The sequence below is a fragment of the Drosophila miranda genome (genome assembly GCF_003369915.1).
Source record: "Drosophila miranda strain MSH22 chromosome Y unlocalized genomic scaffold, D.miranda_PacBio2.1 Contig_Y2_pilon, whole genome shotgun sequence".
Lineage (NCBI taxonomy): Eukaryota > Metazoa > Arthropoda > Insecta > Diptera > Drosophilidae > Drosophila > Drosophila miranda.
In genome coordinates, this window is record NW_022881614.1 from 5,004,232 (window position 1) to 5,292,589 (window position 288,358).

General features: G+C 44.9%; 5 protein-coding genes, 8 long non-coding RNA genes and 4 pseudogenes across 21 annotated transcripts; 6 read left to right on the forward strand and 11 right to left on the reverse strand.

The window, feature by feature from the left end:
* Positions 1-49,974: 49,974 nt before the first annotated feature.
* On the reverse strand, positions 49,975-50,888 carry LOC108159347. The gene is made up of 2 exons (XM_017292554.2): positions 50,180-50,888; positions 49,975-50,119 (listed from the first exon to the last, which is right to left on the reverse strand). The coding sequence occupies exons 1-2, from the start codon at positions 50,799-50,801 to the stop codon at positions 50,100-50,102; spliced, it is 642 nt and encodes a 213-aa protein (XP_017148043.2). The 5' UTR covers positions 50,802-50,888; the 3' UTR covers positions 49,975-50,099.
* Positions 50,889-61,982: 11,094 nt separating this feature from the next.
* LOC117192330 lies at positions 61,983-184,222 on the forward strand (annotated as a pseudogene).
* A 6,479-nt stretch (positions 184,223-190,701) lies between these two features.
* Positions 190,702-195,494, forward strand: LOC117193189 (myeloid leukemia factor-like). 7 transcript variants are annotated; one of them, XM_033397937.1, is made up of 5 exons: positions 190,702-190,854; positions 191,545-191,756; positions 191,828-192,365; positions 193,002-193,220; positions 194,639-195,494. In XM_033397937.1, exons 1-5 carry the CDS (start codon positions 190,793-190,795, stop codon positions 194,766-194,768), a joined length of 1,161 nt encoding a protein of 386 aa, XP_033253828.1. In that variant the 5' UTR covers positions 190,702-190,792; the 3' UTR covers positions 194,769-195,494. The 7 variants fall into 7 exon arrangements, with proteins under 7 accessions (XP_033253828.1, XP_033253830.1, XP_033253833.1 ...); XM_033397939.1 differs by lacking the exon at positions 194,639-195,494 and adding an exon at positions 193,620-193,682; XM_033397940.1 differs by lacking the exon at positions 190,702-190,854 and adding an exon at positions 191,345-191,502 and having other exon boundaries at positions 191,672-191,756.
* Positions 195,495-195,508: 14 nt separating this feature from the next.
* LOC117193190 lies at positions 195,509-196,527 on the reverse strand. 2 transcript variants are annotated; one of them, XR_004474526.1, is made up of 2 exons: positions 196,486-196,527; positions 195,509-195,700 (listed from the first exon to the last, which is right to left on the reverse strand). It is a non-coding gene; the product is annotated as an uncharacterized LOC117193190 (long non-coding RNA). The 2 variants fall into 2 exon arrangements; XR_004474527.1 differs by lacking the exon at positions 196,486-196,527 and adding an exon at positions 195,930-195,969.
* Positions 196,528-199,787: 3,260 nt separating this feature from the next.
* Positions 199,788-206,373, reverse strand: LOC117193501. Its single transcript, XR_004474612.1, has 3 exons — positions 206,257-206,373; positions 205,864-206,190; positions 199,788-199,935 (listed from the first exon to the last, which is right to left on the reverse strand). It is a non-coding gene; the product is annotated as an uncharacterized LOC117193501 (long non-coding RNA).
* A 20-nt stretch (positions 206,374-206,393) lies between these two features.
* LOC117193502 lies at positions 206,394-207,100 on the reverse strand. Its single transcript, XR_004474613.1, has 3 exons — positions 207,007-207,100; positions 206,514-206,952; positions 206,394-206,433 (listed from the first exon to the last, which is right to left on the reverse strand). It is a non-coding gene; the product is annotated as an uncharacterized LOC117193502 (long non-coding RNA).
* A 4,743-nt stretch (positions 207,101-211,843) lies between these two features.
* Positions 211,844-213,678, forward strand: LOC117193611 (death-associated inhibitor of apoptosis 2-like). The gene is made up of 2 exons (XM_033398353.1): positions 211,844-212,319; positions 212,382-213,678. Exons 1-2 carry the CDS (start codon positions 212,005-212,007, stop codon positions 213,378-213,380), a joined length of 1,314 nt encoding a protein of 437 aa, XP_033254244.1. The 5' UTR covers positions 211,844-212,004; the 3' UTR covers positions 213,381-213,678.
* Positions 213,679-217,915: 4,237 nt separating this feature from the next.
* LOC117193613 lies at positions 217,916-218,555 on the reverse strand (annotated as a pseudogene).
* A 98-nt stretch (positions 218,556-218,653) lies between these two features.
* Positions 218,654-220,501, forward strand: LOC117193614 (annotated as a pseudogene).
* A 369-nt stretch (positions 220,502-220,870) lies between these two features.
* Positions 220,871-222,198, reverse strand: LOC117193619. 2 transcript variants are annotated; one of them, XR_004474644.1, is made up of 2 exons: positions 222,157-222,198; positions 220,871-221,127 (listed from the first exon to the last, which is right to left on the reverse strand). It is a non-coding gene; the product is annotated as an uncharacterized LOC117193619 (long non-coding RNA). The 2 variants fall into 2 exon arrangements; XR_004474645.1 differs by lacking the exon at positions 222,157-222,198 and adding an exon at positions 221,601-221,640.
* Positions 222,199-224,770: 2,572 nt separating this feature from the next.
* LOC117193612 lies at positions 224,771-225,717 on the reverse strand (annotated as a pseudogene).
* Positions 225,718-225,811: 94 nt separating this feature from the next.
* On the forward strand, positions 225,812-227,913 carry LOC117193609 (death-associated inhibitor of apoptosis 2-like). Its single transcript, XM_033398351.1, has 3 exons — positions 225,812-226,311; positions 226,374-227,385; positions 227,454-227,913. Exons 1-3 carry the CDS (start codon positions 225,931-225,933, stop codon positions 227,540-227,542), a joined length of 1,482 nt encoding a protein of 493 aa, XP_033254242.1. The 5' UTR covers positions 225,812-225,930; the 3' UTR covers positions 227,543-227,913.
* A 369-nt stretch (positions 227,914-228,282) lies between these two features.
* LOC117193618 lies at positions 228,283-228,863 on the reverse strand. Its single transcript, XR_004474643.1, has 2 exons — positions 228,769-228,863; positions 228,283-228,539 (listed from the first exon to the last, which is right to left on the reverse strand). It is a non-coding gene; the product is annotated as an uncharacterized LOC117193618 (long non-coding RNA).
* Positions 228,864-231,703: 2,840 nt separating this feature from the next.
* On the forward strand, positions 231,704-233,537 carry LOC117193610 (death-associated inhibitor of apoptosis 2-like). Its single transcript, XM_033398352.1, has 2 exons — positions 231,704-232,180; positions 232,243-233,537. The coding sequence occupies exons 1-2, from the start codon at positions 231,866-231,868 to the stop codon at positions 233,239-233,241; spliced, it is 1,314 nt and encodes a 437-aa protein (XP_033254243.1). The 5' UTR covers positions 231,704-231,865; the 3' UTR covers positions 233,242-233,537.
* Positions 233,538-238,422: 4,885 nt separating this feature from the next.
* On the reverse strand, positions 238,423-245,008 carry LOC117193615. Its single transcript, XR_004474640.1, has 3 exons — positions 244,892-245,008; positions 244,499-244,825; positions 238,423-238,570 (listed from the first exon to the last, which is right to left on the reverse strand). It is a non-coding gene; the product is annotated as an uncharacterized LOC117193615 (long non-coding RNA).
* A 20-nt stretch (positions 245,009-245,028) lies between these two features.
* On the reverse strand, positions 245,029-245,736 carry LOC117193616. Its single transcript, XR_004474641.1, has 3 exons — positions 245,642-245,736; positions 245,149-245,587; positions 245,029-245,068 (listed from the first exon to the last, which is right to left on the reverse strand). It is a non-coding gene; the product is annotated as an uncharacterized LOC117193616 (long non-coding RNA).
* Positions 245,737-248,559: 2,823 nt separating this feature from the next.
* Positions 248,560-248,902, reverse strand: LOC117193617. The gene is made up of 2 exons (XR_004474642.1): positions 248,863-248,902; positions 248,560-248,803 (listed from the first exon to the last, which is right to left on the reverse strand). It is a non-coding gene; the product is annotated as an uncharacterized LOC117193617 (long non-coding RNA).
* Between the last annotated feature and the right edge of the window lie 39,456 nt (positions 248,903-288,358).

Here is a 288,358-nt window from a genome sequence, read left to right on the forward strand (position 1 = left end):
GAAAGAGGTAAACTCTAACAAGTTCGTGGTGGTTGATCGCCGCCTTATAAATCCATGCTGAGTTGGAGATATAAGTGACTTGCAGAGATGTTGCAAGTGCGGAGTTAAAACCTTCTCAAACATTTTAGGAATAGCGGATAACTTTGCTATACCTCTATAATTTTTTGCATCAGACTTGCTACCTTTTTTATGGAGAGGAATTATAAACGATTCCTTCCAGATCGGGGGAAGCAAGAAGAATCAATGGATAGGGTGAATAGTTTAAGCAAAGGTCCACACAGAGCCTCGGCGCAGTACCTGAGTACACAACCTGGAACGCCGTCTGGACCCGGTGAAAACACCGGGTCGAAGATCATGAAGTAGGGAACATTCATTTAACAAGGGACTGAAAATGCCGTTCGACCTCGGTAAACCGTATGGGTACGGATGACCAGAGTAGCTTTCCTCAGAATAGGTGGTTTGGAAGAATTGGGCAAAAAGATCGGCAATTGCCTGATCATTATTTGCCGACGTATTACAAAATGATAGCGAGGATGGGTGTGCGGACGTTCTACGCTTACTGTTTACGAAGCTGTAAAACTGTTTAGGGTCCTGAGAAAAACGTATCCTGCATCGAGATAGGTAGTTCTTATAGCATTGAGCATTAAGAACTGAAAAGTTTGACCGAGCTAATACATAGCGAGAGTGAGAAGTAGGAGAACCCACTTCTTGAAATTTTTTATAAAGTCTTGATTTTAAGTTTTTTAGACTGGATAACTCTTTGGTAAACCAAGGGGGTTTTCCAGATCTAGTCGGACAAGAAAGCGGGACACAAGAATCGAAAAATGTGCCAAGAGCATTGTAAAAAATGTTTGTGCCTTTTATGATATCAGTGCACAAGTACAAAGCGGACCAATCAAAATCCCTAATGAGGTTATTAAGCTTCGCAAACTCGGCTTTACGAAAGCAGCGGACACGTTCGGGCAGCCTACTCGACCGATCCAATACAGTTGGTCCTATATCTAGCGACACCTCGAAAGTAGGGTGGTAGGCGTCTTCAGGTATAGTGAGCGGAAGGGCTCGGGTTAACAACACTATGGTCGGATCCAATACAAAGCACAGATCAAGCAATCGACCCAAGGAATTTTTCACATGGTTGACTTGAGACAGGGATAGGTTAAGCAAGCCGTCAACAAAGTCATGTCGTGACATGGGCACTAGGATACTAGACTCGTTTACCGAAGACCAAACAGTTCCTGGCAAGTTGAAGTCACCAAGAACTATCATACGATCTTTATCAGATAGCGAGGAAGAAACAGCGGTTAAAGCGGACAAGTGCTGCTCATAAATTAAAATATCCGAAGAAGGTGGGATATACGAGCAAGTAATGAATATAGCGAAAGCGGGAAGAATCAGTGTTACACACAGGAATTCCAGTTCCTGTTGAACTTGGACTGTGAAGTGTTCACAGTCAAGGATCTCAGAACCTATAAGAGCCAGAGCAACCAAATTTGGTATCCACACTCCTGTGATATCTGACCTTGACCGTTTCGTGTCCAAATTTCGCCACACCCCCTTCCGCCCCCGCAAAGGACGAAAATCTGGGGCATCCACAAATCTCAGAGACTATTAAGGCTAGAGTAACCAAATTTGGTATCCGCACTTCTGTTAGATCTTACTATAAAACGTATTTCTCAGAATTTCGCCCCACCCCCTTCCGCCCCCACAAAGAACGAAAATCTGTTGCATCCACAATATTGCACATTCGAGAAAACTAAAAACGCAGAATCATAGCTAATGACTATATCTATCAGATTGCTGAATCTGGATCAGATGGGATTATTTTTGTAGCCAAAAGCAAGAAATCAATTTGCAGTGGCCACGCAGCGCCCGACGTCACGCTCAGACTGATTTTCTGTCTCTCTCGCACGCACTCTTTGTCGTGTGGTTTAATATTAGCGGCGTCTGCCGCAGGAGAGCCATACTGACTTAGTATCGGGTATAACTGTAGAGTTGCGGTGTACGCAGCAACTCACAACGTTCCCCCTCGTTACTTTTCGGTACAAGAACTTCCCTTGCAACGGCAGCGAAATTCTGTCCAACAGGTTATGGGCCCAGGTTCGGATTTTGTAAATTAAAAGTAAAGTGATTGTTTTAGTTACGAACTATTAACATCGGTGTGACTCAGAGACTAAACGATAATCAGCAATGAGCGGGATGTATCAAATAGACAAATTAGAGGAGGGAAATTATGACTCCTGGTGTATTCAAATGCGGTCTGTGTTGGTGCACGCTGAATTGTGGAGTGTGGCATCTGGTGACCTGCTACCAACGAATGTTCCCGAAGGTGTGAATTGGCAGGCCAAGAATGAAAAGGCGCTGGCCATGATCACATTGAGTGTGAAAACTTTACAGTTGGGATACATTAAAAATTGCAGTAAGTCGTCCGAAGCATGGAACAAATGAAGGAGTGTTCATCAACCAAGTGGACCTGTACGAAAGGTTCAACTGTACAAGAAATTGCTAAGCAAGCGCATGGACCAAAGGCAAAGCATTTCAAGCTACATACATTAATGAGTTCGTGGATATTCTTGATGGCCTTGGGTCAGTAGGAATCGAGCTAAATGATGAACTGCGCTCAATTGTTTTGTTGTCAAGCCTTCCAGAACAATTCGAAAATTTCGTTGTCGCCATAGAGACGCGCGACAGTCTGCCGACTTTCGATGTTCTATGCGTAAAACTGAAGGAAGAAGGCGAACGAAAGGGAAACACAGAAGATCAAAAGGAATACGCAAAGGCATATACCGCAGTACATAAGCCGGCCGCGCACAGAGCGCTAAAGAAGAGAAACAATACAATGATATGTTTCAAGTGTGGGGAGCGCGGGCATATGAAGGCTCAGTGTAAGAAGGAGAGCGCAAATGTAGAAAGGGCAGCAAGAGTGGAGAACAAGCAGTGCAGTCTATTAAATGCGTTGGACGCAGATAATTTGAAAAAGAGTATGTGGTGTTTGGATAGTGGTGCCACAAGCCACATGTGTTGTGAGAAACAGTTATTCACAAAGTTCGAGAAACACACAGAAATGATTGGTCACAGAGCGCAAATGTGGAAAAGGCAGCAAGAGTGGAGAACAAGCAGTGCAGTCTATTAAATGCGTTGGACGCAGATAATTTGAAAAAGAGTATGTGGTGTTTGGATAGTGGTGCCACAAGCCACATGTGTTGTGAGAAACAGTTATTCACAAAGTTCGAGAAACACACAGAAATGATTGGTCTGTCTGACTCCGGTTTCCTAAAAGCTGAAGGAAAAGGGGAAGTAGAGCTGAAGACAGAGATATGCACGCTGCTGCTAAAGAATGTTCTCTATGTGCCCGAAATGAATGGAAATTATTTCTCGGTGAGCAGCGCTGTACAGAATAAATGTTTCGTCACTTTTGGACAAGAATATGCACGAGTTATCCAAAATGGCGAATGCATTGTAAAGGCGAACAGAGTTGGAAACTTGTATATGTTTCGAGGAAAACAAAACAACTGTTTTGCGGCGGTTAAGGCTGATGGTGCCCTGTGGCATAAACGGTACGGCCACTTGAACATCAGTAGTATGAAAGATTTGATCAGCAAAGGAATGGTGCGCGGCATTGAAAATATGGTTTTCCCGGCGAATATGAATTGCAAAACATGTATGGTCAGCAAGATTCATGCGCAACCATTTCCTGTTGCAACCACCAGTAGAGCTCAAGATATATTGGAACTAGTTCATGCAGATGTGTGCGGGCCCTTTGGCACACAGTCGCTTGCTGGATCAAAGTATTTTCTAACCTTCATCGATGACAAATCAAGGCGTATATTTGTGTATTTCCTGCGGACAAAGGATGAAGTCTTCCAGAAGTTCGTCGAGTTCAAAACCCTGGTTGAACGGCAAACGGGAAAAAGTCTCAAATGTATCCGGAGCGACAATGGCGGTGAATTTGTCAACAAATCGTTTGATGAATTTCTGAAAACTAATGGGATTGAGAGGCAGCTGACAGTGGCGTACACTCCACAGCAAAACGGCGTTGCTGAGAGGGCAAACCACACTCTGGTGGAAATGTCAAGATGTATCCTGGTCCAGTCAGGATTAGGCGAATCCTTGTGGGCTGAGGCAGTCAACGCAGCTGTGTATGTACGGAATCGATCACCGACCAAGGCGCTGACCAGTATGACGCCTATTGAAGCGTGGACTGGTAAGAAACCTTTTGTTGGTCATCTAAAGGTTTTTGGCTCCGTTGCAGTAGCTTTCGACAAGGGTCCAAGTAAGAGTAAACTTCAACCAAAAGGCAAAGAATATCGCATGATTGGATATTCAGTAGCGGCTAAGGGCCATCGACTGTATGACCCTGTGTCTCATCAGGTGATTGAGAGGCGAGATGTTCTCTTTGACGAGATCCAAGACGACAAGGATACAGTCACATACGAACTTCCGAAGGCAGAAGTTAGCATGCAGTCAGGCGGCGATACTGATGACATTGACAGCAGCGGTGGAGACAGCAGCCATGGTGCAAGCGTTGACGGGGAGAATCCCAGTAGCAGCGGTACTGATGGGTACGAGAGCGCAACAGAAAAGGTTGAGTCAGATGAGCCAGCTCCTCGCGTTGGACCTGGCAGACCAAGGCTGATTCGGACCGGCAAACCTGGCCGTCCGAGAAAGGAGTACAACATTCTTGGTGCTCTGGTTGCCAGCGACGTAAAGATTCCAGTATCCTACGAGGAGGCGTTGATCAGTATTCATGCATCACATTGGTCCGAAGCGATGCAACGCGAATATGAGGCATTAATGGCAAACGAGACATGGCAGTTGGCAGACTTACCGGCAGGACAACGAGCAGTTGGATGCAAATGGGTATATAGCCTGAAACGCGACAAAGATGGTCAAATCGAACGATTCAAGGCGCGGCTGGTGGCAAAAGGTTGCTCCCAGCAGTACGGCATAAACTATGCGGAAACATTTTCTCCAGTCTGCAGACTGGAAAGCGTACGATTTATTCTTGCGCTAGCAGCAGAATTGAAATTATATGTCAACCAAATGGATGTATGTACGGCATACCTCAACAGTGACCTGAGCGATACGGTGTACATGAAGCAACCACAAGGGTACATTGATCGAGCTTATCCAGCGAAGGCTATGCTGCTTAAAAAGGCAATATATGGATTGAAGCAGTCAGGAAGGGAATGGAATTCGAAGCTGAATGGCGTCCTGACTAATCTGGGTTTTGTTTCCTGTGACAACGAGCCGTGCCTCTACCAGCAGAGAGGGAAAGGTAACTTATCGTTAATCTTGGTATATGTTGACGATTTACTTATAGCATGTCAGTCCAAAGAGGACATGCTCGGTATCAAATTGGCTATTTCAAATGCGTTCGAATGTATCGACAAAGGTGTTCCAGAGCTGTTTTTAAGCATGGAGGTGCACCGTGAAGGTGAGCTTGGGCCTATCACCATAGGCCACTCGCAATACATCAAGGAACTATTGCAAGCTCACGACATGGACAAATGTAGACCAGTGGCTACTTCATTGGATGCGGGGTTCCAGGTGGATTGTACTAATGAGCAGTGTCAAAAGGTTGATCCTGTCATGTATCAATCCATGATTGGTGAGCTGATGTGGCTGGCACTCACAACCAGACCGGACATTTTGCATTCAGTTGCAAAGTTGGCCCAGAGGAACAAAGATCCGCACGCAGAGCATCTGGCTGGTGTGAAGCACGTTCTGAGGTACTTGGCAGCGACGATGAACTTCAAACTACACTACAAAGGGTGTCACCAGCCACTTACTGGATATGTGGATGCAGATTGGGGCGGCGATCGAACTAACCGGAAGTCGTATACGGGCTATGTTTATTTTTTGGCAGGTGGCCCAATTTCTTGGCGATCTGAGAAACAACGCAGCGGGGCACTTAGCAGCACGGAGGCAGAATACATGGCACTGTCGGCTGCGTGTAAGGAGTCCATATTCTTACGTCGCTTAATCATTGAAATTGGCTGTGGAGATGAAGCTACCTCAACTACCTTATATGGCGATAATCTGAGCGCACAAGAGCTGGCTAGGAACCCAGTGCATCACTCAAGGACCAAGCATATTGATATTAGATATCACTTTGTACGACAGATTGTAGAAGAAGGTCAAGTTAAGTTAAAGTATGCTAGTACAACAGATATGATTGCAGATATCTTGACCAAGAATCTCCCTAAGAGAAAGCATGTCGAATTTACAAAATTATTAAGTTTAGATTGAGTTAAATGGAAGCATGCACGCATTGAGGAAGGGTGTTGAAGAATGACCATCTCTAGCAATGCACGCATGTATTGACAGACATATGAGTATGTAGACGTATGTATGAGTGAGAGACGTAACGAAGCGACGTTCTCTTATCTCCCTTTTTGTTCTCCCTTTCGTTCGGTCTCTATCTGCCTGCGAGCAGAGCATTTATTAGTCACAAATAAACCTTACATATGAATGGTTGCGTTTTTACTTTTCGGTACAAGAACTTCCCTTGCAACGGCAGCGAAATTCTGTCCAACAAAAAATACTTTTTGATTATCTTCCGTGAACGACACAAAGCGTTCCTTGTCACAACATAGATGCGCCGTTGCGCCACTGTCTATGCACCATGCATTTAACATCTGGTCATTTGGCTTAGCTAAATTTAGGATTGGTACATATTTTTCTGGTTCCACTTTGGCATATTCGGTTACGCAAAGCATTGTACCCAATCTTTCCCCGCTTTTACTGTTTGCGCCCTTGTTGTTTGCTCCTTCCTGCTTGCTTTTAGCACGGCATTCCGATTTAAAATGCCCCTCCTTTCCGCACTTAAAACACTTTTTGCCCTTCTTAAAGTTTTTCTTAACTGACGTGTAGTTCCGCGCTACTTGTAATTTCCTTGCTAATGCTATCTTCCTGCCTATTCGCTTCTTCAGAAATTTTTATTTTTAGCATGCTCAAGCTCGGCAAATCATCTCGCGTCTCAATCGCAACAACAAAACTTTCATACGATTTAGGCTCCTTTATTGTCACCTCGTTTAGACTTCTATAATCTACTACCATACGATATTTCTGCTTTCCTGAAGCATCTATTTTCTTTGGTATCATAGCGATGGGTGCACAATAGGGAGAGTTCGACTTACGAATGATTCCCTGTCTAATCATATCTTTGATTTGTTGAGTCACTTCTTGATCGTGTACTTGAGCATATTTATATGGTCGACGATATACAGGATCTAAATTCATAGAGAACTTTCTTTAGTTTCTCCTTTTCTTCGTCATTTAAATGTTCCAACCTTAGCTGGTTGCATTCCCTTAATTCATTCTCTAATGCGGAAGCGAAGTATTGCTCTCCTTCAGGAGATGGGTCAAGGCACTTAGGTGTAGTTATATCTTCCTTTGAAGATGGCTTAACACCTTTGTGTGCGGTCTTGCCGACGGCAATTGCTTCTCCACTTTGGATGATTGGGTATGACCTTTCTCCTAACGTTACCGTTTCATTTCGGTAATCGATGACGGCTTTGCTGGCCATCAAATATTCTCTGCCTAAGAGTATGTCATAATTTTCAGAAAAATTATGAATATAAAATTTTTGTTTTGTCGGACAGTTTTTGGTTGCATTACGTGTAATGCTCTGAGTCAGACGGACGGGTCCATTGATGGTATGGACGGTGAGGTTGTCGCTATCGACTTTGGAATCTGTATAGTTTTCTTTTATTATATTTATTGACGATCCCGAGTCCGCGATACCTCTTAATTTTTTATTATTTACGATTATTTCTATATATGGTCTTCCTCGATTTCTTCCGAGGCACTCTGCTGAAAGGCACTCTGCCATTTTCATTTGTCCGCTTTGGCTTTCCCTACATCGTTTGACTGGCTGATTTGGTGCACTGCTACCTCCCTGAGTCTGATTGATTTGATAGTTTGTGGGATTCTGTACTCTGCCCTGGTTTAAGGAATTTCTAAATTCGTTAAATAATCCTTTATTATTTACGGCATTATTTCCTGAATTATTTCGATTCGATCCATGATTATTTCTGGAAGTACTTGGGTTTTGATTGTTATAATCGTTACTACTATAGCGAGGGTAATAAGTTCCAACATTCCTACGATTGTTATTTCCGTTTCTTGAGTGTTCGTGATTCTTGTTATCAGTTACGAAATTTTCGTAGATTCCTAACTCTTGAGCTGATTTTTCTAGATTAGCCATAGTAGAAATGTCTTTCTTTGCTAAAATGATGAACAGTTTATTGTGTAGAGCATCTTCTATGGTATGTTTGGTGGCATTTGCCAGAGCGTTTTTAAAGATTATCTTATTTTCTGGGCTAGTCTCCAGATTTAGTTTACTTACTATAACATTTGACTTAATTTCTAGTTCCTCTACGAACTTACGAATATTCCCATTGAATTTGGTGTCGTGTAATTGTTGTAGCAGCGTTTCGTATGGAGTGTGGTTGTTGAATTTGCTGATTAGGGCTGCTTTTAGATCGGTCCAGGTGTTGGGTTGAAGGCTTTGTGATAAAAGTTGTGCTCGTCCGCACAGTTGACCCTCAGTGGCTCCGTACATGATGCTTTGTTGCCGGATGTCTGTAACGAGTAACGAAGAGAATCTTCGCACGATGAAGCTGGTGGTCGGCTAACTGAGAAGGAGTACGCGCTCGCTTCCACGGCTGATCTCTGGTCGGAAATGGGGATGGGTTCTTTGGGGTAACCCTCCAGTTAGGTTGCTTCGCTCCTGCTGGTATTATTTTATTAAAATTCGCGTACTCTTTTTGGTAATGGGAGGGGGACAGACAAGGAAAGGATCGTTAGGGGTACGGAAAGTATAGTGGGGCAAAGATAGTGCAGAGAAGGAGTAGGGATCTACCACCGCGGCGGACATCTCTGTTTTGCTGGCACGGAGTCGTGCCACGCCCACCCTACCATGATCCTGAAAGAGCCAATAATAATATCAGGATCCCTGGAGTGTCCGGTATTGGTCATCCTATTTCGCTCACGAGCGAGTTCCCCCAACTGCGGTAACGTCTAGCACATATTCATCTTAACAATCATTTTATTAGAAACTATATTCAGATACTATATTCATGTTACAAGAAAAAAGAAACACTAACCGAATAACGAATCTTCCCGACCAAAACTCACGGTACGATCTTCTAAAACCTGCAAATTTCGTAAGAGCTGATAGGTGTCTCCATTGGTGATCATGTGCTGTCCAAATGCAACCCGATAGGGGCTATCGTTTAGGGCTGAATGCAGACTAGATCGTAAGGCACAACTAATAGAACTAAGCTGCTCATCCCAATTAGTTTGATCTGGCTTGATGTAAGCTTTAATGGCGGCAATAACGGATCTGTTAACGCGTTCCGATGCGTTGGCTTGAGGTGCGTACACAGCCGTATAAAAATGCTGCACATTGTACTTTTTCAACAGCGAATTGAAGTGATGGGACTTAAATTGTACTCCATTGTCGGACACAACCACTTCGGGTACCCCGAAGCAATGGAATAGGTCCTCTTCCATGAATCGAGTTATCGCCTCCGCTGTAAATTTCTTTACGGGTTTTAAAAACGGATATTTTGAAAGATGGTCCAAAACAACGAAGATACCGATATTTCCGGTTTTGCTTCCTGGATACGGACCCAGGAAATCCACAAACAACTTCTGAAACACTCGTTGAGTTTCCTTCACTGGAGCTAATGGGGGTCGTAACGAACGATTCGGGTACTTGGTGCACTTGCAGACCGTACAGCTGTTTATGAACGCTCTCACATCGGTTACTAAACTTAGCCAATAATAATAACGTCGAACTCTCTCCAACGTTTTATTAATGCCGCTATGAGCTGCTAGCGACTGTTCGTGACTCTGTTTTAGTACATCGGACACCAGCTCCGTTGGAACCCACAGCTTCCAACACAGGTCGTCAGCGATCTGATCAGCAGCCGCGTGTTCTGCTCGCCGATATATGAGATTATCGATCACCTTAATGTCTGGCATCTGTGTCTGGTTGCCTTTAATTTTTCGAATTAGTTCCAAATATTCTGCCGACTTGAAGCAATCAGACTGCAAGTCTACCAATCCATCGCAGCTGAATGCCGATAGATCTTCGGTGTGCACCCGCGACAGAGCATCTGGGACAACATTTTGGCTACCTTTGCGGTGGAAAATTTTGAAGTTGAACCCCTGCAATTTGAGAGCCCATCTTGCCAATCTAGAACTTAGGTCCGATTGTGACATTAGCCACTTCAATGATGCATGGTCGGTATGGATGGAGAACTCGTGTCCTTCCACATAAGCTCGAAACTTCTTCACACACATTATGGCTGCCAAACACTCTTTCTCCGTGACTGAATAGTTTCGCTGACACTGATTCAGCTTGCGAGACATGAATGCGATTGGGATGTCATTACCATCGCTATCCGTTTGCATTAACACGCCGCCAACTCCGGTGTGGCTGGCATCGCAATGAATGGCAAATGGAATGGTAAAGTCGGGGCTATGTAGGACTGGTGCCTCGCACATTTGGTCTTTTAAACTTTCAAACGCCCTTTGCGCTTCGTTGGTCGATACAAACGATCGACGTTGCTTTAGTGTATCTGATATTGGGGCAGCAATTCCGGCATAGTTTTTAATAAATTTATGGTACCATCCAGTGGTTCCCAAAAATCGTCGCACTTGCTTCACCGATCGTGGCACTGGAAACTCCCGAATAGAAGCAGATTTTTCGGGATCCGTTTGTATCATCCCATACCCTATCACGTGGCCCAGGTATTTCACTTCCTTCAGGCAAAATTTGCTCTTCTCTACGTTTATCGTCAGTCCAGCTTGAGACAGTCGGTCGGCCAGCGCTTTCAACACGGACATGTGCTTCTCGAAGGACTCCGAAATCACCAATAAGTCGTCGAGATAAATGAAAATCTCATTTCGCAAAGATGGTGGGATAACTTTATCCATCAGTTTGGACATGGTCTGTGGGGCATTGCATAAACCAAACGGCATCACCGTGAATTGATATAGCGGCCTCCCAGGCACAGCAAATCTGCCACGGAATCTGCCAGTAAGCATCTTTAAGATCGATGCTTGAAATGAACTGCGCTTTTGGAAGTCTACTTAAAATGCCATCAATGAGGGGCATAGGGTAAGCATTTTTGACTGTTACTCCGTTAACTTTCCGGCTATCAAGGCAAAGGCGAACCTTACCTGGCTTACGCACAATTACTACCGGGGAAGACCACGGGCTATCTGATTCTTCAATCACCCCAAGGCCTAACATTCGTATATACATTTTTCGACTGCAGGCGACACTGCGTAGTTGTTTTATGGGCCGAGTCTCGGAAATTTCTATGTCATGTGTAAGCCAGTTTGTCTTTCCTAATCCTTTTTCGGCAAACGAAGGGAACATCTGTACTATCGCTACTAGTTCCTTCTGCTGTAATTCCGACAAAGGTATTTGCATCGGGTTGTCAAAGTTTATAGCCGCCAAACTGTTGTTATTCGCTTTGCTCATTAAGAAGAACGGCAGTAGATTAAAGCTTCTCCAAAAGTCTATTCCTAGATATAACTCCTGCGATAACGATGGTACAAGATAAAGGCATATTCGTTTGGAATTTCCACGAAAGCAAATGAGTGTGGAGATCCTACCTAGAATAACTTGCTTTTTCCCATCTGCGGTTCGCACGGCTGACTTCATCGGCTTGACCTCAGGGTTTGTTCGAGATAACTCTTCTGCAAATTTACCCCCAAGGCAGCTGATTGAGGCGCCTGTGTCCATTAATCCACTTATCGTCTTGCCAAACAGAGTGACATTGGCGTAGGGTCGTAGGTCAGTGATATTACTAATAACAGAGGCAAATAATGCCCTGCGCGCATTTTTACTCTGCGTGCGGAACAGCTTCCTACGCTTACGGTCTCGAGTTTTTCTAGGCGCAGGGGTCGTTTCCTGATCGTCGTCCTGTACTGGTATCATAGTGGTCGTTATCATGTCAGGAGGTAGGGGGAGTGAGCTTGACGTAGCCCCGGTTACTCCGTATTCTTTGCCTTCGACACTAACTTGCGTGCACTCGATATCGGTGCACGCCGCCAACTCGTTTTTTGACGAGCTACATTTTTGGCACGATGGTTTATATGTGTCCCGCTTACCACATCCATAACAGAATACTTTACGCTCTGCTTCGCACTCTTGATATCGGTGGCCTTGTTTATTGCAATTCCAGCAAGAAAGCGTCATCGCGTCGATATCAAAAGCGTCAGCTTCTTCCGAATCGGCTTCTGCCAGACCTTCTGTCTGGATGGACATTTCGTTCACCTGATTGCGAGGAACAAATCGTCGAGTAGCCGGGATTGGCTTAGCAGTATTTTCGATGAACCTTTCACGCTTGCGGACCACTTGTCGCAACTGCACAATGTTCGGTATGGGCACATATAAAATCTCATGTTGTATCTCATTGAGCAGATTTGCTCGCAACACCTCTAACAAGGACTGCTCGGTCATCGGCTGCACGAGCTTGTCTGCAAGCGCCACTATGGCCTCATAAAAACTGTCAAACGGTTCGTTGACTTTCTGCTTCCTCTGGGTGATCGCGGTTCTGATTTCTAAATCTGTTCTGCCGTCCGAAAACTGCGATCTCAGAGCAATACAGAGATCAATCCAGCGCACTCTTGGTACGCTTTTATGATACCTCCAGTACCATTCACCCGCGCTTCCTTCGAACAGGTTGCTCGCGTAGCGAGATAACAATTCAAAATTGCTATCTAATGTCTGGCTGGTCAGAGCTTCGACGCGATACAAAAAATCATCTATTGACATAGAGGAGCGCCCTGAGAATCTCAACTTCCAGTTCGCGATTATCTGGCTAATCCGATCCGCGCGCAACTGATGTGATTGCTGCGACTCGGGTGGGGCTGACAAGTTAGTCGGTCGCTCGGACGCTGAGTTTGGCAATGCTGCGTTTTCCCTGGCGGATAACCTAAAGAGTTGCTCAAAGGATTGATTTGACCTAACGGGAGAGGACTGCCTATGGGCTGGGTGTACCCTTTCCGTTGGAACTGGAGCTGCATTCTGGAGCGACAATCTTTGAAACCCCGCTTCAATCGCGTTAGCTAGCATTTGAGTGTGCTGTGCTAGTGCGGCTGTCACTGCGTCCGCAATGGTCTGTTGCAAGCTACCATCCGTGGCTGGCAGACCCGTTCGAGCTGCTGAAGCTGACACCACTGCTGCCGCAGAATTTGGCGGTTGGCCTCTAGGACGATCTGGAGCGGCCATTGGACCGGACACACTAGGCCCTTCGGGTTGGCTAACACTTCGGACCCCACTCTGCATATTGGCTGCGGATAATTGGTTTTGCTGTGATTTAAGTGTTTTCGAACGGGATCTGGTCACTGCAACTGCCCCTGGTTGGTTGCCTGGGGCTTGAGCTGCTTCTAGTTCTTCTGCCAAATTAAGGGTCGATTTGCTCAGCGCAGTTCTGCACACTGGACAGACTTTCTTATTTCCTGAACGTGCACTAAAGCAGGTGTGATGGAAATAATGGTTACAGCTGGTAGCTAATAGTTGGCCTGGGTATTCGACTTCTTGCGTGCATACACAGCAAACGGTTTCGCTCTCTTTTGGCTGAATCCTATAATCCGGGCTTCGGTCTACCGGCATTGTAAAGTTATCCTATATATTAACTAGCTTTAAGCACGTTCCTATAAATCTAGTTCAGACAAATATTAACAAAAAAAAACAATAATAACGGGGAAAGCAAAAAAAACGATCTTTGATAGAGAGATTTTGGGGGAAACCATGCAATTCTTTCCCTCCGAAAGGTTGCCAATAACTATGCGTGGTAGAGCGAAAAAGGGGGAAATAAAGAAAAGGTATCTTCGGCAATCGTGACCCAAGTAGTAGCTCTAGGCCCCTTCCTGTCTGCGGCGAACGCCTAAACATAGGGACGGACGACGTTCTTGCCCGCGTGCCCATACCAGGATCACGACGGTGTTCGTCAGCCGCCCATCGAGGAAACATTACCGAAGCGGTTACGGGGAGTTTGTAATAGTCTCTGCGTGCTACGACCTATACCTTTTTCGCAGCCATTATCGGTCCGGGCCGGAAGCGTAGCACGAAGAAACGCACCAGCACCAGGGGTACCACGTTCGGCCGGCGATAACCTGCTGTATAAATCGGCGCACGAATAGACCAATCACTAGAAAGTAGAGAGAGAAACAAAAGACGGAGTCACCCTAATAACCCCGATTCGAGTTGAGCGGCAACAAAAAATAATTTTGATTCTACCCAAGGTACCTGTCAATTTCCAAGGGATACGGGCGAATGTATTCACTAATATGCTTCTGTATAGCGGCAGGTCGTAGATTTACTCCACTAATAACCCTGTGTCCAGCCAACTTCCACATACCAGTGAATCCATCTAGATTTCACTGCTATGGCATATACTGCTCGGCAATAAAGCTATGGTGAAGCTATTATCGATTCCAGAGCAGCTTACCATCGAGCAGGGGTTATGGATCATACTCCGATGCGGGCTAACCGTTATCGGAAACTAATAAGCATCCACCATCACAGGATCCAATTCCAGGACAAAAGGAAGGCTTTAAGGAAGGGGGTGGGAAACAGGGAACAAAAGTCTTAAGCCAGTGCATGACTATGCACTGCTCGCAGGTGTTATGGACTTTCTCAACAATTTTTCTGCTTCGGGGTCAAGTTTGGCTGGGGTCACACACAACCATATAAGTTAATGTAACTCCGCTTTGTAACGTTTACAATTACGTCAACCCTGACCTTCAGGCCTTTCGGCCCCACGTTGGGCGCCAAATAAATTAATTATTACTGTAACGAGTAACGAAGAGAATCTTCGCACGATGAAGCTGGTGGTCGGCTAACTGAGAAGGAGTACGCGCTCGCTTCCACGGCTGATCTCTGGTCGGAAATGGGGATGGGTTCTTTGGGGTAACCCTCCAGTTAGGTTGCTTCGCTCCTGCTGGTATTATTTTATTAAAATTCGCGTACTCTTTTTGGTAATGGGAGGGGGACAGACAAGGAAAGGATCGTTAGGGGTACGGAAAGTATAGTGGGGCAAAGATAGTGCAGAGAAGGAGTAGGGATCTACCACCGCGGCGGACATCTCTGTTTTGCTGGCACGGAGTCGTGCCACGCCCACCCTACCATGATCCTGAAAGAGCCAATAATAATATCAGGATCCCTGGAGCGTCCGGTATTGGTCATCCTATTTCGCTCACGAGCGGCATGGTTCCCCCAACTGCGGTAACGTCTAGCACATATTCATCTTAACAATCATTTTATTAGAAACTATATTCAGATACTATATTCATGTTACAAGAAAAAAGAAACACTAACCGAGAACTCCAAGACAAGGCTAAATGGACAAAAGGAGGAACGAAAAGCGTCACAAGAGATATAGCTATTATTACTAGGGAATATTTAGATAAATAAATACGATAAGTGTAAATAGTTATAAGTGCATATACGATATTTTATAGTGCGATATAAACTAATGATTTTTCCTTAGATAGAAAGATAATACTATAGCGCAATATAGGTACACATGTCCCAGCACATCGGCTTCAGGGAGTAGTTGGACATACTATTCGTTCTACCAAGCGTATTGTAAAGGCAGAAGGCCAATCAGCTGTGACTACTTTAAAAGTGTGAGGTCAACGACCGACAAACAGCTCTAGCAAAAAAAAAGAACGAAGCTTTTGCCACGCTCGCGGAATTTTTGGAGGCAATAAAATGTAATGTTGTTGGTATATTATAAAGCTCACTCAGTTTTTGTTTGTGTTCCCGCGGCGAAAGATCTTTCGTAGCTGGGCGTGTGGCTGTGTGTGGGTGCATTAAACTTTTACCTGCAAACCAAAAACAAAATCGTACAGCGCGTGCTGCATGGCATAAGCTCGCGGAGGGGACCCGGCCGAGCGGACTCTTTTGAGCTCAAACTTTTAAGCTCTTATCAAATGCATTTTCAAACTTTCCATGTGTTGGTGGGTTTTTTTTCTGGTTTTTTTTTCTGTTACAATTAACACTAAGTATATCCAACTACACAAAAACAGACATATCAACGGACTGCGAGGTTCAAGGGAATGCGAGCCACGGTGGGATCTTACTGGCCTCAGTGGCTTTCAGTGGGCGGTGTATACATATGTATGTGAGCACATCTCTTACAGTTTTTATTCAGCCTACATAATGACACTAACGTGCACATAAGACAAACGCTGGCCTCCACTGCACTTTAAATAAACGTTTGGAACAGTAAGGCCGAATCACGAGAAGAACAAGAGAGGCGATACCACTAGGGGTCGCCTGGGAGGTTATGTACACACGTGGTGCACTATTTTTTCCCGCCCGGTAGGAACATTTAAGCGGCTTCGGGCCTACGCTGACTGCCAGCACCGGTTTCCGTTTCTTGGCCCGGTTTTGAATGCGAAACGGTTACGCCACTTCGCCGCACTAAGCCCGTTCAGACGGCTGTCCTCGTCTCGCGCAGCCAAAGTTCACTGCCCGCGACTTGGTGGATCAGCTGGTTCGTAGTGCGGGGGCTTAAAGCTCGGGCTGCAGCTTTTGGATAATTCCCAAACTAAGTGCCGATTCTAATGTGGAATTTTAAAATACTGATCAGGCTACTTTGTTAACAGTTACTCCATGCACATATTTACCCGGTTGGAACTGGCACTGCGAAAATAGGGGGATGGGGTTGAGGTGCTAATTCCTTCTTTCTCCAGGTGTTTTTTTTTTTTTTTTTTGTGTTGGGGCTGCTCACCTCCAAGCGGAAACTACAGAAAAAGTCGGAAAATCTAACTTCGAGGCTCCTAGCACTGTCGAAGGCCGGTACTCACGTTTTCGATTAGAGCCCAATCTGCTTTCTTGGGTTCTTTTTTCCCGATCGAGTGCACTTTGGTTTCACACCACGGTTATTTACGGCGGTTTAATTTTATTTTTATTATTTTTTTTTTTCTCACCGCGCAACTGAATGCTTGTACGGCCACGAGGAGAAAGAAAGATTTGGGCGGATCTACTGACCAACAAAAATTTTGTTCTCCGGATCTGCCTTTGCACGATCCTTCGCCATTCACCTTGAATGGTTATGGACATGGTGGGGAGATTTTTGTTCGTTTTAAGCATATTCTTAATGTCAACCCTAGATGGCGCTAGCCCTCACGCGACCAGGAACATTTAACATGTAACACCACAACAAGAAATTAAGCCAACCTAACTATACACTAACTATGGGGACTAAACTTAATAATTAATAAGTATCTCGGTGAGGTGTGATATATACTTGTATAAATAATATAATATATATAAATATATTTATATATATATTATGTACACAAATATATAAATTGTACAAATACCATCGGGCATACTTTCAGGCGAAGAACACAAATATGCTTTCCTATCCGCCCGACAAGCGACCACTACATGTCTTCTGTTGGGTACAATTCGGAGATGTACTCAATCCTGCTTATGAACGAGCTTAGGCGTTCTTGGCATCCGTCGTATGGTGGAATTTGCCTGATTGACTTCAAGGCTTGGTTCAGGTGTATTTCTGTTAGCGGCATGTTGATTTCTTTTTATTTATTTATTTTTTTTCTAATATTAATTGAGTTTCAATCGTGTGTAGATTCTTTGGCGGATCTCTTTAGTATTAGCGTTACTTTTTCTCTGATCACTGTAGGTTATTACGCACTGTAACTGTCACTACGCCAATTGATCGTCTTAAAAAAAGGGATTCACTTTTAACTGAGATCCTACCGACTGCTCCAGTTAAATATGCGACACTTCAGTTTAAGTTTTAAAAAAATTTGTATTCTTTCACTTAAACTAAGCGTACATTGGTTAGTTATTTCCCCGACGATGAGGTCTGATGTCTTGAACGGAATTAACTTTGGTTGAATTCTCCGACGGTGTCGCGATTGACGTTTGTCTTGAACAGAACTGAGTTGGCTTCTTAGATGCAGACTTTTTATATTATGATGCTCGGTTTGGGATTCGGATTTGGATTCGAAGGCGTTGGCTTCGACTTCGGCTTCGGAGATGGAGTACGTGACTCGATCGATATGTGGGAAAGGCGGCTTTTGATGAAAGGCTTCCGCTGCGTATGATCGGTGTTGCATTACTTGGGGGTGGCTGAGAATAGGGCCTCTGATTGGTCAGCTAGGATGGTGTGATTCTTGAGAATCGATTAGTAATTGATCTCTGAAGAGTGGCGTGATTCTGGTGCGGCTGGATTCTAGTGCGGCATCTATTGTTTTATGTTCAACTTCCAGTTTAGGGTGTTTGTTTACATTGCCTGCAATCGGCTACGCGTGGTCTATTTCGAGCGTGAGATTGTTTATGAGGGTTCGAAGCTGAGGGTGTCGTATTGTTTATAGTATTGTGGGTGCAGGGTAATAGACATAGACAAGGGTATGCGGAGCATGGACTATAGATATGTCACTCCCCATTGTTAGATTTAAGCCTGTGCTCAGGCGATTATCCTTGGATATAGTTCAGGTGCGTCTAAAACTGTGCCTGCTGGGGATTCCTCGTCTTCGTCTAAGGGTGTTTCTATGTGCGGGTCGGTTTTAGGCTTATTGCTTTTACTTAGATTAAACAATTTGTAGCTTAATCCTATTATGATTATGACAAATAGTAGTATTAAGCTTATATGTAATACATTATTTAATCGCGTATTTTCTATTACGGTTTCTTTGGTTTGCAAATAAGACAATGGTTTAATTTTTGTTACGTTATTGTTGATGTAGATGCTTTGTGCAAATTCTGGTATGGAGTTGGATATTAAGATTTCATTTAACTGTATACTGCAATTATGTATTTTTATTAATGCGTTACCTTCTACTTTTATTTCTTGGTTTAGGCAATCTTGGTTTAATATGGTTTTTGGTAATTTCCAAGTTAACAATATATTGGGTTCTATGAAACTTATTTGAAAGTTTTGCTGTGCTTTGGTGTATGGACATTTTGTTTATACTTGTTTGACTATTCCTGAAATACATTCGTCATTTCTTTTTCGTTTTGATTCTTTTTCATATACCTCGTTTTCTAGAACGTAATAATTGTTTTGCGTTAGGTCAGTGAGGATGTTATTATCTTCATCTGGATATGGGACAATTTTAAGTATAAGAATATTTCTGATCTCTCGTGGGATGTTGGGAATTATTAGTATTTCGTTAGTGTCTGTTTTCAACCAGGTAGATGTTTTGATATTTAATAATTTCTCTGAATCGATGTGTTTCAGGTAATCCTGCCTCAATAATTTTGGATTAAAGATCCCTAATCTTGTTAGCTGCATGCCTAATTCAATATCCTCTATGTACTCTGTAAAATGTTGAAGGTTAAATATTAATATCTCAAGTTTCTTATTTCTATCATTATCCTTGTTTAATTTATTGACAACTTCTATGCCAGAATTTACTGCTTGAATTACTAAGTTTAATTCGTTAGCTTGAACACTGTGGCTAGCCAGATTGTTTATTTTCCCTTCTAATTCGACTTTATCATCTTGATCTAATGTTCCAAATAGATATTTATATACTGTGCCTACTGCATTTATAAGGCCTCTTTTGTTTCTTTTGGCTATTTTGATGCCGTTGAATTCACGTTGCAATTTCTCGATTAAATATTGAACTTGGATTACGTTATTAAATTGGGTTGCCTGTTCTAGTAAACTCTGATATGTTTCATCTGTTCTTGTTATATTAATTGTTAGATAACGGTATTCATAATTAATGGGTATGTTAATGGTATTTGTTTTGAATATGAGATATCCATTCCTTGAGTTGATGGGATATATCTCTATATTCTGTCCGGAAGACTGTAGGATTAGTAAGATTATAATATTCATCAGTTTGTAGCTCCGGATTCCCAGTACTCTCTTCGGGTACTCTGCAATTATCGTATTTACTTTTATTAGATTTTTTCTTTCTTTTGAATTTCGTTTTATAGTTGGTGATTTTCCTCCCTCTTTTTTTCTCTTCAAAGTGCTTTTCGTCTACCTGCCTAATTTCCCCTGTTCTTTTGAACGGGTTGGTTGTTTTTGTTTTAACTAGGGGTGCATTCTTGTAGCGTGTGTCTACTTCAAAGTCGATTCTATCGTTATTCAAATGATTGATCTTCCTAACTTTATTCAGTTGGGTGTTATAATCTGGTAGTCCGGCTTACAGGAAGATATCGGCTGGGGATCTTTTTGTAGGATTATGAACCGTTTTATGGCTATAAGTGTATAGAATTAACTCGAATTTTGTGAGCTTGTTTTCTATGTTATCCTCACTTGAAATGATTCTTAATATTTCATTGATCGTTTTATGTAGTCGTTCTACATCAGAAACTCCGTTTTTACTGGTAGTGATTTCGATTTTCACATTTTCCGCATTCAACCATGCTTGCAATGCTGCGCACATAAAGGCTGAATCTTTGTCGGCTTTAATTCCCTGTGGCTTGCCCATTTCGTTAAAGACTTTTATGATGGCTCTCTTGGTTTCTAACCAGTCACGACTCTTAACTTCTACAAGGGTAGCGAATTTAGAATATACATCAATGCATGATAGGAATTGTTGATTGCCTACCAAATAGAAATCCATGACATACTTTTCTCTGATATTTTGTATTTCAGGGGTAATTTCGAAGGTTAGATTGGTGTTACGATGCTCTGTTTTAGCAACGTTGCACGTAGGACATTCATTGATAATATTTTGGATTAACTTTTGATAATCGGGGTAGTAGAATTTTCCTTTAAACCAATTAGTGGTCTTTTCGATACCTGGGTGAAGTAGCTCTTTATGATTCTTCAATATTTGTTCTTTGAATTCGGAGTAGTTGGGAATATTTATGAGTTTGGTACTGGATTTAATCAGTTTAGTGAAGTGATTTGGACTGATTATCTCCAGGAATGCCCTTTGGAACAGTGATGATTCTAATTTCTGTCATTTCGGTATATGTGATTTTTATCAGTATCTTGTGGAAATAGTGGGATGTTTCTACCTTATCCTCATTACCTTTAATCAGTTCTATTTGCCTATTATAGTAATTGATTGGTCTCTCTGTAAGTGGAATATAATTTGTATTATCTTCTTGCGCGCTATGGACCGTTGCACAATGACTATTAATGGTTTCCCCGAGTAGGTTTTCGTTAATCTTTACTCTTGATAGCGCATCGGCTACATGGTTCTCCTTTCCGGGTAAATATTTTATTTTGAAGTCGAATTCATTTAATTTGATCTTCCATCGTTCCTTGAGGTTATTCAACCAAATCAAGGGTTTGTGATCACTTAATATCTCAAACGTTCTACCAAACAGGTATGATCTGAAATACTTAGTTGCCCAAACTATAGCTAGTAATTCCATTTCTATTGCTGAATAATTGATTTCATGTTCGTTTAAGGTTCTACTTGCATAGCAGATTGGTTTGTGGTCTTGCGACAACACTGCTCCTAATGCAATGTTACTTGCATCGGTTGTTACCGTGAACATTCTGTTGAAATCTGGGAATGCGAGGATGGGGTCTGAGGTGATAAGTACTTTCAATTTTTCGAAGGCCTCGACGTATTTTTCCTCTGTTGGGTCTATGACTGCTCGTTTCTTTAATTTGAGTGTCATAGGTTTTGCTATATTAGCGAAGTTGGGAATGAATTTCCTATAGAATCCACACAAACCTATGAATGATTTTATTTTTGTGGTTGTATTGGGTATTGGGAAGTTTATTATGGTAGATATTTTCTTTGGATTAGGAACTATGCCGTTAGTTGTTACTACATGGCCTAGGAATTCCGTTTCTTTCTTCAGGAATTCACACTTATCCATTTGTAGCTTTAAGTTGGCGTCTCTCAACTTTCCAAATACTCTCCTTAGTGAAAACAGGTGTTCTTCCAATGAAGTGGAAAATATAATGATGTCGTCTAAGTATACGAGGCAATCTTTGAAGATTAACTCTTCTAGCAGATTGTTCATACATCTTTGGAAGGTAGCGGGGGCAGTGGTTAGCCCAAAGGGCATACGAGTGAACTCGTAATGACCATGCTTCGTGGAGAAAGCTGTTTTTGGGATTGAGCTAGGTTCCATAGGAATTTGATGGAATCCCTTAGCTAAATCGATTGTTGTGAAATATTGGCACCTACCTAGTTTATCTAGTATTTCGTCCATTCTGGGTGTAGGAAATTTATCCTTTATTGTCACCTCGTTTAGACTTCTATAATCTACTACCATACGATATTTCTGCTTTCCTGAAGCATCTATTTTCTTTGGTATCATAGCGATGGGTGCACAATAGGGAGAGTTCGACTTACGAATGATTCCCTGTCTAATCATATCTTTGATTTGTTGAGTCACTTCTTGATCGTGTATTTGAGCATATTTATATGGTCGACGATATACAGGATCTTCGTGATGGGTTTTAATTTCGTGCTTTATAGTACTAGTGAAGGTCAAAATGTCACCTTCTTTATACTGCACGTCCTTAAATTCATAGAGAACTTTCTTTAGTTTCTCATTTTCTTCGTCATTTAAATGTTCCAACCTTAGCTGGTTGCATTCCCTTAATTCATTCTCTAATGCGGAAGCGAAGTATTGCTCTCCTTCAGGAGATGGGTCAAGGCACTTAGGTGTAGTTATATCTTCTTTTGAAGATGGCTTAACACCTTTGTGTGCGGTCTTGCCGACGGCAATTGCTTCTCCACTTTGGATGATTGGGTATGACCTTTCTCCTAACGTTACCGTTTCATTTCGGTAATCGATGACGGCTTTGCTGGCCATCAAATATTCTCTGCCTAAGAGTATGTCATAATTTTCAGAAAAATTATGAATATAAAATTTTTGTTTTGTCGGACAGTTTTTGGTTGCATTACGTGTAATGCTCTGAGTCAGACGGACGGGTCCATTGATGGTATGGTCGGTGAGGTTGTCGCTATCGACTTTGGAATCTGTATAGTTTTCTTTTATTATATTTATTGACGATCCCGAGTCCGCGATACCTCTTAATTTTTTATTATTTACGATTATTTCTATATATGGTCTTCCTCGATTTCTTCCGAGGCACTCTGCTGAAAGGCACTCTACCATTTTCATTTGTCCGCTTTGGCTTTCCCTAGATCGTTTGACTGGCTGATTTGGTGCACTGCTACCTCCCTGAGTCTGATTGATTTGATAGTTTGTGGGATTCTGTACTCTGCCCTGGTTTAAGGAATTTCTAAATTCGTTAAATAATCCTTTATTATTTACGGCATAATTTCCTGAATTATTTCGATTCGATCCATGATTATTTCTGGAAGTACTTGGGTTTTGATTGTTATAATCGTTACTACTATAGCGAGGGTAATAAGTTCCAACATTCCTACGATTGTTATTTCCGTTTCTTGAGTGTTCGTGATTCTTGTTATCAGTTACGAAATTTTCGTAGATTCCTAACTCTTGAGCTGATTTTTCTAGATTAGCCATAGTAGAAATGTCTTTCTTTGCTAAAATGATGAACAGTTTATTGGGTAGAGCATCTTCTATGGTATGTCTGGTGGCATTTGCCAGAGCGTTTTTAAAGATTATCTTATTTTCTGGGCTAGTCTCCAGATTTAGTTTACTTACTATAACATTTGACTTAATTTCTAGTTCCTCTACGAACTTACGAATATTCCCATTGAATTTGGTGTCGTGTAATTGTTGTAGCAGCGTTTCGTATGGAGTGTGGTTGTTGAATTTGCTGATTAGGGCTGCTTTTAGATCGGTCCAGGTGTTGGGTTGAAGGCTTTGTGATAAAAGTTGTGCTCGTCCGCACAGTTGACCCTCAGTGGCTCCGTACATGATGCTTTGTTGCCGGATGTCTTCTGTTGGGTACAATTCGGAGATGTACTCAATCCTGCTTATGAACGAGCTTAGGCGTTCTTGGCATCCGTCGTATGGTGGAATTTGCCTGATTGACTTCAAGGCTTGGTTCAGGTGTATTTCTGTTAGCGGCATGTTGATTTCTTTTTATTTATTTATTTTTTTTCTAATATTAATTGAGTTTCAATCGTGTGTAGATTCTTTGGCGGATCTCTTTAGTATTAGCGTTACTTTTTTTCTGATCACTGTAGGTTATTACGCACTGTAACTGTCATTACGCCAATTGATCGTCTTAAAAAAAGGGATTCACTTTTAACTGAGATCCTACCGACTGCGCCAGTTAAATATGCGACACTTCAGTTTAAGTTTTAAAAAAATTTGTATTCTTTCACTTAAACTAAGCGTACATTGGTTAGTTATTTCCCCGACGATGACTGAGGTCTGATGTCTTGAACGGAATTAACTTTGGTTGAATTCTCCGACGGTGTCGCGATTGACGTTTGTCTTGAACAGAACTGAGTTGGCTTCTTAGATGCAGACTTTTTATATTATGATGCTCGGTTTGGGATTCGGATTTGGATTCGAAGGCGTTGGCTTCGACTTCGGCTTCGGAGATGGAGTACGTGACTCGATCGATATGTGGGAAAGGCGGCTTTTGATGAAAGGCTTCCGCTGCGTATGATCGGTGTTGCATTACTTGGGGGTGGCTGAGAATAGGGCCTCTGATTGGTCAGCTAAGATGGTGTGATTCTTGAGAATCGATTAGTAATTGATCTCTGAAGAGTGGCGTGATTCTGGTGCGGCCTGATTCTAGTGCGGCTGGATTCTAGTGCGGCATCTATTGTTTTATGTTCAACTTCCAGTTTAGGGTGTTTGTTTACATTGCCTGCAATCGGCTACGCGTGGTCCATTTCGAGCGTGAGATTGTTTATGAGGGTTCGAAGCTGAGGGTGTCGTATTGTTTATAGTATTGTGGGTGCAGGGTAATAGACATAGACAAGGGTATGCGGAGCATGGACTATAGATATGTCACTATATATATATTCGTTCTAGTGTCGTTCTAGTGTACTATTTGCACTACGAATGCACATCTATATATATGCATATATCTGGATGACAGCATTAGTCATGGCTATGGCACCCCACAACCTTTTTATACCCGATACTCAAAATGAGTATTGGGGTATATTAGCCCTGTCTGTCTGTCCGTCCGTCCGTCTGTCCGTCTCTCCGTCCCCTTCAGCGCCTAGTGCTCAAAGACTTTAAGAGCCAATTTTAAAGATATGAGAAAACCAAAAACGTAGAGTTGTAGAGAATGGCCATATTGTTAATACTGCTGAATCTGAATTGGATCGTATTATTATTATGGACAGCATCAAGAAAACAATTTCATTTTTTCTCGCCCTGTCTCTCTCTAACACACACGTAGCATAGGCGGCTTTGCTTAGAGTAAAACATTAGCGCCTAGATCTCAGAGACTACAAAAGCTAGAGCAACCAAATTTGGTATCCACACTCCTAATATATCGGACCGAGAGGAGTTTGTTTCAAAATTTCGCCACACCCCCTTCCGCCCCCGCAAAGGACGAAAATCTGGGGCATCCACAAATCTCAGAGACTATTAAGGCTAGAGTAACCAAATTTGGTATCCGCACTTCTGTTAGATCTCACTATAAAACGTATATCTCAGAATTTCGCCCCACCCCCTTCCGCCCCCACAAAAGACGAAAATCTGTTGCATCCACAATATTGCACATTCGAGAAAACTAAAAACGCAGAATCATAGATAACGACCATATCCAGATTGCTGAATCTAGGCCAGAATCTCGCATGCACTCTTTGTCGTGTCGTTTAATATTAGCAGCGTCTGCCGGAGGAGAGCCATACTGACTTAGTATCGGGTATAACTGTAGAGTTGCGGTGTCCGCAGCAACTCACAACGTTCCCCCTCGTTTTATACCCGATACTCAAAATGAGTATTGGGGTATATTAGATTTGTGGTAAAAGTGGATGTGTGTAACGTCCAGAAGGAATCGTTTGCGACCCCATAAAGTATATATATTCTTGATCAGCATCAATAGCCGAGTCGATTGAGCCATGTCTGTCTGTCCGTCTGTCCGTCTGTCCGTCCGTCCGTCTGTCCGTCCCCTTCAGCGCCTAGTGCTCAAAGACTTTAAGAGCTAGAGCAACGATGTTTTGTATCCAGACTTCTGTGATATGTCACTGCTACAAAAATATTTCAAAACTTCGCCCCGCCCACTTCCGCCCCCACAAAAGACGAAAATCTGTGGCATCCATATTTTTTAAAGATACGATAAAACCAAAAACGCAGAATCGTAGAGGATGATTATATGTTTTAGAATGGAAGATCTCAACCAGATCGTATAATTATTATAGCCAGAATCAAGAAAACAATTTCATTCTTTCTCGCTCTGTCTCTCACTAACACACAGGTTTCATGGTCGGTTTTGCCAATTGCAAAATATGAGTTCATATATAGGTTCTCAGAACCTATAAGAGCCAGAGCAACCAAATTTGGTATACACACTCCTGTGATATCGGACCTTGACCGTTTCGTGTCCAAATTTCGCCACACCCCCTTCCGCCCCCGCAAAGGACGAAAATCTGGGGCATCCACAAATCTCAGAGACTATTAAGGCTAGAGTAACCAAATTTGGTATCCGCACTTTTGTGCGTATAAAACGTATATCTCAGAATTTCGCCCCACCCCCTTCCGCCCCCACAAAGGACGAAAATCTGTTGCATCCACAATATTGCACATTCCAGAAAACTAAAAACGCAGAATCATAGATAAGGACCATATCTATCAGATTGCTGAATCTGGACCAGATCAGATAATTTTTATAGCCAAACGGAACAAATCAATTTGCACTGGCTACGCAGCGCCCGACGTCACGCTCAGACTGATTTTCTGTTTCTCTCGCACGCACTCTTTGTCGTGTCGTTTAATATTAGCGGCGTCTGCCGGAGGAGACCATACTGACTAAGTATCGGGTATAACTGTAGACTTGCGGTGTCCGCAGCAACTCACAACGTTCCCCCTCGTTTTTTTTTAAAACTATGTGCTTCTTACCAGCCCCCGAACCAGTTTCAGAGAACAGCCAAATGGTTGTTATCTTTTCGCATTGTGCGTCGCAGACACCGCGGCGTATGCGTGTTGTGAATCATCCGCCCCGTGTACACGCAACATAGTGACAACCATACACACTTGACCGTCTGCCACCGAAAATACATACAATATTTCGCACTTTTTTTCGTTTTTATACCCGATACTCAAAATGAGTATTGGGGTATATTAGATTTGTGGTAAAAGTGGATGTGTGTAACGTCCAAAAGGAATCGTTTCCGACCCCATAAAGTATATATATATTTTTGATCAGCATCAATAGCCGAGTCGATTGAGCCATGTCTGTCTGTCCGTCTGTCCGTCCGTCCCCTTCAGCGCCTAGTGCTCAAAGACTATAAGAGCGAGAGCAACGATGTTTTGTATCCAGACTTCTGTGATATGTCACTGCTACAAGAATATTTCAAAACTTTGCCCCGCCCACTTCCGCCCCCACAAAGGGCGAAAATCTGTGGCATCCACAATTTCGACGATACGAGAAAACTAAAAACGCAGGATCATAGATAATAATCATATATATCAGATTGCTGAATCTGGATCAGATCAGATCATTTTTATAGCCAAAAGGAACAAATCAATTTGCACTGGCTACGCAGCACCCGACGTCACGCTCAGACTGATTTGCTGTCTCTCTCGCACGCACTCCTTGTCGTGTCGTTTAATATTAGCGGCGTCTGCCGGAGAAGAGCCATACTGACTTAGTATCGGGTATAACTGTAGAGTTGCGGTGTCCGCAGCAACTCACAACGTTCCCCCTCGTTTTATACCCGATACTCAAAATGAGTATTGGGGTATATTAGATTTGTGGTAAAAGTGGATGTGTGTAACGTCCAGAAGGAATCGTTTCCGACCCCATAAAGTATATATATTCTTGATCAGCATCAATAGCCGAGTCGATTGAGCCATGTCTGTCTGTCCGTCTGTCCGTCTGTCCGTCCGTCCGTCTGTCCGTCCCCTTCAGCGCCTAGTGCTCAAAGACTTTAAGAGCTAGAGCAACGATGTTTTGGATCCAGACTTCTGTGATATGTCACTGCTACAAGAATATTTCAAAACTTTGCCCCGCCCACTTCCGCCCCCACAAAGAGCGAAAATCTGTGGCATCCACAATTTCGACGATACGAGAAAACTAAAAACGCAGGATCATAGATAATAATCATATATATCAGATTGCTGAATCTGGATCAGATCAGATCATTTTTATAGCCAAAAGGAACAAATCAATTTGCACTGGCTACGCAGCACCCGACGTCACGCTCAGACTGATTTGCTGTCTCTCTCGCACGCACTCCTTGTCGTGTCGTTTAATATTAGCGGCGTCTGCCGGAGAAGAGCCATACTGACTTAGTATCGGGTATAACTGTAGAGTTGCGGTGTCCGCAGCAACTCACAACGTTCCCCCTCGTTTGTTTTTGTTTTTGTTGTGCTAAAAGTTTTATGTTCTGTGCGTACGAAAAAATGTGCGTGTTATCGCTCATGAATCGCTCAATGAACTGTGGCGCAAAAACAAAACGAGAAGCGAAAAAAATCCACACAATAATAAACTAAATCAAGAGCGAAACAACTTTGATAGAAAGCCAGCCAGTCAGCCATACAAGAACAACAACACACCGAATGAATAAATAGCATTTACTGTTGTTGCTGTAGTTGTTGCAGCTGCCGAGCCGCACCGCACAAAAGGGGTGGTGGTGGCAGCAATATGAAAACTATTGCGGTGGGTCAGGGTGAAAATGAAATCTATGAATAGTTTCGAGCCAGAGAGCAGCGACAATGAATGAATGAATGAATGAATCGCTCGCCTTCTCTCGTTCCCTCTCTCTCGGACTGATTAAGCTTATTAAAGCGAACAAATTATCGTGTAATGGCGCAGATATAATATATGGCATACTCTGATGCGACGAGTACTCCTCGCACATTTATACAAATTATATATGCAGGCTGTGCGGAGTACTTATGCCGCAGGCGGAGCACTTATCCACCCCATTGATTCCATTTGCTTTGTCAACCCCTAAGAACTACATTACGCATACGCCCTGTGGCCTCAAACTGCCTGCGTGGGAAGGGCATAGGTTCTAGATTCTAGGTTCTAGCTCTTCATCTACTGCCAAAATGGTCTCATCTTTGGGCCATCTTTGGGTCCCCTCGTCATTTAGGCGATGGGAACGGACAAGACCAAGTGCTCGGCTAGCTCAGTCGGTAGAGCATAAGACTCTTAATCTCAGGGTCGTGGGTACGAGCCCCACGTTGGGCGAAATTAAATTTTTTCCGCTTTTTTCCAAATTTATTTTCATGTTTCTCAAGCGGAAAAGTGCTGGAAAAAATAATAATCTATACAAAGAAAAAAAAGATAATCTCTGCGATCCTGCCAGGAGTCGAACCTGGAATCTTCTGATCCGTAGTCACACGTATCCATTGCGCCACAGGACCGGTTGAGAGTCGCCGTGTTGGTGGTTCTTTTTAGGCCGTTTTTTATGTGCCATCAACAGTGTCTATTGTGCGTGTGGGCATTTATTGATAAATGTAAACAATAAACAGAACCGGTTGCCCATCCGATGATCTACACATGTTCGAATCTCTAAAATTTTTAGTTCAAGCAAAAACACTCCAAAGAAAAATAATCTACAACAATTTATTGGTGCAGACAGACAAAGCAAGAGATTTGCAAATATTTGCTCCACCAATAACAACAAATGCCAAAAAATAAAAGTTCGTTGTGGAGATAATGTTTTTTATCCCCAATCGGCCGACTAATTATTTCGAATTAAATAAAACTCGGCGCAGAAATAAAATTACGATATGTTCTTTAATGCGTGACATCCAAATTGCAAGTGTGGCTTGCCTGCCCTTTACATTGCCGCTCCGATCGCTAAGCGCAGCTTCGCTCGGCCGACGTCGGTAGGCAGACGCAAAGCGGAGATAGCGAAGAGCGAGCTGGCAGAGAGCGTTTAGCAGGGCAAGCAAGCGCAAAGCTTTAACAAACAAATGAGTTACATAGACATAAGTAACAAACAAAATAAGCGGCTGAGGGCCAAGAATTAGGTGCTATTTGGCAAGCAGCTAATCGGCTGGGTTCTGCTCCGAACATTCACCCCCCGTTGGAAGGCAAAGGCTTTCAACAGATCCATCCTGAAGGGGCAGAACCTCTATTTTTCCAACGGCCCTCTTGAAGATGCTTGCTTGGGCGCAGCTGGCGGCTACGCTGGGATGATCGTCGAACGCAGCAATCGGCGCTTCTTTACGAAGGCGGCTTGTCGTGACTACGTCTTGATCATCGGGAACCTCTGTAATTGCATAGAATGGCAGGAAATTTGGCAATGTAGAAACTGTTGAAAGTTGAATTTCATTTGGCGTGGATATGTAGGTTTTTAATATATGGAAAAGTTCGCGCTGCAGTTCCTGATTCTCCGATCGCAGTTTTTCCACTTGCACCTGGCACTCGAGCAGCTGCTTCCTGCATTGCTGCTCTAAGTTTTGGTACTCCAGCGTTGTGGGTCGAAAATCGTCAATAGAGATGCACGAGGAATTTTCAAAAGCGGCTAAAGCTGCACGCTTATTCTCCGAGCTATCAATGCTTCCTGATACTATCCAACCAAGTTTAGTCTCCTGCAATGTTGGCAATTGGGCTGATAGTCGAATCTGTCCGACGCACATTAAATCGAAGAACAAACCAGAACCTATCAACAGATCGATACGTTGGGGCTTGGAGAAATTAGGATCAGCTAGTTTTAGATTATTCGGCATTGGCCAATCCTTTGCGTCTACGCCGAAGTTAGGCTGCATTTCCGTAATTGAGTTGGTGACAATTGCAGCGAAGGAAGCTCGATAGCTTGCGTCTTGGGATTGTACAACTATATGTACAGACTTGCTCGAAGGTAGAATGGAATCTCCGATTCCAGAGATGTGAACATAAGACGAGCAATGATCCAACTGCAACTGATCAGCAAGTCTAGATGTTACAAAGTTTGCCTGTGATGCAGAATCCAAAATGGCACGACATGGGATAAGTGCTCCATAACGATCTGTTACATGGACGAGGGCAGTAGGTAGCAACACGTTCTGGCTAGGCTGAGATTTCTGGATCGAGGGGGGAGGGCTAGAACACCCGCTTGCTAGAAGCACAGTCGCGGCCTCTTGCTGGATCGATTCCTCGGCCGGTGAAGAGGAAGATGAAGCACCAGTTCCCGATGGAATGTGGAGTAGCGTGTGATGTTTGGCCTGGCAATGCCTGCAAAGTCCTGACCTGCACCTCTGCAATTCATGGCCTTTGTTGAGGCAGTTCAAACACAAGCGGCTCTTCTTTGCTTCTTTGTATCGTTCAAACGCAGAGAGATTCAGGAATGCCTGACATCTAGATATGTAATGCTCGGAGGAATTGCAATGGTTACATATGGGGTTAGGATGGTCGTTACTGGAGGTGATAAGGGTGACAGGATTGTCTTCTCCCACCTGTTGACTAGGACTTGTTGCCATGGCTGATCCCAAATTCTCCAGCATCCGACATCTCGCTTCCAAAAATGAGGCCATGCTTGACCACCGAGGCAATCCTGACGTCGGCAAGTTCTCTTCCCATTTCTCCTTTGTTTTGTGGTCCAGTTTCGTGCCTATGATGAAGATCAGCAACCCATCCGAAATCTCCTGCGGGGTCGCCAAGGTCTGAAGTGCACGCAAGTGCGAATTGATTTTGTCGCTGAGCGCGCGCAAGCCGATAGCTGAGCCCTTCTCCACCCCTTGCAGCCCGAAAATAGCCTTGACGTGTGCCTGAAAATGTAACAGTTTATTATCGAATCGCAACATTAGCAAAGTCAACGCCTTGTCGTAATTCTCCTCAGAAAGTTCCAAGGAATGAATCGTATCCAGCGCAGCACCATCTAGACATCCACGAAGATATTGGAGTTTTTCGATGATTGGTATACGATGGTCTTTGTGCACCATTGTCGAGAACATCGAGTGGAATTCTGGCCAATCCATGTAGTTCCCCCCGAATCGCGGAAGCTGCAACTCGGGCATTCGAGAACGGCCTATACTATTATAGGCGAACAACGACGAATTCCCCTCGAGAGTATGCCGAGCCGTTGAATTGGCAACATTTACCGTGCGAGCAGCCATCAACTCCCGCGACAGCCTGGACCTAACCTTGACATAAACATTCGAAAAGTCCAGCCGGGCATCATGGGCTAACTGCAGGAAATCCAGCCTTTCAAGGCTCGTTTGAGCGGCATCGAAATCCGCATTCATTCGCTCGATTTGCTCTAAGCGAGCTTGAAGTTCTGCCTCATCTAACTCGGCAAGCTCTTCCTTGGTGAGAAAGCGATCCATGGCCTTTAGTTGGCGCGCGATGGACTCGGCCTTGTGCTTGTAGAAATCTACATCACTCGGCATTGCTGCGTTCGCGACATTGGTAGGCTCAGGTGCTGCCATGTTGAGGTTTTAAAAGAGTCACTCAGCACGACCGAAAAAGACACCCTGTATACGTATAAACGTGGGAACCGAAAGCAAAGGGATTACAGCTAATGCCTTTAGCTGTGCGGCTGTGCGAGCTGTCCGATTCCGCTTTGTACTCCGCTTGTGTGTATTAGTGAGTTCGCTGCACTGCCTACCGCACTGCACTGACCGAATTGTCGCGACAGAGAAATTAATAGCCAGCAATGCGTGTATGTAGGTGTATGTAAGTGTGTTTTAGCACCGAATTGTGCTTAACCGCCGAAAATTTGCTAGGGCTAACGATTGTCGATCGCGAATGATTTTTAATTGACACTGCAACTCAGAGATCACGTCGGGGTCACCAAATTTTATGTGGAGATAATGTTTTTTATCCCCAATCGGCCGACTAATTATTTCGAATTAAATAAAACTCGGCGCAGAAATAAAATTACGATATGTTCTTTAATGCGTGACATCCAAATTGCAAGTGTGGAGTGCCTGCCCTTTACATTGCCGCTCCGATCGCTAAGCGCAGCTTCGCTCGGCCGACGTCGGTAGGCAGACGCAAAGCGGAGATAGCGAAGAGCGAGCTGGCAGAGAGCGTTTAGCAGGGCAAGCAAGCGCAAAGCTTTAACAAACAAATGAGTGACATAGACATAAGTAACAAACAAAATAAGCGGCTGAGGGCCAAGAATTAGGTGCTATTTGGCAAGCAGCTAATCGGCTGGGTTCTGCTCCGAACATTCGTAAAGAACAGCAGCAGAAAAAGAGGTGGAGGCAGACAGAATTTTTGGGGATACAAAAAGAAGAAAAGAAAGCAAAACTCAACGATATAAAAAAATTAAAACTAAAATGGCCGACGCGTCGGCTGGGGTGCAGTTTTTTTGTATATAGAAAAGCAGACCCCAGACTCTCTCTCTCTCTCTCTTTCTCTCTGGCTCTCTATATACATATGTGTGTATGTGTTTTTTTTTTTTTTTTTTTTTCTGTATTAACTCTTAATTTTATTAAATTTTATATGCCTGGGACTTAACTAAAGCTAGACAGGGAGCTGTATTGAGTTGGAGAGACCGGCAAAAAGTTCCGGGTCTCTGCGCGACGGCCGCAAAGCATTGCTTCGCAGGGACCATGGTTCCTCCTAGCCACTCTCGTTCCTTCGGCGCTCGCACCTACGCAGCTCCTTCATGGCGCCGGCTGCAAAGTTGCTCCAGGCCGACCATACCATGGGGTCTTCCACAATCTTCTCGATCAGGTTGTTCGGCGTGAGCTGCCCGCCGGCGGCTCGCCACAACTCCTCCCTAATAAGTGAGAAGCGCCCACATTGAAAAATGATGTGCTCAGCGTCTTCAGTGGCGTCGCCGCACCACGAGCAGTTCGGCGAGTTCTCGTGGCCGAACCTCCAAAGGTAATGGCTGAAGCAGCCGTGTCCGCTCAGAAGCTGTGTGGAATGGAAATTGACCACACCGTGTCGCCTGCCGATCCAATATCGGACATCCGGAATCAGGCGGTGTGTCCACCGTCCTTTATCAGAGCCGTCCCAGCGGCTTTGCCATGCTCTGAGGCTTCCTTCACGGGCCTGCTTGCGCGCGTCTCTCCTTGCCGCGCCGGCCCGGATGGCCTCGGCCACGGCCCTCTCCTCAAGCACCAGAAGGTCAATTGGAAGGACACCCGCCAGGACTAGGGCAGCGTCGTCGGATATGGTCCGAAAGCCGCAGCAGATCCGGAGCGCGCAGAGGCGATGAGTGGCTTTTACGCCCCTAGCGTAGCTGGCAACTTTAATTCCATCCGCCCATACGTCTGCTGCGTAGGTCATGGCTGAGCGGACTACACTGGTCAGCAGAATCCTCCTCTCCTGCTTCGGGCCACGGGTGTTCAGCAGTATTCGGAACAGCGCCCGACTCGTGTTTGCCGCTTTCTCCTGGACGTAGCTTAGGTGTTCACGGAAACTGAGACTGGTGTCGATCATCACGCCCAGATACCGAATGGCTCGTTTCGACGATAGTCTCTGGTCGCCAACCCTGATGTGAGCGGTCTCCAAGGTCGAACGGGTGCTCACCAATACTGCCTCGGTTTTATGAGCGGCTATCTCTAGTCCCGCAGAGCGGAGCCAGTCTGCAATCAGCTGGATTGCGGTGTCACAATTTGCTTCGACGACGTCCAGGTGCTTGGCCACCACCGTCAGGGCGACATCATCTGCGTAGCAGGTTAGCTGACATCCGCCTGGAAGAGCTAATCTCATGACTCCATCGTAGGCAATGTTTCATAATAGGGGACCCATCACTGATCCTTGGGGAACTCCTGCCGTTATGCCGTGAGTCTGCGCGCCGGCCTCCGTATTATACTCCAGCAGTCTCCCCGCGAAGTAGCTCCTTACGATTGCCTGAAGGTATTGGGGTACACCGCGCCGGTTAAGTGAGTCCAGGATGCACTCCCACTTCACCGTATTGAAGGCGTTCCTGATGTCTAGGGTGACAATCAGGCAGTATTCCTTCTTGCCGCCCTTCCATCGAGTTCCCTCCACTGCCTTGGAGGCTATGTCAACTACCCTGCCTATGGCGCCCACCGTTGACCTCCCACTCCTGAAGCCGTATTGGTTTGGTGAAAGTCCCCCAGCATCCTCGACGGCGTTGTCTTGTCTTCTACGGATTATCTGTTCCAGAGTCTTCCCCAGCGAGTCGATTAAGCAAATCGGTCGAAACGAGGAGGGATCGTCCGGCGGCTTTCCAGGCTTTGGCAAGAGCACCAGGTGTTGCAACTTCCACTGCGGCGGAAATAGTCCTTCCCGCAGGCACTGCGTGAATGCCTTAGCAAACTCGTGCGGGTTGTATGCCATCGCCAGTTTTACCGCACGGTTGGGGATTCCATCAGGGCCTGGAGTCTTCTTGGCCTTTAAGCTTTGGGCCAGGGCGACGATTTCGTCCTCCGTGACCGGTTCGACCGAGTATGCAGGCTGGTGTGCGACGGCACTGCTGGCAAGACCGTGAGCCCCGGATGGGAACAATGCCTCAACAATCGTCCGCAACTGGTCTGGGTCAGACGGCGACCCCGCGTTGCTGCCATGAATTCGCTTCATTACCGTCTTGTAGGCACGTCCCCACGGATCCTTCTCGGCTGAGTCGCAAAGCTGCAGGAAGCACTCCCTCTTGCTCTCCTTGATGGCGTTCTTTAGGGCTTTTCTAGCTCCGCAGTACTCCGCCTGTAGCCTTGGCCAGCTAGTGCCACTCCTTTTGCGAGCCCGTTGATATCGCCTTCTAGCTGACAGGCAAGTGCGTCTGGCCTCCTGGATCTCGTCATTCCACCAATAGGTCGGCGATTGCTTACCCTTGAATGGCCTCTTGCGACTCATACTGGCATCGCATGCGAGCAGTAGGGACTCCAGAAGCTGGTTGACCATCTGTTGAGCTGAGCCTCCGACCTCCATATTCCTCAGCGCCTCCAAGAACCTTGGAATCCGCATTGATTCGGGATTGTAGGCGGCTCTCCGGCTTGTCTGCGTTGCCCTGGTCAGTCTGCAACCACCTTCTCCGCCTATCGAGAACACCACTGCCTCGTGGTCGCTGGCCGTATAGTGGTTCCCCAGGCGCCAGGTGGACAGAGGGGAAAGGCTGCTAGAGGCGAATGTAAGGTCGATGACTGACCCAGAGCCACCCCTGTTGAAGGTATTCGCGGTCCCCTGATTCAACAATGCTACGTCCAACGCAGCGAAGGCCTCAAGCAGTGCGTGTCCCTTGTATATGGCGTCCGAGCTGCTGCTTCTGGAGATGTCACTGCCCCACTCCTGGGCCCAAGCATTGAAGTCGCCAGCAATCACATTTGGTTTGTGGTGCCTGGCGTCGTCGGCCAATTCGTCCATCGCCGCAGCGAAGCTATGACGGCTCAAGCTTGGGGGGAGATAGCAGCTGTAAGTCCATAAGTTCCCCAGTTTTGCCCTGACGAAATGTCGGAACTCAGCGCACACTGAGGGCCGCAGAGGAGGCTTACCGCAAGCCCATATTGCTGCTTTTCCTGAGGAGCTTTGGACCCAGAATCCATCCTCGGGGGAAATGTATGGTTCGCTAATTATTGCAACGTCCGATCTCATTTCACGCACCGACTGAGAGAGCAGATCTGTGGCAGCCTCGCAATGGTTTAGGTTTATTTGGTAAAACCTAACCATGTCCAGCGTTTTGACTTGCCTTCTCTTTGGGTGCCATGGGGCACCTGTGGCTACCAGCTACGTGTGAGTGGGGCTTGCCCTTTCCGACACAAAGGAAGCATTTTGCCTCATTGTGGCAGTCGCTTATCTTGTGCTCCTCAGACCCACAGCGGAAGCACCACCCGCTTCTGTCTACAGAGTTTTTGCAATTAAGTGCAACGTGGCCGATCTCAAGGCTCCTGAAGCACTTTAACGGCAGATTTCGCTCCCGTATGCGGCAGACGGACCATGCCACTTTAACCTTACCAACGGATAGCGCCTTCGTCGCAAGGGTCGCCGGCAGGCAAATAATAGCCCGCTGGGTACCACCAAAGCCTGGGAGCAAACTCTTAATGGCGTCCACATCGAGTGTAATCCCCATTTGCTCGCTGAAGGCCTTCCTCACGTCCTCCGAGGTAGCCATCTCATCCAAGTCGAGCATCTCTAGCCTCGTCTGCTGGGTGAGTGCTCGCGCCTCCGCCTTGCCTCCTAGGACAGTGCCTATGTCCTCGCGAAGCAGCTGCGCGGTCTCCTTCGAGGCGTCTTTGAGCTCCAATAGAAGAGCACCTTTGGCTGTTCGCTTCACTCTGCTCACACTCTCGCCGACCTTCTTCATCTTCTCGCTCTGGTTGCGGGTGACGAGGTTAAGGATCTCCGCGTAAGTCATTTCCCCTTTTGGCTCGATGATAATAACATCCGGACGGGGCCTTGGCTTCCGGGCGTGCGCTCTGCTCTTCACCTTCTCCCATTCACCTTCGGTAGGTGCAGCTGATTCGGTCTTCCTTGCCGGTTGTTCGCGGGACTGCAACGTGGGATGGCCACTCATATTGTTTCTCCGCTTCGGCGAGCTCCTCGTCGGCTTATCCAGCTTCCTTTTCGGCGCATCGTGTTGAGGGGAGCACTGCGTCTCCTGATCACGCCGCTCCACCCTCTCCTTCCTCTGAAACTTTGCGTCGAAGCTGTGTGTATGTGTGTACATAAGGCTGTGTATGTGTGTGTGTTTGTAAGGCATTTAAAAGAAATTAGAATGAGAGTCATGAACATTTACTGGCCCGTCTGCCCGAGTGTGTGCCAGCCTGTCTCTTTTCGCTTTCGCATGACACAGATACAGATACACAGATACACCGATACAGCGATACATTCGCAGGCAAAGAGAACAAAGCGTAGACGACCGACACTTGATAGTGGGACAGGGGCTAGCCCTGACCCTAATTTTTGGGCAAACAAACATTTCATTGAGGTCTCTCGCTGCTGTCTCTGCTGTTAAATGGGGCCTGGGGCCTGATGTCTCCACCGGCAGGAGGATAATCCAGAAGCGATCCGATCTAATCTCGTTTCGATTTCGATTTCGGCTTCGCTGTGCAATGTCAATGATCTTCTAGATCCAAAAACTAGCACATTGACCCATAAAAATTGTGTGTGCCTTATTTTTTTATACCCGATACTCAAAATGAGTATTGGGGTATATTAGATTTGTGGTAAAAGTGGATGTGTGTAACGTCCAGAAGGAATCGTTTCCGACCCCATAAAGTATATATATTCTTGATCAGCATCAATAGCCGAGTCGATTGAGCCCTGTCTGTCTGTCTGTCCGTCTGTCCGTCCGTCCGTCCGTCCGTCCCCTTCAGCGCCTAGTGCTCAAAGACTAAAAGATCTAGAGCAACGATGTTTTGGATCCAGACTTTTGTGATATGTCACTGCTACAAAAATTTTTCAAAACTTCGCCCCGCCCACTTCCGCCCCCACAAAGGACGAAAATCTGTGGCATCCACAATTTTAAAGATACGAGAAAAGCAAAAACGCAGAATCGTAGAGAATGACCATAATTTTTAGACTGCAGAATTTGAATAAGATCGTATTATTATTATAGCCAGCATCAATAAAACAATTTCATTTTTTCTCGCCCTGTCTCTCTCTAACACACACGTAGCATAGCCGGCTTTGCTTGGAGTAAAACATTAGCGCCTAGATCTCAGAACCTATAAGCGCCAGAGCAACCAAATTTGGTATCCACACTCCTGTGATATCGGACCTTGACCGTTTCGTGTCCAAATTTCGCCACACCCCTTCCGCCCCCGCAAAGGACGAAAATCTGGGGCATCCACAAATCTCAGAGACTATTAAGGCTAGAGTAACCAAATTTGGTGTCCGCACTTCTGTTAGATCTCACTATAAAACGTATATCTCAGAAATTCGCCCCACCCTATTCCGCCCCCACAAAGGACGAAAATCTGTTGCATCCACAATATTGCACATTCGAGAAAACTAAAAACGCAGAATCATAGATAAGGACCATATCTATCAGATTGCTGAATCTGGATCAGATCGGATCATTTTTGTAGCCAAAAGCAAGAAATCAATTTTCAGTGGCTACGCAGCGCACGACGTCACGCTCAGACTGATTTTCTGTCTCTCTCGCACGCACTCTTTGTCGTGTGGTTCAATATTAGCGGCGTCTGCCGCAGGAGAGCCATACTGACTTAGTATCGGGTATAACTGTAGAGTTGCGGTGTCCGCAGCAACTCACAACGTTCCCCCTCGTTTTTTATACCCGATACTCAAAATGAGTATTGGGGTATATTAGATTTGTGGTAAAAGTGGATGTGTGTAACGTCCAGAAGGAATCGTTTCCGACCCCATAAAGTATATATATAGTCTTGAGCAGCATCAATAGCCGAGTCGATTGAGCCCTGTCTGTCTGTCCGTCTGTCCGTCCGTCCGTCCGTCCGTCCGTCCGTCCGTCCGTCCGTCTGTCCGTCCGTCAGTCCGTCCGTCCGTCCGTCCGTCCGTCCCCTTCAGCGCCTAGTGCTCAAAGACTATAAGAGCTAGAGCAACGATGTTTTGGATCCAGACTTCTGTGATATGTCACTGCTACAAAAATATTTCAAAACTTCGCCCCGCCCACTTCCGCCCCCACAAAGGACGAAAATCTGTGACATCCACATTTTTAAAGATACGATAAAACCAATAACGCAGAATCGGTGAGGATGACCATATCTTCTACAGTGCAAAATCTGAACCAGATCGTATAATGATTATAGCCAGAATCAAGAAAACAATTTCATTCTTTCTCGCTCTGTCTCTCTCTAACACGCAGTTTTCATGGTTGGTTTTGTCAATTGCAAAATATGAGTTCAAGGATCTCAGAACCTATAAGAGCCAGAGCAACCAAATTTGGTATCCACACTCCTGTGATATCGGACCTTGACCGTTTCGTGTCCAAATTTCGCCACACCCCCTTCCGCCCCGCAAAGGACGAAAATCTGGGGCATCCACAAATCTCAGAGACTATTAAGGCTAGAGTAACCAAATTTGGTATCCGCACTTCTGTTAGATCTCACTATAAAACGTATATCTCAGAATTTCGCCTTACCCCCTTCCGCCCCCACAAAAGACGAAAATCTGTTGCATCCACAATATTGCACATTCGAGAAAACTAAAAACGCAGAATCATAGATAATGACCATATCTATCAGATTGCTGAATCTGGATCAGATCGGATCATTTTTGTAGCCAAAAGCAAGAAATCAATTTTCAGTGGCTACGCAGCGCCCGACGTCACGCTCAGACTGATTTTCTTTCTCTCTCGCACGCACTCTTTGTCGTGTGGTTCAATATTAGCGGCGTCTGCCGCAGGAGAGCCATACTGACTTAGTATCGGGTACAACTGTAGAGTTGCGGTGTCCGCAGCAACTCACAACGTTCCACCTCGTTTCTTTTTAATTTCAGCGAATTCTTTTCGTATGATTCGCAGTCGTTCCGTTCTGTTTAGATATTCCTTATTAGTGTTGTGTTGCTCATATTTGTGTTTACTTCACACTTTTTGTATTACCGGCAAAGTTGTTTACTCTTTCAAAAATTCAGTATGTCGCTAATTCGAAAGAATATTGAAATTTGGAACCATCTGTGCATGAATAGTGAACAACTGAGTGAGCAAGTGAGCAACTGAGCAACTGAGCAAGTGAGCAACTGAGCAAGTGAGCAACTGAGCAATCTAAGAGAGCAAGTGAGCAATATGAGTGAGTTGACTCACTTACTAAAAAAGAACAAGTGAACATGTTCACCAAAATGAGCAATGTTTACCCAACACTATTCTTAATTCTGATGTTAATGAACTTTTCTGCTGCAGTTTTGTTGCTTGTGGTTTGGCTTTATTTTTTTCCACTTTGTGATGTCAAATGTTGATTTATTTGTTCAGGTTTCATTCCACTGTATCTTTGGTTAAATTGTAACTGGTTTCAATCAAAATTCTTGTGAGATTTCGTACAACAAAAGCTAAGGATTAAAATGAAATAAAATCAAAGATTTTCACTTGCGAAAATTACCCCTATATTCAGTCAGTTTATAGTTCATGTTTCTCTGATCTTTTCAATGGCATTTCTTAAGCACTTTATAAACATTTCTTTCTACAATCTAGCATATGTATACCCTGCTCCAATTGAGTTCCTGGTTGTGCCTATTAATCCAATTCGTTGTTAAATAAACACAATTTTCAAATGAGGGCATTATCTCAAGGTCGGTCGCCCCTTTAATTGTATTCGGTTTGCTCTCTCTCTCTCTCTCTCTCTCGCACTCGCACTTACACTCGCACTTTCACTTTGGTTTTTTGTGGGTGCTTTTTTTTCTATTTTGGCAAACAACCTTGATAAAAAATAAACTATTTTTATCAGTGAGTACCGTGGAATGGGGCCAATGGCAGCGGAATCTCTCAGTGTTTGGGGTTAGTGTGCCAATTAGTGATTGGATTGTTCCCCCCCCCCCCCCCCCAACACTCACACACACACACACATACGAGGATAGATGTGTTCTATGTGGGTTACTGGGCGAAATCATTTGTGATTCTCTGGGGTATCTATGCAAATGTCATGACCCCCTACCCCGCCCATATTTGATCAACTGTAAAGTTGCTTGCTTTGTTACCGCTCCTCTCCCATCTATAAATAATCACAGTTTTCATTTGGCCACTTGCTGGGAACTTGGCCTGGAGATGCGTCATTTCTTGGGGTCTTTGTGTGAGTTTTCTGAGGGGGAGGCTGGCCATCAGTGGATACCAATTAAAAGATGCGGGCCCTTCAATGACGTTGGTTGTTGATTACGAGCCCCTGACCTGGCAAAGCTTATCATACGGGTGGAAGGTGTGGATGGAAGGACGTGATATAGAATTTTGTTTCATTTTCATATCGAAGGCTGTGATGATGTCAATCGAAATCGATTTTGTATCGATAATTTCGCCTAATATGGAGATTTCTCTGTAGAAATCATAATTATCGTTATAATTTATCGTTGTTATCGATAGCAAATGGCATCAGTCAATGACTTCATCAATGGCATTTTGTTCTTGCAGCAATCACCGCTAATCGATTGAGCCTTCATCATTATGAGCGTCAACAATCACCACCAGACAGTGAAAAAAAAGTACAAATGAAAGAGTGGAAAAAGGGGGTGGGGGGGAGGGGTGGGGTTGACAGTTCAGTTGACAACAAATGTGATCCAGTAAAATACAATGGAATTGCATTTAAATGGCCATAAATCTAAATCAACAAAGTGACAACCGCAAATGAAAAACGAAATGCACAAAAATACACACAGCGATGTTTCCAAGTAAATATATACATGTACATATATGTATCGGAATACATATGTAGAAATACTTATTCGTATTTAAAGAAATTTTGAGAGCCAGACGGGCAAATGACCCACAAAGTAGCCATAAAACGAGGGGGAACGTTGTGAATTGCTGCGGACACCGCAACTCTACAGTTATACCCGATACTTAGTCAGTAAGGCTCTCCTCCGGCAGACGCCGCTAATATTGAACGACACGACAAAGAGTGCGTGCGAGAGAGACAGAAAATCAGTCTGAGCGTGACGTCGGGCGCTGCGTAGCCAGTGCAAATTGATTTGTTCCCTTTGGCTATAAAAATTATCTGATCTGATCCAGATTCAGCAACCTGATAGATATGATCATTATCTATGATGAGACGAGTTTGTTTCAAAATTTCGCCACACCCCCTTCCGCCCCGCAAAGGACGAAAATCTGGGGCATCCACAAATCTCAGAGACTATTAAGGCTAGAGTAACCAAATTTGGTATCCGCACTCCTGTTAGATCTCACTATAAAACGTATATCTCAAAATTTCGCCCCACCCCCTTCCGCCCCCACAAAGGACGAAAATCTGTTGCATCCACAATATTGCACATTCGAGAAAACTAAAAACGCAGAATCATAGATAATGACCATATCTATCAGATTGCTGAATCTGGATCAGATCAGATTATTTGTATAGCCAAAAGGAACAAATCAATTTGCACTGGCTACGCAGCACACGACGTCACGCTCAGACTGATTTTCTGTCTCTCTCGCACGCACTCCTTGTCGTGTCGTTTAATATTAGCGGCGTCTGCCGGAGAAGAGCCATACTGACTTAGTTACGGGTATAACTGTAGAGTTGCGGTGTCCGCAGCAACTCACAACGTTCCCCCTCGTTTGTTTTTGTTTTTGTTGTGCTAAAAGTTTTATGTTCTGTGCGTACGAAAAAATGTGTGTTATCGCTCATGAACCGCTCAATGAACTGTGGCGCAAAAACAAAACGAGAAGCGAAAAAAATCCACACAATAATAAACTAAATCAAGAGCGAAACAACTTTGATAGAAAGCCAGCCAGTCAGCCATACAAAAACAACAACAAACCGAATGAATAAATAGTTGTTGGCATTTACTGTTGTTGCTGTAGTTGTTGCAGCTGCCGAGCCGCACCGCACAAAAGGGGTGGTGGTGGCAGCAATATGAAAACTATTGCGGTGGGTCAGGGTGAAAATGAAATCTATGAATAGTTTCGAGCCAGAGAGCAGCGACAATGAATGAATGAATGAATGAATCGCTCGCCTTCTCTCGTTCCCTCTCTCTCGGACTGATTAAGCTTATTAAAGCGAACAAATTATCGTGTAATGGCGCAGATATAATATATGGCATACTCTGATGCGACGAGTACTCCTCTAGGCACATTTATACAAATTATATATGCAGGCTGTGCGGAGTACAAATGCCGCAGGCGGAGCACTTATCCACCCCATTGATTCCATTTGCTCTGTCAACCCCTAAGAACTACATTACGCATACGCCCTGTGGCCTCAAACTGCCTGCGTGGGAAGGGCATAGGTTCTAGATTCTAGGTTCTAGTTCTTCATCTACTGCCAAAATGGTCTCATCTTTGGGCCATCTTTGGGTCCCCTCGTAATTTAGGCGATGGGAACGGACAAGACCAAGTGCCCGGCTAGCTCTGTCGGTAGTGCATAAGACTCTTAATCTCAGGGTCGTGGGTACGAGCCCCACCCCACGTTAGGCGAAATTAAATTTTTTCCTCTTTTTTCCAAATTTATTTTCATGTTTCTCAAGCGGAAAAGTGCTGGAAAAAATAATAATCTATACAAAGAAAAAAAAGATAATCTCTGCGATCCTGCCAGGAGTCGAACCTGGAATCTTCTGATCCGTAGTCACACGTATCCATTGCGCCACAGGACCGGTTGAGAGCCGCCGTGTTGGTGCTTCTTTTTAGGCCGTTTTTTATGTGCCATCAACAGTGTCTATTGTGCGTGTGGGCATTTATTGATAAATGTAAACAATAAACAGAACCGGTTGCCCATCCGATGATCTACACATGTTCGAATCTCTAAAATTTTTAGTTCAAGCAAAAACACTCCAAAGAAAAATAATCTACAACAATTTATTGGTGCAGACAGACAAAGCAAGAGATTTGCAAATATTTGCTCCACCAATAACAACAAATGCCAAAAAATAAAAGTTCGTAAAGAACAGCAGCAGAAAAAGAGGTGGAGGCAGACAGAATTTTTGGGGATACAAAAAGAAGAAAAGAAAGCAAATCTCAACGAAATAAAAAAATTAAAACAAAAATGGCCGACGCGTCGGCTGGGGTGCAGTTTTTTTGTATATAGAAAAGCAGACCCCCAGACTCTCTCTCTCTCTCTTTCTCTCTGGCTCTCTATATACATATGTGTGTATGTGTGTACATAAGGCTGTGTATGTGTGTGTGTTTGTAAGACATTTAAATGAAATTAGAATGAGAGTCATGAACATTTACTGGCCCGTCTGCCCGAGTGTGTGCCAGCCTGTCTCTTTTCGCTTTCGCATGACACAGATACAGATACACAGATACACCGATACACCGATACATTCGCAGTCAAAGAGAACAAAGCGTAGACGACCGACACTTGATAGTGGGACAGGGGCTAGCCCTGACCCTAATTTTTGGGCAAACGAACATTTCATTGAGGTCTCTGCTGTTAAATGGGGCCTGGGGCTTGATGTCTCCACCGGCAGGAGGATAATCCAGAAGCGATCCGATCTAATCTCGTTTCGATTTCGATTTCGGCTTCGCTGTGCAATGTCAATGATCTTCTAGATCCAAAAACTAGCACATTGACCCATAAAAATTGTGTGTGCCTTATTTTTTTATACCCGATACTCAAAATGAGTATTGGGGTATATTAGATTTGTGGTAAAAGTGGATGTGTGTAACGTCCAGAAGGAATCGTTTCCGACCCCATAAAGTATATATATTCTTGATCAGCATCAATAGCCGAGTCGATTGAGCCCTGTCTGTCTGTCTGTCCGTCTGTCTGTCCGTCCGTCCGTCCGTCCCCTTCAGCGCCTAGTGCTCAAAGACTATAAGAGCTAGAGCAACGATGTTTTGTATCCAGACTTCTGTGATATGTCACTGCTACAAAAATATTTCAAATCTTCGCCCCGCCCACTTCCGCCCCCACAAATGACGAAAATCTGTGGCATCCACATTTTTAAAGATACGATAAAACCAAAAACGCAGAATCGGTGAGGATGACCATATCTTCTACAGTGCAAAATCTGAACCAGATCGTATAATGATTATAGCCAGAATCAAGAAAACAATTTCATTCTTTCTCGCTCTGTCTCTCTCTAACACACAGGCTTCATGGTCGGTTTTGTCAATTGCAAGATATGAGTTCAAGGATCTCAGAACCTATAAGAGCCAGAGCAACCAAATTTGGTATCCACACTACTGTGATATCGGACCTTGACCGTTTCGTGTCCAAATTTCGCCACACCCCCTTCCGCCCCCGCAAAGGACGAAAATCTGGGGCATCCACAAATCTCAGAGACTATTAAGGCTAGAGTAACCAAATTTGGTATCCGCACTTCTGTTAGATCTCACTACAAAACGTTTATCTCAGAATTTCGCCCCATTCCTTTCCGCCCCCACAAAAGACGAAAATCTGTTGCATCCACAATATTGCACATTCGAGAAAACTAAAAACGCAGAATCATAGATAATGACCATATCTATCAGACTGCTGAATCTGGATCAGATCAGATCATTTTTATAGCCAAAAGGAACAAATCAATTTGCACTGGCTACGCAGCACCCGACGTCACGCTCAGACTGATTTTCTGTCTCTCTCGCACGCACTCTTTGTCGTGTGGTTCAATATTAGCGGCGTCTGCCGCAGGAGAGCCATACTGACTTAGTATCGGGTATAACTGTAGAGTTGCGGTGTCCGCAGCAACTCACAACGTTCCACCTCGTTTCTTTTTAATTTCAGCGAATTCTTTTCGTATGATTCGCAGTCGTTCCGTTCTGTTTAGATATTCCTTATTAGTGTTGTGTTGCTCATGAGTGAGTGAACAAAAAAGAGTTGTTCACTTAAGTGAGCAACTGAACATGTTCCTTCCAAGCTGTTCTTTGTTGTTCACTTGTTCTTTGTTGTTCACTTGTTCTTTTTTTGCTCACTTGTTCTTTGTTGTTCACTTGTTCTCTACTCACTTTTGCGTATTGCGCATATTGCGATCTGGCAGCTTTTGCTCATATTTGCGTTTAGTTCACACTTTTTGTACTACCGGTAAAGCTGTTTACTCTTTAAAAAATTCAGTATGTCGCTAATTCGAAAGTATATTGAAATTTGGAACCATCTGTGCATGAATAGTGAACAACTGAGTGAGCAAGTGAGCAACTGAGCAACAGAGCAACAGAGCAACAGAGCAACTGAGCAAGTGAGCAACTGAGCAAGTGAGCAACTGAGCAAGTGAGCAACTGAGCAATCTAAGAGAGCAAGTGAGCAATATGAGTGAGTTGACTCACTTACTAAAAAAGAACAAGTGAACATGTTCACCAAAATGAGCAATGTTTACCCAACACTATTCTTAATTCTGATGTTAATGAACTTTTCTGCTGCAGTTTTGTTGCTTGTGGTTTGGCTTTATTTTTTTCCACTTTGTGATGTCAAATGTTGATTTATTTGTTCAGGTTTCATTCCACTGTATCTTTGGTTAAATTGTAACTGGTTTCAATCAAAATTCTTGTGAGATTTCGTACAACAAAAGCTAAGGATTAAAATGAAATAAAATCAAAGATTTTCACTTGCGAAAATTACCCCTATATTCAGTCAGTTTATAGTTCATGTTTCTCTGATCTTTTCAATGGCATTTCTTAAGCACTTTATAAACATTTCTTTCTACAATCTAGCATATGTATACCCTGCTCCAATTGAGTTCCTGGTTGTGCCTATTAATCCAATTCGTTGTTAAATAAACACAATTTTCAAATGAGGGCATTATCTCAAGGTCGGTCGCCCCTTTAATTGTATTCGGTTTGCTCTCTCTCTCTCTCTCTCTCTCGCACTCGCACTTACACTCGCACTTTCACTTTGGTTTTTTGTGGGTGCTTTTTTTTCTATTTTGGCAAACAACCTTGATAAAAAATAAACTATTTTTATCAGTGAGTACCGTGGAATGGGGCCAATGGCAGCGGAATCTCTCAGTGTTTGGGGTTAGTGTGCCAATTAGTGATTGGATTGTTCCCCCCCCCCCCCCCCCAACACTCACACACACACACACACGAGGATAGATGTGTTCTATGTGGGTTACTGGGCGAAATCATTTGTGATTCTCTGGGGTATCTATGCAAATGTCATGACCCCCCTACCCCGCCCATATTTGATCAACTGTAAAGTTGCTTGCCTTGTTACCGCTCCTCTCCCATCTATAAATAATCACAGTTTTCATTTGGCCACTTGCTGGGAACTTGGCCTGGAGATGCGTCATTTCTTGGGGTCTTTGTGTGAGTTTTCTGAGGGGGAGGCTGGCCATCAGTGGATACCAATTAAAAGATGCGGGCCCTTCAATGACGTTGGTTGTTGATTACGAGCTCCTGACCTGGCAAAGCTTATCATACGGGTGGAAGGTGTGGATGGAAGGACACGTGATATAGAATTTTGTTTCATTTTCATATCGAAGGCTGTGATGATGTCAATCGAAATCGATTTTATATCGATAATTTCGCCTAATATGGAGATTTCTCTGTAGAAATCATAATTATCGTTATAATTTATCGTTGTTATCGATAGCAAATGGCATCAGTCAATGACTTCATCAATGGCATTTTGTTCTTGCAGCAATCACCGCTAATCGATTGAGCCTTCATCATTATGAGCGTCAACAATCACCACCAGACAGTGAAAAAAAAGTACAAATGAAAGAGTGGAAAAAGGGGGTGGGTGGGAGGGGTGGGGTTGACAGTTCAGTTGACAACAAATGTGATCCAGTAAAATACAATGGAATTGCATTTAAATGGCCATAAATCTAAATCAACAAAGTGACAATCGCAAATGAAAAACGAAATGCACAAAAATACACACAGCGATGTTTCCAAGTAAATATATACATGTACATATATGTATCGGAATACATATGTAGAAATACTTATTCGTATTTAAAGAAATTTTGAGATATACGTTTTATAGTGAAATCTAACAGGAGTGCGGATACCAAATTTGGTTACTCCAGCGTTAATAGTCTCTGAGATTTGTGAATATCCCCAGATTTTCGTCTTTTGCGGGGGCGGAAGGGGGTGTGGCGAAATTTTGAAACAAACTCGTCTCGGTCCGATATCTTAGGAGAGTGGATACCAAATTTGGTTGCTCTAGCTTTTATAGTCTCTGAGATCTAGGCGCTAATGTTTTACTCCAAGCAAAGCCGGCTATGCTACGTGTGTGTTAGAGAGAGATAGGCCGAGAAAAAATGAAATTGTTTTCTTGATGCTGGCTATAATAATAATACGATCTTATTCAAATTCTGCAGTCTAAAAGATATGGTCATTCTCTACGATTCTGCGTTTTCGCTTTTCTCTTATCTTTAAAATTGTGGATGCCACAGATTTTCTTCCTTTGTGGGGACGGAAGTGGGCGTGGCGAAGTTTTGAAATGTTTTTGTAGCAGTGACATATCACAGAAGTCTGCATCCAAAACATCGTTGCTCTAGCTCTTATAGTCTTATGGACAGACGGACAGACGGACGGACGGACGGACGGACGGACGGACGGACAGACGGACAGACAGACAGGGCTCAATTGACTCGGCTATTGATGCTGATCAAGAATATATATACTTTATGGGGTCTGAAACGATTCCTTCTGGACGTTACACACATCCATTTTCACCACAAATCTAATATACCCCAATACTTATTTTTTTTGAGTATCGGGTATAAAAAAAACATAAATGAAACGAGACTCGCAAATATGGCGACCCTCGATATGGGGGGACAACGGAAGGAGCGAAGCAGTCGGAGAAAGAGAAGGAGGCCCAAAAGCCAAATAGAGATTGCCCCACTGTGCCGCAGCGAGAATTTAACCTTGAGCCGGCGACTAATTACAAAATTGCAATGATAACTGCCACTGACCCCGCAGCAAGCCGAGCAAGAAAGGAGAGAAAAAAGAGAGAGGGAGAGTAGAAAGCAATCGCTTAATTCTGCGTTGATAAGTCATCGTGCTGGCGGTCCCAGGGAGCGGTACGGCACAGCTTCCACATGGAAAAAACTCGACGGACAGACGCATATTTTTGCATTTGTTTTGTTTCCTCTTCGGCAGATGTCAGCCGGGGAGCCGTGGGGCCGGTCCGGGGCTGGTGTTTGGGGTAGTCGGAAAGAGCAAATAGAAACGGTTTTGCTCTTAGCGGAAATTGGATAAAAGAAGTAAATGTATTTATTTATTGTATATGCAAATAAATCAACACGAACCAAAAGTCTATTCGACATTTCCGTTTGAAATGATTGAAAAGGGACATCGAAATTTATCGATTCTCGCTGATGCTGCCCGAGTGACGCTCCTGTCTGTGCGGGGAGGAGTTTGCGGGGCAAGGGATAGCTATCACCGCTTTAAGATGCCAAGAAGCAGCTATATCTTTGTTTAAGCGAAAACTCTGGTTGCTATGATATTTATTATCGATAAGACGATATATTTTCGATAAAATCTAAGGAGAAAGTTTGATTCCAAACAGATAGATTTCCTCAAAGCTTTCGATAAGAAAATTAAACATCAACATACCCATATCGATTGTCTATCGATAAAGACCTATAAGGGACACTTAATCGATTAGTTGACACCCAAAAAAACATTTTGATATTTCTAGCGTTTTTGGGTACAATTTTTTTGTGATTTTCTATGCTGCCGAAACCTTAACAAATTTATTTAATGCCATAACACAAAAGTACGAAGAGCTAGGCAGAAGAGCTAATGCCTGAAAGATACGCAGGTTTTCAGAATATTCGATTATTCGATTTATCGGCTATCGACTCACCCTGTATCTTCTGCATCTCCTCGGTGCTCAATATGGCGGGTTCTGTGCGCCCAGGAGTGCTTTTGGTCATGGCATTGGGATCGACAATGGACTGGCAGGATATCAGGTACTTGCGCTGCTTCAGGTACTTCATCCAGATACTGGGCTCCACCTTTGTCGCCAGCGAAGGGTTCTTTATGCTGAGATCGAAGCGTCCCTCCTTGACGAACACCTGATTGGTCAGGTGGAAGTGATTGTTCTTTATGAAGAGATTGTGGGGGTTTTTCGGCTCCTGGTCCATCTGTTTGTCGCCCATTGCTGATTGGGGGCTGCAGTTTTCGTTGATCAACTGGCGATTGCACTCCTGCAGATCCGCTATCAAGCCCTCCAGTTTCGTGTTCCTCTGACGCAGCTCCTGCAACTCAGAGTCGCTCTGCTCTTTCATCGCCTGGTACTGCAGCCACATCTGCTCTTTCGAGCGGGGCTTGTAGCTCCCCATCAGACCTGCGATAAAGTAGTGATCCAGGAGCTGAGCAGCCTTGACCAGGGCAAAAAACCCCAGGAACAACCACAGGTATGCCCGCACATACCCTGCCAAACTGTTGTCGTTTGTTGGTTCGCTGTCAATCGTTAGGTTTTCCATTGCTGAAAATTTCTGGTGTGATTATGTGGAGAGACGATAGTCTGATAGTGATTGGGAATACGTTTGGAGCAGGGCTTACTCGGTGAATGCCCCTGAGGAGACTGCTTCGATTGAGGCTTTGTTTGCTATATGGAATTTTACAGAAGGTTTTCTCTGCCGTCTCCCCTCACCCTCGCCCCGTGCAATGTCTCGACCCAATTAGAGGGCAAATTGGGCACCAAAGAAATGAAACTTTCGCGGTTCGTGTTAATAAGTTGTGTGTGTCTCGGGGTCCTTGCCAGACGGATGTCAGACTTCCCCTCGCCCTTCGTCAACCACTGCTCCCCTATTGGTTGTACGTGTGCGTGGGGGGTGGGGGATAATATTATTAAGTGCTCTCGTCTATGTCTACAAAATTATGCTTTATTTTGTTATTTTTATGCGTGGTCTAATAATTGCATTTGATTTTGTTTGTTGTTTCTGTTGTGGCTTTTAGAAGCCACAACCAGGCTATGCTTTACGATACTCTAACGAAAGGTATATCCCGATTATGGGCAACGATATTTGGGTAGGATATTTGAGAGAATGCTCCAGAATGGTGCCCTGATCAGAACGCTCTCCTTATGATCGTATGCTGATCGTTATCCTTATCCTTTTTACTCCCAGCAAGAGCATTCCCCGTTTTGGATTAATCAGAATCAGATTTTCCTTATTATACCCGATACTCAAAATGAGTATTGGGGTATATTAGATTTGTGGTAAAAGTGGATGTGTGTAACGTCCAGAAGGAATCGTTTCCGACCCCATAAAGTATATATATTCTTGATCAGCATCAATAGCCGAGTCGATTGAGCCCTGTCTGTCTGTCTGTCCGTCTGTCCGGACCCCTTCAGCGCCTAGTGCTCAAAGACTATAAGAGCTAAAGCAACGATGTTTTGGATCCAGACTTCTGGGATATGTCACTGCTACAACTTCGCCCCGCCCACTTCCGCCCCCACAAAGGACGAAAATCTGTGGAATCGACATTTTTAAAGATTCGATAAAACCAAAAACGCAGAATCGTAGAGGATGACTATATGTTCTAGAGTGTAAAATCTCAACCAGATCGTATAATTATTATAGCCAGAATCAAGAAAACAATTTCATTCTTTCTCGCTCTGTCTCTCTCTAACACACAGGTTTCATGGTCGGTTTTGCCAATTGCAAAATATGAGTTCAAGGATCTCAGAACCTATAAGAGCCAGAGCAACCAAAATTTGGTATCCACACTCCTGTGATACCGTTTCGTGTCCAAATTTCGCCACACCCCCTTCCGCCCCCGCAAAGTACGAAAATCTGGGGCATCAATAAATCTCAGAGACTATTAAAGCTAGAGTAACCAAATTTCAGAATTTCGCCCCACCCCCTTCCGCCCCCACAAAGGACGAAAATCTGTTGCATCCACAATATTGAAGATTCGAGAAAACTAAAAACGCAGAATCATAGATAATGACCATATCTATCAGATTGCTGAATCTGGATCAGATCGGATCATTTTTGTAGCCAAAAGCAAGAAATCAATTTGCAGTGGCTACGCAGCGCCCGACGTCACGCTCAGACTGATTTTCTGTCTCTCTCGCATGCACTACTTGTCGTGTCGTTTAATATTAGCGGCGTCTGCCGGAGGAGAGCCATACTGACTTAGTATCGGGTATAACTGTAGAGTTGCGGTCTCCGCAGCAACTCACAACTGTGAAAGGTTTTTTGAGGAACGATAAGAAGTTAAAACAAACAGACTATCGATAATGGGAGGAGTACCCCAAAAGAAGACATGGCAGGTCCCTTCAGTATCCCCACAAGAAACCACCAATCTATCTACGAACCTCCGATCGAGTCCTGCACACGACATGTATGAGGGTTTTGTACCATTTTCGGGCATTCTCTTTGGCAGCTTTCGCTTGTGAGCATCAAAATCTGTCGTCATGCACACGACATGCATAATGTGACGGGCTTTCTCTTTCGCTCCGGCCGAGTCCTGCACACGACATGTATGAGGGTTTTTTACCATTCTCGGGCATTCTCTTTGGCAGCTTTCGCTTGTGAGCATCAAAATCTGTCGTCATGCACACGACATGCATAATCTGACGGGCTTTCTCTTTCGCTTGTGCGTCTCGAGCATCACGTGGTATCGATGACGTGCCCACCGCTGCTCAATACAATGGAGATCTTTCAATCGATTCTGCTCCAAAAGGCGAAACAAGTTCAAGGCAGAAGCAAAAATAAAGGAGAAAGAAAGAGAGAACGGGAAAGAGAATTGTGCACTAATTAATTGTTTGACAAGCATACAAAATGGTGCGACCGACAGCAGCAGCAACGGACCAGACTTCACACTTGGGCTTCCAATAGAGTAAAACGCAGATTGTGTTGTGGAAAGTGCGTTGCAGTTATTTCCGTCATCCCAGAAGCTAGCTCTCGCCCGGTCAAAGCTGTCAGACATCGTTGGTGAGAGAGAGGGCGGGAGAGGGGAAGCCCTAAGCTCTGGCGCGTGTTGCACACTTTGGCTCCTACACACGCAGAACCCCTACAAAACTTCCACCACAGCTTACAAGGTTACAGTAAACAAAGAGAGAATCGATAGGTTCGGACAGGGACAATACCCTGCCAAAAAGATCGTTGCCATGAAAACTATGAAATAATTATGGAGACCCGATCTTGAAGGTTCTAAAGCATGGAAATACCTACCGTATACTCATCAGACCCTTGGAAAGACCATAGCCAGACAACTTGCAAATACATTCTGCTGTTAATTACAGCTGCAACCAGTGTCCATGCCCCTTTGAGTGTTGACATGTGGATTTCAGATGAATTGCTGTCTATCTGTCCATTTGTTTATCATTTTCCGCAGGAAACTACTATAGATAGCTGGCGTGCCAAGGCCAGGCCCGTGCACACGCCCGCAGGCAGACGCCCGGACTACTGTTTAATATGCAATCGATGGCTGGTTACGCTGTCAGGCTGCATCATGATCTAGCACCCTGGAGGATGCCAAAACATTCGCTCGCATATAATTTACGAGTGCACGAGTGTACTCGGGAATGAAAAAATATTCTAGTGCCAGCAACAACGCCTCAAATTGTCACTTGGAATGAAATAATGTCACGCATGTCGGCATAATGTATATGTATATGTATCTGAAACGCACTGTACACCTGCATATCGTCTCGTCTATAGCTCACAAAAAACTGGCAGCCAGCATCAGTAAATTATTTTGTCAAATTCCAGACACAAGCTAAATATCCATTCCATTCAGCTGTGTCTGGCTCTGGACAGAACCATTCAGAGATCTGCACCGAGGTGGGAATGAATGGTGGTGGGGGGCCCCACTCAATGGGGCGCTGGGTGCCCCCACGCCCCTCCCCTCCCCTGTAGACTGAGACGGTGGTTTGGCATATTGCGGTTTTATGCTTTTATTTGCTGTTTTTATACCCGATACTCAAAATGAGTATTGGGGTATATTAGATTTGTGGTAAAAGTGGATGTGTGTAACGTCCAAAAGGAATCGTTTCCGACCCCATAAAGTATATATATTCTTGATCAGCATCAATAGCCGAGTTGATTGAGCCATGTCTGTCTGTCCGTCTGTCCGTCCCCTTCAGCGCCTAGTGCTCAAAGACTATAAGAGCTAGAGCAACGATGTTTTGGATCCAGACTTCTGTGATATGTCACTGCTACAAAAATATTTCAAAACTTCGCCCCGCCCACTTCCGCCCCCACAAAGGACGAAAATCTGTGGCATCCACATTTTTAAAGATACGATAAAACCAAAAACGCAGAATCGTAGAGGATGACTATATGTTTTAGAATGTAAGATCTCAACCAGATCGTATATTTATTATAGCCAGAATCAAGAAAACAATTTCATTCTGTCTCGCTCTGTCTCTCTCTAACACACAGGTTTCATGGTCGGTTTTGCCAATTGCAAAATATGAGTTCAAGGATCTCAGAACCTATAAGAGCCAGAGCAACCAAATTTGGTATCCACACTCCTGTGATATCGGACCTTGACCGTTTCGTGTCCAAATTTCGCCACACCCCCTTCCGCCCCCGCAAAGGACGAAAATCTGGGGCATCCACAAATCTCAGAGACTATTAAGGCTAGAGTAACCAAATTTGGTATCCGCACTTCTGTTAGATCTCACTATAAAACGTATATCTCAGAATTTCGCCCCACCCCCTTCCGCCCCACAAAGGATGAAAATCTGTTGCATCCACAATATTGCACATTCGAGAAAACTAAAAACGCAGAATCATAGATATCGACCATATCTATCAGATTGCTGAAACTGGACCAGATCAGATAATTTTTATAGCCAAAAGGAACAAATCAATTTGCACTGGCTACGCAGCGCCGACGTCACGCTCAGACTGATTTTCTGTCTCTCTCGCACGCACTCTTTGTCGTGTCGTTTAATATTAGCAGCGTCTGCCGGAGGAGAGCCATACTGACTTAGTATCGGGTATAACTGTAGAGTTGCGGTGCCGGCAGCAGCTCACAACGTTCCCCTCCTTCCCCTCCTTCCCCTCCCCCTCGTTTATATATTTTTTTTGTGTTTTCGTAGACAGGCCGTCAAGTGTCGGTCGCAATTTTAAAATTCAATTTGCATTTCGCATTTGAGCTTCAGCTCTGGCTCTGTCTCCGGCTCTGGCTCTGTCTCCGGCTCTGGCGTGACACGAGAAACGTGAACAAATAATAATAAAGATTTTTAATGCTGGCGCGTCGCGACTCCCATGAATGAATTTCGGAAAAATAGCAGGCTCTCTGCAGTGGGAAATGCAAATTTATTCGGGGGAAAATTGCATGCTTCACAAGCATGCAACACTCGCAGTCAGTCAAGGTTTTTCCGCCAAACAGGGGGATGGCGCGGAATTGTGGAAAAACAGAAGCGACACACAAATGTATCTGAAAATGTGTTAAACTACAAAATGGACGGGGAGATTGTTGCTAATTTCTTGTCTATGAATCAAACTGGATTTCGTTTATCAATGAATCGACCTTCTGCGACGAGTATCTACTGGACAGGAACTAGATTATGATACTACTGATATTTTACTCCATAGATGATAATTAATGAAATTCTTTGTATCTTTGTTTCTTTTCAGGTGAGTTATCGATAAGATCGTTCGATTCTTTGGAATAAATTTCCATTTATATTATGCCAATAGCTGGTAGAATGGTAAGTGCTGCAATAAAAGTATTTATGAGAAACAGAAGTCCAGCAATTGCCGGCTCATATAAAATTAAATGTTCAATCGACCGATGGCTGTTGCCTGCGGCTGTCCATGGGCGCCAAAAAACGGAATTGATAAGAAGAAAGCATTAGACACTGTCTGGAGGGGGGGACCAGAACAGAAAACGATACGCAGATAATCGGCTTTTGTCTATTTCGATACGAATTCTACATTAAAGACTGGAATGTAAAGTGCACTTTGTGACTGCGGGAGGAATATTATTATGCCATCTAATGTCTTTGATTTATGGCATAGAAACCGCAAAGGGAATGGTTTTGTGTATAGAATTAAGGTCTATTGAGGGGTCCGTTCTATTATCGAGACAACTATATATTACTCTACGATTATAAGCTGTTATTATATTGATAAACCATCAAGTTATCGATATTATTCGATTAAATCCTGCTGTTCTAGCGATAAAATATCAAATTATCGATATTATTCGATTAAAAACTGTTATTCCATCGAGAAATCTTTACGATCACTATTTAAGATGACCGATAAATCGATCTACTTCGATATATCGACTAATTAACCTGTTGACTGTTCTCTGAATGCAACTCTTCCATCTTTCGACGCTCAATTCATGCTTTACCATCGTTAGCTTAGTACCCATCGATATCCTATATGAACTAACTAAATTCTTATCAGATTTCTTCGATATTAAGTGCATTTTGCACTTTCATTTGTTGCCAATTGATCCCACTGTGCCATGCGCGACCTTCCACCACCCATTTAAGGTCCACTTATGTATTGGAATATATAAGTTAATTTTATCCTTATTCGAAGGAAAAAATAAAAGATTATTTTGATTCTGTTCACTTTAGCGATGTGCTTTTATTGAATATCAGAATGTGACTGCTTAAATCTAGAATTATAATTCTTAAAGAAACCTATCGATGAACGCGGCAGAGGAACTTCGGCAGAGGCCGAATTGTTGGGGTCTTCAAAATTATTGTAGGCGGCGGCGTCAGTGGCGACAGCGGAGATGTTGGGGGTGAAGAACAGCGGAGTCATCAGAAATGCATTGTCGACATTATGGCAGTCGTGACGTCGAAGACGGGGTGGGGGCGATGGTTTCTCGTGAAGTGCTGACTTGAAGTGGAGCGCATAAGCACTTCCAGAAATACAATGTTTCGGTTCTTGTTTTAGGCAGGAAATGGTTTTTACTTTTTGTGTAAATTGTGACAGAATTCTTGCGCATTGTTATTGGGCAACTATTGGGCAAGAATTTTTATACTTTTTTTTGTTTTAATTGGAAATAAGAGTATTGAACTCTTAGGGTGTTAACTTATATACGAAGACATGTATGTACTTGCACGCTCTTGTTGGACAACTGCAATGTACGCTGTCCCCTGCCTCTGCCCCCTGCCCCCATCCTGCAGTGACTCTGCTGGCCGGCAGTGCCCCATTACATTACATTACCCATTCATAGATGCTTATCGGGAAACAACCACCGATACCCGATGTTTGACTATTTGCCCACACGGCTCGGTCGGTCGGTCGGTCGTTGCATGTCTTTCTGTCTTTCAGTAGTTCCTTGGCCCGCGACGACGACGACGAGCGCTGCGGCCTCAGCCCACTTTTGATGTCAGGGGCTCCCTTTTTGCCTTTCCCTCTTACTCTTACTCTCTCGCTGTCTCGCTCTTTCTCTCTCGCTCTCTGTCGCGTGGCTTTGACTACCTCAACGGCAAAAAAAGCCGCCGAGCCACTAAACGACATTAAACCTGACTTTGCCATTGCCTCTTGCCTCTACGTGCCCCCTGGGCCAATGCCACTGCTCTTTCGCTGTGTGTGTGTGTGTGTACCCGAACCCGAAACCTCACCGAACCCGCCACGAATCCGCGCCAAACAAGGCAAACCAGACTGGCAAAAGAAAATCCAACAAATTATTATTATGTCGATGCCCATGTCGGGGGTCTGCATCCAATAAGGAGGTGGAGCAGTGCAGAGAGCGTGGAGCTCTGGTGTTGGTGGTAGTGGTAGTGGTAGTGGTGCACGGTTTGTCTCTCATTGTCGGGGTCTCTCGTTCAGTGGATTTGTGTGTCTTCGCATAAATGTTGCAGCATGTACGACAGGCATCGGAGCCATGTAGACAAGTTTTTCTTTTCCTTTAGCTGTTCTCCACTATCTCCCTCGTCGAGTGCACACAGATGCCCACATACACATGCATAGTGGAGAGATAGCTGGTGTAAAGATACAGATACATAATGTGTCTGTGAGTTGTAAGCAATCGGGAATGGGTGGTTTAAAAGAGGTGTTTTCCCATAAGACAGAACTAGTTCGAGAGACAGAACTAGTTCCTTTTTCGAAAGTGTCAGAGATGGAACTAGTTCTAGGGACTTTTCTTAAGGATGTTTTTTTCCAGAATAAACTGAGACTTTTCTAGAACTAGTTCCGGCAATTTTTTGTTCCAGAACTAGGTGGAAATATTTAAAAAAATAATATCTTATCTCTTTCTATCAATATTTTTGTTTTAGCCTTCCCCCCCCCCCCCCCCCCTCACCTCCTCACACTCCAGGGTATGCGCAGTGCCATGCCATACATCAGACATCTCTACCCACTTGCCACTTTACTCAGTTTCCTCTTTGCTCTTCTATTTCTATTTCTCTATTTCTATTTATCTTTTCTGGCGGCGAACTACCCCAACAAACGGCGTGCACACGACTTCCTCTCTCTCCCCGCCCCCCCGCCGCCACACCGTTAAACACCCCCGCAACTAGACAAACGCTCTGTCTCTCACACACACACTCGCTTGCATACACAGACACACATAGAGATACACTGACTGTTGCACTCACACCCAAACAAATTTGTTCCACTGTACTACTGAACTGTCGTCAGAGGAGGAGGAGGCGGAGGCGGAGGCGAAGGAGAGTCTTCGTCGTTTGGCAGTCGGCCAAGAAGCGTCCAAAGGGGGTGTGTGTGTGGGTGGGTTTAGAGAAGGCAGAGGAAGGGCGAGTGTTGCTTGGTGGAGGAGGGGGGCAGAGAGAGAGAGAGAGGCAAAATCTGTGGCAGACATCATTGAATGCAGAATGCCTCTTCTGGGCGGCAGCTGTATTTGTCTGGATAAAACAAACACACAAACAGATAGAGAGTGGGAGAGAGAGAGAGGGATACAGAGAGAGTGATGTACATAGATGGAGGGCCCCCTCTCCATACCCCCCCTCGCAACCACACTGTGGGGCACTCTACTCAGCTGTCATTGTTGATATTTTGTGTTTTCAATCTTGAACTCTTTGTGGTTCAATGTGGTGTCTAGCCGACAACCCCCAAAATGAGACAGAAAGAGAGAGAGAAATTCACCACAGTCTAGGCTCTCTCTGTCCCCCCGCTGCCACCTATCTACTGGGGGACTGCCTTTGGACTGCGGCTGGGGCTGCCCTTGCCTTTGCCGGCTTTTCTATGCGTATGCGTACATGATGCAATTATACAAGGTGGTCTCGTCGGCAAAAGTTAGTCCCTTAACGTATGCTATCAATAAGTGCGAGTGAAGGGCACATAGTATAGTGAGTTTGAGTGAGACGGTATATGTTGATGTTGATTAACCCTTAGCAGGCCCGTGGGTTCTAAAATTTTAAAATAAAATGATTTTACTGATATATTAATATTTAAATTTTATGCAGCCATTAATAATTTTTCTTCAACATTTTTAGATATATTAAAATGTTCTTTTACATAATATATAAAGATTACTTTTAGTTCTGTGGTATTTTTTTTATATGCTTTTTATAATTTTGTTGTTGTCGGGACATAAGGGCTAAGAATATATCAAAAAATTCGTCCGTGAACAACCTTCATCATCAACAAGCAAGCATGCACTGACGATAAGGAACAACACGAACGAACTTCGGCTCCCGACGAGACCACCTTATATAATTGCATCATGTATGCGTACAGAGAGATAGAGACAGGAGATAGAGGTCTCGTCTCTCTCTCTCTCTCTCTCGATTGCAGCTCTCTCTATTGCATTCTACACTTGAACTTGCCTCACACACAAACACACACACAGATATACCGCCCGTCTGGTGGAGGAGGGTGAGGAGGAGAATGGAGAGAGAGCGTGTATCTGTATCTCGGTTTGCATTTACTTTTTAGCCACAATGTATTTGAAATGTGCAATTTATACGCCGCCCAACAGACGACGACGGCGGCGACGGTCAATCATTGTACAAATATACAGACAGACAGACAAACAAACAAACGTACACGTACTCGTAGATACATTCTGTACAAACATACTCGTAGATACATTTGTTGTTGTTGCTGTTGCTGTTATTACTGTTGGTGTTGTTGCATGACTTCTGTCGATCTGGTGGCTGCTTTTCCATCAATTACGTCTCTTCAATTCTTTTTCTCTGCCCAAGGGGAAAAATTTCATTTTCCTTTGTTCTGCGTGCGCCTTTCCTCCTATACATGCATATATCGAATTGGAATTGTTCCAATTTAGTGAGCAGGTCTGCTAAGGACTCTTTTCTCATAATTGGGATTCTTTTCAATGGGCCAAGAATTATTGAGATAATAAATGTATCTTTGGGGCAGGTGGAACACACATTATGAGTGTTTCTGCATGGATTGTGGGTTGAGAATGAGGGCTAGTCGATGGAAAGTGAAGGTTGGCTAAAGAAATTTGACAGCCTAGATCTCTGAAGATCCCCAGAAGTTTGAATTTTGGCTCCAAAGATGTACATACTTTAAGAAATCTAAATAAATTTATTAAAAGTGGTTTATTTGTATCGCCGGAAAGTGGTTTCATGATAAATCAACTGATTGTAAAGGTTATTATTCAGTAGATCGCACAGATACATGCCGAAACTTCTTTAGAGTCTTCACCAAATACTTTTGGGACCTTAAAAATCTTTTAAAAATCCATGAAATTGTTAAATTTTCATCTAAAAATGAATATGTATGTGCTTATAGACCCCATTTGGGTGCTCCATTTCCGATTCGATTGCTTTTGTTCCACGATAGAAAACAGAGAGAAACAGAATAAAATAAAAGGAAAGCGATGATGGCACTGGCACAGACAGAGAGAGAGAGAGTAAACACACAGCGAGAGAGGGAGAGGGAGAGCGACGATTGCATCGGCATTTTTCATTCAAGCCTGAGAGAGGGAGAGTATCTGTGTGTGTGTGTGTCCGTGTTGCGTTTCACATTTAACTGTAGCGCTGTTTCCGTTTTCGACTTTTACTCTCGCTCGCTCTCTCTCTCTCTCTCTCTCTCTCTGTGGTGTGGTGTGGTGAGTTTCATGGTGAATAATTTTGTGTCGACAGAGCGACGCCGACGACTTTGTGCTCTGTTTTGGTGGCCTGGCGGCTGCCGACGTCGCGTTCAGCATTCCGTTTGGTTTTCGGTTTCGGTTTCGCTCTTGGAGTTGAGTTGTTTTTTGGATTTTGTTGTTAACGGTTCTCCACGGGTCCGCACACGGTCGCTCGCCGCTCGATTCGATCGTTCGCTCGCCGCCCCGTTCGTGTGCTCGTTTTGTCCGCTGTTTGTGTTTTGCTTACAAAAATTTACATAAAAGAAACGAAACAAAAATACAAAATACAAAATATATTAAATACGAAAAAAAAGAAATTTCAAAAATACAAAGAAAGGTTTCCCCCCACATCCCCCAAAACCCACACCCCCCATAAAAACCAAATGTTGCATATATTGTACGAGTGTCTATGAGAAAATGTTAAACAAAAAAGAAAAAGAAAAGAGAGAGAGAGCCCCTATAATAAATAAATAGCCCCCACAACAAGTGCAATTCGAAAGAAAGTGCAAAACAAAACAAAACAAAACAAAACCAAACAAAACAAAACGCATTGTAGCTGAGAACCCAACCACAAATTAGAGGAAAGAAGAAAGTATATTTCTTAAAATAAATATATAATATATAGTATAATAATAATATAATGTATAATATATAAATATATTCATATTTGTATAGATATTATATAGCAAAGTGGCTGCAAAGTGCAAACAAATCGTGGAGATACATTCTCAGCAGAAGAGAAGAGAGCTGAGAGCAGAGCACTCGTGTGGAGCGCGTGTGATTATTCTCAAGGGTGCAGGCATCCCATCTACCAGTTACAATCGAGTAAATATCAGTCAAAGTGAATACCAACCAGTTTTTTGATTATCTTTCATGGATATCTGTGGATTAGTAGCTGAATTGGCGCACTATATTGATGGATATGGTAAGGGAAAACAGATCAGTATAGTCCTAAGAACCTCGTTTTCCTTAACTTTAACAACAACAACATTTTGTGGTCCACTGAAAGAAAAAAGGGTACCCTGAAAACGCAACAAGTTCTGTAATTTATGGATAAACCTAAAACCTAATGTGTGTATTTTTGTGGCTTGTCTTGACTCACTTGTCACCTCTCATCGCCATTTTACCATTTGCCTTTCGGCAGAGAAAACAACATTAACCCCACATGTGCGGCACTTTTCAATGCCAAGATACACACGCATACAGTACAGATACATTCTGAGGGAAAGATACACATGTTCCTGTGCCGTTCGATTGGTGATACATTAATTATTGTCATGACAACTGACTGACTGACTGACTGCCAACAAGCCAATTAAAGGCTGAAAATTGTACATTTCTCCTGCGTAAACATCCAATATATATATATGTAAATCTTTTCTCTGGAGGGGGGAAGCACTTGAATCTGTAATTGGAATGCCGAAAACATGGAAAATATTGTGTTGCTGCTCGAGTAGGCAGCAGCATTGATATTACTTTTGGAATTCGATTTACTCCACTGATTTACGCATAATGTACTTCTTGCTGTTCGTCGTAGGGTGTTCAATGTGGTGTAAACAGTTTTTCAAGTGCCACAGGACTGAGAATAATTTCAAACTGGATTCTAATTGGTTTTGGGAACACAAAATGAATGGCTAAGCCGCTTTCAATGAGATTTCGATTGAAATTGAAGCCAGGGGTCAAGTATTAGTTGGCCAAAAGATGGTATGACATCTCAAAAGCTTATACGAATTAAAATTTGCAAACAAAAAGGTTCACCCTATAAAAAGAAAGCCTCTATCTATAGGGAAAACTTTATTCTTGTGATCTTGTAAACCCCTTTGGGGATCTATTTTCTTTTTTGGGTTTCTCTAATTAATTTAGATCTCATTTTTGTGGACATAAAACCCCAATTTTATGTGTATTAGATTTATCTTATAAAAAAAATCCCAAAGCCTTTTTTCCGTTGCCTAACTTCAGGCGACTAATGAGGCATTAGGTAACAGCAGCAACGCGGGCTCCGTCCCCACATTAGTTTAGACTCTCCCACAATTAATTTTCTGCCCCTGCCCCAGCTGCTGCGCCTGCCCCAGCTGCTGCCCCTGCCCCTTCCCCTGGGAGGCTCTCCTCCCATTTCCTGGGCGGGTTCCTGGTTAAAGTTTTCGCCTTCTACTCGGCTTGGCTTGGCTTGGCATTTCTTTTCTTCAATTCTCGTCTCTTTCTTTTATTTTTTGCACATTATTTTCGCTATTTCTCTTTTGCTACAATTTGTGGACACAGAACAGGCAAAAAAGTTACTTGTTTCCTATGGAGCCCGGCCGTGGCCCTGTGGTTCTACTGCTGTTTTTCTGTGTCTGTGTTTTATGGTACATTAAAGTTGGCAAAATGGCAAATTTTAATGCGATTTTATGCAAATACGAGGAATCTACAGTAAAGACACATGTAGGAGCGAGCAGCAGCATTCCATGTCATGCCGTGTTTTCGGGGTGCCCCCCGCCCTGCCCTGCCCTGCACTCGTCATGGGGCAAATTCTAGACTTAATGGCCAGACGGTACATCATCATATGGCACTCGGATGTTGTTTGTGTAGTTTCTCAGAGGTTCTAGAGGAAAAACAAACTAACTACAGATAAATGTACCTCTAAACGCGTTTTTGGTATTGATTGATAGTCGGAAAAACATAGTTTTATCATAGCTTAAGGGTAGAAATCGGTATTTCTAGTTGAAGGGGTCTGTATATATATTTTTAGAATATCTATAATGCTGCAATAACATCGCTTTAATGGCACTGCTACTATTAATAGCCTTCTACCATAACTATAACAATTTACAAAGTGTGTGTAACATGCACCGCCATTAGGGGCCCCCCACCTCCAGGTTCGTTCTGGCAACAGGTGGAGGAGTATCAGCCCGGACTCAAGCAGGTTCAATGTACCCCCCACCCCTCTCCGAAACGGATCGACATGTTGTGGGGACTGTCAGAGGGGGGACTGGGTCAAGAGCCAGCCAGCCTCCACCTGTCTCTCTGTCTGTGGGGCCCTACGGAAGTGCGCTCCTCTAAACTTTTGTCCGGCAATTGCATTGAGTGCGGCGCGTTATCATGTCAGTCGTTTGCTCGACTTTTGGCTGGTGGAAACCCTTGTCTTTCCCTCCACCCACTCACCCCATTTGATTAGCACTGGCCTGCCAGGTGCCTCGTAGCTCGGGGAACCAGTTTAGTAGTTTTTTTTTTAGCTCTTTGGCTCTGACTTTCACATGCCTGAGAGCTGTCGACAGACACTTTCGCAGACAATTGCCGATGACGCGCTCATCACAGACTTTTCCATGACTTTCCACAGTTTTCCTAGTAGCTGTTACAATTTTATAGTTGTTGTTGTTTTTTCCCGTGCCCGATTAGCCGTGCAATGTGAAACGACATACCAATGGCTTTTTATACCCGATACTCAAAATGAGTATTGGGGTATATTAGATTTGTGGTAAAAGTGGATGTGTGTAACGTCCAGAAGGAATCGTTTCCGACCCCATAAAGTATATACATATATATATTCTTGGCTCGATTGAGCCATGTCTGTCCGTCTGTCCGTCCGTCCGTCTGTCCGGCCCCTTCAGCGCCTAGTGCTCAAAGACTGTAAGAGCTAGAGCAACGATGTTTTGTATCCAGACTTCTGTGATATGTCACTGCTACACAAATATTTCAAAACTTCGCCCCGCCCACTTCCGCCCCCACAAAGGACGATAATCTGTGGCATCCACATTTTTAAAGATACGATAAAACCAAAAACGCAGAATCGTAGAGGATGACTACATGTTTTAGAATGTAAGATCTCAACCAGATCGTATAATTATTATAGCCAGAATCAAGAAAACAATTTCATTCTTTCTCGCTCTGTCTCTCTCTAACACACAGGTTTCATGGTCGGTTTTGCCAATTGCAAACTATGAGTTCAAAGATCTCAGAACCTATAAGAGCCAGAGCAACCAAATTTGGTATCCACACTCCTGTGATATCGGACCTTGACCGTTTCGTGTCCAAATTTCGCCACACCCCCTTCCGCCCCCGCAAAGGACGAAAATCTGGGGCATCCACAAATCTCAGAGACTGTTAAGGCTAGAGTAACCAAATTTGGTATCCGCACTTCTGCCCCACCCCCTTCCGCCACCACAAAGGACGAAAATCTGTTGCATCCACAATATTGCACATTCGAGAAAAATAAAAACGCAGAATCATAGATAATGACCATATTTATCAGATTGCTGAATCTGGACCAGATCAGATAATTTTTATAGCCAAAAGGAAATCAATTTGCACTGGCTACGCAGCGCCCGGGCATCCAATTGAGACGCGTGCCATGTCACATATGTATATTCTGGTTTTTTTTTGTCGAGTGCTGGAAAAGCCAAAGAATGAAATGGCAACGAAAGTGCCATAAATCTTATTGCTAATTGATTTTGAGGCACGGCACAGATCTGCCTGGGAGGAAAAACAGCTGGCGGAAAAACAATGATTGGGATTGGTAGATGTTTTATAGAGTGCTATGTGGGATTATGATATTATCCTAATGGAATATGCTGATAGGAACTTCCTAATCGGGGACAAGCCTTGGTGTGGCTTTTGCAGAGTTTTTCCATATGAATTGTTTGGTTTTTTTTTTGGCCAAAAATATCGGATATGTGTCAATTGAATGGCACCATTTTTGCATGTTTAACCAAATCAGCAAACCCCCCGCCCTTCTGCGCCCAAGAAAGAAAACCAACAACGAAATCAAATCGAAACGACAACAAAATTCACGGAAAAGCAAAAGCGCAACCAGTTTTTGGGTTTAAAGAGAGGCAGACAGACTGAAAGAGAGTGAAAGACAGAAACCACCGTTAGGTTGTCAGGCCAGCGATGATGGGGTATCTTTGTATCTTATGAAGGGAATTTGTCGCATATGTTTCAGGCTGTTGCGTTCCCCCTCGTCCCCCCGCCACCACATGCCATGCCAGCAAATGGAAATCACGCGGCGCTTGGCTCTGCTACGTGCATGGAAATAACAGCAGGAAATTAAAAGGATCCGTATAGTCCCTATACACAAGCATACATATATGTTGTGTGTGTGGGTGGGTTTGCCTTGTTTTCGCTCTACAAGACCCCCCCGCCCCCCTTTAGCAGTACTCCCCGGCCATCTCGTTCTCCCAACTTCCCAGTGTGGCGTGTACAACAATTGTTGTCGTTGTCGCACAGTTAATAACGTTTATTGCATTCGGGAATGTCGGTTGGTTGCTTGGAGAGTCTCTCGTTAAAAGGGAGGCGGTCTCGTACGTTTCCTGCTCGGTGGTCGGTGCTCGGTGGTCGCGTGCAAGTCATTGACATACTTCCACCCAAGCGAATGGAGCAGCAGGAGCAGGAGAACCGCCTCCACCGTACATACACATCTCCAGGTCCATGTCCATGTCCAGGGGTCAGACCCTGATTGAGGGTCAAATATGTGTTAAGTGGGGAAAGAATTGCATATGACTAGATCTTAAAGGTGATCTTAGAGGTGTTAGATCAAGAAATTATGATGTTTCAGTACTCGAAAGTTCTCTACGGCAAGTACTATAATTACTTCTGGGATGCAATTCATGGCAATGCTTTTTAGGAGCTTTAAGAGAGCTCCATTGATTCCATTGATGGGCCATTCCCAAATGCACTTCCCATGATGTTTATTCGAGTTAATTGAGCGCAAATCCAATTTCAGATGTTATCCGGAACCATGAAGTATGTGAATTTTTTGACTACATTATTCAATGCGATTGTACATATTACCTGTTGAGTGCTGTAACCTTTGGGACATGCACATACGTCATTTCCATTATGTTATGTATTCCGGATCCTATAAATAACTCTGCCCCCGCCACGCCCTGTCCATCATTTCAGGCGTAACAAATTCTTATCTTTCTTCTGTTTTGTTTTTCTTACGTTCCCAAGAGAGAGAGGGAGAGAGTTGTGTGGGGCCAGAAAGACGGTCTAGTCACTTGAGTCTGCGGTTTTCTACTTTTTTGACTTTCCGACTTTCAGACTCTTTTCTCTTTGTACCTTTTTGTGTGTTTGTACTTAAGCTTTTGCTTCCAGAATAAACAACAACAACAAAATCAAAAAAACACAAGTAAAACGAGCAAAACGCAGCAGAGAAGAGAACATCAGCAGCAAAGGCAAAGCCAGCAAGCGACACGCAAAGCAATAAAAATGCCTTAAATGTCGTATATACATATGTATGTACATATGTATATCGGATCTTGCATATGTAGGTATATAAAACACACACATATGTATAGCCCTTAGGTGTGTGTAGATGTACGCGCTTGATTCTTTACTCTTCTTTTTCTTCGGTCGCGTCGCTAATGTTTTTCAGAAATATTTCTGAGCGAAAAACAATCAAGACACAGATTGGGATACCCTGCAATCATTGAACATAATATAAAACGAGGTGGAACGTTGTGAGTTGCTGCGGACACCGCAACTCTACAGTTATACCCGATACTAAGTCAGTATGGCTCTCCTGCGGCAGACGCCGCTAATATTGAACCACACGACAAAGAGTGCGTGCGAGAGAGACAGAAAATCAGTCTGAGCGTGACGTCGGGCGCTGCGTAGCCACTGAAAATTGATTTCTTGCTTTTGGCTACAAAAATGATCCGATCTGATCCAGATTCAGCAATCTGATAGATATGGTCATTATCTATGATTCTGTGTTTTTAGTTTTCTCGAATGTGCAATATTGTGGATGCAACAGATTTTCGTCTTTTGTGGGGGCGGAAGGGGGTGGGGCGAAATTCTGAGATATACGTTTTATAGTGAGATCTAACAGAAGTGCGGATACCAAATTTGGTTACTCTAGCCTTAATAGTCTCTGAGATTTGTGGATGCCCCAGACTTTCGTCCTTTGCGGGGGCGGAAGGGGGTGTGGCGAAATTTGGACACGAAACGGTCAAGGTCCGATATCACAGGAGTGTGGATACCAAATTTGGTTGCTCTGGCTCTTATAGGTTCTGAGATCCTTGAACTCATATTTTGCAATTGACAAAACCGACCATGAAACCTGTGTGTTAGAGAGAGACAGAGCGAGAAAGAATGAAATTGTTTTCTTGATTCTGGCTATAATCATTATACGATCTGGTTCAGATTTTGCACTGTAGAAGATATGGTCATCCTCACCGATTCTGCGTTTTTGGTTTTATCGTATCTTTAAAAATGTGGATGCCACAGATTTTCGTCCTTTGTGGGGGCGGAAGTGGGCGGGGCGAAGTTTTGAAATATTTTTGTAGCAGTGACATATCACAGAAGTCTGGATCCAAAACATCGTTGCTCTAGCTCTTATAGTCTTTGAGCACTAGGCGCTGAAGGGGACGGACGGACGGACGGACCGACGGACGGACGGACGGACGGACGGACGGACGGACAGACGGACAGACAGACAGGGCTCAATCGACTCGGCTATTGATGCTGATCAAGAATATATATACCTTACGGGGTCGGAAACGATTCCTTCTGGACGTTACACACATCCACTTTTACCACAAATCTAATATACCCCAATACTCATTTTGAGTATCGGGTATAAAAACAACAAAATATAGCCTTCATCTGCTCCATTACAAACACCTGTTCGAAACCAGCATACCCCTAACGGAAAGGGTATCGAAATAAACTTAAGAACAACCTGTTTGCATTGTTTTTGTGTTCCACAGCCACAGCAGGCAGCGCATTTGGCAGAGGCAGTGACAGCGACAGAGCGACAGGTTTCTTTTTTTTTTTTTTTAACTTAATGCGGGCCAAAATCTCAGCTCAGGCCGCCCTGCCCTCCCCCCTCCCCGCGCAGGGTGGAATTGAAAGCTTAGACTAGTCTCTCTTCTGCTTCTGCTTGCCCGCTGCCGCTTTGCGCTCTCCGCTGCCATTGATATTCTTTGCTGCTTCTTACTCATGTGGATCGTGATTCTTTTCGATTTTGTTCTAAGCTCCGCTCTCACTCATGCTCTCTCTCTCTCACGCGTGTGTGAGAGAGCGAGATGGCAGGAAACCAGTTTTTGGCGCTTAAGAAACTTGTGCTTTATTATCTTCAGGCCGCTCTCTCTCTCACTCGCACTTCTATAGTGCCGGTCTTTTTAATGGATCTTCGGATGGCAGGAGAAAGAGAATGAGCAGGGGCAGGGGGAGAGGGTTAACCTGCTCTCAGAGCTGGAACTGTCGATCGATTCGTCGCTCGACTGTCCCTCAAATGATTCACCTGTACAAAGCTCCGCATGGGTCAAAACCAGTACAGTGTGCACACACACACACACACGAATGTATCATCGAAACTGCAACCGAAATGAAATTATTCTCAGACCCAGACTCAGACCCAGAGACAGAAACACCAAGTCTCGTATGTACCTCCAACGATCTCCTCCACTGACCTAGACCATGACTAATCGCAGAGCAATTGTCAGTGCAGTTTACGAGTATCTGTAACTGTAACTGTATGTGATGCATTTAATATTTATGCGCCACATTTCGCTCTTCGATTAACTTTCCCCTTATTAAATGCCTTTCAATTAGCTGCTTTCCAAATGAGGTATCGCCAGGGGAATGGGGAATGGAATGGGAATCGGAATCGATTTAGGATGGTGGCGCTGATGGGGTGATTGAACAGCAGATACAATAAATAGCCAGAGTAACTAATGCCAATGATTGGGGCCCCACACCATTCATCCAAGCATCGTTAAAGAATACACTCTCTCAGAGAACTTTCCACTAGAGAGGTTTTTGGGAGGTCCCATCCCCTCACTTTTCCGCCACTTTGTTTGTGTTACAAAGAAAAAAAGAGGATAGAGAGGACAAGCAAAGATAGACAAGTGAGACAGATACAGATGTACGACAGCTACGATAGGCGAGGAATGCCTGTAAATAGGGAAATAAAATGGATTGGTTTGTCCGTCCAAGAGGACCTGAAAAAATGTTCACCCTCGGCTGAATGATGGATAGAACAGATTCAGATTTCATGGAAATTTGAGAGCACACATTCCTCACAACAGATAGGCAATCAATTTTTGGTGACATTTAACTTCGACGCGGATTTGGCAAAGACCATAAATTGCCGCAGTAAATTAATTGTTGCGAAATGGTTAAATAATACACTCGTATGCATCTGACCATAAATTTCCGAAGAGCAAAGCAGTGCAGAGCGGAGCAGAGGTGATGTTGGATGTTCTATCAAAAGTTTGCCATCTCTACGACGAGTGGTTCCTGGTAAAACGGCGGAGAAGATTTGCGCCCGGAGATACGGAGCGGGGAACATGTGTCCGTCCAGCGAGGGTGGGGTTGATGTTTGATCTATTCAAGAATTAGGTATTCCTGCTGCTTGCTTGGGGGCTTAGCTGAACTCAACGGGCGCTGTGTTCAAGGTAAGGCGAAAATTTTCAATTAAATGAAATGAAAATTTCATGAGCTCTTCTTGGCCCCGCGCTCTCAGGTGCGTTGAACCTACTACTACCACTACTACTTCTACCTTCTATCTAGTCTCCTAGTACTACTCTTTCAGTGTGGCAATAAAATGTTGTGTGGAAGGAATCGTAGAAAAAAGAAAACGAAAACGGGTTCGCATTCGGATTCATTTTGGGCCCTCTCTTTATTCCGCCTCTCTTATTGCAGCTTTCGATTGTTCAGAGTAATTAATCGAGTAATCGAGAAGGAGGAAGGCAGCGCGCGAAGATGTATTTTGAACGCAAGCAGGTGCGCAAAAAATACTAGAAAATACTACCAGAGTACATTCCGAAAAAGTGCACACTGCAAGAGTGAAGAGCGAAAAGAAGTCCGCTCTGAAAGCCTGAAAACTCAAGACCCACTGAGTCGGGGAGCCATACACCCCAGAAAGCGGTAGAAGGAGAACTCGAACTCCTGCCTGACGGAGGAGCTGGAGCTGTAAGAGAAGGCCAAGCCTTTCTTTCAAATTTTTGTAACATTTTGCCAGGGACAAGTCGCTTGTCCCCAGCCAGAGAGAGCGTGTAAGGATAACGGCCACAAAACGGCGACCGTCGGCTATCAAACGATGATGAAACGACGCTGGTCGAACAACGGGGGCTTCCTGCGCGTGCCGGAGGAGTCTTCCTCGGAGGTCACGTCCTCCTCCAACGGCCTGGTGTTGCCCTCCGGCGTCAACATGTCACCCTCGTCCCTGGACTCGCACGACTACTGCGACCAGGATCTATGGCTCTGCGGCAACGATGCCGGCCCCTACGGCAACAGCAACGGCAGCGGTGTCGCCCAGCAGCTGCAACAGCAGCAGCAGCAGAGCGTCATCACCCTGGCGATGCACGGCTGCTCTAGCACCCTGCCCGCCCAGACCACCATCATTCCCATCAACAATGGCTCCAGCAATGGCTCGAATGGGAATAATGGTCACTACGTTCCGGGTGCCACCAATCTGGGCGCCCTGGCCAACGGACTCGGCCTGGTCAACGGTGAAGGGCTGCTCAACGGAATGCAGCAGCAGCAACAGCAGCAGCAGCAGATGCAGAATGGACACGGGCTCATCAATTCCACAACGCCCTCGATCACGGCCCCCCTGCTTTTGCAACAGAACGGTCTGGGCGGCGGAGACGGCGTCAATGGAATGGGCCTCAATTCGCATCATCACACAAATGGCAATTCGAATGGCCTCCTCGGAGGTGGCAACATCGGTGTCGGTGGCATCGGTATTGTAGGAGGTGGAGCAGGTGGCGGCGGTGGCATGGGCATGGCCATGCAGCACACACCACGCAGTGATTCAGCAAATTCCATTTCATCAGGTGAGTTTCCTCCATAGGGTTCCATAATAATGAGAGAATTTAATACCAAATATACCGAAATTTTACAACAAAAATACCAAAAAATCCTAGAGTTTTTATAAAAAAAATTGATAAAGAAATTTTCTGTAAGAAAAATGATAAAAATATGAGAAAAATACTAGAAATACCATTTTCAAAATTGAAAACTTTTTGCCAAAACTAAGTTTGTATTTTTTAAGAATATTTTAGTCCGTTATTAAGTCAAAATTTGTGATGGATGGATAAAGAAGTGGAACTTTTAAAAACCAACAAAATATTTGAATATTTTGGGAAAATACTAGAAATTGTCTCTGAATTCTTTGGTATCCCAGTTAATTTTTGTTTTCTTAATAAAATATTCCTATTCATTCCTATATTCATATACTACTATATGGTATTTTTTGCGAATATTTCGGTTCGTGCAGGCGAATTCCACAAATTGTTGTCAGGGTTTTTTATTTCCTTTTTCATCTATCTACAAGCAGGGATTGTTTTCTGTTTTCTTTTGTCGAGAGCCACCAACCACGCCCATCTGTGCAGTACATTGCACTAATTATATTTTATTACACGAAAAGCATTTTATGAGGCATTTTTTTTATGGTATTTCTTGTGATTCCTCATCTCTCTCCCTTTCTCCTTCTCCTTCTCTCTCTGTTTCGTCTTGATGAGTGGACGAGAGGTGGATGGGATGGTGGGGAGAGTCTTCAAAGTCAGTTTTCGTTTGTCGGAGAGGGGGAGGAGGGGGGCAATCAACACACGGATACACTCAAAACAGAGAGGAGGAGGAGGCATGTTCATGTGCATGTGCATTGTTGTTCGGTTTATGAGCAGCGTCATGGAACACACACACACACACACACAAACACGAACCAATAAACACACACACACACACACAGACAGACACAGACACCGGCAGAGCCATGTCCTACGGATGGGAGCTACGGGAGTATAAGGGCGGGTTTTAGTGGCTGTTGCTGTTGCTGCTGCTGTTGCTGCAGCCCGGGAGCTGAAGAGGGACTGCAGCGCAGCTCGATTTCGAACCTACCTCAAGTTGTTCTATATTTAGGGCCTCCCCGCAGCGAACGAGAAACGCAACTGAAGCGACGGAGAAAGGCGGGTCGAGGCGAAGGAATTCTTCTCCATCTTTTCCATCTTCCGCCTCTTTATACTCGTTTTTCGCCCCTTTCTTCCCCCCCCCCCCCCCCCACCGTCACCCGGTCTGGGTCTTCGTTTCGTGGCAGCCTTCGGTTGCTGTGGAACTGACCTCGTGCCAAATGCAGCACTGCCCGGGGAAACCAGGTCAGGTCGGGTCAGCTCCTCTCGGGACTGGGACAGGGACAGACAGAGGTCAGGGGTAACAAGATTGCATTTGCATATGCATTTCGACCCAAATTGTGCGGTTGCGTGGGAGTTCAAGGACAGCAAACAAACAGAATCTGAAATCGATGCAGGCCAGGCGCTGCCTCTGTGTCTGCGACTGTGTGTGTGACACAGTTTCCAAGCGTTGGCCCGGGAGAGGGTCATCTCGGAGGAGGAGGAATAGAGCTGCCTTTCGACGGGGCTGAGGCTGGGTTAAGGCTAGGTCAGGGGCAGGATTTAAAGGTGTTGACCAGTACAATGTCGAAGGATAGACATATTTAAGTTGGAAAAGTGAGAACATCTTTTGAAAAACCATCTACTGTGGGCGCCAAAGGCTACATTTTGCTTGTCTGCTAAAATATCTGGAACTATTATACATATGTACATATTTTCGTACCTTTAAGAAATTCAATGAAATATTTAGACCCCCTACAGGTGCACTGTTCATCGAAAATTGGGTTCATTGATAGTTTTTCTTGGGGCCTTCGAAATTGCCTCCAATTAGGTCAAACCAAAACTAGGGCATGCATCCTTGTGATCCAGGCCAGCAACAAAATGTACCGCAAGGACAAACTGAACCGAGCCGCTGTCGATGTGCACATGCATGTCTCTATCTCTGTCTCTCCCGCTACGTGCCTGTGCGAAAATTATGACAAGCTCTAGTACACGACCTTAGGCAGCCCCTGAAAAAGACGGCTGCTGTGGCTGCTGCTAACTGCAATCCGAGACAGCAACAACAGCAACATGTGTGTGTGTGCGTGCGTGCTCTTTGAACAACTGTTCTATTTCGCTTCATTTCGTTTCGTTTCTGGAGATACGGGTTGTTTGGTTTGCTGCTGCGATGCGAGCTTGTTTGCATTTCTTTTGTCCAACTTTCTTGGAGGGGGTTGCTGCTCGATATTTTTCTATAACATAATTTGTGCCGAGCCGTGCCGTGCTTTGTGTGCTGGCTGGCTGGCTGCCCCGATCCTAAAGCTCAAGGACAGCAACAAGCAACAAATAAAGGTGGAACGGCAGCGGCAGAGCGGCCGAGTTATACAATGGCAAATAATTTAAACAAAATATAGTCGGGGGTACTCGGGGGGTATTCGTAGTATTTGTGTGAACGATAAAACCAGAACGATAACGCCAGTTGACAAGTTTTTGCTTGCACTTCGCCTCACACTCGTGCAATTACCCACCTTATACAAGTTAATTTTATCCTTATTCGAAGGACAAAATAAAAGATTATTTTGATTCTGTTCATTATCGACATTATCGCAGTCGCGACGTCGAAGACGGGGTGGGGGCGATGGTTTCTCGTGAAGTGCTGACTTGAAGTGGAGCGCATAAGCACTTCCAGAAATACAATGTTTCGGTTCTTGTTTTAGGCAGGAAATGGTTTTTACTTTTTGTGTAAATTGTGACATAATTCTTGCGCATTGTTATTACAATTGGGTAATAAACTATTGGGCAAGAATTTTTATACCCTTTCCTGTTTTAATTGGAAATAAGAGTATTGAACTCTTAGGGTGTTAACTCTTCCCCTCTTATTTCATTTGTCCTCAAATTAATTTTTAGAAATATGGTATGTTATTAAATTCAAGATTTTGGTTTGTGTTTGTTGGTATCTTTGTATCGGTTTTGATTTTGATGTCTGGTATTTCTGGAGGAATGTTGAGTATCACTTTTTGTGGTTTTCGACACACATGTGATATTATGATCAGTATTATTGCAATTGTAAATAGCGTAATAAGAGTCATACTATTTATTGGGAAGTGAGTTTGAAGAAAGTTTAAGTGTTTCGTATTGTTGATGTGAAGTTCATCGAGTGCTTTGAGAGAAAGTATTTTTATGCGTTTTTCTTGCAATGGGCCTACTTGTACCATTGGAGTTTGTGGTTTGGTTATAGTTTTGTGAATGTTTGTAAATTTCTTTTCGTTAATGTTTATTGTATCGTTCCAGTACTTTAGTAAGTACGTGCCCCTTAGTTTTTCATAGCCGTTTTGCCATTTTATTGTTCCGTTGAAGTTATTTAGGAGGAGTGAGTCGGAATCTATTTCTTCTATAGGTTCGATGTGTTCTGCATTGCTGTAGTTACACGAGGAATCTTTCCCTATCAATAATCTACTAATACAGTTATCGTGGTTTAAGTTGATTACATTATTTGTTTTGCAAATTTGTACGTTATTGTAGTCTTTACATGGTTTTTTAATTCCGGAAGTGTTCAATTTATTAATAGATATTTCTTGGAAAGGTAAATTAACAATGAGGTTTTTTCGGACGACCGGTCGAATAATGATATCTTTATAGGTTTCTTTTTCTAACTTAGGGATCTTAATAATATAGAGTAATGTGTTTTTATACCCGATACTCAAAATGAGTATTGGGGTATATTAGATTTGTGGTAAAAGTGGATGTGTGTAACGTCCAGAAGGAATCGTTTCCGACCCCATAAAGTATATATATTCTTGATCAGTATCAATAGCCGAGTCGATTGAGCCATGTCTGTCTGTCCGTCTGTCCGTCCGTACGTCTGTCCGTCTGTCCGTCCCCTTCAGCGCCTAGTGCTCAAAGACTGTAAGAGCTAGAGCAACGATGTTTTGTATCCAGACTTCTGTGATATGTCACTGCTACACAAATATTTCAAAACTTCGCCCCGCCCACTTCCGCCCCCACAAAGGACGATAATCTGTGGCATCCACATTTTTAAAGATACGATAAAACCAAAAACGCAGAATCGTAGAGGATGACTATATGTTTTAGAATGTAAGATCTCAACCAGATCGTATAATTATTATAGCCAGAATCAAGAAAACAATTTCATTCTTTCTCGCTCTGTCTCTCTCTAACACACAGGTTTCATGGTCGGTTTTGCCAATTGCAAAATATGAGTTCAAGGATCTCAGAACCTATAAGAGCCAGAGCAACCAAATTTGGTATCCACACTCCTGTGATATCGGACCTTGCCCGTTTCGTGTCCAAATTTCGCCACACCCCCTTCCGCCCCCGCAAAGGACGAAAATCTGGGGCATCCACAAATCTCAGAGACTATTAAGGCTAGAGTAACCAAATTTGGTATCCGCACTTCTGTTATATCTCACTGTAAAACGTATATCTCAGAATTTCGCCCCACAAAGGACGAAAATCTGTTGCATCCACAATATTGCACATTCGAGAAAAATAAAAACGCAGAATCATAGATAACGACCATATCTATCAGATTGCTGAATCTGGACCAGATCAGATAATTTTTATAGCCAATAGGAACAAAACAATTTGCAGATGCTACGCAGCGCCCGACGTGACGCTCAGACTGATTTTCTGTCTCTCTCGCGGGTATAACCGTAGAGTTGCGGTGTCCGCAGCAACTCACAACGTTCCCCCTCGTTATTATATAAAATTGAGACGTCTGCAAACTCAAGCATTTCTTCTATTGAATTGAGTGGGGTTAGTATTTCCTTAAAGTTTTCTTTAATTGTCTCTATTTCGTTTTCGTTAAGAAGGAATGTGTTTACTATATTTATTTTTGCCCATTGTATTGCATATTTTACATTGATTAGTTCTTCTTTAATAAGTCGGGTTTGAATTTGTAGACTAATGGCTATTTCGTTGCTGAATTAATTGTCTTTTTTATACCCGATACTCAAAATGAGTATTGGGGTATATTAGATTTGTGGTAAAAGTGGATGTGTGTAACGTCCAGAAGGAATCGTTTCCGACCCCATAAAGTATATATATCTTGATCAGCATCAATAGCCGAGTCGATTGAGCCATGTCTGTCTGTCCGACTGTCCGTCCGTCCGTCCGTCCGTCTGTCCGTCTGTCCGTCCCCTTCAGCGCCTAGTGCTCAAAGACTATAAGAGCTAGAGCAACGATGTTTTGGATCCAGACTTCTGTGATATGTCACTGCTACAAAAATATTTCAAAACTTCGCCCCGCCCACTTCCGCCCCCACAAAGGACGAAAATCTGTGGCATCCACATTTTTAAAGATACGATAAAACCAAAAAACGCAGAATCGTAGAGGATGACTATATGTTTTAGAATGTAAGATCTCAACCAGATCGTATAATTATTATAGCCAGCATCAAGAAAACAATTTCATTTTTTCTCGCCCTGTCTCACTCTAACACACACGTAGCATAGGCGGCTTTGCTTAGAGTAAAACATTAGCGCCTAGATCTCAGAGACTACAAAAGCTAGAGCAACCAAATTTGGTATCCACACTCCTAATATATCGGACCGAGACGAGTTTGTTTCAAAATTTCGCCACACCCCTTCCGCCCCCGCAAAGGACGAAAATCTGGGGATATTCAAAAATCTCAGAGACTATTAAGGCTAGAGTAACCAAATTTGGTATCCGCACTCCTGTTAGATCTTACTATAAAACGTGTATCTCAAAATTTCGCCCAACCCCCTTCCGCCCACACAAAGGACGAAAATCTGTTGCATCCACAATATTGCACATTCGAGAAAACTAAAAACGCAGAATCATAGATAATGACCATATCTATCAGATTGCTGAATCTGGATCAGATCAGATCATTTTTATAGCCAATAGGAACAAATCAATTTGCAGTGGCTACGCAGCGCCCGACGTCACGCTCAGACTGATTTTCTGTCTCTCTCGCACGCACTCTTTGTCGTGTCGTTTAATATTAGCGGCGTCTGCCGGAGGAGAGCCATACTGACTTAGTATCGGGTATAACCGTAGAGTTGCGGTGTCCGCAGCAACTCACAACGTTCCCCCTCGTTTTTTATACCCGATACTCAAAATGAGTATTGGGGTATATTAGATTTGTGGTAAAAGTGGATGTGTGTAACGTCCAGAAGGAATCGTTTCCGACCCCATAAAGTATATATATTCTTGATCAGCATCAATAGCCGAGTCGATTGAGCCCTGTCTGTCTGTCCGTCTGTCCGTCCGTCCGTCCGTCCGTCCGTCCGTCTGTCCGTCCGTCCGTCCGTCCGTCCGTCCGTCCCCTTCAGCGCCTAGTGCTCAAAGACTATAAGAGCTAGAGCAACGATGTGTTGGATCCAGACTTCTGTGATATGTCACTGCTACAAAAATATTTCAAAACTTCGCCCCGCCCACTTCCGCCCCCACAAAGGACGAAAATCTGTGGCGTCCACATTTTTAAAGATACGATAAAACCAAAAACGCAGAATCGGTGAGGATGACCATATCTTCTACAGTGCAAAATCTGAACCAGATCGTATAATGATTATAGCCAGAATCAAGAAAACAATTTCATTCTTTCTCGCTCTGTCTCTCTCTAACACACAGGTTTCATGGTCGGTTTTGTCAATTGCAAAATATGAGTTCAAGGATCTCAGAACCTATAAGAGCCAGAGCAACCAAATTTGGTATCCACACTCCTGTGATATCGGACCTTGACCGTTTCGTGTCCAAATTTCGCCACACCCCCTTCCGCCCCCGCAAAGGACGAAAATCTGGGGCATCCACAAATCTCAGAGACTATTAAAGCTACAGTAACCAAATTTGGTATCCGCACTTCTGTTAGATCTCACTACAAAACGTATATCTCAGAATTTCGCCCCACCCCCTTCCGCCCCCACAAAAGACGAAAATCTGTTGCATCCACAATATTGCACATTCGAGAAAACTAAAAACGCAGAATCATAGATAATGACTATATCTATCAGATTGCTGAATCTGGATCAGATCGGATCATTTTTGTAGCCAAAAGCAAGAAATCAATTTGCAGTGGCCACGCAGCGCCCGACGTCACGCTCAGACTGATTTTCTGTCTCTCTCGCACGCACTCTTTGTCGTGTGGTTCAATATTAGCGGCGTCTGCCGCAGGAGAGCCATACTGACTTAGTATCGGGTATAACTGTAGAGTTGCGGTGTACGCAGCAACTCACAACGTCCCCCCTCGTTCTTGTTGTGATTTTTCAAATCCGAGTCCTGTTTGTCAATATTATTTTGTCGGCTTATTTCGTATTGGTCAGGATTTGTTGTTACGTTTCTACCAAAGAATACTTCTAACGGTTTTCTGTTGGTTACTGAGTGTATCGAGAAATTGTACTCGTAAATGGCCTGATTCAGTAATTCTTGAAATGTGCTTTATTTCTGAGAGGGTGGAATGAAATCTTTCTACCTGTCCATTTACTGAGCTTTTGTAGGGTGGAGCTGTAAATATCTGAATTCCCAATTGGTCTTTCATCATAAACGTTATGGAAGCTGAATTTAAGGATTTTTCATTGTCAATTACTACATTTTTTGGTACGCCGAAATAAAACAGAATATCATGCAGGGATGGTTTTATATCTTCGATGGATTTGGATTTGATGATTCTTCCTTGGGCTAATTTGTAAAATTTGTCTATTTCTGTCAAAACTAAATTTCTTTCTGTGGAATAAATATCAATGTGAATAGTGTGACCTGGATATTGTGGTATTGCTGTTTCCACGATTTCGGGATTAGTGGGGTGTCTGTCGTATTTTACTTCCTTACAAATCTGACACTGCTTTACTATAGTGGAAATTTTCTGTTTCATTTTTGGAAAATAGAATTTTTCGATGAGTTGTTTTTAATTTTCTACGGCATTCCTGTGGGCCCTGTTGTGAACTTTTAAGATCTCTTCTTCTTGTTGGCTTTCGTTACTTAGATCTTCTACTCTACTTTGTGTGAATCTAACTTTGTATTGGAAGAAATTTGATGGGTATATTTTTTGGATTTGTCCCATAATATGTTCGGTTGTTTGAATTCCATTAATAACGGAGGGGTTAAGGTATTTTTTTAATATTTGTAATAAATCAGCTTCGGTGAATGTGTTTTGTGTAATTTAATGTCGATGAAATGTTGGAAATGGTATACTAAATTTGTAATTATTTTCGTTTCCTGGAATAATAAAGATTTGGTTTTTAAAAGCATTTATTGGTATTTCCATACTATGAATTAACCTTTCGGAGGAACTTTGGCTACTATGTTGTGTCGTGATGGAGTTTATCTCCTTGATTCTGGACAAAGAGTCAGCTACTACATTGGCTTTTCCTGGTTTGTAGATTAGCTGATAGTCGTACTCTTCCAAAAATGTTCTCCATCGTTTTATTCTCGCGTTTCCATTCCAATCGCTCATGGAATGGGTTAAAGGTTGATGGTCGGTGTAAATTTTTACCTTTGCTCCCCCATAGAGATAATTTCTCAAAGACTTCAATGACCATATTATTGCTAGCATTTCTTTTTCGTTTGCTGCATAATTTTCTTCGGCTTTCGAAAGGGTTCGGGAAATGAAGGATATTGGTTTGTCATTTTGAGCAAGAACTGCTCCTAATGCGAAATTTGAGGCATCTGTTGTGAGTTGAAACTCTTTATTGAAATCTGGGTATTGTAAAATGACTTCTGTCGAAATGAGGGTGTTCTTGAGTTTTTTGAAAGCTTCAATTGCCTCTGGGTCAAGGTGAATGATTTTTTTGCTCGAATTGTTTTTAGATACGCGACCATCTTCCCCTCTTAATAATGAGGTAAGTGGTTTGGCTAGCATTGCATAGTCCTTTATGAATCTTCTATAGTAACCGGACAATCCTAGGAAGGATCTGAGATCCTTTAATGTTTTCGGACAAGGATACTTGGAAATGGCAGTTTTTTCGATATCTGATTTTTATACCCGATACTCAAAATGAGTATTGGGGTATATTAGATTTGTGGTAAAAGTGGATGTGTGTAACGTCCAAAAGGACGCAGCATCAATAGCTGAGTCGATTGAGCCATGTCTGTCTGTCCGTCTGTCCGTCCCCTTCAGCGCCTAGTGCTCAAAGACTATAAGAGCGAGAGCAACGATGTTTTGGATCCAGACTTCTGTGACATGTCACTGCTACAAGAATATTTCAAATTTTTGCCCCGCCCACTTCCGCCCCCACAAAGGGCGAAAATCTGTGGCATCCACAATTTCGACGATACGATAAAACTAAAAACGCAGAATCGTAGAAGATGACTATATCTTCTAGAGTGCAAAATCTGAACCAGATCGTATAATTATTATAGCCAGAATCAAGAAAACAATTTAATTTATTCTCGCCCTGTCTTTCTCTAACACACACGTAGCATAAACGGCTTTGCTTAGAGTAAAACATTAGCGCCTAGATCTCAGAGACTATAAAAGCTAGAGCAACCAAATTTGGTATCCACACTCCTAATATATCGGACCGAGACGAGTTTGTTTCAAAATTTCGCCACACCCCCTTCCGCCCATGCAAAGGATAAAAATTTGGGGATATTCACAAATCTCAGAGACTATTAAGGCTAGAGTAACCAAATTTGGTATCCGCACTCCTGTTAGATCTCACTATAAAACGTATATCTCAACATTTCGCCCCTCTCCCTACCGCCCCCACAAAAGACGAAAATCTGTTGCATCCACAATATTGAGGATACGAGAAATCTAAAAACGGAGAACCATAGATAATGATCATATATATCAGATTGCTGAATCTGGATCAGATCAGATCATTTTTATAGCCAAAAGGAACAAATCAATTTGCACTGGCTACGCAGCACCCGACGTCACGCTCAGACTGATTTTCTGTCTCTCTCGCACGCACTCCTTGTCGTGTCGTTTAATATTAATGGATGTGTGTAACGTCCAGAAGGAATCGTTTCCGACCCCATAAAGTATATATATTCTTGATCAGCATCAATAGCCGAGTCGATTGAGCCATGTCTGTCTGTCCGTCTGTCCGTCCGTCCGTCTGTCCGTCTGTCCGTCCCCTTCAGCGCCTAGTGCTCAAAGACTATAAGAGCGAGAGCAACGATGTTTTGGATCCAGACTTCTGTGATATGTCACTGCTACAAGAGTATTTCAAAACTTTGCCCCGCCCACTTCCGCCCCCACAAAGGGCGAAAATCTGTGGCATTCTCAAATTCAAAGATACGAGAAAACTAAAAACGCAGAATCGGTGAGGATGACCAAATCAATTTGCACTGGCTACGCAGCACCCGACGTCACGCTCAGACTGATTTTCTGTCTCTCTCGCACGCACTCCTTGTCGTGTCGTTTAATATTAATGGATGTGTGTAACGTCCAGAAGGAATCGTTTCCGACCCCATAAAGTATATATATTCTTGATCAGCATCAATAGCCGAGTCGATTGAGCCATGTCTGTCTGTCCGTCTGTCCGTCCGTCCGTCTGTCCGTCTGTCCGTCACCTTCAGCGCCTAGTGCTCAAAGACTATAAGAGCGAGAGCAACGATGTTTTGGATCCAGACTTCTGTGATATGTCACTGCTACAAGAGTATTTCAAAACTTTGCCCCGCCCACTTCCGCTCCCACAAAGGGCGAAAATCTGTGGCATTCTCAAATTCAAAGATACGAGAAAACTAAAAACGCAGAATCGGTGAGGATGACCATATCCTCTACAGTGCAAAATCTGAACCAGATCGAATAATGATTATAGCCAGAATCAAGAAAACAATTTCATTCTTTCTCGCTCTGTCTCTCTCTAACACACAGGTTTCATGGTCGGTTTTGTCAATTGCAAAATATGAGTTCAAGGATCTCAGAACCTATAAGAGCCAGAGCAACCAAATTTGGTATCCACAATCCTGTGATATCGGACCTTGACCTTTTCGTGTCCAAATTTCGCCACACCCCCTTCCGCCCCCGCAAAAGACGAAAATCTGGGGCATCCACAAATCTCAGAGACTATTAAGGCTAGAGTAACCAAATTTGGTATCCGCACTTCTGTTATATCTCACTATAAAACGTATATCTCAGAATTTCGACCCACCCCCTTCCGCCCCCACAAAAGACGAAAATCTGTTGCATCCACAATATTGCACATTCGAGAAAACTAAAAACGCAGAATTATAGATAATGACTATATCTATCAGATTGCTGAATCTGGATCAGATCGGATCATTTTTGTAGCCAAAAGCAAGAAATCAATTTGCAGTGGCCACGCAGCGCCCGACGTCACGCTCAGACTGATTTTCTGTCTCTCTCGCACGCACTCTTTGTCGTGTGGTTCAATATTAGCGGCGTCTGCCGCAGGAGAGCCATACTGACTTAGTATCGGGTATAACTGTAGAGTTGCGGTGTACGCAGCAACTCAAAACGTTCCCCCTTGTGATTTTTCAAATCCGAGTCCTGTTTGTCAATATTATTTTGTCGGCTTATTTCGTATTGGTCAGGATTTGTTGTTACGTTTCTACCAAAGAATACTTCTAACGGTTTTCTGTTGGTTACTGAGTGTATCGAGAAATTGTACTCGTAAATGGCCTGATTCAGTAATTCTTGAAATGTGCTTTATTTCTGAGAGGGTGGAATGGAATCTTTCTACCTGTCCATTTACTGAGCTTTTGTAGGGTGGAGCTGTAAATATCTGAATTCCCAATTGGTCTTTCATCATAAACGTTATGGAAGCTGAATTTAAGGATTTTTCATTGTCAATTACTACATTTTTTGGTACGCCGAAATAAAACAGAATATCATGCAGGGATGGTTTTATATCTTCGATGGATTTGGATTTGATGATTCTTTCTTGGGCTAATTTGTAAAATTTGTCTATTTCTGTCAAAACTAAATTTCTTTCTGTGGAATAAATATCAATGTGAATAGTGTGACCTGGATATTGTGGTATTGGTGTTTCCACGATTTCGGGATTAGTGGGGTGTCTGTCGTATTTTACTTCCTTACAAATCTGACACTGCTTTACTATAGTGGAAATTTTCTGTTTCATTTTTGGAAAATAGAATTTTTCGATGAGTTGTTTTTAATTTTCTACGGCATTCCTGTGGGCCCTGTTGTGAACTTTTAAGATCTCTTCTTCTTGTTGGCTTTCGTTACTTAGATCTTCTACTCTACTTTGTGTGAATCTAACTTTGTATTGGAAGAAATTTGATGGGTATATTTTTTGGATTTGTCCCATAATATGTTCGGTTGTTTGAATTCCATTAATAACGGAGGGGTTAAGGTATTTTTTTAATATTTGTAATAAATCAGCTTCGGTGAATGTGTTTTGTGTAATTTAATGTCGATGAAATGTTGAAAATGGTATACTAAATTTGTAATTATTTTCGTTTCCTGGAATAATAAAGATTTGGTTTTTAAAAGCATTTATTGGTATTTCCATACTATGAATTAACCTTTCGGAGGAACTTTGGCTACTATGTTGTGTCGTGATGGAGTTTATCTCCTTGATTCTGGACAAAGAGTCAGCTACTACATTGGCTTTTCCTGGTTTGTAGATTAGCTGATAGTCGTACTCTTCCAAAAATGTTCTCCATCGTTTTATTCTCACGTTTCCATTCCAATCGCTCATGGAATGGGTTAAAGGTTGATGGTCGGTGTAAATTTTTACCTTTGCTCCCCCATAGAGATAATTTCTCAAAGACTTCAATGACCATATTATTGCTAGCATTTCTTTTTCGTTTGCTGCATAATTTTCTTCGGCTTTCGAAAGGGTTCGGGAAATGAAGGATATTGGTTTGTATTTTTGAGCAAGAACTGCTCCTAATGCGAAATTTGAGGCATCTGTTGTGAGTTGAAACTCTTTATTGAAATCTGGGTATTGTAAAATGACTTCTGTCGAAATGAGGGTGTTCTTGAGTTTTTTGAAAGCTTCAATTGCCTCTGGGTCAAGGTGAATGATTTTTTTGCTCGAATTGTTTTTAGATACGCGACCATCTTCCCCTCTTAATAATGAGGTAAGTGGTTTGGCTAGCATTGCATAGTCCTTTATGAATCTTCTATAGTAACCGGACAATCCTAGGAAGGATCTGAGATCCTTTAATGTTTTCGGACAAGGATACTTGGAAATGGCTTCCACCTTTGCAGGATTGGTTTCTATGCCTCTATCGGAAATAATAAATCCTAAAAATTCTACTTTATTTTTAAAGAACTCGCATTTGTCGAGTTGGCATTTAATATTGGCTTGTTCAAGGGTATCGAATATGGTCGCGAGATTGTTAGCATGTGTTTTTTCATCTTTCCCAAAAATAATTATGTCGTCAATATAAATATAGCAGATTTCACCAATATGTGGTCGTAGGATATCGTCAAGGGTGCGTTGGAATATTGCCGGTGCATTTTTTAGTCCAAAGGGGAGACGTGTGAATTTGTATTTACCGTTGTTGATGGAGAATGCAGTTTTTTCGATATCTGATTTTTATACCCGATACTCAAAATGAGTATTGGGGTATATTAGATTTGTGGTAAAAGTGGATGTGTGTAACGTCCAAAAGGACGCAGCATCAACAGCCGAGTCGATTGAGCCATGTCTGTCTGTCCGTCTGTCCGTCCGTCCGTCTGTCCGTCTGTCCGTCCCCTTCAGCGCCTAGTGCTCAAAGACTATAAGAGCGAGAGCAACGATGTTTTGGATCCAGACTTCTGTGACATGTCACTGCTACAAGAATATTTCAAAACTTTGCCCCGCCCACTTCCGCCCCCACAAAGGGCGAAAATCTGTGGCATCCACAATTTCGACGATACGATAAAACTAAAAACGCAAAATCGTAGAAGATGACTATATCTTCTAGAGTGCAAAATCTGAACCAGATCGTATAATTATTATCGCCAGAATCAAGAAAACAATTTAATTTTTTCTCGCCCTGTCTCTCTCTAACACACACGTAGCATAAACGGCTTTGCTTAGAGTAAAACATTAGCGCCTAGATCTCAGAGACTATAAAAGCTAGAGCAACCAAATTTGGTATCCACACTCCTAATATATCGGACCGAGACGAGTTTGTTTCAAAATTTCGCCACACCCCCTTCCGCCCATGCAAAGGATAAAAATTTGGGGATATTCACAAATCTCAGAGACTATTAAGGCTAGAGTAACCAAATTTGGTATCCGCACTCCTGTTAGATCTCACTATAAAACGTATATCTCAACATTTCGCCCCTCTCCCTACCGCCCCCACAAAGGACGAAAATCTGTTGCATCCACAATATTGAGGATACGAGAAATCTAAAAACGGAGAACCATAGATAATGATCATATATATCAGATTGCTGAATCTGGATCAGATCAGATCATTTTTATAGCCAAAAGGAACAAATCAATTTGCACTGGCTACGCAGCACCCGACGTCACGCTCAGACTGATTTTCTGTCTCTCTCGCACGCACTCTTTGTCGTGTCGTTTAATATTAGCGGCGTCTGCCGGAGGAGAGCCATACTGACTTAGTATCGGGTATAACTGTAGAGTTGCGGTGTCCGCAGCAACTCATAACGTTCCCCCTCGTTTTAATAGAATTTGATGGAAACCACTTTTAAGATCTAGTACTGAAAATAACTTGTTGTTTCCTAGTTGTGCTAAAACTTCATTTTTATACCCGATACTCAAAATGAGTATTGGGGTATATTAGATTTGTGGGGAAAATGGATGTGTGTAACGTCCAGAAGGAATCGTTTCCGACCCCATAAAGTATATATATTCTTGATCAGCATCAATAGCCGAGTCGATTGAGCCATGTCTGTCTGTCCGTCTGTCCGTCCGTCCGTCTGTCCGTCCCCTTCAGCGCCTAGTGCTCAAAGACTATAAGAGCGAGAGCAACGATGTTTTGGATCCAGACTTCTGTGATATGTCACTGCTACAAGAGTATTTCAAAACTTTGCCCCGCCCACTTCCGCCCCCACAAAGGGCGAAAATCTGTGGCATTCTCAAATTCAAAGATACGAGAAAACTAAAAACGCAGAATCATAGAGGATGACTATATCTTCTAGAGTGCAAAATCTGAACCAGATCGTATAATTATTATAGCCAGAATCAAGAAAACAATTTCATTTTTTCTCGCTCTGTCTCTCTCTAACACACAGGTTTCATGGTCGGTTTTTCCAATTGCAAAATATGAGTTCAACGATCTCAGAACCCATAAGAGCTAGAGCAACCAAATTTGGTATCCACACTCCTGTGATATCGGACCTTGACCGTTTTATGTCAAAATTTCGCCACACTCCTTTCCGCCCCCGCAAAGGACGTAAATCTGGGGCATCCACAAATCTCAGAGACTATTAACGCTAGAGTAAACAAAATTTAGTATCCGCACTCCTGTTAGATCTCACTATAAAACGTATATCTCAAAATTTCGCCCCATCCCCTTCCGCCCCCACAAAAGACGAAAAACTGTTGCATCCATAATATTGACGATACAAGAAAACTAAAAACGCAGAATCATAGATAATGATCATATCTATCAGATTGGTGAATCTGAATCAGATCAGATCATTTTTATACCCAAAAGGAACAAATCAATTTGCAGTGGCTACGCAGCGCCCGACGTCCCGCTCAGACTGATTTTCTGTCTCTCTCGCACGCACTCTTTGTCGTGTCGTTTAATATTAGCGGCGTCTGCCGGAGGAGAGCCATACTGACTTAGTATCGGGTATAACTGTAGAGTTGCGGTGTCCGCAGCAACTCACAACGTTCCCCCTCGTTTATATTTGGAATGGGATATTTATCGGCAACAGTAACTAAATTTAGTTTCCTGTAGTCGATGACTACTCTGAATTTTTATACCCGATACTCAAAATGAGTATTGGGGTATATTAGATTTGTGGTAAAAGTGGATGTGTGTAACGTCCAGAAGGAATCGTTTCCGACCCCATAAAGTATATATATTCTTGATCAGCATCAATAGCCGAGTCGATTGAGCCCTATCTGTCTGTCCGTCTGTCCGTCCGTCCGTCCGTCCCCTTCAGCGCCTAGTGCTCAAAGACTATAAGAGCTAGAGCAACGATGTTTTGGATCCAGACTTCTGTGATATGTCACTGCTACAAAAATATTTCAAAACTTCGCCCCGCCCACTTCCGCCCCCACAAAGGACGAAAATCTGTGGCATCCACATTTTTAAAGATACGATAAAACCAAAAACGCAGAATCGGTGAGGATGACCATATCCTCTACAGTCCAAAATCTGAACCAGATCGAATAATGATTATAGCCAGAATCAAGAAAACAATTTCATTCTTTCTCGCTCTGTCTCTCTCTAACACACAGGTTTCATGGTCGGTTTTGTCAATTGCAAAATATGAGTTCAAGGATCTCAGAACCTATAAGAGCCAGAGCAACCAAATTTGGTATCCACACTCCTGTGATATCGGACCGAGACCGTTTCGTGTCCAAATTTCGCCACACCCCCTTCCGCCCCCGCAAAGGACGAAAATCTGGGGCATCCACAAATCTCAGAGACTATTAAGGCTAGAGTAACCAAATTTGGTATCCGCACTTCTGTTAGATCTCACTATAAAACGTATATCTCAGAATTTCGCCCCACCCCCTTCCGCCCCCACAAAAGACGAAAATCTGTTGCATCCACAATATTGCACATTCGAGAAAACTAAAAACGCAGAATCATAGATAATGACCATATCTATCAGATTGCTGAATCTGGATCAGATCGGATCATTTTTGTAGGCAGAAGCAAGAAATCAATTTTCAGTGGCTACGCAGCGCCCGACGTCACGCTCAGACTGATTTTCTGTCTCTCTCGCACGCACTCTTTGTCGTGTCGTTTAATATTAGCGGCGTTTGCCGGAGGAGAGCCATACTGACTTAGTATCGGGTATAACTGTAGAGTTGCGGTGTCCGCAGCAACTCACAACGTTCCCCCTCGTTTATATTTGGAATGGGATATTTATCGGCAACAGTAACTAAATTTAGTTTCCTGTAGTCGATGACTACTCTGAATTTTTATTCCCGATACTCAAAATGAGTATTGGGGTATATTAGATTTGTGGTAAAAGTGGATGTGTGTAACGTCCAGAAGGAATCGTTTCCGACCCCATAAAGTATATATATTCTTGATCAGCATCAATAGCCAAGTCGATTGAGCCCTGTCTGTCTGTCCGTCTGTCCGTCCGTCCGTCCGTCCGTCCGTCCGTCCGTCCCCTTCAGCGCCTAGTGCTCAAAGACTATAAGAGCTAGAGCAACGATGTTTTGGATCCAGACTTCTGTGATATGTCACTGCTACAAAAATATTTCAAAACTTCGCCCCGCCCACTTCCGCCCCCACAAAGGACGAAAATCTGTGGCATCCACATTTTTAAAGATACGATAAAACCAAAAACGCAGAATCGGTGAGGATGACCATATCCTCTACAGTGCAAAATCTGAACCAGATCGAATAATGATTATAGCCAGAATCAAGAAAACAATTTCATTCTTTCTCGCTCTGTCTCTCTCTAACACACAGGTTTCATGGTCGGTTTTGTCAATTGCAAAATATGAGTTCAAGGATCTCAGAACCTATAAGAGCCAGAGCAACCAAATTTGGTATCCACAATCCTGTGATATCGGACCTTGACCGTTTCGTGTCCAAATTTCGCCACACCCCCTTCCGCCCCCGCAAAAGACGAAAATCTGGGGCATCAACAAATCTCAGAGACTATTAAGGCTAGAGTAACCAAATTTGGTATCCGCACTTCTGTTAGATCTCACTACAAAACGTATATCTCAGAAATTCGCCCCACCCCCTTCCGCCACCACAAAGAACGAAAATCTGTTGCATCCACAATATTGCACATTCGAGAAAACTAAAAACGCAGAATCATAGATAATGACCATATCTATCAGATTGCTGAATCTGGATCAGATCGGATCATTTTTGTAGCCAAAAGGAACAAATCAATTTGCAGTGGCTACGCAGCCCCCGACGTCACGCTCAGACTGATTTTCTGTCTCTCTCGCACGCCCTCTTTGTCGTGTCGTTCAATATTAGCGGCGTCTGCCGGAGAGAGCCATACTGACTTAGTATCGGGTATAACTGTAGAGTTGCGGTGTCCGCAGCAACTCACAACGTTCCACCTCTTTAGGATTTGCCATTATGTGCAAGTATTAAGTATTTGTAAGATATGAATATGGTTTTTGAAATATGTGAATAGGTATTTTGTTTGTTTTAGCTTTCTTAGGTTTGGGTTTTTATTTTCTTTTTCCTTTTGGGGTTTTTGTTTCCCGTTTTATAATTATTTGTATCGCGCGGAAAATTTTTTTTTTTTTTAATTGTTTCACTTTTGTGAATTTTTTCCTTCACTTTATTTTATTTTCACTTGAAAAAAATGTTTTTTGGTTTTCGTAGTTTTGTTTTTGTTTTACTTACCTTAACATGTTGGATGTGGCTCCTCCAACGGGCGATCCGGAATTGGTCCCTTTTATGATGGTATCACCTTACTGAGGTTCCTGGACTTCGCTCCTTTTTGGTTGGTTTTCCTGAGTACGGAACTTTCAGGAATTGGAGTCACCGATGGGTTATACCGGACAATATTACGAAATATTGTGAGTCACACCGGTAATTATTATTGAGACCGACGGCTGCAAGTTTTTGCAGTTTTCGCGAACGTACTAAACTTTTTGCTGTGTTGTTCACTAGTCAGGTCCCTCCTCGGGCGCCAGTTAATTTTATCCTTATTCGAAGGACAAAATAAAAGATTATTTTGATTCTGTTCACTTTAGCGAAGTGCTTTTATTGAATATCAGAATGTGACTGCTTAAATCTAGAATTATAGTTCTTAAAGAAACCTATCGATGAACGCGGCAGAAGAACTTCGGCAGAGGCCAAATTGTTGGGGTCTTCAGAATTATTGTAGGCGGCGGCGTCAGTGGCGACAGCGGAGTTGCAGTTATTGACCGGCAATAGGAAGTCAATGTTGCTGGTCGATGTTGGGGGTGAAGAACAGCGGAGTCATCAGAAATGCATTGTCGACATTATCGCAGTCGCGACGTCGAAGACGGGGTGGGGGCGATGGTTTCTCGTGAAGTGCTGACTTGAAGTGGAGCGCATAAGCACGTCCAGAAATACAATGTTTCGGTTCTTGTTTTAGGCAGGAAATGGTTTTTACTTTTTGTGTAAATTGTGACAGAATTCTTGCGCATTGTTATTATAATTGGGTAATAAACTATTGGGCAAGAATTTTTATATTTTTTCCTGTTTTAATTGAAAATAAGAGTATTGAACTCTAAGGGTGTTAACTTACATACGTATGCATGTGTGTATGCATTCTTGCGCATTGTTTTTATAATTGGGTAATAAACTATTGGGCAAGAATTTTTATACTTTTTCCTGTTTTAATTGGATATAAGAGTATTGAACTCTTAGGGTGTTAACTTACATACGTATGCATGTGTTTTTTTTTTTTTTTGTTGTGTGACTACAGGAAAGCTTCATGCCGACTCAGCCGAAGCCGAAGTGAGGGACTCTAACCGCTCTAAAACCAACCACAACTATCCCGGATCCCGGCGGTACTGTCGCGAGATATTACTTCGCCGGGGGGAGATGCCCGTAGGGCTCTTCTCTTGATAATCTCCTTTATCCTTTATCTCCTTGCATTGCGTGCTCTTTCTTCGCGACGCAGTTTGGTAGCCATAGTTACGGCCATGAATCTAATCGAGGCCCAGTTTCCTTCCGACTCCAGCAGGCATTCTGCCAGGTTTGACACCGCTGGCATTCTTCCAAGCTTGTTGCTTAGATCCTCTCGTTCTTGCAGAAATCTTGGACATTCGAAGAAGCAGTGCTCTGCGTCTTCGATGACCCCTGCGCAGACCACGCAGAAGGGGTCGTCCTCGTGCTTAAACCTATGCAGGTAGGCTTTAAAGCAACCGTGTCCTGTCAGCAGTTGTGTCAGGTGATACTCCACTTGTCCATGGCTACGGTTCAGCCAACTCTTCAGGTCTGGGATTAGCCTATGGGTCCATCGCCCTTTGCTGCTGTTATCCCACGAATCTTTCCATTGCAGGATTGTGCGCTGCCTTAAGGCACCTCTGGTGTCCTGGTCCGTAGTCCCCAGGGTTCGCTGTGCCCTGATTCCTGCGGCTTCTCTTGCCAGCAGATGGATGGGAATCATTCCTGCTACCACAAGTGCGGCGTCTTGGGATACCGTTCTGAATGCGCAACACACCCTCAGGGCACACAGCCTCTGGACTGCGTTGCATTCTCGGGCATATGTTTTATGCTTCATTGCATCAACCCATATTGGTGCAGCGTACATTAGCGTTGAGCCAACTACGCTCGCTAGTAGCTTCCGCCTTGGCTGTTTCGGGCCTCCGGTGTTGGCCATGATGCGGGATAGGGCAGGTTTTTGTGTTTGAACTAAATGAAGTCATTGAGTGGTACGGATTCCATTAGCAAGGGTCATATTTTAGCATCTGGAATCCACAATTTTTGTATGCGATTGAACTCTGATTTGGAAGAACTGCCGTGTATGTAAACAGCAACGAGGTGGAACGTTGTGAGTTGCTGCGGACACCGCAACTCTACAGTTATACCCGATACTAAGTCAGTATGGCTCTCCTGCGGCAGACGCCGCTAATATTGAACCACACGACAAAGAGTGCGTGCGATAGAGACAGAAAATCAGTCTGAGCGTGACGTCGGGCGCTGCGTAGCCACTGAAAATTGATTTCTTGCTTTTGGCTACAAAAATGATCCGATCTGATCCAGATTCAGCAATCTGATAGATATGGTCGATATCTATGATTCTGCGTTTTTAGTTTTCTCGAATGTGCAATATTGTGGATGCAACAGATTTTCGTCTTTTGTGGGGCGGAAGGGGGTGGGGCGAAATTCTGAGATATAAGTTTTATAGTGAGATCTCACAGGAGTGCGGATACCAAATTTGGTTACTCTAGCCTTAATAGTCTCTGAGATTTGTGAATATCCCCAGATTTTCATCCTTTGCGGGGGCGGAAGGGGGTGTGGCGAAATTTTGAAACAAACTCGTCTCGGTCCGATATATTAGGAGTGTGGATACCAAATTTGGTTGCTCTAGCTTTTATAGTCTCTGAGATTTGTGGATGCCCCAGATTTTCGTCCTTTGCGGGGGCGGAAGAGGGTGTGGCGAAATTTGGAAACGAAACGGTCAAGGTCCGATATCACAGGAGTGTGGATACCAAATTTGGTTGCTCTGGCTCTTATAGGTTCTGAGATCCTTGAACTCATATTTTGCAATTGGCAAAGCCGACCATGAAACCTGTGTGTTAGAGAGAGACAGAGCGAGAAAGAATGAAATTGTTTTCTTGATTCTGGCTATAATCATTATATGGTCATCCTCACCGATTCTGCGTTTTTGGTTTTATCGTATCTTTAAAAATGTGGATGCCACAGATTTTCGTCCTTTGTGGGGGCGGAAGTGGGCGGGGCGAAGTTTTGAAATATTTTTGTAGCAGTGACATATCACAGAAGTCTGGATCCAAAACATCGTTGCTCTAGCTCTTATAGTCTTTGAGCACTAGGCGCTGAAGGGGACGGACGGACGGACGGACGGACGGACGGACGGACGGACGGACAGACGGACAGACAGACAGGGCTCAATCGACTCGTCTATTGATGCTGATCAAGAATATATATACTTTATGGGAAACGATTCCTTCTGGACGTTACACACATCCACTTTTACCACAAATCTAATATACCCCAATACTCATTTTGAGTATCGGGTATAAAAAGAAATTGGGAAATATTTTGTATATAAAAATACACACACACACCAATACACACGGAACGTGTCTATTCTTAATTAGCCGCCAAAGAAAGAAAGAAAAAGTGAAATGAAATGAAAGAGAAAAATAAAAATAAACGAGGGGGAACGTTGTGAGTTGCTGCGTACACCGCAACTCTACAGTTATACCCGATACTAAGTCAGTATGGCTCTCCTGCGGCAGACGCCGCTAATATTGAACCACACGACAAAGAGTGCGTGCGAGAGAGACAGAAAATCAGTCTGAGCGTGACGTCGGGCGCTGTGTAGCCACTGCAAATTGATTTGTTCCTATTGGCTATAAAAATGATTTGATCTGATCCAGATTCAGCAATCTGATATATATGATCATTATCTATGATTCTGCGTTTTTAGTTTTCTCGTATCCTCAATATTGTGGATGCAACAGATTTTCGTTCTTTGTGGGGGCGGAAGGGGGTGGGGCGAAATTTTGAGATAAACGTTTTATAGTGAGATCTAACAGAAGTGCGGATACCAAATTTGGTTACTCTAGCCTTAATAGTCTCTGAGATTTGTGGATGCCCCAGATTTTCGTCCTTTGCGGGGGCGGAAGGGGGTGTGGCGAAATTTGGACACGAAACGGTCAAGGTCCGATATCACAGGAGTATGGATACCAAATTTGGTTGCTCTGGCTCTTATAGGTTCTGAGATCCTTGAACTCATATTTTGCAATTGGCAAAACCGACCATGAAACCTGTGTGTTAGAGAGAGACAGAACGAGAAAACATAAAATTGTTTTCTTGATTCTGGCTATAATAATTACACGATCTGGTTGAGATCTTACATTCTAGAACATATAGTCATCCTCTACGATTCTGCGTTTTTGGTTTTATCGTATCTTTAAAAATGTGGATGCCACAGATTTTCGTCCATTGTGGTGGCGGAAGTGGGCGGGGCGAAGTTTTGAAATATTTTTGTAGCAGTGACATATCACAGAAATCTGGATCCAAAACATCGTTGCTCTAGCTCTTATAGTCTTTGAGCACTAGGCGCTAAAGGGGACGGACAGACGGACGGACGGACGGACGGACGGACGGACGGACAGACAGACGGACAGACAGACAGGGCTCAATCGACTCGGCTATTGATGCTGATCAAGAATATATATACTTTATGGGGTCGGAAACGATTCCTTCTGGACGTTACACACATCCACTTTTACCACAAATCTAATATACCCCAATACTCATTTTGAGTATCGGGTATAAAAAAGGCATTCAGAAAGAGAGAGAAAAGTTGGATACAAGTTCTTAAAACAAAGATCTTTTAAGGGTTTTTATTCGGTTAAAGAATAGAGAGAGGGGATCTGTATAGAACTCCCCATGCAACTATAGCTTTTATGACATATTATCTATCTCCCTCTCTCCTTCTCTGGGAGGAATACTTTCCGTTAGATAAGCCACCCAAAAACCAAGGTCTTGTTAGGGATCTCGATCTCCGCAGAGACCAACTAACACACTTATAGTGCCATCTCATCTTTCTCTCTCGGTCTGTCTGTGTCTCTAAGATGTTCTCTCCCACCCTGGCCGCCAATTAGTGCAGCATTCTTGACTCCACTGCGACTCGGACGACTCCGACAACTTTCTTCGGTTCGGAAAAAACGAGTTTCCGCCACCGCCAGACACCGTTCGTTCGGTATTCTGTTTCTTGACTTTCTTCTTCACTTCGGGGCTTCGGGCTTCTATAAAAGCAATAAAGTTGTCTCACTTTCTTTCGTCTTGCGGTCTCTCTTTCTCTCTGGCTGTCTCTCTTGCTGGGGCGGGTGAAAGTTGTTATTGGCTGCTGCTGGAGCATGATTTTCTACTTTTTCTTTGCCCCCCTTTTTCGTGGCATGTTGACGTTGCTCGCGGTGCAACGCGGTGGCCAGAGATGGAATACAATTTTATTTTGATTTATGTACTGCTGATTGCTGGCAATTTTCCCTGAATCCCAGCAGCAGCATCTAGCTGATTTTACATAAATTTCCCATTGTCTGCCAATTGTTGAACTTGAAAACGCAGCTGGAAAATGGGAAAATGCAGACAGAGAGAGAGGGAGAGAAAAGTGGGGAAAGGCCTGGTCCTTTGGCTCATGGCTGCTGGCCATGCTACTGCCTTGATTGATCCCCAAATGCAAAATATCTCTCGACGATCATTTCTTGCGTCAATTTGTGACTGTGATTGAAGTGAATGGCTGATTATAGAGCGCCGTAGCCCGATCCAATCACGATATATGTACAGCATATACTTTCCAATGATTTTCAATTGAAAAACCATATATTTTTTCTGTTTTAATTCTAATTAAATTCTCTGACATTGACACCAATCGAACGCTCAATTAACTGCAAGAAAAAAAATATATAAATATCTGCCATAAGTTATTCAAATCTTTATAATTTGCAATTATTTGATTATTCTTTTTTTTGCCAATTAATTTGAAAATGGGATAAATCATCAAATGGAGGATGAGCTCATCAAAATCATTTTATGAGCTAAATTTCCATATTTAGTTGGTCCATTGCGTGATTCTAACCCTTGACCCGCAAGAGTCACGCAATGTCAAAAAGTCCAGGTGAAAATGAGTCATAGACGGATACTCCAACAGATTTCGAGAACTGCTGGACATAGAGGGGGGAAATGCAGTTTTTTTTATTGGGGGACGTTGACGACCTTTGAACGGGGGTTCCATTACTATATAGTATGTATTTCCATAATAAATTCATTCAAGAAAACCTTTGATTAATTACTATTTTTAATTCTCTTTCGCTTCAGGTATGTGTACATTGAAAACTTATCAAAGCTTTTGCTTTGAGGGGAGGGGGAAAGGGTGTTAGATAGTGCGTGGGTCGGAAAGTGGGTCAGACGGCACCCCAGCAACAACAACCATCAACCATCAACATCATTAGCCATAAATTGTGCCCCACACTCGCGCACTCAGCGTGAGGCAGCGCCCACGCTCCGTTCTCCTAGATGCAAGCATCCCCAGCAACACCTTGTGGAAAGCTGGAAAAACTTTACTCGCTCTATGAAGAGTCCACCAATTGGTGGAAATTTCAGTTTCAATTAAAGACTCGAATCAATTAGAGGAGAAGTCGATTCGAATCGTCTTTCGCATGGGGTGTGTATCGTATTACGAGTAAATGACTTCGAAGTGGAAATTTTTCTTCTACACTTTCCTTCCTAGAGTATTGGATTTCCCCATTCCCCCCCATGGAGAAATGGCAGAAGAGGAGACAACATTTCTTCATAAATGCCACTTTACTGACCAACTCCCAAAAGCATTTATTTGTCCATTGGAATAGAAATGCAAACTAAACATTGACCCGAATCTGTCAATTAACCCAAATGACTGTGCCACACATCACACACACAAAAGACAGCCCGAAATTTCTGCCGATCAAGAAACTGAAAGAAGGCGGAGCTGAGGGAAGCCAGAGTTCCGGAATGCGGACTGCGTGACGGACCTATCGGTGTCAGTTGTTATCGCATGTTATCGCTGTGGCCGCATCTTGTGGCAGACTGCCATAAATTCCGTGAACAGAACCCAAACAAACAAAAATCTAATTTATGGGCCTACAACTACGACTGCAGCAGTCCCTCCTCCCTAGTACTGTATCTCAGAAAGTAGGGCAGCGGCATTCAACGTCAGGCAGCGAACACGAATTGTAACCCAAATTGGAACGCACACGCATTTTTTGACACCCCCCTCCGCCACCGCCACCGCCTCCCCGCTCGAACCGAGTAGCGTGCGCCCGACTGGGACGGCTGGTGAGAGAAAGAGAGAGAGAGAGAGAGAGAGAGAGAGAGAGAGAGAGAGAGAGAGAGAGAGAGAGAGAGAGAGAGAGAGAGAGAGAGAGAGAGAGAGAGAGAGAGAGAGAGAGAGAGAGAGAGAGAGAGAGAGAAGAGAGAGAGAGAGAGAGAGAGAGGGAAGACGCCGACGACTGTTGCGTTAGCCCCGTCATCTTTCACTCTTTCGTAATGGGCAAAAGGTGATTTAGCTCAAAGCTAGAATCCCCTTCGGAATGACCCCGCCGCACACACACCCACGCACAGAGAGCCCCACTCAGAACACAGTCCATGATTTTCGTAATCGGAAATATTCCATTGTGTGGGGTGTGGTGTGGTGTGGTGTGGGGGGGAGGGAGACCCTCCGTTCTCCTACGCTGCGTTTCCCAAAAACCGAAAACGTGCGTAGGGCCTTAGTGAATGGGAGAGCGATTGTCAGAGAGAGAGAGAGTGTCCGGCACTCACTGCTTCATAGATATTTCCGCTCTCTCTCTCTCTATCTCAACATTCTCTCCTATGGCTTGTTATCGTTTCAAAAGAATATAAACAATAGCACAGGAGGAATGCACATGGTAAATTTTGTGCTAATACATGTGCTAAAATGTACTAAAAACGATGGGGAACGTTGTGAGTTGCTGCGGACACCGCAACTCTACAGTTATACCCGATACTTAGTCAGTATGGCTCTCCTCCGGCAGACGCCGCTAATATTGAACGACACGACAAAGAGTGCGTGCGAGAGAGACAGAAAATCAGTCTGAGCGTGACGTCGGGCGCTGCGTGGCCACTGCAAATTGATTTCTTGCTTTTGGCTACAAAAATGATCCGATCTGATCCAGATTCAGCAATCTGATAGATATGGTCATTATCTATGATTCTGCGTTTTTAGTTTTCTCGAATGTGAAATATTGTGGATGCAACAGATTTTCGTCTTTTGTGGGGGCGGAAGGGGGTGGGGCGAAATTCTGAGATATACGTTTTATAGTGAGATCTCACAGGAGTGCGGATACCAAATTTGGTAACTCTAGCCTTAATAGTCTCTGAGATTTGTGAATATCCCCAGATTTTCATCCTTTGCGGGGGCGGAAGGGGGTGTGGCAAAATTTTGAAACAAACTCGTCTCGGTCCGATATATTAGGAGTGTGGATACCAAATTTGGTTGCTCTAGCTTTTATAGTCTCTGAGATTTGTGGATGCCCCAGATTTTCGTCCTTTGCGGGGGCGGAAGGGGGTGTGGCGAAACTTAGACGCGAAACGGTCAAGGTCCGATATCACAGGAGTGTGGATACCAAATTTGGTTGCTCTGGCTCTTATAGGTTCTGAGATCCTTGAACTCATATTTTGCAATTGGCAAAGCCGACCATGAAACCTGTGTGTTAGAGAGAGACAGAGCGAGAAATAATGAAATTGTTTTCTTGATTCTGGCTATAATCATTGTACGATCTGGTTCAGATTTTGCACTGTAGAAGATATGGTCATCCTCACCGATTCTGCGTTTTTGGTTTTATCGTATCTTTAAAAATGTGGATGCCACAGATTTTCGTCCTTTGCGGGGGCGGAAGTGGGCGGGGCGAAGTTTTGAAATATTTTTGTAGCAGTGACATATCACAGAAGTCTGGATCCAAAACATCGTTGCTCTAGCTCTTATAGTCTTTGAGCACTAGGCGCTGAAGGGGACGGACGGACGGACGGACGGACGGACGGACGGACGGACAGACGGACAGACAGACAGGGCTCAATCGACTCGGCTATTGATGCTGATCAAGAATATATATACTTTATGGGGTCGGAAACGATTCCTTCTGGACGTTACACACATCCACTTTTACCACAAATCTAATATACCCCAATACTCATTTTGAGTATCGGGTATAAAAAGAAATTGGGAAATATTTTGTATATAAAAATACACACACACACCAATACACACGGAACGTGTCTATTCTTGATTAGCCGCCAAAGAAAGAAAGAAAAAGTGAAATGAAATGAAAGAGAAAAATAAAAATAAACGAGGGGGAACGTTGTGAGTTGCTGCGTACACCGCAACTCTACAGTTATACCCGATACTAAGTCAGTATGGCTCTCCTGCGGCAGACGCCGCTAATATTGAACCACACGACAAAGAGTGCGTGCGAGAGAGACAGAAAATCAGTCTGAGCGTGACGTCGGGTGCTGCGTAGCCAGTGCAAATTGATTTCTTGCTTTTGGCTACAAAAATGATCCGATCTGATCCAGATTCAGCAATCTGATAGATATAGTCATTATCTATGATTCTGCGTTTTTAGTTTTCTCGAATGTGCAATATTGTGGATGCAACAGATTTTCGTCCTTTGTGGGGGCGGAAGGGGGTGGGGCGAAATTCTGAGATATACGTCTTATAGTGAGATCTAACAGAAGTGCGGATACCAAATTTGGTTACTCTAGCCTTAATAGTCCCTGAGATTTGTGGATGCCCCAGATTTTCGTCCTTTGCAGGGGCGGAAGGGGGTGTGGCGAAATTTGGACACGAAACGGTCAAGGTCCGATATCACAGGAGTATGGATACCAAATTTGGTTGCTCTGGCTCTTATAGGTTCTGAGATCCTTGAACTCATATTTTGCAATTGGCAAAACCGACCATGAAACCTGTGTGTTAGAGAGAGACAGAGCGAGAAAACATAAAATTGTTTTCTTGATTCTGGCTATAATAATTATACGATCCAATTCAGATTCTGCAATCTAAAAGATATGGCCATTCTCTACGATTCTGCGTTTTTGGTTTTCTCATATCTTAAAAATTGTGGATGCCACAGATTTTCGTCCTTTGTGGGGGCGGAAGTGGGCGGGGCGAAGTTCTGAAATATTTTTGTAGCAGTGACATATCACAGAAATCTGGATCCAAAACATCGTTGCTCTAGCTCTTATAGTCTTTGAGCACTAGGCGCTGAAGGGGACGGACAGACGGACGGACGGACGGACGGACGGACAGACAGACGGACAGACAGACAGGGCTCAATCGACTCGGCTATTGATGCTGATCAAGAATATATATACTTTATGGGGTCGGAAACGATTCCTTCTGGACGTTACACACATCCACTTTTACCACAAATCTAATATACCCCAATACTCATTTTGAGTATCGGGTATAAAAAAGGCATTCAGAAAGAGAGAGAAAAGTTGGATACAAGTTCTTAAAACAAAGATCTTTTAAGGGTTTTTATTCGGTTAAAGAATAGAGAGAGGGGATCTGTATAGAACTCCCCATGCCACTATAGCTTTTATGACATATTATCTATCTCCCTCTCTCCTTCTCTGGGAGGAATACTTTCCGTTAGATAAGCCACCCAAAAACCAAGGTCTTGTTAGGGATCTCGATCTCCGCAGAGACCAACTAACACACTTATAGTGCCATCTCATCTTTCTCTCTCGGTCTGTCTGTGTCTCTAAGATGTTCTCTCCCACCCTGGCCGCCAATTAGTGCAGCATTCTTGACTCCACTGCGACTCGGACGACTCCGACAACTTTCTTCGGTTCGGAAAAAACGAGTTTCCGCCACCGCCAGACACCGTTCGTTCGGTATTCTGTTTCTTGACTTTCTTCTTCACTTCGGGGCTTCGGGCTTCTATAAAAGCAATAAAGTTGTCTCACTTTCTTTCGTCTTGCGGTCTCTCTTTCTCTCTGGCTGTCTCTCTTGCTGGGGCGGGTGAAAGTTGTTATTGGCTGCTGCTGAAGCATGATTTTCTACTTTTTCTTTGCCCCCCTTTTTCGTGGCATGTTGACGTTGCTCGCGGTGCAACGCGGTGGCCAGAGATGGAATACAATTTTATTTTGATTTATGTACTGCTGATTGCTGGCAATTTTCCCTGAATCCCAGCAGCAGCATCTAGCTGATTTTACATAAATTTCCCATTGTCTGCCAATTGTTGAACTTGAAAACGCAGCTGGAAAATGGGAAAATGCAGACAGAGAGAGAGGGAGAGAAAAGTGGGGAAAGGCCTGGTCCTTTGGCTCATGGCTGCTGGCCATGCTACTGCCTTGATTGATCCCCAAATGCAAAATATCTCTCGACGATCATTTCTTGCGTCAATTTGTGACTGTGATTGAAGTGAATGGCTGATTATAGAGCGCCGTAGCCCGATCCAATCACGATATATGTACAGCATATACTTTCCAATGATTTTCAATTGAAAAACCATATATTTTTTCTTTTTTAATTCTAATTAAATTCTCTGACATTGACACCAATCGAACGCTCAATTAACTGCAAGAAAAAAAATATATAAATATCTGCCATAAGTTATTCAAATCTTTATAATTTGCAATTATTTGATTATTCTTTTTTTTGCCAATTAATTTGAATATGGGATAAATCATCAAATGGAGGATGAGCTCATCAAAATCATTTTATGAGCTAAATTTCCATATTTAGTTGGTCCATTGCGTGATTGACCCATTGACCCGCAAGAGTCACGCAATGTCAAAAAGTCCAGGTGAAAATGAGTCATAGCCGGATACTCCAACAGATTTCGAGAACTGCTGGACATAGAGGGGGGAAATGCAGTTTTTTTTATTGGGGGACGTTGACGACCTTTGAACGGGGGTTCCATTACTATATAGTATGTATTTCCATAATAAATTCATTCAAGAAAACCTTTGATTAATTACTATTTTTAATTCTCTTTCGCTTCAGGTATGTGTACATTGAAAACTTATCAAAGCTTTTGCTTTGAGGGGAGGGGGAAAGGGTGTTAGATAGTGCGTGGGTCCGAAAGTGGGTCAGACGGCACCCCAGCAACAACAACCATCAACCATCAACATCATTAGCCATAAATTGTGCCCCACACTCGCGCACTCAGCGTGAGGCAGCGCCCACGCTCCGTTCTCCTAGATGCAAGCATCCCCAGCAACACCTTGTGGAAAGCTGGAAAAACTTTACTCGCTCTATGAAGAGTCCACCAATTGGTGGAAATTTCAGTTTCAATTAAAGACTCGAATCAATTAGAGGAGAAGTCGATTCGAATCGTCTTTCGCATGGGGTGTGTATCGTATTACGAGTAAATGGCTTCGAAGTGGAAATTTTTCTTCTACACTTTCCTTCCTAGAGTATTGGATTTCCCCATTCCCCCCCATGGAGAAATGGCAGAAGAGGAGACAACATTTCTTCATAAATGCCACTTTACTGACCAACTCCCAAAAGCATTTATTTGTCCATTGGAATAGAAATGCAAACTAAACATTGACCCGAATCTGTCAATTAACCCAAATGACTCTGCCACACACCACACACACAAAAGACAGCCCGAAATTTCTGCCGATCAAGAAACTGAAAGAAGGCGGAGCTGAGGGAAGCCAGAGTTCCGGAATGCGGACTGCGTGACGGACCTATCGGTGTCAGTTGTTATCGCATGTTATCGCTGTGGCCGCATCTTGTGGCAGACTGCCATAAATTCCGTGAACAGAACCCAAACAAACAAAAATCTAATTTATGGGCCTACAACTACGACTGCAGCAGTCCCTCCTCCCTAGTACTGTACCTCAGAAAGTAGGGCAGCGGCATTCAACGTCAGGCAGCGTACACGAATTGTAACCCAAATTGGAACGCACACGCATTTTTTGACACCCCCCTCCGCCACCGCCACCGCCTCCCCGCTCGAACCGAGTAGCGTGCGCCCGACTGGGACGGCTGGTGAGAGAAAGAGAGAGAGAGAGAGAGAGAGAGAGAGAGAGAGAGAGAGAGAGAGAGAGAGAGAGAGAGAGAGAGAGGGAAGACGCCGACGACTGTTGCGTTAGCCCCGTCATCTTTCACTCTTTCGTAATGGGCAAAAGGTGATTTAGCTCAAAGCTAGAATCCCCTTCGGAATGACCCCGCCGCACACACACCCACGCACAGAGAGCCCCACTCAGAACACAGTCCATGATTTTCGTAATCGGAAATATTCCATTGTGTGGGGTGTGGTGTGGTGTGGTGTGGGGGGGAGGGAGACCCTCCGTTCTCCTACGCTGCGTTTCCCAAAAACCGAAAACGTGCGTAGTGCCTTAGTGAATGGGAGAGCGATTGTCAGAGAGAGAGAGAGTGTCCGGCACTCACTGCTTCATAAATATTTCCGCTCTCTCTCTCTCTATCTCAACATTCTCTCCTATGACTTGTTATCGTTTCAAAAGAATATAAACAATAGCACAGGAGGAATGCACATGGTAAATTTTGTGCTAATACATGTGCTAAAATGTACTAAAAACGATGGGGAACGTTGTGAGTTGCTGCGGACACCGCAACTCTACAGTTATACCCGATACTTAGTCAGTATGGCTCTCCTCCGGCAGACGCCGCTAATATTGAACGACACGACAAAGAGTGCGTGCGAGAGACACAGAAAATCAGTCTGAGCGTGACGTCGGGCGCTGCGTAGCCACTGCAAATTGATTTCTTGCTTATGGCTACAAAAATAATCCGATCTGATCCAGATTCAGCAATCAGATAGATATGGTCGTTATCTATGATTCTGCGTTTTTAGTTTTCTCAAATCTGCAAAATTGTGGATGCAACAGATTTTCGTCCTTTGTGTGGGCGGAAGGGGGTGTGACGAAATTTTGAGATATACGTTTTATAGTGAGATCTAACAGGAGTGCGGATACTAAATTTGGTTACTCTAGCGTTAATAGTCTCTGAGATTTCTGAATATCCCCAGATATTCGTCCTTTGCGGGGGCGGAAGGGGGTGTGGCGAAATTTTGACATAAAACGGTCAAGGTCCGATATCACAGGAGTGTGGATACCAAATTTGGTTGCTCTAGCTCTTATGGGTTCTGAGATCCTTGAACTCATATTTTGCAATTGGCAAAACCGACCATGAAACCTGTGTGTTAGAGAGAGACAGAGCGAGAAAGAATGAAATTGTTTTCTTGATGCTGGCTATAATAATAATACGATCCATTTCAGATTCCGCAGTCTTAAAGATATGGTCATTCTCTACAATTCTACGTTTTTGTTTTTCTCATATCTTTAAAATTGTGGATGCCACAGATTTTCGTCCTTTGTGGGGGCGGAAGTGGGCGGGGCGAAGTTTTGAAATATTTTTGTAGCAGTGACATATCACAGAAGTCTGGATCCAAAACATCGTTGCTCTAGCTCTTATAGTCTTTGAGCACTAGGCGCTGAAGGGACGGACAGACGGACAGACAGACAGACAGACAGGCCCCAATCGACTCGGCTATTGATGCTGATCAAGAATATATATACTTTATGGGGTCGCAAACGATTCCTTCTGGACGTTACACACATCCACTTTTACCACAAATCTGATATACCCCAATACTCATTTTGAGTATCGGGTATAAAAACCCGTAGATCAGCTAAAACTTGAACTCCACAAATCATTGATTGTTTTTTACCATAGATGTACTAAAATGTATAGATTCGCATTGAATCCCTCGTTTCGTAGCACTTATACTGAAAGTGGCGTACTAAAATGTACTAAAAGAATTTTGTTACATGAAATGTAAAGCTTTTGTGCTGAGAAACGTGAGGTAATAATTTTCTACCATAAATACTACTATTAAATTTGATCTTAATGTACTCAATGCGATTGTTCAACTTGAAATCAAGCCTTTTGAACATCGCCCACCACTTAGTCGAGCCATTTAGTACCATGTACGAAAACATTTCTTTAAGAAACACTTGATCTAAAGGTAGTAAATTAGTTTTTTCAACAACAAATCAATAATCTTGATGAAATCCGCCTCACATTCCAACTACGTCCTGGATTATTGTGTACTAAAGCAGTGTTCACTTGGTCTAAGTGTACTAAACTCCTTTTGTGAACTTAAAAAGCAATAATCTTTAAAAAATCCCTCCCAGATTCCGACCTAAAACACTGTTATCAGAAACTGACATGCCCTGATGGTGGTCTATGAAAAGCCAGGCATTTCCTACGAGTGCTACTGCGGGCTTAGGCCAAAGCTAAAACGTGTTTATTTTCTTTTGTGTGGAGCCGACGCTCGGCGTTAGCCTTCACACTTGACCAAAGAGTTCATGAACTGGCAGACGGAGACGGAGGTGGTTTTGTGTTCACTTTTTAACGATTGGCTAATTATTTGACTCTCAGCTTGGGCTGACGGCTGGGGACTGGGTGCTTGGGCTTGGGTTCAAGTTCAGGGTCGAAGTCGGAGTCAAAGTCGGAGCTGGAGCTGGAGTTTGTACTAAAAATGCATGAGCAAAAGTGCGGAAGTTTCCTAGATAATTATTTTAATTAGTCGCCCGGGCATAAACGATTGAAACGACCCGAATAAAAAGTGGAGTTTAGTTACAGTTTCAGTTCATTCAACCCTTTCCTCCTTTCGGAGGGTAGCAGTACAGGTTGCACTTGTTTTAAGGGAACCGCTGGTCAGCCGCTGGTTTTTCCTTCGTCCTAATTGGGGACGTTGATGCGTTCTGTACTGCCCGTCCCCAGCCCACGCCCCGGGCTCCCCAGGGCTCTGCAGGGGGCGGCAAGTGCTTCAATTGTTTGCTCTGGGCCACCCTAATCACAGACCCCAAAAGAGAGGAAGGCGGCAGGGACAGAGAGAGCAAATAGTGACTGTCAACTTTCGCTTCAGTTTTTGTGTTTTTTTCGGCGCCTCCGCGTTCGATGATGATAACACAGTGCCCCACAATCGTGGGTTCGAATTGAGGTTACTCCCCATGTATGGGTGCGACGCTGTGTGTGTGTGGGGGATGTGTGGATCGGCAGAGGGGGCGGTACATTGTAGATATCAGCAGTTAGCTTATAATGCACATTTGTGCTATTTATTTTTGCTATAATAACAGTTCTGTTCTGTCAGAGCTCCTTTTTATACCCGATACTCAAAATGAGTATTGGGGTATATTAGATTTGTGGTAAAAGTGGATGTGTGTAACGTCCAGAAGGAATCGTTTCCGACCCCATAAAGTATATATATTCTTGATCAGCATCAATAGCCGAGTCGATTGAGCCATGTCTGTCTGTCCGTCTGTCCGTCCGTCCGTCCGTCCGTCCGTCCGTCTGTCCGTCCCCTTCAGCGCCTAGTGCTCAAAGACTATAAGAGCTAGAGCAACGATGTTTTGTATCCAGACTTCTGTGATATGTCACTGCTACAAAAATATTTCAAAACTTCGCCCCGCCCACTTCCGCCCCCACAAAGGACGAAAATCTGTGGCATCCACATTTTTAAAGATACGATAAAACCAAAAACGCAGAATCGTAGAGGATGACTATATGTTCTAGAGCGTAAAATCTCAACCAGATCGTATAATTATTATAGCCAGAATCAAGAAAACAATTTCATTCTTTCTCGCTCTGTCTCTCTCTAACACACAGGTTTCATGGTCGGTTTTGCCAATTGCAAAATATGAGTTCAAGGATCTGAGAACCTATAAGAGCCAGAGCAACCAAATTTGGTATCCACACTCCTGTGAAATCGGACCTTGACCATTTTGTGTCAAAATTTCGCCACACCCCCTTCCGCCCCCGCAAAGGACGAAAATCTGAGGCATCCACAAATCTCAAAGACTATTTAGGCTAGAGTAACCAAATTTAATACACACAGTCCTGTAAGATGTCACTATAAAACATATATCTCAAAATTTCGCCCCACCCCTTTCCGCCCCCACAAAGGACGAAAATCTGTTGCATCCACAATATTGCAGATTCGAGAAAACTAAAAACGCAGAATCATAGATAATGACCATATCTATCAGATTGCTGAATCTGGATCAGATCAGATCATTTTTATAGCCAAAAGGAACAAATCAATTTGCACTGGCTACGCAGCGCCCGACGTCACGCTCAGACTGATTTTCCGTCTCTCTCGCACGCACTCTTTGTCGTGTCGTTTAATATTAGCGGCGTCTGCCGGAGGAGAGCCATACTGACTTAGTATCGGGTATAACTGTAGAGCTGCGGTGTCCGCAGCAACTCAAAACGTTCCTCCTCGTTATACCCGATACTCAAAATGAGTATTGGGGTATATTAGATTTGTGGTAAAAGTGGATGTGTGTAACGTCCAGAAGGAATCGTTTCCGACCCCATAAAGTATATATATTCTTGATCAGCATCAATAGCCGAGTCGATTGGGCCCTGTCTGTCTGTCCGTCTGTCCGTCCGTCCGTCCGTCCCCTTCAGCGCCTAGTGCTCAAAGACTATACGAGCTAGAGCAACGATGTTTTGGATCCAGACTTCTGTGATATGTCACTGCTACAAAAATATTCCAAAACTTCGCCCCGCCCACTTCCGCCCCCACAAAGGACGAAAACCTGTGGCATCCACAATTTCAAAGATATGAAAAAACCAAAAACGTAGAATTGTAGAGAATGACCATATCTTTAAGACTGCGGAATCTGAATTGGATCGTATTATTATTATAGCCAGCATCAAGAAAACAATTTCATTTTTTCTCGCCCTGTCTCTCTCTAACACACACGTAGCATAGGCGGCTTTGCTTAGAGTAAAACATTAGCGCCTAGATCTCAGAGACTATAAAAGCTAGAGCAACCAAATTTGGTATCCAGACTCCTAATATATCGGACCGAGACGAGTTTGTTTCAAATTTTCGCCACACCCCCTTCCGCCCCCGCAAAGGACGAAAATCTGGGGATATTCACAAATCTCAAAGACTATTAACGCTAGAGTAACCAAATTTAGTATCCGCACTCCTGTGAGATCTCACTATAAAACGTATTTCTCAAAATTTCGCCCCACCCCCTTCCGCCTACACAAAGGACGAAAATCTGTTGCATCCACAATATTGCAGATTCGAGAAAACTAAAAACGCAGAATCATAGATAACAACCATATCTATCTGATTGCTGAATCTGGATCAGATCAGATCATTTTTATAGCCAAAGGAAACAAATCAATTTGCAGTGGCTACGCAGCGCGTGACGTCACGCTCAGACTGATTTTCTGTCTCTCTCGCACGCACTCTTTGTCGTGCTGTTTAATATTAGCGGCGTCTGCCGGAGGAGAGCCATACTGACTTAGTATCGGGTATAACTGTAGAGTTGCGGTGTCCGTAGCAACTCACAACGTTCCCCCTCGTTTCTGTTTTATACCCGATACTCAAAATGAGTATTGGGGTATATTAGATTTGTGGTGAAAATGGATGTGTGTAACGTCCAGAAGGAATCGTTTCCGACCACATAAAGTATATATATTCTTGATCAGCATCAATAGCCGAGTCGATTGAGGCATGTCTGTCTGTCCGTCTGTCCGTCCGTCCGTCTGTCCGTCCCCTTCAGCGCCTAGTGCTCAAAGTCTATAAGAGCGAGAGCAACGATCTTTTGGATCCAGACTTCTGTGATATGTCACTGCTACAAGAATATTTCAAAACTTTGCCCCGCCCACTTCCGCCCCCACAAAGGGCGAAAATCTGTGGCATCCACAATTTCGACGATACGAGAAAACTAAAAACGCAGAATCGTAGAAGATGTTTATATCTTCTAGAGTGCAAAATCTGAACCAGATCGTATAATTATTATAGCCAGAATCAAGAAAACAATTTCATTTTTTCTCGCCCTGTCTCTCTATAACACAGACGTAGCATAGCCGGCTTTGCTTAGAGTAAAACATTAGCGCCTAGATCTCAGAGACTATAAAGGCTAGAGCAACCAAATTTGGTACCCACACTCCTAATATATCGGACCGAGACGAGTTTGTTTCAAAATTTCGCCACACCCCCTTCCGCCCCCGCAAAGGATGAAAATCTGGGGATATTCACAAATCTCAGAGACTATTAAGGCTAGAGTAACCAAATTTGGTATCCGCACTCCTGTTAGATCTCACTATAAAACGTTTATCTCAAAATTTCGCCCCACCCCCTTCCGCCTACACAAAAGACGAAAATCTGTTGCATCCACAATATTGAGGATACGAGAAAACTAAAAACGCAGAATCATAGATAATGATCATATATATCAGATTGCTGAATCTGGATCAGATCAGATCATTTTTATAGCCAATAGGAACAAATCAATTTGCAGTGGCTACGCAGCGCCCGACGTCACGCTCAGACTGATTTTCTGTCTCTCTCGCACGCACTCTTTGTCGTGTTGTTTAATAGCGGAGTCTGCCGGAGGAGAGCCATACTGACTTAGTATCGGGTATAACTGTAGAGTTGCGGTCTCCGCAGCAACTCACAACGTTCCCCCTCGTTATACCCGATACTCAAAATGAGTATTGGGGTATATTAGATTTGTGGTAAAAGTGGATGTGTGTAACGTCCAGAAGGAATCGTTTCCGACCCCATAAAGTAGATATATTCTTGATCAGCATCAATAGCCGAGTCGATTGAGCCATGTCTGTCTGTCCCTCTGTCCGTCTGTCCGTCCGTCCGTCTGTCCGTCCCCTTCAGCGCCTAGTGCTCAAAGGCTATAAGAGCTAGAGCAACGATGTTTTGGATCCAGACTTCTGTGATATGTCACTGCTACAAAAATATTTCAAAACTTCGCCCCGCTCACTTCCGCCCCCACAAAAGACGAAAATCTGTGGCATCCACAATTTTAAAGATATGAGAAAACCAAAAACGTAGAATTGTAGAGAATGACCATATCTTTAAGACTGCGGAATCTGAATTGGATCGTATTATTATTATAGCCAGCATCAAGAAAACAATTTCATTTTTTCTCGCCCTGTCTCTCTCTAACACACACGTAGCATAGCGGCTTTGCTTAGAGTAAAACATTAGCGCCTAGATCTCAGAGACTATAAAAGCTAGAGCAACCAAATTTGGTATCCACACTCCCAATATATCGGACCGAGACGAGTTTGTTTCAAAATTTCGACACACCCCCTTCCGCCCCCGCAAAGGACGAAACTCTGGGGATAATCAAAAATCTCAGAGACTATTAAGGCTAGAGTAACCAAATTTAGTATCCGCACTCCTGTTCGATCTTACTATAAAACATGTAACTCAAAATTTCGCCCCACCCCCTTCCGCCCACACAAAGGACGAAAATCTGTTGCATCCACAATATTGCAGATTCGAGAAAACTAAAAACGCAGAATCATAGATAATGACCATATATATCAGATTGCTGAATCTGGATCAGATCAGATCATTTTTATAGCCAATAGGAACAAATCAATTTGCAGTGGCTACGCAGCGCCCGACGTCACGCTCAGACTGATTTTCTGTCTCTCTCGCACGCACTCTTTGTCGTGTCGTTTAATATTAGCGGCGTCTGCCGGAGGAGAGCCATACTGACTTAGTATCGGGTATAACTGTAGAGTTGCGGTTTCCGCAGCAACTCACAACGTTCCCCCTCGTTATACCCGATACTCAAAATGAGTATTGGGGTATATTAGATTTGTGGTGAAAATGGATGTGTGTAACGTCCAGAAGGAATCGTTTCCGACCCCAGAAAGTATATATATTCTTGATCAGCATCAATAGCCCAGTCGATTGAGCCCTGTCTGTCTGTCCGTCTGTCCGTCCGTCGGTCTGTCCGTCTGTCCGTCCCCTTCAGCGCCTAGTGCTCAAAGACTATAAGAGCTAGAGCAACGATGTTTTGGATCCAGACTTCTGTGATATGTCACTGCTACAAAAATATTTCAAAACTTCGCCCCGCCCACTTCCGCCCCCACAAAGGACGAAAATCTGTGGCATCCACAATTTTAAAGATATGAGAAAACCAAAAACGTAGAATTGTAGAGAATGACCATATCTTTAAGACTGCGGAATCTGAATTGGATCGTACTATTATTATAGCCAGCATCAAGAAAACAATTTCATTTTTTCTCGCCCTGTCTCTCTCTAACACACACGTAGCATAGGCGGCTTTGCTTAGAGTGAAACATTAGCGCCTAGAGCTCAGAGACAACAAAAGCTAGAGCAACCAAATTTGGTATCCACACTCCTAATATATCGGACCGAGACGAGTTTGTTTCAAAATTTCGCCACACCCCCTTCCGCCCCGCAAAGGACGAAAATCTGGGGATATTCGAAAATCTCAGAGACTATTAAGGCTAGAGTAACCAAATTTGGTATCCGCACTCCTGTTAGATCTTACTATAAAACGTGTATCTCAAAATTTCGCCCCACCCCCTTCCGCCCACACAAAGGACGAAAATCTGTTGCATCCACAATATTGCACATTCGAGAAAACTAAAAACGCAGAATCATAGATAATGACCATATCTATCAGATTGCTGAATCTGGTTCAGATCAGATCATTTTTATAGCCAATAGGAACAAATCAATTTGCAGTGGCTACGCAGCGCCCGACGTCACGCTCAGACTGATTTTCTGTCTCTCTCGCACGCACTCTTTGTCGTGTTGTTTAATAGCGGCGTCTGCCGGAGGAGAGCCATACTGACTTAGTATCGGGTATAACTGTAGAGTTGCGGTCTCCGCAGCAACTCACAACGTTCCCCTCGTTATACCCGATACTCAAAATGAGTATTGGGGTATATTAGATTTGTGGTAAAAGTGGATGTGTGTAACGTCCAGAAGGAATCGTTTCCGACCCCATAAAGTATATATATTCTTGATCAGCATCAATAGCCGAGTCGATTGAGCCATGTCTGTCTGTCCCTCTGTCCGTCTGTCCGTCCGTCCGTCTGTCCGTCCCCTTCAGCGCCTAGTGCTCAAAGGCTATAAGAGCTAGAGCAACGATGTTTTGGATCCAGACTTCTGTGATATGTCACTGCTACAAAAATATTTCAAAACTTCGCCCCGCTCACTTCCGCCCCCACAAAAGACGAAAATCTGTGGCATCCACAATTTTAAAGATATGAGAAAACCAAAAACGTAGAATTGTAGAGAATGACCATATCTTTAAGACTGCGGAATCTGAATTGGATCGTACTATTATTATAGCCAGCATCAAGAAAACAATTTCATTTTTTCTCGCCCTGTCTCTCTCTAACACACACGTAGCATAGGCGGCTTTGCTTTGAGTAAAACATTAGCGCCTAGATCTCAGAGACTATAAAAGCTAGAGCAACCAAATTTGGTATCCAGACTCCTAATATATCGTACCGAGACGAGTTTGTTTCAAATTTTCGCCACACCCCCTTCCGCCCCCGCAAAGGACGAAAATCTGGGGATATTCACAAATCTCAAAGACTATTAACGCTAGAGTAACCAAATTTAGTATCCGCACTCCTGTTAGATCTCACTATAAAACGTATTTCTCAAAATTTCGCGCCACCCCCTTCCGCCTACACAAAGGACGAAAATCTGTTGCATCCACAATATTGCAGATTCGAGAAAACTAAAAACGCAGAATCATAGATAACAACCATATCTATCTGATTGCTGAATCTGGATCAGATCAGATCATTTTTATAGCCAAAGGAAACAAATCAATTTGCAGTGGCTACGCAGCGCGTGACGTCACGCTCAGACTGATTTTCTGTCTCTCTCGCACGCACTCTTTGTCGTGTTGTTTAATATTAGCGGCGTCTGCCGGAGGAGAGCCATACTGACTTAGTATCGGGTATAACTGTAGAGTTGCGGTGTCCGTAGCAACTCACAACGTTCCCCCTCGTTTCTGTTTTATACCCGATACTCAAAATGAGTATTGGGGTATATTAGATTTGTGGTTAAAATAGATGTGTGTAACGTCCAGAAGGAATCGTTTCCGACCCCATAAAGTATATATATTCTTGATCAGCATCAATAGCCGAGTCGATTGAGCCATGTCTGTCTGTCCGTCTGTCCGTCCGTCCGTCTGTCCGTCCCCTTCAGCGCCTAGTGCTCAAAGTCTATAAGAGCGAGAGCAACGATCTTTTGGATCCAGACTTCTGTGATATGTCACTGCTACAAAAATATTTCAAAACTTCGCCCCGCCCACTTCCGCCCCCACAAAGGACGAAAATCTGTGGCATCCACAATTTTAAAGATATGAGAAAACCAAAAACGTAGAATTGTAGAGAATGACCATATCTTTAAGACTGCGGAATCTGAATTGGATCGTACTATTATTATAGCCAGCATCAAGAAAACAATTTCATTTTTTCTCGCCCTGTCTCTCTCTAACACACACGTAGCATAGGCGGCTTTGCTTAGAGTGAAACATTAGCGCCTAGATCTCAGAGACAACAAAAGCTAGAGCAACCAAATTTGGTATCCACACTCCTAATATATCGGACCGAGACGAGTTTGTTTCAAAATTTCGCCACACCCCCTTCCGCCCCCGCAAAGGACGAAAATCTGGGGATATTCGAAAATCTCAGAGACTATTAAGGCTAGAGTAACCAAATTTGGTATCCGCACTCCTGTTAGATCTTACTATAAAACGTGTATCTCAAAATTTCGCCCCACCCCCTTCCGCCCACACAAAGGACGAAAATCTGTTGCATCCACAATATTGCACATTCGAGAAAACTAAAAACGCAGAATCATAGATAATGACCATATCTATCAGATTGCTGAATCTGGATCAGATCAGATCATTTTTATAGCCAATAGGAACAAATCAATTTGCAGTGGCTACGCAGCGCCCGACGTCACGCTCAGACTGATTTTCTGTCTCTCTCGCACGCACTCTTTGTCGTGTCGTTTAATATTAGCGGCGTCTGCCGGACGAGAGCCATACTGAGTTAGTATCGGGTATAACCGTAGAGTTGCGGTGTCCGCAGCAACTCACAACGTTCCCCCTCGTTATACCCGATACTCAAAATGAGTATTGGGGTATATTAGATTTGTGGTAAAAGTGGATGTGTGTAACGTCCAGAAGGAATCGTTTCCGACCCCATAAAGTATATATATTCTTGATCAGCATCAATAGCCGAGTCGATTGGGCCCTGTCTGTCTGTCTGTCTGTCCGTCTGTCCGTCTGTCCGTCCGTCCGTCTGTCCGTCCCCTTCAGCGCCTAGTGCTCAAAGAGTATAAGAGCTAGAGCAACGATGTTTTGGATCCAGACTTCTGTGATATGTCACTGCCGCCCACACAAAGGACGAAAATCTGTTGCATCCACAATATTGCACATTCGAGAAAACTAAAAACGCAGAATCATAGATAATGACCATATCTATCCGGTTGCTGATTCTGGATCAGATCGGATCATTTTTGTAGCCAAAAGCAAGAAATCAATTTGCAGTGGCTACGCAGCGCCCGACGTCACGCTCAGACTGATTTTCTGTCTCTCTCGCACGCACTCTTTGTCGTGTCGTTTAATATTAGCGGCGTCTGCCGGAGGAGTGCCATACTGACTTAGTATCGGGTATAACCGTAGAGTTGCGGTGTCCGCAGCAACTCACAACGTTCCCCCTCGTTTTTTTATACCCGATACTCAAAATGAGTATTGGGGTATATTAGATTTGTGGTAAAAGTGGATGTGTGTAACGTCCAGAAGGAATTGTTTTCGACCCCATAAAGTATATATATTCTTGATCAGCATCAATAGCCGAGTCGATTGAGCCCTGTCTGTCTGTCCGTCTGTCCGTCCGTCCGTCCGTCCGTCCGTCCGTCCGTCTGTCCGTCCCCTTCAGCGCCTAGTGCTCAAAGACTATAAGAGCTAGAGCAACGATGTTTTGGATTCAGATTTCTGTGATATGTTACTGCTACAAAAATATTTCAAAACTTCGCCCCGCCCACCTCCGCCACCACAATGGACGAAAATCTGTGGCATCCACATTTTTAAAGATACGATAAAACCAAAGACGCAGAATCGTAGAGGATGACTATATGTTCTAGAATGTAAGATCTCAACCAGATCGTATAATTATTATAGCCAGAATCAAGAAAACAATTTTATTCTTTCTCGCTCTGTCTCTCTCTAACACACAGGTTTCATGGTCGGTTTTGCCAATTGCAAAATATGAGTTCAAGGATCTCAGAACCTATAAGAGCCAGAGCAACCAAATTTGGTATCCATACTCCTGTGATATCGGACCTTGACCGTTTGGTGCCCAAATTTCGCCACACCCCCTTCCGCCCCCGCAAAGGACGAAAATCTGGGGCATCCACAAATCTCAGAGACTATTAAGGCTAGAGTAACCAAATTTGGTATCCGCACTTCTGTTAGATCTCACTATAAATCGTATATCTCAGAATTTCGCCCCCCCGCCACAAAGGACGAAAATCTGTTGCATCCACAATATTGCACATTCGAGAAAACTAAAAAAACGCAGAATCATAGATAGCGACCATATCTATCAGATTGCTGAATCTGGATCAGATCAGATAATTTTTATAGCCAAAAGCAAGAAATCAATTTGCAGTGGCTACGCAGCGCCCGACGTCACGCTCAGACTGATTTTCTGTCTCTCTCGCACGCACTCTTTGTCGTGTCGTTTAATATTAGCGGCGTCTGCCGGAGGAGAGCCATACTGACTAAGTATCGGGTATAAATGTAGAGTTGCGGTATCCGCAGCAACTCACAACGTTCCCCCTCGTTTTAGATTCGCATTGACGAAAAAATACGCAAAGCGTACTTGAAACCAATGAATACGAGTACATGCTCGTACGAATGCTATATATAAAGAAAGATATGTACATCGTATATATGTAATTCAAGTGAATGATGTGGGGTACGGTGGAGGGGGCGGGTCGGATCGGATCGGTACTCCACTCGTACGCTCATTGTTTTGTTGCTTTTGGGGTTTTGCCTTCATTATTTGCAGCTTTTGATTTTTGTGGAGGGATTGTTTGATTGCATGCTTAGTTTCTTAGTAAGTTTAGTACTAATTTTCCTCGAATGTTAGTCTAATAGCTATCTTTCTTGCATGTTCGCGTTTGGTTCGGCTACGCACCGCGCGTCATGCGGCAGCGCCCCTCGGTCGGTTGGGCGAGAGGAGGGCTGCGTTTTGCCTGGGATCCGCGCGTAACAGCCTTCTGCAGGTGTCACACGGGCCACTTGACGGTGCAGTAACTGCATCGCCTCTTGAAAGATGCAGTCATTGCATGTCAACGTCCACTCAAATATAAAAATAACAATCATTAAAAGTGTTGTGCGAAAAAATCAACGAGCAATAATCAAGACACGTGTGGCTGACTTTGTGACTGAAGGGAGGGTGTATACAGATAGATATGTATATCGTATATATATGTATCCGATAAATCACACAATACACATTATGTGGAAGGTAAAGGTCAACCATTGGCCATTGAATGGGTTTTTGGTTTTTTGCATTGCTAGTGTTCCGTTAAAAATTGTTTATCAATCCATTAATTAGAGCCTCCCCTATTTATGCAAAATATCTCTTAATTATCACGCATACGCAGCGTATGACTCCATCCTTTTCGGCAAAAGCGACCACAAAATTCAACTAACTAAAGCAAAAACTTGTGTTCTTTATCAGGCTTACCATTTATTTTTGTATTGTTATTCTTTGTTGTTGGTGTTGGTGTTGTTGTTTTTGGCCGGTAAGAAAAAAATCGTTAGAATTTTTGTGGTTTTTTTTTTGTGCTGGCCAAAACGGTCGTTGACCCCTTGGGCTCAAGGTTAAATGTTGATGCGTAATAAGCCAACAACAAAAGACGTGTTCACACTTTGTGGCCCAAAGCGTGTGTGTGTGTGTGTGCGTGTGCGTGCGTGTTGCCAACAATCAGAAAATGAATGAAAATTATGGTCAAGTCGAGGCTTCGGGGATACCCTTAAAGATCGGATCGATGGTGGTTCTTATCACAGTTGTCCGGGAGCGGGATAGTAATAAGGATTCTCTTATTAATATACATTATCATGCACACGACATGTATAATATTTTTAGTTTTTACTATTCCCATTCTTTTGATGGTGCGTCTCGATTGAAGCATGTGGGTGCTGTGGGGTTATAGATCTTCCTTTTGTGTATTTCAAACCAATAAAGAAAGTCGGTATACCCCACTTTTTGTAGGGTAATAATAAAAATAATAGTAATATTAATAATACAAACCATGTGCGTGCTCCCTTCTCTCTTTCAATCTTTACTATTTGAAAAATTTTACTATAGAATGGATTGATGGGTGAAGGGGAGTGGTGGCGGAGGGGTTTGGTTCTCCGAGAGGTGGTGGACTCGTAGAGTCCGTTCCTACCGCGTTTTCGGTTTCCATTTCTGCTGCGTCAGCGCAAACGCGATTTCTACGAGAATAAATGTTGTTTTTTTTTGTATTATTATATTTCGGGTTCTCTTTGGACCCACCATTTTTGGGAGCTATTTTCTTTTGTAATTACGTGGTCGAAATGATTATGATGTTGATTATGATTATTGTTTGAGATGCCAAGCTTTTTTGGCACGTATGTGTTTCAAAAATGAAAAGAGATTTTGGGTTAAAATTTATAATTCGTATTTAATCTTGGTGGCTTAGCGGAAGCCGATTGCTTGCTATTGCCAGATAAACTTTATGCGAGATCGATATGCAACCAATGCGCAGAGGGGTTAGCAAAGAACTAAACTATAGACGACGGCGTTAGATCAAAGTGATTGCCGAAGTGGCGGCAGCAGATCAAAGTAGTTGCCGAAGTGGCGGCGGCAGAGAGCCCCTTTAGCGGGAGAGCGCAGCAGCTCTGCAGAACTTCAACGTTTGACAACATAGGCGGCTCTCTCTGCTCATACAATAATAATGTTAAAGTTACGGTTATTCTTCAGCGGCTGGCCCGAACATACACCCCCCGTTGGGAGCTAGTCTCTCAACAGATTCCTTAAGGGGCAGCAAACATAGCCGAGTGACGGCCCTCCTGATGTTTCCTGAGGATGTCTTCAGGTCAGCGACGCGACACACTCCGTCCTTGCCCAAAACGACATCGACCACTCTAGCCAGTGGCCAACGCATTGGAGGAAGATTTTCGTCCTTCACCAGAACGAGGTCGTTCTTGCAGATGTTTTGCGCGGGGGTACGCCACTTCGCGCGCTCTTGCAAAAGAGTGAGATACTCTTCGCGCCAACGGCTCCAAAATGTTTGCTGTAGTTGGGTGACCCGCTGCCAGCCATCCAGACGATTGTAGTTCAGCTTCGTTAGGTCAGGCTCGAGGATTTGCTCATGGGGGCCGCCTAAAAGCAGATGAGCAGGAGTCAAAACGTCTAAATCATCAGGATTTTCTGAAAGCGAGAGCAAAGAGCGAGAGTTAACAATTGCAGTGATCTGACAGATCAGAGTGCGCAGCTCGTCGAAGCTAAGCACAGATGGTCCAACTGAGCGGTACAGGTGATATTTTGCGGTCTTCACGGCCGCTTCCCAAAACCCGCCAAAATGCGGAGAGCGAGGTGGGATGAAACGCCAGTCGATCGAGTCAGCCAAGCAGGATTCGTGGACCTCCTTCATATGCGGTTCGCTCAGACAAAGCTTCTTTAGCTCCAGAAGCTCGTTCTTGGCCCCAACGAAATTTGTCGCATTGTCCGACCAAATTTGACTTGGCCTTCCTCGAGTGGAAGTAAAACGCTGTAGTGCGCCTAGAAACGATGCGGTGGTCAAATCCTTTACGAGCTCCATGTGTATAGCCTTAGAAGTGAAACAGATGAATACGCTAATGTAGCACTTGATCGGAGGCCTCGTGCGGATTTCTGATCGGTAGAAAAAAGGTCCACAGTAATCTACTCCAGTGACTTCAAAAGCTCGAGATCCTTCCAAACGTTCCTTAGGTAGGTCTCCCATGATGTGTTCGACCATGCGCGGCCTTTTCCTGAAGCATCTCACACATCTGCTGACGACCCTTGACACTGCCTTAACACCTCCTGTACGATTTCAACGAAAGTACAAAATTGTACGATTAGACCTAGACAAATAGCTAACCATAAATAGGTTAAGATTTCCCAGCCACCTAAAGAAATAAACGATAATATGCTCTAAATATAAATATGTGACATGCACTACTGACCTAAATAAATATACAACGGACAGCTGCATGCATTTGTGTACATACACTGTTAAGATATTTACGGCACTATCATAAAACACATTCTGGATGACCTGCATGTGGTCAAATCACACACCATCTGCATGATAACCATTGTGACCGTCATAAATATGACCCTTGGAATATTCCACTGTTGGATTTGTAGTAATTGCTTAGTCCTAAATAGAGATAACACATTTCCCTAGCAATATGATACTCAGAGCTAATTAAACATACCTAAGATCCTAAGTAAACAATCATACTCATAGAAATTGTATATAAACCTTGCATTTTACCAAATAAAATCAGTACGAAAGAAAACTCTGACGTATTCACATCTCCGAAGCCCAATTTGTTCAAGTACCGATTGCGGCGACCATGTGTTACTGGAACATAAACCGGTAGCATACATACATAACATTTTCAGCATACGATTGTCATATTGACAATCACCAGAATCAAGTGAATCTACATCAACAGATTCATTGATTTATTCATTTGGTGACCCCCGACTTTTTGGACACTTTACCGTTCATCTGGATTTTGTTCCCGATTTGGAACTTGGATTTAGCTGGAAAATCCTACATAATTGGTCAACTTGGCGACCAATTTACATACATACAACAACACTCACAGTTGTGATTTAAAACCTTCGGTGAAGGAAAACGTAATTGGAGTTATTTGGATCTAACTCAACCATCACAGTCAACTTGGCGACTAAGGTTGAATTGGAAATAAGAATTCCAGTGTCATAAATATTTATTGAGATACTTTGACCATCTTCGTGGTTGTGAGTAGAGGCACAACCAGTCATAGTGACAAACAAATTACCTCCATCGGGTCAAAGTATTAAAATAAATAAAATAAAATGGCATCATCAAGCATTAATGTTATGCTAGACAGGCAGCTTGCCACAGGCGAAGAGATTCAGAGCCTGGTACGAAATTATAAAAAGGATTCTGCTGAAAGGAAGCAGAAACCAGAATATTTTAAATCCCGCATTGAGAACATATCAAAGCTCTGGGACGCATTTTCAATGGAGGAATGTAATATCAAAAAAATAACTCAAAACTCAAAAATTGAGCACAGCTATTTCTCTAACGAATATTTCAAACACACAAAAGAGTTGGTCGTCAGATATAAAGACGAATTTACAAAGCAGTTAGCTGCACTAGAAATGGATTTAGATACAGGATCCATTACATCTATGGAGAGTGAGCCTGAAATAGAGCCCATGATCCGAGAACAAAAGGTGCTGCTTGAAAGTCTAGAGCGCATCATGAACAGAATGACGAATGAGACGCGAAAGGACTTCAAACCAATAATAATCAAATATTGGGATGAGATTAGAGCGATCCATATTCAAATTTATAAAAAATGCATTGATCCTGTGAAAATGGGATATAACATTAACAATTACATTGCAGCTGAAGATGCAGTATTAACAGTCCAAACAATGACTGAAGCAGACGCTGTTCAACAAATTATCGCTGCTCCACATATGCATAATACATTACCCCTGCCTAAGGTTGCTATCCCTAAATTTGATGGTGACTACTTAAAATGGCAACAATTTCATGACATTTTTAAGCAAATGATTCATGAAGCATCGGTACCCGTCATTCAGAAGATGTGGTATTTAAAAGCCAAAGTTACGGGAGAAGCGGAAAATTTAATACGCCATCTTTCGCTAACAGAAAATAATTACACAACGGCATGGAACATGCTTCAAGAGCGTTTCAGCAACAAAAGAGTGCTTAGTAACGCATTAATTCAAAAATTATTGGATCAACCAAGCACTTCCAATGGTGCAAAGTCCATTAAGGCTTTGCACGATAATGTAAAGGAAACATTATCAGCACTCAATAACATAAATATAGAGACAGCTGGATGGGATCCGATTCTTCTATGTATTTTGACAAAAAAGTTAGATCGTCAGACTCACACTTTGTATGAACAATCCATACAAAGTACAAAGAAATTACAGCCTTTGAGCGAATTAATGAAATTTCTCGAACAAAGGTTCCTTACCTTGGAAGCCATTGGATGGGAAAAAACAAAGAAACCCATCACATGTGCCTCAGCAGGAACTGAAAGTCAGTATGTCTGCTATTTTTGTGAAAAGCCAAATCACGCTATTTACAAATGCACGCAGTTTTTAAAAAAAAACTGTCGCAGAGAGGTTAAATTGGGTTCAAAAGAACCAACTTTGCGTCAAATGTTTCAAACGCGATCACACTGCAAAGAATTGCCAAAGAAGAGATTGTGTTAAGTGCAATAAAGGACACAACACTCTACTACATTTGGAAATCAAGTCTGAAGCCAAAACTGCAGCATCAGCAAATAGTAGTCAAAACACTTATGTATTACTAGCTACTGCTCTTGTTACAATAAAAGGCAACAATGGACAAATGGGTGAATTTAGAGCCCTACTTGATTCAGGCTCTCAAGTCAATGTGATTTCTGAAAGAGCATTGAAAATATTAGATCTGAAAGTCACAAAATCAGAACTACAAATAAATGGAATTGGCGGACGAACACAAACGTCAAAAGCAAGAGTCAATGTTATGCTTACCTCACAAGATAACAAGTTTAATACAAGACTAGAAGCAATAGTATTGACACACATAGTGGCAGATCAACCAGCACAGTCAATTGATACGTCTCGTTGGAAGCTTCCGAAAAATATCACTTTGGCGGATCCCAACTTTGACAAGACTGGAAGAATAGACATACTATTGGGAGCAGAACATTACTTCGAAATCATGCAAGACAAGCATGTATCAATTGGAAAAGGATTGCCCAGGCTACAGGAAACGAAACTAGGCTGGATAGTGGCTGGCAAGCTAAGACAGGAGTCAAAGAGCCAAAGCACGTGTGCAGTTTTGACTGAGGAGGACAAGGTGGATCAGCAAATCTCCAAGTTTTGGGAATTGGATTCATTCCCGAGCAACACACCATGCTTATCCCCTCTAGAGAAGCGATGTGAGCAATATTTTGTTCAAAATATTCAAATGGCATGTGACAAGAAATTCATTGTCAGACTCCCATTTTTGGAAGATGCTTCTTCCCTAGGGGAGAGCCGTGATTTGGCTACACGTCGACTTTTTTGCCTGGAAAAACGACTGTCACGAGATCCGGAAACCAAGGCAAGCTATGTGCAATTCATGAAAGAATATGAGGCACTTGGGCATATGAAGGAAATGCACACTAAGGAAATAGCACGATCACGTTATTTTATTCCACATCACTGTGTGATGAAACCTGACAGCTCTACAACAAAATTGAGAGTTGTCTTTGATGCTTCTGCTGTTACGTCGACCGGCAAATCACTCAACGATTTGATGCATAAAGGTCCGACTGTGCAAAGTTCGATATTTTCAATATTGCTTCGATTCCGGATGCACCAATATGTATTTACGGCAGACATCGAAAAAATGTATCGTCAGATCTGGGTCAATCCTGAGGACCAGTACTATCAAACAATTGTATGGCAAAATGATCCATCAGAAGATCTGAGATATTACAGACTCAAAACTGTCGTTTTTCCAGGCAAAAAAGTCGACGTGTAGCCAAATCACGGCTCTCCCCTAGGGAAGAAGCATCTTCCAAAAATGGGAGTCTGACAATGAATTTCTTGTCACATGCCATTTGAATATTTTGAACAAAATATTGCTCAGAACTAAGGCAGCTCCATATTTAGCCACAAAATGCCTACAATATCTTGCTCAAAAGGGCAAGAGAGAATACCCGGCTGGAGCTGATGCACTAGAAAAGGATTTCTATGTGGATGATTGCTTAACAGGAGCAGATTCCATACCAGAGGCCCTCCAGAAACAGAAGGAACTTAACCAACTCCTACAAAATTCTGGATTTAAGCTGAGAAAATGGTGCACAAACAACGTGCACTTACTACAGAACATTCCGAAGGAAGACATGATTCCAAATGTACAACTGGAGGATACCACTTATGAAGACTGCAGCGTGAAGACCCTGGGAATAACGTGGATGCCTAAATCCGACCATTTCTGTGGAAAAACGGAGATTGCCACTAAGGAAACAATATCCAGAAGAGATGTCGTATCCGAAATTTTTAGGATCTTCGATCCGCTTGGATTGTTTTCACCTGTTGTGATGAAAGCAAAAATCTTTATGCAGCATCTTACAAAGGAAGGTTTTGACTACAAAGAAGCGCTTCCAATTCATCTCCAGGAGGAATGGAAAAGGTACAGGGAGGAGTTAAAATTATTAAACTCCATAGAAGTACCACGTCATATATTCCAAGGACAAAGTCCGATATCATCAGAGATACATACCTTTGTTGACGCATCGGAGAAAGCATTTGGAGCTGCAGTATATATCCGAGCAATACATAAGGATAAGTGGGCAACGATTCAATTGCTATGTGCCAAATCACATTTAGCGCCCATCAATGCATTAACATTACCCCGTTTGGAACTAAAAGCGGCGGTGTTAGGTGCTCAATTGACAGCAAAAGTAAAGGAAGAGTTATCAATGGATCGTATTATCATGGATTAACTGCTCGTCATCCATCCGAGACAAATTCGTAGCTACAAGAATAGCTACGATTCAAGAATTGACGATACAAAGACAGTGGAGGCATGTCTCATCCGAAAATAATGCAGGAGATGTACTCTCCAGAGGAATGACGGCGACGAAGTTCATAAAACATAGCATGTGGTTTTATGGATCACTATTTTTACACGGCCCAACATCTACATGGCCACCACCATTTGTGGCTACAAAAGAGGAGTTGATCAGTGCAAATCCCCAAAAGATTGGTCAGTCATCAATTATGACTATCACTCAGGAGGATGACCTAATCTACAAAATAAAGCACAACAACTCATACAACAAGCTATTGAGAATAGTAGCTTACATGATGCGTTTTCGAGGAAAGAAACCGCACACAAGCAAGACTGTCCAAGTCAATGAGATGAAAGAAGCTCAGAAAATTGTCATTCGTTACATACAACAGAATGACTTCAAAGAAGACATACGTCATTTAACAAAACATAAGGAAACACAAAAGGGAAGTTCGATTAACTCTCTAACACCATTCATGGATCAGGAGGGAATCTTACGAGTAGGTGGTCGACTGGAAGCGGCAAACATTTCATTTGACGCCAAACACTCAATGCTCCTGCCCTACAACGATCCAATTGTGAAGTTGATCCTTGGTAAGATACACAAGGAAAACATGCATTGCGGCCCCCAGGCATTGCTGACAGCATCACGACAACAGTAGTGGATACTCAAAGCAAAAAAACATGGCCAGAAGTATTGTGCAGAACTGCGTGAAATGCACTAGAGCCAAGCCTAAGCTACTAGAACAAATCATGGGAAATCTGCCACCTCTTCGAGTCACCCAAGCACGGCCATTCCTCAATTCTGGTGTTGACTACTGTGGACCATTCAAAATCCACTATAAAATTCGAGGAAAGAAGCCTAATACAGCGTACATAGCTATATTTTGTTGTTTCGCGACTAAAGCAGTACATCTGGAGCTTGTCAGTGATCTCACCACAGAAGCATTTTTAGCGGCACTTCGGCGGTTCATCTCTCGTCGAGGAAAATGTCAAGTGCTCCATTGCGACAATGCTACGAATTTCGTAGGAGCCAGGAACAAACTTCAAGAATTAGAAGAAGCCATATTCTCGGAAAAGGCAAAAGAACATATTGTACAAGAGTGCAACAACAAAGGGGTACAGTTTAAATTTATACCTCCTCGCGCACCACACTTCGGCGGCTTATGGGAAGCTGCAGTAAAATCTGCCAAACATCTCCTCTTAAAAAATGTGACGACGGCAAATCTAACTTATGAGGAGTTAGAAACGGTTATAGTCGAAATAGAGGCCATACTAAACTCTCGACCATTAACACCGATATCTGACAACCCAAACGACGTAACAGCACTAACGCCAGGGCATTTCCTGATAGGAGAGCCGTTAACCGCACAAGCTCCCAGCAGCCAAAGACGCTAGGAAATCGATGGCAAGCAGTGTCAAAGTTGAAGCACTCATTCTGGACACAATGGTCCAATGAATATCTTCAGCAGTTGCAACAGCGTCAAAAGTGGAGGAAGTCTTCGGCTAACATTAAGAAAGGAACATTAGTAATACTAAAGGAAGACAATACACCAGTATTACAATGGCCACTAGGAAGAATCATTCGATTGTTTCATGGCAAGGACAATTTTGTACGAGTGGTGGAAGTAAAAACGGCAAAGGGGATTTTCAAACGAGAGATCCAACATGTAGCTCCACTATTCAACGAAGAGGAACCCACACATAAACATCCGATAGATGATCCATCAGAAAACGAAGAATCATCCGAGGACAGACAGCCTAGGAAAAGGACACAGCCGAATAAATTGTCGTTAACCATGACAATGTTTGTAATGTTGTTGCTGGTACCGTTAGCGATGGCACAGTCAATCAACATAACCCAGTTTGGATCAAAACCGGGTATATACTTTGAAAGAGTAGGAACCAGCCAACTTGCGACAACTGATTGGACCATCATTGTCTATTACAATTTAAAGCCCTATTGGAAAGACATGAACACATTCACCATGGGGACTACAAAAATTGGACATCTATGCACACAACTTCAACTAGTAGACGCATGCACCAGTATGTATCAGCACTTCAAACATATAGAAGAGGACCTGCAAGCTGAAAATACACTAATAGCAAAAACACGGAGGCAAAGGGCACCGCTGGACATCATTGGAAACATCGCAAGCAGTCTATTTGGCGTATTAGATTCAACATATGCCCGAGAAATGTCGGAAACTATAGCAAAGGTTAAGGATAACGAAGATCACCTATTAACCTTGCTTAAAAATCAAACATCATTGATTGACTCTACAATCAATGTGATAAAACGGGATGAAATCTCAAATTCCAAACGATTAAGTCGAATTGAGGATTTCATCACCGAGTCAAAGGGAAGGGCTGATCATTTTAGCGCCTTTCAATGGTACACTACGTTGTCTACTCAGTTGACTCTATTATCTGCAAATCTTCAACGAATGCAAGCAGAGATCATCAATGTCTTGACAGATATCCGACACAATACAATTAGCCCTATGCTAATATCCCCCGACAACTTAAGGAACAACTGGAGCAGATACGGGATCATTTAAGGCCAGGTCAAGCACTTCCAGTAACTCCCGACAATATGCTCATGGTGTACCAGATGATGAAAGCAGAAGGCACTATAATAGAGGATCATGCAATTATCAAGGTTACATTTCCATTAGCCTCAGTAAACGAACTGTAAATATACAAATTGACAGCGATTCCGGTGCCAAATAAAAATGGGATAAGCATGTTTGAAATAAAAACACCATATATGGCAATCAATAGTCACCGAGACGAATTCGTTGAACTATCAGAGACTGAATTCAAAAAACTGTCATCAAAGAGCAAACAATGACTTTGTTTGCTATAATAAACAAACAATGTTCTCAGCCGAAACAAGTTGTGAATTACAAATGTTTCACAACAAAACGGACTCATCATGTCACCTAGTCAACACAAAAAAATCATTTTTATGGTTGAGCATGCATAAAAGAAATCGATGGATTTTTGCAACAAAGTCATCATTAAAGCTATCAGCGGTATGTGCAGATGGCATTTCGGATATTAAGCTACAACACTCAGGAATATTGATCGCCGAACCTGGATGCATCATTCGGAATTCGCTAATGACTGTCACAAGTCAGAGCACATTGGAAACTACTCTGCAGTTATCATACGCTCGGTTTGGAGATAGTGATCTCAACGAAACATCAACTGAACGTTCTACAAAAAAGGTTTCAAGGAACAATGAAAAACTGAACTACGAGGAGCTGTATCAAATGGAAACGAATCTGCTACCACCTAAAAGTTTCAAGTTACCCCACAATCTTGAAACCATTGATCATCATCATATTGCCATCTACATTGCACTGCTCTTCATCATGATCATTGTAATGATTCATCTGGTTAAAAGGTGGTACACAACAAGACTCCCTTCTCAGCAGAGACATACACTTAGCTCATCAGCTAGTGAAGAAAACGCACCAAGGCATCCGTTCACAATCAATATTGATGATGGTTGAGAATACTATGTTCAACGGCCGGGAGGATGTACGATTTCAACGAAAGTACAAAATTGTACGATTAGACCTAGACAAATAGCTAACCATAAATAGGTTAAGATTTCCCAGCCACCTAAAGAAATAAACGATAATATGCTCTAAATATAAATATGTGACATGCACTACTGACCTAAATAAATATACAACGGACAGCTGCATGCATTTGTGTACATACACTGTTAAGATATTTACGGCACTATCATAAAACACATTCTGGATGACCTGCATGTGGTCAAATCACACACCATCTGCATGATAACCATTGTGACCGTCATAAATATGACCCTTGGAATATTCCACTGTTGGATTTGTAGTAATTGCTTAGTCCTAAATAGAGATAACACATTTCCCTAGCAATATGATACTCAGAGCTAATTAAACATACCTAAGATCCTAAGTAAACAATCATACTCATAGAAATTGTATATAAACCTTGCATTTTACCAAATAAAATCAGTACGAAAGAAAACTCTGACGTATTCACATCTCCGAAGCCCAATTTGTTCAAGTACCGATTGCGGCGACCATTTGTTACTGGTACATGAACCGGTAGCATACATACATAACATTTTCAGCATACGATTGTCATATTGACAATCACCAGAATCAAGTGAATCTACATCAACAGATTCATTGATTTATTCACCTCCAATGGGCCAATATTCCAGCCGAATTTTGGATAGCAAGGCGCGAGGTCCGGCATGGAGGTTTCTTTCATGATAATATCTTATCAGCGCAAAGGTAATGGAATGTCCCTTTGGCAGAATGAGCGGGTGCTGAGCGTCAAATCCTAGCGATGAGTTGCCAAGACGACCTCCAACTCTAAGTAGTCCAGAATGATCGATGAACGGGTTGAGCGAACTAATAGAACTGGATTTCATGACTTGACCATTGCGCCGAATCTCCTTTATGTCCATCCACAAATTTGCCAGCTGAATGTGTCGAATTAGAAGATGCGTTCCTTGCCGAATATCAGAAACGGTGAGTCCTGGATGCCTAAGACGATGTATAAATGTAGGAAACGAAGGAAAGAGAGAGACACGAAGCGGTCGTGTTTTCGTCGTGTCGTCGGGATAGAGCAGTAATCGGCTCTGAGAGAGCCGATAGCAAGAGAGAGAGATCAGTCAGTTGTCAGTTCAGCCACGCATCAGACGTACACGCATATAATTAGTCACAAACATACTTGTAAAACTTGGAGCTGTTATAATTTTAAGTCCAACATACTTATCAAATAAATGTTACTCGTTGCCATCAAGCAACTTAAACTACTACATATATTTATGCATGTAGGCGAATGTGCGCTGCATGCGAAAGAATGAATTCGCAAATTTGCATCCGGACGTGAGATCGGCATGTGGAGACGTGATAAGCAATCCTCTCTTGCGAAGCTCCAAAGTTGCTATGTTGTTAGATGGAGATACAGGCCACTTATCCTTGGAGCCTAGCAAAAAGGATGGGCCGTGAAACCATAGCTCTGACTGGATAAGATGGTTGGGAAGCGAGCCTCTCGAGAGAATATCAGCAGGATTTAACGATGTGGGAACATAGCGCCATTCCATGGCTGCCGTCAACTCCTGAATTGATGCCACTCGATTTGCCACGAAAACTTGAAGTTTAGCTGGCTCGCCTTAATCCAAGATAATGCTGTTGACGAATTCGACCAGCAATAGAACCGACCTGTAAAGATTCCCATGTCCTTTACATTCTGCATGATTTTCGCAAGCAAATGGGCTCCACTTAATTCCCGCTTAGGAATCGATATAGTCTTTAGCGGCGCCACTCGCGACTTTGAGCACAAAACGTGGCTCGAAGACTGGGCTTCCCTGGACACGACATACACGCAAGCGCCATATGCTTCTAAGCTGGCATCACAGAATCCGTGAACTTCTGTAGCCACACTAGAACGAAGAACCAAGCGAGGAAATGAGATCCGAGAAATGCTTGCCAAACTATTTCTCAAGTCCATCCAAGTTGAATGCAACGCTGAGGGTAGGCTTTCATCCCAATCCAAATTTTCTCTCCAAAGCTGCTGAAGGAAGATTTTGCACCTGACAATGACTGGATTTATCAATCCAAGAGGGTCGTAGAACCGCGCAATCGTAGATAAAACCGACCGCTTTGATGGCTTTGAGTTTGTGTCCAGTGCGGACAAGGCAAAAAGCAGCTGATCCGAAGCAGGGTCCCACGCTAAGCCGAGAGTTTTGGCAATGTCGCTTCCATCATTAAACTTTAGGAACTTCTCTGGTGACTGGTGACTGGAGCACCATTTCCTAAATCTAAAATTACCACGGGACAGTAAAGCTGATGTTTGGTGCATCTTGTCCATGACCTGTGCGACCGAATTACCGCCCGAAATAAGGTCATCCACGTAAAACTCCTGCCGCAGAACAGCTGAGCCAAGAGGGTAGGACTCACCCTCGTCGATGGCCAGCTGGTGCATTGCGCGGACCGCTAAAAATTATGCAGCCCTCGTCCTGTATGTGACGGTGTCTAATGTGTAGACTTGAACCTCGGACTCGATGGAATCTCGCCATAGGATGCACTGATACAAATTGTCGGGTGGAGACACTCGTACGCAGCGGTACATTTTACAAATGTCCCCAGTGAGAGCGACTGGATATGTTCGAAAGCGAATCAATATGTTAAACAATGCAGGCTGAATAACAGGGTCTGTCATCATCACATCATTTAGAGAATATCCAGTTGATGTAGCTGCGGATCCGTCGAAAACGACACGGAGTTTTGTCGTCGTACTGTCCTCCTTTAGGACACAGTGATGAGGCAAGAAATATTTGCAGAGACTACGGGAATCAGGGCTGACTTGGTGCATATGATGCAAATCAATGTACTCCCTCATAAAGGCGGAATACCGCTCCTTGAGTGTAGGATTACGCTCCAGTTTCCGCTCCAGACTGATGAACCGTCGATAAGCCTGAGCTTAAGATTCTCCTAAACGATCAGTATTGTTATTTAGCGGCAGACGAACTGCATACTCCCCGGATGGCAACCGTGAAAGGTGGAAAGGCTCAGGAAGTCGCTGCTTGTGAGCCATGATGATGGCACTATGTCCGGAATGGCTTGGCAGAGCCGTAGAATGGGCAGCGGCGTGTGACTGGCTTACTTCAACAGCAGCCAGCAACTCAGCTTTCAACGATATGAAAAGAGTATCGAAGATTTCGCGCAGCTCACTCCCAATCTCGTTTTGATCGAGAGCCTCCAACTCATTATGGGCCTTATTAAATTCCTCTCGAATTTCTGCCAACATATCAAGGCGCACCTCGACTTCCGCGGCGGTCAGCTTATCGATTTTATTCCCCGCGAAGGATTCGCCAAGCCTGTGCAATCGATCATATAATGACTGACTTTTACGCTTATACAGACTCAGTCTGGAATCAGCCACCACAATATTTCCGCCCGCGCCTGTATTCGGATCGTTGTCCATGTTAACCGTTGTGCAATTCGACACAACAACGGAAAATGAAATACCGCTTAAGCGACGATGTATAGACGCGAGAGCGAGAATGCAAGACACGAAGAGTCAAGAACTGCGGCTGCAGCTGCGCAGAGAATGAGAGATTCGACGCTTAAAGTACCATAATTTGTCTGGAAATATTCCAGCCGCATTCTCACTGAATTTGCACTTTAAACTGTTATTCAACGTGCACCCAAATGTATTTGTTGGTAGTTAAAATACCCAACAGCAAAATATTGTATAAATAATAAGTGTTTTAACTGAACGCGATTAAGCAATGGTTTTATATCACGTCGGGGTCACCAAAGTTTGAGATGCCAAGCTTTTTTGGCACCTATGTGTTTCAAAAATGAAAAGAGATTTTGGGTTAAAATTTATAATTCGTATTTAATCTTGGTGGCTTAGCGGAAGCCGATTGCTTGCTATTGCCAGATAAACTTTATGCGAGATCGATATGCAACCAATGCGCAGAGGGGTTAGCATAGAACTAAACTATAGACGACGGCGTTAGATCAAAGTGATTGCCGAAGTGGCGGCAGCAGATCAAAGTAGTTGCCGAAGTGGCGGCGGCAGAGAGCCCCTTTAGCGGGAGAGGGCAGCAGCTCTGCAGAACGTCAACGTTTTACAACATAGGCGGCTCTCTCTGCTCATACAATAATAATGTTAAAGTTACGGTTATTCTTCAGCGGCTGGCCCGAACAATTATCATTCCCATTCCCATTCCCCCTCCCCTTCTCCATTCTCAATTCAATGTCAAAGCGAAATTACAATTTCTGTTTGCTTTGGAATGGTTCTCCTATTTCTCTTCCTCTCTTCTTTTGTGTTGTTGTTGATTTTAAGCCATGTGTGAGCCCGGCTTTTGTTCTCTTTTTCGGTTTTTTTTTTGGAGCCTTTGTCTAAACAAAATTATTATTTTCTAACAACTTTTTGCTGGCCATTCTCTGTTCTTGTATGCTTTTTGGTGTTGCTGTGGGCTTGTGGCGGGGGTACTTTTTTCGGTTTCTGCTGAAAAAATTTAAGTATGTTTTTCCATCTTCTGTGGCTGCCAGAACGTTTGTTGCCTAAGTCTTTTGTTTTTTTGGGCGAGAGCGCGAGAATTTGCTTTCAAATGAAACTTAAGCGTGAATTTACTTGAAAATTGAACAGGAAAACGAATTATCGAATTTTCGAAGTAATTTCGAGTGATTTCAAGGGATAAACACGTCAATAATCTGATTATTTAATGCATTTTTTACATATTTTCGATAATTTTATAAGAATTATAAATATAAAATATTATTAATAAATATTGGAGTTAAGAAATATTTTAAATTACTTCAAAATAAACAATAATTCTTCTAGAAATTTCAAACAGTAAATTTCATTATTTGTAGTCCCCAAAAGAGAAATTAAAACCATTCAAAATTCGTCATCTTCCGGTGCCGGGCGGCATTTGCCACCTGCAACAGTCTGTGGGGGCAGCTAACGGTGCTTACTCCACACATGTACAATAGATAGATACAAACCTACTATAAAGATACATTTATGGGCATGTCAAAAAAACAATCTATACCGCTTTGGCAGCACAAAGAACCAGCCGTTGACAATCAGTTAGAAAAGTATCCGAGTATCTTTTTATACCCGATACTCAAAACGAGGGGGAACGTTGTGAGTTGCTGCGGACACCGTAACTCTACAGTTATACCCGATACTAAGTCAGTATGGCTCTCCTCCGGCAGACGCCGCTAATATTAAACGACACGACAAGAAGTGCGTGCGAGAGAGACAGAAAATCAGTCTGAGCGTGACGTCGGGTGCTGCGTAGCCAGTGCAAATTGATTTGTTCCCTTTGGCTATAAAAATGATCTGATCTGATCCAGATTCAGCAATCTGATATATATGATCATTATCTATGATTCTGCGTTTTTAGTTTTCTCGTATCCTCAATATTGTGGATGCAACAGATTTTCGTCCTTTGTGGGGGCGGAAGGGGTGGGGTGAAATTTTGAGATAAATTTTTTATAGTGAGATCTAACAGGAGTGCGGATACCAAATTTGGTTACTCTAGCCTTAATAGTCTCTGAGATTTGTGAATATCCCCAGATTTTCATCCTTTGCGGGGGCGGAAGGGGGTGTGGCGAAATTTTGAAACAAACTCGTCTCGGTCCGATATATTAGGAGTGTGAATACCAAATTTGGTTGCTCTAGCTTTTATAGTCTCTGAGATCTAGGCGCTAATGTTTTACTCTAAGCAAAGCCGGCTATGCTACGTGTGTGTTAGAGAGAGACAGGGCGAGAAAAAATGAAATTGTTTTCTTGATTCTGGCTATAATAATTATACGATCTGGTTCAGATTTTGCACTCTAGAAAATATGGTCATCTTCTACGATTATGCGTTTTTAGTTTTCTCGTATCGTCGAAATTGTGGATGCCACAGATTTTCGCCCTTTGTGGGGGCGGAAGTGGGCGGGGCAACGTTTTGAAATATTCTTGTAGCAGTGACATATCACAGAAGTCTGGATCCAAAACATCGTTGCTCTCGCTCTTATAGTCTTTGAGCACTAGGCGCTGAAGGGGACGGACAGACGGACGGACAGACATGGCTCAATCGACTCGGCTATTGATTCTGATCAAGAATATATATACTTTATGGGGTCGGAAACGATTCCTTCTGGACGTTACACACATCCACTTTTACCACAATTCTAATATACCCCAATACTCATTTTGAGTATCGGGTATAAAAACGCAGAATCATAGATAACGACCATATCTATTTGATGGCTGAATCTGGATCAGATCGGATCATTTTTGTAGCCAAAAGCAAGAAATCAATTTGCAGTGGCCGCGCAGCCCCCGACGTCACGCTCAGACTGATTTTCTGTCTCTCTTGCACGCACTCTTTGTCGTGTCGTTTAATATTAGCGGCGTCTACCGGAGGAGAGCCATACTGACTTAGTATCGGGTATAACCGTAGAGTTGCGGTGTCCGCAGCAACTCACAAGGTTCCCCCTCGTTAATAATCGATACTAAGTCAGTATAACTCTCCTCCGGCAGACGCCGCTAATATTAAACGACACGACAAGAAGTGCGTGCGAGAGAGACAGAAAATCAGTCTGAGCGTGACGTCGGGTGCTGCGTTGCCAGTGCAAATTGATTTGTTCCCTTTGGCTATAAAAATGATCTGATCTGATCCAGATTCAGCAATCTGATATATATGATCATTATCTATGATTCTGCGTTTTTAGTTTTCTCGTATCCTCAATATTGTGGATGCCACAGATTTTCATCCTTTGTGGGGGCGGAAGTGGGCGGGGCGAAGTTTTGAAATATTTTTGTAGCAGTGACATATCACAGAAGTCTGGATCCAAAACATCGTTGCTCTAGCTCTTATAGTCTTTGAGCACTATGCGCTGAAGGGGACGGACAGACGGACAGACGGACGGACGGACAGACAGACAGGGCTGATCAAGATCAAGAATATATATACTTTATGGGGTCGGAAACGATTCCTTCTGGACGTTACACACATCCGCTTTTACCACAAATCTAATATACCCCAATCCTCATTTTGAGCATCGGGTATAAAAAGTAGAACTTCCGTGGGCTGAAAACCGGAATACATTTGATTAATTAGGTTGCAAAAAGAGTGATGAAAAAGTCACAGAAGGAAGAACAAATATTCAACCTTTTTGCCGCCTCATTTCCTTATGCAATTTAGATCTAGAATCTAAGATAGATTCTCAACGATGGCCAAAGTTCTAAAGGAACTCTAGTCTGTCTTCTGGGATTGGGACTTGTTAGCAGAGTGCCCGTCCCTTTGAGAGTCCCTCATACCTCGACCCGATCAAGATCAAGCCACCTGCCATCGACGAGTATCGGGGATCAGGGATCAGGGATCACGATTCAACCGGAACCAGCCCCGAAAGACGTATTTCCAATGAGACGACGCGACGGCCCTCGCCGGCGGCTGAAGAACGAGCGGCAGCAGCAGCCGTCGTTTGACTAAATTTATTTTAATCCTTTAAGCACTAATTTTAAATTAGATTCCAATTGCTGCCGTCTTCGTCCTCGTATTCGTCTGGGCTTCCTTTTTGTTTCTGCCGTCTTTCGGTGGCAGCTGTTGTTGCGGTCTCCATCTGCCACATGGACTCTGGCCGCTACCCAACGATCTACTACAGCTCCTTGTCCTCGTATTCGTCTTCGGACATTTATTTATATTTTTTAAGTAGTTTGCAAATGTTTCAGATCCTTGTTTTTCTTGTGCGCTGTGTGCTGCTAGCGATTTTTATCGAATTTGAAACTTTAATTGGCATCAGCGCGCAAAATACCGAAACAAAGGCCAAAAAGAGCCCAGAGCAGCCGAATGCAAAGCATTTGCTTGCAATTTCCTCGGCTCTCTCTTCGCCTTATCTTCATCTGACTAATAATTGGCTTTCGGGCATAGAGATATTATTCATTCGCGCCCCAGCACACACGCAATCCAATGTCAAAGTGGATCATTCAATTACACATTCCCACTCGGATGAATATATATGTACATATGTATATCATTAATTTATTTTCGCATATTACGCATACGCACTGTGAGGAGAAAAAAATGAAGCATTATTAATGACACGAAACCTGTCGGCGGCTCACGCAACGGCAAAAGTGTTTAAGAATGCCTCCCTTTTACCCCTTGAATATGTGGGGAGTCCCTAATTGTTAGCTGGTTAGTGTTTAACAGGCTCACATTAAAGTTTCCTGTCAAAATGGTGACCCCGATGGGGGTGTATCTAGAACAAATGTCTCAGTGGAAAAGCGTGGACTCAGGGAAAGCTTGAGTAGCTTCGGTCAAAATTTGTGGCTTTTAAATTATTTTAAAGACATGTTTCTTGGCCGTTTTACTGCGCACCCAAGTGGTGACCTCGACAAACCATCATAAGATCTTTTAAGATGGCATTCTGTCATTTCCTTTTTATTTTATTTATTAAATTAACAAATTACAAATTATCTGTTAATAATGGTACTTAGTTACTAAAGGCGGAAAAAGATAAGTTGAAAGTTAGCTAAATTTAAATGATTATAAATATTGCATGCAATAAGTTTAAGAGACAGTTCAGGTGATAGGGTTTGACAGAGGGAGTTATAATTAAAACCCTAAAAGGTTCATGATCAGCATAATTAGACCTACATATGGGTAGACGGATAGGCCTAAAAGTACGGGTAGGTCTGGATGGAACGGCCAAGTCAATCTGACCCAAGAGAGTTTGGGAGTCAACAGTCCCAAGAAGGAGCTTGTGCACGAACATTACGCCATTGCATATTCTGCGATGGTGCAACGACGGCAGGTCAATAAGATTTAGCCTAGACCGGTAGGGTGGCAAGATTCTACCCGAGTCCCAGTTAAAGTTCCGAAGGGCAAAAATTAAAAATTGCTTTTGCACGGATTCAATAACAGCCTGCTGCTCTTTATACTGCGGGCTCCACACACAAGAACAATACTCCAATATAGGACGTACTAACGAGATGTACAGTTGTTTAGTAACGTACGGGTCGTCAAACTCCTTGGACCAACGCTTGATGAACGCTAAAACACCCTTAGCTTTATTTACAGTTGCAGCTATATGGGTGTTGAAACACATCTTATGATCAAAAAGGACTCCGAGGTCATTTGAACTCGAAATTCGCTCAAGGACATGATTTCCTAGAACATATGAGACAAAATGAGGAGCGCGCGACGGTAAAATGTCATAAGTTTGCATTTGGAAAGGTTCAGAAAAAGAAGATTAGTTGAACACCACAATAGTAGTTCACTTAGATCAAGTTGAAGGCGTGTGTGCAAATACCAATCAGAGTAAGAAAGACAGATTTTGACATCATCAGCATACATTAGTGTAGTAGAGTATGTTATAACTTGAGGAAGGTCGTTCACAAATAAAATAAACAGAAGCGGGCCCAGATGACTTCCCTGTGGCACACCTGAAGTAACATTAACAGTATTTGACAACACGTTAGAAAACAAAACACGTTTAGTACGGTTAGAGAGATAGGACAAAATCCAATCTAGAAGATTCGTTGGGAACCCTAATAAAGAGAGCTTTTGAATAAGCAGAGCATGGTTCACAGAATCGAATGCCTTGCTGAAGTCCGTAAAAACTACATCCGTCTGCAAACCAATTTGAAAACCACGGGGATTAGGTTAGAAAACTCAAGAAGGTTAGTCGATGTTGAACGATGTCTGAAAAAACCGTGTTGCGACGGAGATATCAAGCTGCAACAAAGATGTTGCAGTTGCCTGGTGACCAGGAACTCAAGAAGCTTCGGGATGGCGGAAAGCTTTGCGATACCACGATAGTTTTCAATGTTTGATCTTGAACCTTTTTTGTGAAGCGGAATGATGTAGGACTCATTCCAAATTACTGGGAGACAAGACTGTTCCAAGGAGAGGTTGAAGAGAAAGGTCAAGGGTTTGCAAAGGGACTGGGCACAGTGTTTTAAGATGCAACTTGGTACTTTATCTGGACCCGCAGAAAACGATATGTCCATAGATGACAAACCTTCCAGAACAACGCTTTCCTCGAAAAAGGGCAGAAAAATGCTGTTAGCTTGAGGTAGCTGGTACGGATACGGAGTGGATGCGTTGTAAATATGAGACGAGTACGTTGTTTGGAAAAAGTTAGCGAATAAATTTGCAATACCAACAGCAGAAGCTTCTGTTTTGTTCTGGTAATGAAGGGACGGAGGAAAAACGTTTGACTTGCGCTTAGAATTAACGAACGAATAGAATTTTTTAGGATCACTACGAAAGTTACTACTACATTGTGAAAGGTAATGATTATAACACTGACTATTGACGGCAAGGAACAGAGAGCGAGCGGAGGAGTATAGAGCTAAGGCCAACGTGGAGCCCGACTTCTGGTACTTTTTATAGAGCCGGGATTTATTATTTTTTAAGTATGACAAATACTTGGAGAACCAGGGAGGCTTGGACGATACAGGTACAGTGATATCTGGAACAAACGTATTAAGGGCGGAGTAAATAGAACTATAAAACGAGTTAACAGTTGCATCTATGTTCGGTAATGAATAAAGAAACGACCAATCAACACGCGAGAGATGTAGATCTAAATCAATAAAGTTTGTTTTGCGAAAACACTTTATGTGACAAGGAGCCATGGAACTGTCAGCACCTCCAGATTGTGTACACTCCAGTGATATCAACAAAGTTGGATGGTAAGGATCTTCAGGGAGAGATATTGGGCTTGCTCTAGATACAGTAGCAAGAGAACCATCGTTAACAAAAACGAGGTCAAGATGTCTGTCGCTAATGTTTTTAACGGCATTAATTTGGACAAGGGAAATATCCGTTAACCCATTGATAAAGTCATTATGGCAATTGGGAAACAACAGGTTAGCGTCATTACAAGGCAGCCAAGAAAGAAATGGGAGGTTAAAGTCCCCCATGACAATAATTCGATCATTGCACCCTAATGTAGAAACAACATTATTAATTGCTGAAAGGTGGTGTAAGTAAAGCTCAGCATCAGACCTGGGAGGAATGTAAGAGCAGGTTAAATAGAAAAATGCGGAGCCAACACGAACTTTGACTGCAACAAATTCAATTCCATGAATGTTATTGAATGGGAATAACTCAGATGAGAAAACAGATTTAACTGCAATCAGAACCCCACCTGCAAAAGATGGGCGGTCCATTCTATAAATAGTGTAACTTTCAATGAAAATTTCGTGATCATTGACAGAGGAGTTAAGCCAGGTTTCGGTAAACGCGATGGCATCGAAATCAAAGGACGCGCTATTAGTATGAATTTGACGCAACTTTCCCAGCAAACTGCGAACGTTCTGATAGTGCATGGAAAAATAGTACATCAGTTTTTTGGAGCATGTTCGGTAATTCTTGGATTCGAGTTCGAATCTTTGAGAAGGAACTCATGCACAATTGTATGCTCAGGCCATATTGACGGTTCTAGAGAACAGGATAGTAAAGAATCAGGGAGAAGAATTTTAAAGGATGATATGTTGCGCTTATGTTTAAGTGTAAATTTAGTCACAACTATATCAACAGGCGAAGTGTTAAGTTTAGCGGCAAGATGTTGTTTAACATCCTCCGTTGTAGCCTCAGGAATAAGACGAGAAACAAATATTGCTTTCCGAGGGACCACTGCTTTAAGTTGAAGTCCCGAGCGAGATCGAGATGGTGGAGCCACTCCTAAAAGAGATCTCGGTACAAGGGCAGAGGAATTGGCAGCAATGGCTGTAGCAGGAATTGGAGTAGGAAATGCAGCAGGAATTGGAGCAGGAATTGGAGCAGGAATTGGCAAGACGTCGTCAGCAACCAGCACACCCGCCCTAGGAGCACTCACCGCGTCAGAAGTGACGGCCACAGAAACTGCAGGGATGGGATTGATGCTGTTGGGGAGTTGGGTGCTCGAAGGAAGCACATTGCTCGGTGTAAAGAACTCCGGAGCCACCGTTGGCGGATTAACAGACAACGGCGTGGCATGCCTACACGGAAATGCTTCCGATGGATGAAGGTGGGAGGCAGGCGTACCAATCGGATTAGGTTGCAAGAGATTGGTATCATTATGCGGAATTTTCCGTCTAGGCGATTCGCTCAAGAGTTTGAGCCCAAGAAACTGTGATTCAAGGGCAAGAAATTTCTCGTTGAGAGCCACAAATTGTTTCCGGACATCCAGAAACCCAGTTCGAGTCTGTCTCATAAATGTGCGCATTTCGGCCTCAATTTCCCGACAAGCCAGACATGACCAAGACAGGCCCATGCGTTTCGAGATCAGATCATTCAGCCGGCCAAAATTTCCACCACCAGCACATTTTATGTGGGCAAAATTGTCGCACAGCCAGCAGCTAAGAAATGAATCACCAATGATAACACCACCGAATTCACATTTCTTTGCACTACAAACGATTGCCATTATTGACAGCAGTAGAATCACTGTGCACGAATAATAAGAGAACGGAGTGAGATCGCAGGTAAAGTAGGAGAGCAGACAGCAGAGCGAGCCAGACAATCAGCTGCAGCGGCAATAATTCAAAGCAGATGATCCAACGAAGTGCAGAAAACGAGCAGTAAACTCACCAAAGCAGAGACACAAAAGAAAAGTCCACAGAGAGGGAGAGTATAGGCAATCCAGAGAGAGTGAGAGCAACAATGCGAGAAGCCCGCGTATGCTCACGAGAGAGTTTGGGCGATGCAAACGCTGATGCGCGAGAACAGTGCACACCGAAGAAGCGATAACGAAAAGCAGACTGGGCAAAAAACAATAACAAATTGCCTGCACGAGTCCGATGTGTTACGTTGCAATATTGAATTTATATTAAACACTTGCTTACAAACAAAACACTGGTGGTTAACACAAAGTAGAATCAAATTAAAGAGATGCGATAATAAATCAAAACAAAGACACAACAATGTTGTATGATATTTAGGCAAAGGGCGGAGAATGCGGGAGCAAGAAAAAAAACACAACCGGCTTAAGCAAGAGCTAGAAGCGAATCCTTCCTTCTGTCATATAATAGCATATTCTTTCACTTTTTGTATACTACGGCAAAGAGTTTGCCTCCCCTGCCGCCTTCTGTCAGAATTGGTGACCCCGACCACACACTTCACGCAGATCTTCTTGGAGATGGACTGGCAGGCGTTACTTCCACTCTCTCTCTCTCTCTATCTCTCTCTCTCTCGTGTGTGTTTGATTAATTAGTGCCACATACTTGGGGCGTGACAGTCAAGTCTCGCCTAAGGAATGGCCGAATGCCATGCAACACATGACTAATAAAGTCCCCCAGAAGCCCCTGCCAAAAGAATTATATGTACCCCAAAAAATCAAAAAAGAACAGAGAGTCGGCAGAAAGCCGACAACATATGTAAAATGTGACAGGAACAGAGCCAGGGCCAGGGCCAGGGCTAGCGAGAGGCAGGAAAGGATGTGGACTTTGCATTCATTTGACTCTCGAAGCGATTCGCTTGCACTTCAACATTTTAAAATTTGTACACACCCCAAAAAAAAAACCAGAGACACAACAGACAACAAGCAAACAGCAAATTTTTAACAAGAAAACCATTTTTGAGATGGATTGGGTAGTGGTTTTTTAAATGGAATGGAAAGGGAATGGTGGACTGCTGGACTGAGGGACTGCGGGAACGGGAGAGCTGTGGGGTTTGCTGTGTTATTTTCGAAATGCATTTCCAGTCAACGCTGAAATTGAATCATTTGACAAAGCTTCTGCCGAGATGGGAAGGAACTTTAGCCAGAAATGCAAATTATGCGTTTAGGTAGAATCGAAAACTCTTGACCCAATCTTAAGTGAAAAAGTTGTCGCAGCGAGAGAGGCAGACGAGGGAGGGAAGCGGATCCTTCGTTTGGCGAGTGTGTGAGTGTATGCAAAAATATGCAGGGCCGCCCAATAAATCAAAACTGTGGCTCATTTGGCATTTATTTGAGTCTTCCCTCGCCCTCGCCCTCTCCTCTTTCTCATATGTATGTGCATAAGGATGGGGACTCTTTTTGGGTTTACGTCAAATGCAAAGTCAGAGTCACAGTCAGAGTCATTAAAATTCGCACACACTCGACCAAAAACAAAAAAAAAGAAGGCAGAATTTGTCGCTTGTTTGGTTTTTCGTTGGCCAGGGAGTGACAAATTTCTTGGGTCTTTGCGTTTATATTAAACAAATTTCGCATGCAGATATATGGAGAGAATATACAACGGAAAAGAAGAGGTGGATAGATGGAGGGAGAATAGGTAGAAAGGAAGGAGGGAAGGAGGAGGAGGAGCTTTTCCCATAACTTCATTCAACAACTGAAAGGCCTGGCCTGGCCTGGCCTGGGCTCTGATAATTTTGATTTGGCAAAAGAGAATTGAAATTCTAAACAAATGTTTTTGGATGTGGGGTATATCAGGCTTGTGGTTGGGGTTTGAGGAGAATATGGAAAGTGTAGGACCTCAACGATGAGTCCACTGTGTGCTCTAATTTGCAGAAATTTATACACTAATTGATGGATCACATGACGTCCAAGAAAATGTGTCTTTTGTTTGAATGTTGGAATGATTTCTCTTTCTTTTTTGCAAAATATTTTGTGAATCAGCTGAAGAAGTGCTTCAACTGTAATACAAAGAATCTCACAAGAATACCCAAAATATCCCACATAAATACCCCTTGAGTAGGGGTATGCGTATGGCGTATGGGGTATTGGGGAATGGGGTATGGGGTATAGGCCTTCTTGCTTCCTTTTTGGTATCATGTATTTCCCATATTCTTCTTGAAATTTGTAAGCTTTTTCTGTGCTGCTTTTACTTTTTTGCACAGCAGGCAGTTTTTCGTGGTTTTTGGTGGGTAAAATAATATTATTTTTTTACTTTTAATACACGAATGTGTGTGTGTGTATTGGGTTGGATATTTTTGTCAGTTGTTGCCAAAAAAATCACCACCACAAAAACAACGAGGTGGAACGTTGTGAGTTGCTGCGGACACCGCAACTCTACAGTTATACCCGATACTAAGTCAGTATGGCTCTCCTGCGGCAGACGCCGCTAATATTGAACCACACGACAAAGAGTGCGTGCGAGAGAGACAGAAAATCAGTCTGAGCGTGACTTCGGGCGCTGTGTAGCCACTGAAAATTGATTTCTTGCTTTTGGCTACAAAAATGATCCGATCTGATCCAGATTCAGCAATCTGATAGATATGGTCATTATCTATGATTCTGCGTTTTTAGTTTTCTCGAATGTGCAATATTGTGGATGCAACAGATTTTCGTCTTTTGTGGGGTCGGCAGGGGGTGGGGCGAAATTCTGAGATATACGTTTTATAGTGAGAATGCAAAGCATTTGCTTGCAATTTCCTCGGCTCTCTCTTCGCCTTATCTTCATCTGACTAATAATTGGCTTTCGGGCATAGAGATATTATTCATTCGCGCCCCAGCACACACGCAATCCAATGTCAAAGTGGATCATTCAATTACTCATTCCCACTCGGATGAATATATATGTACATATGTATATCATTCATTTATTTTCGCATATTACGCATACGCACTGTGAGGAGAAAAAAATGAAGCATTATTAATGACACGAAACCTGTCGGCGGCTCACGCAACGGCAAAAGTGTTTAAGAATGCCTCCCTTTTACCCCTTGAATATGTGGGGAGTCCCTAATTGTTAGCTGGTTAGTGTTTAACAGGCTCACATTAAAGTTTCCTGTCAAAATGGTGACCCCGATGGGGGGTGTATCTAGAACAAATGTCTCAGTGGAAAAGCGTGGACTCAGGGAAAGTTGTTGAGTAGCTTCGGTCAAAATTTGTGGCTTTTAAATTATTTTAAAGACATGTTTCTTGGCCGTTTTACTGCGCACCCAAGTGGTGACCTCGACAAACCATCATAAGATCTTTTAAGATGGCATTCTGTCATTTCCTTCTGTCATATAATAGCATATTCTTTCACTTTTTGTATACTACGGCAAAGAGTTTGCCTCCCCCCCCTCCTTCTGTCAGAATTGGTGACCCCGACCACACACTTCACGCAGATCTTCTTGGAGATGGACTGGCAGGCGTTACTTCCACTCTCTCTCTCTCTCTATCTCTCTCTCTCTCGTGTGTGTTTGATTAATTAGTGCCACATACTTGGGGCGTGACAGTCAAGTCTCGCCTAAGGAATGGCCGAATGCCATGCAACACATGACTAATAAAGTCCCCCAGAAGCCCCTGCCAAAAGAATTATATGTACCCCAAAAAATCAAAAAAGAACAGAGAGTCGGCAGAAAGCCGACAACATATGTAAAATGTGACAGGAACAGAGCCAGGGCCAGGGCCAGGGCTAGCGAGAGGCAGGAAAGGATGTGGACTTTGCATTCATTTGACTCTCGAAGCGATTCGCTTGCACTTCAACACTTTAAAATTTGTACACACCCCAAAAAAAAAAACCAGAGACACAACAGACAACAAGCAAACAGCAAATTTTTAACAAGAAAACCATTTTTGAGATGGATTGGGTAGTGGTTTTTTAAATGGAATGGAAAGGGAATGGTGGACTGCTGGACTGAGGGACTGCGGGAACGGGAGAGCTGTGGGGTTTGCTGTGTTATTTTCGAAATGCATTTCCAGTCAACGCTGAAATTGAATCATTTGACAAAGCTTCTGCCGAGATGGGAAGGAACTTTAGCCAGAAATGCAAATTATGCGTTTAGGTAGAATCGAAAACTCTTGACCCAATCTTAAGTGAAAAAGTTGTCGCAGCGAGAGAGGCAGACGAGGGAGGGAAGCGGATCCTTCGTTTGGCGAGTGTGTGAGTGTATGCAAAAATATGCAGGGCCGCCCAATAAATCAAAACTGTGCCTCATTTGGCATTTATTTGAGTCTTCCCTCGCCCTCGCCCTCTCCTCTTCTCATATGTATGTGCATAAGGATGGGGACTCTTTTTGGGTTTACGTCAAATGCAAAGTCAGAGTCACAGTCAGAGTCATTAAAATGCGCACACACTCGACCAAAAACAAAAAAAAAGAAGGCAGAATTTGTCGCTTGTTTGGTTTTTCGTTGGCCAGGGAGTGACAAATTTCTTGGGTCTTTGCGTTTATATTAAACAAACTTCGCATGCAGATATATGGAGAGAATATACAACGGAAAAGAAGAGGTGGATAGATGGAGGGAGAATAGGTAGAAAGAAAGGAGGGAAGGAGAAGGAGGAGCTTTTCCCATAACTTCATTCAACAACTGAAAGGCCTGGCCTGGCCTGGCCTGGGCTCTGATAATTTTGATTTGGCAAAAGAGCATTGAAATTCTAAACGAATGTTTTTGGATGTGGGGTATATCAGGCTTGTAGTTGGGGTTTGAGGAGGATATGGAAAGTGTAGGACCTCAACGATAAGTCCACTGTGTGCTTTAATTTGCAGAAATTTATACACTAATTGATGGATCACATGACGTCCAAGAAAATGTGTCTTTTGTTTGAATGTTGGAATGATTTCTCTTTCTTTTTTGCAAAATATTTTGTGAATCAGCTGAAGAAGTGCTTCAACTGTAATACAAAGAATCTCACAAGAATACCCAAAATATCCCACATAAATACCCCTTGAGTAGGGGTATGCGTATGGCGTATGGGGTATTGGGGAATGGGGTATGGGGTATAGGCCTTCTTGCTTCCTTTTTGGTATCATGTATTTCCCATATTCTTCTTGAAATTTGTAAGCTTTTTCTGTGCTGCTTTTACTTTTTTGCACAGCAGGCAGTTTTTCGTGGTTTTTGGTGGGTAAAATAATATTATTTTTTTACTTTTAATACACGAATGTGTGTGTGTGTATTGGGTTGGATATTTTTGTCAGTTGTTGCCAAAAAAATCACCACCACAAAAACAACGAGGTGGAACGTTGTGAGTTGCTGCGGACACCGCAACTCTACAGTTATACCCGATACTAAGTCAGTATGGCTCTCCTGCGGCAGACGCCGCTAATATTGAACCACACGACAAAGAGTGCGTGCGAGAGAGACAGAAAATCAGTCTGAGCGTGACTTCGGGCGCTGCGTAGCCACTGAAAATTGATTTCTTGCTTTTGGCTACAAAAATGATCCGATCTGATCCAGATTCAGCAATCTGATAAATATGGTCATTATCTATGATTCTACGTTTTTAGTTTTCTCGAATGTGCAATATTGTGGATGCAACAGATTTTCGTCTTTTGTGGGGTCGGAAGGGGGTGGGGCGAAATTCTGAGATATACGTTTTATAGTGAGATCTAACAGAAGTGCGGATACCAAATTTGGTTACTCTAGCCTTAATAGTCTCTGAGATTTGTTGATGCCCCAGATTTTCGTTCTTTGCGGGGGCGGAAGGGGGTGTGGCGAAATTTGGACACGAAACGGTCAAGGTCCGATATCACAGGAGTGTGGATACCAAATTTGGTTGCTCTGGCTCTTATAGGTTCTGAGATCCTTGAACTCATATTTTGCAATTGGCAAAGCCGACCATGAAACCTGTGTGTTCGAGAGAGACAGAGCGAGAAAGAATGAAATTGTTTTCTTGATTCTGGCTATAATCATTATACGATCTGGTTCAGATTTTGCACTGTAGAAGATATGGTCATCCTCACCGATTCTGCGTTTTTAATTTTATCGTATCTTTAAAAATGTGGATGCCACAGATTTTCGTCCTTTGTGGGGGCGGAAGTGGGCGGGGCGAAGTTTTGAAATATTTTTGTAGCAGTGACATATCACAGAAGTCTGGATTCAAAACATCGTTGCTCTAGCTCTTATAGTCTTTGAGCACTAGGCGCTGAAGGGGACGGACGGACGGACGGACAGACGGACAGACAGACAGGGCTCAATCGACTCGGCTATTGATGCTGATCAAGAATATATATACTTTATGGGGTCGGAAACGATTCCTTCTGGACGTTACACACATCCACTTTTACCACAAATCTAATATACCCCAATACTCATTTTGAGTATCGGGTATAAAAAAAACGAGGGGGAACGTTGTGAGTTGCTGCGGACACCGCAACTCTACGGTTATCCCCGATACTAAGTCAGTATAACTCTCCTCCGGCAGACGCCGCTAATATTGAACGACACGACAAAGAGTGCGTGCGAGAGAGACAGAAAATCAGTCTGAGCGTGACGTCGGGCGCTGCGTAGCTACTGAAAATTGATTTCTTGCTTTTGGCTACAAAAATGATCCGATCTGATCCAGATTCGGCAATCTGATAGATATGGTCATTATCTATGATTCTGCGTTTTTAGTTTTCTCGAATGTGCAATATTGTGGATGCAACAGATTTTCGTTTTTTGTGGGGGCGGAAGGGGGTGGGGCGAAATTCTGAGATATACGTTTTATAGTGAGATCTAACAGAAGTGCGGATACCAAATTTGGTTACTCTAGCCTTAATAGTCTCTGAGATTTGTGGATGCCCCAGATTTTCGTCCTTTGCGGGGGCGGAAGGGGGTGTGGCGAAATTTGGACACGAAACGGTCAAGGTCCGATATCACAGGAGTGTGAATACCAAATTTGGTTGCTCTGGCTCTTATAGGTTCTGAGATCCTTGAACTCATATTTTGCAATTGGCAAAGCCGACCATGAAACCTGTGTGTTAGAGAGAGACAGAGCGAGAAAGAATGAAATTGTTTTCTTGATTCTGGCTATAATAATTATACGATCTGGTTCAGATTTTGCACCGTAGAAGATATGGTCATCCTCACCGACTCTGCGTTTTTGGTTTTATCGTATCTTTAAAAATGTAGAAGCCACAGATTTTCGTCCTTTGTGGGGGCGGAAGTGGGCGGGGCGAAGTTTTGAAATATTTTTGTAGCAGTGACATATCACAGAAGTCTGGATCCAAAACATCGTTGCTCTAGCTCTTATAGTCTTTGAGCACTAGGCGCCGAAGGGGACGGACGGACGGACGGACGGACGGACGGACGGACAGATGGACAGACAGACAGGGCTCAATCGACTCGGCTATTGATGCTGATCAAGAATATATATACTTTATGGCGTCGGAAACGATTCCTTCTGGACGTTACACACATCCACTTTTACCACAAATCTAATATACCCCAATACTCATTTTGAGTATCGGGTATAACCAGAGACACAACAGACAACAAGCAAACAGCAAATTTTTAACAAGAAAACCATTTTTGAGATGGATTGGGTAGTGGTTTTTTAAATGGAATGGAAAGGGAATGGTGGACTGCTGGACTGAGGGACTGCGGGAACGGGAGAGCTGTGGGGTTTGCTGTGTTCTTTTCGAAATGCATTTCCAGTCAACGCTGAAATTGAATCATTTGACAAAGCTTCTGCCGAGATGGGAAGGAACTTTAGCCAGAAATGCAAATTATGCGTTTAGGTAGAATCGAAAAATCTTGACCCAATCTTAAGTAAAAAAGTTGTCGCAGCGAGAGAGGCAGACGAGGGAGGGAAGCGGATCCTTCGTTTGGCGAGTGTGTGAGTGTATGCAAAAATATGCAGGGCCGCCCAATAAATCAAAACTGTGGCTCATTTGGCATTTATTTGAGTCTGTGTATGTATGTATGTATGTATGTGCATAAGGATGGGGACTCTTATTGGGTTTACGTCAAATGCAAAGTCAGAGTCACAGTCAGAGTCATTAAAATGCGCACACACTCGACCAAAAACAAAAAAAAGAAGGCAGAATTTGTCGCTTGTTTGGTTTTTCGTTGGCCAGGGAGTGACAAATTTCTTGGGTCTTTGCGTTTATATTAAACAAATTTCGCATGCAGATATATGGAGAGAATATACAACGGAAAAGAAGAGGTGGATAGATGGAGGGAGAATAGGTAGAAAGGAAGGAGGGAAGGAGGAGGAGGAGCTTTTCCCATAACTTCATTCAACAACTGAAAGGCCTGGCCTGGCCTGGCCTGGGCTCTGATAATTTTGATTTGGCAAAAGAGAATTGAAATTCTAAACGAATGTTTTTGGATGTTTTTAATTTTATCGTATCTTTAAAAATGTGGATGCCACAGATTTTCGTCCTTTGTGGGGGCGGAAGTGGGCGGGGCGAAGTTTTGAAATATTTTTGTAGCAGTGACATATCACAGAAGTCTGGATCCAAAACATCGTTGCTCTAGCTCTTATAGTCTTTGAGCACTAGGCGCTGAAGGGGACGGACGGACGGACAGACGGACAGACAGACAGGGCTCAATCAACTCGGCTATTGATGCTGATCAAGAATATATATACTTTATGGGGTCGGAAACGATTCCTTCTGGACGTTACACACATCCACTTTTACCACAAATCTAATATACCCCAATACTCATTTTGAGTATCGGGTATAACGAGGTGGAACGTTGTGAGTTGCTGCGGACACCGCAACTCTACAGTTATACCCGATACTAAGTTAGTATGGCTCTCCTGCGGCAGACGCCGCTAATATTGAACCACACGACAAAGAGTGCGTGCGAGAGAGACAGAAAATCAGTCTGAGCGTGACGTCGGGCGCTGCGTAGCCACTGAAAATTGATTTCTTGCTTTTGGCTACAAAAATGATCCGATCTGATCTAGATTCAGCAATCTGATAGATATAGTCATTATCTATGATTCTGCGTTTTTAGTTTTCTCAAATGTGCAATATTGTGGATGCAACAGATTTTCGTCCTTTGCGGGGGCGGAAGGGGGTGTGGCGAAATTTGGACACGAAACGGTCAAGGTCCGATATCACAGGAGTGTGGATACCAAATTTGGTTGCTCTGGCTCTTATAGGTTCTGAGATCCTTGAACTCATATTTTGCAATTGGCAAAGCCGACCATGAAACCTGTGTGTTAGAGAGAGACAGAGCGAGAAAGAATGAAATTGTTTTCTTGATTCTGGCTATAATAATTATACGATCTGGTTCAGATTTTGCACCGTAGAAGATATGGTCATCCTCACCGATTCTGCGTTTTTGGTTTTATCGTATCTTTAAAAATGTAGAAGCCACAGATTTTCGTCCTTTGTGGGGGCGGAAGTGGGCGGGGCGAAGTTTTGAAATATTTTTGTAGCAGTGACATATCACAGAAGTCTGGATCCAAAACATCGTTGCTCTTGCTCTTATAGTCTTTGAGCACTAGGCGCTGAAGGGGACGGACGGACGGACGGACGGACGGACGGACGGACAGATGGACAGACAGACAGGGCTCAATCGACTCGGCTATTGATGCTGATCAAGAATATATATACTTTATGGGGTCGGAAACGATTCCTTCTGGACGTTACACACATCCACTTTTACCACAAATCTAATATACCCCAATACTCATTTTGAGTATCGGGTATAACCAGAGACACAACAGACAACAAGCAAACAGCAAATTTTTAACAAGAAAACCATTTTTGAGATGGATTGGGTAGTGGTTTTTTAAATGGAATGGAAAGGGAATGGTGGACTGCTGGACTGAGGGACTGCGGGAACGGGAGAGCTGTGGGGTTTGCTGTGTTCTTTTCGAAATGCATTTCCAGTCAACGCTGAAATTGAATCATTTGACAAAGCTTCTGCCGAGATGGGAAGGAACTTTAGCCAGAAATGCAAATTATGCGTTTAGGTAGAATCGAAAACTCTTGACCCAATCTTAAGTAAAAAAGTTGTCGCAGCGAGAGAGGCAGACGAGGGAGGGAAGCGGATCCTTCGTTTGGCGAGTGTGTGAGTGTATGCAAAAATATGCATGGCCGCCCACTAAATCAAAACTGTGGCTCATTTGGCATTTATTTGAGTCTTCCCTCGCCCTCGCCCTCTCCTCTTTCTCATATGTATGTGCATAAGGATGGGGAGTCTTATTGGGTTTACGTCAAATGCAAAGTCAGAGTCACAGTCAGAGTCATTAAAATGCGCACACACTCGACCAAAAACAAAAAAAAAGAAGGCAGAATTTGTCGCTTGTTTGGTTTTTCGTTGGCCAGGGAGTGACAAATTTCTTGGGTCTTTGCGTTTATATTAAACAAATTTCGCATGCAGATATATGGAGAGAATATACAACGGAAAAGAAGAGGTGGATAGATGGAGGGAGAATAGGTAGAAAGGAAGGAGGGAAGGAGGAGGAGGAGCTTTTCCCATAACTTCATTCAACAACTGAAAGGCCTGGCCTGGCCTGGCCTGGGCTCTGATAATTTTGATTTGGCAAAAGAGAATTGAAATTCTAAACGAATGTTTTTGGATGTGGGGTATATCAGGCTTGTGGTTGGGGTTTGAGGATGATATGGAAAGTGTAGGACCTCAACGATGAGTCCACTGTGTGCTTTAATTTGCAGAAATTTATACACTAATTGATGGATCACATGACGTCCAAGAAAATGTGTCTTTTGTTTGAATGTTGGAATGATTTCTCTTTCTTTTTTGCAAAATATTTTGTGAATCAGCTGAAGAAGTGCTTCAACTGTAATACAAAGAATCTCACAAGAATACCCAAAATATCCCACATAAATACCCCTTGAGTAGGGGTATGCGTATGGCGTATGGGGTATTGGGGAATGGGGTATGGGGTATAGGCCTTCTTGCTTCCTTTTTGGTATCATGTATTTCCCATATTCTTCTTGAAATTTGTAAGCTTTTTCTGTGCTGCTTTTACTTTTTTGCACAGCAGGCAGTTTTTCGTGGTTTTTGGTGGGTAAAATAATATTATTTTTTTACTTTTAATACACGAATGTGTGTGTGTGTATTGGGTTGGATATTTTTGTCAGTTGTTGCCAAAAAAATCACCACCACAAAAACAAAAAAAACGAGGGGGAACGTTGTGAGTTGCTGCGGACATATATATATCGGTCCGATATATTAGGATGGATACCAAATTTGGTTGCTCTAGCTTTTATAGTCTCTGAGATCTAGGCGCTAATGTTTTCTCTAAGCAAAGCCGCCTATGCTACGTGTGTATTAGAGAGAGACAGGGCGAGAAAAAATGAAATTGTTTTCTTGATGCTGGCTATAATAATAATACGATCCAATTCAGATTCCGCAGTCTTAAAGATATGGTCATTCTCTACAGTTCTACGTTTTTGGTTTTCTCATATCTTTAAAATTGTGGATGCCACAGATTTTCGTCCTTTGTGGGGGCGGAAGGGGGTGGGGCGAAATTCTGAGATATACGTTTTATAGTGAGATCTAACAGAAGTGCGGATACCAAATTTGGTTACTCTAGCCTTAATAGTCTCTGAGATTTGTGGATGCCCCAGATTTTCGTCCTTTGCGGGGGCGGAAGGGGGTGTGGCGAAACTTGGACACGAAACGGTCAAGGTCCGATATCACAGGAGTGTGGATACCAAATTTGGTTGCTCTGGCTCTTATAGGTTCTGAGATCCTTGAACTCATATTTTGCAATTGGCAAAACCGACCATGAAACCTGTGTGTTAGAGAGAGACAGAGCGAGAAAGAATGAAATTGTTTTCTTGATTCTGGCTATAATCATTATTCGATCTGGTTCAGATTTTGCACTGTAGAAGACATGGTCATCCTCACCGATTCTGCGTTTTTAATTTTATCGTATCTTTAAAAATGTGGATGCCACAGATTTTCGTCCTTTGTGGGGGCGGAAGTGGGCGGGGCGAAGTTTTGAAATATTTTTGTAGCAGTGACATATCACAGAAGTCTGGATCCAAAACATCGTTGCTCTAGCTCTTATAGTCTTTGAGCACTAGGCGCTGAAGGGGACGGACGGACGGACGGACGGACGGACGGACAGACGGACAGACAGACAGGGCTCAATCGACTCGGCCATTGATGCTGATCAAGAATATATATACTTTATGGGGTCGGAAACGATTCCTTCTGGACGTTACACACATCCACTTTTACCACAAATATAATATACCCCAATACTCATTTTGAGTATCGGGTATAACGAGGTGGAACGTTGTGAGTTGCTGCGGACACCGCAACTCTACAGTTATACCCGATACTAAGTTAGTATGGCTCTCCTGCGGCAGACGCCGCTAATATTGAACCACACGACAAAGAGAGCGTGCGAGAGAGACAGAAAATCAGTCTGAGCGTGACGTCGGGCGCTGCGTAGCCACTGAAAATTGATTTCTTGCTTTTGGCTACAAAAATGATCCGATCTGATCCAGATTCAGCAATCTGATAGAAATGGTCATTATCTATGATTCTGCGTTTTTTTGTTTTCTCAAATGTGCAATATTGTGGATGCAACAGATTTTCGTCTTTTGTGGTGGCGGAAGGGGGTGGGGCGAAATTCTGAGATATACGTTTTATAGTGAGATCTAACAGAAGTGCGGATACCAAATTTGGTTACTCTAGCCTTAATAGTCTCTGAGATTTGTGGATGCCCCAGATTTTCGTCCTTTGCGGGGGCGGAAGGGGGTGTGGCGAAATTTGGACACGAAACGGTCAAGGTCCGATATCACAGGAGTGTGGATACCAAATTTGGTTGCTCTGGCTCTTATAGGTTCTGAGATCCTTGAACTCATATTTTGCAATTGGCAAAGCCGACCATGAAACCTGTGTGTTAGAGAGAGACAGAGCGAGAAAGAATGAAATTGTTTTCTTGATTCTGGCTATAATCATTATACGATCTGGTTCAGATTTTGCACTGTAGAAGATATGGTCATCCTCACCGATTCTGCGTTTTTAATTTTATCGTATCTTTAAAAATGTGGATGCCACAGATTTTCGTCCTTTGTGGGGGCGGAAGTGGGCGGGGCGAAGTTTTGAAATATTTTTGTAGCAGTGACATATCACAGAAGTCTGGATCCAAAACATCGTTGCTCTAGCTCTTATAGCCTTTGAGCACTAGGCGCTGAAGGGGACGGACGGACGGACGGACAGACGGACGGACGGACAGATGGACAGACAGACAGGGCTCAATCGACTCGGCTATTGATGCTGATCAAGAATATATATACTTTATGGGGTCGGAAACGATTCCTTCTGGACGTTACACACATCCACTTTTACCACAAATCTAATATACCCCAATACTCATTTTGAGTATCCGGTATATCGAGGTGGAACGTTGTGAGTTGCTGCGGACACCGCAACTCTACAGTTATACCCGATACTAAGTCAGTATGGCTCTCCTGCGGCAGACGCCGCTAATATTGAACCACACGACAAAGAGTGCGTGCGAGAGAGACAGAAAATCAGTCTGAGCGAGACGTCGGGCGCTGCGTAGCCACTGAAAATTGATTTCTTGCTTTTGGCTACAAAAATGATCCGATCTGATCCAGATTCAGCAATCTGATAGATATGGTCATTATCTATGATTCTGCGTTTTTAGTTTTCTCGAATGTGCAATATTGTGGATGCAACAGATTTTCGTCTTTTGTGGGGGCGGAAGGGGGTGGAGCGAAAATCTGAGATATACGTTTTATAGTGAGATCTAACAGAAGTGCGTATACCAAATTTGGTTACTCTAGCCTTAATAGTCTCTGAGATTTGTGGATGCCCCAGATTTTCGTCCTTTGTGGGGGAGGAAAGGGGGTGTGGCGAAATTTGGACACGAAACGGTCAAGGTCCGATATCACAGGAGTGTGGATACCAAATTTGGTTGCTCTAGCTTTTATAGTCTCTGAGATCTAGGCGCTAATGTTTTACTCTAAGCAAAGCCGCCTATGCTACGTGTGTGTTAGAGAGAGACAGAGCGAGAAAGAATGAAATTGTTTTCTTGATTCTGGCTATAATCATTATACGATATGGTCATCCTCTCCGATTCTGCGTTTTTGGTTTTATCGTTTCTTTAAAAATGTGGATGGAAAGTTTTTCGTCCTTTGTGGAGGCGGAAGTGGGCGGGGCGAAGTTTTGAAATATTTTTGTAGCAGTGACATATCACAGAAGTCTGGATCCAAAACATCGTTGCTCTAGCTGCTATAGTCTTTGAGCACTAGGCGCTGAAGGGGACGGACGGACGGACGGACGGACAGACGGACAGACAGACAGGGCTCAATCGACTCGGCTATTGATGCTGATCAAGAATATATATACTTTATGGGGTCGGAAACGATTCCTTCTGGACGTTACACACATCCACTTTTACCACAAATCTAATATACCCCAATACTCATTTTGAGTATCGGGTATAAGAACAACTCATAAATTCCATTAATCATTTTGCAAAAAATTTTGTTTTTTTTTGAAGAGCAGCCGCAGTGGCAAGCCAAGTTCAATAGAACTTGTTTCGAATTTTAGTGCCTAAAACACTAATACCGAGAGACACGCCGGAGAGCCGGGCAAAGAGACGCCAAGACCTGGCCAAGATGACGGGGCCGTTTTGGGGATGGGGAGGCCGGAGGAGGGAATGGTTGGTTAGCCATGATCATGCCTTGAGGCTCGTTTCGAAACGGAGACGGAGATCGAGACTTGGAGCATGCGACTAGCGCGAAACTTGATTAAAAATTCAAGGCCATGTTGTGGCACAAACGAGCGTTTGAAACGAGCCAAACGAAACGAAAGCACGTAGACGAGAGAGCCCCCAGAGCCCCAAGAGCCCCAGCCTCAACCAGACCTGCCTGTGTGTCTGTGTGGAGTTGTTGCCGTAGTTTAGAAAGCGGCTATGCAGCTGCCAGTGTATCTGCCAGATACTCAGCTACAGTAACAGATGCAGATACTCCACTTGCGATAGGCAGCAGAGCCCCACTGCACTTGCCCGAACTGAACCCAGTCTGAGAGTGGAACTGCCATGGTTTCCATTTTCACAGCCACTGCCGCTGCCGCCATCTGGGAAATGATGTTTTCCCTCTCTATCTGGCTTTTCATTTTCCATGGATTTTCGATGGTAAATTACATTTGCAATTGTTTGTGCTTTGTTTTTACCTTCTCTCTTTGTGTCTCTCTGCTGCCATCTCCATTTTGTTTTGTTTTCATTCATTGGATTTAATTGGATTCCATTTAATTGCCGACAGGTGGGCCCAAACGGGTAGCGCAGATACATAGATACATAGATGACAATTAGCCACAGAGACGGAGGCACGGAGACAGCAAGAAAGATTCAAGTTGGAGCCAGGCCGGTCTTTGAGGCTGCCAACTTATCTGAAATGAACTGATTGGCTCTCTGGCTTCTTAAGGAAAGTGGTAGCTCCAAAGAGACCTTTCCCCAGTTTTCCACCCATTTAATGAGAGACTGCTCTCCACTTAATGGAGCTTCTTGGACAATTACACACCGTTCTGGGGGTCGGGGTCGGGGTCTCGTACTAGTATATCATTTGACAAACAGCCCAAACCTCCCCCCATCGTTTTGGCCATTCCAGAGTACTTGACAGCTTTAATAGCTACATCTCCATGGCTGGGGCAATCTCGAGAGCCAATCTAAGCTTCGTCTTGCCCTGAATGATGATGCTACTGATGATCGCATGTTTATAAATAGTTCAGATGTCGATTTCGGAAAGGTTCCCTATTTACCGACTGCCGACCGAAACCCTCGCCAGCGCCAGTGCCAGTCGAGCCTCACCTTGGGGCTTGGGTTTCATTTACCAGGCCAGGCCGAGAAAATCGTTTGACTGTGGGCTCTGGCTCCGGCTCTGTGGGCTCTGTGCTTGTTGCCTGTAATTAAAGTATCCAGCGGAAGTGTGGCGAGCTGTGAAGTTTAGTTTGCCCTGTGGCAATGTGGCTGTTGCGGAAATTTAATAAGAGCGCTGTGCACTAGGTCGAGCCCCAGCACTACTCCACTCCACACCATATATACAATTATCGTACTAGTATTCTAGATCAAGTTTGCCAGAGCTCTGCGCATACATTAACCTCTCTCTTTTCGCCTCTTGTCTTTGCAGGTAATGACACATGACAGCACAATATTGTTGCATATCGAATGAAGGAGCAGGTAAAGGCCCACACGTACAGTGGGCCACTTGTGTAACTATACAAGTACCAAAGATATACCTTTGGCAATTGACTCCCACACGCGGGGGGCACTCTTATAGGCAGCCACAGCTGCCCCTTTGCGCAATTTCTTTTCTTTTCGCGCACAAGTGAAAGAGGCACAAAACGCGAAAGATTTGACAGGCGTTTGGGCTCTGACTGAAATCCTATGACTGACAAGTTGCCCCTTGACATACATTTTGTCATAGCAACACCAGCCGAAAAAAATCAAATAAATTTAATAAAAAAACGAGGGCTATAAAAATTATCTGATCTGATCCAGATTCAGCAATTTGATAGATATGGTCATTATCTTTGATTCTGCGGGCGGAAAAGGGTGGGGCGAAATTCTGAGATATACGTTTTATAGTGAGATCTAACAGAAGTGCGGATACCAAATTTGGTTACTCTAGCCTTAATAGTCTCTGAGATTTGTGGATGCCCCAGATTTTCGTCCTTTGCGGGGGCGGAAGGGGGTGTGGCGAAATTTGGACACGAAACGGTCAAGGTCCGATATCACAGGAGTGTGGATACAAAATTTGGTTGCTCTGGCTCTTATAGGTTCTGAGATCCTTGAACTCATATTTTGCAATTGGCAAAACCGACCAAGAAACCTGTGTGTTAGGGAGAGACAGAGCAAGAAAGAATGAAATTGTTTTCTTGATTCTGGCTATAATAATTATACGATCTGGTTGAGATTTTACGCTCTAGAACATATAGTCATCCTCTACGATTCTGCGTTTTTGGTTTTATCGTATCTTTAAAAATGTGGATGCCACAGATTTTCGTCCTTTGTGGGGGCGGAAGTGGGCGGGGCGAAGGTTTGAAATATTTTTGTAGCAGTGACATATCACAGAAGTCTGGATCCAAAACATCGTTGCTCTAGCTCTTATAGTCTTTGAGCATTAGGCGATGAAGGGGACGGACAGACGGACAGACGGACGGACGGACAGACAGACATGGCTCAATCGACTCGGCTATTGATGCTGATCAAGAATATATATACTTTATGGGGTCGAAAACGATTCCTTCTGGACGTTACACACATCCACTTTTACCACAAATCTAATATACCCCAATACTCATTTTGAGTATCGGGTATAAAAATATACAAAATAAACGAGGGGGAACGTTGTGAGTTGCTGCGGACACCGCAACTCTACAGTTATACCCGATACTAAGTCAGTATGGCTCTCCTCCGGCAGACGCCGCTAATATTAAACGACACGACAAAGAGTGCGTGCGAGAGAGACAGAAAATCAGTCTGAGCGTGACGTCGGGCGCTGCGTAGCCACTGCAAATTGATTTGTTTCTATTGGCTATAAAAATGATCTGATCTGATCCAGATTCAGCAATCTGATAGATATGGTCATTATCTATGATTCTGCGTTTTTAGTTTTCTCGAATGTGCAATATTGTGGATGCAACAGATTTTCGTCCTTTGTGTGAGGGAAAGGGGGTGGGGCGAAATTTTGAGATACACGTTTTATAGTAAGATCTAACAGGAGTGCGGATACCAAATTTGGTTACTCTAGCCTTAATAGTCTCTGAGATTTTTGAATATCCCCAGATTTTCGTCCTTTGCGGGGGCGGAAGGGGGTGTGGCGAAATTTGGAAACAAACTCGTCTCGGTCCGATATATTAGGAGTGTGGATACCAAATTTGGTTGCTCTAGCTTTTGTAGTCTCTGAGATCTAGGCGCTAATGTTTTACTCTAAGCAAAGCCGCCTATGCTACGTGTGTGTTAGAGAGAGACAGGGCGAGAAAAAATGAAATTGTTTTCTTGATTCTGGCTATAATAATAACACGATCCAATTCAGATTCCGCAGTCTTAAAGATATGGTCATTCTCTACAATTCTACGTTTTTGGTTTTCTCATATCTTTAAAATTGTGGATGCCACAGATTTTCGTCCTTTGTGGGGGCGGAAGTGGGCGGGGCGAAGTTTTGAAATATTTTTGTAGCAGTGACATATCACAGAAGTCTGGATCCAAAACATCGTTGCTCTAGCTCTTATAGTCTTTGAGCACTAGGCGCTGAAGGGGACGGACAGACGGACAGACGGACGGACGGACAGACAGACAGGGCTCAATCGACTCGGCTATTGATGCTGATCAAGCATATATATACTTTATGGGGTCGGAAACGATTCCTTCTGGACGTTAAACACATCCACTTTTACCACAAATCTAATATACCCCAATACTCATTTTGAGTATCGGGTATAAAAAGAAAAAACCCCACAGAAAGACAGATTTTTAGCTCTTCAAAATTTTAATTTATTTTCATGTAATTACTGAGCAAAATGTGAAAGAAAAAACGGATTTTAATGATTCCCAGAAAGTATCTTTAAGAAGAAATCCCTAAACCGAAGCTTTAAATACCGTTTTAGGAAGATATATCGATGAGATCCTAACTTCAACACTCGGCATGGACGGTATTCTAAGGGTTAAACTAAAAAGAGAGTGAGAGCGCTCTAACTGCGAGTGCCCACTCGGAGAACAACGTCGTTTCATGCTAGGGCGGCGTAACCTCGTCTCCGATCACCAAGAAGAGTCTTCGATTGCGTGTCGACGAAATCACAACGACAATTAGCAGTTGCAGACGGCCGCGCTTAAACCCGTATTACCCATTACATTGTACTCTATACGCGATTAAGATTCAAGTTTAAGTTGATTGAAGTCCAAATGAATTAATCTCGAATTGTCTATATCGTGTAGTACATTATTAAACGCAAAGATTCCTCAGAGAATTTCTGCTCAACATTGAAATCTCGTATCGAGGATTTCACAACATTTTTGGTGGCCCATGGGGGAACCGCGTTTAATTCGTACTATACGCATATGATTCTACCTCGTTCCGCGTTCAGTTACATAAATGTACAAATAAAATCATATTTTACCGGCTGCAACTGTAAACGGCAAACACAACGCAAACCAACGGTTTATCCAACAGCTGCTGTCTCTCGCACGAAGCAGGGACAAAGAAGACCAGACGATAGCTTTGCGCCTGGACAGTAGCCTCACTGCAGCACACAACAACAACACAAGCCGACGGTTAGACAGCAGCCTCTCTCTCGTGCAAAGCAGAGACCAAGAGACCAACGAGCGTTCTGTTGCTGCACATCATCTCTAGACACAAGGCCTCAACTCAACGCTCACAGTAGCACAGTTTCTGCTCTCCGCTCGGACAACACCAACAACAACGACTCGCAAGTTCTCTTAAGCTACGCTTTAAGCAAAGATAAGCACTCCCGAGTACCAGAGTAAGTGTTTCGTTGTGGGTTTTTTGTACAAGGTCAAAGAGAGTGCAACTAAGGGGGAGAAAGGTACATACACATATAACAGCAACCTGTCAACAGCCGAGTCCCACGACCTCGAAGCCGATCCTCAGGTGGAGATCGACAATCTCAGTGTTATTCAGACAAATCTCATTGCGAGGGTTAATCAAACGGTGCGTAATTTCAGAAAGGATGGCGCAGATCGGAAAACAAAAGCTTATTTTCAAACGCGCTTACAAACTTTGCAACGGTTCTTAGGTGAATTTGAGCAAAATCATCAACGTTTACTAATACTTCGATGTCCAAGTACGCATAGTTATGTGTCCAGCGAAGTGGCCTTTCGCTTTGATGAAGACTATACAACGGCATTCAGCATCATATCAGAGGCCTACGAAAATGTATGTCCAAGAGCACCACCGGTACAGCAGAATCCGGAGCCAGCAAATCCATCTGTATCATCAGTGCAATTGCCCAAGCTACCTGTACCGACATTTACAGGCAAGTTTGTGGATTGGCCGGCATTTCACGATGCATTTGTTCAACTCATCCATAACAACCAGAAACTGTCCGACGTCAAAAGGTTTCATTTCCTGAAGCAAGCTCTTCCCTCGGATCGCGACGAGGATATTCAGCAGATGGCGCTTGCGGGAAATAGCTATGCAACAGCTTGGAGTCTCGTCCTCAAGCGATACGACAACAAACGGCTGCAGAATGCTTTCAAGAATCTAGATGTTCAGCATTGGATGGCTCATCATCTCACTTCCAGACTGCCAAGCGCGACACTGCAAGCTTGGGAGCTCCATCTCGGTAGCTCTGCCGAACTTGCCACATTTTCTCAGCTACAATCATTTCTCAACGACCTTCTCGTCAGCATCGATGTGTTCGAAAATCGAGGCCACTCCACGACGCGGACACCTGTGCCGCAGCCTGTCAATCAAAGGCACCCGAAGAAGTCAGTTGGCAACGTAACATACAAGGGCAACAGTTTCCACGCCAAGACTGCGGTTGCCGAACACCCTTACTGTAGCGACAGTCACAATCTTCGGCATTGCCCGGACCTTTTGTCCAAGGACTGCTTTGCAAGGAAAGCCATCGTCGATCATGCAAAGGCATGCCTCAACTGTCTGAGCCGTTCCCATGCACTTTCAAAATGTACCAGTAAAAGGAACTGCACGCAGTGTGGTCAAAGACACCATACACTGCTGCACTTCCCAACTCCTGCTCAGGTGGCAACACAGCCTCACGCAGCCTCCCATAGCGCTCGTTCCGGTAACTCCTGGCAGTATACAACGAGTGACTCATCTGGCAGGGCTACACCTAGGCAACTCTACGCTAGGACCCCACTTCCTACTCAGAGCACTGCACAGCCTCTCCCAGTTGTTCCCAACACTAGTTCCGGTGGTCATCCACAGTCTGCAGCGACCGACTCGTCTGTGAGAACACACTCTGCGCAACTAGTCTCCGCTACGGCAACGCATCACGGACCCAGCACTGTCCTTCTGGCCACTGCCCTGGTCACAATCCACAACCCCCACACTGGCCAATCAGCTATGCGTTAGTGGATTCAGGCTCGGAAGGAACCCTCATTACAGAGCACACAGTGCAGGCTCTCAACCTCAAGCGGCACCCAATTTCGGCAGAAATTGCTGGAGTTGGGACCACCTCCAAGAACAGGTGTACCTACACTACAGAATTGTCATTAAGTTCTTGTACTTCGCAGTTTTGTACTACCATTGATACTGCGTTTATACTTAAAACGCTTACATCGCAATTACCTTCAAAATCCATCAAATTGCAGCAATGTCCTCATTTGAACGGAATAGAACTCGCCGATCCCAGGTTCTACAAATCACAACGGATTGATCTTCTGCTGGGAGCGGACGTAATCCCACAGATCCTGCTTTCAGATATCCGCAGAGGAAAGGAGAAACAACCAATTGCACAGCACACCCAGCTGGGCTGGATAGTCTTTGGTCGAGCCACTTCCACACGGTCACACGCTGTCACCATTAGATGTCACCACAACAGGCTAGAGAATCTCGTCCAGAAATTCTTCGAAATGGAGCATCTCGGTTCTGCAAAACAGCTCACACCAGAAGAGCGATGGTGCGAGGAGCATTTTAAACGAACTCACATCCGTCAACGAAACGGCAAGTATTTGGTACGGTTACCACTTAAGCGTTTGTTTGACCCTTCGCAGGTGCTAGGCAAATCACGTCAAATCGCGATTAATCGATTCCAAATGCTTCAACGAAGATTCCAAAGGCAGCCGGAGCTGCAAGCCAAATATTCGGAAGTCATGAAGGAGTACTTTCAACTAGGCCAGGTGACCAAAGTAACAACCAAGGAGCAGCAGCATTGCATCATTAGCAAGGAGAATGGAATCGAGTCCACATGTTGCACCTTGCCTCATCACGCAGTATTCAAAGAGGAAAGTGTCACTACTAAGGTTAGAGTAGTATATGACGCCTCATGTAAAACGTCAAACGGAAAATCGCTCAATGACGTCCTATGCACCGGACCAGCGCTCCAAAACGATCTAGCCGGCGTGGTCCTGAATTGGCGTTTCCACCGTTTTGTTTTTGCTGCCGACATTCAGAAGATGTATAGATGCATTGACATGAATGCAGAGGATTCGCAATATCAACGCATCTTTTGGCATGACGAACACAACCAAGTAGCTGAGTATTATCTCAACACAGTTACGTTTGGAACCGCTTCAGCTCCTTACACAGCCATTCGCGTCATACATCAACTGGCGCAGGATGAACGCGACCGATACCCACTCGCGTTGATGACGTACAAAGCGGAGCTTCCACTCGCGAAGGAGTATTAGAAATTCAAAATCAATTGATCGGAGCCTTACGATCAGCAGGAATGGAACTTCGAAAGTGGTCTGCGAATGACGCTTCTCTGCTACAAGACATACCTCCAGACCATTTATCTCATAAGACATTATTAGAGTTTGAGTACCAAGATCCCGTTAAAACCTTAGGCCTCTATTGGCATCCACATCAAGACTATTTTGGGTTCAAGATAAATTTTGAAATCAGTCACTGGCGTATGCAGCATGTGCATATATTCGTGCAGAGCTACCAAGCTAGCTGCACGCAGTCGAGTCACACCCACGAAACCGATCACAATTCCACGAGTCGAACTTTCGGGTGCGCTGCTGGCAGTTAAACTGGCAAAATGGATCCGGGACCAACTTCGCACTGCAGGACCACCTATGGCAACCATCTATTGGTCAGATACTACTATCGTTTTGTTTTGGATAAATGGAGATCCCCACCGATGGCAAAGCTTTGTGTCAAATCGCGTTGGACAGATTTTGGAGCATAGTACATCAACTCAGTGGAGACATGTACCTACTGCGGGAAACCCAGCGGACTGCGCAACTCGTGGCTTAACACCACAAGAGTTAGCAGTACATCCATTATGGGGGTCTGGACCATCATGGCTACAGCAGCCGGAAAGCCAATGGCCGGCAAACGGAGTTCCCAGTCAGGACATCGACAGGACTATAATCGAGGAGAAACCATCAGTTTTGTTCCAAAATGCTGTGCAAGTCTCGGAGGCTCCAGAAGCCTTCCTCCAAAACTCGTCCTCATACGACAGGTTAATATCAGTCATGGCATATGGTCTACGGTTTATACATAACATTCAAGCCAAAGGGGACAAACCACTGAGTGTGCAGGAGCTCGACAACGCTTTAATTCATCTCCACGCGACAGAAATATTGAGGTTGAAGGGAAACAAGGCACTATCGGGCACACACAAGCTGTGTCAATTATCCCCATTTCTAGATGACCAACAAATTCTACGAGTCAGAGGTCGACTGCGAAATGCAATGCACCTTCCAATTAGCCAGCGACAACCAATGATCATTCCCAATCATCATCATTTTACCGATCTCGTCGTGCGTAATGCCCACCGTCTCGCACTCCACGGCGGCACCGAATTAACGCTGGCCACTATTCGACACAAATTCTGGACAGTCAACGGAAAACAAACTGTCAAACGCATTCTTCGACAATGCGTCCGATGTTTTCGTCACCGACCGAAACCAGCAGCACAATTGATGGCCGATCTTCCCCTACATAGAGTCAATCCGCCAACTCGTGCATTCATCGCCACCGGAGTGGACTATACAGGCGCGTTCGCTCTAACTGCGAGTGCCCACTCGGAGAACGGCGTCGTTTCATGCTAGGGCGGCGTAACCTCGTCTCCGATCACCAAGAAGAGTCTTCGTTTGCGTGTCGACGAAATCACAACGACAATTAGCAGTTGCAGCCGGCCGCGCTTAAACCCGTATTACCCATTACATTGTTCTCTATACGCGATTAAGATTAAAGTTTAAGTTGATTGATGTCCAAATGAATAAATCTCGAATTTTCTATATCGTGTAGTACATTATTAAACGCAAAGATTCCCCAGAGCATTTCTGCTCAACATTGAAATCTCGTATCGAGGATTTCACAACACGGCAATATCTTTGCAAAAATCTTGAAAATCAATAAATAAGTCAAGAGTTGATTTGTATGCCTATTCCATAATAATAATATGATATGGTATGAGGAAATGGCCACAGAGCGTACTCGTACTCGTAATCGTACTCTCATGTAGAAGACGAACGGGGTCGTCATTCGGTCCCGACCGGAGCTCGAAATGGTCTCAATTGGATTATGGCACAGGTATTTGCACTCAATTTCCAGTGAATTTCACCTGGCGCTGCAAAATCCAAGAATTCCTGGAAATGATTTTTTGTAATATCGAGCGAGAGTGCTCCTCCTCTGCCCTTGCCCTTTCTCTCGGTGAAGAGCTCACCAAAAAAAGTATTTTCGGTTGCGCTTTGCTCGTTTTACAACCAAAGGCGACGCTGTAATGTAATACCCCACACACAGACACACACGCCCGTAGATGTTGGACTTTTCTGCTGCACTCGACAAAAGAATTTCCCACAATGTCAAGAGCCTGGCGAAATTGCGCATACGCACAGTTGGCCACGGCCGCCGCTGCCGGCGGTGAAGCAAGTGAAGCATCAAATGCGCCACGTTTTTCGGCCCGGAATACTCGTAATTTGTTGCAAATGTCTGGCCCCTGGTCTGGTCTGGTCTGGTCTGCTTTGTAGCCGTAAACAGAGACTCTTCTTCCTCCCCCCATCGCTTCGGCTCCCATGAAATTTGTATAAACAATTTTTATACCCGATACTCAAAATGAGTATTGGGGTATATTAGATTTGTGGTAAAAGTGGATGTGTGTAACGTCCAAAAGGAATCGTTTCCGACCCCATAAAGTATATATATTCTTGATCAGAATCAATAGCCGAGTCGATTGAGCCATGTCTGTCCGTCCGTCTGTCCGTCTGTCCGTCCCCTTCAGCGCCTAGTGCTCAAAGACTATAAGAGCCAGAGCAACGATGTTTTGGATCCAGACTTCTGTGATATGTCACTGCTACAAGAATATTTCAAAACTTTGCACCGCCCACTTCCGCTCCCACAAAGGGCGAAAATCTGTGGCATCCACAATTTCGACGATACGAGAAAACTAAAAACGCAGAATCGTAGAAGATGACTATATCTTCTAGAGTGCAAAATCTGAACCAGATCGTATAATTATTATAGCCAGAATCAAGAAAACAATTTTATTTTTTCTCGCCCTGTCTCTCTCTAACACACACGTAGCATAGCCGGCTTTGCTTAGAGTAAAACATTAGCGCCTAGATCTCAGAGACTATAAAAGCTAGAGCAACCAAATTTGGTATCCACACTCCTAATATATCGGACCGAGACGAGTTTGTTTCAAAATTTCGCCACACCCCCTTCCGCCCCCGCAAAGGATGAAAATCTGGGGATATTTACAAATCTCAGAGACTATTTAGGCTAGAGTAACCAAATTTGGTATCCGCACTCCTGTTAGATCTCACTATAAAACGTATATCTCAAAATTTCGCCCCCCCCCCTTCCGCCCTCACAAAGGACGAAAATCTGTTGCATCCACAATATTGAGGATACGAGAAAACTAAAAACGCAGAATCATAGATAATGATCATATATATCAGATTGCTGAATCTTGATCAGATCAGATCATTTTTATAGCCAAAAGGAACAAATCAATTTACACTGGCTACGCAGCGCCCGACGTCTCGCTCAGACTGATTTTCTGTCTCTCTCGCACGCACTCTTTGTCGTGTGGTTCAATATTAGCGGCGTCTGCCGCAGGAGAGCCATACTGACTTAGTATCGGGTATAACTGTAGAGTTGCGGTGTCCGCAGCAACTCACAACGTTCCACCTCGATATACCCGATACTCAAAATGAGTATTGGGGTATATTAGATTTGTGGTAAAAGTGGATGTGTGTAACGTCCAGAAGGAATCGTTTCCGACCCCATAAAGTATATATATTCTTGATCAGCATCAATAGCCGAGTCGATTGAGCCCTGTCTGTCTGTCCATCTGTCCGTCCGTCCGTCTGTCCGTCCGTCCGTCCGTCCCCTTCAGCGCCTAGTGCTCAAAGACTATAAGAGCTAGAGCAACGATGTTTTGGATCCAGACTTCTGTGATATGTCACTGCTACAAAAATATTTCAAAACTTTGCCCCGCCCACTTCCGCCCCCACAAAGGGCGAAAATCTGTGGCATCCACAATTTCGACGATACGAGAAAACTAAAAACGCAGAATCGTAGAAAATGACTATATCTTCTAGAGTGCAAAATCTGAACCAGATCGTATAATTATTATAGCCAGAATCAAGAAAACAATTTTATTTTTTCTCGCCCTGTCTCTCTCTAACACACACGTAGCATAGCCGGCTTTGCTTAGAGTAAAACATTAGCGCCTAGATCTCAGAGACTATAAAAGCTAGAGCAACCAAATTTGGTATCCACACTCCTAATATATCGGACCGAGACGAGTTTGTTTCAAAATTTCGCCACACCCCCTTCCGCCCCCGCAAAGGATGAAAATCTGGGGATATTTACAAATCTCAGAGACTATTTAGGCTAGAGTAACCAAATTTGGTATCCGCACTCCTGTTAGATCTCACTATAAAACGTATATCTCAAAATTTCGCCCCACCCCCTTCCGCCCTCACAAAGGACGAAAATCTGTTGCATCCACAATATTGAGGATACGAGAAAACTAAAAACGCAGAATCATAGATAATGATCATATATATCAGATTGCTGAATCTGGATCAGATCGGATCATTTTTGTAGCCAAAAGCAAGAAATCAATTTTCAGTGGCTACGCAGCACCCGACGTCACGCTCAGACTGATTTTCTGTCTCTCTCGCACGCACTCCTTGTCGTGGTCGTTTAATTTTAGCGGCGTCTGCCGGAGGAGAGCCATACTGACTTAGTATCGGGTATAACTGTAGAGTTGCGGTCTCCGCAGCAACTCACAACGTTCCCCCTCGTTTATTTTGTATATTTTTATACCCGATACTCAAAATGAGTATTGGGGTATATTAGATTTGTGGTAAAAGTGGATGTGTGTAACGTCCAGAAGGAATCGTTTCCGACCCCATAAAGTATATATATTGTTGATCAGCATCAATAGCCGAGTCGATAGAGCCCTGTCTGTCTGTCCGTCCGTCCGTCCGTCCGTCCGTCCGTCTGTCCGTCCCCTTCAGCGCCTAATGCTCAAAGACTATAAGAGCTAGAGCAACGATGTTTTGGATCCAGACTTCTGTGATATGTCACTGCTACAAAAATATTTCAAAACTTTGCCCCGCCCACTTCCGCCCCCACAAAGGGCGAAAATCTGTGGCATCCACAATTTTAAAGATACGAGAAAACCAAAAACGCAGAATCGTAGAGAATGACCATATCTTTTAGACTGCTGAATCTGAATTGGATCGTATTATTATTATAGCCAGCATCAAGAAAACAATTTCATTTTTTCTCGCCCTGTCTCTCTCTAACACACAGGTAGCATAGGCGGCTTTGCTTAGAGTAAAACATTAGCGCCTATATTAGAGACTATAAAAGCTAGAGCAACCAAATTTGGTATCCACACTCCTAATATATCGGACCGAGACGAGTTTGTTTCAAAATTTCGCCACACCCCCTTCCGACCCGGCAAAGGATGAAAATCTGGGGATATTCAAAAATCTCAGAGACTGTTGCGTGACCTTCCATCCATGGCCACAATTATTAGTTATTGATCTGAATTATGAAGTCTAGTGTAAGTTAGGCTAGGGCAAAGCGGGAGCGCAATAAAAGCTCGCTCTCTCGCTCTTGGCGAATTCGCCCCGCTTTGCCACCGTAGGTTAGCTAGAGTAAGAGATTTGAATTGTGAAGAAAATATAGTTGTTCGCCAACCTTGAATTAGATCGAGCGTATCAAGTTTTTCGCCCCGCCAAATAAATAATTTAAATTACAGCCACCCAAAGTTTTCGGTAATTGATTAGAAAAACTCTTCTAATTTTTCATGGCGCCCCCGGGTGGACTGTAAAGTGAATTATAGGCAACAACAATAAGTGACAGTGACACAAGAAATTGCAGTATACATACATATGCAAACATATTCGTTGCCCGCGTCGTGTGTGTGTGCAATCGGCAATCAATTTGTAAAATATCATCGCGTCGGTCGCGCCAACAATAATTTTTGTGCAAATTCTGCTACCGCCGAGGGATGCCCTGCGATAAAGACAGGAAAGTAGCAGTTGGATTCAAAGTTCCAAAAGAGGAATCAGAGGTATTTGTGCAGAAAATTTAAGGCTGAGCAAAAGACATTCAGATCTCTCTTTGAGGTGTATTGTGCTGAAAACATTGCACATCGCCTTCAATTCTAGGCACAGACGTATGATATACATATAGTAGAGCTTGATTGCATGCATTTTATTAGTAATTGCATACATATAACTAAAAACACATAAATACATACATATCGACACATACAGACATATGTGAACCGCTATTTGGACGCAACAGTTATATGTACATACATACGTCTTTCGTTTACTGCAAGGCCTGTCGGCCCCCCCCCCCCCCACCCCTTTTATTTTGTTCTACCTTTCTTGTCGTTAGAACCTCACAAAGTTTGTTCGTTCGTTCACCCAAGCCACGGCGTATAGAGAATACCCACACATACATACAAGCAGCAGCACCGGTGCATTATTTCGTTTTCGCTTTCGCTTCTCCACTGCTGCTTGCGTTGTATTTGTTGGGAGAATTATCGTTGCCGCTCTTGAGCTTAACGGTGCGCCAAGTGACGCGCTACCCTGTATCTAACGGGTATATTGTTTTCGGCCGTCACTTGCAACGACTCTTTCCCTTGATACCTCGTGCCTCGACATTCAATTCAAATTCGTTTTCGCGTATCGTTCTCGTTCAAACATATAAAAAAAAAAAATAATAATAATAATAATAATAATAAATAGAAATAATAGTGGTTTGTTGTGTAAAATCTTCATACACAAACATTATGGCAGAAAAAAGTAAATCCACTCTTGAAGACTTAAAGATTAAGCTCAAAAGTCGAGTAAAAAGCATTCGCCGCTTAGAGGATCGATTAGATCAAGGGTCGATTCCTTTGCAATTACCGGAATTACAATGTAGATTAGATTGTTTGAATGCTTCAATTGAAAAGGCTAACCATTTGCAGGAGCAAATCGAGGACATAACAGGTGATGATGCATATGCAGCCGAGTTGGAAGAGCTGATAATTGTCACCAAAGGAAAGATAATGTCGCTTATCGCCGCCTTTGATGCAGCAAGCGAGACGAAGCCAGTGTCTTCTTCAGCCCCAACTCATGCTAGACTTCCGAAATTGGCATTACCCAAATTTAGTGGTAAACACTCGGAATTCAAAAATTTCATAAGCCTTTTTGAGAGACTAGTCCATAGCGACAACAGCATACCGGTGATCGAAAAATTTAATCATTTGATTTCGTGCCTCTCTGATGAAGCATTAGGAACAATAAAGGCGTTCCAAGTCACCGAGGCAAATTATGAAAAGGCCATGGCTGGCCTAAAACGAGTATATGACAACGATTATTTGATTTTCACGAATATTATTTCCACATTGTTCAATCTGCCGAGAATGTCGCATCAATCTGCATCATCTCTAAGAACTCTAATCGATACTGTTTCGTCGATTTACGGATCGTTACTGTCGATCGGAGATGATACAAAAATTTCGAATGCAATGCTCATTCATCTCGTTTTAAACAGAGTCGACCCAGTGACGAAACAAAAGTGGGATGAACAGCTTACTTATGAGAAGTTGCCGCTTTGGTCCGACTTTGAGAAAGTCTTGAATCGTCGATACCAGCATCTGTCTGCTGAAGAATCGACCAAGCCAAGGCAAGACAAAGTCATGCCAAGCAAGCAACATAATCGCAGTTCATTTGCTTGTTCTTCCACTTCCACCAACAGTAGAACTCAGCAAACTTGTAGCTACTGCAATTCAGGAGACAATGTAGTGTCAAATTTCCCTTCATTGACGCGTCTCTCGGTGATGCAAAGGTTTGAGTTTGCTAAGTCGGCATCCCTATGCATTAATTGTCTGCGAAAAGGCCACGCTGTTGTAAAATGCAAAGCCAATAAATGTCGAGTGTGCAGCCGCTCACATCATACATTATTGCATCGATACACAGTGTCGGCTAATAGTCTCGCGTTGCCACCACCCCAAGAGAGTCCTTCTCCTCCATCAAATCAGAATCAATCTTCCACGTCACATGTTTTGCATGCGACAGCGTTGGACAGGGTAATTCTGGCTACGTCGATCGTAAGCGTCCGAACTAAGAGCGGTGAACACATTCTGGCCAGAGCTCTGCTCGACTCTGGATCACAAACAAATTTTATTACCGAGGACCTCGCTAATCGCTTACAGATCCGTAGAGAGAAGTCCTGTATGAACTTGCTTGGAATTGGTGAATCTAATTCTCAAGTAAAGGATAAAATACACACAGTGGTGAAGTCGCGAATAAATGGTAGTGAGTTCTCCTTTGATTTTTGGATCCTGAAATCAATTTCAGGTTATCACCCTGACCAGTCAGTGAATGTGACTGACTGGCGAATCCCAGATAACCTACCACTGGCAGACCCTTATTTCTACAAGCCACAAAAAATAGATATGTTAATTGGAGCAGATTCGTTCTTTGAATTATTAGCTGTTGGTCAAATTAAACAAGGTCCTGACTTTCCAACTCTTCAGAAAACCCTTCTTGGTTGGGTTGTGTCGGGAACATATGTTTCCAGGAGTTCTGCTCCTCAAATTACAAACAGTTTGAGTTGCAGTGAAGAGTTGCTAGTATCCATCGATAGGACCTTGAAAAATTTTTGGTCACTGGAAGAAATGCCATCTACCAAGAAAAGTGCCACACCTGAGCACAAGCTATGTGAAGTCGCTTGAAAGACGATTGCATCGTGACCCTGAGTTGAAGAAAATGTACTTGGAATTCATGGAAGAGTACCTCTCCTTAGGTCATATGTCTCCTACTGACAATACGATTCCTTCTACTCCACACTACGTAATCCCTCATCAGTGTGTTCTGAGGCCCCAAAGTACGTCTACCAAGCTCCGAGTCGTGTTCGATGCTTCGTTCAAGACGTCCTCACAGGTGACCTTAAATGACATTCTGATGGTGGGACCTACCATTCAAGAGGAATTATACTCGACACTGCTCCGTTTCCGGTTTTCACAGGTTTGCCCTGACTGCTGATGTTAAAAAGATGTATCGCCAAGTGATGGTGAACGAAGCGGATCGGCAGTTTCAGCTCATAGTGTGGAGAAGAGACCCTTCTGAATCCTTGAGATTATACAAGCTCAACACTGTAACCTATGGGACTGGACCAGCCCCATTCTTAGCTATCCGGTGTTTAAAAAGGTTGAGTGAATCTGCGAAGCTCTCATTCCCTAGAGCTGCTAACGTTATTGGGTCCGACTTTTACGTCGATGACTTGTTGACTGGTGCTTCATGCGTAGAGGAGCTAAGGGCAATTAAGTCCGAAGTGTCTCAGGTTCTTCAGACCGCAGGGTTTGAGTTGACTCACCCGAGATCACCGCAACTGAGAGCACAGCCAAACCCATAACAATCTCGGATTCAGAGTCGACAAATGCGTTAGGAATTTCATGGTTACCTACTGACGATGCCTTTAAGTTCAAAATTGACAATTCAGTTATGGGTCTCCGAGCGACAAAACGGAACATACAATCGGTGACATCAAAGTTGTTTGACCCCCTTGGTTTATTAAGTCCTATCGTTATAAAAGGCAAGATCCTATTGCAGGAGCTTTGGCTTAACAAACTAGATTGGGATGAGTCGATCCCGCTGCATTTGGAAACAGCGTGGAATAAGTTGAAAAATACACTATCTCAATTTGAAGACATATCCATATCTCGGTTTGTGTATTCCGATCCGATGTCACCGGTTCAAATACATGCCTTTGCTGACGCCTCCATGAGAGCGTATGGAGCGTGCGTCTATATACGTAGCAGAACTGCAGAAGGTTTAAAAATATCATTGTTGACTTCGAAATCCAAAGTAGCGCCGCTCAAGACCAAAACGCTCCCAAGGCTTGAGTTATGTGCCGCTCACCTTCTCGCTGATCTCTGTCACAGAATCAAGCCCCTATTAAACATGCCCATTGAACGAGTCGTTTATTGGTCGGATTCAGAGGTAACTCTCCATTGGATCCGGTCTCATCCATCGTCGTTGTCGACTTTCGTTTCAAAAATAGTGGCTGAGATTAAAGAGTGGTCAGATGATGCTACGTGGCGGCATGTACCCACGAAACAGAACCCAGCAGAAATTGTCTCAAGAGGTTGTGACGTCGACGAAATCGTTCAGTCAATTTGGTTCGAAGGACCATCATTTCTGAAAGAGGAAGAAGAAAACTGGCCCAAGAACGCTCATTTCGAACACTCCGATGATCTTCAGCTGGAAAAGAGGAAGACTGCGGTCGGGTTGACCGCGGCTGTGCGAAGTTCGGAGCTGTTAGATGTCATCGAGGGATTCTCGTCACACCTCAAACTGCTTAGAGTGTTCGAGTATGTGTTTCGCTTTATAAGAAAATGTAAAGACCCAAGCCTAAATTTCGAAAAAACTATCTCACCGACCGAATACAATGAAGCTTTTTATAAAATTGTCGAAATCATCCAGCATCACGAGTATCAAGGAGAAATTGAAAAGGTTAGGAAAGGATCTACAATTGGTCCTAGTCTTCAGCGGTTGAACCCATTCATCCATGAAGACACAGGGACTTGGTGCAACTTTTCGTTGTTGCGAGTGGGGGGGCGACTAGCCAAAGCTCCTATATCATACGATGCCAAGTTTCCTCTGCTTTTGACTAAGCGCTCGCAATTCGTGCGAAGCTATATTCGTCATCTGCTCCATTCGAATTTTCATGTCGGCCCACGAGCACTTGTGAGCATCTTTCGACAGAGCGTGTGGATAGTGAACGCTCAGGAGGTCTGCCGTCAGACAGTTCGATCGTGTATGCGCTGTTTTAAATGCAAGCCTCGATTGCTGACGCAACTCATGGGGAATTTACCCGCAGATCGACTCCGTGCTCTCCGCCCATTTTCAATTTGCGGCGTTGATTTTTGTGGACCAGTGCACACGACATTGAAAATTCGCGGAAGGCCCCCATACAAGTCATACATTGCGCTTTTTGTTTGTTTTGCGTCCAAGGCGGTTCACCTAGAAATAGTTTCCGATCTAACCACTGATTGTTTTTTGTTGGCTTTTCAAAGGTTCGTCGGGCGCCGAGGATATCCCCAAGTCGTTCATTGCGACAACGGGACGAACTTCGTCGGAGCGAGCCGCCATCTCAGCGCTCTGCGGATCAGGCTCAAGGAGCAAGGAGACGCAATTCGCGACTTCGCGTCAAAGAACGGATGCGAATTTGCGTGCATACCGCCGCGAGCTCCTCACATGGGAGGGCTATGGGAGGCAGGTGTAAAAACTGCCAAGAGCCTACTCCTACGGGCGTTCGGCAGCGCGCTCCTAACCGCCGAAGAGCTCGCCACAGTCCTCGTCGGCATCGAGGCCATAATGAACTCGAGGCCGCTGGGAGCCATCAGCCAAGATCCAAGCGACGGCGAGGCCCTAACACCCGGGCACCTGCTGACAGGCGGGTCACTCATCGCCCCCCCAGCACTGCGGACTCCGGACCAAGAGAGTCTCAGTTGCTTGCGGCGATGGCGACTTGTCTCGTCAGTCAGGCAAGCGTTTTGGCAGCGATGGTCCCGCGAATATGTCCTGGGGCTGCAAATTCGGGGCAAATGGCACCAGCAGCAACCGAACCTCGAGGAAGGAGACCTCGTCATCGTGGCCGAGGAAAATCTGCCGCCTCAGGAGTGGCTCGTGGGGAGGGGCATCGCCACGCACGCAGGAGAGGACGGCATGGTCAGGGTCGGCGAAATAAGGACTAGCACTGGAGCGGTTTTTCGGCGGCCCATACACAAATTAGCGCCGCTCCCAATGTGTTGAAGCCGATGCAGGCGTTCAACGGGGCCGGTGTTGCGTGACCTTCCATCCATGGCCACAATTATTAGTTATTGATCTGAATTATGAAGTCTAGTGTAAGTAAGGCTAGGGCAAAGCGGGAGCGCAATAAAAGCTGGCTCTCTCGCTCTTGGCGAATTCGCCCCGCTTTGCCACCGTAGGTTAGCTAGAGTAAGACATTTGAATTGTGAAGAAAATATAGTTGTTCGCCAACCTTGAATTAGATCGAGCGTATCAATTTTTTCGCCCCGCCAAATAAATAATTTAAATTACAGCCACCCAAAGTTTTCGGTAAGTGATTAGAAAAACTCTTCTAATTTTTCAGAGACTATTAAGGCTAGAGTAACCAAATTTGGTATCCGCACTCCTGTTCGATCTTACTATAAAACGTGTACCTCAAAATTTTGCCCCACCTCCTTCCGCCCACACAAAGGACGAAAATCTGTTGCATCCACAATATTGCAGATTCGAGAAAACTAAAAACGCAGAATCATAGATAATGACCATATCTATCAGATTGCTAATCTGGATCATATCAGATCATTTTTATAGCCAATAGGAACAAATCAATTTGCAGTGGCTACGCAGCGCCCGACGTCACGCTCAGACTGATTTTCTGTCTCTCTCGCACGCACTCTTTGTCGTGTGTTTTAATATTAGCGGCGTCTGCCGGAGGAGAGCCATACTGACTTAGTATCGGGTATAGCTGTAGAGTTGCGGTGTCCGCAGCAACTCACAACGTTCCCCCTCGTTATTTGTACTTTTCTGTATTTCTCATATTTAATTAAAAACTTCCGTTCGCTGAAACTCCAATAGCAGCAAAACAGAAACAGAAAAACAACTCCAATGAGAACAAGAACAAACTGCACTTGAATAAAAGTTTGTGTGCCTGATTTTGCGTACAAAACCCAAGGAAGAATGCTCCACTGCTGCGCTCGGCATTCATCACGCTGCAAATGGGGAGTGAGGGCAGTGGGGTGTGGCAGAATGTGGAGTGGATAGTGGCATATAGGAGTAAAGGAAAACAAAAGAGGTTGCCCAAGTCCTTAAGTTCCCAGTTGTTGCACTTCTTTTGAGAGATCTTCTGCTGTTTTCCTTCACCTGTTCTCATCATTTAAATAACCAATTGTAATAGCTACCTTCTATCCCTTGGTGATACTGTTTGCGACGTTGCCGAACTTCACATTCACACGGGCACTGGCACCGGCACCCACCCATCATCCATTCTATTTTATCCACCATCCAAATGTACACACACCAGGCAATTCATCTCTGGGGCAAGACGTGAGGCGATGCGACTGACTGTGACGCTTTTGTTTTTGTTGTTGTGTGCCGCTCAGAGACTTCTTCATTTCATTTCTTTTGGCAATCTATTTTAGTACTCATTCTTTAGCAGTTTGTTTGTTGTTTTTGCCCGCCTGCCTTTTCGCTTTTGTATTTCTTAATGGCTTCACTCCATTGCCATTTGTTGGGCGCCCGCTCCATTGTTCGGATGTATGGAGCTCCCTGTTGGCACCGCCTCGTCTGCAGAAATCTGACCATGCTTTCTTGCTGTCCGTCTGGATGTCGGGGACTGCAGCTGGCCAGTGTTGGTAAGCGCATGTCAAGACATACATATGTTGTGCATAAAAAAGCAGAGTGTCTGCTAATGAATGCACGTGCACATTGCGGTTGGGGCAGGAGGGTGGCTCCCCCCAGCAGGGCAGGGGGTAGTAGAGACCTCTGATGTAAATATATGCATACACGTTTGAAGAGTTCATTAACAGAGTTCATAGAGAGAGAGAGGACCGGGCCATTGTTGCCAAAGATTCAATGTAAAATAAAGTTGAAAAATTCGCAAAGAGAAATCTAGAGAAATTTAGTGAAAATTGTATCCTACTCAGGCCCCCTAATGCAATTCCGCCTTGAAACGTTTCCAAACGGAAACGGAAACCAGTGCAAGTACAAAAACTTTTGCTTCCTTTCGATGGGCAGCCATTTTTTAAAATTCTGCCGCTAAAATGGCGCGGACGCCGCTTCCGCTGCTGAGTGGGAGGGAGGCTTGAGTGCATTTCTGGTAACTGAATCTCCTCCCAAAACAAAATGCAGCCTGCAACAGAGCAAGAAGGAAGCGGCAGCCCAGCCGAGTCGTTGAGGTGGAGGAGAGTGCGTTCCGAAACACACGAAAGGTCATGCGACGATCCTCGTCTAAATGTCGACCTGTGCCTCAAAGTAGGTTAAAAAGCATTTTTGCAGCTACCTTGCAACCCTTGCAACCCCGTGTCCCTGTCCGTGGCCCCTCGTGCTGCTGGCTGCTGGTCAAAGCATATACTGGAGAGCAGCGGCAGCGACAGCGACAGCCCCAGGAGGCAGCATTCCAACGAACTGAAAAAAATCAATTTTTCTGCCTTGTAAACTCGGCACAAAGTCGGAGAGCACAGAGTTCCCCAAAGGGGTGGGTGGGGCGGCTCGGGGGCGGTGGGAACGTGACTAACAACTGAGAAACTCGTGCAAAATAAATTGCAGCCTTGCACTAGAAACCCATGTCGCATAAATCCCGCACCACCACCTCCCTACCAGCCGTTGGGAACACAGAAAAACGTGTGCAACCCCAAACAACAGAGACAGAGAGAGAGACCCAAAGAGAGAACTGCAGAGAAGAGTGCATCGGGCATGCGCTGGCTTTGGTACAGTTTTTGCAACTTCAGATATATATGGATACCGTTACCACTGCACTGCCATGCACCCCCACTGTATGCCGGGGAGTGGACTGTGGGCCCTTGTTGATTTTGGCCCTAACTACTGGGGCGGCTGGCCATCACAAATCATCATTCTACCAGCCAAAGCTACAGCCAGAGCCTAAGCCAAAGCCAAGGTGGATGCACACACCCAGAGTGGCTCTCTTTGGCAGCTATAATACTCCCCTGCCTCGTCTCTTCCCCCTGGTTGGTTGGTTAGTTGGGCCTACTCAATGTGTTTTGACTTAGGATTTCGCTTATGCAATCGGCTGCAGCACTGCACTGTCGTATCGTAGGGCCCTGGGTCAACAAATAAACAAAGGATATGATTTCTGACTCGATTCCGGGGTAGAACTTATGACGTATGCGTCACCTAACTGGTTGTTGTGGCAATTTTTGGTGAAAAGGAATTTCGGAGAATTTTTTGGAGGAATTTTCGCCTGGACGGCTGGCAGCGCGTTTCGTACCTGCAGCAGCTCTTTTGGTCACGGTGGAAGGAGGAGTACATAACGTCACTGCAGCAGCGCTCAAAGTGGCGCACTGCGAAGCCTAGTTTAGCAGTCGCAGATTTGGTTCTTGTCAAGGATGAGAATCTTCCTCCCATGAAGTGGCCACTGGCGAGAGTGGTCGAGCTTTTGCCTGGACGAGATGGCGTTGCCCGAGTTGCTGTGCTGAAGAAGTCATCTGGAATCACCAAGCGCGCCGTCAACAAGCTGTGCCTGCTGCCCCTTAAAGATGCTGTTGAAAGTCAGGCTTCCAACGGGGGGAGTATGTCGGGTCAAGCAGCTTAAATATTTTAAATTATTGCCAGTGGTGCGGCCCAAAGGAAATGCATTTTGGTGTTGTCGTTTCCAATGCCCCCACTGCAAAGATCATTTGCTACCGCATATGCGCATGCAGCGGAATTCTTTCGTCTCCTTATGTCGCAATCTCTCGGACTCGGCTTAACAGCGTCCCCGAGCAGCTCTAACGCTCTCGGGCTATCATACGCTCTCGCTCGCGTCTAAGCTTGCTGCATAGGGTCCGGCAATTTGGCCCGTCATCCCTTGCATGGGCAGTCTTGAGCTAATCGTCGCAGCTATTAGACTAACATCCTCGCATCAATCGTTCGCCCCAATCATCCCCATATGTACATACGCGATAAGTTGGTTTACATATGCAAATAAATTGTGAATTATAAACAGCCTCTCGACTTTTATTAACTTCAAATTGCAACAGTTGTTAAAAACGCTTAATAGCTTAACAGCGGGAATCAAGCCAAGATCTCAGCACTGTTTTGGGTCTCGCTGCAGCCGCCACTGCCTCTGCTCTGCTCTGAGCTTACAGTTTACTTTGGCTATGGTTTCTGCCTCTGCCTCTGCCTCAGTTTACATGGATTATGTGGGTATGTAGTGCGCCGGCAGAGAGGAGAGCAAGCACAATAACACAATGAACTCCAAATGTGGAAGCACGCCGGAGGGGGCAGGCGGGCGAGCGGCTAACGAGATGGGTGGACTCCCGGGTTGGGTGTCTTTTGTGTTGTGCTGCCGTTTTGGCTTCCACTTTTTTTGTTGTTTTCTCCATCCATCCAATTCTGCTTTTCTGTTTCTGGTTCTGGTTCTGCTTCTGCCTTTCTTTCTTACTTCATGGCGTTCCGTTTCGCTTAGTTCTGTTGTGCTTTCCACTCTCTCGATCTCCCTCCCCCCGCCCCCTGCTCTTCACCATTCTACCTTGCGCGCTTCGGCCCTGCCCTCTTCTCCCCTTCTGCAATGCGTGAAACTGTCTTTTTATCAGTGAAAAATGAAATGTGTGTGTGTGTTTGTTTTGTATACCCTTTCAGAGGGTACAAGTGGTATACCTACAAGATTAGCTCCCCGTATGGCACTCTGCTATCATGTGGAATATGTAAATCCGAGGGTATCAGTGCGTCTATCCACCTCTTTCTCATCGCATTCAAGGCCTCACATTGTCCAGGGGCAGATGGGGAGAGTCGTTTGGCCAGCAGCAGGTTTTTATACCCGATACTCAAAATGAGTATTGGGGTATATTAGATTTGTGGTAAAAGTGGATGTGTGTAACGTCCAGAAGGAATCGTTTCCGACCCCATAAAGTATATATATTCTTGATCAGCATCAATAGCCGAGTCGATTGAGCCCTGTCTGTCTGTCCGTCCGTCCGTCCGTCCGTCCGTCCGTCCGTCCGTCCGTCCCCTTCAGCGCCTAGTGCTCAAAGACTATAAGAGCTAGAGCAACGATGTTTTGGATCCAGACTTCTGTGATATGTCACTGCTACTAAAATATTTCAAAACTTTGCCCCGCCCACTTCCGCCCCCACAAAGGACGAAAATCTGTGGCATCTACATTTTTAAAGATAGTATAAAACTAAAAACGCAGAATCGTAGAAGTTGACTATATCTTCTAGAGTGCAAAATCTGAACCAGATCGTATAATTATTATAGCCAGAATCAAGAAAACAATTTCATTCTTTCTCGCTCTGTCTCTCTCTAACACACAGGTTTCATGGTCGGTTTTGCCAATTGCAAAATATGAGTTCAAGGATCTCAGAATCTATAAGAGCCAGAGCAACCAAATTCGGTATCCACACTCCTGTGATATCGGACCTTGACCGTTTCGTGTCCAAATTTCGCCACACCCCCTTTCGCCCCCGCAAAGGACGAAAATCTGGGGCATCCACAAATCTCAGAGACTATTAAGGCTAGAGTACACAAATTGGGTATCCGCACTTCTGTTAGATCTCACTACAAAACGTATAGCTCAGAATTTGGCCCCACCTCCTTCCGCCACCACAAGGGACGAAAATCTGTTGCATCCACAATATTGCACATTCGAGAAAACAAAAAACGCAGAATCATAGATAATGACCATATCTATCAGATTGCTGAATCTGGATCAGATCGGATCATTTATGTAGCCAAAAGCAAGAAATCAATTTGCAGTGGCTACGCAGCGCCCGACGTCACGCTCAGACGGATTTTCTGTCTCTCTCGCACGCACTCTTTGTCGTGTCGTTTAATATTCGCGGCGTCTGCCGGAGGAGAGCCATACTGACTAAGTATCGGGTATAACTGTAGAGTTGCGGTGTCCGCAGCAACTCACAACGTTCCACCTCGTTACTTTTAGACACACGATTTCCCTGATGCCACTACTATTTTCCACACACACAGAGACACACACAGAGCTGTAGTGCAGCGAAAATGCAGTCATGGTGGCGTCTCCTGCACATTTCCACGAGCCGCTGGAACAGACAAAGTTTGCCTGACGCCGTCGCTTATTTCATTTTTCTTTTCTTTGCTCCCCTCCCGCGCCAATGGAAGCTTTTCCTAGCTGTGGCCGTGAAATTGAAACGCCAGCGTCGTAACGACGCAGCGACGTGGTTTGGTTGGAGGGAAAGTAGCTGCAGTCCAGAGTCGACTCGAAGCACAAGACAGCGGGACGTATGAGCAATGATTTAAGGCCTATGTTTGTGGGAATGAAAGAGAGTGGAGTGGAGTGCAGTGCCAGAGAGTGGCTGCAGGGACGGGGGAAGGGTGGATGGCTGGACAGCGGAAAAGTGTGTTAGGCCGACAATGCACTGCGTTGCAGTCGGCTGCAGTGTGGCAGCCGGGGGGCAGATGGAAAGAGGAGCGAGGAGGCGGCGGAGACACAAGGAAAAGGAGAGGCAGGAATAGAAGCCACAGGCAGAACAAGGATAGTTGGAAAAGCGGGAGGGGTGGAAAGCTGCGGCGCACTTCTGGCCAAGTGGCGTCTTTGCCGCTTTGCTTTCTTCTGCTTGTGCTTGTCCTTCTCCTTTTCCCCCTGCTACTTCTTTCTCCTTCTCAGACAAGTGTCTTAACCTCGTTGCGTCTTGTCTGCCATCTGCCACTGCCTCTGCCGAGCCCCCTCTTTCTACTGTCATTGTCATTGCAGTTCCAACAACACGCCTCTTTGTCGTATCTTTTTATCCACTTATGTGCCACGGACACCCATTTACCACGCCGCCATGCACCATGCACCATGCACCACACACCGTACCCTACCACATCATCCCACACCCTGCTCTGCTGTCGTTAGTGTCTTTGTGGGAGAAACTTGCACTTGATATTCTTTTTATCTCTCTCGCTTTTGTGTGGAACGTGACTATTTGTATAATGTATCTACGAAACGCCATTCATAGCCTCAAGCCACTCCTGCCCTCCGCCACCCTGGAGTTGAGGAGCAGCACTCTGTTCAAAACATAATCGATAATGGGGGTCGATTGGTTGGTGTTTTGACATGGCAAAATATTACATAATTCAATAGAATCCACATGGGATACACCATAGAAAGCTTTGGAAATATTTCTGGGGATTCAAGGAACTAGCATTCTTTTCGGAATAAGAAACTATCTATCCCAATGGACCAAACAGAGAATATTACAAAAGTCCCACATAGAAGCCACTATTATTGACGATTACCTGATAGACATCTCTTGATATGCAGTAAAAATGGTCGTCTGATTAATTTGGATCATGTCGTCGTGCAGCTGCTGCTGATGGCTCTATCTATGGGTCTCGCATCCCCATCCCCATCCCTAGCATTCCTTCCACTCCATTCCATCGCTGATTTCTGTTGACTTAAGAATTGTTTCAGCTTCGTTTCGATGGTGACTTTGAGCGACAACGTTAATTGAATTTTAAATTTTACGTTTTGTCAGAACTGGGGCTGGGCCTGGGGCTGGGGATGGGGATGGCGGACAGAGCCCCATTTCGTCACACAGATTATCGGAACTGGAGTTTTGCAAAAAAATGCAAATGTTCGGAGAACAGCGAACGAGTAGAACTCGAAAATAACAAGAAACAACATGAAATGGAAAATTTATTTATTTGGATTTCTAATGTTTTATGGAGGGGCTTCACACCCAAGAGACTGACAACAGAGAAGGAGAAATAGAAAAAGAGAGAGAGAGAGAGAGAGAGAGAGAGATATCTAATGCCCCGATCTTTTCTTTTTCTCTTTCGCCCCTCCCCGGACAGGTCGCGATGATCTCTCGCCCTCGAGCAGCCTGAACGGATATTCGGCGAACGAGGGCTGCGATGCGAAGAAGAGCAAGAAGGGCCCGACGCCGAGGGTGCAGGAGGAGCTGTGCCTCGTGTGCGGGGACAGGGCCTCCGGCTACCACTACAATGCCCTCACCTGCGAGGGCTGCAAGGGCTTCTTCCGGCGCAGCGTCACCAAGAGCGCCGTCTACTGCTGCAAGTTCGGGCGGGCGTGCGAGATGGACATGTACATGCGGAGGAAGTGCCAGGAGTGCCGCCTGAAGAAGTGCCTGTCGGTGGGCATGCGGCCGGAGTGCGTCGTCCCGGAGAACCAGTGCGCGATGAAGCGGCGCGAGAAGAAGGCCCAGAAGGAGAAGGACAAGATGACCACCTCGCCCAGCTCGCAGCACGGCGGCAATGGCGGCGGGGGAGGTAATAGTGTGGGCGGCGGCTCCAGCCTTGGCGGCGGCAGCGTCGGTGGTACCCACGACTACGTGAAGAAGGAGATTCTCGATCTGATGACATGCGAGGCGCCGCAGCATGCCACAATTCCGGTAAATTGCAGCAAGCGGATCGCACCAGATTCCCTGACTGATCTCACTCTCTCTCTCTCTTCTGGCAGCTACTACCTGATGATATTTTGGCCAAGTGTCAAGCGCGCAATATACCTCCACTAACGTACAATCAGTTGGCCGTTATATATAAGCTAATTTGGTATCAGGATGGCTACGAGCAGCCCTCCGAAGAGGATCTCAGGCGGATAATGGTGGGTATAGCCTCTACAAACCTCTCTGTAAGAAGGGGACTCTAATGGACTCCTCGTATTTGGCTTTCAGAGTACCCCGGATGAGAACGAGAGCCAGACGGATGTCAGCTTTCGACACATCACCGAGATAACTATACTCACGGTTCAGTTGATCGTTGAGTTTGCTAAAGGTCTACCAGCGTTTACAAAGATACCCCAAGAGGATCAGATCACGTTACTGAAGGTGAGTATACCCCCCCTCCACAGTGATTCCCGATTGAAGATCTGTAATACATCTGTAATAATCTCTGTTTAAAGGCCTGCTCATCGGAGGTCATGATGTTGCGCATGGCGCGGCGCTACGATCACAATTCGGACTCGATATTCTTTGCGAATAACCGATCCTACACGCGGGACTCGTACAAAATGGCCTGAATGGCGGACAACATCGAGGACCTGCTGCACTTCTGCCGCCAGATGTTCTCGATGAAGGTGGACAACGTCGAATACGCGCTACTCACTGCCATTGTGATCTTCTCGGATCGGCCGGGCCTGGAGAAGGCCCAGCTGGTGGAGGCGATACAGAGCTACTACATCGACACGCTACGCATTTATATACTCAACCGCCACTGCGGCGACACCATGAGCCTCGTCTTCTACGCCAAGCTCCTCTCCATCCTCACCGAGCTGCGCCCCCTGGGCAACCAGAACGCCGAGATGTGCTTCTCGCTGAAGCTCAAGAACCGTAAGCTGCCCAAGTTCCTCGAGGAGATCTGGGACGTCCACGCCATCCCGCCCTCGGTGCAGTCGCATCTGCAGGCCCAGCAGGAGGAGACCGAGCGCATGGTGCGGGCGGAACGAATGCGCGGTGCCGTTGGCGGCGCGATTACCGCCGGACTGGATGCCGACTCCGCTTCCACCTCACAGGCGGCGGCTGCGGCGGCAGCCCACCACCAGCATCAGCACCTTCCGCTGACCAATCACACGCTGCCGCAGCCGCAACCGCAGCCACTGCCCCAGCCTCTGTCTCTGCCTCTGCCTCTGCCAGTTCCCTCCGCCCCAGTCTCCATCTCTGTTCCCGCCACTGCGTCTGTTTCCGTCTCTGCAACCGGCTCTGCAACCAGCTCCGGATCCGTGTCGGCCGTGAGCACCAGCAGCGATTACATCGGCGGCGGTGGAGGAGCCATGGGCCCCACCACTGCGGCAGCCACCTCCTCCACCAGCATCACGGCGGCGGTGCCCGCCAGCTCGACTACAGCGGCGGTGGGCAACGGCGCTGCGCCCGTCAGCATGTACGCGAACGCCCAGACGGCCATGGCACTGATGGGCGTGCCGCTGCATCCGCATCAGGAGCAGCTGATCGGCGGCGTGGCGGTCAAGTCAGAGCACTCGACGACGGCATAGCCCCTGCCCCACCATCAGCAGCAGCAGCACCACCACACCATCCTGCACGGGGTGGTGGGCGGGGTCCTGCTCGACTAGGGCCAGGAGAAGGAAAGGCAGCTGAACCACACTCTCACAGACATCCCGATGATCAGGGAGATGCCTGATCCTGATGCCAGACGCTTGATGGAGGGATCACTGAAGGACAAGCGTAAAATGCAGCTATTTAGTCTTAAGTCTGCAAATACTAGCGATAAGGCATTATCCGTATGATATAACCGATAAACAAATTATTAACAATTACACAAATGCTAAAAAAACGAGGGGGAACGTTGTGAGTTGCTGCGGAGACCGCAACTCTACATTTATACCCGATACTTAGTCAGTATGGCTCTCCTCCGGCAGACGCCGCGAATATTAAACGACACGACAAAGAGTGCGTGCGAGAGAGACAGAAAATCCGTCTGAGCGTGACGTCGGGCGCTGCGTAGCCACTGCAAATTGATTTCTTGCTTTTGGCTACAAAAATGATCCGATCTGATCCAGATTCAGCAATCTGATAGATATGGTCATTATCTATGATTCTGCGTTTTTTGTTTTCTCGAATGTGCAATATTGTGGATGCAACAGATTTTCGTCCCTTGTGGTGGCGGAAGGAGGTGGGGCCAAATTCTGAGCTATACGTTTTGTAGTGAGATCTAACAGAAGTGCGGATACCCAATTTTTGTACTCTAGCCTTAATAGTCTCTGAGATTTGTGGATGCCCCAGATTTTCGTCCTTTGCGGGGGCGAAAGGGGGTGTGGCGAAATTTGGACACGAAACGGTCAAGGTCCGATATCACAGGAGTGTGGATACCAAATTTGGTTGCTCTGGCTCTTATAGGTTCTGAGATCCTTGAACTCATATTTTGCAATTGGCAAAACCGACCAAGAAACCTGTGTGTTAGAGAGAGACAGAGCGAGAAAGAATGAAATTGTTTTCTTGATTCTGGCTATAATCATTATACGATCTGGTTGAGATTTTACACTCTAGAACATATAGTCATCCTCTACGATTCTGCGTTTTTGTTTTTACCGCGTCTTTAAAAATGTGGATTCCACAGATTTTCGTCCTTTGTGGGGGCGGAAGTGGGCGGAGCGAAGTTTTGAAATATTTTTGTAGCAGTGACATATCACAGAAGTCTGGATCCAAAACATCGTTGCTCTAGCTCTTATAGTCTTTGAGCACTAGGCGCTGAAAGGGACGGACAGACGGACGGACGGACGGACAGACAGACGAACAGACGGACAGACAGACAGACATGGCTCAATCGACTCGGCTATTGATGCTGATCAAGAATATATATACTTTATGGGGTCGGAAACGATTCCTTCTGGACGTTACACACATCCACTTTTACCACAAATCTAATATACCCCAATACTCATTTTGAGTATCGGGTATAAAAACACATACGAAAAAAATGAAAAGAAATGAATGGAAAAGCGTCAGCGACAGCGAGAGAGAGAGAGGAAGAGACACACTGAATGGGAAAACAATTGCAAAATCATCAAGTAGTTATGTGAATGGTGTGGCAGATTGTTTCCGCCTCACAGTCAATTCTCGAATTTTGTTTTTTCGTCCTCCACTTCGAACAGAAAAGAGAACAAGAGCTATAGAGCTAGGGAGCTAGAGGGAGTGTAGAATGTAGAATGTAGCTGAGACGAGTAGGGTTGTGTGGGAATGTGGCAGAGAGAAGAGAGTAAAGATTGTTTATATTTAAAAAATATATAAAATAATACCTATTACAAATAATGATAACTGTACACTTAATAAAACCCACTGTATAATACCTAACCTGTAAGCTTAACATAAGCTTTAACTGTAAAGCTAACATCATCTGGAGCGCGTGGATCTGTTTAGTGAAAAAAAGGTGTAACAAAAATATACCTTCTTATATTCAGAATAACACTTATAAAAACTAAAAGAATGAAAACCTAAGTTAATTCAGATAAAAAAGAAAAAACTCTAAAAACAAAACACGCAAAACTTGGACTGATTTTATAAATATTTTTTAATCATAACAAAAGGGAAACTCTGTAAACAAAATATCACCACAAACGTAAGAACAGAACGCAAAACAATTTTCGTCATACCCTCATATATATTTTTTTAATGATGAGAACTTCGTCTCAAAGATTCTGATCATTTTCAAGCCCGAAAAAACAAAACTCTTTTTAAATTGGCGTCGTTTTATAGGCATTTTTTTGAAGAACAACATTTTTGATAACGAGAACTTTAGAAAGGAAATTCAAGTGATTGGTGTTTTACTCAAACATTAAAATCATAAAAAACAACCATAGCATCGGAGGGTTTTAGATCCTACAATTCGCATCTTTTTTTGCTGGCAAATAATATTCAATCATTCGGACAAACACACACCACACACACACATAGAAACACACACCAAAAGTTTTCAATATTTATTTTTAAAATTTACCTTAAACATTTTTAAAATTTTTTAAATTTGTGTGAGCAACAAAATGTAATCAAAAGTTATTTAGACAAAACAAAACAAAAAATGTGCAAAGTTTTCATTTGGCAATCTATTATGTTAAACAAAATTTGAATGCAATTTTTTTCCAAACATTTTAATATATACTTTTAAAACATATTTACAAAATTTTAACACAAATTATTGGCCTTATTTAAACATAAATCAAATTTATTCTAATTTTAGTAGCTACAAAACATAAAAAACCAATGGAAAAGCTATTGTAAAATATTAAAATAAAATAATGTAAAGTTTTTAAGTGGAATTTTACGTAGCTTTCAACTTGAATTGTGCAATTTTTTATTTTTACTACTAATATTAATTTAATTTTACATTATACACACACACACGCCCCGAATTCACCCATAAACAAACACAAACACCCACACACACACACGAATACATGTAAAAACTTAAGTAAATTTAATTTATGAAGAGATCTGAAGAAGGGAGCACACGAAAACGATATAGTATACGCGATATGATATAAAATAAAGGAGCACACTGCTTTACAGGCGGTAATTCTAATTGCAAAACAGAAATCAGTGAATACTTTAATCGTACTACTCGTAGGATCCCCGATCAGGCTTGCTCTTAAGTTTTTGGTTTAAGTTCAATTTTTTGTAGCCTGCACTCGCGCACGCCCAATTATTATTATTACTATTATTATTGCTATTATTACGACGCATAATACCACTACATATACAGATACCGATACCGATACAGATACCGATACAGATACATTATTTACATACATACATATATGCATACCTTGTTTTGTAGTTTTACAAGAATACTGTAAAGAGCAAACCCTATCGTAATGCAGAATAGTTTTTACCTTTTTACGATACGAAACCAAGCAGAATATATACAATATATATATAGAAGAAGATATGTTGAAAAAGAAAAAAAGAAAACCAACAAGAAAATCTCAAAAAAAAACATATACCAAAATCCGTGTGTTTTCATTTTCCCCAAAAGTGTTTTCGGAAAACACTTCATTTTTATTTTCTGTATTATCCTGATTGGGAAAAGGTAATGTGGATGTGAGCAAAGACTTAAGAAAAGCTGGGAAGTTCAGAATTTGAACAAGAGTTGCAAGCGAAGCAAATTGGTGTGAAAATTGGCTAAGAACGACAGGCAAAGAGTGTGAAGTGAGGAAGGACATTGTCGGAAGGAGAAAGAGAAAAAGAAAGGAACATTTTTTTATTAATTTATCATAATTTACAAGCAGCTAAAAAAAAGAAAAAACCAAGAAACACAAGACACGATGCGCTATTAAATAGCTTTAAATTGTAAAAAATCGAATAAAATTTTGCTGCAATAGATATGGCAGATGACGACGACGACTTCTCCCTAAAATACGTTGAATATAGGATAAGTACAAGCATAATAAATACCCACGAGAGATCCTCGCTAACGCTAAACCTTTGAAATATTACAATATTATCCCTAAGCCTAAGATCTGTATATATATATATATATAGCTATCGCAATATGGCTGTATGAGTACGAAAACAAAGAATGCTACTAACAAAAATACAAAAACTGCAACCTGATGAATTACGAAAATACGAGAATGTATGGTATAAAGTAACAATTTGTTGAGAAATCCATTCAAAGATAACGTAAAAATAATGATAATGATCAAAGTACCACAACCGGGTGAATAAAGGACAAAGAAACAGAAACTGAAACAAAAACAAAATCGTTATGAAGATTCTTGAAATTTCGAGAGGAAGCGGAAAAGCAACTAGACTTTGTTTGATTTTTATGCACTGTTTTCTGTTATGTGTAAACTGTAACTTACTTTTTTGCCCCCAATAACAACTAGCCCCAACTATGTAGAGCCCATGACACCATGTACACAGCTAACCCTAAGCTAAATTGAATCACACTCACAAGCATTTTTGTGTTCGACTTGTAGATATTGATCCTGAATTGAAAAACTACCTCAAACGAAACAAAAGCAGAAGTGGACGAAGGCGAAGAAGTGACGATGAAGAATGGAATATTTGACGGAACATGATCGAAAGGTTTTGAGCATTATAATAATAAATGTAACTACAAGCGAGACCTTTGCAGCAGAGATGAAAATTATACATACACAAAATGTATATAGGATGATGATATAGTTTCCCTTCGCGAAATTCTTTTCCAAAGCACTGTCACTCCTTATTTCGAAGCCTTCTTAGAGGTACCTGGTTTGCAGCAATAGCAATCCGAAGCATAGCATAGAGACAGACCCATACTCGGATACACCCACATACGATGCTCGTTAGTGGGCATTGGATATGGGGTATATTTGCATTAGTATAGCGATAGCACAAACGAAACTCATTCGAACGCTTCTTGAGTTGAGTTTTTCTCACTGCCAAATCGAAATTGAAATCTTATAAGCATGCAGAACTGAACAGAACCCTTAGTTACGATACCGCAGCCATTTTTGAAACTTAGAGTTTAGAGACGGCGACGACGATGAACGCTATAAGTCAAATTTCATTTGCAATGTGTAGCAATCAGTAATCTTAATCTTAATGCAGTTCAGGATACGATTTCGAGCATACGTATCTTAAGTCAGAACGAACCCAAACGTATAAATGGATTGACAACGCACACGATTCGAAGGAGTAAAGTAAATGATTTTTCCGGGAAAAAACGAAAATACAATTAGAGAATAAAAAATACAAACTGAAAACTGATTTGATGGCATTTTAGTGTAACGCGAACTACAAACCGAGCAAAGTCGATAATCTAATTAACATACAATATTAAACATATTCTAAATGAAACACACTCACAAAATACGTAGGAAAATTCGAAGAGCAGCCGATTTTAATTCTTCAAAGCTGTGGGCGATACCCTTAGATATTGTATACATATTTTATCTCCACTTGCATTATGATTTCCATGCTACACTGCCAGCAAACATTCGACTCCCCTCTCAAGACCGCTGCACTCCTCCCGATGGAGGTGAAGAGTCTGGTCCTTTCAGTTCGACGATATTCACTCAAGAACCCCAGAACCTGCGCATTGTTTGAGTTGCCGTTTACCAATTATGATAATGAGAGGAATGTAGAGATTGTTAGCATTTAAACCGATTAAACGATTATAAGAGTACACGCACATTTCATTATTTGGCGCAATATTCGGTTCGTACTCTAACGTGAGATGTTTGCTTGTTGTTCTCAGAACATGCGGTGCATAAATATATTACTCTTACGGATATATATCTAGATATATGTACTTACGAGTCTACTTACTTATGTCTACGAAACTGACATCTTATTGGAAATCTGTTCACTTACAGTTAATATTATTGCTAATAACTTACAATACAACCAGAAAAAAAACAAAACTTTTATACTTCAAAGTCGGAAGATACTAAGTTAAGTTGGGTTGGGGAAGAAACGGATTGAAATGTTTATATGAAATAGTTAATGGCTCGAGTGGAGGTGGGTTCTTGCGCATCGGCACGGCTGTCTTATAGCCAGGGGCGGAGCGCAATCAAGGTTAATGCGTATAATGTATGTATAATTACATTTTTTGATTAATTAATTTCATAAATAACAGATTTATTTAGGTCTAGACTACACCGAACACTTTGCATAGTTCTAAAACTAAGTTGTAAATATATACATATGTACATATAAATCCAACAGAAAGTCTATATATATACGATATATGAAACGTGTAATAAAATAAAAATTATATATTTAAAATGAGTTTATCAGATGCACGCATTTCTATTTTTTTGCTTTGAGCTGGAGTTCAGTATAGACTTGACTCGACATTGGCTGCTATGAAACTAACTATCAAAGCTGAAACTCTGCTTAATTTCATGGCCCTGTGCATTCTAGAATATTCTGGAAACCGCTTTCAGCGCGAAGCTGCGTTTGAACAGCAGTAACTTTAGCGCCATCTGTTGTTTATAAATTTTAGACGACAACAAAATATACCAAAAACGGGATATTTTTTAGGCACAAATCAGCAAATTTTCCGTCGATCGAATCAGGGATGATATTTGTATGGAAACGATAAGAATGTATTTCAATCGATGCAAAATTTAGCAACCAGATCATCAAAATAAATAGCTGATTAAGGGCACCGAAATATACTGAAAAAGCAAAGACAGTATATTCCAATCATCTAGCAAAATATACGACAATTTCAATCGATGAACAATTTTGCTGCTTAAATTAGATACTATAATTTTGAAAATTGGACGGTATACTTCAGTATATTTCTGAGGGTAAGACGGTATATCTTATCGATAAATCAATCCGGTCACACTATCATCTTGCGAGAAAACTTTGCTTCTAAAATTTAAACAAAACACGATATAAAACAAATAAAATGTCACTTTTCGGTGCATTGGGACTGATGGGAGACTTCGACGATGATTTGGGACTAATGAAGTAAGTACTAACACCTTTTTATCCAGTCTGAACTGGCTGCAGCTGGTTGTTCCTCACCACTATGTACCTACATATATGTATGTGTATTCGTGATGCTCGGCGTGGCCTCTGAAAACAGCCTAGCGTTGGCACTTTATTGTTTGTTACATAGGAATATAGGTTTTCGCACTGGCTAACAGTTAATCTCGACAATTTGCGGGGGAAATTGCGCAAAGTTGACGGATACGTGCAATGCTTCGTATTTTCACGTGTGTGTTCCAGTTTGTGTATGCGTGTGGGGGTGTGTGTGTGCAGCATGCGTGAAAAGAAGACGTAATAATCAATAATTTTAAAAAGGACGACCACAGGGCCCGCAATCAATGCATTAAATTGAATTTGTTTGGTTTATTTCTGCGTCTAGCTAGCAACCCCTCAAGCTAATGTCACACACAGGCAACAAAAACCAGGCAAGGGTTAGTTTGTTGTAAAATTATGTTAAAAAAATTCAAATAGATTTCAGAAACATCATATTCAAATTTGTTAGTTTTTGGGATTCGCTTTTATTTTAAAATGAGTGAACAGTCGAAATCGAAAAAAAATTGTCGCAAAAAAAGATTGAATCGTGCTAATGAAGACGAGGAAATGGCCCAAGAGTATACCGTATATTGGGTAAATTACAAAATGTTCTAAAAAATTCCATTAATCAAACAGTAACCACATCAACATGAACCATACCATGAATGCCATGGGTATGCAAATGCGCTCGATGAACCGCTTGATGAACACATTCATGCCGGATCCTTTCATGCTGGGATCGCCATTCGATCCTGGATTCCAGCAGGGCGGCCCCCATCAAATGGCTTCCATGCCCGCCATGGGTATGTTGCCCATGATGCCAAATTTCAATCGTTTGCTCAATGCCGGTAAGTTCTGATCAAGCCCGAAGAAAAATCAATGATGATTGATGATGAATGATGATCCCTACCTTATATAGATATTGGCGCTAATCCAGGCGCTTCGTTTTGCCAAAGCACCGTGATGACCATGTCATCGGGACCCGACGGCCGCCCACAGATCTACCAGGCCAGCACCAGCACCAAAACCGGCCCAGGTGGCATTCGCGAGACCCGTAAAACAGTTCAGGACTCGCGCACAGGCGTGAAGAAAATGGCCATCGGTCATCACATTGGAGAGCGCGCCCACATCATTGAGAAGGAGCAGGACATGCGCTCGGGCCAGCTGGAAGAACGTCAGGAGTTCATCAACCTGGACGAGGAAGAGGCCGAGCAGTTCGACCGCGAGTTTACCACTCGCGCCCATCGCGGAGGCGGTCCACACGGCCGTCATGGTGGCATGCAGGCCATTCGTGCACCTCCGCCAGCCGCCTCGACCTCTACACTGACCATTGAGCCTGTCGAGGATGACAACGACGATGATGACTGTTTGATCCAGGAGCAGCAGCCGCAGGGCCGCTTGTCCGCTGGCCGCCAGTTGCCAACGCTGCCAGCACCTTCAACGGCTCCGCACGGAAGGTGAGTGTGTGTCCACAGACGTTAACTGTGACATGATGTGGCTGCAGCTCCAGTACCCCAGTACGTGTACGCCCCGATACGTTTGAAACGTTTGTATTTACTTGCAGATACAATTACTAAAATCTAACGTACATACCAGTATATTTTACTAACTATCAGAACAAAAAACAGAATTGAATTGCATATTATAAATGTCTGCTTTTACATTCCCAACAACGTTCAAAAAACCACAAAAAGCCAAACCAGAAAAGAAAAGAAAAGTAAAGAAAATATATCAAATAACGATCATATACTATATATATAACGAAAGACCAACACTGAGCGCTGAGGTAGGCGGCACCTTCCAAGAAGATCAAGAACCTTTTCTTTTTTGTAAAATTTGTTCATTGTTTTCCTTTATCTTTACCTTTACTTTGCCCACCCCAATCCACGATTCCTTTGGAATACTACTTTTTTATCGGGTACTCGGGTACTACTCCACTCATTCATCGCCTACCCTAACCACTCTAGCGCGTTAACGCGTTATACGCAACGGACTGCCTCGAATAGTTGCCAACCAAACACACCAAAGACTCGCCAAACGTATTGTAATATTTTCCAACTTTTCTTCGACTCGATTCCATACTACGACGACAGCCGCAATGCTACAGCAGCAGCAACTACAACTACCACAGAGTCGTCCTCCCCAACGGTACACGATCCATCGAACAACTACGTGAGCATTGGAAATTCGCGACGCGCCTACATGCGCAATGGGCAACACTTGGCCACTCCCCGTCGACCTCTGAGTACCCCCGCGTCCTCGCCGCTGGCCACGATTTCCAGCGGCAGTCACAGCATTGCAGCCACGCCAAGGTTTGTTTCCCCCAGACAGATCCAGCCCAGGACAGTCTGTCTGCCAAATAGGATTTGGCCTAATCGGATCCCTAGATAAGCCGGCCAGCAGCCTTACGTTACGTTACGTTCAAGTTATATTGCTTATATTTTGTATATGCCTACAAAGATCATCCATCTTGCAGCCTGCTTCGAGTTAAATATTTGCAAAATACCACGGCGTTATTACCACGTTTAAAGATTGTATTCGGAAAACGGAATCCGAATCGTATAATCTCCAAAATGTATGGTCTGTTTTCCGATTGTCTATTTTTATCCCTGTAGCTTCCTTACATTCGCAATTTACAACTCTATTAACGACTTGTTGATCTCTCTCCCTCTTCTCTACCAACACTTATTATGTACTTTCGATTTATGCAGAGACTGGCGTCTATATAACTCCCGGTACCATCGAAAGTAGAACAGAACTCAACCAAAGCAATACAAAAATACAAAAACCGAAACTTACTTTAATCCAAGCAACCAATATTCATATGACCATATTTAACCCCAAACAACAACATATAAATCAACGTAACGATAATGACAACAGCATTCGGCGTTGTTCGATCATCGTGCGATCCAATACTAACCCCCGATATGACATGACGTTCACATTCGACGGCCGTCATCAATGCTACGCATCATCACAGCCACTAGCAACACCAACACCAAACCAACCATCGTTCCGTCAACGCCAACGTGTGCCCACGCAATGCAGCAGTTACGCCACGAGCCATGCCACATGCTATGTGTAAGGCTGCCGCAACCAACTCTCCTCCCACCACCACCACCACCACACACACTCCTTTAGCTCTATATACTCGCATATGTATAACATCTAGTATGTATTGTACTACAAACAAGAGAAGCATGTAGCGGGTCTGAGTTGTCTTTTTCTCGTACTACACTTAAAACCTTCAGTTATCATCTGCGAGGGCAATTGTATTCGACTTCGCATTTGATTTACCTTACGTTTTACTCTGTTACGACGCCAAAATTGTTCATCGACGATCTAAATCGAACGCAAAATTCGAACGTTGTTGCTGCTGCTGCTGCGGCTGCGAATTCGTTGTGCCACGGACTGCCATCGCCATCGCCTCCATCCCCCGTACTATTCTCTACGACACACTACTAACTGCGCGCGACTTATCATCCCTGCTGCTGCTCCCTTCATCTTAATCATGCTTACTCATCTAAACCACCACCCCCCGCCGACTGCTATTTTCCCGCCATCATTCCCATATTACCATTTACGTTCCGTTTGAATTGGCCTGTCTACGAATGATTACCTATGATTTTGAGTCTTTTGTTTAAGTTATTTGCTTACGAAACGATGTTGAATCGAGTTTATAATGTCACTAATTTGTGTTTATTTATTCTTCAAATCCCATGACTAGCAAACATCCACATCCTTATGCGGCACATCCAAGGCGCCAGCAGCGCCCCATGAAGAACAGCCACCACCACCACACAGAAAATGGCGGCGAATCATCAAGTGCCAAGTCGGGCAAGCGGGCCAAGAAATAGAAGACATGCTCCTACTGCAAAAACACACAATTGTTCATCTCCAACCACACACACACACACACTACTGGGCAGCTAGCGCTGATCCTGTTCCAAAAGTACACTTAATTATGTTTTAGAAAAGATACACACCACTCACTACACACACACAGCTGTTTTGTGCGTTGTCCTGCCGGCGTTGTCGTGGGTTATAAATTGTCAATTCCAACTAGACATAACTATCTGTCTGCGACAGGTATATGTTCCTTACCCGACTTTCGTACTGACCCGCAGGCATGGCACAAACACCGCTCTGGCATTGTCAAGCCGCTGCTCCAACTAAAAGCACTCACTCTTCCCAGAAAATTTTCAATACAGCGAAACTGGCTAACGAATACTTGAGTTGTACGATAGTAAAGAATCAAAATGAAAATGAAAATGTTTTCAGACAAGCAATGAATGCAATTTCGGTTTTACTCCTACTTTTTTGATAAATTCTCAAAACATCGATACAGGCTAACGAATACTTGAGTTGTGCGATACTAAAGAATCAAAATTAAGATAATTTCAGACAAGCAATGAATGCCATTTCGGTTTTACTCTTACCTTTTTGGATACATTCTCAAGTTGGTCTAGATTTGGTTAGACGCTAAGCTTTAATTACGGACCCGAGACGACGGATATGAAGGAATCTAACTAATTTTGAAGGCTCTTAACATTACAATTACAATTCCCCCCAATATATATATACACACACGAATATATATAAAACTAAATAAGACTTAAGTAACGTTGATGTGAATTTAATTAAATCATTAAATACATTACATTAGTAAATGTAAAGCGTATGTACTTTGCTTCCGAAAGACCGTTCTGCACCTGAACGATAGGTGGCCAGGGCTGAGTCCAGGGAGGCTCGATGGTGTATGGGGACATCGGGGGGATCTGGAGCCGCACTGGGTATATAAGAAATAGAATAGGATTAGTTATATGTATTAGTAAGGGAAAAAGGGATAAATAGGAGTGAAAATATTAGAAAACGTGGATTGGATTATGGAAATCGTGGAGCGTGGACGGAAGAGTAACGTCGAAATTTGAAATTTTGTGCTTAAAACAGAAAGTTTGAAGTGAGTACAGAAAAAAGGGGGCGAGAAAATAGGTTGTAATGCAGAAAATTTTACTCACAGCCGGCAAGGAATATAGAAAACAGAACCGGGCCAGAATGTTTCCTGGAGAGGAACACTGGAGTTCGAGAAAGTCGACTGCAGAGAAGAAGACTGTCCAACGTGAACCTGAGTGAGTTCGTTCCAGTTGCGCGTGTGTGAGCCAAGAAGCGCGGGACGTGTGAAGGGGGAGGGTGAAAGAGGACGATTTAGCTGCCAGGGCGATTCTAGCCACATCGCACGGTCGTTGCATCGCCTTCCAGTGCGTGCCACACGTTTGGTCTCAGTCACCACGTAAAAACCCCGAAACCCTATTTACACACACACACGCGCACACGTATACACGGACCTATATAAATTTAGGGCTGACCGGCCACGGCCAGCGATCGCCCACGTCGTTTGAACTTAAAAAGAGAAACATAATCCGCACTCCAAACATCGTTCCACATTAAATGTTATTTTGTTCCGTGTGTTGTCCTTTATTTAGTATTAAGTATTAGCTTAAACCGTTTAACGTAAAATCTTGGCCATTGAACTAAATATGTACATATGTAAAAACACCAACACCTTTCACGAACCTAAATCTGCGAGCAGCTGTTCAGTTCCAGAAGATTAACCCTTAGTGGGTGACGCGGGGATCCCATCAGTCCACCGTATTTGGTCGAACGATTTGTGGAAAAATATTGTTTATTGTTTATGTCCCGGGACCCTTAACAAGAGCTCTTGGTAGGTTAAGTCTCTGTAGGGGCCCGAGTTAAATGAACTCCCGTAAAACTGGATCCACTCATCTACACATATTCCATTACTTATGGGTGAGGGTATCCCTGTTGGTTGAACGAAATTTCAGCAGTTATTTCCGTGTTTGCCTTTGTGTCGAACGTTTTGGTGTTTCGTTTTGGTTAGTGATAATTTGGAGTATATCTATTTATTTATGAGAAAGATGAAATTGTCAATTTATAATTAAGCTTGGATATATACTGAAGCATGATGCAGTAAATTAAAATAGAGGGAGGGCGCGTGACGTAAGCCATGGATTAGGCCAGCCGTTACCGTTCCAGCATTGGGTGGCCAAAATGAACGTTGTGTTCGGTCACAGGTAGGGCGGCGCGCGAAGTGATAACACCCAAGCTTCACCCACTTGATAGCCGTCTGTTTATGATTTTCCTTGTCTTTAGGTTGTTGTTAGTTTTGATGTCCCGAGAAGTAGTATGTCTCCCTTTTTGTCTACATTTGGCGGGCAAGGGGAACTACCCAGCCCTGGGGTCGACAGCTAGTCGGCATTGCCCCCTGGGAAACAAGCCAAGTGTAACAAATGGCGCCCAATATATTTTCGAATTCGCATGCATCTGGACCGACGCAGGTTCGGGTGGTATTACAACAAATGTCACTTGCGCTGGTAAAGGCAGATGCGGGGAATGAAAAAAAATAATAAATTTTGTGGAGAAGACGACAGCTCGCGAAGTGCAGTTTAGCTGTCCCGGCAGAAGTCGCTGCTGCAGGCTTAAGGTGAGCGTAAAGCTGGTCCTTAATGGCGCGGGGTGATTGATGCTAGGGATGGATAGACGGAGGCAGTTAACGGAAATATAAAATATGTGATAGGGACTTACGAATTACAGTTGATCATTTTGTCGCTATTCGATGTCGCAAGTGAACGTAAGTCACTGCCGTTCAACAAAAAAAATGGATTGGGGTTTGCGACGGACACATTGCCTGGTGGACTGTGATATCGAATAAATCTGTGATGAAATGTGATATTGGAATAAGTTAGAGTAAGTCATGTAGGTAAATGTTCATTGTAGTTTCGCACCTGCTTGTTTAAAACAAAGCCGCTTTCGTGTTTTTGAACCTGTTGTCTGTCTGCCGAGAGGTGGTGAGGAGTAGGTGGCCCGGGAGACGTAAAGACAACCCGCGATGCATCTGTTGTCATGGCAGATCGGTATGATGGATGACAGGAACAAATCACAAGCAAAATGAGCTCATGCACAGTGAGGCTTCTCGTTTATCGGCCATCGCTTAGAGCGATGACTAGAGTAGATGACAGGCCACACAAAGGTGGTGTTCGTAATTGTAGGATATCCGTAGGGCGACTGTCAAGTGGAGCGCAGAAACTGGAGCGGTTACTGGTCCCGGCTAGTCACGTGTCCCCCTCTTAATGAATCTTGTAAGAAGAAGAAGAACTGTTAGGAATTTTTGTTGTTAGGTTTTGTGTTGTGTTGAATGTGTTTGAAGTTTGAGTGTCTTAGGTGTCGACCGAATATACATGTATGTTATTATTTATTTATTTATTCAAATATTTAATTGCATATATCTCTTTAACGGCGCTAGTTGGCGCAATATTTATATCGGTATTTATTTATCGGAGTATTTATTGGTCCGAAGCGTGGTGTTATTTATTCTTGCTAGTTATTTCATTGGGTATTTATTTCTTTATTTATATATATTATCTTAGTTTAGGAGTTTCCCTTTTTTTTTTGTAGTATTGGTGTTGCTCGGTGCAGATGCCACAAGAAGGGGGTAGTCGACAGTATCATACGCGATCACCCAGATAGGAGAAGTGTCAGGGGCGATGTTTGATCAAGATCGGGAGGAACTTGGAGCTGTGGGTCGGTTGTCAAGAACACCGGTCCAGGCCAGGTCAGAAGAATGGCCAATGTCCGATCCTACACCCACGCTTGCTTCCGAACTGGCATCAGCAGTCAACGTATCGTTGGCTCAGGCTCATGCGACACACAGGGCAGCGAACACTGACTCTATTCGTCGGGTGTTGCAGGAAGAGTTGCGTAAGGGGTTCATCGAGATGATACACCAACTCAACGAGGTACTCCAGCCGGTTAGACAGCTGCAGCAGCAGAAGGAACCGCAGCGGGAGGAGGTTCACCACGAGCAGGAGTATCGAGGAGCAATCCCGAAAAGGAAGCCGTCTAGCACGACTGATGCGCCGATTCCGCCACCAAAACCATTTTTGGCTCGCTCGGGGCGAGGTGGTATTGGTCCGGAACCGTCTTCAGGAGTAGGACCGACCGCATCCAGTGAGCAGCATCAACGGTGGGCATCAAGCGCGAAATTGGCGAAACCCGATAGCACTCAGACACTCGGGTCAGGGTCGTGGCGAGAGTAGGAGAGCTGGTGGGATTCCTCGAGAAGATCCGCATCCAAATCCCCCGGGTTATAGACCTTGGCCACGGTGGGGCCGAGTCGAAAAATGGGACGTGACGTTCGACGGAGACAGCAACAAAATGACAGTCGAGGATTTTGTGTTCCGAATTGAATTCCTACAAGCCCAATGCCGCTGTCCGTGGGATGAAGTTCTGAAGGGTTTCATCACCTGGTTACAGGAAACGAGCGGGAATGGTACTGGCAGTACATCCGTGATCATGGCGGTGGTGTTTGGCAGGAACTAAGGGGCGACTTAATTGCTCGTTTCCGAGGCACGGCGTCCGAGTTCGACCGCATGAGAGAACTGCGAGTAAGAATGCAGCGGTCAAACGAGAGTGTGGAAGACTTTTTCCATGTCATGAGAAAGCTCGCGTCGAGGTTGGAGATGCCACCACCTGAAAAGGAGATGGTAAAAATCGTCAAAAATGCACTCACAGATGAGATAGCTAGTTTCGTCTACGGCTTAAGGTTTTATTCCTTACACCAACTGCGGGATGAGTGCGTGGAAATAGAGGCACATCTGAAGAGGAAGGCTCGATCTTCGTGGCGAGGAGCACCCAAAGCCACAAACTATGGTCGCGGGGCGAATGCGAACGTCAGCGAGGTCGCGCAGGATCGGTCGATTAGCGATGAAGAGGCAGAGGTCATTGAGGAAGCGCAAGTGACACAGCGGGTTCCACAGAAGTTGATTTGCTGGAACTGCGGGCAGACCGATCATGGCTTTAGGGACTGTATGGCATCGGAGAGGCGAATGTTCTGCTACCGGTGTGGAAAGCCCGATGCATATTGTCCAACCTGTCCGAATTGCGCGGGAAACGTGAAGAGGGGTGCGAGCATTCGCCAAGCAGGCGAATCACGCTCACAGAAGGAGCCTACGCAGAGAAAGTAGAAGAAAATAAAAATGAATTAGATAGACGTAATTTGCATGCTAGGTTAAGGAACTTATCATATGAAGAGCGCTTCAGAAATTATTTAGAAACCCGAAATAGAATATTTTCTGAACTACGAGTGGATAGTATGCGAGCACTGTCGGTGCGGGTGAGAAAGGCGAGATCCCGGTTTAAGCAAAGGCGAGCTATGAGGAGGCAGCTGATTGCTTCAGTAAAGCGTTGTTGCAAGAAAGACCCGAGAGTGTTAAAGTTATTTTATTTGTAAGACAGCAGAAGATCAGTATACAGAATTATATGTGCTTCCGAGTAACATACGCAAGAGACGGACGCCGAAAGAAGAATATCGATATGAGAACATCGATATGCAGCAGGGCACATGCGCAGTGTTGTTAGAGATCAATATCTAATTATCGTGGCGTTCACTTTGAACACTCCTCCTCAACACAACGCATGTTTACAAACTTTAAATATACTTAACTAATATCCAATAACATGTCAAGCACTTATAAACGATCTTTTAAACCAAATGCGAATACAAATTTATGGTGCTTAACCTTGGCTAAGTTCTTTGTGAGGACATCTGCTATCATCTCATCGGTTGGCAGATACGCAATGTTGACTTCACCTCTCTTGAGAACCTCTCGAATATGATGTATCTTGACGTCGATGTGCTTTCTACGTGCATGAAACATGGGGTTTCTAGCAAGCTGCTGTGCTCCAATGTTGTCGCCGTACATCTGAATAGCTGACTCCTTGGACATCAGCTTCAAGTCAATCAGTAGGCTGCGAAAGTATATCGCCTCTTTTGCTGCAGATGATAAGGCTATGTACTCTGCCTCCGTGGATCTGAGGGCAACCGTCGATTGCTTTCTTGACTCCCAAGAAACCGCTCCTCCTGCCAACATGCATACATAGCCAGTGAATGACTTTCGGTTCGTCATATCACTTGCCCAATCTGCATCAACAAAACACTCAATTGCCTTTCCTTGCTTTGTGTAGCATATCTCCCAGTCGATAGTTTTTGCCAAATATCGAAGGATGTGCTTGGCTGCCGCTTCATGCTCGGAATGAGGATCCTTGTTACGTTGTGCTAATTTGTTCACCGAATGCGCAATGTCCGTACGAGTCATAACAGCAAGATAAGATAACTCTCCAATTAGCTTTTGGAACGATGTGATGTCGACCCTGCGGCAGTCCTCTTTGTTGCATGCCACCTGGTAACCAGCTTCAAGAGGCGTGGACGTCTGTCGACAATCTTTCAAATTGTACTGTTCGAGCAACTCTCTAATATACTTCCGTTGGCTGATTAAAATCGCACCCGTACTGCCTTCACGTTTCACCTCAATACCTAAAAAGTATTGCATAGGCCCGATGTCAACCACATCAAATTCTGCTGCGATCTTTATCTTGATATCAGATATATCATCTAGGTCCTTGCACGCCAAAATAATGTCATCTACGTAGACAGCTATTAGACACATATTTTTACCTGGCTTTTTTACCAGAGTTCGTTGACAGTCGGTATAAAACCAATGCGTCTCAGCGTTGCATCCAACGTAGAGTTCCACACTCTTCCTGATTGTTTTAGGCCATATATACTTTTGTGAAGCCTCAAAACGTGATTTGGGTGAACTTCGCTGATGAAGCCCTCAGGTTGTCTCATTAAAACCTCATCCTCCAATTCGCCGTTGAGATACGCCGTGACAACATCCATTTGATGTAGGTGGAGACCATGTTCGACTGCAAGTGTAATTATCAACCTGATAGTTGCGTGGCGTACAACTGGTGCAAATGTTTCCTTGTAGTCGATCCCGTAGCGTTGGCTACAACCTTTCGCCACCAGACGTGATTTGAGCCTGTTCACGCTTCCATCCGGATTGGACTTAACTGCGTAAACCCATCTGCATCCAATGGACTTTTTCCCGCTAGGCAATTTAGTAAGCGACCACGTGCCGTTCTTCACGAGAGATTCGTACTCGTCCTTCATTGATGCTTTCCATATCTCGCCTTCAGTAGACCGTTCAGCTTGTGCGTAGTTTTGTGGAACTTGTACGTCTGCTGCCAGTATCGCATTGAGCATATCATACTGCTTCCTTGGTCGTCCTGGTTTGCCCGTCCGTACTATGGTTGGGCGTCCTGGTCCTCTTATTGGTTCTGGAATTACAAGAATGTCATTACTAGACCTAATCTCCTCCTGATTTTCTGGCTCATTTTCTGGATCTTTAAATTGCTCGCTATCCATTTCGGGTTCAGAGTCCTGGTTTTGTTGAACCTGAATTGATGCCATGTCATTGGAACATGATGCATCTAGTTTGCCCCCTTCAGGTTCTACAAAAATGACATCCCTACTCTCTACGAGTTTCCTGGTTTCTTTACTGACCAAACGGTATGCTTTGGCTGTATCCGAGTAGCCCACCATTATATACTCTAAGCCTTTCTGTGCGAACTTTGATTTCTTTATTTTATCTAGAGCTATCGCTACTGAGCCAAAAACTCTTAAATGCGATACCACTGGCTTTCTACCTGTCCATATTTCAAAAGGTGTCACCCCGCTCAAGCAGCTGCTTGCCACTCTATTTCGCAAATACGTGGCAGTTCGAATCGCTTCTGCCCAATAGCATTCACTTAACCCAGCATGCAGCAGCATACTTCTTGCCATTTCTACCAATGTTATGTTGGCCCTTTCTGCAACTCCGTTTTGTTGAGGTGTATATGGCACTGTTAAGTTTTGCTTTATTCCATTTTGGTTTAGGTAATTATCAAAAACGTTTGATATGTATTCTCGGCCATTGTCGCTTCGTAAAACCTTGACTTTTCTCCCAGTTTGGCACTCAACTTGACTTTGAAATTCTTTAAAAGCCTCGAAAACCTGATCTTTGGTTTTTAGGAAACTTACTGATACATATCTTGAACAATCATCAATAAATGTGGCGAAATATCGATTGCCTCCCATTGACTGCTTTTGCATTGGACCGCATACATCAGTATGTTTTAAGTCTAGAACGCCCTTTGACCTGTTTGTGCTCGATTGAAATGGTTGCACGCAAATTTTACTTTTTGCGCATGTTGCACACACTTGTTTTGGCTTGTATATGCCCTTGAGACCTATTACCATCTCCTTGTTAACCATTTCCTTTAATGCGTCAAAATGTACGTGGCCGAACCTATTGTGCCATTTGAATGCATATGAATGCAACATTTACAATGTTCATACACTTTTCCTGATTGTCCTGAAACATAAACAATCCATTTTCCAGATGTGCCTTTATAACTATTTTTCCGTTTTCAAAAATCATCGCTTGATTTTTCTCAAACACAACTTTTTTTCCATGTTTTAATAGTTTTGTGACCGATATAAAATTGTACTGCAAATCTGGTACCAAGATAACCTTTTCCAGCGTAACGGATCTATCACCGAACTTTACTTAAACAGTTCCATGCCCTTCAGCAATAAGTGATTTACCGCCGGCTAAAAATACTTTTTGATTATCTTCCGTGAACGACACAAAGCGTTCCTTGTCACAACATAGATGCGCCGTTGCGCCACTGTCTATGCACCATGCATTTAACATCTGGTCATTTGGCTTAGCTAAACTTAGGATTGGTACATATTTTTCTGGTTCCACTTTGGCATATTCGGTTACGCAAAGCATTGTACCCAATCTTTCCCCGCTTTTACTGTTTGCGCCCTTGTTGTTTGCTCCTTCCTGCTTGCTTTTAGCACGGCATTCCGATTTAAAATGCCCTTCCTTTCCGCACTTAAAACACTTTTTGCCCTTCTTAAAGTTTTTCTTAAAATTGTTGTTGTCATAACTGACGTGTAGTTCCGCGCTACTTGTAATTTCCTTGCTAATGCTATCTTCCTGCCTATTCGCTTCTTCAGAAATTTTTATTTTTATCATGCTCAAGCTCGGCAAATCATCTCGCGTCTCAATCGCAACAACAAAACTTTCATACGATTTAGGCAAACCATTTAGCAACACAACTGATAAGATCTTTTCATCAACCTTTATGTTGACCTCTGCTAAAGCCTCGTGTACCACCTGGAATTTCCGCAAATATTCCTGTGCACTTATACCATCCGACATTTTTAACGTCAACAATTGTTTAATTAAAAGCACTACCCTTGCTGGTCCGCTTGGCCTGTGAATTTTATTTAGTTTTTGCCATGCCTGTGACGACGATACACAATTTTTAATATTGTTTAGTTGGGTCGATTTAACACAAAGTAAAATTGACGCCAACGCCTTTTGATCCTTTAGTTCAAAAGCTGCACGTTGCTCATTTGTTGCACTTTCACTAAGCTCAATTTTGTCACTGATGATTGGCCACAAATCATTTTGTATGAGAACACTTCTCATCAAAACTTCCCATGTGCTATAATTGTTTTCGTCCAGTTTCTCAATATTGAAATTCATATTGCCACTCATTTTTTATACTTATTGTCCCACAGTGCAAAATTTGTAACTGTCGATCGTCTCATGCACAAAGCAACTACGACGACAATACTGTTGTCCGTGTCTTTCTTTTGTTTTTTCGTTTTCTCTTAAGTATCCCTCCGAGTTGCTATTTACACACACACACACTCGGGATTTTCTAAGGCTTGGTATACACACTTTTGGGTATACACACTCGCGGTTTCGTGCGGCTTGGCATACGCACTTTTTGGTATACACACTTGAGTCTCCGTTCGCTTTTGTGTTTCTTGATCCGTTGGGACTGCTTTATTTTGGACTTTAAACCACGGCAACGGTCCGATTCGCTGCAAAATTCTAATCAAAAAAACACAATGCGAATCTCCGTTGAATTTGTTCAACTTGTTCTTTTGCCTTTCTATGTACACACATACACTAATGAGTCTATGCCATTTTTTTAGCACTGCTTTTCACTAAGCACCAAACAATGTTTATTGTTTCTCACTGTTTCTGTTTTATACTGTTTCTGGGTGAATTGGTGTCTGGGCCCATAACCTGTTAAAGTTATTTTATTTGTAAGACAGCAGAAGATCAGTATACAGAATTATATGTGCTTCCGAGTAACATACGCAAGAGACAGACGCCGAATGAAGAATATCGATATGAGAACATCGATATGCAGCAGGGCACATGCGCAGTGTTGTTAGAGATCAATATCTAATTATCGTGGCGGTCACTTTGAACAGAGAGTTTTTGCAGAAATCTCTATAATGGGCGAGTCCGTGCGAGGCCAGTTGGATTCAGGCGCTACACACAGCATGCTAGGGTGTAATGGTCAGGAATTCCTGGAGAAGCTGGGCGTGGAGGCTCGTCGATATTCTTATATAGTGAAGGTAGCGAATGGGGAAGATCGCGCAATCGTTGGCCGAGTAGAATTACCGGTGAAATACAAGGAAGAGTTAAAAAGATTAACGTTTTTCGTATGCCCTTTCTTGGAACAGGAAATTTAATTGGGCGTAGACTTTTGGCGGGTATTCTCATTGGCTCCTGAGGTGATGGGAGAAGGTCCAGAAGGGGCATCTCACAGATTAGTGGAAGAAGTGCTGGCTGATCAAGTCGCTCACTATGTGGAAGGCCCGGAGAAGGAGATAGTGCAGGAAGAATGGGAGTTGTCAGAAAAGCAAAAGGCAGCCTTGGATCAGGTGAGGCAGAGTTTCTGACTTTCGAAGCTGTAGGCCTGGGGAGGACGTCGAGAGAGACTCACAAAATTCAGTTGGTGGAGAAGGCCGAGCCTGTGAAGGATCGACATTACCCGCTGTCGCCAGCGATGCAGGAAGTGGTGTGTGGTGAGGTGGACAAAATGCTGGCTTTGGGAGTCATCGAGTACAGTGATAGTCCGTGGAGCAACCGTACCACCGTGGTGCGAAGGCCGGGCAAAAATCGTTTCTGTCTCGAAGCCCGAAAGCTCAAAAAAGTAACCATCAAGGAAGCTTACCCACTTCCTAGCATCGAGGGAATTTTGTCGCGTCTCGATCAGACGATATATATCTCCAGCGTCGACTTAAAATTCGCTTTTTGGCAAATCGAGCTGGACGAGCAGAGTCGACCATATACGGCGTTCACGGTGCCGGGACGGCGTCTGTACCAGTTCCGTATGATGCCCTTTGGCCTCTGCAACGCCGCACAACGCCTATGTAGACTGGTCGATAAGGTGATTCCGGTGGAGATGCGTTCAAACGTCTATGCGTATCTCGACGACTTGCTGATTATAGCTGAGGACTTCCAAACGCACGTGAAGATTCTGCGACAGGTTGCCGAGCGTCTACGAGAAGCAAATTTAACGATAGGGCTGAGCAAATCTCATTTTTGCTATAAAAACATTAAATACCTGGGATTTATAGTGAGAGGAGGAGCGCTGAAGATGGATCCGGATCGTGTGTCGGCCATTTTGCGCATTCCCGAGCCGCGATCTGTTCGAGAATTGCGTAGTTTCCTGGGAACTGCGGGCTGGTACCGGCGCTTTATGAAAAACTATGCTGAGATGGCCGGTCCGCTCACAGACGCCCTGAAAAAGTCGGGAAATGGAAAGTTTAAATTGACGGAGGAGGCAAAACGAGCCATGGGGGAGCTAAAAGCTGCACTCACCTCGGCACCAGTCCTGGTACACGCGGATTTCAAGCGGCTCTTCTACATACAGTGCGACGCCTTACATTATGGGGTAGGAGCCGTACTCTTCCAACGGGATGACGAGCAGAACGAGAGGCCCATAGCGTTTTTCTCTGCCAAACTGAATTGCCACCAAAAAAACTACTCGGTGACAGAGAAGGAGTGTCTGGCAGCCCTCATGGCGATCCTTAAGTTCCGTCCGTACGTAGAGCTTATGCTGTTTACAGTCATAACTGACCACGCCAGTCTCAAATGGCTCATGACCATGAAGAACCTGGATGGTCGCTTAGCTCGTTGGTCCCTTCAACTGCAGGCCTTCGATTTCGGCATAGAACACCGGAAAGGAGCGGACAATGTATTGAAGAGCTGGAAGTGGATCCGAGTAGTGTCTTGGGCTTTGAAACAGTGGAGTTTGAATCTGGAGAATATCAGGAGTTAAGGAAGGAAATAACAGAGAACCAAGACCGCTTACCTGATCTCCAGATTTGTTGGCGGCATGATATTCAAGCGCATGCGCTTTGAACGATTGGATGATCAACTGGAGGGCGCCGTCTGGAAATTGTGGGTTCCGAGTTCGCTGACGGCCGCGTTGATAGACAAAGCACATTCGGAAGAGAAGACAGCGCACGGAGGAATCGCGAAAACCTTGCACTTATTGCGTAGGCAGTTTTACTGGCCGAACATGGCGATAGAGGTGCGGGATTATATCCGACGGTGCACCGTGTGCAAGGAGTCAAAAGCGCCGAATTATCGGATGCAGGTCGGGATGGGGCAAGAAGTGGTCTCTGAGCGCCCGTTCCAAAAACTTTATATTGATTTTTTGGGCAAATATCCGCGGTCAAAGAATGGTCAGGCGTGGATATTTATTGTAGTTGACCAGTTCTCTACGTTCACATTCCTAAAGACCATGACCAAGGCCACAGCAAAGGAAGTTGTGAGATTCCTCGTTCACGAGGTGTTTTACAAGTTTGGAGTGCCTGAGATGATTCACTCGGACAATGTGGCTCAGTTCGTCTCGAAAACTTTTAAGGAGATGACCGATGCATTCGGAGTCACTCATATGTATGAGTATTCTCCGCAGAGTAACGCAGCCGAACGCGTGAATCGCACAGTACTCAGCGCGATTCGGGCGTATCTGGGAGACGATCACCGGGGCTGGGGTGGGCATCTGCCCGAGATAGAACTGGCTATTAGGAACTCGGTTCACGAGGCGACAGGCGTAACACCGTTCTTTGCAGTCTTCGTGCAGCAAATGTATTTGCATGGGTCATGCTACAAGCTGGCAAAGCGACTTCGGTCAATCGGCGAGCATGACATATCGCTGCTGGAGGGTCAGGACAAGCGACAACTCATCCAAGAGAGGATTCGCGCTAGTTTACATCAGGCATACGAGCGTAGTAGGGTAAGGTACAACCAGCGAGCTCGGGGGTTCTACGCGATGCCGCGACAAGAGGTATTCCGCCGAAATTTTGTCCTTAGTGACTTCGGCAAAGGCTTTAATGCCAAGTTCGCGCGCAAATTCATCCGATGCCGGGTAGTGAAGCCAGTAGGAGAGAACGCGTATGCTCTGGAGGACATTAACGGCCGTCCCATAGGAGTGTACCACGCCAAAGACCTGAGAATGTAGTGAGGTGTGGGTGTGGCCTACGTTGGGCGCGGCAGAAGAAGGCAGGGCACGCCGGCGTGTGCTCAATAGTGTTCCGGAATCCGGTGGGCATGCCCACGCGTATGTTGTCCCTCCTGGGACTGACGACATACTCGTGGTGGTGTTCTAGTCCCACCTGAACGATAGGTGGCCAGGGCTGAGGGCGACGCGCCATCTAGCGGAAGTCCAGGGAGGCTCGATGGTATATGGGACATCGGGGGGAGCTGGAGCCGCACTGGGGATATAAGAAATAGAATAGGATTAGTTATATGTATTAGTAAGGGAAAAAGGGATAAATAGGAGTGAAAATATTAGAAAACGTGGATTGGATTATGGAAATCGTGGAGCGTAGACGGAAGAGTAACGTCGAAATTTGAAATTTTGTGCTTAAAACAGAAAGTTTGAAGTGAGTACAGAAAAAAGGGGGCGAGAAAATAGGTTGTAATGCAGAAAATTTTACTCACAGCCGGCAAGGAATATAGCCACCAGAACCGGGCCAGAATGTTTCCTGGAGAGGAACACTGGAGTTCGAGAAAGTCGACTGCAGAGAAGAAGACTGTCCAACGTGAACCTGAGTGAGTTCGTTCCAGTTGCGCGTGTGTGAGCCAAGAAGCGCGGGACGTGTGAAGGGGGAGGGTGAAAGAGGACGATTTAGCTGCCAGGGCGATTCTAGCCACATCGCACGGTCGTTGCATCGCCTTCCAGTGCGTGCCACACGTTTGGTCTCAGTCACCACGTAAAAACCCCGAAACCCTATTTACACACACACACGCGCACACGTATACACGGACCTATATAAATTTAGGGCTGACCGGCCACGGCCAGCGATCGCCCACGTCGTTTGAACTTAAAAAGAGAAACATAATCCGCACTCCAAACATCGTTCCACATTAAATGTTATTTTGTTCCGTGTGTTGTCCTTTATTTAGTATTAAGTATTAGCTTAAACCGTTTAACGTAAAATCTTGGCCATTGAACTAAATATGTACATATGTAAAAACACCAACACCTTTCACGAACCTAAATCTGCGAGCAGCTGTTCAGTTCCAGAAGATTAACCCTTAGTGGGTGACGCGGGGATCCCATCAGTCCACCGTATTTGGTCGAACGATTTGTGGAAAAATATTGTTTATTGTTTATGTCCCGGGACCCTTAACAAGAGCTCTTGGTAGGTTAAGTCTCTGTAGGGGCCCGAGTTAAATGAACTCCCGTAAAACTGGATCCACTCATCTACACATATTCCATTACTTATGGGTGAGGGTATCCCTGTTGGTTGAACGAAATTTCAGCAGTTATTTCCGTGTTTGCCTTTGTGTCGAACGTTTTGGTGTTTCGTTTTGGTTAGTGATAATTTGGAGTATATCTATTTATTTATGAGAAAGATGAAATTGTCAATTTATAATTAAGCTTGGATATATACTGAAGCATGATGCAGTAAATTAAAATAGAGGGAGGGCGCGTGACGTAAGCCATGGATTAGGCCAGCCGTTACCGTTCCAGCATTGGGTGGCCAAAATGAACGTTGTGTTCGGTCACAGGTAGGGCGGCGCGCGAAGTGATAACACCCAAGCTTCACCCACTTGATAGCCGTCTGTTTATGATTTTCCTTGTCTTTAGGTTGTTGTTAGTTTTGATGTCCCGAGAAGTAGTATGTCTCCCTTTTTGTCTACATTTGGCGGGCAAGGGGAACTACCCAGCCCTGGGGTCGACAGCTAGTCGGCATTGCCCCCTGGGAAACAAGCCAAGTGTAACAAATGGCGCCCAATATATTTTCGAATTCGCATGCATCTGGACCGACGCAGGTTCGGGTGGTATTACAACAAATGTCACTTGCGCTGGTAAAGGCAGATGCGGGGAATGAAAAAAAATAATAAATTTTGTGGAGAAGACGACAGCTCGCGAAGTGCAGTTTAGCTGTCCCGGCAGAAGTCGCTGCTGCAGGCTTAAGGTGAGCGTAAAGCTGGTCCTTAATGGCGCGGGGTGATTGATGCTAGGGATGGATAGACGGAGGCAGTTAACGGAAATATAAAATATGTGATAGGGACTTACGAATTACAGTTGATCATTTTGTCGCTATTCGATGTCGCAAGTGAACGTAAGTCACTGCCGTTCAACAAAAAAAATGGATTGGGGTTTGCGACGGACACATTGCCTGGTGGACTGTGATATCGAATAAATCTGTGATGAAATGTGATATTGGAATAAGTTAGAGTAAGTCATGTAGGTAAATGTTCATTGTAGTTTCGCACCTGCTTGTTTAAAACAAAGCCGCTTTCGTGTTTTTGAACCTGTTGTCTGTCTGCCGAGAGGTGGTGAGGAGTAGGTGGCCCGGGAGACGTAAAGACAACCCGCGATGCATCTGTTGTCATGGCAGATCGGTATGATGGATGACAGGAACAAATCACAAGCAAAATGAGCTCATGCACAGTGAGGCTTCTCGTTTATCGGCCATCGCTTAGAGCGATGACTAGAGTAGATGACAGGCCACACAAAGGTGGTGTTCGTAATTGTAGGATATCCGTAGGGCGACTGTCAAGTGGAGCGCAGAAACTGGAGCGGTTACTGGTCCCGGCTAGTCACGTGTCCCCCTCTTAATGAATCTTGTAAGAAGAAGAAGAACTGTTAGGAATTTTTGTTGTTAGGTTTTGTGTTGTGTTGAATGTGTTTGAAGTTTGAGTGTCTTAGGTGTCGACCGAATATACATACATGTATGTTATTATTTATTTATGTATTCAAATATTTAATTGCATATATCTCGTTAACGGCGCTAGTTGGCGCAATATTTATATCGGAATTTATTTATTTATCGGATTATTTATTGGTCCGAAGCGTGGTGTTATTTATTCTTGCTAGTTATTTTTTTGGGTATTTATTTCTTTATTTATATATATTATCTTAGTTTAGGAGTTTCCCTTTTTTTTGTAGTATTGGTGTTGCTCGGTGCAGATGCCACAAGAAGGGGGTAGTCGACAGTATCATACGCGATCACGCGGAAACAAAACAGTGGACCAGATAGGAGAAGTGTCAGGGGCGATGTTTGATCAAGATCGGGAGGAACTTGGAGCTGTGGGTCGGTTGTCAAGAACACCGGTCCAGGCCAGGTCAGAAGAATGGCCAATGTCCGATCCTACACCCACGCTTGCTTCCGAACTGGCATCAGCAGTCAACGTATCGTTGGCTCAGGCTCATGCGACACACAGGGCAGCGAAGACTGACTCGATTAGTCGGGTGTTGCAGGAAGAGTTGCGTAAGGGGTTTATCGAGATGATACACCAACTCAACGAGGTACTCCAGCCGGTTTGACAGTTGCAGCAGCAGAAGGAACCGCAGCGGGAGGAGGTTCACCACGAGCAGGAGTATCGAGGAGCAATCCCGAAAAGGAAGCCGTCTATCACGACTGATGCGCCGATTCCGCCACCAAAACCTTTTTTGGCTCGCTCGGGGCGAGGTGGTATTGGTCCGGAACCGTCTTCAGGAGTAGGACCGACCGCATCCAGTGAGCAGCATCAACGGGGTGTGCATCAAGCGCGAAATTGGCGAAACCCGATAGCACTCAGACACTCGGGTCAGGGTCGTGGCGAGAGTAGGAGAGCTAGGCCTCTAGTTATGTTAGTTATGTCGATAGTTCTCTATTCTCTAGCTGGCAATCAATAAGTTTACTTTTCTCTTCTTTTTTCTTGTTTTGATTTTCTGTCAAAGAAATCCTCAAATTCTGTCAAATTACATCACTGTAAAGTGAATTTCATAGAAGTGACTCTTTTGTGCGTCAACAATGACGGAACTTCGACTGGAGCTGGAGAGCGTACGCACAGCCACATTTGTGGAATGGCCGTCAGTGCCGAGGATTTGGTGACGAATGGTTTCTTTGCCACGGGGAATTGGCTGGAGGCCGAGTGCAACTGGTGTCATGTGCGCATCGATAGGTGGGAGTACGGGGATCAAGTGGCCGAAAGACATCGACGCTGCTCCCCAATTTGCTCCATGGTGCTGGCCCCCAGTCACTGCGGCAATATCACGCTGAGTCAGGAGAACGACAGCGAAGGCAACACCATGGTGGATAGCGGCGGTACTGCCTCCCCATGTGCCTGTCCTGATCTTCACCTGGAAGCGAATCGCTTGGAGACATTCAAGGACTGGCCAGTGAGTGAAAAAATAGACTCGACCCTCTAGAAATGCATAAATCTCACTCTTTTTCCCCCTAGAATCCTAACGTTACGCCTCAGGCTCTGGCCAAGGCTGGTTTTTACTATCTAAATCGTTTGGATCATGTCAAGTGCGTATGGTGTAATGGCATTATAGCCAAGTGGGAGAAAAACGATAACGCCTTCGACGAGCACCGACGCTTCTTCCCCAACTGTCCGCGTGTCCAAATGGGACCGCTTATCGAATTTGCCGCTGGAAAGAATCTAGAAGAGCTGGGAATTCAGCCCACAACCCAGCCAAAACTTCCAAACTTCGCCTGCGTGGACTCGCGACTGCGCACGTTCACCGACTGGCCCATTGGGAACATTCAGCCTCCCGAGCCACTGGCCCAGGCAGGTCTCTTTTATCAGAAGATCGCTGATCAGGTTCGCTGCTTCCACTGCAACATTGGTCTGCGCTCCTGGCAGAAGGAGGACGAGCCCTGGCACGAGCACGCCAAATGGTCGCCCAAATGTCAGTTTGTGCTGCTGGCCAAGGGACCAACCTTTGTGCGTGAGGTGGGTGAGGCTATGGCGGCTTCGTCTGGATCCCAGATAGCAACGGCTCCAGCTGGAGAGCTGAATGCCCTAATGGACGAGAGCCCGGCCAAAGAAGCCCTCGCCCTGGGCATAGACGGAGGAGTGGTGAGAAACACTATTCAACGCAAGCTTTCCAGTTCAGGCTCTGCTTTCGAAACACTGGATGAACTGCTGCATGCCATCTTCGACGAGGCGGGCTGTGAAACAGCCCTCGAGGTGCGGGAGCCAACAGAGCCGACTGCACCGCCCCTTGATTGCTGTCAGGCAACCACCAGCAAAGCGGCAGTATCCTCCGATTCCATGCAGAACAAGGCAGAGCCGGCTGTCGTCCCCGAGGCGACCATCTCGGATCAGATACAGAGAATGTCTGTGGCACCGCCAAATGGCAACATTTCATTAGAGGAGGAGAACCGTCAGCTGAAGGACGCCCGTCTGTGTAAAGTGTGTTTGGACGAGGAGGTTGGGGGGGAGTGGTGGTGAGGTGGCAAACCCTCTCTCACTGCAGCGACGTGCAATCAGTGCGCCCCCAGCGTGGCCCACTGTCCCTTGTGACGCGCCGACATCAAGGGATTTGTGCGCACATTTCTATCGTAAATCAGCCGCTGGCGAATATCAATACAAAGTACATATATATTAGATAATTACTAAGGGTATTCCTTCCGTGTGTTTGGCAATAACAGATGTTTCAAAATTTCATTTTACGTTGGGCTCTGATTACCCCGGGATCTGATATAGAGAAAACATGAACCAAATTCTATTAATATCAAGCAAAACAATAGATCAAATAATCTGTTGATCAGCTAATGGAATACGAATACCTTTAACTACATAACTACTAAGAAACCTACAAAGGAACGTATACCCTTCACAGTCCATAAACTAAGATCAACACTCTGAGAACTATAAGCAATTTCCTATCGCTAGATCGAACATTTCTCTCTACTCTCCAGCTGTGAAAGGTGCAACACAATCGCATCACGTTTCTTTGTTTTGTTATCGTACTTCTATTAACAAGTGTGTTTTTTGTTGATACTGTTTATAAACCGCTCGCTGATAGTCTAGACCTACACAAAACTATACTAAATCTAACTCCAAATACGAAATAAAAAAATATATTTAAATGTTAAATGTAAGCCTTTTGTACCCCGCTTTTCAATTCAAATCGCGATCACTATCGATGTGCTATTGATTGGTTTAATTAGGTATCGATAGGAGCTTTTCCGAAATGAGTAAATTCGGCATACCCTGGGGAAAAGGAGACTATAGAATCAAGGAAAGCTTGTCACGTTCGGCTCCAATGAATGCCGAAACTAGTCAGTCTCTATTTTAGAGCTATTTCAACGAAATATTGCAGTTTATTTATTTTATTTATATATCAACGGAATTTCAAAATCGACGAATTTTACCTCCGATCATGGACATAGAACAACTAACCCATTGTCGACCAGTGGCCATTAAAATACTCTCCACAAAAATTATGAATCTTTGTTCCAGTCCCACCTGAACGATAGGTGGCCAGGTCTGAGTCCAGGGAGGCTCGATGGTGTATGGGGACATCGGGGGGATCTGGAGCCGCACTGGGTATATAAGAAATAGAATAGGATTAGTTATATGTATTAGTAAGGGAAAAAGGGATAAATAGGAGTGAAAATATTAGAAAACGTGGATTGGATTATGGAAATCGTGGAGCGTGGACGGAAGAGTAACGTCGAAATTTGAAATTTTGTGCTTAAAACAGAAAGTTTGAAGTGAGTACAGAAAAAAGGGGGCGAGAAAATAGGTTGTAATGCAGAAAATTTTACTCACAGCCGTCAAGGAATATAGAAAACAGAACCGGGCCAGAATGTTTCCTGGAGAGGAACACTGGAGTTCGAGAAAGTCGACTGCAGAGAAGAAGACTGTCCAACGTGAACCTGAGTGAGTTCGTTCCAGTTGCGCGTGTGTGAGCCAAGAAGCGCGGGACGTGTGAAGGGGGAGGGTGAAAGAGGATGATTTAGCTGCCAGGGCGATTCTAGCCACATCGCACGATCGTTGCATCGCCTTCCAGTGCGTGCCACACGTTTGGTCTCAGTCACCACGTAAAAACCCCGAAACCCTATTTACACACACACGCGCACACGTATACACGGACCTATATAAATTTAGGGCTGACCGGCCACGGCCAGCGATCGCCCACGTCGTTTGAACTTAAAAAGAGAAACATAAGAAAGAAATAAAAATTTGTTTATTGTTTATGTCCCGGGACCCTTAACAAGAGCTCTTGGTAGGTTATGTCTCCGTAGGGGCCCGAGTTAAAAGAACTCCCGTAAAACTGGATCATCTACACATATTCCATTACTTATGGGTGAGGGTATCCCTGTTGGTTGAACGAAATTTCAGCAGTTATTTCCGTGTTTGCCTTTGTGTCGAACGTTTTGGTGTTTCGTTTTGGTTAGTGATAATTTGGAGTATATCTATTTATTTATGAGAAAGATGAAATTGTCAATTTATAATTAAGCTTGGATATATACTGAAGCATGATGCAGTAAATTAAAATAGAGGGAGGGCGCGTGACGTAAGCCATGGATTAGGCCAGCCGTTACCGTTCCAGCATTGGGTGGCCAAAATGAACGTTGTGTTCGGTCACAGGTAGGGCGGCGCGCGAAGTGATAACACCCAAGCTTCACCCACTTGATAGCCGTCTGTTTATGATTTTCTTTGTCTTTAGGTTATTGTTAGTTTTGATGTCCCGAGAAGTACATGTCTACATTTGGCGGGCAAAGGGAACTACCCAGCCCTGGGGTCGACAGCTAGCCGGCATTGCCCCCTGGGAAACAAGCCAAGTGTAACAAATGGCGCCCAATTTATTTTCGAATTCGCATGCATCTGGACCGACGCAGGTTCGGGTGGTATTACAACAAATGTCACTCGGACTGGTAAAGGCAGATGCGGGGAATGAAAAAAAATAATAAATTTTGTGGAGAAGACGACAGCTCGCGAAGTGCAGTTTAGCTGTCCCGGCAGAAGTCGCTGCTGCAGGCTTAAGGTGAGCGTAATGCTGGTCCTTAATGGCGCGGGGTGATTGATGCTAGGGATGCATAGACGGAGGCAGTTAACGGAAATATAAAATATGTGATAGGGACTTACGAATTACAGTTGAACATTTTGTCGCTATTCGATGTCGCAAGTGAACGTAAGTCACTGCCGTTCAACAAAAAAAATGGATTGGGAGTTTGCGACGGACACATTGCCTGGTGGACTGTGATATCGAATAAATCTGTGATGGAATGTGATATTGGAATAAGTTAGAGTAAGTCATGTAGGTAAATGTTCATTGTAGTTTCGCACCTGTTTGTTTAAAACAAAGCCGCTTTCGTGTTTTTGAACCTGTTGTCTGTCTGCCGAGAGGTGGTGAGGAGTAGGTGGCCCGGGAGACGTAAAGACAACCCGCGATGCATCTGTTGTCATGGCAGATCGGTATGATGGATGACAGGAACAAATCACAAGCAAAGTGAGCTCATGCACCGTGAGGCTTCTCGTTTATCGGCCATCGCTTAGAGCGATGACTAGAGTAGATGACAGGCCACACAAAGGTGGTGTTCGTAATTGTATCCGTAGGGCGACTGTCAAGTGGAGCGCAGAAACTGGAGCGGTTACTGGTCCCGGCTAGTCACGTGTCCCCCTCTTAATGAATCTTGTAAGAAGAAGAAGAACTGTTAGGAATTTTTGTTGTTAGGTTTTGTGTTGTGTTGAATGTGTTTGAAGTTTGAGTGTCTTAGGTGTCGACCGAATATACATACATGTATGTTATTATTTATTTATGTATTCAAATATTTAATTGCATATATCTCGTTAACGGCGCTAGTTGGCGCAATATTTATATCGGAATTTATTTATTTATCGGATTATTTATTGGTCCGAAGCGTGGTGTTATTTATTCTTGCTAGTTATTTCTTTGGGTATTTATTTCTTTATTTATATATATTATCTTAGTTTAGGAGTTTCCCTTTTTTTTGTAGTATTGGTGTTGCTCGGTGCAGATGCCACAAGAAGGGGGTAGTCGACAGTATCATACGCGATCACGCGGAAACAAAAAAGTGGACCAGATAGGAGAAGTGTCAGGGGCGATGTTTGATCAAGATCGGGAGGAACTTGGAGCTGTGGGTGGGTTGTCAAGAACACCGGTCCAGGCCAGGTCAGAAGAATGGCCAATGTCCGATCCTACACCCACGCTTGCTTCCGAACTGGCATCAGCAGTCAACGTATCGTTGGCTCAGGCTCATGCGACACACAGGGCAGCGAAGACTGACTCGATTAGTCGGGTGTTGCAGGAAGAGTTGCGTAAGGGGTTTATCGAGATGATACACCAACTCAACGAGGTACTCCAGCCGGTTAGACAGCTGCAGCAGCAGAAGGAACCGCAGCGGGAGGAGGTTCATCACGAGCAGGAGTATCGAGGAGCAATCCCGAAAAGGAAGCCGTCTAGCACGACTGATGCGCCGATTCCGCCACCAAAACCTTTTTTGTCTCGCTCGGGGCGAGGTGGTATTGGTCCGGAACCGTCTTCAGGAGTAGGACCGACCGCACCCAGTGAGCAGCATCAACGGGGTGGGCATCAAGCGCGAAATTGGCGAAACCCGATAGCACTCAGACACTCGGCTCAGGGTCGTGGCGAGAGTAGGAGAGCTGGTGGGATTCCTCGAGAAGATCCGCATCCAAATCCCCCGGGTTATAGACCTTGGCCACGGTGGGGCCGAGTCGAAAAATGGGACGTGACGTTCGACGGAGACAGCAACAAAATGACAGTCGAGGATTTTGTGTTCCGAATTGAATTCCTACAAGCCCAATGCCGCTGTCCGTGGGATGAAGTTCTGAAGGGTTTCTTCACCTGGTTACAGGAAACGAGCGGGAATGGTACTGGCAGTACATCCGTGATCATGGCGGTGGTGTTTGGCAGGAACTAAGGGGCGACTTAATTGCTCGTTTCCGAGGCACGGCGTCCGAGTTCGACCGCATGAGATAACCACCATAAAGAATGCAGCGGTCAAACGATTGTGTGGAAGACAGGCAGAAGGTTTATCACGGGCGCCACCCGGGAGCACTCCAAGCTTGTGGCCGTGCAAAAGTGGACAACCACACAGCTGCCGTGCTCGTGCCGCTTGGTAGCATTGCCAATGGGCTTAAGCAGATTCAGAATCTCCTTGCCACTCCTCATAACAGCAGCTTGGGCACAGTCTCCGTTCCGTTGCCATTGTCGGCCGCTGGCTCCGGCTGCAAGCACTTAATCATGATGGGCGGCTTGCGCTGCGGTGGCAGCTGAGTCAGGTGCAGTATATGCTCATCGTCTGGCGCGCAAGTATGCCGATCACCCAGCAGGGCAAACGATTCAAACGTATACTCGCACTGACCGCGAGACTGTCCCAGGGACTCCCATCCATTGCCGTAGAGCCCAAAGTATTGCAGGGCACTCAGAAGGCCAGAGAGTTCAGCATTTGATCGCGAAATATACAGAACTGCAATTATAAAAGCAAGTTACTCTATTGTCTTTTCTCAATATTGTTCAAAAAACTTACGAAATATAAACAATAAATTTTGGTTCATTATTCTTTGCTAAACAGCTGTATCATTAAAAACAATGGGACCGAACTCTGAAATATACCGAGAAGTTGTTGGTATTAATTCAAGGACAAAAACTGTCCCCTTTTTAGGCCTCTCTGAATGCGATAGTTATGTCGATAGTTCTCTATTCTCTAGCTGGCAATCAATAAGTTTACTTTTCTCTTCTTTTTTCTTGTTTTGATTTTCTGTCAAAGAAATCCTCAAATTCTGTCAAATTACATCACTGTAAAGTGAATTTCATAGAAGTGACTCTTTTGTGCGTCAACAATGACGGAACTTCGACTGGAGCTGGAGAGCGTACGCACAGCCACATTTGTGGAATGGCCTCTGAATGGCCCCGTCAGTGCCGAGGATTTGGTGACGAATGGTTTCTTTGCCACGGGGAATTGGCTGGAGGCCGAGTGCAACTGGTGTCATGTGCGCATCGATAGGTGGGAGTACGGGGATCAAGTGGCCGAAAGACATCGACGCTGCTCCCCAATTTGCTCCATGGTGCTGGCCCCCAGTCACTGCGGCAATATCACGCTGAGTCAGGAGAACGACAGTGAAGGCAACACCATGGTGGATAGCGGCGGTACTGCCTCCCCATGTGCCTGTCCTGATCTTCACCTGGAAGCGAATCGCTTGGAGACATTCAAGGACTGGCCAGTGAGTGAAAAAATAGACGACCCTCTAGAAATGCATAAATCTCACTCTTTTTCCCCCTAGAATCCTAACGTTACGCCTCAGGCTCTGGCCAAGGCTGGTTTTTACTATCTAAATCGTTTGGATCATGTCAAGTGCGTATGGTGTAATGGCATTATAGCCAAGTGGGAGAAAAACGATAACGCCTTCGACGAGCACCGACGCTTCTTCCCCAACTGTCCGCGTGTCCAAATGGGACCGCTTATCGAATTTGCCGCTGGAAAGAATCCAGAAGAGCTGGGAATTCAGCCCACAACCCAGCCAAAACTTCCAAACTTCGCCTGCGTGGACTCGCGACTGCGCACTTTCACCGACTGGCCATTGGGAACATTCAGCCTCCCGAGCCACTGGCCCAGGCAGGTCTCTTTTATCAGAAGATCGCTGATCAGGTTCGCTGCTTCCACTGCAACATTGGTCTGCGCTCCTGGCAGAAGGAGGACGAGCCCTGGCACGAGCACGCCAAATGGTCGCCCAAATGTCAGTTTGTGCTGCTGGCCAAGGGACCAACCTTTGTGCGTGAGGTGGGTGAGGCTATGGCGGCATCGTCTGGATCCCAGATAGCAACGGCTCCAGCTGGAGAGCTGAATGCCCTAATGGACGAGAGCCCGGCCAAAGAAGCCCTCGCCCTGGGCATAGACGGAGGAGTGGTGAGAAACACTATTCAACGCAAGCTTTCCAGTTCAGGCTCTGCTTTCGAAACACTGGATGAACTGCTGCATGCCATCTTCGACGAGGCGGGCTCCCGTCTGTGTAAAGTGTGTATGGACGAGGAGGTTGGGGTGGTGTTCCTACCCTGCGGTCACTTAGGTAAGTCATGCCATGCCCCCCTATCTATATGCGCTGTTATCTCAAACGCAAACCATCTCTCACTGCAGCGACGTGCAATCAGTGCGCCCCCAGCGTGGCCAACTGTCCCTTGTGCCGCGCCGACATCAAGGGATTTGTGCGCACATTTCTATCGTAAATCAGTCGCTGGCGAATATCAATACAAAGTACATATATATTAGATAATTACTAAGGGTATTCCTTCCGTGTGTTTGGCAATAATAGATGTTTCAAAATTTCATTTTACGTTGGGCTCTGGTATGGAGAAAACATGAACCAAATTCTATTAATATCAAGCAAAACAATAGATCAAATAATCTGATGATCAGCTAATGGAATACGAATACCTTTAACTACATAACTACTAAGAAACCTACAAAGGAACTGTGTGCAAACTGCGTATACCCTTCACAGTCCATAAACTAAGATCAACACTCTAAGAACTATAAGCAATTTCCTATCGCTAGATCGAACATTTCTCTCTACTCTCCAGCTGTGAAGGGTGCAACACAATCACATCACGTTTCTTTGTTTTTTTATCGTACTTCTATTAACAAGTGTGTTTTTTGTTGATACTGTTTATAAACCGCTCGCTGATAGTCTAGACCTACACAAAACTATACTAAATCTAACTCCAAATACGAAATATAAAAATATATTTAAATGTTAAATGTGAGCCTTTTGTACCCCGCTTTTCAATTCAAATCGCGATCACTATCGATATGCTATTGATTGGTTTAATTAGGTATCGATAGGAGCTTTTCCGAAATGAGTAAATTCGGCATACCCTGGGGAAAAGGAGACTATAGAATCGAGAAAAGCTTGTCACGTTCGGCTCCAATGAATGCCGAAACTAGTCAGTCTCTATTTTAGAGCTATTTCAACGAAATATTGCAGTTTATTTATTTTATTTATATATCAACGGAATATCAAAATCGACGAATTTTACTTCCGATCATGGACATAGAACAACTAACCCATTGTCGACCAGTGGCCATTAAAATACTCTCCACAAAAATTATGAATCTTTGTTCCAGTCCCACCTGAACGATAGGTGGCCAGGGCTGAGTCCAGGGAGGCTCGATGGTGTATGGGGACATCGGGGGGATCTGGAGCCGCACTGGGTATATAAGAAATAGAATAGGATTAGTTATATGTATTAGTAAGGGAAAAAGGGATAAATAGGAGTGAAAATATTAGAAAACGTGGATTGGATTATGGAAATCGTGGAGCGTGAACGGAAGAGTAACGTCGAAATTTGAAATTTTGTGCTTAAAACAAAAAGTTTGAAGTGAGTACAGAAAAAAGGGGGCGAGAAAATAGGTTGTAATGCAGAAAATTTTACTCACAGCCGGCAAGGAATATAGAAAACAGAACCGGGCCAGAATGTTTCCTGGAGAGGAACAGTAAGGGAAAAAGGGATAAATAGAAGTGAAAATATTAGAAAACGTGGATTGGATTATGGAAATCGTGGAGCGTGAACGGAAGAGTAACGTCGAAATTTGAAATTTTGTGCTTAAAACAAAAAGTTTGAAGTGAGTACAGAAAAAAGGGGGCGAGAAAATAGGTTGTAATGCAGAAAATTTTACTCACAGCCGGCAAGGAATATAGAAAACAGAACCGGGCCAGAATGTTTCCTGGAGAGGAACACTGGAGTTCGAGAAAGTCGACTGCAGAGAAGAAGACTGTCCAACGTGAACCTGAGTGAGTTCGTTCCAGTTGCGCGTGTGTGAGCCAAGAAGCGCGGGACGTGTGAAGGGGGAGGGTGAAAGAGGACGATTTAGCTGCCAGGGCGATTCTAGCCACATCGCACGATCGTTGCATCGCCTTCCAGTGCGTGCCACACGTTTGGTCTCAGTCACCACGTAAAAACCCCGAAACCCTATTTACACAAACACACGCGCACACGTATACACGGACCTATATAAATTTAGGGCTGACCGGCCACGGCCAGCGATCGCCCACGTCGTTTGAACTTAAAAAGAGAAACATAATCCGCACTCCAAACACCGTTCCACATTAAATGTTATTTTGTTCCGTGTGTTGTCCTTTATTTAGTATTAAGTATTAGCTAAAACCGTTTAACGTAAAATCTTGGCCATTGAACTAAATATGTACATATGTAAAAACACCAACACCTTTCACGAACCTAAATCTGCGAGCAGCTGTTCAGTTCCAGAAGATTAACCCTTAGTGGGTGACGCGGGGATCCCATCAGTCCACCGTATTTGGTCGAACGATTTGTGGAAAAATATTGTTTATTGTTTATGTCCCGGGACCCTTAACAAGAGCTCTTGGTAGGTTAAGTCTCCGTAGGGGCCCGAGTTAAATGAACTCCCGTAAAACTGGATCCACTCATCTACACATATTCCATTACTTATGGGTGAGGGTATCCCTGTTGGTTGAACGAAATTTCAGCAGTTTTTTCCGTGTTTGCCTTTGTGTCGAACGTTTTGGTGTTTCGTTTTGGTAAGTGATAATTTGGAGTATATCTATTTATTTATGAGAAAGATGAAATTGTCAATTTATAATTATTAAAGCTTGGATGTATACTGAAGCATGATGCAGTAAATTAAAATAGAGGGAGGGCGCGTGGCGTAAGCCATGGACTAGGCCAGCCGTTACCGTTCCAGCATTGGGTGGCCAAAATGAACGTTGTGTTCGGTCACAGGTAGGGCGGGCGCGTGAAGTGATAACACCCAAGCTTCACCCACTTGATAGCCGTCTGTTTATGATTTTCTTTGTCTTCAGGTTGTTGTTAGTTTTGATGTCCCGAGAAGTAGTATGTCTCCCTTTTTGTCTACATTTGGCGGGCAAAGGGAACTACCCAGCCCTGGGGTCGACAGCTAGCCGGCATTGCCCCCTGGGAAACAAGCCAAGTGTAACAAATGGCGCCCAATTTATTTTCGAATTCGCATGCATCTGGACCGACGCAGGTTCGGGTGGTATTACAACAAATGTCACTCGGACTGGTAAAGGCAGATGCGGGGAATGAAAAAAAAATAATAAATTTTGTGGAGAAGACGACAGCTCGCGAAGTGCAGTTTAGCTGTCCCGGCAGAAGTCGCTGCTGCAGGCTTAAGGTGAGCGTAAAGCTGGTCCTTAATGGCGCGGGGTGATTGATGCTAGGGATGCATAGACGGAGGCAGTTAACGGAAATATAAAATATGTGATAGGGACTTACGAATTACAGTTGAACATTTTGTCGCTATTCGATGTCGCAAGTGAACGTAAGTCACTGCCGTTCAACAAAAAAAATGGATTGGGAGTTTGCGACGGACACATTGCCTGGTGGACTGTGATATCGAATAAATCTGTGATGGAATGTGATATTGGAATAAGTTAGAGTAAGTCATGTAGGTAAATGTTCATTGTAGTTTCGCACCTGTTTGTTTAAAACAAAGCCGCTTTCGTGTTTTTGAACCTGTTGTCTGTCTGCCGAGAGGTGGTGAGGAGTAGGTGGCCCGGGAGACGTAAAGACAACCCGCGATGCATCTGTTGTCATGGCAGATCGGTATGATGGATGACAGGAACAAATCACAAGCAAAGTGAGCTCATGCACCGTGAGGCTTCTCGTTTATCGGCCATCGCTTAGAGCGATGACTAGAGTAGATGACAGGCCACACAAAGGTGGTGTTCGTAATTGTATCCGTAGGGCGACTGTCAAGTGGAGCGCAGAAACTGGAGCGGTTACTGGTCCCGGCTAGTCACGTGTCCCCCTCTTAATGAATCTTGTAAGAAGAAGAAGAACTGTTAGGAATTTTTGTTGTTAGGTTTTGTGTTGTGTTGAATGTGTTTGAAGTTTGAGTGTCTTAGGTGTCGACCGAATATACATACATGTATGTTATTATTTATTTATGTATTCAAATATTTAATTGCATATATCTCGTTAACGGCGCTAGTTGGCGCAATATTTATATCGGAATTTATTTATTTATCGGATTATTTATTGGTCCGAAGCGTGGTGTTATTTATTCTTGCTAGTTATTTCTTTGGGTATTTATTTCTTTATTTATATATATTATCTTAGTTTAGGAGTTTCCCTTTTTTTTGTAGTATTGGTGTTGCTCGGTGCAGATGCCACAAGAAGGGGGTAGTCGACAGTATCATACGCGATCACGCGGAAACAAAAAAGTGGACCAGATAGGAGAAGTGTCAGGGGCGATGTTTGATCAAGATCGGGAGGAACTTGGAGCTGTGGGTGGGTTGTCAAGAACACCGGTCCAGGCCAGGTCAGAAGAATGGCCAATGTCCGATCCTACACCCACGCTTGCTTCCGAACTGGCATCAGCAGTCAACGTATCGTTGGCTCAGGCTCATGCGACACACAGGGCAGCGAAGACTGACTCGATTAGTCGGGTGATGCAGGAAGAGTTGCGTAAGGGGTTTATCGAGATGATACACCAACTCAACGAGGTACTCCAGCCGGTTAGACAGCTGCAGCAGCAGAAGGAACCGCAGCGGGAGGAGGTTCATCACGAGCAGGAGTATCGAGGAGCAATCCCGAAAAGGAAGCCGTCTAGCACGACTGATGCGCCGATTCCGCCACCAAAACCTTTTTTGTCTCGCTCGGGGCGAGGTGGTATTGGTCCGGAACCGTCTTCAGGAGTAGGACCGACCGCACCCAGTGAGCAGCATCAACGGGGTGGGCATCAAGCGCGAAATTGGCGAAACCCGATAGCACTCAGACACTCGGCTCAGGGTCGTGGCGAGAGTAGGAGAGCTGGTGGGATTCCTCGAGAAGATCCGCATCCAAATCCCCCGGGTTATAGACCTTGGCCACGGTGGGGCCGAGTCGAAAAATGGGACGTGACGTTCGACGGAGACAGCAACAAAATGACAGTCGAGGATTTTGTGTTCCGAATTGAATTCCTACAAGCCCAATGCCGCTGTCCGTGGGATGAAGTTCTGAAGGGTTTCTTCACCTGGTTACAGGAAACGAGCGGGAATGGTACTGGCAGTACATCCGTGATCATGGCGGTGGTGTTTGGCAGGAACTAAGGGGCGACTTAATTGCTCGTTTCCGAGGCACGGCGTCCGAGTTCGACCGCATGAGAGAACTGCGAGAAAGAATGCAGCGGTCAAACGATTGTGTGGAAGACAGGCAGAAGGTTTATCACGGGCGCCACCCGGGAGCACTCCAAGCTTGTGGCCGTGCAAAAGTGGACAACCACACAGCTGCCGTGCTCGTGCCGCTTGGTAGCATTGCCAATGGGCTTAAGCAGATTCAGAATCTCCTTGCCACTCCACATAACAGCAGCTTGGGCACAGTCTCCGTTCCGTTGCCATTGTCGGCCGCTGGCTCCGGCTGCAAGCACTTAATCATGATGGGCGGCTTGCGCTGCGGTGGCAGCTGAGTCAGGTGCAGTATATGCTCATCGTCTGGCGCGCAAGTATGCCGATCACCCAGCAGGGCAAACGATTCAAACGTATACTCGCACTGACCGCGAGACTGTCCCAGGGACTCCGATCCATTGCCGTAGAGCCCAAAGTATTGCAGGGCACTCAGAAGGCCAGAGAGTTCAGCATTTGATCGCGAAATATACAGAACTGCAATTATAAAAGCAAGTTACTCTATTGTCTTTTCTCAATATTGTTCAAAAAACTTACGAAATATAAACAATAAATTTTGGTTCATTATTCTTTGCTAAACAGCTGTATCATTAAAAACAATGGGACCGAACTCTGAAATATACCGAGAAGTTGTTGGTATTAATTCAAGGACAAAAACTGTCCCCTTTTTAGGCCTCTCTGAATGCGATAGTTATGTCGATAGTTCTCTATTCTCTAGCTGGCAATCAATAAGTTTACTTTTCTCTTCTTTTTTCTTGTTTTGATTTTCTGTCAAAGAAATCCTCAAATTCTGTCAAATTACATCACTGTAAAGTGAATTTCACAGAAGTGACTCTTTTGTGCGTCAACAATGACGGAACTTCGACTGGAGCTGGAGAGCGTACGCACAGCCACATTTGTGGAATGGCCTCTGAACGGCCCCGTCAGTGCCGAGGATTTGGTGACGAATGGTTTCTTTGCCACGGGGAATTGGCTGGAGGCCGAGTGCAACTGGTGTCATGTGCGCATCGATAGGTGGGAGTACGGGGATCAAGTGGCCGAAAGACATCGACGCTGCTCCCCAATTTGCTCCATGGTGCTGGCCCCCAGTCACTGCGGCAATATCACGCTGAGTCAGGAGAACGACAGTGAAGGCAACACCATGGTGGATAGCGGCGGTACTGCCTCCCCATGTGCCTGTCCTGATCTTCACCTGGAAGCGAATCGCTTGGAGACATTCAAGGACTGGCCAGTGAGTGAAAAAATAGACTCGACCCTCTAGAAATGCATAAATCTCACTCTTTTTCCCCCTAGAATCCTAACGTTACGCCTCAGGCTCTGGCCAAGGCTGGTTTTTACTATCTAAATCGTTTGGATCATGTCAAGTGCGTATGGTGTAATGGCATTATAGCCAAGTGGGAGAAAAACGATAACGCCTTCGACGAGCACCGACGCTTCTTCCCCAACTGTCCGCGTGTCCAAATGGGACCGCTTATCGAATTTGCCGCTGGAAAGAATCTAGAAGAGCTGGGAATTCAGCCCACAACCCAGCCAAAACTTCCAAACTTCGCCTGCGTGGACTCGCGACTGCGCACGTTCACCGACTGGCCCATTGGGAACATTCAGCCTCCCGAGCCACTGGCCCAGGCAGGTCTCTTTTATCAGAAGATCGCTGATCAGGTTCGCTGCTTCCACTGCAACATTGGTCTGCGCTCCTGGCAGAAGGAGGACGAGCCCTGGCACGAGCACGCCAAATGGTCGCCCAAATGTCAGTTTGTGCTGCTGGCCAAGGGACCAACCTTTGTGCGTGAGGTGGGTGAGGCTATGGCGGCATCGTCTGGATCCCAGATAGCAACGGCTCCAGCTGGAGAGCTGAATGCCCTAATGGACGAGAGCCCGGCCAAAGAAGCCCTCGCCCTGGGCATAGACGGAGGAGTGGTGAGAAACACTATTCAACGCAAGCTTTCCAGTTCAGGCTCTGCTTTCGAAACACTGGATGAACTGCTGCATGCCATCTTCGACGAGGCGGGCTGTGAAACAGCCCTCGAGGTGCGGGAGCCAACAGAGCCGACTGCACCGCCCCTTGATTGCTGTCAGGCAACCACCAGCAAAGCGGCAGTATCCTCCGATTCCATGCAGAACAAGGCAGAGCCGGCTGTCGTCCCTGAGGCGAGCATCTCGGATCAGATGCAGAGAATGTCTGTGGCACCGCCAAATGGCAACATTTCATTAGAGGAGGAGAACCGTCAGCTGAAGGACGCCCGTCTGTGTAAAGTGTGTTTGGACGAGGAGGTTGGGGTGGTGTTCCTACCCTGCGGTCACTTAGGTAAGTCATGCAATGCCCCCCTATCTATATGCGCTGTTATCTCAAACGCAAACCCTCTCTCACTGCAGCGACGTGCAATCAGTGCGCCCCCAGCGTGGCCAACTGTCCCTTGTGCCGCGCCGACATCAAGGGATTTGTGCGCACATTTCTATCGTAAATCAGCCGCTGGCGAATATCAATACAAAGTACATATATATTAGATAATTACTAAGGGTATTCCTTCCGTGTGTTTGGCAATAACAGATGTTTCAAAATTTCATTTTACGTTGGGCTCTGATTACCCCGGGATCTGGTATAGAGAAAACATGAACCAAATTCTATTAATATCAAGCAAAACAATAGATCAAATAATCTGATGATCAGCTAATGGAATACGAATACCTTTAACTACATAACTACTAAGAAACCTACAAAGGAACTGTGTGCAAACTGCGTATACCCTTCACAGTCCATAAACTAAGATCAACACTCTAAGAACTATAAGCAATTTCCTATCGCTAGATCGAACATTTCTCTCTACTCTCCAGCTGTGAAAGGTGCAACACAATCGCATCACGTTTCTTTGTTTTGTTATCGTACTTCTATTAACAAGTGTGTTTTTTGTTGATACTGTTTATAAACCGCTCGCTGATAGTCTAGACCTACACAAAACTATACTAAATCTAACTCCAAATACGAAATAAAAAAATATATTTAAATGTTAAATGTGAGCCTTTTGTACCCCGCTTTTCAATTCAAATCGCGATCACTATCGATGTGCTATTGATTGGTTTAATTAGGTATCGATAGGAGCTTTTCCGAAATGAGTAAATTCGGCATACCCTGGGGAAAAGGAGACTATAGAATCAAGGAAAGCTTGTCACGTTCGGCTCCAATGAATGCCGAAACTAGTCAGTCTCTATTTTAGAGCTATTTCAACGAAATATTGCAGTTTATTTATTTTATTTATATATCAACGGAATTTCAAAATCGACGAATTTTACCTCCGATCATGGACATAGAACAACTAACCCATTGTCGACCAGTGGCCATTAAAATACTCTCCACAAAAATTATGAATCTTTGTTCCAGTCCCACCTGAACGATAGGTGGCCAGGGCTGAGTCCAGGGAGGCTCGATGGTGTATGGGGACATCGGGGGGATCTGGAGCCGCACTGGGTATATAAGAAATAGAATAGGATTAGTTATATGTATTAGTAAGGGAAAAAGGGATAAATAGGAGTGAAAATATTAGAAAACGTGGATTGGATTATGGAAATCGTGGAGCGTGGACGGAAGAGTAACGTCGAACCTTGAAATTTTGTGCTTAAAACAGAAAGTTTGAAGTGAGTACAGAAAAAAGGGGGCGAGAAAATAGGTTGTAATGCAGAAAATTTTACTCACAGCCGTCAAGGAATATAGAAAACAGAACCGGGCCAGAATGTTTCCTGGAGAGGAACACTGGAGTTCGAGAAAGTCGACTGCAGAGAAGAAGACTGTCCAACGTGAACCTGAGTGAGTTCGTTCCAGTTGCGCGTGTGTGAGCCAAGAAGCGCGGGACGTGTGAAGGGGAGGGTGAAAGAGGATGATTTAGCTGCCAGGGCGATTCTAGCCACATCGCACGATCGTTGCATCGCCTTCCAGTGCGTGCCACACGTTTGGTCTCAGTCACCACGTAAAAACCCCGAAACCCTATTTACACACACACGCGCACACGTATACACGGACCTATATAAATTTAGGGCTGACCGGCCACGGCCAGCGATCGCCCACGTCGTTTGAACTTAAAAAGAGAAACATAAGAAAGAAATAAAAATTTGTTTATTGTTTATGTCCCGGGACCCTTAACAAGAGCTCTTGGTAGGTTATGTCTCCGTAGGGGCCCGAGTTAAAAGAACTCCCGTAAAACTGGATCATCTACACATATTCCATTACTTATGGGTGAGGGTATCCCTGTTGGTTGAACGAAATTTCAGCAGTTATTTCCGTGTTTGCCTTTGTGTCGAACGTTTTGGTGTTTCGTTTTGGTTAGTGATAATTTGGAGTATATCTATTTATTTATGAGAAAGATGAAATTGTCAATTTATAATTAAGCTTGGATATATACTGAAGCATGATGCAGTAAATTAAAATAGAGGGAGGGCGCGTGACGTAAGCCATGGATTAGGCCAGCCGTTACCGTTCCAGCATTGGGTGGCCAAAATGAACGTTGTGTTCGGTCACAGGTAGGGCGGCGCGCGAAGTGATAACACCCAAGCTTCACCCACTTGATAGCCGTCTGTTTATGATTTTCTTTGTCTTTAGGTTATTGTTAGTTTTGATGTCCCGAGAAGTACATGTCTACATTTGGCGGGCAAAGGGAACTACCCAGCCCTGGGGTCGACAGCTAGCCGGCATTGCCCCCTGGGAAACAAGCCAAGTGTAACAAATGGCGCCCAATTTATTTTCGAATTCGCATGCATCTGGACCGACGCATGATTGTGTGGGATTACAACAAATGTCACTCGGACTGGTAAAGGCAGATGCGGGGAATGAAAAAAAATAATAAATTTTGTGGAGAAGACGACAGCTCGCGAAGTGCAGTTTAGCTGTCCCGGCAGAAGTCGCTGCTGCAGGCTTAAGGTGAGCGTAATGCTGGTCCTTAATGGCGCGGGGTGATTGATGCTAGGGATGCATAGACGGAGGCAGTTAACGGAAATATAAAATATGTGATAGGGACTTACGAATTACAGTTGAACATTTTGTCGCTATTCGATGTCGCAAGTGAACGTAAGTCACTGCCGTTCAACAAAAAAAATGGATTGGGAGTTTGCGACGGACACATTGCCTGGTGGACTGTGATATCGAATAAATCTGTGATGGAATGTGATATTGGAATAAGTTAGAGTAAGTCATGTAGGTAAATGTTCATTGTAGTTTCGCACCTGTTTGTTTAAAACAAAGCCGCTTTCGTGTTTTTGAACCTGTTGTCTGTCTGCCGAGAGGTGGTGAGGAGTAGGTGGCCCGGGAGACGTAAAGACAACCCGCGATGCATCTGTTGTCATGGCAGATCGGTATGATGGATGACAGGAACAAATCACAAGCAAAGTGAGCTCATGCACCGTGAGGCTTCTCGTTTATCGGCCATCGCTTAGAGCGATGACTAGAGTAGATGACAGGCCACACAAAGGTGGCGTTCGTAATTGTAGGATATCCGTAGGGCGACTGTCAAGTGGAGCGCAGAAACTGGAGCGGTTACTGGTCCCGGCTAGTCACGTGTCCCCCTCTTAATGAATCTTGTAAGAAGAAGAAGAACTGTTAGGAATTTTTGTTGTTAGGTTTTGTGTTGTGTTGAATGTGTTTGAAGTTTGAGTGTCTTAGGTGTCGACCGAATATACATACATGTATGTTATTATTTATTTATGTATTCAAATATTTAATTGCATATATCTCGTTAACGGCGCTAGTTGGCGCAATATTTATATCGGAATTTATTTATTTATCGGATTATTTATTGGTCCGAAGCGTGGTGTTATTTATTCTTGCTAGTTATTTTTTTGGGTATTTATTTCTTTATTTATATATATTATCTTAGTTTAGGAGTTTCCCTTTTTTTTTGTAGTATTGGTGTTGCTCGGTGCAGATGCCACAAGAAGGGGGTAGTCGACAGTATCATACGCGATCACGCGGAAACAAAACAGTGGACCAGATAGGAGAAGTGTCAGGGGCGATGTTTGATCAAGATCGGGAGGAACTTGGAGCTGTGGGTCGGTTGTCAAGAACACCGGTCCAGGCCAGGTCAGAAGAATGGCCAATGTCCGATCCTACACCCACGCTTGCTTCCGAACTGGCATCAGCAGTCAACGTATCGTTGGCTCAGGCTCATGCGACACACAGGGCAGCGAAGACTGACTCGATTAGTCGGGTGTTGCAGGAAGAGTTGCGTAAGGGGTTTATCGAGATGATACACCAACTCAACGAGGTACTCCAGCCGGTTTGACAGTTGCAGCAGCAGAAGGAACCGCAGCGGGAGGAGGTTCACCACGAGCAGGAGTATCGAGGAGCAATCCCGAAAAGGAAGCCGTCTATCACGACTGATGCGCCGATTCCGCCACCAAAACCTTTTTTGGCTCGCTCGGGGCGAGGTGGTATTGGTCCGGAACCGTCTTCAGGAGTAGGACCGACCGCATCCAGTGAGCAGCATCAACGGGGTGTGCATCAAGCGCGAAATTGGCGAAACCCGATAGCACTCAGACACTCGGGTCAGGGTCGTGGCGAGAGTAGGAGAGCTAGGCCTCTAGTTATGTTAGTTATGTCGATAGTTCTCTATTCTCTAGCTGGCAATCAATAAGTTTACTTTTCTCTTCTTTTTTCTTGTTTTGATTTTCTGTCAAAGAAATCCTCAAATTCTGTCAAATTACATCACTGTAAAGTGAATTTCATAGAAGTGACTCTTTTGTGCGTCAACAATGACGGAACTTCGACTGGAGCTGGAGAGCGTACGCACAGCCACATTTGTGGAATGGCCGTCAGTGCCGAGGATTTGGTGACGAATGGTTTCTTTGCCACGGGGAATTGGCTGGAGGCCGAGTGCAACTGGTGTCATGTGCGCATCGATAGGTGGGAGTACGGGGATCAAGTGGCCGAAAGACATCGACGCTGCTCCCCAATTTGCTCCATGGTGCTGGCCCCCAGTCACTGCGGCAATATCACGCTGAGTCAGGAGAACGACAGCGAAGGCAACACCATGGTGGATAGCGGCGGTACTGCCTCCCCATGTGCCTGTCCTGATCTTCACCTGGAAGCGAATCGCTTGGAGACATTCAAGGACTGGCCAGTGAGTGAAAAAATAGACTCGACCCTCTAGAAATGCATAAATCTCACTCTTTTTCCCCCTAGAATCCTAACGTTACGCCTCAGGCTCTGGCCAAGGCTGGTTTTTACTATCTAAATCGTTTGGATCATGTCAAGTGCGTATGGTGTAATGGCATTATAGCCAAGTGGGAGAAAAACGATAACGCCTTCGACGAGCACCGACGCTTCTTCCCCAACTGTCCGCGTGTCCAAATGGGACCGCTTATCGAATTTGCCGCTGGAAAGAATCTAGAAGAGCTGGGAATTCAGCCCACAACCCAGCCAAAACTTCCAAACTTCGCCTGCGTGGACTCGCGACTGCGCACGTTCACCGACTGGCCCATTGGGAACATTCAGCCTCCCGAGCCACTGGCCCAGGCAGGTCTCTTTTATCAGAAGATCGCTGATCAGGTTCGCTGCTTCCACTGCAACATTGGTCTGCGCTCCTGGCAGAAGGAGGACGAGCCCTGGCACGAGCACGCCAAATGGTCGCCCAAATGTCAGTTTGTGCTGCTGGCCAAGGGACCAACCTTTGTGCGTGAGGTGGGTGAGGCTATGGCGGCTTCGTCTGGATCCCAGATAGCAACGGCTCCAGCTGGAGAGCTGAATGCCCTAATGGACGAGAGCCCGGCCAAAGAAGCCCTCGCCCTGGGCATAGACGGAGGAGTGGTGAGAAACACTATTCAACGCAAGCTTTCCAGTTCAGGCTCTGCTTTCGAAACACTGGATGAACTGCTGCATGCCATCTTCGACGAGGCGGGCTGTGAAACAGCCCTCGAGGTGCGGGAGCCAACAGAGCCGACTGCACCGCCCCTTGATTGCTGTCAGGCAACCACCAGCAAAGCGGCAGTATCCTCCGATTCCATGCAGAACAAGGCAGAGCCGGCTGTCGTCCCCGAGGCGACCATCTCGGATCAGATACAGAGAATGTCTGTGGCACCGCCAAATGGCAACATTTCATTAGAGGAGGAGAACCGTCAGCTGAAGGACGCCCGTCTGTGTAAAGTGTGTTTGGACGAGGAGGTTGGGGTGGTGTGGTGGTGAGGTGGCAAACCCTCTCTCACTGCAGCGACGTGCAATCAGTGCGCCCCCAGCGTGGCCCACTGTCCCTTGTGACGCGCCGACATCAAGGGATTTGTGCGCACATTTCTATCGTAAATCAGCCGCTGGCGAATATCAATACAAAGTACATATATATTAGATAATTACTAAGGGTATTCCTTCCGTGTGTTTGGCAATAACAGATGTTTCAAAATTTCATTTTACGTTGGGCTCTGATTACCCCGGGATCTGATATAGAGAAAACATGAACCAAATTCTATTAATATCAAGCAAAACAATAGATCAAATAATCTGTTGATCAGCTAATGGAATACGAATACCTTTAACTACATAACTACTAAGAAACCTACAAAGGAACGTATACCCTTCACAGTCCATAAACTAAGATCAACACTCTAAGAACTATAAGCAATTTCCTATCGCTAGATCGAACATTTCTCTCTACTCTCCAGCTGTGAAAGGTGCAACACAATCGCATCACGTTTCTTTGTTTTGTTATCGTACTTCTATTAACAAGTGTGTTTTTTGTTGATACTGTTTATAAACCGCTCGCTGATAGTCTAGACCTACACAAAACTATACTAAATCTAACTCCAAATACGAAATATAAAAATATATTTAAATGTTAAATGTGAGCCTTTTGTACCCCGCTTTTCAATTCAAATCGCGATCACTATCGATATGCTATTGATTGGTTAATTAGGTATCGATAGGAGCTTTTCCGAAATGAGTAAATTCGGCATCCCCTGGGGAAAAGGAGACTATAGAATCAAGGAAAGCTTGTCACGTTCCGCTCCAATGAATGCCGAAACTAGTCAGTCTCTATTTTAGAGCTATTTCAACGAAATATTGCAGTTTATTTATTTTATTTATATATCAACGGAATATCAAAATCGACGAATTTTACTTCCGATCATGGACATAGAACAACTAACCCATTGTCGACCAGTGGCCATTAAAATACTCTCCACAAAAATTATGAATCTTTGTTCCAGTCCCACCTGAACGATAGGTGGCCAGGGCTGAGTCCAGGGAGGCTCGATGGTGTATGGGGACATCGGGGGATCTGGAGCCGCACTGGGTATATAAGAAATAGAATAGGATTAGTTATATGTATTAGTAAGGGAAAAAGGGATAAATAGGAGTGAAAATATTAGAAAACGTGGATTGGATTATGGAAATCGTGGAGCGTGGACGGAAGAGTAACGTCGAAATTTGAAATTTTGTGCTTAAAACAGAAAGTTTGAAGTGAGTACAGAAAAAAGGGGGCGAGAAAATAGGTTGTAATGCAGAAAATTTTACTCACAGCCGGCAAGGAATATAGAAAACAGAACCGGGCCAGAATGTTTCCTGGAGAGGAACACTGGAGTTCGAGAAAGTCGACTGCAGAGAAGAAGACTGTCCAACGTGAACCTGAGTGAGTTCGTTCCAGTTGCGCGTGTGTGAGCCAAGAAGCGCGGGACGTGTGAAGGGGGAGGGTGAAAGAGGACGATTTAGCTGCCAGGGCGATTCTAGCCACATCGCACGGTCGTTGCATCGCCTTCCAGTGCGTGCCACACGTTTGGTCTCAGTCACCACGTAAAAACCCCGAAACCCTATTTACACACACACACGCGCACACGTATACACGGACCTATATAAATTTAGGGCTGACCGGCCACGGCCAGCGATCGCCCACGTCGTTTGAACTTAAAAAGAGAAACATAATCCGCACTCCAAACATCGTTCCACATTAAATGTTATTTTGTTCCGTGTGTTGTCCTTTATTTAGTATTAAGTATTAGCTTAAACCGTTTAACGTAAAATCTTGGCCATTGAACTAAATATGTACATATGTAAAAACACCAACACCTTTCACGAACCTAAATCTGCGAGCAGCTGTTCAGTTCCAGAAGATTAACCCTTAGTGGGTGACGCGGGGATCCCATCAGTCCACCGTATTTGGTCGAACGATTTGTGGAAAAATATTGTTTATTGTTTATGTCCCGGGACCCTTAACAAGAGCTCTTGGTAGGTTAAGTCTCTGTAGGGGCCCGAGTTAAATGAACTCCCGTAAAACTGGATCCACTCATCTACACATATTCCATTACTTATGGGTGAGGGTATCCCTGTTGGTTGAACGAAATTTCAGCAGTTATTTCCGTGTTTGCCTTTGTGTCGAACGTTTTGGTGTTTCGTTTTGGTTAGTGATAATTTGGAGTATATCTATTTATTTATGAGAAAGATGAAATTGTCAATTTATAATTAAGCTTGGATATATACTGAAGCATGATGCAGTAAATTAAAATAGAGGGAGGGCGCGTGACGTAAGCCATGGATTAGGCCAGCCGTTACCGTTCCAGCATTGGGTGGCCAAAATGAACGTTGTGTTCGGTCACAGGTAGGGCGGCGCGCGAAGTGATAACACCCAAGCTTCACCCACTTGATAGCCGTCTGTTTATGATTTTCCTTGTCTTTAGGTTGTTGTTAGTTTTGATGTCCCGAGAAGTAGTATGTCTCCCTTTTTGTCTACATTTGGCGGGCAAGGGGAACTACCCAGCCCTGGGGTCGACAGCTAGTCGGCATTGCCCCCTGGGAAACAAGCCAAGTGTAACAAATGGCGCCCAATATATTTTCGAATTCGCATGCATCTGGACCGACGCAGGTTCGGGTGGTATTACAACAAATGTCACTTGCGCTGGTAAAGGCAGATGCGGGGAATGAAAAAAAATAATAAATTTTGTGGAGAAGACGACAGCTCGCGAAGTGCAGTTTAGCTGTCCCGGCAGAAGTCGCTGCTGCAGGCTTAAGGTGAGCGTAAAGCTGGTCCTTAATGGCGCGGGGTGATTGATGCTAGGGATGGATAGACGGAGGCAGTTAACGGAAATATAAAATATGTGATAGGGACTTACGAATTACAGTTGATCATTTTGTCGCTATTCGATGTCGCAAGTGAACGTAAGTCACTGCCGTTCAACAAAAAAAATGGATTGGGGTTTGCGACGGACACATTGCCTGGTGGACTGTGATATCGAATAAATCTGTGATGAAATGTGATATTGGAATAAGTTAGAGTAAGTCATGTAGGTAAATGTTCATTGTAGTTTCGCACCTGCTTGTTTAAAACAAAGCCGCTTTCGTGTTTTTGAACCTGTTGTCTGTCTGCCGAGAGGTGGTGAGGAGTAGGTGGCCCGGGAGACGTAAAGACAACCCGCGATGCATCTGTTGTCATGGCAGATCGGTATGATGGATGACAGGAACAAATCACAAGCAAAATGAGCTCATGCACAGTGAGGCTTCTCGTTTATCGGCCATCGCTTAGAGCGATGACTAGAGTAGATGACAGGCCACACAAAGGTGGTGTTCGTAATTGTAGGATATCCGTAGGGCGACTGTCAAGTGGAGCGCAGAAACTGGAGCGGTTACTGGTCCCGGCTAGTCACGTGTCCCCCTCTTAATGAATCTTGTAAGAAGAAGAAGAACTGTTAGGAATTTTTGTTGTTAGGTTTTGTGTTGTGTTGAATGTGTTTGAAGTTTGAGTGTCTTAGGTGTCGACCGAATATACATGTATGTTATTATTTATTTATTTATTCAAATATTTAATTGCATATATCTCTTTAACGGCGCTAGTTGGCGCAATATTTATATCGGTATTTATTTATCGGAGTATTTATTGGTCCGAAGCGTGGTGTTATTTATTCTTGCTAGTTATTTCATTGGGTATTTATTTCTTTATTTATATATATTATCTTAGTTTAGGAGTTTCCCTTTTTTTTTTGTAGTATTGGTGTTGCTCGGTGCAGATGCCACAAGAAGGGGGTAGTCGACAGTATCATACGCGATCACCCAGATAGGAGAAGTGTCAGGGGCGATGTTTGATCAAGATCGGGAGGAACTTGGAGCTGTGGGTCGGTTGTCAAGAACACCGGTCCAGGCCAGGTCAGAAGAATGGCCAATGTCCGATCCTACACCCACGCTTGCTTCCGAACTGGCATCAGCAGTCAACGTATCGTTGGCTCAGGCTCATGCGACACACAGGGCAGCGAACACTGACTCTATTCGTCGGGTGTTGCAGGAAGAGTTGCGTAAGGGGTTCATCGAGATGATACACCAACTCAACGAGGTACTCCAGCCGGTTAGACAGCTGCAGCAGCAGAAGGAACCGCAGCGGGAGGAGGTTCACCACGAGCAGGAGTATCGAGGAGCAATCCCGAAAAGGAAGCCGTCTAGCACGACTGATGCGCCGATTCCGCCACCAAAACCATTTTTGGCTCGCTCGGGCGAGGTGGTATTGGTCCGGAACCGTCTTCAGGAGTAGGACCGACCGCATCCAGTGAGCAGCATCAACGGTGGGCATCAAGCGCGAAATTGGCGAAACCCGATAGCACTCAGACACTCGGGTCAGGGTCGTGGCGAGAGTAGGAGAGCTGGTGGGATTCCTCGAGAAGATCCGCATCCAAATCCCCCGGGTTATAGACCTTGGCCACGGTGGGGCCGAGTCGAAAAATGGGACGTGACGTTCGACGGAGACAGCAACAAAATGACAGTCGAGGATTTTGTGTTCCGAATTGAATTCCTACAAGCCCAATGCCGCTGTCCGTGGGATGAAGTTCTGAAGGGTTTCATCACCTGGTTACAGGAAACGAGCGGGAATGGTACTGGCAGTACATCCGTGATCATGGCGGTGGTGTTTGGCAGGAACTAAGGGGCGACTTAATTGCTCGTTTCCGAGGCACGGCGTCCGAGTTCGACCGCATGAGAGAACTGCGAGTAAGAATGCAGCGGTCAAACGAGAGTGTGGAAGACTTTTTCCATGTCATGAGAAAGCTCGCGTCGAGGTTGGAGATGCCACCACCTGAAAAGGAGATGGTAAAAATCGTCAAAAATGCACTCACAGATGAGATAGCTAGTTTCGTCTACGGCTTAAGGTTTTATTCCTTACACCAACTGCGGGATGAGTGCGTGGAAATAGAGGCACATCTGAAGAGGAAGGCTCGATCTTCGTGGCGAGGAGCACCCAAAGCCACAAACTATGGTCGCGGGGCGAATGCGAACGTCAGCGAGGTCGCGCAGGATCGGTCGATTAGCGATGAAGAGGCAGAGGTCATTGAGGAAGCGCAAGTGACACAGCGGGTTCCACAGAAGTTGATTTGCTGGAACTGCGGGCAGACCGATCATGGCTTTAGGGACTGTATGGCATCGGAGAGGCGAATGTTCTGCTACCGGTGTGGAAAGCCCGATGCATATTGTCCAACCTGTCCGAATTGCGCGGGAAACGTGAAGAGGGGTGCGAGCATTCGCCAAGCAGGCGAATCACGCTCACAGAAGGAGCCTACGCAGAGAAAGTAGAAGAAAATAAAAATGAATTAGATAGACGTAATTTGCATGCTAGGTTAAGGAACTTATCATATGAAGAGCGCTTCAGAAATTATTTAGAAACCCGAAATAGAATATTTTCTGAACTACGAGTGGATAGTATGCGAGCACTGTCGGTGCGGGTGAGAAAGGCGAGATCCCGGTTTAAGCAAAGGCGAGCTATGAGGAGGCAGCTGATTGCTTCAGTAAAGCGTTGTTGCAAGAAAGACCCGAGAGTGTTAAAGTTATTTTATTTGTAAGACAGCAGAAGATCAGTATACAGAATTATATGTGCTTCCGAGTAACATACGCAAGAGACGGACGCCGAAAGAAGAATATCGATATGAGAACATCGATATGCAGCAGGGCACATGCGCAGTGTTGTTAGAGATCAATATCTAATTATCGTGGCGTTCACTTTGAACACTCCTCCTCAACACAACGCATGTTTACAAACTTTAAATATACTTAACTAATATCCAATAACATGTCAAGCACTTATAAACGATCTTTTAAACCAAATGCGAATACAAATTTATGGTGCTTAACCTTGGCTAAGTTCTTTGTGAGGACATCTGCTATCATCTCATCGGTTGGCAGATACGCAATGTTGACTTCACCTCTCTTGAGAACCTCTCGAATATGATGTATCTTGACGTCGATGTGCTTTCTACGTGCATGAAACATGGGGTTTCTAGCAAGCTGCTGTGCTCCAATGTTGTCGCCGTACATCTGAATAGCTGACTCCTTGGACATCAGCTTCAAGTCAATCAGTAGGCTGCGAAAGTATATCGCCTCTTTTGCTGCAGATGATAAGGCTATGTACTCTGCCTCCGTGGATCTGAGGGCAACCGTCGATTGCTTTCTTGACTCCCAAGAAACCGCTCCTCCTGCCAACATGCATACATAGCCAGTGAATGACTTTCGGTTCGTCATATCACTTGCCCAATCTGCATCAACAAAACACTCAATTGCCTTTCCTTGCTTTGTGTAGCATATCTCCCAGTCGATAGTTTTTGCCAAATATCGAAGGATGTGCTTGGCTGCCGCTTCATGCTCGGAATGAGGATCCTTGTTACGTTGTGCTAATTTGTTCACCGAATGCGCAATGTCCGTACGAGTCATAACAGCAAGATAAGATAACTCTCCAATTAGCTTTTGGAACGATGTGATGTCGACCCTGCGGCAGTCCTCTTTGTTGCATGCCACCTGGTAACCAGCTTCAAGAGGCGTGGACGTCTGTCGACAATCTTTCAAATTGTACTGTTCGAGCAACTCTCTAATATACTTCCGTTGGCTGATTAAAATCGCACCCGTACTGCCTTCACGTTTCACCTCAATACCTAAAAAGTATTGCATAGGCCCGATGTCAACCACATCAAATTCTGCTGCGATCTTTATCTTGATATCAGATATATCATCTAGGTCCTTGCACGCCAAAATAATGTCATCTACGTAGACAGCTATTAGACACATATTTTTACCTGGCTTTTTTACCAGAGTTCGTTGACAGTCGGTATAAAACCAATGCGTCTCAGCGTTGCATCCAACGTAGAGTTCCACACTCTTCCTGATTGTTTTAGGCCATATATACTTTTGTGAAGCCTCAAAACGTGATTTGGGTGAACTTCGCTGATGAAGCCCTCAGGTTGTCTCATTAAAACCTCATCCTCCAATTCGCCGTTGAGATACGCCGTGACAACATCCATTTGATGTAGGTGGAGACCATGTTCGACTGCAAGTGTAATTATCAACCTGATAGTTGCGTGGCGTACAACTGGTGCAAATGTTTCCTTGTAGTCGATCCCGTAGCGTTGGCTACAACCTTTCGCCACCAGACGTGATTTGAGCCTGTTCACGCTTCCATCCGGATTGGACTTAACTGCGTAAACCCATCTGCATCCAATGGACTTTTTCCCGCTAGGCAATTTAGTAAGCGACCACGTGCCGTTCTTCACGAGAGATTCGTACTCGTCCTTCATTGATGCTTTCCATATCTCGCCTTCAGTAGACCGTTCAGCTTGTGCGTAGTTTTGTGGAACTTGTACGTCTGCTGCCAGTATCGCATTGAGCATATCATACTGCTTCCTTGGTCGTCCTGGTTTGCCCGTCCGTACTATGGTTGGGCGTCCTGGTCCTCTTATTGGTTCTGGAATTACAAGAATGTCATTACTAGACCTAATCTCCTCCTGATTTTCTGGCTCATTTTCTGGATCTTTAAATTGCTCGCTATCCATTTCGGGTTCAGAGTCCTGGTTTTGTTGAACCTGAATTGATGCCATGTCATTGGAACATGATGCATCTAGTTTGCCCCCTTCAGGTTCTACAAAAATGACATCCCTACTCTCTACGAGTTTCCTGGTTTCTTTACTGACCAAACGGTATGCTTTGGCTGTATCCGAGTAGCCCACCATTATATACTCTAAGCCTTTCTGTGCGAACTTTGATTTCTTTATTTTATCTAGAGCTATCGCTACTGAGCCAAAAACTCTTAAATGCGATACCACTGGCTTTCTACCTGTCCATATTTCAAAAGGTGTCACCCCGCTCAAGCAGCTGCTTGCCACTCTATTTCGCAAATACGTGGCAGTTCGAATCGCTTCTGCCCAATAGCATTCACTTAACCCAGCATGCAGCAGCATACTTCTTGCCATTTCTACCAATGTTATGTTGGCCCTTTCTGCAACTCCGTTTTGTTGAGGTGTATATGGCACTGTTAAGTTTTGCTTTATTCCATTTTGGTTTAGGTAATTATCAAAAACGTTTGATATGTATTCTCGGCCATTGTCGCTTCGTAAAACCTTGACTTTTCTCCCAGTTTGGCACTCAACTTGACTTTGAAATTCTTTAAAAGCCTCGAAAACCTGATCTTTGGTTTTTAGGAAACTTACTGATACATATCTTGAACAATCATCAATAAATGTGGCGAAATATCGATTGCCTCCCATTGACTGCTTTTGCATTGGACCGCATACATCAGTATGTTTTAAGTCTAGAACGCCCTTTGACCTGTTTGTGCTCGATTGAAATGGTTGCACGCAAATTTTACTTTTTGCGCATGTTGCACACACTTGTTTTGGCTTGTATATGCCCTTGAGACCTATTACCATCTCCTTGTTAACCATTTCCTTTAATGCGTCAAAATGTACGTGGCCGAACCTATTGTGCCATTTGAATGCATATGAATGCAACATTTACAATGTTCATACACTTTTCCTGATTGTCCTGAAACATAAACAATCCATTTTCCAGATGTGCCTTTATAACTATTTTTCCGTTTTCAAAAATCATCGCTTGATTTTTCTCAAACACAACTTTTTTTCCATGTTTTAATAGTTTTGTGACCGATATAAAATTGTACTGCAAATCTGGTACCAAGATAACCTTTTCCAGCGTAACGGATCTATCACCGAACTTTACTTGAACAGTTCCATGCCCTTCAGCAATAAGTGATTTACCGCCGGCTAAAAATACTTTTTGATTATCTTCCGTGAACGACACAAAGCGTTCCTTGTCACAACATAGATGCGCCGTTGCGCCACTGTCTATGCACCATGCATTTAACATCTGGTCATTTGGCTTAGCTAAACTTAGGATTGGTACATATTTTTCTGGTTCCACTTTGGCATATTCGGTTACGCAAAGCATTGTACCCAATCTTTCCCCGCTTTTACTGTTTGCGCCCTTGTTGTTTGCTCCTTCCTGCTTGCTTTTAGCACGGCATTCCGATTTAAAATGCCCTTCCTTTCCGCACTTAAAACACTTTTTGCCCTTCTTAAAGTTTTTCTTAAAATTGTTGTTGTCATAACTGACGTGTAGTTCCGCGCTACTTGTAATTTCCTTGCTAATGCTATCTTCCTGCCTATTCGCTTCTTCAGAAATTTTTATTTTTATCATGCTCAAGCTCGGCAAATCATCTCGCGTCTCAATCGCAACAACAAAACTTTCATACGATTTAGGCAAACCATTTAGCAACACAACTGATAAGATCTTTTCATCAACCTTTATGTTGACCTCTGCTAAAGCCTCGTGTACCACCTGGAATTTCCGCAAATATTCCTGTGCACTTATACCATCCGACATTTTTAACGTCAACAATTGTTTAATTAAAAGCACTACCCTTGCTGGTCCGCTTGGCCTGTGAATTTTATTTAGTTTTTGCCATGCCTGTGACGACGATACACAATTTTTAATATTGTTTAGTTGGGTCGATTTAACACAAAGTAAAATTGACGCCAACGCCTTTTGATCCTTTAGTTCAAAAGCTGCACGTTGCTCATTTGTTGCACTTTCACTAAGCTCAATTTTGTCACTGATGATTGGCCACAAATCATTTTGTATGAGAACACTTCTCATCAAAACTTCCCATGTGCTATAATTGTTTTCGTCCAGTTTCTCAATATTGAAATTCATATTGCCACTCATTTTTTATACTTATTGTCCCACAGTGCAAAATTTGTAACTGTCGATCGTCTCATGCACAAAGCAACTACGACGACAATACTGTTGTCCGTGTCTTTCTTTTGTTTTTTCGTTTTCTCTTAAGTATCCCTCCGAGTTGCTATTTACACACACACACACTCGGGATTTTCTAAGGCTTGGTATACACACTTTTGGGTATACACACTCGCGGTTTCGTGCGGCTTGGCATACGCACTTTTTGGTATACACACTTGAGTCTCCGTTCGCTTTTGTGTTTCTTGATCCGTTGGGACTGCTTTATTTTGGACTTTAAACCACGGCAACGGTCCGATTCGCTGCAAAATTCTAATCAAAAAAACACAATGCGAATCTCCGTTGAATTTGTTCAACTTGTTCTTTTGCCTTTCTATGTACACACATACACTAATGAGTCTATGCCATTTTTTTAGCACTGCTTTTCACTAAGCACCAAACAATGTTTATTGTTTCTCACTGTTTCTGTTTTATACTGTTTCTGGGTGAATTGGTGTCTGGGCCCATAACCTGTTAAAGTTATTTTATTTGTAAGACAGCAGAAGATCAGTATACAGAATTATATGTGCTTCCGAGTAACATACGCAAGAGACAGACGCCGAATGAAGAATATCGATATGAGAACATCGATATGCAGCAGGGCACATGCGCAGTGTTGTTAGAGATCAATATCTAATTATCGTGGCGGTCACTTTGAACAGAGAGTTTTTGCAGAAATCTCTATAATGGGCGAGTCCGTGCGAGGCCAGTTGGATTCAGGCGCTACACACAGCATGCTAGGGTGTAATGGTCAGGAATTCCTGGAGAAGCTGGGCGTGGAGGCTCGTCGATATTCTTATATAGTGAAGGTAGCGAATGGGGAAGATCGCGCAATCGTTGGCCGAGTAGAATTACCGGTGAAATACAAGGAAGAGTTAAAAAGATTAACGTTTTTCGTATGCCCTTTCTTGGAACAGGAAATTTAATTGGGCGTAGACTTTTGGCGGGTATTCTCATTGGCTCCTGAGGTGATGGGAGAAGGTCCAGAAGGGGCATCTCACAGATTAGTGGAAGAAGTGCTGGCTGATCAAGTCGCTCACTATGTGGAAGGCCCGGAGAAGGAGATAGTGCAGGAAGAATGGGAGTTGTCAGAAAAGCAAAAGGCAGCCTTGGATCAGGTGAGGCAGAGTTTCTGACTTTCGAAGCTGTAGGCCTGGGGAGGACGTCGAGAGAGACTCACAAAATTCAGTTGGTGGAGAAGGCCGAGCCTGTGAAGGATCGACATTACCCGCTGTCGCCAGCGATGCAGGAAGTGGTGTGTGGTGAGGTGGACAAAATGCTGGCTTTGGGAGTCATCGAGTACAGTGATAGTCCGTGGAGCAACCGTACCACCGTGGTGCGAAGGCCGGGCAAAAATCGTTTCTGTCTCGAAGCCCGAAAGCTCAAAAAAGTAACCATCAAGGAAGCTTACCCACTTCCTAGCATCGAGGGAATTTTGTCGCGTCTCGATCAGACGATATATATCTCCAGCGTCGACTTAAAATTCGCTTTTTGGCAAATCGAGCTGGACGAGCAGAGTCGACCATATACGGCGTTCACGGTGCCGGGACGGCGTCTGTACCAGTTCCGTATGATGCCCTTTGGCCTCTGCAACGCCGCACAACGCCTATGTAGACTGGTCGATAAGGTGATTCCGGTGGAGATGCGTTCAAACGTCTATGCGTATCTCGACGACTTGCTGATTATAGCTGAGGACTTCCAAACGCACGTGAAGATTCTGCGACAGGTTGCCGAGCGTCTACGAGAAGCAAATTTAACGATAGGGCTGAGCAAATCTCATTTTTGCTATAAAAACATTAAATACCTGGGATTTATAGTGAGAGGAGGAGCGCTGAAGATGGATCCGGATCGTGTGTCGGCCATTTTGCGCATTCCCGAGCCGCGATCTGTTCGAGAATTGCGTAGTTTCCTGGGAACTGCGGGCTGGTACCGGCGCTTTATGAAAAACTATGCTGAGATGGCCGGTCCGCTCACAGACGCCCTGAAAAAGTCGGGAAATGGAAAGTTTAAATTGACGGAGGAGGCAAAACGAGCCATGGGGGAGCTAAAAGCTGCACTCACCTCGGCACCAGTCCTGGTACACGCGGATTTCAAGCGGCTCTTCTACATACAGTGCGACGCCTTACATTATGGGGTAGGAGCCGTACTCTTCCAACGGGATGACGAGCAGAACGAGAGGCCCATAGCGTTTTTCTCTGCCAAACTGAATTGCCACCAAAAAAACTACTCGGTGACAGAGAAGGAGTGTCTGGCAGCCCTCATGGCGATCCTTAAGTTCCGTCCGTACGTAGAGCTTATGCTGTTTACAGTCATAACTGACCACGCCAGTCTCAAATGGCTCATGACCATGAAGAACCTGGATGGTCGCTTAGCTCGTTGGTCCCTTCAACTGCAGGCCTTCGATTTCGGCATAGAACACCGGAAAGGAGCGGACAATGTATTGAAGAGCTGGAAGTGGATCCGAGTAGTGTCTTGGGCTTTGAAACAGTGGAGTTTGAATCTGGAGAATATCAGGAGTTAAGGAAGGAAATAACAGAGAACCAAGACCGCTTACCTGATCTCCAGATTTGTTGGCGGCATGATATTCAAGCGCATGCGCTTTGAACGATTGGATGATCAACTGGAGGGCGCCGTCTGGAAATTGTGGGTTCCGAGTTCGCTGACGGCCGCGTTGATAGACAAAGCACATTCGGAAGAGAAGACAGCGCACGGAGGAATCGCGAAAACCTTGCACTTATTGCGTAGGCAGTTTTACTGGCCGAACATGGCGATAGAGGTGCGGGATTATATCCGACGGTGCACCGTGTGCAAGGAGTCAAAAGCGCCGAATTATCGGATGCAGGTCGGGATGGGGCAAGAAGTGGTCTCTGAGCGCCCGTTCCAAAAACTTTATATTGATTTTTTGGGCAAATATCCGCGGTCAAAGAATGGTCAGGCGTGGATATTTATTGTAGTTGACCAGTTCTCTACGTTCACATTCCTAAAGACCATGACCAAGGCCACAGCAAAGGAAGTTGTGAGATTCCTCGTTCACGAGGTGTTTTACAATTTTGGAGTGCCGGAGATGATTCACTCGGACAATGTGGCTCAGTTCGTCTCGAAAACTTTTAAGGAGATGACCGATGCATTCGGAGTCACTCATATGTATGAGTATTCTCCGCAGAGTAACGCAGCCGAACGCGTGAATCGCACAGTACTCAGCGCGATTCGGGCGTATCTGGAAGACGATCACCGGGACTGGGATGTGCATCTGCCGGAGATAGAACTGGCTATTAGGAACTCGGTTCACGAGGCGACAGGCGTAACACCGTTCTTTGCAGTCTTCGTGCAGCAAATGTATTTGCATGGGTCATGCTACAAGCTGGCAAAGCGACTTCGGTCAATCGGCGAGCATGACATATCGCTGCTGGAGGGTCAGGACAAGCGACAACTCATCCAAGAGAGGATTCGCGCTAGTTTACATCAGGCATACGAGCGTAGTAGGGTAAGGTACAACCAGCGAGCTCGGGGGTTCTACGCGATGCCGCGACAAGAGGTATTCCGCCGAAATTTTGTCCTTAGTGACTTCGGCAAAGGCTTTAATGCCAAGTTCGCGCGCAAATTCATCCGATGCCGGGTAGTGAAGCCAGTAGGAGAGAACGCGTATGCTCTGGAGGACATTAACGGCCGTCCCATAGGAGTGTACCACGCCAAAGACCTGAGAATGTAGTGAGGTGTGGGTGTGGCCTACGTTGGGCGCGGCAGAAGAAGGCAGGGCACGCCGGCGTGTGCTCAATAGTGTTCCGGAATCCGGTGGGCATGCCCACGCGTATGTTGTCCCTCCTGGGACTGACGACATACTCGTGGTGGGGTTCTAGTCCCACCTGAACGATAGGTGGCCAGGGCTGAGGGCGACGCGCCATCTAGCGGAAGTCCAGGGAGGCTCGATGGTATATGGGACATCGGGGGAGCTGGAGCCGCACTGGGGATATAAGAAATAGAATAGGATTAGTTATATGTATTAGTAAGGGAAAAAGGGATAAATAGGAGTGAAAATATTAGAAAACGTGGATTGGATTATGGAAATCGTGGAGCGTAGACGGAAGAGTAACGTCGAAATTTGAAATTTTGTGCTTAAAACAGAAAGTTTGAAGTGAGTACAGAAAAAAGGGGGCGAGAAAATAGGTTGTAATGCAGAAAATTTTACTCACAGCCGGCAAGGAATATAGCCACCAGAACCGGGCCAGAATGTTTCCTGGAGAGGAACACTGGAGTTCGAGAAAGTCGACTGCAGAGAAGAAGACTGTCCAACGTGAACCTGAGTGAGTTCGTTCCAGTTGCGCGTGTGTGAGCCAAGAAGCGCGGGACGTGTGAAGGGGGAGGGTGAAAGAGGACGATTTAGCTGCCAGGGCGATTCTAGCCACATCGCACGGTCGTTGCATCGCCTTGCAGTGCGTGCCACACGTTTGGTCTCAGTCACCACGTAAAAACCCCGAAACCCTATTTACACACACACACGCGCACACGTATACACGGACCTATATAAATTTAGGGCTGACCGGCCACGGCCAGCGATCGCCCACGTCGTTTGAACTTAAAAAGAGAAACATAATCCGCACTCCAAACACCGTTCCACATTAAATGTTATTTTGTTCCGTGTGTTGTCCTTTATTTAGTATTAAGTATTAGCTTAAACCGTTTAACGTAAAATCTTGGCCATTGAACTAAATATGTACATATGTAAAAACACCAACACCTTTCACGAACCTAAATCTGCGAGCAGCTGTTCAGTTCCAGAAGATTAACCCTTAGTGGGTGACGCGGGGATCCCATCAGTCCACCGTATTTGGTCGAACGATTTGTGGAAAAATATTGTTTATTGTTTATGTCCCGGGACCCTTAACAAGAGCTCTTGGTAGGTTAAGTCTCTGTAGGGGCCCGAGTTAAATGAACTCCCGTAAAACTGGATCCACTCATCTACACATATTCCATTACTTATGGGTGAGGGTATCCCTGTTGGTTGAACGAAATTTCAGCAGTTATTTCCGTGTTTGCCTTTGTGTCGAACGTTTTGGTGTTTCGTTTTGGTTAGTGATAATTTGGAGTATATCTATTTATTTATGAGAAAGATGAAATTGTCAATTTATAATTAAGCTTGGATATATACTGAAGCATGATGCAGTAAATTAAAATAGAGGGAGGGCGCGTGCCGAAAGCCATGGCTTAGCCCAGCCGTTACCGTTCCAGCATTGGGTGGCCAAAATGAACGTTGTGTTCGGTCACAGGTAGGGCGGCGCGCGAAGTGATAACACCCAAGCTTCACCCACTTGATAGCCGTCTGTTTATGATTTTCCTTGTCTTTAGGTTGTTGTTAGTTTTGATGTCCCGAGAAGTAGTATGTCTCCCTTTTTGTCTACATTTGGCGGGCAAGGGGAACTACCCAGCCCTGGGGTCGACAGCTAGTCGGCATTGCCCCCTGGGAAACAAGCCAAGTGTAACAAATGGCGCCCAATATATTTTCGAATTCGCATGCATCTGGACCGACGCAGGTTCGGGTGGTATTACAACAAATGTCACTTGCGCTGGTAAAGGCAGATGCGGGGAATGAAAAAAAATAATAAATTTTGTGGAGAAGACGACAGCTCGCGAAGTGCAGTTTAGCTGTCCCGGCAGAAGTCGCTGCTGCAGGCTTAAGGTGAGCGTAAAGCTGGTCCTTAATGGCGCGGGGTGATTGATGCTAGGGATGGATAGACGGGGGCAGTTAACGGAAATATAAAATATGTGATAGGGACTTACGAATTACAGTTGATCATTTTGTCGCTATTCGATGTCGCAAGTGAACGTAAGTCACTGCCGTTCAACAAAAAAAATGGATTGGGGTTTGCGACGGACACATTGCCTGGTGGACTGTGATATCGAATAAATCTGTGATGAAATGTGATATTGGAATAAGTTAGAGTAAGTCATGTAGGTAAATGTTCATTGTAGTTTCGCACCTGCTTGTTTAAAACAAAGCCGCTTTCGTGTTTTTGAACCTGTTGTCTGTCTGCCGAGAGGTGGTGAGGAGTAGGTGGCCCGGGAGACGTAAAGACAACCCGCGATGCATCTGTTGTCATGGCAGATCGGTATGATGGATGACAGGAACAAATCACAAGCAAAATGAGCTCATGCACAGTGAGGCTTCTCGTTTATCGGCCATCGCTTAGAGCGATGACTAGAGTAGATGACAGGCCACACAAAGGTGGTGTTCGTAATTGTAGGATATCCGTAGGGCGACTGTCAAGTGGAGCGCAGAAACTGGAGCGGTTACTGGTCCCGGCTAGTCACGTGTCCCCCTCTTAATGAATCTTGTAAGAAGAAGAAGAACTGTTAGGTATTTTTGTTGTTAGGTTTTGTGTTGTGTTGAATGTGTTTGAAGTTTGAGTGTCTTAGGTGTCGACCGAATATACATGTATGTTATTATTTATTTATTTATTCAAATATTTAATTGCATATATCTCTTTAACGGCGCTAGTTGGCGCAATATTTATATCGGTATTTATTTATCGGAGTATTTATTGGTCCGAAGCGTGGTGTTATTTATTCTTGCTAGTTATTTCATTGGGTATTTATTTCTTTATTTATATATATTATCTTAGTTTAGGAGTTTCCCTTTTTTTTGTAGTATTGGTGTTGCTCGGTGCAGATGCCACAAGAAGGGTGTAGTCGACAGTATCATACGCGATCACGCGGAAACAAAACAGTGGACCAGATAGGAGAAGTGTCAGGGGCGATGTTTGATCAAGATCGGGAGGAACTTGGAGCTGTGGGTGGGTTGCCAAGAACACCGGTCCAGGCCAGGTCAGAAGAATGGCCAATGTCCGATCCTACACCCACGCTTGCTTCCGAACTGGCATAGCAGTCAACGTATCGTTGGCTCAGGCTCATGCGACACACAGGGCAGCGAACACTGACTCTATTCGTCGGGTGTTGCAGGAAGAGTTGCGTAAGGGGTTCATCGAGATGATACACCAACTCAACGAGGTACTCCAGCCGGTTAGACAGCTGCAGCAGCAGAAGGAACCGCAGCGGGAGGAGGTTCACCACGAGCAGGAGTATCGAGGAGCAATCCCGAAAAGGAAGCCGTCTAGCACGACTGATGCGCCGATTCCGCCACCAAAACCATTTTTGGCTCGCTCGGGGCGAGGTGGTATTGGTCCGGAACCGTCTTCAGGAGTAGGACCGACCGCATCCAGTGAGCAGCATCAACGGTGGGCATCAAGCGCGAAATGGGCGAAACCCGATAGCACTCAGACACTCGGGTCAGGGTCGTGGCGAGAGTAGGAGAGCTGGTGGGATTCCTCGAGAAGATCCGCATCCAAATCCCCCGGGTTATAGACCTTGGCCACGGTGGGGCCGAGTCGAAAAATGGGACGTGACGTTCGACGGAGACAGCAACAAAATGACAGTCGAGGATTTTGTGTTCCGAATTGAATTCCTACAAGCCCAATGCCGCTGTCCGTGGGATGAAGTTCTGAAGGGTTTCATCACCTGGTTACAGGAAACGAGCGGGAATGGTACTGGCAGTACATCCGTGATCATGGCGGTGGTGTTTGGCAGGAACTAAGGGGCGACTTAATTGCTCGTTTCCGAGGCACGGCGTCGAGTTCGACCGCATGAGAGAACTGCGAGTAAGAATGCAGCGGTCAAACGAGAGTGTGGAAGACTTTTTCCATGTCATGAGAAAGCTCGCGTCGAGGTTGGAGATGCCACCACCTGAAAAGGAGATGGTAAAAATCGTCAAAAATGCACTCACAGATGAGATAGCTAGTTTCGTCTACGGCTTAAGGTTTTATTCCTTACACCAACTGAGGGATGAGTGCGTGGAAATAGAGGCACATCTGAAGAGGAAGGCTCGATCTTCGTGGCGAGGAGCACCCAAAGCCACAAACTATGGTCGCGGGGCGAATGCGAACGTCAGCGAGGTTGCGCAGGATCGGTCGATTAGCGATGAAGAGGCAGAGGTCATTGAGGAAGCGCAAGTGACACAGCGGGTTCCACAGAAGTTGATTTGCTGGAACTGCGGGCAGACCGATCATGGCTTTAGGGACTGTATGGCATCGGAGAGGCGAATGTTCTGCTACCGGTGTGGAAAGCCCGATGCATATTGTCCAACCTGTCCGAATTGCGCGGGAAACGTGAAGAGGGGTGCGAGCATTCGCCAAGCAGGCGAATCACGCTCACAGAAGGAGCCTACGCAGAGAAAGTAGAAGAAAATAAAAATGAATTAGATAGACGTAATTTGCATGCTAGGTTAAGGAACTTATCATATAAAGAGCGCTTAAAAAATTATTTAGAAACCCGAAATAGAATATTTTCTGAACTACGAGTGGATAGTATGCGAGCACTGTCGGTGCGGGTGAGAAAGGCGAGATCCCGGTTTAAGCAAAGGCGAGCTATGAGGAGGCAGCTGATTGCTTCAGTAAAGCGTTGTTGCAAGAAAGACCCGAGAGTGTTAAAGTTATTTTATTTGTAAGACAGCAGAAGATCAGTATACAGAATTATATGTGCTTCCGAGTAACATACGCAAGAGACGGACGCCGAAAGAAGAATATCGATATGAGAACATCGATATGCAGCAGGGCACATGCGCAGTGTTGTTAGAGATCAATATCTAATTATCGTGGCGTTCACTTTGAACACTCCTCCTCAACACAACGCATGTTTACAAACTTTAAATATACTTAACTAATATCCAATAACATGTCAAGCACTTATAAACGATCTTTTAAACCAAATGCGAATACAAATTTATGGTGCTTAACCTTGGCTAAGTTCTTTGTGAGGACATCTGCTATCATCTCATCGGTTGGCAGATACGCAATGTTGACTTCACCTCTCTTGAGAACCTCTCGAATATGATGTATCTTGACGTCGATGTGCTTTCTACGTGCATGAAACATGGGGTTTCTAGCAAGCTGCTGTGCTCCAATGTTGTCGCCGTACATCTGAATAGCTGACTCCTTGGACATCAGCTTCAAGTCAATCAGTAGGCTGCGAAAGTATATCGCCTCTTTTGCTGCAGATGATAAGGCTATGTACTCTGCCTCCGTGGATCTGAGGGCAACCGTCGATTGCTTTCTTGACTCCCAAGAAACCGCTCCTCCTGCCAACATGCATACATAGCCAGTGAATGACTTTCGGTTCGTCATATCACTTGCCCAATCTGCATCAACAAAACACTCAATTGCCTTTCCTTGCTTTGTGTAGCATATCTCCCAGTCGATAGTTTTTGCCAAATATCGAAGGATGTGCTTGGCTGCCGCTTCATGCTCGGAATGAGGATCCTTGTTACGTTGTGCTAATTTGTTCACCGAATGCGCAATGTCCGTACGAGTCATAACAGCAAGATAAGATAACTCTCCAATTAGCTTTTGGAACGATGTGATGTCGACCCTGCGGCAGTCCTCTTTGTTGCATGCCACCTGGTAACCAGCTTCAAGAGGCGTGGACGTCTGTCGACAATCTTTCAAATTGTACTGTTCGAGCAACTCTCTAATATACTTCCGTTGGCTGATTGAAATCGCACCCGTACTGCCTTCACGTTTCACCTCAATACCTAAAAAGTATTGCATAGGCCCGATGTCAACCACATCAAATTCTGCTGCGATCTTTATCTTGATATCAGATATATCATCTAGGTCCTTGCACGCCAAAATAATGTCATCTACGTAGACAGCTATTAGACACATATTTTTACCTGGCTTTTTTACCAGAGTTCGTTGACAGTCGGTATAAAACCAATGCGTCTCAGCGTTGCATCCAACGAAGCGTTCCACACTCTTCCTGATTGTTTTAGACCATATATACTTTTGTGAAGCCTCAAAACGTGATTTGGGTGAACTTCGCTGATGAAGCCCTCAGGTTGTCTCATTAAAACCTCATCCTCCAATTCGCCGTTGAGATACGCCGTGACAACATCCATTTGATGTAGGTGGAGACCATGTTCGACTGCAAGTGTAATTATCAACCTGATAGTTGCGTGGCGTACAACTGGTGCAAATGTTTCCTTGTAGTCGATCCCGTAGCGTTGGCTACAACCTTTCGCCACCAGACGTGATTTGAGCCTGTTCACGCTTCCATCCGGATTGGACTTAACTGCGTAAACCCATCTGCATCCAATGGACTTTTTCCCGCTAGGCAATTTAGTAAGCGACCACGTGCCGTTCTTCACGAGAGATTCGTACTCGTCCTTCATTGATGCTTTCCATATCTCGCCTTCAGTAGACCGTTCAGCTTGTGCGTAGTTTTGTGGAACTTGTACGTCTGCTGCCAGTATCGCATTGAGCATATCATACTGCTTCCTTGGTCGTCCTGGTTTGCCCGTCCGTACTATGGTTGGGCGTCCTGGTCCTCTTATTGGTTCTGGAATTACAAGAATGTCATTACTAGACCTAATCTCCTCCTGATTTTCTGGCTCATTTTCTGGATCTTTAAATTGCTCGCTATCCATTTCGGGTTCAGAGTCCTGGTTTTGTTGAACCTGAATTGATGCCATGTCATTGGAACATGATGCATCTAGTTTGCCCCCTTCAGGTTCTACAAAAATGACATCCCTACTCTCTACGAGTTTCCTGGTTTCTTTACTGACCAAACGGTATGCTTTGGCTGTATCCGAGTAGCCCACCATTATATACTCTAAGCCTTTCTGTGCGAACTTTGATTTCTTTATTTTATCTAGAGCTATCGCTACTGAGCCAAAAACTCTTAAATGCGATACCACTGGCTTTCTACCTGTCCATATTTCAAAAGGTGTCACCCCGCTCAAGCAGCTGCTTGCCACTCTATTTCGCAAATACGTGGCAGTTCGAATCGCTTCTGCCCAATAGCATTCACTTAACCCAGCATGCAGCAGCATACTTCTTGCCATTTCTACCAATGTTCTGTTGGCCCTTTCTGCAACTCCGTTTTGTTGAGGTGTATATGGCACTGTTAAGTTTTGCTTTATTCCATTTTGGTTTAGGTAATTATCAAAAACGTTTGATATGTATTCTCGGCCATTGTCGCTTCGTAAAACCTTGACTTTTCTCCCAGTTTGGCACTCAACTTGACTTTGAAATTCTTTAAAAGCCTCGAAAACCTGATCTTTGGTTTTTAGGAAACTTACTGATACATATCTTGAACAATCATCAATAAATGTGGCGAAATATCGATTGCCTCCCATTGACTGCTTTTGCATTGGACCGCATACATCAGTATGTTTTAAGTCTAGAACGCCCTTTGACCTGTTTGTGCTCGATTGAAATGGTTGCACGCAAATTTTACTTTTTGCGCATGTTGCACACACTTGTTTTGGCTTGTATATGCCCTTGAGACCTATTACCATCTCCTTGTTAACCATTTCCTTTAATGCGTCAAAATGTACGTGGCCGAACCTATTGTGCCATTTGAATGCATATGAATGCAACATTTACAATGTTCATACACTTTTCCTGATTGTCCTGAAACATAAACAATCCATTTTCCAGATGTGCCTTTATAACTATTTTTCCGTTTTCAAAAATCATCGCTTGATTTTTCTCAAACACAACTTTTTTTCCATGTTTTAATAGTTTTGTGACCGATATAAAATTGTACTGCAAATCTGGTACCAAGATAACCTTTTCCAGCGTAACGGATCTATCACCGAACTTTACTTAAACAGTTCCATGCCCTTCAGCAATAAGTGATTTACCGCCGGCTAAAAATACTTTTTGATTATCTTCCGTGAACGACACAAAGCGTTCCTTGTCACAACATAGATGCGCCGTTGCGCCACTGTCTATGCACCATGCATTTAACATCTGGTCATTTGGCTTAGCTAAACTTAGGATTGGTACATATTTTTCTGGTTCCACTTTGGCATATTCGGTTACGCAAAGCAATGTACCCAATCTTTCCCCGCTTTTACTGTTTGCGCCCTTGTTGTTTGCTCCTTCCTGCTTGCTTTTAGCACGGCATTCCGATTTAAAATGCCCTTCCTTTCCGCACTTAAAACACTTTTTGCCCTTCTTAAAGTTTTTCTTAAAATTGTTGTTGTCATAACTGACGTGTAGTTCCGCGCTACTTGTAATTTCCTTGCTAATGCTATTTTCCTGCCTATTCGCTTCTTCAGAAATTTTTATTTTTATCATGCTCAAGCTCGGCAAATCATCTCGCGTCTCAATCGCAACAACAAAACTTTCATACGATTTAGGCAAACCATTTAGCAACACAACTGATAAGATCTTTTCATCAACCTTTATGTTGACCTCTGCTAAAGCCTCGTGTACCACCTGGAATTTCCGCAAATATTCCTGTGCACTTATACCATCCGACATTTTTAACGTCAACAATTGTTTAATTAAAAGCACTACCCTTGCTGGTCCGCTTGGCCTGTGAATTTTATTTAGTTTTTGCCATGCCTGTGACGACGATACACAATTTTTAATATTGTTTAGTTGGGTCGATTTAACACAAAGTAAAATTGACGCCAACGCCTTTTGATCCTTTAGTTCAAAAGCTGCACGTTGCTCATTTGTTGCACTTTCACTAAGCTCAATTTTGTCACTGATGATTGGCCACAAATCATTTTGTATGAGAACACATCAAAACTTCCCATGTGCTATAATTGTTTTCGTCCAGTTTCTCAATATATTGAAATTCATATTGCCACTCATTTCTTATACTTATTGTCCCACAGTGCAAAATTTGTAACTGTCGATCGTCTCATGCACAAAGCAACTACGACGACAATACTGTTGTCCGTGTCTTTCTTTTGTTTTTTCGTTTTCTCTTAAGTATCCCTCCGAGTTGCTATTTACACACACACACACTCGGGATTTTCTAAGGCTTGGTATACACACTTTTGGGTATACACACTCGCGGTTTCGTGCGGCTTGCCATACGCACTTTTTGGTATACACACTTGAGTCTCCGTTCGCTTTTGTGTTTCTTGATCCGTTGGGACTGCTTTATTTTGGACTTTAAACCACGGCAACGGTCCGATTCGCTGCAAAATTCTAATCAAAAAAACACAATGCGAATCTCCGTTGAATTTGTTCAACTTGTTCTTTTGCCTTTCTATGTACACACATACACTAATGAGTCTATGCCATTTTTTTAGCACTGCTTTTCACTAAGCACCAAACAATGTTTATTGTTTCTCACTGTTTCTGTTTTATACTGTTTCTGGGTGAATTGGTGTCTGGGCCCATAACCTGTTAAAGTTATTTTATTTGTAAGACAGCAGAAGATCAGTATACAGAATTATATGTGCTTCCGAGTAACATACGCAAGAGACAGACGCCGAATGAAGAATATCGATATGAGAACATCGATATGCAGCAGGGCACATGCGCAGTGTTGTTAGAGATCAATATCTATTTATCGTGGCGGTCACTATGTACAGAGAGTTTTTGCAGAAATCTCTATAATGGGCGAGTCCGTGCGAGGCCTGTTGGATTCAGGCGCTACACACAGCATGCTAGGGTGTAATGGTCAGGAATTCCTGGAGAAGCTGGGCGTGGAGGCTCGTCGATATTCTTATATAGTGAAGGTAGCGAATGGGGAAGATCGCGCAATCGTTGGCCGAGTAGAATTACCGGTGAAATACAAGGAAGAGTTAAAAAGATTAACGTTTTTCGTATGCCCTTTCTTGGAACAGGAAATTTAATTGGGCGTAGACTTTTGGCGGGTATTCTCATTGGCTCCTGAGGTGATGGGAGAAGGTCCAGAAGGGGCATCTCACAGATTAGTGGAAGAAGTGCTGGCTGATCAAGTCGCTCACTATGTGGAAGGCCCGGAGAAGAAGATAGTGCAGGAAGAATGGGAGTTGTCAGAAAAGCAAAAGGCAGCCTTGGATCAGGTGAAGGCACAGTTTCTGACTTTCGAAGCCGTAGGCCTGGGGAGGACGTCGAGAGAGACTCACAAAATTCAGTTGGTGGAGAAGGCCGAGCCTGTGAAGGATCGACATTACCCGCTGTCGCCAGCGATGCAGGAAGTGGTGTGTGGTGAGGTGGACAAAATGTTGGCTTTGGGAGTCATCGAGTACAGTGATAGTCCGTGGAGCGCCCGTACCACCGTGGTGCGAAGGCCGGGCAAAAATCGTTTCTGTCTCGAAGCCCGAAAGCTCAAAAAAGTAACCATCAAGGAAGCTTACCCACTTCCTAGCATCGAGGGAATTTTGTCGCGTCTCGATCAGACGATATATATCTCCAGCGTCGACTTAAAATTCGCTTTTTGGCAAATCGAGCTGGACGAGCAGAGTCGACCATATACGGCGTTCACGGTGCCGGGACGGCGTCTGTACCAGTTCCGTATGATGCCCTTTGGCCTCTGCAACGCCGCACAACGCCTATGTAGACTGGTCGATAAGGTGATTCCGGTGGAGATGCGTTCAAACGTCTATGCGTATCTCGACGACTTGCTGATTATAGCTGAGGACTTCCAAACGCACGTGAAGATTCTGCGACAGGTTGCCGAGCGTCTACGAGAAGCAAATTTAACGATAGGGCTGAGCAAATCTCATTTTTGCTATAGAAACATTAAATACCTGGGATTTATAGTGAGAGGAGGAGCGCTGAAGATGGATCCGGATCGTGTGTCGGCCATTTTGCGCATTCCCGAGCCGCGATCTGTTCGAGAATTGCGTAGTTTCCTGGGAACTGCGGGCTGGTACCCGCGCTTTATGAAAAACTATGCTGAGATGGCCGGTCCGCTCACAGACGCCCTGAAAAAGTCGGGAAATGGAAAGTTTAAATTGACGGAGGAGGCAAAACGAGCCATGGGGGAGCTAAAAGCTGCACTCACCTCGGCACCAGTCCTGGTACACGCGGATTTCAAGCGGCTCTTCTACATACAGTGCGACGCCTTACATTATGGGGTAGGAGCCGTACTCTTCCAACGGGATGACGAGCAGAACGAGAGGCCCATAGCGTTTTTCTCTGCCAAACTGAATTGCCACCAAAAAAACTACTCGGTGACAGAGAAGGAGTGTCTGGCAGCCCTCATGGCGATCCTTAAGTTCCGTCCGTACGTAGAGCTTATGCTGTTTACAGTCATAACTGACCACGCCAGTCTCAAATGGCTCATGACCATGAAGAACCTGGATGGTCGCTTAGCTCGTTGGTCCCTTCAACTGCAGGCCTTCGATTTCGGCATAGAACACCGGAAAGGAGCGGACAATGTATTGAAGAGATGGAAGTGGATCCGAGTAGTGTCTTGGGCTTTGAAACAGTGGAGTTTGAATCTGGAGAATATCAGGAGTTAAGGAAGGAAATAACAGAGAACCAAGACCGCTTACCTGATCTCCAGATTTGTTGACGGCATGATATTCAAGCGCATGCGCTTTGAACGATTGGATGATCAACTGGAGGGCGCCGTCTGGAAATTGTGGGTTCCGAGTTCGCTGACGGCCGCGTTGATAGAGAAAGCACATTCGGAAGAGAAGACAGCGCACGGAGGAATCGCGAAAACCTTGCACTTATTGCGTAGGCAGTTTTACTGGCCGAACATGGCGATAGAGGTGCGGGATTATATCCGACGGTGCACCGTGTGCAAGGAGTCAAAAGCGCCGAATTATCGGATGCAGGTCGGGATGGGGCAAGAAGTGGTCTCTGAGCGCCCGTTCCAAAAACTTTATATTGATTTTTTGGGCAAATATCCGCGGTCAAAGAATGGTCAGGCGTGGATATTTATTGTAGTTGACCAGTTCTCTACGTTCACATTCCTAAAGACCATGACCAAGGCCACAGCAAAGGAAGTTGTGAGATTCCTCGTTCACGAGGTGTTTTACAAGTTTGGAGTGCCGGAGATGATTCACTCGGACAATGTGGCTCAGTTCGTCTCGAAAACTTTTAAGGAGATGACCGATGCATTCGGAGTCACTCATATGTATGAGTATTCTCCGCAGAGTAACGCAGCCGAACGCGTGAATCGCACAGTACTCAGCGCGATTCGGGCGTATCTGGAAGACGATCACCGGGACTGGGATGTGCATCTGCCGGAGATAGAACTGGCTATTAGGACCTCGGTTCACGAGGCGACAGGCGTAACACCGTTCTTTGCAGTCTTCGTGCAGCAAATGTATTTGCATGGGTCATGCTACAAGCTGGCAAAGCGACTTCGGTCAATCGGCGAGCATGACATATCGCTGCTGGAGGGTCAGGACAAGCGACAACTCATCCAAGAGAGGATTCGCGCTAGTTTACATCAGGCATACGAGCGTAGTAGGGTAAGGTACAACCAGCGAGCTCGGGGGTTCTACGCGAGGCCGCGACAAGAGGTATTCCGCCGAAATTTTGTCCTTAGTGACTTCGGCAAAGGCTTTAATGCCAAGTTCGCGCGCAAATTCATCCGATGCCGGGTAGTGAAGCCAGTAGGAGAGAACGCGTATGCTCTGGAGGACATTAACGGCCGTCCCATAGGAGTGTACCACGCCAAAGACCTGAGAATGTAGTGAGGTGTGGGTGTGGCCTACGTTGGGCGCGGCAGAAGAAGGCAGGGCACGCCGGCGTGTGCTCAATAGTGTTCCGGAATCCGGTGGGCATGCCCACGCGTATGTTGTCCCTCCTGGGACTGACGACATACTCGTGGTGGTGTTCTAGTCCCACCTGAACGATAGGTGGCCAGGGCTGGGGGCGACGCGCCATCTAGCGGAAGTCCAGGGAGGCTCGATGGTATATGGGACATCGGGGGGAGCTGGAGCCGCACTGGGGATATAAGAAATAGAATAGGATTAGTTATATGTATTAGTAAGGGAAAAAGGGATAAATAGGAGTGAAAATATTAGAAAACGTGGATTGGATTATGGAAATCGTGGAGCGTGGACGGAAGAGTAACGTCGAAATTTGAAATTTTGTGCTTAAAACAGAAAGTTTGAAGTGAGTACAGAAAAAAGGGGGCGAGAAAATAGGTTGTAATGCAGAAAATTTTACTCACAGCCGGCAAGGAATATAGCCACCAGAACCGGGCCAGAATGTTTCCTGGAGAGGAACACTGGAGTTCGAGAAAGTCGACTGCAGAGAAGAAGACTGACCAAAGTGAACCTGAGTGAGTTCGTTCCAGTTGCGCGTGTGTGAGCCAAGAAGCGCGGGACGTGTGAAGGGGGAGGGTGAAAGAGGACGATTTAGCTGCCAGGGCGATTCTAGCCACATCGCACGGTCGTTGCATCGCCTTCCAGTGCGTGCCACACGTTTGGTCTCAGTCACCACGTAAAAACCCCGAAACCCTATTTACACACACACACGCGCACACGTATACACGGACCTATATAAATTTAGGGCTGACCGGCCACGGCCAGCGATCGCCCACGTCGTTTGAACTTAAAAAGAGAAACATAATCCGCACTCCAAACACCGTTCCACATTAAATGTTATTTTGTTCCGTGTGTTGTCCTTTATTTAGTATTTAGTATTAGCTTAAACCGTTTAACGTAAAATATTGGCCATTGAACTAAATATGTACATATGTAAAAACACCAACACCTTTCACGAACCTAAATCTGCGAGCAGCTGTTCAGTTCCAGAAGATTAGCCCTTAGTGGGTGACGCGGGGATCCCATCAGTCCACCGTATTTGGTCGAACGATTTGTGGAAAAATTTGTTTATTGTTTATGTCCCGGGACCCTTAACAAGAGCTCTTGGTAGGTTAAGTCTCCGTAGGGGCCCGAGTTAAATGAACTCCCGTAAAACTGGATCCACTCATCTACACATATTCCATTACGTATGGGTGAGGGCATCCCTGTTGGTTGAACGAAATTTCAGCAGTTATTTCCGTGTTTGCCTTTGTGTCGAACGTTTTGGTGTTTCGTTTTGGTTAGTGATAATTTGGAGTATATCTATTTATTTCTGAGAAAGATGAAATTGTCAATTTATAATTATTAAAGCTTGGATGTATACTGAAGCATGATGCAGTAAATTAAAATAGAGGGAGGGCGCGTGGCGTAATCCGTTACCGTTCCAGCAGAGGGTGTGTTGTCGAGAAAAATTAGCTTATATATACTTAGTTTTAAGCAAGGGCACAGATACCCTACATAAAGAAAAAAGAGAGAAGAAAAATGGCCACACTATGAAAAGATAAGAAGAAAAATGGCCACACTATGAAAAGACAAGAAGAAAAATGGTCACAATATGAAAAGACAAGAAGGTCACATTAGTTTGATCAGTCGAAAAAAGAGCGGGGAGAAAAGACGAAGCGTGCGTAGATTATTACCTACATATAAGAATAAAATGTATTATCCTCCTTTTGCAAATAGGAAATAAAACGCAACCAACGCCTAAGTACCTATGAAGATAAGCGATTGTGTTTTATCCGCAATTTTCACGTTCCTGGACTCAACATCTTTTATTTCGCTTCTTGGAAGCCAATGACGCTAGAGTTCTTGGAGTTTGTATGAAGACGGGCAGAGACTCGTGGTGCAAGCACTGAAGTATACTGGACATTGGAGAAGCGACGGAACCCACAAGGAGACGATCATCTCGCTCGTGGGTGGATAATAAACATTGCAGAACACGGAGGCCAACGTGGGTGCGCAAGTCAGGCAGATGAAAAAAGCGCACATTTATATGTATGTATGTATGCGAGAGTATGTACTGCCATCTCGCTCTAACCAACGAAGTTCTTGCGGGCCAGCAACTAGAGGCTTGAGTGCGCAGTTGGCTGATGAAATCGAGTGAAAATTTCTGGATTGTGGTTTGTTTGGTAAGTGCCAATTTGATTGTTGATTTGGGGAAAGGTTAGTCTGCGGGTGATGATTACCAGAGCAATGAGCAAATTAAGGGCAACGGATGAAATGGACGAGGACAACGTTGAGATGGGAAAAGTGGAAAGAGAATCCGCGCAAGGTGAAGCCTCAAATATGGAGGGGGCCGGGGCCGGCACATCAAAAGAAGCCCAATCACATGGCGTTGTTAACGTTATGATGGAGATGTGGCGCCAAATGCAAGAAGGTCAGCGGGCCAATGCAATGCAAATGCAGCAGTTCCAAATGGAAGTTCTGCGGATGAATCAAATTCAAATGGAAAAAACTAATATACTTCTGCGATCCCTTGGTATTAGTGGAAGGACAAATGGCGAGCCAGGACCACAATCAACCACGGCTGAGCCCTCAGTGATATCAGACGCAGTCTCATCACCAAGGCAACTGGTTCCTTCTCAGGAAACGCAAAGAAAATTGTACGATCTTCCGGAGTTTAATGGTGCTCCCGAAGAGTGGCCAATGTTCAACGAAGCTTTCACTATGACCACTGCAGAGTACAGATACAGTGACAGGCAAAATTTGTTACGCCTCGAAAAGGCAATAAAGGGCAAGGCTAGGGAGACTGTTGAATGTTTGCTTATTCACAGTTCTAACGTTTCAAATATTTTACAGACCCTTAAACAAAATTTTGGTAGACCGGAGAAACTCGTAAAAAGCCAGATTAGTCGCGTCAGAGAATTTCTGAGCATTCGCGAAGGGAGATTGGAACAATTAGTAGAGTTCAAAATGAAGGTACAAAACTTGGCTTCATTCTTAGAAGCAGCTAACGCACATCAGCAGTTAAAAACCCCAACATTAATGGAGGAGTTAATCTTAAAGTTGCCAGTGCAACAGAGACTGGAGTGGGCACGCCATTCCAAGCAACTAGGAGATGAAAAATCGATCCGTCATTTAAGTCTATGGCTTCAGGGATTGGCCGAAGAAGTGCAAGACGCAGGATTGGTTGACGATCAGGCGACGTTCAAGCCAAAGAAGGAAAAGTCGAGACTATTCCATGCAAACGACATCGGACTTGTAACCATGAAGGCGTGTGTTCAGGCCAGCCGTAAACAATTTCCGCGCACTGTGCCAACTCCGTGCGCCCCGGTCCCAACTCGCTCTCGCGCGCTCGGAGGGGCGCTCGGATCCTCAATCCACGATCCACACGGCGCTCACGGCAGAAAAAGCCCCATAAGGCATAGAGTTAGGCAGTTACGATTTCACCCCCGCTTCAGACGGCCGATCTACCGCGCGACCGTCCAACCAAATACACACACATAATTATATATATACCACTAAACATAACGGTTTTCATTTCTTATGACGGCTACAGCAATTGCGTTGTGGGAGAGTTGAGCTTCGATCCGCCCCACTACAAATATTGGTCCTTCGAGCCGGATCTTCGCCTTCCCCATAAGGAGAAGCTCACCCCAGCCAGCATCGGCGGATCGCTCCAAGTTCAAGATACATAAGTACTCTTCGATTGTGCCTAACAACAGTGCAGTGATTTTGTGCGAGTTTTCCATCCCAGTCCGAGTTCATGCATGTGTATGTATTTATTTCTCGCTCTAGCTCCAAATTAAACCATACTTCGTTCTGCCAACGGTTGTGGCTTCCTACTTTTCCAAAGGTTTAATTTGATCCGAGCTAACTCCTGCGTTCAGCTTCCGATCCAGTGTAAATAATATTCTTACTTCTCCATACATGTACATATGTACACATCGCAACGCAATCCAAGCGGCTGGCAACAAACATAAAGGCATATTCTTGCAATTATTTTTGTGGTTTATTCCGTGCATGCTCAACGTTCCATAGTTTGTCGGTTTTATAAGGAAATAAAATAACAAATCACTGCGCCTCCTTATTTAACTAATTATACTACCAACAAAATAACGATCCATACATACTGCACATACATATGTACATATGTATTTATCTTACATATCTATACGTACGCATTTTAAATTAGCATATTCTTGCACATCTATATAATATACATATTGTATATAAAACGGTTATCCACCGTTTTACCCGTTGTTTGACATCTCTTCAACCCAAGCCGCGGTACATAGCACTTACAGCCATACATACACACATACAAGCAGCAGCAGCGGTGCATTCTTTTCGTTTTTCTTTTCGCTTTCGCTTCTCCACCGTTTGCCTGCGTTGTAGTTGTTGGGAGAATATTTTTCGGTGCCGCGCTTGACTGTAACGGAACGCCAAGTGACGCGCTACCCTGCATTTCGAGAGTATATTGTTTTCAACCGTAGTTCAATCGTAGTATTTATATCTATATATTCCGGCCACGGTGTACTATTTCCATAATTTAAATACTCGCAATAAATTCCACCAAAACCACATATCCACGATCAGAGCGCCCACAATTGCATAATTTGTGGAGACCGGCACCATACGCTTCTGCACCGTAGCAATCCAGCAAACTCCAGCGAGGCGATTTCCACAACGGCACAAAATTCCTCAGCGTGGCCCGAGCTACATCTACGAGTACCAAGCGTGCAAAATCCAAGTTCGTCCGAAGCCCAGCCAAACGTTCAGTCATATTTCGCCTCCGGCACGAGTGCTGTCCTCCTAGGCACGGCCATCGTTAATATTTGCCACCTGGGAAAAACTTTCCACGCCCGCGCTCTGATCGACTCTGGCTCAGAGGCGACGTTCATTACAGAACGTCTTGTGGACATGATCAAATTGCAATTCCAACGTATCCAGGCACAGGTCTCCGGCCTAAATAATGCCGTATCCGCTCAGTCAAAGAAGCTCTGCAGTTTTTCCATCCGTTCTCCGACTAAGCCGGGCTTACAACTAAATGCCACAGCCTACGTTATTCCGGAATTGGCCGCGAATATTCCATCGCATCCGATCTCGCAACTGTTCTTGAGAGACCTGCCGAACCTCTCATGGGCGGATCCGACCTTCTATGAGAGTTAACAAATAGATATCCTGATTGGAGCGGATATCCTTCCGTCCATTCAGTTAAGTGGCTCACTGACCAACAGCTGTGGCTCTCTCCTCGGGCAGGAGAGGCAATAAAGAGACAGTTGTCTTTGGAAAGAAAATTTATACATGATCCAGAGTACTACAGAAAATACTGCGACCTGATGGAAGCACACGAAGAAAAGTCATACATTCGGCATATCACAAGCAATGAACTGGAAGTGGACAAGAAAAAAGAATGGTTCCTGCCTCATTTTGGGGTCTTAAATCCTAACAAGCCCGGCAAGTTGAGAATTGTTTTCGACGCGGCTGCAGAAGTCGATGGAGTGTCGTTAAACTCCATGCTCATGACTGGCCCCGACGGGTATCAATCCTTAACGGACATTCTTATGAGGTTCAGACAGAAACCGATTGGAGTCCGTGCTGACATAGCAGAAATGTTCCACCAAGTCATAATACGAAAGGAGGATCGATGTGCCCAACGCATACTATGGAGGAAGAATCCAGGCGACGAGATGAAGGAGTATGAAAAGCAGGTCATGACCTTTGGAACCAAATGTTCACCGGCCTCTGCTCAATATGTGAAAAATAGTGTTCAGGCCAGCCGTAAACAATTACCGCGCACTGTGCCAACTCCGTGCGCCCCGGTACCAACTCGCTCTCGCGCGCTCGGAGGGGCGCTCGGATCCACAATCCACGATCCACACGGCGCTCACGGCAGAAAAAGCACCATAAGGCATAGAGTTAGGCAGTTACGATTTCACCCCCGCTTCAGACGGCCGATCTACCGCGCGACCGTCCAACCAAATACACACACATAATTATATACATATATACCACTAAACATAACGGTTTTCATTTCTTATGACGGCTACAGCAATTGCGTTGTGGGAGAGTTGAGCTTCGATCCGCCCCACTACAAATATTGGTCCTTCGAGCCGGATCTTCGCCTTCCCCATAAGGAGAAGCTCACCCCAGCCAGCATCGGCGGATCGCTCCAAGTTCAAGATAAGTCCTCTTCGATTGTGCCTAACAACAGTGCAGTGATTTTGTGCGAGTTTTTCCATCCCAGTCCGAGTTCCCGTGGCATATGTACATGCATGTGTATGAATTTATTTCTCGCTCTAGCTCCAAATTAAACCATACTTCGTTCTGCCAACGGTTGTGGCTTCCTACTTTTCCAAAGGTTTAATTTGATCCGAGCTAACTCCTGCGTTCAGCTTCCGATCCAGTGTAAATAATATTCTTACCTCTCCATACATGTACATATGTACACATCGCAACGCAATCCAAGCGGCTGGCAACAAACATAAAGGCATATTCTTGCAATTATTTTTGTGGTTTATTCCGTGCATGCTCAACGTTCCATAGTTTGTCGGTTTTATAAGGAAATAAAATAACAAATCACTGCGCCTCCTTATTTAACTAATTATACTACCAACAAAATAACGATCCATACATACTGCACATATGTACATATGTACATATGTATTTATCTTACATATCTATACGTACGCATTTTAAATTAGCATATTCTTGCACATCTATATAATATACATATTGTATATAAAACGGTTATCCACCGTTTTACCCGTTGTTTGACATCTCTTCAACCCAAGCCGCGGTACATAGCACTTACAGCCATACATACACACATACAAGCAGCAGCAGCGGTGCATTCTTTTCGTTTTTCTTTTCGCTTTCGCTTCTCCACCGTTTGCCTGCGTTGTAGTTGTTGGGAGAATATTTTTCGGTGCCGCGCTTGACTGTAACGGAACGCCAAGTGACGCGCTACCCTGCATTTCGAGAGTATATTGTTTTCAACCGTAGTTCAATCGTAGTATTTATATCTATATATTCCAGCCACGGTGTACTATTTCCATAATTTAAATACTCGCAATAAATTCCACCAAAACCACATATCCAAGATCCATCAGCAAAACATGCCCACTGTTGAGAAGAAATCTCGCAAGAAGTTTCAGCGGGTGAGTTCGCTGAGTTTGACCCATCCACCCAGCTCCAACGGCTCAGCCACTACGCCCACATCTTCCCGTCCGGCCCCAGCTGAGCGAGGTCCGACCACGTCCAGGGCTCACGCACCACATGCCTTCGAGGATTTGTTGCTCCCCTCGGGAGTCCCTCGCACGGCTCCTAGCGTTATGGCCGCCAGACTGACCCGCAAGCAGACTGACCCGCTTCGACCAGAAGCTCAGCGCTCCAGATGCTAGCAAACCAACCCGCTCGCTCTCCCAAGTCCATCGAGAACAACTCCGAAGCCTGTGGGCAAGGGTGGACGCGGAGTTCGCGGCCTGTTCGGTGACGATGGCGGAAGAGGATCCAGAGGGTGTAGCTTATGTCCAAGAGATGTACGATGACTGCTACGCGGTCTACGCGCAATGCCTGGCCGAACTGAACGATCAGCTCGAGCCCCCGACTGTCCCTCACACGCCGCAACTGGCCGTTCAAGTGCCGACTTCCGGCGGTTGCCGCCTCCCTCCATGTGACTCTGAAGTTTTCAGTGGGGACTACCAGCAGTGGCCCACGTTCCGAGACCTGTTCACCGCCATCTACATAGAAAACCCAAGGTTGGCTCCAGTGGAAAAACTGTTCCACCTCAACAAAAAGACCAGCGGTGAAGCCCACGACATAGTGGCACAGGCTCCACTTACGAACGAGGGTTTCGCGTCCGCATGGAACGCCCTCCGTGAGCGTTTCCAAAACAAGAGGCTGATACTCAAGGCCCAGCTGTACCTCATTTCCGCTAAGCTGCCAAAGACGACCTTATAGCTTTGGGAGCAATCCGTGACGCACAAGTCCGAAATTCCCACCTGGCACGCCATGGACCAGTTCCTGGCGGAGCGGTACCTGTCTCTCGAAGTGACCGAGGACGACCATCCAGGCATGGAGACTCAGGCCCACTCCAGGGCGAGCATACGCACTGCAGACAATTCGATAAGCAATCCGTTTCGGTCTCAAGGAAGTCCTTATCCTAGGAGTGCCCACTCGTTCGAGACCACAGTGAATCAAACTAGGAGCACGTGTGATCTCTGCTCCAAAGAGTATCATCCAATCCGGTTATGCCCTTACTTCCTTCAAATGCCCGCTGGCGCTCGCTCCGACTACATTAAGCAAAAGCAGCTTTGTTTGAACTGCTTTGCAAGGGGCCACCAGATACGAGCATGCCAGAGCGCCCACAATTGCATAATTTGTGGGACCGGCACCATACGCTTCTGCACCGTAGCAATCCAGCAAACTCCAGCGAGGCGATTTCCACAACGGCACAAAATTCCTCAGCGTGGCCCGAGCTACATCTACGAGTACCAAGCGTACAAAATCCAAGTTCGTCCGAAGCCCAGCCAAACGTTCAGTCATATTTCGCCTCCGGCACGAGTGCTGTCCTCCTAGGCACGGCCATCGTTAATATTTGCCACCTGGGAAAAACTTTCCACGCCCGCGCTCTGATCGACTCTGGCTCAGAGGCGACGTTCATTACAGAACGTCTTGTGGACATGATCAAATTGCAATTCCAACGTATCCAGGCACAGGTCTCCGGCCTAAATAATGCCGTATCCGCTCAGTCAAAGAAGCTCTGCAGTTTTTCCATCCGTTCTCCGACTAAGCCGGGCTTACAACTAAATGCCACAGCCTACGTTACGTCCTTCGGGGCCGTGGTCTTCCTGGCGTAGCGGATCGTGGTGTAGAACGATGCTGGTTTCCCGTGGGGTCGTTCGCCCTGATTGAGCCGCACTGCTGGGCACTTCTGATTTGGCTCGCGTCGATCGTGTTGTATTCTTAGCGCCGCCGGGTCCGTCTCGGTCGGGGCTTAGATGCGTTGTCCTTGTATTGCTGCTGGGTCTGGAGTGGTCGAGGCTTCGATGCGTTGTCCTTGTATTGCTGCTGAGTCTGGCGTGGTCGAAACTTAGATACGATGTCCTGTTCCGGCTTCCTCGGGGAAACGGTGCTGGTGGTGATTGTCACCATGTCGCCGGTCAGTCGTGGTTTCAAGCCGGCCAGAGTCGCCGTGAGCTGCGCGCGGGAACTCGGGAATTATGATAGATAGAGGCTGCTCCACACATATCCCTTCCTTCCGCTCTCGCTGACTCGGTCCCGGCGACGGGGACGTGTTCCTCGGGCTTCTCGGGCTGGGCGCGCTGTCGAAGACCATTCCGACGCTCGCTCGGCCTCTACCGCTCACGACTCGCTGCTCGCCGCGTACGTGTCGCTCTCTCTCTAGCGATTTCTGCCCAGCTTCGGCTCGGCTCTCTTTCTCTGCCGCCTCGCCGCGGCGCTCTCCTCCTCATGTGGGCGCAGCGGCCACGTGCTGACGCTATTGCTAGGGAGGTTAGGGAAGCCAGCCTCGGCTGTACGTGAATAATGGGCGACCTCACGTGCGGTTTTTTTTTTACAGAGATATACAGCTATTCTTGTCCTAATGATTCCGACTGGCCGTGCTTGCGCATGGTACAGTCCCGATTCCCCCTGCTACGGGACTCCGTATTTCGGACCGACGATGGGGGACGGGGCCGCAGTCCCGCGGACGGGGGCGATCGTAGCGTGGGACGGGGCAGTTGGTTTCACCGAGAACACTCCGGTTATCGCCGAATAGCGCCTTCAGGGCCCCACCGAACTCAGAATCAATACGTAGGTCTTTACTATGCGATAATACCGACAGGTGTCGCCGAGAGTACCTAGGCTATCGCCGGACAGTACTTACGGGACCCCGCCGGCCTGAGAGTTACTACGAAGCGGAAAGGGGGACTATGCTATGCGGGAATACCGACAAGTATCGCCGAGAGTACCTAGGCTATCGCCGGACGGTACTTACGGGACCCTGTCGGCTGTAACGTGCGTTACGGAGCCTCTCGATGATGTGGTTGATCCTGGGCAGTGGGTAGGCGTCGGGTATTGATTGCGCGTTGAGTTGTCGGTAGTCTACGCACATCCGCATCTCGCCTGTCTTCTTTCCCACCAGTACGATGGGAGCGCTGTGTGGGCTTTTTGAAGCTTCGATTCGCCCGTCTTGCAGCAACTCGTCGACCTGAGCATTGATGATTTTCTGCATGGCCGGATTTTTGGGGAAGTACCTCTGCTTTATCGGCTTGTCGTCCTTCAGAGTGATGGTATGCTCAGCTATGTGAGACACGCCCTCCAATCCCTCGAACTTGGCCAATTCTTGTTTCAAAAACTCGGCTACCCACGGCGGGAGGGGTGGTTCGGTGGTGGGGGCTGCCGGTGGCGAGATTTCTTCGAGCAGGGCACATGTTATGATGGCGAGGTTCACGGTGATAGGGTCAGTCCAGTCTGATCTTCGAAAAGGGTTGCGTTGTCGACCGGCCGCGGCATCGGCTAAAGGGGCGAGTTGATAATCCGTTGGGGGGATAGGTGCGAGTTGGTCTACCTTGACCCGCTCCCGTCCTTCGGGGCCGTGGTCTTCCTGGCGTAGCGGATCGTGGTGTAGAACGATGCTGGTTTCCCGTGGGGTCGTTCGCCCTGATTGAGCCGCACTGCTGGGCACTTCTGATTTGGCTCGCGTCGATCGTGTTGTATTCTTAGCGCCGCCGGGTCCGTCTCGGTCGGGGCTTAGATGCGTTGTCCTTGTATTGCTGCTGGGTCTGGAGTGGTCGAGGCTTCGATGCGTTGTCCTTGTATTGCTGCTGAGTCTGGCGTGGTCGAAACTTAGATACGATGTCCTGTTCCGGCTTCCTCGGGGAAACGGTGCTGGTGGTGATTGTCACCATGTCGCCGGTCAGTCGTGGTTTCAAGCCGGCCAGAGTCGCCGTGAGCTACGCGCGGGAACTCGGGAATTATGATAGATAGAGGCTGCTCCACACATATCCCTTCCTTCCGCTCTCGCTGACTCGGTCCCGGCGACGGGGACGTGTTCCTCAGGCTTCTCGGGCTGGGCGCGCTGTCGAAGACCATTCCGAGCTCTTTCATCCGTTTTTCGATGGCAGTCGGATGCTCACCGCGCGAGATAGAGGCCGAGATCCGGCTGCGCAGTTCGTCCACTGTCCCGGTTTCACCGAGGCCGAATTCGGCGGCGATGGCCTGCAATTCGTCCTTGCGCCGATACGAAATCCACTGTACCCCCATGTCGAAGCACGGTGGTCGAACTGGCACTTCGAGGTCTTTCGCGTTTCCGACGGTAGTATCACGTATTGACCCTCCGGTAGAATCTTTTCTTAGGTCACGCACTGGATACCGGAGTCCTTGGGGCTAGTCACGGAAGCACGGCGTATGCACGGTTAACACGGTTGTCCAGTGGAGGCGTCCTTGTCGTCCTTGCTGCTTGGGGTCCTGGTCGATAGTCCTTGCTATCGTTGTCCTTGGAATTGTCCTGACTGTTGATCCTGGCTAGGCCGGTTGATAGTCCTTGCTGTCGTTGTCCTGGGGATTGTCCTTGTGGTCCTGGTCGTGCTGGGTTCGTTGATTTAAGCGTTGGATCTCGTCCCGTGTTGATGGCTGAACGCTGACTGATCACTTCGAAGGCCGGGCGTTTACTCTCCGCTATCGTTTTGTAGGCTGGGCTTTTAATGATCACGCTGAAGACCGTGCATTGAATGACTGCTCTGAAGACCGGGCGTTGACTGCTCGCGCTGAGGGCCGGGCGTTGACTATCCTCGCTGTCGTTTTGAGGGCCGCACATGGACTGATCACGTTGAAGACCGGGCATTGACTCTTCTCGCTGAGGGCCGGGCGTTGACTATCCTCTTCTGGGTCTGAGTACGAAATATATAGCCGGGCTGGTTGGCCTTCGGGAGGATTCCGACGCTCGCTCGGCCTCTACCGCTCACGACTCGCTGCTCGCCGCGTACGTGTCGCTCTCTCTCTAGCGATTTCTGCACAGCTTCGGCTCGGCTCTCTTTCTCTGCCGCCTCGCCGCGGCGCTCTCCTCCTCATGTGGGCGCAGCGGCCACGTGCTGACGCTATTGCTAGGGAGGTTAGGGAAGCCAGCCTCGGCTGTACGTGAATAATGGGCGACCTCACGTGCGGTTTTTTTTTTACAGAGATATACAGCTATTCTTGTCCTAATGATTCCGACTGGCCGTGCTTGCGCATGGTACAGTCCCGATTTCCCCTGCTACGGGACTCCGTATTTCGGACCGACGATGGGGGACGGGGCCGCAGTCCCGCGGACGGGGGCGATCGTAGCGTGGGACGGGGCAGTTGGTTTCACCGAGAACACTCCGGTTATCGCCGAATAGCGCCTTCAGGGCCCCACCGAACTCAGAATCAATACGTAGGTCTTTACTATGCGATAATACCGACAGGTGTCGCCGAGAGTACCTAGGCTATCGCCGGACAGTACTTACGGGACCCCGCCGGCCTGAGAGTTACTACGAAGCGGAAAGGGGGACTATGCTATGCGGGAATACCGACAAGTATCGCCGAGAGTACCTAGGCTATCGCCGGACGGTACTTACGGGACCCTGTCGGCCTAAGAATTACTACGACGCGGAAAGGGGACTTTGCTATGCGGAAATACCGGCAAGTATCGCCGAGAGTACCTAGGCCATCGCCGGACGGTACTCACGGGACCCTGTCGGCCTAAGAATTACTACGACGCGGAAAGGGGAGCTTTGCTATGCGGGAATACCGACAAGTATCGCCGAGAGTACCTAGCCTATCGCCGGACGGTACTTACGGGACCCTGTCGGCCTAAGAACTACTACGACGCGGAAAGGGGAACTTTGCTATGCGGAAATACCGACAAGTATCGCCGAGAGTACCTAGGCTATCGCCGGACGGTACTTACGGGACCCTGTCGGCCTAAGAATTACTACAAGGGTCAGGGATATCGACGAGCATCACCGAGAGTGCCTAGGCAATCGCCGGATAGCACTTACTGGACACTGTCGAACTAAGAATTACTACGACGCGGAAAGGGGAACTTTGCTATGCGGAAATACCGACAAGTATCGCCGAGAGTACCTAGGCTATCGCCGGACAGTACTTACGGGACCCCGCCGGCCTGAGAGTTACTACGAAGCGGAAAGGGGGACTATGCTATGCGGGAATACCGACAAGTATCGCCGAGAGTACCTAGGCTATCGCCGGACGGTACTTACGGGACCCTGTCGGCCTAAGAATTACTACGACGCGGAAAGGGGACTTTGCTATGCGGAAATACCGGCAAGTATCGCCGAGAGTACCTAGGCTATCGCCGGACGGTACTCACGGGACCCTGTCGGCCTAAGAATTACTACGACGCGGAAAGGGGAACTTTGCTATGCGGGAATACCGACAAGTATCGCCGAGAGTACCTAGGCTATCGCCGGACGGTACTTACGGGACCCTGTCGGCCTAAGAATTACTACGACGCGGAAAGGGGAACTTTGCTATGCTGAAATACCGACAAGTATCGCCGAGAGTACCTAGGCTATCGCCGGACGGTACTTACGGGACCCTGTCGGCCTAAGAATTACTACGACAAGGAAAGGGGAACTTTGCTATGCGGGAATACCGACAAGTATCGCCGAGAGTACCTAGGCTATCGCCGGACGGTACTTACGGGACCCTGTCGGCCTAAGAATTACTACGACGCGGAAAGGGGAACTTTGCTATGCGGAAATACCGACAAGTATCGCCGAGAGTACCTAGGCTATCGCCGGACGGTACTTACGGGACCCTGTCGGCCTAAGAATTACTACGAGGGTCAGGGATATCGACGAGCATCTCCGAGAGTGCCTAGGCAATCGCCGGATAGCACTTACGGGACACCGCCGAACTAAGAATTACTACGGGGGTCGGGGATATCGACAGGCATCGCCGAGAATGCCTAGGCAATCGCCGGATAGCACTTACGGGACGCTGTCGAACTAAGAATTACTACGGGGGGGGGGGGGGGGGGGGGGTCAGGGATATCGACAAGCATCGCCGAGGGTGCCTAGGCAATCGCCGGATAGCACTTTCGGGACGCTGTCGAACTAAGAATTACTACGAGGGTCGGGGGTATCGGCAAGCGTCGCCGAGAGTGCCTAGGCAATCGCCGGATAGCACTTACGGGACACCGCCGAACTAAGAATTACTACGAGTACGAGAATACCGACGCGTATCGCCGAGAGCGCTTAGGCAATCGCCGGATAGCACTCACGGGACACTATCGGGCTAAACATTACTGCGAAAATCTTTATCATACAGGGCAGGTATCGCCGAGAGGGCTTAGGCAATCGCCGGACAGCCCCTTCGGGACCCAGGGAACTACGGGGATCAGGCGAGACACCAACAGGAGTCACCGGGGGGCGCTTAGACGATCGTCGGATAGCGGCCTCGAGACCCTGCGGGGTCACAAACTACTGGAGGGAATCATGCGGAGGGAACAACGACAGGTATCACCGAGAACGCCTAGGCAATCGCCGGACTGCGGCCTCAGGACCCTGTCGGGCTACGAACTACTGGATGGAATCACACGGACTCGGGCAAGAGGCGGGAGGAAAGGCAGAGAAGATGAAGCCCCGGGCCTCCAGGTTCCCTAGTGTATAGATTGTTGGAGGTCGTGCTATGTTTCTGTTATATTCATTACATTTCACTTTATTCTTTCTTGGTTACCTACCTATCGCACCGCTCAGCAGCCCGTATACACGTCTAGAGACTAGCTTACCCCTGAATTCCCACGCTTGTACTCGTCGAAAGCCTCCTCTTCCCCGTGGGTGCAGCGTAGATGCAGGATCTCCTCTCCGTAAGTGTAGTATCGATGCAGGGTCTTCTCCCCGTAAGCGCAGCGTCGATGCCGGATCTTCCCCGTGTCACTGATAGCGTTGGCGTGGATCCGGGCCGCCACGTGTTTTTACTTTTTCCAAGCCACTCGAATTTGTCCGCGAACACGTCCGACTCCTACGACTGCTCCCAATCGACTTTTTTCTTCCACGTTTTCCCAGCTCAGAGCCGGCGTTCTGCTGGCTCTCCGATCCAGCGTCAGCGTGGGCGGCTAGCGTCGTCATCTTCCGGGGCGGCAGAGGGCTGGCGCCGTCGTTCGGCGTCTACGCTGCGCCGGTGACTTTCGTCTCTCTGTCTCGCTGCTGGCGCGTCGTTACTTCGCTTTAGTTTACCGCGTCTCTCTTCTACCGTTGCTGCTGTGGGCTTACCGTTCCAGCGCTTCGTTGCTGCGTCGACGCTGGCGGCTTATCTTTTCGGCGTTTCTCGTCTTCGGCCGTCGCTGAATTGATGCTGTTGGCTACCGTTTCGGCTCTTGGTGTATTTCTCTCTCTCCTTGGCTTCCGCTGCGTTGTTGTTGTCGGGTTTTGTTTCTTGGTGTATTCCTCCCCGTTTTGGCGTCGGTGCCGTTAGGTTTCGGTTCTCGGTGTATTTACGCCGTTGCTGCGTCGATGCCGTTGGTTTTCGGTCCTCGGTGTATTCCTCTCTCGTTTTGGCTGCTGCTGCGTCGTGGTTGTTGGGTTTTGGTTCTGAAAAGCCAGTGGCGTCCGCCGTGATCGCGACTTGCCCCCCCCCTTTAAAGAAGATAATAAGCTACGTGGGGCTTAGAGACCACTCGGGCCGTATAATATATAAAATTAATGTCATGTAGCCTTCGTGGCCTTCCCCCTCCTTAACCTAAAACTGAAAAGTCAATAAAGAAAAGTCAAAAATCTTAATTCTAATAACGTAATCTCGGGTCCCTCCAATGGGAAAATGACGGCGAACTGATGGGCGGAAAAAATGTGGGTGGAGCGTACGCTCCCTCACAGCGGGCAAGGGGAACTACCCAGCCCTGGGGTCGACAGCTAGCCGACATTGCCCCCTGGGAAACAAGCCAAGTGTAACAAATGGCGCCCAATTTATTTTCGAATTCGCATGCATCTGGACCGACGCAGGTTCGGGTGGTATTACAACAAATGTCACTCGGGCTGGTAAAGACAGATGCGGGGAATGAAAAAAATAATAAATTTTGTGGAGAAGACGACAGCTCGAGAAGTGCAGTTTAGCTGTCCCGGCAGAAGTCGCTGCTGCAGGCTTAAGGTTGTTATGGGCGGTTTTGGAGAGAGCCGATAGGTATCAGGGCTGGAGAAGAAAGAGACAGCGGCATCTACAGTGGATCCTGGGAAGCAGTGGCAGAGTTGCGTGGGAGAAAAGGAAACGGGGCGAGGAAGAAAAAAGAGAGAGTTTCCGGTGGAGAATAGGGGAGGCCGCACGTGCCCTAAAAGAAAAAAAGGAAACAAAATTGGTGATCGTGGAGACGACGATCCCACCAAGACATCAGCGGCAGGCATCAACATCAGCAGAAGCGGCGGACATCGGCAGCTGCATCCCGGTACTGGCCAGGCCGGGAAACTGATGCGAGAACCGTCAGCGGAGCACCGGCACCAAGGGACCGTCAGCGGAGCACCGACTGGAGACACGTTTCTGTCCCCACACACCACCCCCCCGGGGAAAGAATCCGGACTTCAAAGCAGAAATACACACACACGATTCACACACACCCACCTTCATCCACCCACATCACACAACCCACGCATGTATACCCTCATTCATAACTCATCACATAACATCACCACATTTCGTACATCTACACCCGTCCGACCCACAATTAAACAATATATCACGATCATATAAAAAAACACCACGATCAAACGTAAACATCAGCAAGCATCAGGAAGCAACAACTTCTATCAAAGGGGGCTGCCAATTCGGCCGAAATAGGGTTTATTTTGTTGTTAGTATTTTTGTGTTAGTATTTGTTTCCTTTATATAAACCTAGATTATTAATTAATAATGTTCAAGTTAAATATGAAAATATAATGGATATAAAAATGAAAATTTGAAAAGAGTCATGAGTGAATAGAAAACGGTAGTTGGGTGGGACGAGAGCGAGAAGAAGAGCGGGACCCTGAATATGAAAAGGGAGCGGATTCAAAAGGTGGCGCTCAAGGAAGGGTGGGACCCTGCTAGGGATAACGAAACCAACTATCCCCGCTGACGAAAGTGCCAACGAGGACAAGTCTGTCCTATAAATTAGATTTGTTTTTTTTGTATGTTTTTTTGTTTTGTTCAATCCGTCCCCTGGCTTATCGGGTCGGAAACAACCCTGACTTCCCCGTGAGCTAGCTGGGAACGATAGGCCAGGGTGGCAAAGAGGCGGATCATAACAAATGGCGCCCAATGGTAATAGAAGGGATCGATTTTAAACGCGAGTCTTAAAGACCCGGTGTAAAATGTAACCCTGGTAGAACGAAACTCAGCCGGTCCGCGAGCCGGGAATAAATCCTAGCCGTCGTAGCCGCTGAGAGGAGTAGAAGAGAGGAAAAGGGACATGGTAGTTGTTCGGAGCAGAACCCAGCCGATTAGCTGCTTGCCAAATAGCACCTAATTCTTGGCCCTCAGCCGCTTATTTTGTTTGTTACTTATGTCTATGTCACTCATTTGTTTGTTAAAGCTTTGCGCTTGCTTGCCCTGCTAAACGCTCTCTGCCAGCTCGCTCTTCGCTATCTCCGCTTTGCGTCTGCCTACCGACGTCGGCCGAGCGAAGCTGCGCTTAGCGATCGGAGCGGCAATGTAAAGGGCAGGCAAGCCACACTTGCAATTTGGATGTCACGCATTAAAGAACATATCGTAATTTTATTTCTGCGCCGAGTTTTGTTTAATTCGAAATAATTAGTCGGCCGATTGGGGATAAAAAACATTATCTCCACATAAAATTTGGTGACCCCGACGTGATCTCTGAGTTGCAGTGTCAATTAATAATCATTCGCGATCGACATTCGTTAGCCCTAGCAAATTTTCGGCGGTTAAGCACAATTCGGTGCTAAAACACACTTACATACACCTACATACACGCATTGCTGGCTATTAGTTTCTCTGTCGCGACAATTCGGTCAGTGCAGTGCGGTAGGCAGTGCAGCGAACTCACTAATACACACAAGCGGAGTACAAAGCGGAATCGGACAGCTCGCACAGCCGCACAGCTAAAGGCATTAGCTGTAATCCCTTTGCTTTCGGTTCCCACGTTTATACGTATACAGGGTGTCTTTTTCGGTCGTGCTGAGAGACTCTTTTAAAACCTCAACATGGCAGCACCTGAGCCTACCAATGTCGCGAACGCAGCAATGCCGAGTGATATAGATTTCTACAAGCACAAGGCCGAGTCCATCGCGCGCCAACTAAAGGCCATGGATCGCTTTCTTACCAAGGAAGAGCTTGCCGAGTTAGATGAGGCAGAACTTCAAGCTCGCTTAGAGCAATTCGAGCGAATGAATGCGGATTTCGATGCCGCTCAAACGAGCCTTGAAAGGCTGGATTTCCTGCAGTTAGCCCATGATGCCCGGCTGGACTTTTCGAATGTTTATGTCAAGGTTAGGTCCAGGCTGTCGCGGGAGTTGATGGCTGCTCGCACGGTAAATGTTGCCAATTCAACGGCTCGGCATACTCTCGAGGGGAATTCGTCGTTGTTCGCCTATAATAGTATAGGCCGTTCTCGAATGCCCGAGTTGCAGCTTCCGCGATTCGGTGGGAACTACATGGATTGGCCAGAATTCCACTCGATGTTCTCGACAATGGTGCACAAAGACCATCGTATACCAATCATCGAAAAATTCCAATATCTTCGTGGATGTCTAGATGGTGCTGCGCTGGATACGATTCGTTCCTTGGAACTTTCTGAGGAGAATTACGACAAGGCGTTGAATTTACTAATGTTGCGATTCGATAATAAACTGTTACATTTTCAGGCACACGTCAAGGCTATTTTCGGGCTGCAAGGGGTGGAGAAGGGCTCGGCTATCGGCTTGCGCGCGCTCAGCGACAAAATCAATTCGCACTTGCGTGCACTTCAGACCTTGGCGACCCCGCAGGAGATATCCGATGGGTTGCTGATCTTCATCATAGGCACGAAACTGGACCACAAAACAAAGGAGAAATGCTCTTCCCATTCCCATTCCCAACTTGCCGACGTCAGGATTGCCTCGGTGGTCAAGCATGGCCTCATTTCTGGAAGCGAGATGTCGGATGCTGGAGAATTTGGGATCAGCCATGGCAACAAGTCCTAGTCAACAGGTGGGAGAAGACAAACCTGTCACCCTTATCACCTCCAGTAACGACCATCCTAACCCTATATGTAACCATTGCAATTCCTCCGAGCATTACATATCTAGATGTCAGGCATTCCTGAATCTCTCTGCGTTTGAACGATACAAAGAAGCAAAGAAGAGCCGCTTGTGTTTGAACTGCCTCAACAAAGGCCATGAATTGCAGAGGTGCAGGTCAGGACTTTGCAGGCATTGCCAGGCCAAGCATCACACGCTACTCCACATTCCATCGGGAACTGGTGCTTCATCTTACTCTTCACCGGCCGAGGAATCGATCCAGCAAGAGGCCGCGACTGTGCTTCTAGCAAGCGGGTGTTCCAGCCCTCCCCCCTCGATCCAGAAATCTCAGCCTAGCCAGAACGTGTTGCTACCTACTGCCCTCGTCCATGTAACAGATCGTTATGGAGCACTTATCCCATGTCGTGCCATTTTGGATTCTGCATCACAGGCAAACTTTGTAACATCTAGACTTGCTGATCAGTTGCAGTTGGATCATCGCTCGTCTTATGTTCACATCTCTGGAATCGTAGATTCCATTCTACCTTCGAGCAAGTCTGTACATATAGTTGTACAATCCCAGGACGCAAGCTATCGAGCTTCCTTCGCTGCAATTGTCACCAGCTCAATTACGGAAATGCAGCCTAACTTCGGCGTAGACGCAAAGTATTGGCCAATGCCGAATAATCTAAAACTAGCTGATCCTAATTTCTCCAAGCCCCAACGTATCGATCTGTTGATAGGTTCTGGTTTGTTCTTCGATTTAATGTGCGTCGGACAGATTCGACTATCAGCCCAATTGCCAACATTGCAGGAGACAAAACTTGGTTGGATAGTATCAGGAAGCATTGATAGCTCGGAGAATAAGCGTGCAGCTTTAGCCGCTTTTGAAAATTCCTCGTGCATCTCTATTGACGATTTTCGACTCACAACGCTGGAGTACCAAAACTTAGAGCAGCAATGCAGGAAGCAGCTGCTCGAGTGCCAGGTGCAAGTGGAAAAACTGCGATCGGAGAATCAGGAACTGCAGCGCGAACTTTTCCATATATTAAAAACCTACATATCCACGCTAAATGAAATTCAACTTTCAACAATTTCTACATTGCCAAATTTCCTGCCATTCTATACAATTACAGAGGTTCCCGATGATCAAGACGTAATCACGACAAGCCGCCTTCGTAAAGAAGCGCCGATTGCTGCGTTCGACGATCATTCCAGCGTAGCCGCCAGCTGCGCCCAAGCAAGCATCTTCAAGAGGGCCGTTGGAAAAATAGCGGTTCTGCCCCTTCAGGATGGATCTGTTGAAAGCCTTTGCCTTCCAACGGGGGGGGAATGTTCGGAGCAGAACCCAGCCGATTAGCTGCTTGCCAAATAGCACCTAATTCTTGGCCCTCAGCCGCTTATTTTGTTTGTTACTTATGTCTATGTCACTCATTTGTTTGTTAAAGCTTTGCGCTTGCTTGCCCTGCTAAACGCTCTCTGCCAGCTCGCTCTTCGCTATCTCCGCTTTGCGTCTGCCTACCGACGTCGGCCGAGCGAAGCTGCGCTTAGCGATCGGAGGGGCAATGTAAAGGGCAGGCAAGCCACACTTGCAATTTGGATGTCACGCATTAAAGAACATATCGTAATTTTATTTCTGCGCCGAGTTTTGTTTAATTCGAAATAATTAGTCGGCCGATTGGGGATAAAAAACATTATCTCCACAGTAGTTATGTATCGGAGGTAGAAGGGAAGGAAGTGTGTGTCCCGAGTTGTGGTCCAGGTATTACCAGGTGGTAGTAGCCTCGTTGTCCGACTCGTGGAGCTCGCTGTCTGGATCTGAAAAGAGGAAGAGGTGCCGGAGGATCTGTCGAGTCGTGGTCCGGGTTATGTCCAGAGGCATTAACGTCGTTGTCCGATTCTGGGGGATCCACGGTGATCTGAGGGAGGAAACAGCAAAGGGAGTTGGCACTCAGAAAAAGTAAGCGAAGGTAAATAGCAAGGGGAAAAGAAGGGGGTCCGCTCACCTGCAAAACAATTAATGCAGTTGTCTCTCGTCCCACCAAACAAATTAAAGGTGAATTTTTGTCTGAAGCAGTTTGGGAATTATATGTTTTTTTGTTAGTGATTTACTATTGGAAAGCCGAAGCAAGAAACCCCAAAGGGAAATCATTTTTTTTTTGAGGACTGACGATCCTCGCTAGCATTGTTTGGAAGCAATTTTAGAAGTAGGCATTAGGCAAGTCATCGGAAAAAGAGTTTTTGTTTGGGAGAGGAAGTATTTAGTTATTTAGTGTGGCATTTAATTAGGCGATTAATTGTAGATGTAGGTGTTTATTTATTTGATTGAATCAGTTTGGATATTTAGATTTATCAATTTATTGATTTAAATTAACCGATGTATGTATTTAGATTTATTTATTTGGTTATCTAAACATGGAATTAATTATTCGCTTATTTATTTATTGCACTATTTATTTATTTGTTTTCTCGTTTCGATTGAAGGTATTGAGGATTAATTAGCCAGGAACTAGGTGTTTAGTGGAGTAGGGTAGTCAGATAATAAACAATCCAATTTATTTATCACCAAGATAGTTAAGTAGATAGGGAATAGACGAAGGAAAGGAGTACGTTAGGAAAATTGGTTGATGAGTAACCCGGAGATTTTTAAAGGGTCGGGAAAGACAAGGCGTAGCCCAGAGGCACAGCGCAGGTACCAGCCGTACAACATGCCGACGACTCGGTCCCAGGACGGTAAAGCCGGCAGTAGGCCGGAAGAGCCGTCGCAAGTGGCGGAAAACGTACATGCGGGGTTGTACCAGGAGGACCCAGAGGCCGGAGCGTTAGGAGGTCAACAGCGAACCCTTAAGGACCTGGCGTTACCGTCCGAGTTAAGCTCAGCCGTGAACGCAGCCTTAGCCCAAGCACAGGAGACCTACCGAGCGTCGCTCGGGCAGCAAATGGAAGCGCTGAGATCGTCAATTCAAGCAGACATGCTAGAATTCATGCGAGAGATCATCGCTGTGGTGGGTTCGTTAAAAGCGGAGCGAACGGCGAGTGATGCGAATGGAAGGAATCGGGGACCAAATGCAACCAGTCTGGGAGGAGGTCAACAGGAAGCACCCGCGAACCAGCAAGCACATCCAACGCACTTGTTCGTGGACAACCGAACATTGGAGGCCGATCAGAGGACCCAAGCCGATCAGAGACCCGTGGAGGAGTGGCTGTTCAACGGGATGGGCGCAGGAGCAAACCCTAACAGGAATCGACCGAGTTTCGGAGAGGCTAGGCAGGAGCAAGTGCAGATACGAAGATGGGGACATAGCTTCGACGGCGATCCAAAGGGGATGCCCGTGGCGGAATTCATATTCCGGGTGGAGCATCTACAGGCGTCGTATCAGGTACCGTGGGCGGAGGTGTTGAAAGCCTTTCACACATTGGTCCGTGGCCACGCAAGGGATTGGTACTGGATGCATGTGCGGACGGTAGGAATGCCGGACTGGCCGAATCTGAGATATGGTCTCCAGCAGCAGTTTCAAGTTCGTCGGACAGAGTTCGAGCGAGAGCAAGAGCTCAGGGAACGCCGACAACGCCACGGGGAGTCGGCGGACCAGTACATCCAGGAGATGTTGGTGTTGAGGTCGAGATTGCTGAATCCGTTCTCGGATTATGATCTAATAAAGATCATAAAGATCAATATTAGGGATGCAATTTCGAGGGTGATTTATCCAATGCAGATACCAAATCTCCAGAAGCTGCGAGAAGAGTGTGCGGACGCCGAGAAACTGCTGGCGACGCGATGGACAAGGAGCGGTCCAGACCATGGGGGTAGTAGGCGCAGGGAAGATCACAAAGTACATGAATTGGATGCGAACACTCACGACCCGGAGGCATTGGATGCTGTCCATAGGACGAGGGAATCCGGAGGCGACCGCACCCAGCTGAAGTGCTGGAATTGCGCTCAGCCGGGTCACACCTATTTTGAGTGTGAGTCGGCCGTACGTAACCTGTTCTGCTACAAGTGCGGGCTGGCCGGGGTCATCCTCCCTAAATGTCCAAAATGCCGGCCGGGAAACGCGAAAAGGAGCACGACGCAATTGGAAGAGTCGAGTTCCACGTCGCCGCGAAGCAGCCAATAGATAGGCCCTCCAACGTTAAATTAGATACCCCTAAGGAAAGAAGTAGCAATAAGAATATTTACACTACCATATATGTATAAGGTTAACCAAGCGGTATTACCCGAAGCTAGATGGCCCGAGCGCAAGCCGATAAAGGAAAGACAGCGGCAGTACGAACAGGCCAGGAATCGGATAATGGGGGACGAACTCGATGAGAGTAACCGAACGGGAGCAGTCAGAGCACAGCGGGCTCGGGACAGGTTTCAGGGGCGAAAGAGAAGGCGGCTCCAGGTGTGTGCTGCAGTCCACTCGGCAATTCGTCAGGATGACAGGCCATTCGCACGAGTGAAGTTGGGCCCGAGGACGCTGATGGGACTACTGGATACAGGGGCATCGGTGAGCCTTCTGGGGAAAGGTGGCCTGGAACTGATAGGAGAATTGGAGCTGAAACTTCAAGACATAAAGAAATTCTCAGTACAAACAGCGGGCGGCACTCCTCATAAAATACTGGGACATGTGTCGACAGTAATGACGTATGGAGGCCAGAAGCAGACTATGGAGTTGTTCCTGTGTCCCTCGCTGAAACAACCGCTGTACCTAGGGGTCGATTTCTGGCGGAAGTTTGGTCTGGCTCCGCATATAGTAGGCCTAGAACGACACAAGGAATTAGCCGAAATTGATGCTGAGGTGCTGACTAGGAGTAGACCAACAGAACCGCACGAATTGACGCACACGCAGCAGACACGTCTGGACCAGGTGAAGAACAACTTCAGGGCATTCGACACACATGGTTTGGGAAGAACGACGCTCGAAAGGCACGAAATTCAATTAATCGAGGGAGCCGTACCCGTAAAGGAGCGATTCTACCCGGTGTCTCCCGCGGTGCAAGAGCTGTTGTTTGCCGAGGTGGACGAAATGTTGCGCCTCGGAGTCATCGAAACCAGCGAGAGCCCGTGGAGCAACCGCGTGACGCTGGTACGTAAGCCGGGAAAAAACCGATTGTGTCTGGATGCGCGGAAACTAAACAAATTAACCGTGAAGGATGCTTACCCGCTGCAGAGCATCGAGTCAATTCTGAGCCGCGTAGAGGATACGGTGTACATCAGCAGCATCGATTTAAAGCACGCATTTTGGCAGATAGAGCTGGAGCCTGAAAGTCGGACGTACACAGCATTCACGGTGCCGGGCAGACCACTCTATCAATTTAAATCGATGCCCTTCGGGTTGTGCAATGCAGCCCAACGGCTGTGTCGGTTGATGGATCGAGTAATTCCACAACGACTCCGAAGCCATGTCTTTGTATACTTAGACGATCTACTAGTTATTTCCCGGACGTTTGAGGAGCATATACACCTGTTAGAGGAAGTGGCCAAGTGTCTCAAGGAGGCAAACCTGACAATTGGAAGAAAAAAATCGAAATTCGGCTATAAATATTTAAAGTATTTAGGGTACATCGTAGGCGACGGCGCACTTAGGACAGATCCGGAGAAAGTACAGGCGATCACCCAAATACCAATGCCAAGGAACGTGAGACAAATCCGGAGATTTTTGGGGACAGCTGGCTGGTATCGGCGGTTTATCCGAAATTTCTCGGCACTCTCGGCTCCTCTGACAGACTGTCTGAAAGGAAAAGGGCAATTTAAGCTGACGGAGGAGGCAGGAAAATCGTTCGAGGAGCTCAAAAAAGCACTTACCAGTGCCCCCGTGCTACATCACCCAGACTTTAAGAAGCACTTCTTCATCCAGTGTGATGCGAGCCACGTGGGGATTGGAGCAGTTCTCTTCCAGAGGGATGATGAAGGAGCAGAGCACCCGATCGCATTCTTTTCGGCGAAGCTAAGAGGGGCACAGCTCAACTATAGCGTGCCAGAGAAGGAGTGTCTGGCGGCGGTAAGAGCCATAGAGAAGTTCCGTGCATACGTAGAACTGATGCCATTCACGGTGATAACAGATCACGCGAGTTTGCAGTGGCTCATGCGATTCAAAGCACTGGATGGGAGGCTAGCCAGGTGGTCGTTGGCTCTCCAGGCTTATGACTTCGAAATCGAGCACCGCAAAGGAAAGGAAAATATCGTCGCCGATATGCTGTCACGTCCCTTTGACGTGGACGCTATCGACTTCCTGGAGTTCGACACCACAGCCTTCGAGGATGAAGAATACCGAAGAAAAATTGAGTCGGTCCAGAGCGATGAGGATGAATTCCCAGACCTGAAGGTGGAGGAAGGACTGCTGTTTAAGCGCACACAATTTGGCCGGCCGGAATTAGAGGAGTTTTCGTGGAAGCTATAGATCCCGGAAGCCCTGACGAGCACACTGATCCAACAGGCTCACGACAGCGATGTGGCAATGCATGGAGGAATCGCGAGAACACTGGGACGGCTGCGACAGTTCTATTATTGGCCCCGGATGACCGTGCAGGTGAAGGCATATGTGGCTGATTGTAACACCTGCAAAGAAACAAAACATTCAACACAGGTTCACCGTCCACTCATGGGGGCCGAAACCAGAACGGAGAGGCCGATTCAAAAACTGTACCTGGATTTCCTGGGTCCATATCCGAGGACTCGAAGTGGCAATGTGGTCATACTAATAGTCCTCGATCACATGTCCAGATATGTCTGGTTGAAGGCTTTGCCTAAGGCGACGTCTTCGGCCGTGATCCGATTCTTGCACGCCGAGGTCTTCGCGCAGTTTGGCGTGCCTTAAATAGTGCATACCGATAATGGAAAGCAATTTGTGTCAGCTGAATTCTCTCAATTCCTGGATAGGAGAAGCATAACGCACCTGAAGTCGGGGAACTATGCACCGCAGGCGAACGTGGCCGAACGAGTGAACCAGACTGTACTGGCAGCAATAAGGACATACGCTAGTGAGGATCACACGCGCTGGGACGAGAAGCTGACGGAGATCCAGTGTGTGGCTAGGAGCGCTATACACACGGGTATCGGGACGTCGCCATACTTTGTGTTGTTTGGGCAGCACATGTTTACTAGCGGCCGAGATTATAAATTGGCACGCAGACTGGGCGCCCTAAATGATGCACAAATGTCACCCTTGGCGAGGAGTGACAAGATGGAGATAGTCCGAGATGAGGTCCGAGGAAACTCTCATGAAGCCTACAACAGAGCGAAGAACAGGTATAATCGAAAAGCTCGAGAAATTAGGTACTCACCGGGTCAGGAGATATATAAGCGGAATTTCGTGTTGAGCAAATTTAAAAACAACATCAAGGCGAAGTTCAGCCCAAAATACGTCAAGTGCCGAGTGATCCGGAGTATGGGCAACAGTCTGTACGAGCTGGAGACGTTGCAAGGCTCACGTATTGGGGTGTTTCACGCAAAGGATCTGAAGCAGTAGCCCAGGCATCTCAGTCGATGGAGCCAGAGACTCTCAATCTCAGGGTGTGGGCGATGGCCTACGTTTGGGGCCCCTTAATTGAAAAAGCCCGCCAGCTTGGCACTCCCGTTTCGGCGGAGTAATCCTGGAAACGGTAGTGTGGTGTTATGGGCGGTTTTGGAGAGAGCCGATAGGTATCAGGGCTGGAGAAGAAAGTGACAGCGGCATCTACAGTGGATCCTGGGAAGCAGTGGCAGAGTTGCGTGGGAGAAAAGGAAACGGGGCGAGGAAGAAAAAAGAGAGAGTTTCCGGTGGAGAAAAGGGGAGGCCGCACGTGCCCTAAAAGAAAAAAAGGAAACAAAATTGGTGATCGTGGAGACGACGATCCCACCAAGACATCAGCGGCAGGCATCAACATCAGCAGAAGCGGCGGACATCGGCAGCAGCATCCCGGTACTGGCCAGGCCGGGAAACTGATGCGAGAACCGTCAGCGGAGCACCGGCACCAAGGGACCGTCAGCGGAGCACCGACTGGAGACACGTTTCTGTCCCCACACACCAATTACAGTTGAACATTTTGTCGCTATTCGATGTCGCAAGTGAACGTAAGTCACTGCCGTTCAACAAAAAAAATGGACAGGGAGTTTGCGACGGACACATTGCCTGGTGGACTGTGATATCGAATAAATCTGTGATGGAATGTGATATTGGAATAAGTTAGAGTAAGTCATGTAGGTAAATGTTCATTGTAGTTTCGCACCTGCTTGTTTAAAACAAAGCCGCTTTCGTGTTTTTGCACCTGTTGTCTGTCTGCCGAGAGGTGGTGAGGAGTAGGTGGCCCGGGAGACGTAAAGACAACCCGCGATGCATCTGTTGTCATGGCAGATCGGTATGATGGATGACAGGAACAAATCACAAGCAAAATGAGCTCATGCACCGTGAGGCTTCTCGTTTATCGGCCATCGCTTAGAGCGATGACTAGAGTAGATGACAGGCCACACAAAGGTGGTGTTCGTAATTGTAGGATATCCGTAGGGCGACTGTCAAGTGGAGCGCAGAAACTGGAGCGGTTACTGGTCCCGGCTAGTCACGTGTCCCCCTATTAATGAATCTTGTAAGAAGAAGAATAACTGTTAGGAATTTTTGTTGTTAGGTTTTGTGTTGTGTTGAATGTGTTTGAAGTTTGAGTGTCTTAGGTGTCGACCGAATATACATGTATGTTATTATTTATTTATTTATTCAAATATTTAATTGCATATATCTCGTTAACGGCGCTAGTTGGCGCAATATTTATATCGGTATTTATTTATTTATTTATCGGAGTATTTATTGGTCCGAAGCGTGGTGTTATTTATTCTTGCTAGTTATTTCTTTGGGTATTTATTTCTTTATTTATATATATTATCTTAGTTTAGGAGTTTCCCTTTTTTTTGTAGTATTGGTGTTGCTCGGTGCAGATGCCACAAGAAGGGGGTAGTCGACAGTATCATACGCGATCACGCGGAAACAAAACAGTGGACCAGATAGGAGAAGTGTCAGGGGCGATGTTTGATCAAGATCGGGAGGAACTTGGAGCTGTGGGTGGGTTGCCAAGAACACCGGTCCAGGCCAGGTCAGAAGAATGGCCAATGTCCGATCCTACACCCACGCTTGCTTCCGAACTGGCATCAGCAGTCAACGTATCGTTGGCTCAGGCTCATGCGACACACAGGGCAGCGAACACTGACTCGATTAGTCGGGTGTTGCAGGAAGAGTTGCGTAAGGGGTTCATCGAGATGATACAGCAACTCAACGAGGTACTCCAGCCGGTTAGACAGCTGCAGCAGCAGAAGGAACCGCAGCGGGGGAGGTTCACCACGAGCAGGAGTATCGAGGAGCAATCCCGAAAAGGAAGCCGTCTAGCACGACTGATGCGCCGATTCCGCCACCAAAACCATTTTTGGCTGGCTCGGGGCGAGGTGGTATTGGTCCGGAACCGTCTTCAGGGGAAGGACCGACCGCATCCAGTGAGCAGCATCAACGGTGGGCATCAAGCGCGAAATTGGCGAAACCCGATAGCACTCAGACACTCGGGTCAGGGTCGTGGCGAGAGTAGGACAGCTGGTGGGATTCCTCGAGAAGATCCGCATCCAAATCCCCCGGGTTATAGACCTTGG

Bases quoted from the DNA above. Each gene is read 5' to 3' on its own strand.
- LOC108159347 (XM_017292554.2), bottom strand. From the start codon at position 50,801: ATGGAAAACCTAACGATTGACAGCGAACCAACAAACGACAACAGTTTG. The intron at 50,120-50,179 runs GTGAGTCGATAG...CGTATCTTTCAG, and splicing joins GGAGATGCAGAAGATACAGG to GCATTAGCTCTTCTGCCTAG.
- LOC117193189 (XM_033397936.1), top strand. From the start codon at position 191,404: ATGAGTGAACAGTCGAAATCGAAAAAAAATTGTCGCAAAAAAAGATTG. The intron at 191,757-191,827 runs GTAAGTTCTGAT...TACCTTATATAG, and splicing joins CAATCGTTTGCTCAATGCCG to ATATTGGCGCTAATCCAGGC. The intron at 192,366-193,001 runs GTGAGTGTGTGT...CTACGACGACAG, and splicing joins TCAACGGCTCCGCACGGAAG to CCGCAATGCTACAGCAGCAG.
- LOC117193611 (XM_033398353.1), top strand. From the start codon at position 212,005: ATGGCCGTCAGTGCCGAGGATTTGGTGACGAATGGTTTCTTTGCCACG. The intron at 212,320-212,381 runs GTGAGTGAAAAA...TTTTCCCCCTAG, and splicing joins AGACATTCAAGGACTGGCCA to AATCCTAACGTTACGCCTCA.
- LOC117193609 (XM_033398351.1), top strand. From the start codon at position 225,931: ATGACGGAACTTCGACTGGAGCTGGAGAGCGTACGCACAGCCACATTT. The intron at 226,312-226,373 runs GTGAGTGAAAAA...TTTTCCCCCTAG, and splicing joins AGACATTCAAGGACTGGCCA to AATCCTAACGTTACGCCTCA. The intron at 227,386-227,453 runs GTAAGTCATGCA...CTCTCACTGCAG, and splicing joins CCTACCCTGCGGTCACTTAG to CGACGTGCAATCAGTGCGCC.
- LOC117193610 (XM_033398352.1), top strand. From the start codon at position 231,866: ATGGCCGTCAGTGCCGAGGATTTGGTGACGAATGGTTTCTTTGCCACG. The intron at 232,181-232,242 runs GTGAGTGAAAAA...TTTTCCCCCTAG, and splicing joins AGACATTCAAGGACTGGCCA to AATCCTAACGTTACGCCTCA.